This window comes from Tenrec ecaudatus, chromosome 10 (genome assembly GCF_050624435.1).
Source record: "Tenrec ecaudatus isolate mTenEca1 chromosome 10, mTenEca1.hap1, whole genome shotgun sequence".
NCBI classification, from domain to species: domain Eukaryota; kingdom Metazoa; phylum Chordata; class Mammalia; order Afrosoricida; family Tenrecidae; genus Tenrec; species Tenrec ecaudatus.
In genome coordinates, this window is record NC_134539.1 from 107082384 (window position 1) to 107345050 (window position 262667).

A 262667-nucleotide genomic window follows, 5' to 3' on the forward strand; every position below is an offset into this window, starting at 1 on the left:
GTATGGATTGTGATAAGAGTTGTATGAGTCCCTAATAAAATGTAAAAAAAGAAAAGAAAAAAAAAAGCACAGCCTCGGAAAGCCCAGAGGGAAGCTCTCCTCTGTCCTGCGGGGCCAGTGGGTTTGAACGGAGGGATAATTGCCCCATTGTAGCTCATGTGAGGATTCAACTCTGCATCTAGGGACCTGCCTCCAGACACACCCGTAGCACAAATGATCCGTGATCCATGTGAAAGGTTACTCGTTCAACCTCGACTCTGGGAATGTCACCTTTGTTCCACTGAAGTGTTTCTGTTCCTAGGGATCTTTGACCACCATTATCCTCCATGATGCGATGACATGATTGGTCTGTGTCTTCGTCCTGTTAAGACGGACTATCCGTCTCTGTATATTAAAAAGGAAAGGAAAGGCTGGCAGCGCCGGATGCTCTGTGTTGGTGGAAGGGAATAAAGGACGGGGGGTGGGGGGGCGTGAAGAGATTTCCCTGAGTGTTTGTCTACCTTTTAGTTATTATTAAAATATCAAAACTCTTACAATACTGAATCATTTAAGTACATGGATGACGTGAAGAGGGCAGCCACCAGAAGAGGAGAAGGTATGGAAACAGTTGGGCTGAGCAAAAATTGCCATTTTTAAACTCAGAGAACCCTGAAGGAAGTTCATGGAGGAGGTGTCTTATCACCACCGAGTCCCTCCTGACACATGCTGTCACTCGAGCACAGGGTAGAACTGCCCCCCCTGGCTTTCTGAGACAGTCACTCTTTACAGGGGTAGCAAGCCTCAACTTTCTCTTAAGGAACAGCTGGTGGTTTTGAACTACTGACCTTGTGTATAGCAGCCCAAAGCTTCCTCCCCCACTCCACCAGGCCACTGAGTGGAAAACACACTCAACCCGAAGCCTGATCTTCTGTTCTCTTCTCTTCAGTAATGCCTGGCCTGCTTGCCTCCGCCTGAGGAATTCAGAGTCTAAGGAGAGTGTTTGGGGGATGGAAAAATCCTACCAAAAATCAAGTGTTAGGCATTTCTTACTTAACTCTCCCAGAGGGATCACCTCGGCACCTCTGGAAGCAGCATTGCTGGTAGTATTGGGACCTGAATTAGCTTCGCCACCTAGTCACAGTGGAATAGAGAAAATCCTTTTCCTGCACGGAAGGTTTTTAGGAAGATGTGGACCATTTTCCACTTCAGGTCTCACTGCAGAACAGGGCATCATCCGTGTAGAAGCCTTCTGTCTTGTCTCTCTTCTTTCTGATCTCTATATTGTGCGTTGCATACCGGCTCCATGTGGAAGGCCACTGTGTGACGCACTTACACAACAAGGTGCTCTGGGTCTGGGCCAGGCAGGGACTTGGTCCTCGATTGTTGTGTGGCTGGGTTCCAATGTCAGCAGTCAACTCATGTGATGCCTTGAAAGCTTTCCAGTAGAACGGTAAGCCTCCACTCACCTGCCAAATGCTGTCGCATGTGTAAGAAGAGCAAGAGCATGTAACGCATACGTTTCTCTAATCCTTCCCTGAATGACTTGGTTCAACCACATCACACGGCAGGCAGGGCATCCTCAAAGGACTTTGGGAAATGAGAAGAAGGCTGGAGGGGCAAGATCAGGACTGGAGGGTGGGTAAACCAAAAATGATCCCAACTCACGGCGTCCCTGCAAGACAGCAGGAACGGCTCCCTGGGTTTTCCGAGACAGCAAACATTCATGGGGGCAACCAGCCTCGTTCCCCCCCCCTTGCCCCACCCCCCGGGAGACTGGTGGGTTTACACTGCTGGCTGGGTGTTAGCCATCCATCCGTGTGTAACCAGCATACCCCACCAACTGGGCTTCTGTCCGGCGGGTCGCGAAAGTTTTTGAACAAAATTCTCAAATTCTCCTAAGACCGGCCTTCCCACTGCTGAAGAATGAGCGGCTGCGTTGTAAGTGACGGAAGACAATTCCTTCGGTGACATTCCTGGTTCTGTTCTCACCAGTTCAGTTTCTAGTTTTCTTAACACTTCTTCCCAATAAGCTCGTGTCAAGAAAATATAGCAAGATTATGGGTTAAATTTTTTTCTAGTATTAACTCTGATTTCAAAATTGCCCCCCACCCCTGCCCCATGGCACAAGAAAAAGTTCTTTTTTTTTTTTAAGACACACTAATGAGACTAAGCGGAGCCCTAGTGGTATAGTGGTTACACATTGGGCTGTTAGCCGCAAGGTTAGCAGTTCAAAACCACCAGCCGCTCTGAGATAGCAAGACAAGGCTTTCTACTCCCATACAAACTACAGTCTCAGAAACATCCAGGGGCAGTTCTGCCCCGTGCTATAGGGTCGCTGTGAGTCGGCATTGGCTTGAGGGTGGTGAGTTTAGTTTTAGGTTCTAATGAGGCTGAGACAAATGCATTACTGAGAGAACTTGTCTGAAGCCGTCCACTGATTGCAGAGACATGGTTAAACACATTTGGCTTGGAATAAACCGGGCATATAGGACTGGACCCTAGTAGCAATACATTTTTTTAAACTTACCCTTGTAGTCTCCAAGGTCAACTATGCACCCATTCTTGTTCCCCACCATGTGCCTCTGTGAGATCGCTGGCCATGAAGCTAACAGAACTATGCAAGGATTAAACCTGTGTCCCGGACCAAACACATTCCCTCCAGTAAATTGTAAACTCCTTGAAGACTTAGACTAACGTATGTGCACATTATGGATAGTCATAGATGTGGGCTGAATCCACAATGAACGTGAGCCCATGGAGATAAAAGACCAAGTGACACGGGGACTTTAGAGAACGTCTGTTCCAGGACTTCTGAAACTGTGGTTCCCGGTCCCATATGGGGTTGTGTAAATGAATGTGGGGGTGGTAAGAAATTTGGCAACAATGAAAAGGTTTTGTGTTAGGCCAGGTTGACTAGAGAAACAAACCCAGAGATACTCATATATGTACAGCAAAGAGTAATTGTATATTAAGAAAATATCACAACCCCATCCAGATCAAGTTCATAAGTCTGATATTAGCCCAGAAGTTCAATACCTGTCCGTAAATCCTTCTTCAGACTCACATAGCTACTCACAATGATGATGAAGTCAGGTAGATCACAGGCCGGTGAGTGATGTGGATCCAATGGTGGTAGAAACATCTCAGTCCTGGCGCAGGTCTCCACGTGGCTCCCCGTCAGAAAGGTGAAGCAGAAAGAGGGAGCTCTTTTAGGTCTCAGCAAAACAAGGCAGAGGGAGAGGAAGTTCCCAGAATCCCATGGGAAGGCCCTGCCCACAAGGAAGCATCATCAGGTGACCTGATTGACAGGTGAGGCTCACCCCTTTACTCTTGCTAGCCTCAAGTTGACACAAGCTTATGTAACTGCCACAGGTTTCTAAACAATCAAAGACCAAGAAATAATTTAAAATCAAGCACGTCATGATCCAATGTGTTTCCCGCAACGCCGGCCTGTGCTGCGCTTCGAGACTTCCCTGCAGCCTTGCCTCTAAACATACAGCGTGCGCCCGTAACCTCCCCCCAAAAGGACACCAGAGTTGGATGTTGTGGTTCATACTATCAAAATCCTTTATTTCATTAAGGACCACCTTTGATGTGTATACTTACTTTATGTACCTTTATACCCAGGGTCACATAAACGTGTCTCAGGTGAAAAGGGGTCTCGAGTAGAAAGAGTTTAAGAATTCCTGTGGACGTGTCAGAATGGACTTGATAATAACAGGGGCTGAGAAATTCAAATAGAAATGAAAAATAGTAAGTTAAATGTAAGCCTAGACTGAACTGTAAAGCTTAGCTTAAGCCCTAACCTAAAAACAATCAGGTCTCATCATGCGGCCCTGCTCAGTGCTCGCCCTCATGAAGGGATCACTGAAGACACGGGCGCGATAGCAAAGTGCGGGGAAGAAATCCAGGGGGGTCCAGCTACCAGAAAGAGTCGCTTCTGGGTCCTTAAAAGCTTGTCTTAAAACAAGCAGGAGTTGATGGGACACCAAATGAAATGTTTCAACAGGGCTGCTGAAGCACTGGAAGCACTCAGTCATCTCTGCTGGGAAATTTGGAGACAGCAGCTACGTGGCCAACTGAGTGGAAGGGATCTATATTTGTACCCATGTCAATGAAAGGTGACCCAATAGAATGCTCAAATTATAGAACAATATCGTGTCCCGTCCCGCGGGACGTTCACCGTGGGTCCTGGGGGAGAGAGTGGGAATTGGGGGGGTACAAGAGGCATGGAGAATGAGGACAAGACAATATCCTGATCAAGTCCTGTTTTAATGAACAAAGAGTCACAGCTTATAAGGGCCAGCCAAGGGGGAGAGCCTCAGCCGCACATGCAGATTAGGCTACCTTGGCAACAGGCCAATCAGGGAGTTCAGGGGAGCGTGCCCTGCCCATGAGTCAGTAAGGGCTTACAGTCTTCAATTAGGTACGCAGAGGAGTGGCATGTACATGCAAATCAAGCATAGGGGAAGATGATCTTTTGCCCAATCAAGGGGATGCAGGACACGGGTGCTTATCTAAAGAGCATTACCCCTTGTTTGCTCAAGCTTTACAGCTGCAGTGCTCTGTCACGTAGGCTGGGGTAGAAGAATGCCCAGAGCTCAGGCTAATAAATTCCAAGTGATGGCCGGACCTCATGGCTCCAGGCAAGTCCTAATAAATTCCAAGCAATGGCCGGGCCTCATGGCTCCGGACAATATCGTTGATATCCAATGCAAGTAACATGTCACTGAAGCTCAACACCGGTTGCAGCAGTTCAGGTGAGGATGTAGCATGAGGGCATCCTTGTTGACGCCCTGTGGGCCATGGCTCAAAGCACAGAATGGCAGAAAGATGTTGACTTGGGTTTTATGGCCTGTGCCGTGGCGTTTGACAGTGTGGCTCTCAACAAACTCGCCATAGCCTTGAGAAGTGCGGAAATTCCAGGGCAGTCCACTGTGCTCCTGCAGAACTTGAACCTGGATCAAGAGGTAGGTGTGTGAAGAGAACGAGGGACTGCTACATGGTTTCGAGTCGTAAACGGTGTCCACCAGGGCTGCCCCCTCTAACCATATGTGTTCAGTCATATTAACCACCCGAGATAAGCAGACGGCACAACCTTGCGTGCTGAAAGGGAGGAGGACCCGAGGCACGTGCACCTGGCGACCAAGCATTGCAGCTTCGACACGGACCACAGCGCAGAATAATGAAGACCCAAAGCCTCACAAGCGAGCAGGTAACGTCGCGATCCACAGAGAAAGGTAGATGCTCTCAAGCATTTTTGTCTTGCTTGGACCCACAATCGATACCCATGGAAGCAGCAGGCAAGAGATCAAAAGTCATGTCACATTAGGTAAATCTGCTGAATATCTCAACAAATAAAATCAACAACAAGATCCTGGTCAACCCTCCATAAATAGGGTTCTTTTTACTCACCACCACCCCCCATCCTCCCTCCCTCCCGCCTCCAGAACCTATCCCTCCCCTTTCCCTGTTCCCATCCACAACCCTGGCCTCCTTTGGTGTATGTGCCACGTTTCTGCTTCTTTGTTTCTTCTTATAATAATGGCATTATTAAATATTCACTTTTGTAAGATTGACTAAGTTTGCTAAGCACAATGTTCTTCTCCAGCTTTGTCCGTGTCTTGCGGTGTTGAAGGGGGTTGTGATTTTTCATTGATGCACAATACTCCATCATATGAATGTACCAGAGTTATTTGTTGATCCATTCCTCTGTAATCAGGTTTCTGTTTGTTTCCATGGTTTTGCTATTCTGGAAATGGCTGCAATGAACATAGGTGTGCCTACGCCTGTCCCTGTCGTATTCTGGATTTCTTTGGGTGTATACCACTCACAGGAGACTGCCGGATCACAGGGTACTCGTGTTCGCATGGTTTCAGGAAGCGCCATGCTGATTTCCATGACAGTTGTGCTATCAGGCAGTCCCAGCAGCAGCGTGAACGCGGTCCAATCACTCTGCATCCTCTGCAGTATTTCTATTTTACTGACCTTTGCTAAAAGTATCGGTGCATTTCTCTTATTGTTGACGAATGGGAACATTTCGTCAGAAGGTTCCTGGCCACCTGGATGTCCTCTTAGGTAAACTGTCTCTTCATGTCTTGTGCCCATATTTTGATCGGGTGAATTGTATTTTTCTGGTTAAGATGCTGCAGTTTTCTAGAGATTTTGGATATGAGCCCTTTATCTGATGTGTTATTACTGAATATTTTTTTCCATCTGTGAGCTCGCTGTAACTCTTGTGATGAAGTCATCTTTTGTGCATTAATATTGTATCTTTGGCAGGTCTCGGCTCTTTATTTTCTCAGTGTGGCTATTTTTCATTATGTTCAGCAGTGTGTTCATGCCTTGAATTAGGGACCTTAAGTTTATCCTTATTTTTTTAAAAAAAGTTTTCCTTATTTTGTCATGGATGGTCTTTATGACTGTGAGATTTACACTGAGGTCTTTAATCCATCTTAAGTTCAATTTTATACGTGGTGTGTATGGGTCCTGTTTCCTTCTTTTTCAGTTTTTCCAGCACCGTTTGTTGAAAGGGTTATCTCTTGCCCACTTGGCGTGTTTTAGTCCTTTATCAATGATGAGGGGTCTGTAGGCACTTGGTCATATTTCTGGGTTCCCAACTCTAGTCCACTGGTGTTCATATCTATCATCGTGCAGTACCAGGCTTTGATCACCGTGGTTTTATGGTAGCTTTCATGGTCTGGGAGTGAAAGGCCACTGGCGTTGTGCATCTAATCATTTTTGCAGCCAACCACTTAGCCTGCCAAACCTCTCAATGGCTTGCCCTGTTTCCCCCGCCCCCCATTTCCCCTCTCCCTCTTGTAAAATATTATCTTCCTCTCCCCCCAAGTCAGCACCCCTCTCCCCTCCCTTGCCCCCCTCCCCCCCAACCCCCCACCCACACGCCCCCACCCCCCCACCCCCTAACCAGCAAAGTCTGCCTCTTTGGTATGGAAAACTTGTCTTTCTTTTGTTTTGGGAACAGTGGCCTCATTCACTAGTTGTCCTTTTGTGCTTGACTAAATTCACTCAGTGACTGTCCTCCAAACCCACCCCCTTTACAGGAGTGTCGTGGTCTCATTATTACTCTTGACTCACGGGTGACGATCCACTGGGTGGATGGACCAAAGCGGATGTGTCCGTGCTTCCACCGATGGTCATTCAGGTTATTTCCATCTCCTTGCTCTTGAGCACCACGCTGTGATACAACATGCGGGTGCTCCTAGCTCTCTGTCTGTGTGTTATTTTCTTACGTCTCTGTAAGGTCGATACCATGTGGCTTTGTTGCCGGGTCGTGTGGTTTTTCTAGTCCCCGCTGCTTGAGGCAGTGTCGTGCTGCTTTCCACGGCGGACTGACTGCCACCGGGTCCCGCTGACAGTGTAGGGGTGGAGGGGGTGTATCACCCACACTCCACCAGCATGGGTGGTTTTCTGCTTTTTTGAACTTCGCGGTCAAGTCTAGGTGCGGTGTTCTCTCACCATCGGTCTCATTTTCATCTCTCGATGGTTCGCGACTGTGAGCATTTCATCGTATGGTTGTAGGCTGCCTGGAGGCTTCTTTGGTGAATGTCTGTCCCTGTCCTTTGCCCATTTATAAGTTGGGTTATCGCCTTTTTTTGTGGAAGTATTGCCGCTTCCTATCGATTTGAGATATGTCCCTTCGGTCATTTTCCCCAGTGTGTGGGTTCTCTTTTTACTCTGAGTGACTCTCCGTTCATGGACACGCACATGTATATAAGAAAGAGCTTTAGATTCAAGAGCAATTGAATATTGAGAAAACATCCCAACCCAGTCCAGATCAAACCCATAAATCCATTATTAGCCCATATGTCCTGATACCAATCTATAAAGTCCTCTTCAGACTCACGAAACACATGCAATGACACCGAATGCAGGAGATCACAGGCCAGTGGGTGGGAAGTCTTGTGGATCCAGTGGCAGGGAAAGCATCTCAGTGCTGGCAGGGGATGCCATGTGGCTCTTTCAGCTCCAGGGCTCTAGCATTGCTCCATGTGTCTTGTCAGCAAGCATGTCTCACAGGGAGTGAGCGTGTGTCCCACCTCCAGCGAGCTGCTTATCTCCTTAGGGCCTCATCAGCTGCAACCTGATTGACAGGCTAAACTCTACCCCTTCACTCTGAAGTCTCAAATTGACAACAGATTAGGTAGCTACCACACCCCCCACCCAAATCATTTCGTTAGGAGCTAATCCAGACATCCTATCATTCCATGGTTCAATCACACCAAGCAGTCTTGTACAATTGCTACCCAAACAAGCTTCCAAAAAGTTTCCTCCTGTTTGAACTCCTGGATATGGGCTCCCCTTCACCTCCCCCACCCGACCCCCCAAGAACCTTTATTCTAATTGCTGCCTCTCTAGGTTCATCAATCCTGGGTTTCACACACTGAAAAACAGATAAATGTCGAACAAAGATGCCACGGCAAGGCTACCCACAGTGGCAACGACTTCAGAGACCGAGCCCAACGTGAAGAAAAGCAAAGAAACTTCTGAAACTCCTTGTTTTTAGGAGGGCCCAGTCATGATTCTGTGTTTGCCAGGTGTGTGTTTTCATGATTCTGACATTGTGTTTATGCCATGTCTTAGGGCTCCTACGTTTGTCCCTATTTTTTCACTGATGATCTCATTGTTCTAGGGTTTATACTTTTGAATGGTTGAGCTAGCTTTTAAAGGAATCCTGACTCGGGGGATGACAAGGAACTTGAAGGGCTACCTGATCCAATCTGAGGTCGAAAGCCCCTCTATGCCATTCCTACCAGTGTCCAGCATTTCCCGCGTCCAGTGATGGGGAGCTCCGGGTCACAAAGGACAACTGGTCCTGCTTCAGGAAAATATCAAGACGTTGGCAAAGGCATAGAGAACAAAGAGCATTCGTGACTGGCCAGGGTGGGGTGGGGGTGGGGGGCAGAGCTTCTATTCAGAGTGACAAAAAAGCATGGAGATAGATAGTAGTGATAATATAGCACAACACAATGCACAGAATTAACATCACTGAATTGTACCCGTAAAAGAGGGTGAAATAGCAGGAGTTTCCTGATAGATATTTTTACCCCAATTTTTTTAAAGGCCCCTGGGGTGGTGTCCCTGCTGAAGCCTGGGTTCCCAGGTCTCCACAGGCAAGACTGCTAAATCAGAGCTTCCACTTCGAGTGCACCAGGTGTTTCATACCACTGGCCTTCCTGGGGCTCACCTTTCCATGGGAAACAGGACCTACATGGAAGATTGTCTTTGCACTTGGACGGTTCTCTTTGCTGAGCTGCTGGAAGAAGGGCTTTTTGTCCTGGGAGAATGTAGCTGCTGAATGGCTCCCTTGTGTTTGAGGAGGAGAGGCCTAGGGCCTCGTGGCTCCCCTCACCACCAGCCTGGAGGACTCTGAGGATAAACCTGCTTGGATTTCACTCCTGACAGGTAATGTATCACAGACCACATCCACCAAAGAGCCAAACCCATTATCACCGAGTCAATTCCAAGTCTGCGGTGTCCTCAGGAAAGCACTGCACTAGTAACCTCAAGGTCATCACTTCAATCCCCCAGTTACCCCGAGGGTGAAAGATGAGGCTGACTGATGGCCTTGGGGCCCATGTACAGCTCATTAGGAGCTGGGATCAAGTCGATGGCTCTAGAAGTTTCTGGTCTGGAATCTCTACAAAAGCAGACTGCCACTCCTTCCTCCTGCCGATTGACTGGTGGGTTCGAACCGCCAACCTTTTGGTTCACTGCCAAGCACTTAACCACCGTGCCCTTTGATCCCCTTCCAGCCACTGGAAAACGGAGATGAGGGAGGGCAGGGTGAGCACTGGGCGCCCTCTGTGGCTGCCTCTTGTCTTTTGTCATCTGTCAAGCAGAGTAGCCAAGACTACGGAATTGAATGAGATGGTGACACTCAAGAGTGGAACCGACTACAGGATGCCATCGCGGCAGTTCTGGCTCCTGGCCACCAGACGGGAGAGAGGAGCACTGCCCTTGTGGATTTGTGGGTTTCCAAGATTGACTATCTTCGTGGGAGCCACCGAGACCCTTACCTTTCCCCAGGAGAGCGGATGCCCCATTCATAGCCCACCGGGGTCCCCCTGGCCCTTTCTTCACAGCTGGGGAACAGCTGGGCAGGCACTGGCTCCACAGGGTGGCTTCAGGCAGACTCTCTGTGGTTAGACCAACTGTCCCTGCTCCCTTGGGGCACCTGAGCGCCTGAGAACTATCTGTGAAGATGGCGATAGTTTTAACTTGCCGACTGGTCTCATCTCTAGATACACCTCTGCTCGGGAGCTCCCTGGGGGGCCAGTAGCTACGGAGCCAAGGGTCAAACGTGCCCACCAGGTAGAAGAGCTCTGCAGAGACTCTTAGATGGTGACCGTCGAGTCTCGGAGTTCCAGTGATTGAAAATTAAAGAATCTGTCATTTTAGAAGAGAACTATGTAGATCAACTGTATCTTCCAATGAGTCTAAGACAATGGATAAGAGATAATAATGAGGTTCTATTTTAAGATCAAAGGAGCCAGGGTGGAGCAGTGGTTAAGACCTGACTCTGAGCGAGTTTAGTTGATGTTAAAATCTAAGGGCTGGAAGACAGGGAAATCACGAGCGTCCACTAGAGGGCAGTGTGGGAGCAGTCTAGTAAGGGTTCTCAAACAAAGCTGGGGAACCCAAGCGCCGTGAACATCTTTCCCAAGTGGACTGACCCTGGCTCCTGGGGCTTTATACATCTTTACAGGAACAGACTGCCTCCTTGTCTTTCCCCTAAGGAACTGTTGGTAGCTTTGAACCGCTGACTTTCAGGCTAGCAGTCCAAAGCGAGGAAGAAGAACAAAACACCCAACCGGTGCCAGTGGGTTCACTCCCAACTACCCTGGAGGCCGGAGCTTGGCAGGGCGGACTTGAGGTCTCCTTTTTTGTGCCTGACGAGAATCACTGGGGGTGGAAATGAAGATCCAGTAGCATTTTTACAATTGAGGGCTCATCTGTATGACCCGGGAGACTCTCAAGCAGATTTTGCTATAAAGAATGAATGGTACATATTCAGAGGCAGGTGACCCAATATAGCAAGGTAAGCACGGACTTACTCACGCTTCCCTCATGTTCACTGCAGAATAGGAACTAAGCCTAAGCAACCTGTGCTCGTCTGGCCTACGGGGTACTGTTGGGGATGTTAATGTTGAAAGGATGCTCTGGTTCTTTCTAAGGGGCTGTGGGGTGGGAGAAGCTGAACATCTTGGATGTGGTGCAGTGGTTGAGTACAGACCGGTAGGGAAACCCGTGCTCGCCTTGTGTCCGGGTGATCCTGTGATACAGGCATGCCGAGTTGTGCTGCGTTTCCCTTTATGGCACTTTGGGGACATTGCCTTCTTCAACCCACTGAGGGCTCGCAGCCACAGGCGCCAAGCAAACCTACCAGCGCCATTTCCCCCACCGCACGCGCTCGCTCGGAGGTGCTGTGCCACGTTCTGGTCATTCTCACACTCTCCCAGCCTTGTTTAGCACGCCCTTCCTGCACACTTGGTGGGTTACAGTGTCATGCAAGCTTCATTGTATGTGCACTGAGAAACCCAAGGGGTCAGGGTCGTGAGGCCCGCTGCCCTGCAGTGGTCTAAAGCCAGACCCGCCAATCCACCGAGGTGCGGTGCGCATGCTCAAATCCCAGTGCTCCAGAGCTGGGCAGTTGATTGACTTGAACATAGGCCAAAGGCTCTCCGTCAGTTGCTATGTTATTCGGTTGCTATGTGGCCTGGTAGCAGCTACAAACAAAATCAAGGGGATCGCATTTCCTCTGCCTCAGCCCTTTGAAAAGCTACTTCTCCGGTCTCCCCGCAGTGTCCTCACCTCTGGTAGGGCCTGGAGCTATGAAGTTTGCAGCTTAAATGAGGAAAGGTCATCACTGTTTTAACTAGGTGATGTTTGTTTGTTTAAAACAACAACAAAAAACAGCTGATTGCCAGCCTGGGAATGGAATCACCCACAGCAACTTTATGCGTTGAGTACTATTATTATCCACCTTGTGCGGCAGACCAGGACACTGGGACTCCGGAGTGATTGACCAGGGGACACGGCTGATCTGATCGGTGACGCGGAGTCCAGATCTCAGGTCTGAACTACTTCTAGACAAGCAGTGATAACGAGGAACTAGAACCAGGTCTCCTTGTGACAAACTCAAGAATGCCCCTAGGGTTGGAAAACAGGTTGTCGATTGCATTGTATGAAGCCCTACTCCCTGTACCTCTGAAGTGTGACCGGCACTTGGATGAAGGGTTTGTCTCCTGTTATGTAAATGAGGTCACCCAGGAGCAGGCTGGATCCTCAATGGGTCATTCTTCCTGTCGGGTTTCTAGTGAAAAGAACACAAAAGGTACAGATACATGAGAAGGCAGATGCTCCGTGAAGATACAAGGACATCCACAAGCAGCCCAAGAATACCCAGAAATCCCTGGGGCTGTGGAAGCTAGGGAGACCAAGCATGGCGCTTCTCTGCGGGTTGACAGGGAGCGCATGCCAGCCCTGAAGATGCCCTGCGCCCAGAGGCTCTGAGGACAGGAATCCACAGGAGCAGCTCAGCTCTGCCCTGTGGGATCGGAATGGACTTGCTGGCATTGAGTTTGGGCCCGTGGGTTTGGGAGACCATTGTGAGGACGCTGGTGGGCCCTCTGCGTGACCCCAGAACTGCTGTAGGGTTGTTTTGGCAGAGGAACGATTATGGCCTAAGGAGCCCTGGTGGCACAGGGTTTACTCAACGAGCTGCAAACTGTAGGGTCGCCAGTTTGAACCCACCTGCTGCCCGGGGTGGGGTGCGGAGACTCTTTGTTCTCATAAAGATTGACAGCAGGAAACCCACAGGGGCGGCTCTCCTCTCCTAGAGGGCCAGTGTAAGCCAGAATCAACTCCAGGGCAGGGAGCCTGGTTTGGTTGCAGACATGTCCTGGCTGATGTACGCATCAGCAGAATAATTCTGTGGGTTGGTTGTGAGTGAGCTGGCAGGCCGTTGCTGTGATCAGATAGAAGATGGTGAGTAGGGGCGGCGAAAGGGGTGGGAGGGGGTCAGATTCTGGGTGCATTTTGAAGACAGAGCCACAACACAGGAGGCATGAGAGAGGCGTCGAGAATGGCGTCAACATGTTTGGTCGGAGGCAACTGCGAGGATGGCGTTGAGGTCACATGAGATGGAGGAGGCCCCAGAGGGAGTCATGTGGCTGTCGGCTATGGCTGCGTAACAAACCATCCAGAAATAACAAGTGTTTCCCCCCGAGTTAGAATAACCCACCACTTACAATCAAAGGGGCAGCATTTGCCCAAGTCCAAGTTCAGGGGCTTAGAAGGAGGAAAAGAGACAGGAAGCACAGGGGAGGTGATGGCAACGCACTGACAGGAGGGCAGGGGTGTCTGCGTTGTTGATCCTAAAGCGGATGGTCTACACTGTGAACCTTTACCTCCTCCACATACTCACGGCCTTCTGGCTGATGGCGACTCACAGTGACCCTGTCGGACAGAGGAGCCCCACCCCAAAGCTTTCCAAGACTAACTGATGGGAGTAGAAAGCTCTGTCTTTCCCCCTTACCTAGTTCACGATTTTTAAAAACAAAAAAAAATCTTTAAAGAACTGATGAATGTTGATTCGAATTTGCTCTCATTCTGGCAGTTGGCTGGGTCAGGGCGGTGGCAGGAGTCTGTGTCATTGGAAGGCTTCCTAACGCACATGCCTGGTATGGCTACTAGAAGGTTCGACAGCTGAAGTATGGGACAATATTGATATCTTCATGTGGTCTGTCCACAGGACTTGTCCAGAAGATTGGCTCTAGACTAGGCAGACTCCTTACGTGGTGGCTCAGAACTCCAGAGGAGAAAGGAGGGAGAGAAGCTTTGAACCTTGCTCTTTTTTTTTTTTCTCAAATGTTGAGCCATATGTCAAACACAATTTTTGTAATTGATCCCAACTCAGGACCCGTTGCACTCTGTCTTCTCTCTGGTCTGAACGGGACGCTTTGACCTTGTACAACCCAGGGCTCCAAGCCGCGGAGCTCTCTGTGCGCATGCGTGGCACTTGCTCTCCCCTCCTCCGGTAGTAAGTAGTAGCTCAGGGATCCCCCACGCCCATCCCTGGGAGGTAGGCTGGGAGAGGCCTGCCATCTGGGCCAAAAGAAGGAAAAAACATGGCTTGGTGGATTCACCTCGTCACTCCGAGATGAAGTGGGGACTAGAACCCAGGTCACCTGAGCTCCATTACGGCCGTCCCCTCCACAGGGAAAGGGGGAGGGTTGCCATCAGTGCAGATTATTCTGGGTGTGGCGGGAGGAGGGGAGCATGGTTCTTGGAAGGGAAGTCAGCCCTCTAAATTAAGTGCATTATTCCTCCTGAATAAAAACACACCTGTCACAAAATCCACTGCCCCACAAGATACTCGATACTGCAACTGTGATGGCCCCTGGCTGAAAATACTCCGTCCCCCTTAGTCACCCTCCCACCCTCCCTAGGGCTGACTCAAGCCAGCTGGATAAAGTCACAGAAGAAAACAAGCAGATCTGTGGCATGGAATACCATGGGGAGAGGAAAACCCAGCCAGGGGGCAAGGGGCGAGGTTGTGGGCAGAACCTTGGGCTGCGGCTCCTGGTCTGAGGTCGGTGGGAGGATGTGGCCTGAATTGGGGGGGGGGGGGTGACACACACACACCAGTGGGCTCCCAGGGTATGAGCCTAGGCCAGGCCCTGGAGCTGGCCACTGGCATGATTGTAAATCATGGTTAATCCTCCGCAGGCCTGAAACCACCGGCAGACCTCATGAACCACCCAGCGGTGATGAGCATGGCCCAGAGAGCTCATCACGCGTGGCCATGAGCCAGGTCCAGCACACAGTGACCCTGTTAGTGTGTCCAAGCATGACTGTGCTCCGTGGGGTTCTCAGGGGTTGCTTTTCCAGAAGTTGATCGCCAGGCCTTTCTTCCGAGGCACCTCTGTGGAGACTCCAACCTTTTGACAGCTGAGTGTCTTAACCGTTTGTGTCAACCCGGAACCTTGCTGTGATTGTGGTTGCTTGCTGCAGTGGTTGTCAGCGTAGACCCCACGCACAGCTGGTGGCAGGTGTGATCCACAGGCTTTCCACTGGCTGCTTGTTGGCCTGCTAACCACCAGGTCAGCAGTTCGAAACCACCAGTTCCTCTGAGGGAGGTGAGGCTTTCGACTCCCGTCAAGATGCACAGTCTGGGAAACCCACAGGGGCAGTTCTACTGTCCTGTGGCATCGACTTGAGGCAGAATCAGCCCACTAGCAATAGGTTTGGATTTTGGTTTTTCTTCAGGCTCTGTCTTAGTATTGACGCGGAGCTGCAACCTAGATCAGCAGGTAGGCCAGGAATTGAACCCAGGACCTGCTCTAGTGATGTGGAGACTCTAACTCAAGGGACTCATGTGGACTTGGGAAATGGCATCCTCCTACTTTGCCCATGGACCTTGCATCTGGATGACCAGGATGAAGACACAGCATCAACTCAGGAGCAAACTAACCTTGCTGACGTTGAGTCAACAGAATCCCTCCACCCGCCTCCCCCAGGAACCACTCAGTACCCTCCTCATTCCCAGGCCCAGGTGTGGAAACAGACTTGAATGAAACTCTGCCCCTGCTCCCCATAGACCCCAAAAGCTCCAGGGAGTCAGAGGTGGGCTCCTCAGCAGCAGACAGTCCATGTCTGCTGCGAGGTTCTGCCACAGACCATGTGGTTCACCCCATCTGCTAAATGGTGGTAGGTGACTTGGTTTTCTTTGCCCTGGACAGTGCTTTCTTCGTTGGCAAGTATTACCTACCCAGTCAATCATTCTTTGGGTTCTGAAACTACTGCCCACAAGGGCCCAGGGCTCGAAGTGATGTTTCTAAAGTGCACCTGCCCAGCACCGCTCCCTTCTAACCTGATTTTGGTTTCTCTAGTCTTGTGAGAATGACAGTTTGCCTTGTGACCCTAATTCCCATCTTTGGTGCCAAGCCGTGTCTGCGGCAGTGAGTGACACTGCACTTTGGGGGCTAGAAACCTGACCCTTATAACCTATGGTGGTTCTTGACCAACCTGGAGGAGCTAACCAACAGCTGGTTACCTTCGGCTTCATTTATCAGCATCTGCTGAAGAAATAGAAGCTGAGCTGGTGGGAGAGGAACTTGGATGTCCAGGAACCTCCTCCCCCTAGTTTTCAAAACTGTCTGGTGCTTGGAAGTAAAGCAATCTCGAATAAGAATGTCCCGCTAGAAAGAGAGTCAATGGCACCTGATTAATTCTCCAAGTATGCACTTAACCTTCAGAAACTTGGGCTTCGTCCACGGGGCCAGAACAAAGGAGTCCTTCAGTCCGTTCCTGGCTTTACCTGGTACCAAGAGACCTGTTAGCTGATGTGGCAGCAGTGTTCACCCAATCAGAAAACACTGAGGAGGTGAGGTGCCTACCATGTGGGGGAGGAGGCCCTGGATTCCCAGGAGGAAGCCAGACCCATTGTCTACCCTCATGGACCTTCCACTGTGATTAGCTGCGGTCAAAGCCAGGCAACTGGATTAGTCTGGATAGACTAGAGAAACCAGTCCATAGACACTCATGCGCATAGGAAAGAGTGCGACATACAAGAGCAATTGAATACTGATAAAACATCCCAGCCCAGTCCAGATTAAGTCTATAAGTCCGACATTAGCCCATATGTCTGATACCAATCTATAAAGTCCTCTTCAGACTCACAAAACACATGCAATGACTCTGAATGCAGGAAGATCACAAGCCAGTGGGTGGGAAGTCTTGTGGATCCAGTGGCCTTGTAAGCATCTCAGTGCTGGCAGGGGTCTCCACGTAGCCCGTCCAGCTCAGGGCACTAGCATAACTCTAGGTATCTTGTCAGCTGCAATGTCTCCCAGGGAGTGAGCAGAGGAAAAGAGTGTCTCCGGCCTCCAGGGAGGAATACAGGAGTTCCCAGAATCCGTAGGAGAAGGCCATGCCCACACAGAGGCCTCATTGGCTGTGACTTGATTGACAGGCTAGACTCCACCCCTTCACTCAATCCTCTCAAATTGACAAACGCTTATACAACTACCGCAGCAACCCACGGGCAACAGGATGATGTGCTGCTGCGTCCTCTTGATGGTTGCAGATTTGACCTCAGTGAACCACACAGCTTCTGTTAGCTGACTTTCAGAAGTGAGTGCCAGGCCTTTCTTCCAAGCCCATCTTAGTGGGTGAGCCGGGAAGACCAGATTCAGGAGACAGCGGGAATCCCGGGGAGAAGTGACGGGAGTGAGACAAGGCTGTGGGCAGAGCAGGGTGGAGAGAACGGAGACTGGGTGGCATAGCCATCTTTCTAACATGTAAAAAACTCTTTAAAAATCAAGGAACATTAGAAAAATGGACGAGAATGCAGAGTCCAGAGGAGGAAAATATACATATATATACACATGACCTCAAAGCTTATACGAATATGCTCCTCTTCAGCCACCAGAGAGATGCAATGGAAACTACACACAGTGGCCCAGGGGGCGGGGTGAGGGTGGGGGCCGTGTTGAATGTTGGGCTGCTAACTGCCAGGTGGGTGGCTTCAGCCCACCAGTCCCACTTGGGGAGCAAGACGAGGCTATCTACTCCCCTGAGGTTTGGTGGTGGTGACCCCCGAACCAGAAAATCATTTTCCTTGCTACTTCATCAATGTTTTTTGCTACTGTTATGAATCGGGCGGTCCCTGTGAAAGGGTCGTTCGACCCCCAAAGGGGTCACGACCCACAGGTTGGGAACCACTGCGCTATAGAATTCCTATGAGTTGGGATCTGCTTATTGACAATGGCCGTGGTCAGATTAAGTATTGGGTGGGGGTGCATCGGGTGGAATTCTTGAGACCAGATTCCCTCCGGCTGGTGCCCCTTATCCACAGCCACCACCTGTGTGGCTATGACGCTGACCGGGCTGTCCCGGGGCTTCCAGAGTAAGGTGAGACCAGCAAGAAAGCCTGGTAATCCACATCCCGAAAGCAGGCGAGGAGGACGCTACGGACCCCCAGGCTCTGCTTCCCCCTGGACCGTGGAGGTGACGCAGGAGAGGGCAGCGTTTTGTTAGGCTGTTAGGGGTTGCCCCGGGTTGGGCCAACTCGTTGGCAGCTAAAAACAACAGGCAGCTAGCAGTGGTGCCAAAAGCGCCGCACCTGAATCTAATCAGGAGGAAACAGACGAACACAGCATGTGGAAGCGTCTGCGAGGCAACTCGCCTGCCACCCCCCACCCCCCACCCCACCAAAAAATAAAAAAGCCAGGTGAAAAAAAATAAACAGTAACCCAAAATGAAAAGAAACTAACGAGACACAACAAACCAAATGCGCTAGGTGAACTTGTGATTCAGTTCTCTCTCTTTAATAGCCTCCAAGGCAGGGGGCAGACCACCCACAGGGGCCCTCTGGCTGGACACTGCACATTAGATGAATGACGGTCACGCCTGAGGCGCGAGAACGCATCTTGCCTATGGGTTGGCAGCCTGTCCCTGGGGTGATAGCTGCAGAAGTAGGGGGGGTAACGTGTCCTTGGGGGGGGTAACATGTCCTGGTAAGGAAGATGCCCTAGTGACTGTGGGTTAGGTGTAGGATTGCTAGCTCCCATGTGGGCAGTTCAAACCCACGGCCCACTCGGAAGGAGGCCGATGGGTGATGTGTGTTGATGGGTATTTGGGTACTTCTGTGATTCAGGAGAAAAAGCAAAGAGAGAGAGAGAGAGAGAGAGCAAGAGAGAGAGCGAGAGCCCTGCCACAGACAGCACTGAAGGCAAAGGAGCACCGATGTTCCTTGTACCAGAACCTCCATTTCTTGATACATTTGGAACTGTCTAAATAAAGCCTTGGGGAAAGCCCGACTCAAGACCCCGGCACCTCAATAGAAGGCGGATCCTGGCCCCGTTGGCAAGGGTTTTGCAAGTGCCGACTTCACTAGTACATAGGGGAGTGACTCCAAGGCTACGGGGAGGGGCCACCGTGCCCAGGGGCAAGGCCAGCTGCCAGACCTCCTGCATGGGCCAGAGTGATGACCCTGCCGAGCAACCGGGGAGGGGGGGTGCGGAAATAAGGGCGGAATCATTGTGGAGGAGAACCCCACTACTGGCTAGTCCACTCAGACTCCTGGCGACCCTGTAAGGCATAATTGCTGCATAGAGTTTCTTAGACTACAAATCTTCATGGAAGCAGACTGCCAAGGCTTTCTCCCTTAGAGCAGCTGGAGGAATGGAGTGTTGAACTGCCAACCTTTCTGTTAGAAGTCCAGACCTTAACCTGTCGAGCTACCAAAAATACTTTAGAGGAGAAAGAGGTGGTAAACAGTTCTGTTTGGACTTTCAACAGACCCCTGTAAACCCACACGAACCCTGGACCCTGAAGCCCCAGTGGTGTGACACCAGGCTTTGGACCAAACACAGAGGAGTGATGGGTGGAGGAGGAGACTGGGGAGAAACAGCCAGAGAAGAGATGCAGCATTTAGGGTAATAAAAAAGCTTTGAATGGGCTCTCGAGCAGCCGGCCATCTCCCCCTGCGGAGGAAGAGTGAGGAAAACAGAAGATGCGTCGGATCGATGAGTCCAATGGGCTAACAGTCCCCATCGGCATGAGTGCCCATGACACTAGGACATGAGGAACTAGACAGTGCCCGGCTGCCACGCAAACTGCTCTGAAAGGGATCACACTAGAACAGCGGTTCTCCACCTGGGGCTCGAGGCCCCTTTGGGGGTTGAACGACCCTTTCACGGGGGTCCCTCAATTCATAACAGTAGCAAAATGACAGTGATGAAGTAGCGACAAAAATAATTTTAAGTTTAGGGGGTCACCACACATGAGGAACTATATTAAAGGGTCGGGGCATTAGGAAGGTTGAGAACCACTGCATTACAAGGTCCTGAGTAGAAGAGGCAAAAAAATATAGGAGAAAAACTCAAGATCACAAAAAAGACCAGGCTTAGAGATCAATGGACCCCCCAAGACTATAAACTTTCATTGCCCTTCTGGCCTGGGAATGAACTCGCCCCTGTGGCTCAATTTCCAGCCAATATTTGACAGGTCTATAAGGGGGAAGGCCCACTGGTGGCCTAGGGCTGCGAAACCCGAGGTTAGCCCTTTCAAACTCCAGCTGATCTAAAGAAGAAAGATGAGGCTTTCTATTCCCAGAAAGGCTTGGTCTCGGGAATCCCCAGGGGCAGGTTTGCCCTGTCCTGTAGGGTCACTGGGAGTCACAATCGATTCGATGGCAGTGAATTTGGTTTTATAAGGGGAAGAGTCATACTCAGGAGGTACACAACCCTAAGAAGAGTTGCAAGGGCAGCATGCACCTAAGGACAAAATTTGGAAGGTTGGGAAAGGAGGAGAAATGGAAATGGGAAGCAGGGAGGAAGGGGGGAGAGTGATGCTACCCTGGGGCTTGTGATTGACAGCACGGAACAGGATGGGCACGCAGTGCTGGCTGGACGCCTGGCCGGTCCGCCCCGTACATGGGCACCCAGTTCACAATAAAGACGTTTCTTTTTTAAAAGGAAGCCTCTTGGAAGTGAATGTGTTGGGGTGAAAGCTGCCTGATGGGGAGCTGAAAACATCCTGCTCTTTAAAAAACCAACCAGGACCAAAAAAAGGGACATCTCATATGCAATTAATATCCCTGGATTGGCCCTGGCAATGGCTAAACTGGCAAGTGTTGTTACACATGTTTTGCCACAATAAATTAAAAAATAATAATAAACCATCAGAAAGGTGGGGGGAGCCACGCAGGGAGGAGGGGGTGGTCACTAAAGCCCGGGTGCCAGGTGCCACAAAGAACTCCAAACAAGACCTGGACGAGTTACCACAATTCATGAAAAGGTGGGTTTTTAAGAAATAAATACTGGGAGGTGGGGAGGGAGGGGGGGCTTCCAAAGTTCATGGGGGAATTCGATGACCTTTTCATCGCATTTGTCCACGAACTTTTTGAAGCCCCCTGGTATCGATTACTGCAGCCTCGATGGCAGCACAAAGCTGAGCGACACGGGGAAGGCAGGTGCCCAGGCACTGCCCCCTGCCATCAGTGGTTTCCCTGGCCGGCTTTTTGAGGCCATGGGTGATTCTGTGGCAGGATTCTCATTGTGCATACAGGAAACCAGTCCCTGGGGAAGGACATCACGCTTGGTGAAGCAGAGGGGCAGCGACAGGGAGGAAGCCCTTCAACAAGGCGCCCTGACAGGGGTTGTACCAACGGACTCACACCTAAGAACAGTTGTGAGGATGGACAGCGCTTCATTCTGTGGGCACAGCCTCTCCGAGAACACGTCCAAAGCAGCAAGCCAAAGCCTCGCCTTCGCAGGAGCACTCTGGTTGTACTTCCCCCAGGACAGATCCGGTTGTTCTTCTGGCAGTCCGTGGTCCTTTGCAATATCTTCCTTCAAAGGCATCAATTATCCACGGTCTTCGTGCATTGCCCGGAATTCGCACGCACAGGTGATTGAAAACACCCTGGCTTGACTCAGGTTCATCCTCGCCCTCCACGTGACACCTTTGCCCACGGACACCAGGGTCGAATCCAATTGTGCGTGGGGTCACCAGGCTCAGGGACAGACTCAAAGGCAGTTCACAGTACCAACAATGCCGTCTTTATTCCACCTGGCTGGACAGCCTCCCTCCGGCTGCGGCTGCCTGGATACCACAGAGAGCCCTGCTGTCTTCCTGGAAGTTTCTCCTTGCTTGTTACTTTCTAGGGAGAGAGCCCTAGTGTTTACCAGTTGGGCCACTAACTGCAAGGTCAGCAGTTCAAAACCAGCAGCTACTCTGGGAGAAAGACGGGGCTTTCTATTCCCATAAAGAGTTTCCACTCTGTCCTATAGGGTCACTATGAGTCAGAGTTGACTCCGAGGCAGTGAGTTTTGAGGGAGGTTGTCAAGAGCCCCAATGACATAGTGGATTATGAGTTTGTCAGCTAACCAACCTCAAGGTGACCAGTTCAAACCCACCAGCCGCTCTGCAGAAAGATGCTTTCCACTCCCGTCTCAGAAGCCCACAGGACCAGTTCTCCCGTGCCATAGAGGGTCCTCGTGAGTTAGACTCGACCTGGTGGCAGAGAATTTGGTTGAGGGGTTGGGGAAGGAGACAGGCCTAGGGACTTTAACATCTACTCTTTCAAGAATGGCGACGGCTGTTTGGCGTCAAAGCAAGTCCAAACACTGGGAGATGAGATCAACATCAACTCTAAAAGCCAGAGAGAGGCGAAGGCTCAGAAATAATCACATCCGGGGAGTTTTGCTGGGAGAAAGAAGAGATGGCCTGCCCCTGGGAAGATTCAGAACCTGGGAAACCCGCAGGGGAAGTTTTACCTGCCCTATAGGGTCCCTAGACGTCAGAATCGGCTCCATGGCCGTGAGTTTGGGGGGACGGGTGAGTTTGAGGGTGTTCTGCTGGGCACAGGGTCACCACGAGTTGGAACCAACATGATGATGCTTAACACCAACCGAGTCATTGTCAGCAGGGCTAGTAGGGCAAGAGGGGGCACCCAACTTTAAGAAAACACAGAAACCAAGCTGACTGTCGGCCAGCCGATGCAGACTCATCGTGACTGTACAGGACAGGGTGGAACTGGCCCGGTGAGTTTCAGAGACCGTAACTCTTGATGGGAGTAGAAAGCCTCATCTTTGTTCCTTGGAGCAGTTGGTGGTTTCGAGCTGCCGACCTTGCAGGTAGCAGTCCAAGCAATAACCCAGGACACCACTCCAGTCCTTCCAGCTACAAGGGGGGGGGGGGCGGGGAAACAGACCCTCTCAAAAGAGGGAAGCAATTCATCAGCACGAGCTGGTCAGATGTCCCCAGAGTTGGTTCAACTGGGAAGATGTCTCATCCCCCCACCCCACCCCCTAATGTGACTGACTGGATCAGCAGTTTTAGCCTCCCATCCAAACACCAGCGACCTGGTCAGGATGGCAGAAAATAAAGCGCTCCCTCATGTGGGCCTCCTCCAGTTACGGAGCCCGGAGTACTGCGGCCTGGAAAGCTGAGCCCTTTCATCATGGGGGGAAATTCACTGGCTTTCACACACTGTTCCCCCAACACCTGGCCTGGGCGCTCTCCTCCAACCAGCGCCGGCTGGATCCTGTTCAGCAAGTGCCCCTAGGCTCCTGCTTGCCTCGAAAAATATCCATCAGCTGTCAGAAGAGCGAAACTCCATCTCAGCTCTGGCGAAACCCTCACTTGGGGGGAAAGCACGCCAGGCAATTTGGTCAGGCCTAATAAGATTTAACACAAGCCAGGTGAAGGAGTCGTCTGTCTGGAAACGCAGGCAAATCACAGGCACAGCACTGAGAACTCACTCTCTCCTGAGATGAGGGATGGCCCCGGGCCCGGGCATGGAGGAGGGGTGGAAAACCTTCTGTACCACAGAAGGGGGCATTTTGGAACTGGATTTCACAAATGGGGAACTTTCGGGTAACCTTGATCAAACACCCCCAACAACTCACAGCAAAGCCGTAGGCCGAACACAATGGCTCCATAGGGTCAGCCAGACTGTTCTTTACAAAGGGGCCCTGGTGGCATAGGGGCTACACAATGGGCTGCTGTGAGGTCAGCAGTTCAAAGCCACCAGCTGCTTTCTACTCCCTTACACAGTCTTGGAAACCCACAGGGGCAGCCCTACCCTGCCCTTACGGGTCGAGATGGGTTGGCATTGACTCGATGATGCATAAGTAGCTCTTGATGGGACAGCTTTTCCCCAAGGCGTGGCTGGTGGGTCGGAACTGCCAACCAGGTTAGCAGGCCAGCGTTTAAAGGCTCCTTTGCGTGTTTTCCAAATGTTTTGCGATGGCATGACCACCTCCATGTCCTGCAAACCTTGGGCTTTGTCCAACAGGGAATCAAGCTGAAAACACGTGGAATCTTAGAAGCCTTCACCCCCCCCACCCCCACCCGCTCCCAAGTCCACTAACAAATACATCCTGGAACCTCCATTAGGAGTGTCTGGCCTGTGTCACTCATAGGCTGGGCTGCTCGCTGGGAGAGGAGCAGTTTGGTGACGCGGCCGTCAGCTTCCCATCAAGATTAACAGCCTGGGAGACCCTGAGGCGGCTTCAACTCTAACCCTGAGTCCGACTCCATGGCAGGTGTGGAATTTTATTCTGATGGAAACCTGAGGGTACGGGTCTAAAGTTTCAGAGCAATTGTTCCTCCTGCGGATGGATCGGCTCTGGGTTTTATGCAGGGGGACACCTTTGGGCCCGAAGAGTCCCACTTCCCCGTGCGTGAGCACTCAGTAACACATGGGCTTTTTTATAGAGCCCTGGTGCTCCCCAACTGGCTTTAGGCTTGAAACCCTAAGCTTCGAGATTTTTTAAAAGGCCCCGACACAGAGTCCCTGCTAATAACAAGGCTTACCTTCCCAGGCCTGCAGGAGAGCTGGGAATGGGGCTGTTCCAACAACAGGCATGTCAGAGTCCTGGCAAGACTGCAGCCTGAGCAAGCCCATTGACAGAGGACCTTTGGTCCATCCACCTGGAAAGCTCAGCTGTGGCCCTGACACCCCCAAGAAACATCCATTGCCCCCCAAATCACACCCTTGCTGGGACCCACAAGGGGGACCTGCGCGCGCACACACACGCACAAACACACGAGCTGGTGTTTAGTGCTCACTGCATGAGACCAGGACGTCTACTGGCTCCCCAAAGGGAAACTTTAGAAGTGTGTGGCTAAAATCCAACCCAACTCGAAAAGCATTCTTAAAAATAAACTGTGGCTTTATAGATTCTGATTTTTCTATTACTATCCTACCACCGAGCAGCTGTGAAAATACACCAGCCATTCCTGATGGGCTCCCTCCGAATGTAGGCCCACCCCCGAACCTGCTCTCGGGTCAATGTTGATCTTTGATACCTCGCTCGGCAGTGAGGGGCGGTCCCACGGGAGGGACCTTTCTGTCTGAGCTTCGATGAGGACTGAGAGGCAAGCAGGTTATGACAGGTCATAGCTTCCATCCGGTGGGTAGGTAAGAGGTGCCGTGGTGGCTGAGTGGGGGGGAGTCTGGCCTTCTGTGCCAAGGCCCAGGTGTCTATTCCCAGCGGATGCCCCTCACGTGCAGCTACTGCCCATCTGTGACGCTGAACCGGAACCGGTTTCAGCAGAACTTCCAGACTCAGACAGACCAGGAAGAAAGGCCTGGTGATCCACTACCCACAAGTGGGTCAGTGAAAACTCGATGGAGGAGGATGCAGGACCAGGCAGCATTTCGCTCCATCAGCAGTGGGGACGAACGAGATGAGACTCCGAGAGAACTAACAGCAGCAACAACAGGTGAGTGATTTGGGTTGAGAACCCGCCCAGGGAGCCTTTGGGTTAGTTTTCATGTGCAATGTGTATCAAACCTCACTCAGACGCCATGTCTCACACACTCACCGATAGAGAGAGAAAGAGAGAGAGAGAGAGAGAGAGAGAGAGAGAGAGAGAGAGAGAGAGAGAGAGAGAGAGAGAGAGAGAGAGAGAGAGAGAGAGAGAGAAATAACGAGTCCCAGGCTAGGTGTGACACATCCTTTTTATGCGCACAGGGTTTCCCAGCACAGGTGGTGTTACTGTCGTAGCATCTTAGTTACTGAAGCAGCTCCTCTTAGACTGTGAACAAGCACTAGCCCTGGGCCGAGAAGAGCCTGTCCTCCCTGTAAGCGGCTCACTTCCCCCCAAGAACCTATTCTTAGCCGACACATGTGGGGCCTCTGGGGAAGAACAGGAGCCATGTGGGACCAAAGCGAGCGCCCTCTCCCTCCTCTCTCCCGACCCGAGAGTGGGAGGGGACTGGAGGGTCAGAGTTGCCCAGACCTGGGAGTGATTAGCCTGCTTCTTCCCTAGACTTTGGGGCCCTCTTTTGTCAAGCTGCTGATTAAGCTCCCTGTTTCCTGGCAGCCGCCCAGAGGGAGGAAAAGAAACCTACAATAGTGTGAGGAAGTTAAAAAAACAAAATAAAACAAAAAAACCCTGGGTATTTTGGTTTAAAAAAAAACAAAACAAAAACACTTGGTAATCAATGGGCCTCTGCAAAGCCCATCTATCGAATTCGCCAGGGGGGAGGAGCATTCTGGGCTCTACAGCCGACAAGCGTTTCATAAAGTAATGACTTAGCACCAGTTTCTCGCCTTCTCCCCTGGGCCGTGGCCACCACGGGTCGGGGCCCAGCTGGGAGGCTCTGAAGGAGTCACAGAGCGGGCGTGAAGGGAGTGCAGACACACGCCACACAGCCAGATGGGGTCTGTGTCGGTGTGGGGGGTGGGGAGGGGGAGAAACGAGCCCCCCCTCCGTCTCTTCCTGGGGGTGCTGCTGGGCGAGCCAGGCGGTTACTCAAAGCGCCGCAGGTGGTTGTACAGCGACTGCACGTAGGTGAACACACACATGGGGTCGGGCTTGCGGCCCATCACCATCATATCCTCCACCTCGATCAGGCGCTCGCAGCTTGCCAGCTTCCTGAAACACAGAAGCCCCCCGTTAGCAGGACAGCCCCGGGCCAGAGCTCAGCCTGGGAGTGGTGAGCCTGGCCTTCCAAGGGTCTACAGAGCTGGTCTGAATTGGTATTTCCCATCATCCCCCTGCTGTGACCCACCTCGGAGTCTCATACAAAACCAAACAACTCACTCACTGCCATCCCGTTAATTCTAACTCACGGCGGGCCCCTACAGGACAGGCTAGACCTGGCCCTGTGGGTTCCTGAGACTGCAACATGCTCGAGGGGAGTAGAAGCCCCATCTCGGTCCCTGGGAGCAGGTGGTGGCTTCAAACGGCTGACCTTGCATTAGCAGCCCAACGCGTAACCACCACACCACAACTCGTGTATTTGTTTTTAACTCGGGTTTACTGAAAAGATTTATATTTTAAATGAAAATTAGTTTGCTCATACGCACATATATTCTCAAACTCAAAACTCACTCCCATTGAGTCGATTCTGATTCGCAGAGGACCTACAGGATGGAGTATGGGTTTCCGAAATGGAAGTAGAAAGTCTCACAAGCACATACACACATACACAGCAGCCCTAGCCCATTGCCACTGAGTTGCTTCCAACTCATAGCAACCCGACATCAGGTTTCTGAGACTATAAATCTTTACAGGGGCAGACCACCTCATCTTTCTCCCAAGGAGTGGCAGGTAGGTTTGAACTGAAGACCTTGCAGTTAGCAGCCCAATATGTAACCCACTGCATCCCTAAAGGGTCCAACAGTCACACTATGGCCTCAGCCACGGCTAACGTATCGAACCCTGTCTCCATCCCACCTAGCGTAACGTCTCACATAACCCTTCCCCCTCTCATCACTGTTCTGCTGGTGCCACAGCCAATGGGGAGACATGCCGGCCCCTTTAGGACATAATTTATTTCTGTCCCAAAGTTTATTAACACGGAGTCCCTTTGGTCGTGCTTTCTTCGCCTTCTCATGTGGCCTCGCGTCTGTCCCTGTGTCTCCCTTTCTTTCTGCCATTCTCTCTCCACTCTGTCTTCCAATCCTCCCTCACCCTGCCCTTTACTCTCCTTCCATTCTGAACACCCAGGCAGCTGGCTAACTCTACTAAGACTGTTCATTGAGACCCGTGTTCTGACTCTGCTTTCCTTTTGTTCCCATCCTCCCTATGACGACCGAAACTCCTATGGAGGTAGGAAGGTGAGCATTGACAGGGGAGACACGACACACCGAACATCTCAGCCCGCATCTTGAAATCACGGCAGACGTCTTCCAGAAAGCCAAGCGAGGCTACCCACACCTCCCTGATCCTCTGCTCACAGTACGCTGGCTCCCCTAGGCGCTAGATGTAGCAGCTGGACATCATCAGGTGGGCCGAGAGGGCACCGATCACTGCAGCTGGCCTGATGGTCTCAGACTCCTTCCAACAGCAGTGCTGGAAGAAGTCCTTTTGTAGCTCCAGGAGGCCCCCACCTTTCCCCCCACCCATATCAATAAGTGCGGGACTGCCGGGGTTCAAATCCTACTTCCATCTCTTCCAAGCTACAGGATCTGGGGTAACACACTTCTCCGGACCTCAGTTTCCTTGTCTGAAAAACGGGGACATGACCTGCTTCCCAGGGTGCTGTGAGGATAAGATGAGGTGAGGCAGGCCGGCAGATCTGGGGCGGCAGTACCCAGCACGCAGAAGAGCTCAGTAAACCCGAGTTCCTTGCTGTCACTGTTTTAATTGTCATGCTTCAGGAGGATGGGTTACAGGGGAGAAAGGCCTTGGTAAGAGGGAGAGGGGGTGGAATAAACCCGAATGTGATTATGAGCTGCCTCTGTGGAGCCACAACCCATAGTGACCCCATTCGAGAGGGAAAGAGCCCTTCCTGGTCCTAAGCCATCCATGATCAGCTGGACACTGATGTGACCCAGGCCTTTTCTTCCGAGTCTGTCTTAGTCTGGAAGCTCCGCTGAAACCTGCTCGGCTTCACAGCGACACGCAAACCTCCAGAAGGACGGGAGGGGGCTGCACTGGCCAGAACCTCCCCTCGGAAGACGAGGCTCCTGCTGCTGACATTCCCGTGTCTCCACTAAATCTGGGGTCCAATCCTGGCTCTGCCAATACCTCCATTTCCCTGGGCCCGTTTCCTCATCAGAAAGCTCGGTTCTCCCTCCTGTAGGCGAGTCAGGGATCAGAGAGCCCCAGCCGGCAGGGCAGACTCAGCCAGCCGTCAAGGGGCTCCCCCAAAGCCCCTGCACTGCACTTTCTAGCAGGACACAACACAGGGGCTGCCCAAGTCCTGTCCGGCACCAGAGAGACAAAGCCGGTACCATTTCCAGGACCCTGTTCACAGTGCTGGTGGGGCCCCAGGCCTTCTATCACAAACCAAATGTCAGAGTGAAACAGAGACACCTGTCAAGGATCTGCAGCTTCCCCTGGGGGCAGACGGTAAGGGAATCCAACGGCCCCCTGGGTGGTGAATGGGTTAGGCCCAGTGAGCGCCACCCTCTCCCCGGAGGTCACTCCAACAAAGGCATGCAGGCAAAGGCGCTCTGTGGACAGGAAAGGTCTGAAGGCCTTGGGCTCTCGAAAGAGGCTGGGGACCCGAGTCACCCTGCTGAGCTCTCAAAGCCTCCCCCTCACTCGCAGCCAGTGAGAATACCTACAGGCCACCTGCCCTCACAGGGCTGCTGCCCTCGGATTCCCAGTGTGTGGACAAGCCCTGCCCAGGTTATCGCCGCTGTCCCTATGGAAGAGAACTTAAATGTCACCCAGTCTAAGCAGCACCCCCATCCAAGACAGCGTCATCACCAGATGGCATGGAGGTAACCCCGACTCCTGGAGACCCCATGAGCATCAGACTAAAACTGTGCCCCATGGGGTTTGCAATGGCTGCTTTTCTAGAAGCTGATCACCAGGCCTTTCTTCTGAGGCACCCCAGGGGAGACCTGAGTCACCAAGCTATGCCTTCTGAGCCAAGAGCGCTGTAACTGTTGGCACCTTTCACTTCCCCAGACTCCATCAGAAACACCAGTCACCCCTACCAAGTCCCTGTGTCAGTTTATATGGCGCCAGGGGCAGGGATGTAAATTAAAAAAACAAAGCAAAATATGACCAGCTGCCATGCCGTTGATTAAAAGGCGTAGCGATCCTACAGCACAGAGCGGAACTTGCGGTGAGGTTTCCAAGACTATCAATCACTAGGGGGACAGAGCCTCGTCTTTCTCCCAAGGAGCAACTGGTCAGCTTCGACCACTGACAACAGCAACCCAGCCCATCACCTACGAGGCCGCCATGGCTCCTCTACAGGCGGTGGTCCCTTGTTTGTTTCAGATGCTATTTGGCCACTTTGTGCTTCTCAGCATGCCCCCCACGCGCTTACTGAGAAGCTGAGCAGTCAAGGGGTGGAGGTTCCTGGGCAGGGAGACACAGCACAGAGCCCCCAACTACCCTGACAGAAGTAAACCCAGCAGGGTACACAAGCAACCAAGACTCACAGCCACCGAGTCGATGCTGACTCATAGCAAATCTACAGGACAGAACAGAACTGTCCCACAGGTTTCTGAGATGGTAACTCTTTCCCGGAGTCGAGCGTCCCATCTTGGTCTTGAAGAGTTTTGAACTGCTGACCTTGCGGTCTGCAGCCCAACCGGTAACCCTCACGGTTCCTCCAGATCAATGAAGAGGACCGGCAACAGAGGGTCCGCACCAATGTTAAGTCTCGGAGATGGGGAGGCCCCGGGCAGCTGCCATCCTGCGCCAGCCGCTCTTTTGTTAAGAATGATAGACACACTTGTTTGTTTTAAGATCATTCAAACAGCACAGAAAAGTTCCAGGGGGGAACGACAGGTCGCTTCGGCCACGCAGCAAAGGCCAGGGTCAGCATTGGCTGACGACGTGCTTTTTCAAGGAATCGACTGAGGCTGAGGCGGCTGCAATGGACACCCCCCATTGCCGAGACTGTGAGGATGGTACGGGACCGGGCAGGGTTGCGTGCTGGTGTTTGGGGGGGGGGGGGGCGGAGGGGGTTGCTATGAGTCAGAGGGCTTCAAACAGTTGGCAGAAATTTTCCATGATCTTTTAATTCCCCCTTTCCACCAATGTGTGGAAGCCCCCTTGTAGATCGTGATCTTCAGTGACCACAGTCCTGGGCAGAGGTATTGGGAAGGGGTGGGGGTATTTTTTAATGCCGTGAGGCCTTTGCTAGAAGCAGAGCAGGGTGCCAGGGCTCCGAATACAGCCTCATCTGGTTTTAGACAGAGACACATGAACACTACAAATAGCCTGGAAGGCCGGGTGTGCAGCTGCCCGTAACCCGAGCATGGTGCACATTCCCCGCAGGGCAAACAGGGAGCCGCAGCCCCACGCCTGCTGTCTTGCCCCCTGGGCCCTGGGCAAGATGGGGGAGGAGGATGCCAGGGCTCAGGCATCCACTCTGCCTGCCTTCCAGGCAGAAGAACATCTGTTGGACAGGGGCTCTGGGCAGGTCAGCCCCAAATCATCCATGCAGGTGATGCCCTAGGGTCCCTTCCGGGCCATAAAGCGTGGCAGGGGAGGAGGGGTGGGCGCACACACCACTCTGCCCCCCGAGGTTTCTCGCGTGTCCTAGTGCTAATGCACTTGCATATGGGAAAGGGTCTTGAAAGGCTTCCTTGGCATATAAAATGGGCTCGTGGTTTGGGGGCTGGGGAGAGCGAAAGGAGAGGCACTTGGTCCTTTCCCTCAGCTGAGCATCCATCAGACTCCAGGCCCCTCTCCCACCTCCACCCCAAACTGCCTCCAAGTCTGAGCTCTGCTTCGCTGCCTGCCTGGCTCTCTGAGGCCTCCAGCAGCGCCCGGTGCCTGCTTTGCTTTCACTGGCAAGCGTAAGGAAGACCTGTCTAAGATGCTAACGACCAGTATCCTCAGGCAGGTGTCTCTGCTTTCCTCTCTGGCTTTGCTAACCACCCTCGTGTCCAAGAAACTAGGTGAGCTAAGCCGCCAGGCTCCCAAGAGCCTTGGGGCAGACAGAAGCCTCCCCCTCCAGCCTTCTCCCCCACCAATCTTCAAGATGAGACACCTCCCCAGACTCTATGCAAGCCTCCCACTCCCTGCCCCCCGCCCACATGCTCAGAGGCTTGCTGCGGACCCCCTTCTCTGCCGCCTTGAGTCAGCAGAAAAGCAAAGGCTCATCTCAACTGCTGCAGCCAGCCACCGTCCCCTCCCCAGCAGGGAGCCGGCTCAGACCTTGGGGAGGGCGAGTTTGCTCTGGGGAGGAGGGAGGCAAGGGCTGGGCCCATGGGCCCACCCCCACCAGGCTGGGAATGGAAGAAACATCTGTTTGGAGTCTGGAGGCTACATGAACTCAAACCCTGTGCTGGGAAAGCGAGGGCTTGACTCATTCCCCGCTCTGGCTGCCAAGGGAAGCTGAGTTCCCCTCCAGCTGCGGAGCAGGGCTGTTTCACTGCCCCCTTACCCAAGAGCTGGGGTGGAAGGGGGCCCATAAGCTAAGGAGTGAGCTGGTTCCATGGGACCTGACTGGGCCTCCAGGTAGAGAACTGGGTGACCAAAGTGTGGTTTCCCTGGCAGAGGTAGGGGCCGTGTCCAGGTCAGAGCCCCCAACTCGATATAGTCATGCACCACCCTCCCCCCCACCTTAGCCCCTTGTCTCCCGCCAGCTGGGTCCCCTCCCTGTGACCACCCCCACCCCCCCACTCCATTCCCCTTGGCTCCACTTCTGCACGGTCAGGGATCCAGTTGCATAACACGCTCCGCTCAAAGCTGCTTCTGCAATTAGGATGACAGCTAATCCCAAGCAGCCAAGCAAGAGACGGCGTTTAAAGTATACAAGGAGTTTTTATGACCCCAAGAGGTTCCCAGAGGCTGAGCACGTCATCCGATGCTGTGATTCCAAAAAACCAGGCCCAGGAGCTCAGAGCCAGCATCTCTGTTCTGCCCCAGAGCTGGAGTGGCGGCTCCTAGGAAGGCCAGCCTTCTCTGCCCAGGCCCAGCTCCGTGACCAAGGGCGGGTTCTCAGGGCCTCCTTTCCAGGTCAGGCTCAGAGCCTGGGAGGGGGGAAGTGGTCAGACCAGGAACAAAGTGAGAAATGTGCAGGTGAACCTGGAATTGGGCTCCCTTCCCTGCAGGCCCTGGCGGTGTAGCAGGTTTCAAGCTGGGCTGTTAAGTGCATGGTCGGCAGTTTGAACCCACCGGCCTCTCTGGGGGAGAAAAGCGAGGCTGTCTGCTCCTAGAAACATTTACAGCCTCAGAGACCCTAAGGAGCAGTCCTACTCTGTCCTGCAGGGGCGCCATGAGTTTGAAATGACTCGGTAGCAATGGGTTTGTTTTTTGTTTGGGGCAGGTACGGCAAGGGAAGAACACAGCCCCACAGAGAGGAACAGCATGGGGGCGAGGATGACCATCCACCCTTTCTAGCTGGGCGGAGGGCCTCCTTCTTCCTGCCCTTGTAGACCCTCTCATGCCCTGCAGGGCAGCGTAGAGCCTGGAGCAGCGATCATGACCACCCAGCAGCAGCAACAGGCTCCCAGGTCTGGGGGCAGTAGAGTGAGACCAGGCTGTCCGCCCCCCACTCCCTGCCAGCTCATTCACTGGGGGCAGCTGCATAGCTTCTCAAAAGCGCAGCACTCTCCCCATGCCCAATGAGCCCAGCCCAGGTCCAGAATCCACTCCCCACTGCTGTTAACCTCCCCACCCCCACCCCATTCTGCCTCAGCCCAGCCAGGCCCCCTAACTCTCCTGCACCCACTTTGGAATTGCCACCTGTTCCCTGCCAGACCCAAACTGGTCCAGCCTGCCCTACCAACTCTCTGCATGCATCAGCTCTGGGGGGCAGGGGAGACGCTGCCTTCAGCTCACACAGCCAAGCCCCAACCTGGCTTTCCAAGTACCTCTGGAGCCCTTGAGCCCTCCCCAGCCTCCTCCCTGCGAGTGGCACTTGAGAAGGTAGGGACCTCAGAGGAAACACTGGGACAGTGTTTGCTGTTGTGAGGAGACATCAGGTCAGCCCCCAGCTCCTGGGGGCTCCACCCACGACCAAACAAAACTCGGCCTACTCTGGCACCACCCCCACGATGGGGTGGGTGGTATGCCCAAACCCTTGGGAGCCATATGACCTTTCAGGCTGGGTTCTGAAGGAAATCCCCAGGCCTTTCTTCCTCACGTGGAAGCACCACGGAAACCTGTCCGGCGGTATCACAGCAGCCTCCCAGGTAGATGGGCAGGGCGTGGCTGTGCAGGGGCAGGGTGTGCGGGCAGAAAGCATGGCTCTCCCGCAAAAAGGCAATTCTACCCTGAGCTGTAGCTTCAGATTCACGGAAGCCAGGCCTCTTTCAGAGAGAACTATGCTCCAGTCTCCCTGGGCAGATATTGTCCCATTTCCATGACCCGTAGCCATGGCTCGTACAAGCAACCCAGAGAGGCCACTTGGTGCTCGGGGTGGGGGGAACCTTGTCCCACAGCCCCTCCCACCCTCTGCAGCTGGCCTCCAAGTCAGTGCCCCAGAGGCCAAGCAACCCACCAAAAAGGGTGGACGCTCCAGGGACAGAGCCTAGCTCCCACTGAGCGCTGTGACCTGGCAAGCCCGATCCCCTCTCCGGGCCTCAGTTTCCCCATCCGCACGCACAGGGCAGAAAGGACAAGTGGCCTCAGGCCCTCCCTCGCTCCTCTGGGGTGCTTGACCCCCACCCCCGCCGGGGCAGAGTCTGGAGGGAGGGGCGAAGGGGGCTGGGCAGTGGCTGCAGGGACCCACCATACTCACTCCGCCATGGTGAAGGCCAACTCGAAGTTCTTCTGCCGCTGCGTGGGGCTCAGCGCACTATAGTCGAAGGCCTCCGGGAAGAAGGAGTGCACCAGTGCACAGAAGGCCATCCCGTCACTCCAGCTGGAGGAGAAGTTCTGCAGGTCCACGTGCTAGGGGCCAGGCGCCAGGAGTCCCCTGAGAACAGCCCCCACCCGGCTCCCCCATTCCAAGATCCTCCAGCCCCTCCCAAGGCCCACCACCCATCCATCTTACCCACCCAGGTACTCGAGGCCCTGGGAAGGGACCCCTGGGACTTCTGTCCACATCTGTGACCCTCAGGACCAAGCTCAGCCTCGGGGGAGCCCTGGCTGGGCTGGGGGCACACAGGGCGGTGCCCCCCACACCCCGCTCACCTGGTAGCCTAGTGTCTTGTTACGACACCACTCAAGCAGGATCTGCTTGATGCTGCTGGCGCTGGCCACACCGAAGCTCTGCGAGCGCTTCAGCTTCGCCCGTGCCTCCCCTCTCTCGCCTCTGCCCCTGCGGATGGAAGAACAGACAGAGAGACGCAGGCTGCTGGGGGGTCGCTTGGCACCACCATGCCAAGAGGCCGGGATGGGCCAGAAGTCCCTGCTCTGCTCCCCGGGAAGACACAGTCAGTTCTCCATGCCCCTACCCGGCACCCAAGCGAGAACAGTCTCCCTCTGAGGGTCTCCGTCAGGACCTTCCACCCCGTCTGTCCTCCAGGTCCCACACTGGGAGTCAGGGGTCTCCTGGAGTACTGCAACAGAGGACCTGAGCAGACATGGCCCTGCGCTTAAGCTGTCTTCCTGCTGGGACCCCTGACCCCCTTCCCTGCACCCCACCTTTGTCCTGGGAAGCCTCTCTGCCAGCTTCTTTCAAGCCACAGTGGACAGTTCCCTCCCCCAGACTCCAGGGCCACTCCTCAACTGACAGGAGGGTCCTCGGGGCCATCCCCAGGGCCACATGGCGGCAGAGTGGGTCAAGTACCAGACTGCTCACACAAAGTCACCAGCTGGGGACCACCAGTCCCTCGGGGTGAAAGACGAGGCTCTCTACTCTCCTAAATGTTCCCAGTCTTAGAAGCCCACCAGGGCAGCTATGCTCCGTCCTACAGGGTCAGTCTGAGGGGGAATCAACTCAGTGGCATTGAGTTTGTCTCCCCCCCCCATTGTTTTGGGCATTCTGTTCTTTCTTCTCCCATTAGAATAAGCCTCGGGATGGGGGACACCAGCCTGGCCCCCGTGCACAGAGTGCCAGCGCCAAATAGGCTAGAGTCTAGCCCCCGCCACTGTGTAAGGGCTTAGGGGTGGGGGTGGGCAGTCTGGGCACTGAAGGAGTCACCTATGAGGGCCACCGGCAAGCCCCAGCTCCAGCCATAAGTGCCACCTGGCTGCCCTCTGGTGTCCCGGCTAGGTCAGGCCCAGACTAAAGGAGCGACAGCCCCTAGGGGATCATTGTAATGTGAAGGGGGCTCTCAAGATTGAGGGAGAGGGAAGGGATACAGCGATTTTGCCTGGCTTCCTGTACCCCAGCCCTCTTCCTTCACAGCGGGGGACCACTGACCTCCCACCTACCCTGTGTGGTCCAGCCAGGCTCTCCTGTCTAGTCAGGGGGGTAAAGGACAGGGTTATGTCAGCCGGACTCCAGTCTGGGCCTAAGCCCAGGGGTTCTGGGCGCCCCCACCCTCGCTCTGTGGGTGAGCATCCATACTTGAGCGCTGTGTCCTGCTCCCACTTCTCAAACAACGCCTTCCGGGCCTGTGCCCCGGAGGTGCGGGGCAGCGTCTGCGACCTCACCAGCTCCCTGCGGCGCTCCCCTGGGCGGTGGGCCTGGGGCTGCGAGGACTGGGGTGACAGAGGCGCCGTCCCCAGAGGGGGGCTGAGGAGAGAAATGCTTAGTTAGGAAGGCAGAACCAGCTTCCGCCAGCTCACACAGGCCGGCTCCCTGCCTGAGGGCCAGGCCACACAGCCCCAGCCTCCCTGCCAACCTGCTAGCATTTGAAATGAGGCTGGGGGTGGGGGTGGGGGTGGGGTGCCGGCCCTCACAAAGACCTTGAGAAAGGAAAGGCCACTGGATCTCTTCCCCAACCAGTTTGGCAGGTTCTCTGAACTGAGCAGAGCCAGCAGTCCCAAAGGACAGTCTCTGTCTCTGGGACAGGGGAGTGGGCCCCCCCCTCTGAGCCCAATCAAGGGGGTAGGGGGGGAAGGTATGGGAGATATCCTTGATTGGAGTGGGCCCCGCAGGGGAGCACCCTCCCCAGGCCAGAGCGGTACCCAAACCCAGCCAGTCCTCAGGGCCAAGCTACCCTCCTCCCAGTTGGTTCTCCCCTGCAGAGACCAGTGCCAGAGAATCCCAATTCTCCTTTTATTAAAAAGGGCTGAGGGATAGGGGGGAAGTCAGTCACCCCACCTCCACCAGCACAGTCCAGCTGGTCTAAGGGAACAGAGGGACACAGCCAGGCCAGCAAGAACCTGGCCAGCCCAGTGGCTTTCCCAGGCCCCTGGCTGGAAGAATGGCCAGGTGGCTGAGAGGGAACAAGAGCAGTATGAGGGTCCCCCTCCACGCCACACCTCCTGACCCTCCTTCCTCCTCCAACCTCCTGGCAGGCTTGCTTTGAAGGGGCCACAGAGAACCCAGCCCGCAGCCTTATTTCTCTCAGGCAAGCTCTCAACCAGTCCCTGCTGCTTCATATTCCTGCTCAAGCCCTACCCAGCGTGGGGGAGGGGGGCGTGCCTCAGCGCAAGGAGGGAGTCAACTCCTGGGCTCTGCATAGGGAGTGTCCTGCTGGGTCTAAGGCCACCTGGGGAGCAGCCACCCCACAGGACATGGGTGTAAGGGCAAGGGTCCAGACTCACCTGTCGTTGCTCCTGCCTGCTGTCACTGGCCCATGGCCAGAGCCTGGCCATGCAAGAGAGGAATTCTTCTCTGCAGGACAGCGAGAGGGAGGGAGGGAGGGAGGGAGAGAGAGAGAGAGAGGCACCCCTGGCTTCAGTGTGGGCTGCACAGTCCCTTGTCTCTGGTCTGCAGGCCCTCTCCGCCCAGCGGATAGGCAAGCACCCTGGCTAAGCTAGATGCTCGTGCCATCCTACCCCCCACATACATCCGGAGGCTGGACTACAGGCCGGGGAGTTCCAGGGGTGAGGGGTGATCCACCGTATGCGAGGCAGGGAGCAAAGCCACAGCCGTGGCCCCAGCAGCTGAAGCAATTTCGCAGGCTCCAGGGAGGAACTGGGAAGGAGCAGTCACACACCTGGGTAACCCCAGGGGGCAGTCCCAGCTGGGGTCTTCTGAGTCTCTGCCCTTCTCCACCCAACCCTGCTCTCCCTTCCTGCCAGACCCCCCACCGGTCCACACCCTCCTCCGTACCACTCGGGCTGGGGGTCCAGGGTGTGGTGGCCTCACTGGGGCTCGGGGTGAGGCCCGCCAGGACAGCAGCAGACGTGGGCGACAGAGCCGAGGTCTCGCCAGAGAACCTCTCGGAGACTCGGGTGACGGCTGTGACCGGCTGGTGGGGCAGCCGCAAAGAGAGACTCATAGGGCGAGGCTTAGGGGGTTCTGGTGCTGGGAAGGTCTGGGCAGCCTCAGCGGTTCCATCCCCTGGACCTGGAACATGGAGGAGCGAGGACGGGGTGGGTGTCAGCCATGACTTCAGGACCCTCCAGGAGGGCTCCACCCCCACCCCACCTCCTCCATGGAGGCTTCCCTGACTGCGTCTCCTGGGAAGGATGTCTGTAAGTTTCCCATGTAACCAGGCTCCATCAATACCTACTGGCTTTTCAGTTTGCGCTCTACCCTTTTCAGTGCTTGGCCACGTCCCCAGCTTCTGCTTCTATACCTTCAGGAGCCAGAAAGCTCACCCACCCTACAAGCTTCACCATTTCCCCTGCATCTAGAAAGTTCTTAGACTGTTCTCCTGGCAGCCTCTGCCCTTGAAGGTTAAGGCCTTGGGAGAGCCTGGCACAGATGCAGGGCTGAAGCCCTGAGCCCCAAACCTACCCACCAGCCCCCACTGCCCTCGGCCTCTACCTGCCCCTGGTGGGTGCCCGTTCTCAATGACGCCCGGGCTTGGCATCCTTCTCAGCTCCGGCTCACTGGGCTCATCGTGGTCCACACTCTGCGGAGGCACAGACACGAGGAATCCAAGGTCAGCCCCACCACGCCAGCTGCCAGGGCCCCTCCTAGTCCAGGCTGAGGGGAGGAAACAGCGCCACCAAGGGTGCAGTACTGGCGTGAGGTCACAAACGAGCCAGGACTGACCCAGCCTGAGCTGCTGAGCCCCCAGGATCCTGCCAGGCAAAGCACCCCTGCTTCCCTGAACCCAGGTCAGGAGCAAGGGTCAAGGCTACAGGCTCCTGAGAGTGTGCCAGGCTGGCCACTCTCTCCCCCAGGCTGAAACTGATCCCATCTACTGGAGGGCGACTGGAGTGGGGGGGCATGCTGGGCCCCTGTCCATCCAGCCGGGCCAGGATGCCTGTGTGGGAGAATCAGGTACCCGGTGACACAAGGTCTTTTCTGGGCCCACAATGGGCAGTGGCGCCTTCACTGGACAAAGTGCAGAGGCCTGACTGAGTGCAGGGGCCTGACTGGCTCAACTCCCCATCCCAGCAGTAGGAAGGGTGGGCAGGAAGAGCGAGAGCAAGCCCAAGAGTGAGTGGGCAACCAATGCCATAGAGTCAGGACACGGCCCCTGGATCTCCCATTGTCTAAGAAACAGCATCAGGACACGGGCCCTGGGTTTCCCACCGCCTGTGCCACGAGAGTCAGGACGTGCCCCCTGGGTCCCCCAGTGTCCACGCAAAGACACTACCTAGACCCCCTCAGACCTGTCCGCCAAGTAGGTGCCATCAAGTCAATGGCGACCCTACAGGACAGGGTAGAACTGCCCCTGTGAATCTCTGAGTCTATAGCTCTTTCCAGGTGTAGAAAGCCTCATCTTTCTCCCGAGGAGCAGCTGGTGGTCTCGAATTGCTGGCCCTGTGTTAAGCAGCCCAATGGTTAACGACGACACCACCAAGGCTCCCTTACAGATGGGACCCGAGGGCTCAGAGAGGGACTGTGCTGTCCGAGACAGAGCCAGTTCGAGATCCAGGTACAAGTCCTCTACTTTGGGCCCGCTCTTCTCATAGTGTGACACTCTTCTCGCAGTGCGAGAATGGCCGAGAGCCCTGGGGAGCGGCCATACCTCTCCCTGGACACCTTCAAGCTGGCCTCTTGCCCATAAAGTGCCTGGATGAACCACAGCCCATGCCTGGTCGGTGGGGAAGGCAGGTTGGTTTCAAGCCAACACGAGCGTGGCCCAGACAGTCTGCACGCACTTGGGCCAGCGGTGCCTGAGCCACGTCTGGGGTCAACCGGGTGAGCTGGGAGGGGAGGGACAATCCGCTGCATAAACAGAGCCATCAGGACCCAAGACCCTCTGGTCACGTACAACGGGGCTACAGGGGGCTGGCTGTCCATGGCCAGAAGACACGGCAGGTAGCATCCCAAGGTGCTTGGGCTGGAATTCATGAATGAGGAGTGGAACCACCCTGTGTTCTCGAATGATGGGGAGAGGCACCAACGGCAGATCAGTCGGGGGCCTGGGGCAGTGGAAGGTCCAGGGCCAGAAGGCCTCCGGAGGGCCTGAGGAGAACCAGTCCAGCAGTGGGAGCCAGTGGCTGTGGAAGGGGGCAACGGGCAGCCCCTGCCACGCCTGGAATAACTAACCAGGGGGTGAGGACGGACACCACGGGCTCTGTGAAAATAGCAAGGCCTTCTATGTAGGGTGTGTCGTGTGGCAGGTTCGGAGCTGAGGTCAGGGGATTCTTGGCTATTGAGTCTGCAGTTTACGAGGAAAAGGGCAAACGATGGAAACACCAGAAGCGTGGTGACCGGCTGGCTCCTGAAGGAGGGGACCCGCTGGCTTGGGACGAGGCACGGAGGAGACCCCTACCTTTAAAGGGCAGAGGGGGTACAGAAGGGGATCTGCAGGGAGAATGAGAAGGGGCAGCCAAAGAAGCAGAGCAACACCCTGAGGGACATCAAGAACGGAACGTAGGGGGAGAATGTCTGTCCAGACGGCGGGAAAGTCGGCCGCATCCAGCATGGCCGGGGTTCATGGCAAAGAAGATCTACAGAGTGTCCACTGGCTTCAGCAAAGGTCACTGGTGATGGCGGCAGGACTAAATTGAAGGTGTGCGAGGGACAGGGACAGGCTATGGGCAAGGTGGGAGAGAGGAGGCCACATGGGCTTTACATGAGCCTGAGTCCCCTTAGCCCTGAGGGGACAGGAGGTAGGGGGAAGAGGTAGGGATGGGACAGAGGAGAACACGTTTTAGGCTCTAGCAGGACAGAGGGACCACTGAAGGGGCTGGGTCTCTGGGAAGGCAAGAGCTGTTGAGACCCAGAACTTGGGGAGACCTGGCTTGAAGAGGAAGTAGACCCCTGAATTTCTGACGTGGGAGGATGAAGGGGAAGGGGTCAAAGAAACCAGAAGAAATGCTGGAGAAGGGTGTGGGGTATCTGCTAGCACCCCAGAAAGTAGAAGATACCCCAGAGCCAGATTGCAGCTAATTCAATACCAACTGAACCTGAAGAGGAGAACCAGCTAGTTCCTCCCAAACCCTCACTCCCACCTGACACCAGGGCTATCTCTGTCTTGGGGGGGGGTCTCCTGAGTCCCCCCACCCAGCCTGCTCTGGTCTAACAGGTTTCACAGGTCCAGAGAGGGGCCTGGAGGGACAAGCTGATGGCAAAACCATTTTCTTAGGAATGTGAGTCTATGGAGAAGGGGGGGTCCCCCCCCAGATGCCTGTCCCTGCATGTCTCACAGCCCTCCACCCCACCTCCAGCTCCCATGATGCCCCCAGGTCTCAGATAGCACAACCTGACTGGTAACGGGCTCCGGACCAGCCAGGCTCCTGCCAAGAGCTCTCCAGCACAGGGAGGATGGGAAGGGGTTAAGAGAACCCATTGTAGCTGGGGTGATGCCCAGGTGCCCCCGAGACTAGGGCTATTCCTCACCAGGAGAAAGGGGCTCTGCCTAAGGCCAGACCAGGCCCACCACAGGCCAGGAATCAAAGGCTATTCAGAGACCCTTCAGCCCACCATCACAGAGTCAAAGTTTGAGGCTCAGGTCTCTCCCCCAGCCCTGGGCTCTGTCTATCATGCTGGTCTGGCCTTTGAGAGACACACCTGTTGCCCAGGACCTGGGTCAAGTGGGCCCTGCCCCGCTCTACCTGTCTCCGCCCAATGAATGGCGGGGGGGGGGGGGGAGTGTTTGAGGACAACTGGACTTTCCTTAAAACAGGAAGCCAGGCTGGGCTGAGGTCCCCAAATCCACCCAGACGTCCCTTTAAACTCTTCATACAGACATCCAGAGGTGGACGGCGGCCAGTCTCAGCCCGGGGAAGGGGACCAGAAGAAGCACTTGGCCTGCTGTGGTCAGAGAGAAATCACTACAGAGCCAGAGCAGGGTGGCGGGGATGGTGTAAGTCCTGTTCTGAGTGTTCCAGCACCCCCAAGATTCCTGTCTGGGCTTTGTTTTAAGAAGGGGGGAGGGTCCCCTGGCAGGAGCCTGGGAACAGCAGGGGAAAGATAAGTCTAATTTCAGGGACTCCAGGAGATGGGACCCTCTCCTGGGGGAAGTTTTCAGGCCTTTTTCAATAAACAGAAGGAACAATCTTGCAGATCTCCCTGGGGCTGCCAGAAGCCCCCCTTGCGGGTTGAGGTGTGGACACAGGAGAACATGTTGTGCCGGGCACAGCCCATGCAGAACCAGCACCCCAGCCCTGAACACAGAACACAGCTGCCCAGTCGCCTCTGCTCACACCCGGGTTTTAAAGGACCCCGTTCAAACTTCTCCCCACAGCCTTTAACTCTCTTATCACAGTGTGTCTGGGAAAGAAAAGGCAGATAAGGCGAGCCTGGCTTCTTTCACCATGGGCCTCCGACTCAGGTCCTGGCAGCTGGTCCTGAGGGACTCGGCCATGGGGACATGGCGGCTCCAGCTGAGGGCATTTCCAGGGCTGGGGCCTCACACTACTCAGCCATCTCAGCCACCCACCCCCAAGGTGGCCAGGTCCCTGATGCAGCTGCAGGGGTGTTTCTGTGTGCCTGGCCAATGTGCATCTATTAATGTTCCAAAGGGCCCAACCCACCAAGCCAGGGAGGCCAACAAGCTCAGGCCAACACCCTCCACTGTGGTTCCATGCTTGTTCAAGGCCAGTTAGCCTTCCCAACCCCTGGTGCCCCATGTGTGTAAGATAAGAACACCACTCTTTAAGCGTGAAAGCTGTGATTTTCCTTTAAGGCACCTCTGGGTAGATTCGAACTGCCAACCATGCACCTTCTGGTCAAGTGCATAACCATTTGAGCTACCCACTCGCTCCAATCAGATAGAGAAAAGCTGGCAGTGCAGCTGGGGGGTGGGGGGAGGAGCCTCACTGTGCACACCAGGATCTCCGACCCCCTGCAGGGAGTTCTTCCCTGTTGTTGCCCACTGCACTGCCCAGCCCACCCACCCTGAGCTTGCCTAAACACCACCTGTCCTGTCTATGGCACAAATACAGGAGTCTGGGAGGCCGGGGAACCAGGGGCCCAGCTCAGCTACCCCCCTCCCCCCCCCCCGCCCTGCACCCCATCCTCCTGCCCCTGCCCTTCACAATGGAGTGACCACAATGAAGTGAGCTCACCCGATCTGATCCAATACAAGTAGGACCCTGTCCCTCCCCTGCACAACCTCCCTTCCCACAATCCCCCAAACCGAGAGGACTAGCTCACCGAGGTGGATCAATGTTACATGACTAGCGAGCCCTTTCACATGAGAGGCGAGAGAGAACACGAAACTCAAAACCAAGCTCAGTCAAGTCGATTCCAACGCATAGACTCCCTACAAGACAGGGGAGCACTGCCTCTGAGTTTCGGAGACAGCAGCTCTTTGCTCAAGCAGTAGCCCAACTTTCTCCTGGGGGGGGGGGCTTTCAAAACTTCATGGAAAATGGAATTAAAAGACATTGCAGGTTGTAAAGTGTCATGGGTTAAATCCTAATCCTACCAAACTAACCTTAAGGTGTGGAGCTAATCCCATCTGGGCAAGAGGTCCTTTGTGATATCAATGAGGCCTTTAGCATGAAGGGTGTCTCCCAAACCTAATCATTTCGGAGCACAACTTCCAGCCAGTTTGGGTTGGAATTTCCTAAGATGCAAGTGGCTGAAACAGCAGTGAGAACAGGAAAACTTAGAGTCTTGCAACTGGGGCTCAGAGGGGCGTGGTGGGCCCTCCAGGAGGGCCGCAAGGAAGTCTGCATTCCGCCAAGCTGCAGATAGGTATCCAAATGGTGTGGTTGGGCCACCAACTTTGAGCCAGGCACTGCTGTTTCTGCCTCTTGCGGTCCAGATTTGGTTGCTATGCAACTGGCGCATTGCCCTTGTTTTTCTAAGAGGAGATGAACTTCCTGGCCAGGCACTGACCCATGATTCTCCTGCTCTGGTTACCATTCAGGGGTACACCAACATTTTACCAACTCAGACCCATGCGAGTGTCCCTCCATAGGTCATGACTGAGCGAGAAGCAGCTGGTTAGAGGCCCTGTTTCTGAGTTCTGAAAAGAACAAGTGAGAAATGGGAAAAGCACAGACCGTGGAGAGGGGAAAGACAGGTGTCACAGTGAGGTTCGCCAAGGACCTGAGGAGAGCAGAGGCTATAGCTGACAAGGGACAAAGATCTTTACCCTAAACCGACAGAGTGAATGCCTAGAACCAGCGCCCTGAACTCAGACGTCTATCCTCCTAACGTGTGAGAAAAGAAACTTCTCTACGTCAGTCTAGACAACTAAGACTAGTGGGCTTATTTACATCACTCAGAGCGCTGGGCTGCTAACCAAAAGGGATGGCAGTTGGAACTCACTTGCTCCAGATGGGGACATCTGCTTCCCTAAAGATCACAACCGTGGGATCCAACAGAGGCAGTTCTGCCCTGCCTTAGAGGATCACAATGGAATCTACCCAAAGGCAGTGGGGTTGATTTGGGGTCTGGGATGTGTAGACCCGAGACGGTTCTTCCTAAAGCCTGGTCCACTGCTTACATGAGCTAACAAGCAGCAGGCCCGCATTTAACTGCTGAAGTAGTTGACAGTGGCCGTCTATTCGGCCCTGGCTCATGGCAACCCCGTGTTCAACAAAAGGCTCAGAAACAACCAATGATAGTTTAATGGGCACACGTGGGCTCCCAGTGGCTCTATGCCATGGACACATGACTGTGCCATGTTCACAGGTCAGAATTGAGTGTGTCCAGAAAGGAGCCCTGCCAGTACATTTTGGGCTGCCAACCACAAGGTTAGCAGTTCCAAACCACTAGAAGAAAGAGGAGTAGAACACAGAGTAAAGAATAACAGTCTCGGAAACCCACAGGGACCGTTCTACTCTGTCCTATGGGTCGCTATGGGTCAGAATTGGTTTCAATGATAATGTGTTTTGTTTGTTGTTTTGTTCACGTGCTTGTTTTCTGAGATTTCTGGATACTCCACGAAGAGCCCGGGTTACGAGTTGGACTGAGCCCGGGTTACGAGTTGGACTGCTACCTGTAAGGTCAGCAGTTCAAAACCACCAGCCGCTCCTATGGAGAAAGACGAGGCTTTCTGCTCCCGTGAAGAGTTACTGTCTCGGAAACCCACAGGGCATTTCCACCCTGTCTTACAGAGTTGCTATGAGTCCGAATGGGCAGTGAGTTTTGTTGTTGTTGTTGTTGTTATTTCATGTTTAAGATTTCCAAATACTCCACACCAAGCACTGAGATAGCCAAATGCTCCCCCCACCCCACCCCCACCCCAGACAAAGTCCAGCTCCTTGGCCAGCACATGCAGGGGTCTCCACGACTCCTCCTCCACTTTCATCCCAGTAAGGCTTCCACTCTGGCTGCCAGATGAGACTTTATAGAGCTTGTGAGGTCGCAAGCACAGCCTGGCTCCACCCCAATCTCCACCTAGAGCAGCAAGCCCTGAATTCCGTCCAGCACAAAGCCTTCCCGGACACCCACTGCGAGGTCAGCTTAGTCGTCAAGTGCTACTGTAGCGGCAGTGGACAACAGCAGTTCAACTGAGTCCACCTCCCACCCAGGCTGGAGGCCTTCAAGGCCCAGGCTTAAGCTGAGCTCCCTCCTGCTGGCCCCAGTGGTGAAGCTCAAGGCATCTGCGCACACGTGGGGCTGAACCACGTGCAGCAGGTGCAAACTGCTCAGCAGCCACTCTACGCCCAGGCTAGCGATGGTGGAAAATCCCACCCACGGGCCATTGCACACACCATGAAATTTGTTAACCTGGGCGTGCCTCTCTGGGAGGCCCGTGCTCAGGGGTGCCGGCCCACTGGTGCCCTCCCCTCCAGTTTCTGCCCCACCTCCACCTGGTGGGGGGACTCTCTTTGGGCAATCACTGACCCCAGAAATCCCGAGAGATTGCATACGGATATATTCCCTCGCCCCCCCCCCCCCCGCCTGCCCACTATTATGTAGGGTTCCCAGAAGGCAGCGGGGTAGGGGTTGGGGGTCGAGTTTTGTAAGTTAATCAACAATGGGAGCCGTCAGGCCTCAGTGAAGCAGCAATATGGGGGTGGGGGTAGGGCAAGTGAGTGGAGGTCAGCGGTGGCGCTGACCCCTCCAACACCCAGGCCGGACGCAGGCGGTGTGGACCAGTCCAGGGACTGAGCCTTAGTGTCCTGGGACGTTGGGGCGAGGAAAGGAAACTTCCGGCAAACAATGCCAGCTCCAAAGGCGGGAGGGGACCGGAGACAGGTGCAGCGAGTGCATGCAGACCCGCTGCTCGGCCTCCTCCCGCTCCACAGCGACAGTCGGGCCATCCCAGTACGGAGTTGTACAGGCCAACCCAACGCCACTGGCCGCGCGCACGCGACTGAGCGCACCCACGCTCCGGGATTGGGGCGGGCTTGGAGACAGCCCCCCACGACGCGGAGCCCCTTGAGTCCGGCGCACGCGCACACGCCGGTGCCCCAGTGCCCCGCGCGCCCTCCCGCACACTCACCAGGCTGCGGCCGGACAGCGAGAAGGTGGCGTGGCTGGCGTAGCGAGCTGTGCCCAGGCGGGGCGCGCGATCCGGGACCCTGGGCGCAGGCGGGGGACTGGGCGTGCCAGGCGTCCCGGTCGTGGGGGACACCCCGGTCGCCAAGCCCAGCGCCTCCACCTGGCGCGTCAGACGCTCGAGCTGCGACTGCAGCCGCTGGTTGTCCCGCTGCAGCTCGGCGACGGTGCGCGCCAGCGGGCCGGCCAGGCGCAGCGCCTCCGCCACCCGCCGCTCCACGCCGCGCTGCAGCCCCTGCATGTCCTCGTGCAGGGCGCGCACCGCGTCCTCCAGCGCCGCCTCGTAGCGGCCCAGCGCCTCGCGCACCGTGCGCGCCTCCTCCGCCTCGGGGGCCGGCTCCATGGACGGGCAGGGCGCGCAGACGAGCCGGACTCTGCAGCTCCCGGCCGCGACTGGCCGCCGAGGCTGAGTTCGCCCGCAGGGCGGCCGGAGGGGCGGGGAGGAGGAGGGGCGGGCCGGCGAGCTCGGGGACTGGGCGCCGCGCGGGGGGCGGGGCGTCGGGGGAGGGGCTGTCCGCGCGGCTTGGGGACACTAGGCCCCTGGAGACCCTCGGGGTGGGGGCGGGGAGGTCCGGGGTTTGGAAGCGCCGAGAGGAGACGTGCGAAGCCTGACCATCCCCCGACCCTCCCCTGACCCAGGAGGAGCCGCGTGCGCCCTGGGGAGGGGCTCTGGGCTCACCGGAAGAAGGCTCTGGCCCCCAAGCAGACTTTGGAGGCAATGGGTTATGCATTTCTGGGACTCTGACCCGCAGGGCCGGGGTCCTACTGGAGGTGAGGACTCGCCCTCCCACCCACCCCCACTCCAGAGCAACAGCAGCCCCAAGATTACCGCTGCACACCGTACCTATAACTTCCCAAACGGACCCTTCGGGCAAGCTGTCACCTACCGTTACACATACTTACCTAGAGACTTGCCCCAGTGATAAACTTAAGCGAGAAGAAGGCAGTTAATGCGACATCATGGGTCCCTGCAATTCGCTCCCTGCTCCCAGCCCAGCTGTGTGCATCCTAATGGGGTAGGGAGAGTTCCTGGTTTGCCCATAGGTACCAGTTATGGGGGGCAGGAGGGGGGACACACAGCGAGGGAAGGGTGAGCTTGGGCTGAATATCCCAACTCCTGCAGTGGGTGATTTTGGAACTAAACACCTCCATGGAGGTCCCTCCCAGCCACGGGTCTGTACCCATAGGCCAGGGGTACCCACCTGCATTACCTCTCAGCGCCCCTTTCGTGTGTGAACCCAGATGTCCTCCTTCCAAACCCACCCCACCACTATCACCAGAAAGAGGAAAATTCACTCACTGCCACTGAGTCCATTGTGAGCCTAGTAGAACTGCCGCGACACCGCAATTCTTCATGGAAGTAGAAAGCCTCATCTTTCCCCCTCTGAGAGTTTGGTGGTGTAGAACTATTGACCTTGTGGTTAGCAACCCAATGCATAACATCCTAGAAAGAGGAAGGAAACAATTGTTGCGTGAGAGTGATGGGATGTGGGCAATGATATTGTTAGTTTCCTTGTATATTATCAAACTCTTCCTCCCCCATTGGAAGGATCCCATCCTTTCCTGTAGGAAGCATTGAAAAACAAAACCCTTTTTCTGATGAGCCTTCTTCCCTGGCCAGGCCCACCTGGAAGGAAGCCCACCCAGTTGCTGGGCAGACAGAGCTCAAGGACTGGCAGGAGGCATGAGATGGCTGAGAGGGTTGCTTTGGTTAACTTCCACTTCCCAGATACCCCCAGAGTCACCTGAACTGGACAGAACTTCCCCCAAGGGGCTGGATCAGGTGCTGAGTACAAAGCACCCTCTCCCCCACCCCAAAAAGGGACAGGAAGGAACACTGGGTTACCTAATCCAAGGAACCTTCCAGCAATTATTTCATGAGAACGTTGAGTGCCAAAAGACGTGCATGTGTGTGTGCGCGCGTGTGTGTTCCAAGTAGCCGTCTAGCCTGGGTGAGCCAAACCACTCCTGCATTCTTTCCCTGGGTGGAATCTTTGATGGAGACAGCGGCTGCCCCCACAACACTCTGAGCCACCCCCCCCCACCCCCAGGTTTGAGCCCAGGAGCCTGGAGGTCCTGCCAGAAAACCCAATCTCTGACCTTTGCAGGACCCACCGAAGGGCCTGGTGAGGAAGTCTTGGGGCTGACCCCCACAGCTGGCATGCACCTGGGTGAGTGCCCAAGATTGTCCCTGGGTCAGCAGTGTGGGTGGTGGGGCATGGGCTGGGGTCAAGGAATTATGGCTGTGGGTGCTCTGGGACAGGGGCCCTCGGTGGGTGGGTGGAGGAGGCGGCAATAGACAGCGGTGACTGGCTGCCCAGGGACCACTGAGTGGAGACCGTCGGTCTAGACAGGGCTGGTTGCTTTGAAGCAGAGCAGGGCTCCATCTGGAGCTGAAGTTGGGACTGTGGATGGCAGAGAGGGGCTCGCTGTGGGTTCTGGGAAGGCAGGCAGACGGTGCAAGAGTTAAAGCATCCCTTTGGCTCCTTTTGCCAGACCACTGAGTCAGGAGCTGGAGATGAGCCTGAGAGAGAAGAGACAAACCAGGAGTGTGCGGGAGAGGTCTAGGAAGATTACACAAGGAAGGGAGCATGCATGGAGGCATGGAGGGAGGCAGTCCTGGGGTGAGGAGGGGGCGGGACCAAGGACCAGCACCCCCTAGGAGCTGGCTCTGTGACATCCAGGAAGAGGCTTGAGCTGCTCCTCCCTGGGCCCTTCTTTTGGGCTCCCTCCCCACCCCACTCTCCCCAGCTCAGGTCCTGCCTGGTGCCAGGCTGTGAGGGAGGTGAGGGCTGAACTCCCTCCACATTCACCAGTCCTGATGTCAGGGTGGAGGAGGCCGACCTCCCACCATGTGTGGGGGCTCTGGCGCCTGCCGCCCAACCCGCTCCAGCTCCCTCTCGCCTGGCTCTGACCCTTGGCTGTCTGTTTGGTCCAGTGCACTGCTATGGGGTCTGGGCTTGGAGGAGGTCACCTCTGGAAAGCAAATCCTTGCCAGATCTAAACTGCCAAGTCAGGGAAGTTAGAGTTAAGAGCCTCACATGGGGAAACTGAGGCTCTGAAAGGGGCAGGAGCTGGCCCAAGGCCACATAACAGGTCATACACAGAGGACTGGAACCCCGGGTCCTGGCCCCAGGTCGGCGAGGCTGCTCTCTCCTGAATGCTAGTCTGTGCACACCTCCCAGGACAGCAGACATATATGGCCACACCCGGGCAGCTGCCCTCTGCTCTCTGAGTTGGTTGAAAGTCCCATTCCCCTGAAATTACTTTTCAGAGGTCTCTGGTGATTCCCAACCCCCACTGGTTTAGCAATAGCCCCCTTCCCGCCCCCCATTTCCTCCTCTTCCCAGCTCTTCCCATGACCTCATTCTCCAGGCCCAGGAAGTCACCTTGCTCCTCTTACATAGCTTTTCCTTCATTGGGATCTTTCTGATGCCTTCTTTCCCAGCCATGTGTTGGGCTGTATCACTCTCCACCCACCCCACCCCACACACGCATGGGTTCTCTCCCTTTCCTTCCTCCAGTCAGCTGCTGAACCTCCCCCAGTACACCCACCTTCCCCTCGGGTCTCTGCCCTGACCCACCCACGAGGTCCTCGGACTCCCTGGGTCCCGAGGAGATGCACGACAGATTGATAGGGTGGGTACAGACACAAGAGGCACTGTGGTGAAGCCCCCCACACCAAGCAGGAACAGCTCTGTCCACTACCCAGTAGTGCCCTGCTCCCTCTTCACCAAGAGCCCATGTCCTTGGGCACACAGAATCCCAGAACCCCATCGGACCAGGCCACTGGTGCCACACTGGTGTAGCAACTACACAGCCTGGGAGGAAGAGACTGCCAGACAGATGGGCACGAGGAGAGAGAGGCAAGAGGGCTTCCCAAATCCTGGACTGGGCATCTGGAGGCATGAAGGTCTCATCCACCAAGGTGGGTGACAGAGAAGGTGCATTTCGAGGAAGCTCCATTGGGAATTAAGAACTAATGTGGGACAGGGGTCCCACAGGACCCGTCTCCAAAATCGCATGGGCCTCTGGCCTGGGCCTAAAGCAGCCAGTAGTCTCCATGGGACTCCCCACCATGAGAAAGACTTCCTGTTGGAGGGTCATGGGTCAGGTAAGAATCCATCATCCGATTGGCCCTGCCTCACCCTCCCTCGAGGCCCTGAAAGCAGGTTTCACAACTGGGAAGATTCGAGAAGCCAGCCATACCCCTGAAGGTACCCACGGGAAGCCAGACAGCCTGGAGAAGGGCACCCTTCACCCCTGCAAGCATGCCATCTCCCGCTCCGCCGCCCAAACCCTGCATCCAGCCTCTGCCCCTGGCAACTGTTGCCTTGTTATGAGCTCCATCAGGGTGGGGGAGCAGGGCTCACATTGATGGCTTCCTGCCTGGTTGCGGGTCCAGGAGCCAAGAGGAGCGATAAGGAGGCTGGTCGTAGCCACGTGAGCGGCCAGACGGGAGCAGAAGGCCCCAGAGTGGGCAAGTCCCAGAGATTCATGCCTCACCTCTCACCTCGGGCAGGGACCCAGGAGAGGGAGCAAAGAGTCTAATAGTCTCTGCCCCCTCCCACAGCTCTACCCCTCTACCCGGCTGGAGGGAAGCCCTTGGGAGGTGGGAAAGAGACTCCTGCTTCCTGAGGCACTCCAATTTGCCCCTCCCCCTCCCCACGCCCCACCTCCACCCAGGCCCTCCTTTAGCCTCCAGCCCTCCAGCCAGGTGGATACTGCACCGGGGCACATCTCTAGCCTGTGTGTCTGAGCATGTGCCTGCACAGGCCTCTGCTTCCACGTGCCGGTGCGGGTACCTTAGTCTCTGCGGACGAACCGGGGGAGCCACGGAGCCGTACCTATCGATGCACACAAACACTAACCGGTCACCGACTCACGGTGACCCTGTAGGACAGATCAGAACAGCTCCAGGGGGGTTCGCAGACTCAATCTTTACGGGAGCAGACATCTTCATCTTCCTCCCTCCCAGTGGCTGTTGGGTTGGAACGGCTACCTCGGCCACTGTGCCACCAGCACCACTGTCTGCACACTCAGTGGCACATGTATGGGGGGATGGGCGTATGTGCACATTGACAAGGGGCCCTGGTGACCTAGTGGGCTGTGCACTGGGCTGCTATCCGCAAGGTCAGTCGTTTGAAACCACCAGTCGCTCGGAAAGAGAAGGATGAGGCTTTCTACTCCCGTGAAGAATTACAGTTCGCAACCTTCCTCATGCCACGACCCTTTAAGACAACTCCTCATGTGGTGGTGACCCCCAACCATCAAAATATTTCCGTTGCTACTTCATAAGTGCCATTTTGCTACTGTTACGAATCATCACGTAAATATCTGATATGAAGGATGTATTTTCATTGTGACAAGTTTAGCGTCATTAAAGCAAAGTGATGAATCACAAAAACAATATGTAATTATATAGTGTGAAATATTTATTTCTATTGACAAATGAATGAAATTTTGTCCTGAAGCATGGTGTAGCATGGGTAACAGTCTTCATGCCAGGTACTCCTATGCGGACGCATCTGCATGTGGGCGGACCCCCTGGAGACGGATAGAGGAGCGATGTCTTGGTTCCTAAGACCATAGGAAATATGTGTTTTTCGATGGTCTTAGGTGAGCCCTGTGAAAGGATCGGTCAAGACCACAGGTTGAGAACCACTGAGTTACAGTCTTGGAACCCCACAGGGCCAGTTCTACCCTGTCCTACAGGGGGGCCCTGAGTCAGCATGGCAATGAACTGTCTACATCCTAACCAAAACCTCACCCACTGCCATCGAGTGGATCCATTCCGACTCACAACCACCTTGTGCGACGCAGGGTCCCCAACTTATTTGACCTACCACCCCTATTCAGAAAACAAATTACACACAGCCCTCCCCCTACCCCCCCCCAGCAATTAAAACCTTTTGTACCAAATTGCCCACAATCCAGAATAAAGTGCAGCTGCTTTGGGGACCCCCCTGGATCATGCCAGTGTCATGCCCCACCCCCGACTTTGGGAAACACTACTATAGAGAATTTGTTGCAAGGTGATAAATCTTTCTGGAAGCCAACCGCTTCATCTTTCTGCCAAGACTATAAAACTCTAAACTCACTGCCCGCCAGCTGAAGCCTACTGGTAGTCAGGCCTTCTCTACTCTAGCACAGAGTGGAACTGCCCCTGTGGGTTACACGGCTGGACTGTTAACCACAGGTCAGCAGTTCAACACCCTCATCCGCTCCGAGGGAAAGCGAGGAGGCTTTCTACTCCCATAAGGCGTTTCGGTCTCCGGGACTAGAGAAGCAATTCTTCCCTGTCCTATAGAAGGGCGGGGGGTGGGGGAGGGGGGTTGACAGTGCATCAAATGGGTCCTCTACAGCCCTTAAATAATCACCTGTCTGTATGCCGTGCGAGTGTCTCTGCAGGTGCACGTCTATTATACATATATGTTTATCATATGTGCTGTCACTCGTGTGGACATCGGTGTATTCGTGAGTCACAGGACTGGTAGCCTCTTTAACCAGACCTCACGACTCTGGAACACCCAGGTGGGGGCGTGCTGTGGGGCCTAGTTGACAGAGACTGCATACAAAGGGTGGCCCTGATTTGGGGAAGGAAATAAAGAGCAGGGCTTCCTACCTACCCTCCACCCCACCTCCCCAACTTTGAGCCCTCTGAGTGTTGGTGGGGAAGGAATTTCCCACCAGCCTCCTCAGGCCCAAGAGGGGCTCCTCCACAGGGTTCTGCTCCCAGAGGCAGGGGCTGAGAAGGGGGGCTGAGGGGATGGAGCTCTTGCAGCCAGCCCAGATAAGGTGTTCGGCTCACACTTTCCATGACCAGATTTCCAGAATCCTCCCCTTCAGGGCCCAGCCCTAAAGCCCTGACCCCAAAGCTTGGCTGAGGTCTCTGTACCAACTCACTCCGCCCACCCACCCTGACCCTGGGCACTGCAGTGCCAGGAGGGAGAGTAGGGTCCAGTGGGGTGGTCAAGTTTTGCCCAAAGCCTCAGGCATTCAGCCAGAGCAGACTCTCCTGGGCCCCTGGGGACTCAGACAGAGGGGTTTGGTGCAGGGGGGAGCAGCCTTAGGGGGCCCTCCTGGCTCATATCCGGACCCTCTGACCTCCGGAAACCCGCCAAGAGACTGGAGGAAGGAGGACTGGCCCCTCCTCTAATAACAACAGGCCAAGCACACACTCCCACTGCCCTCAGCCCAGGGCACCCTAGGACACAGGGGCAAGCAGGCTGTACTGAGAGCAGGACTGAGCTTCTCCCCTGGCCAGTCTCAGACGGGACCCCTTCTCCACTATCACCTCAGGCCTGGCCCCTGTCAGCCTAGCCCTCCCCACTCCCTCCCCAAGAGGGGCCAGGGTAGGGGCTATTTATAGGGCCTGGCTTGGTGCCTTCTGGGCGGAGAGGGGCCAGCACTCCAGGTCTCTCACTGGGCCTCCCCCAGCCCCCCCCCACCGCCGCCCCCCTTCAAGCTGGGCAGTGTCCTCTTTCAGCCTCCAAAAAAGGCTGAGCTGGCAGTGGGAGTGGGGATGGCAGGCCTGGGTGGGGGATGGGTTGAGAAGCTTGGGCCAGGGGTTCTGAGGAGCTCCCTGAAGCCCACAGAGGGTTCTCAGAAGCATGTGGGAGACTCACTGGGGTGGGTGGGAGACTTGTAGGAAAGGCCACTGGGGACATCCGGTCCCCCTTGGGGAGGTGGGCTCATGTAGACCAGCATCAGCTCCCCCAGGCGGCCACTTCCCCTTTAAGCCCCCAGAGGGGACTCACTAGGACAAAACTGACGCCCCATCCCCACCCTATGAATCCCTCCACCCACAGGACAAAGTCCAGATCCTGAGACCCTCCCTATCCAGGCCATGCAACCCCTCAACTCTCCACCTCTCCTGGCCCCCTCCCCCCAGTCTCCACCCCTGGGAATGGTGCAAGCCCAGTGCCACTCCTGTGATTGAGCCAGAGGAAGAGCCAGCTGCAGGCCGCTCTGCTCAAAGCATCCTCCCTATTGCCACCCTGTCTGACCATCTTCGACTCTGAAATCTGCGCTCTTGGGTCGAGAGAAGCCCCAGTGGCCTCAGGGGTTACGCCTTGGGACACGAGGTCGGCAGCTCAAATCAGCGGTCATACTTGGAGAGAAAGATGATCAGTTGTACTCTGTCCTCTAAGGCTGCTGAGAGGGCGAGGCTAGGTTCCTCTAGAAAGCCCCCTGGAGAAGGTTGTCTGCAGTCCTTCTCTCTGCTAATCCCCCCCACACCCCCCCACTCCCCCTCCACATGGCCGGCCATTGATAGAAACCCCTCCCTCTCTTGCCCTTTCTAGTTCTTTCAACATGGGCCCTATGTCCCTCTTGCGTCTCTCTTGGGTATGTCTGTGTAGCTCCCCATCTAGTCCCAGTCCAGGAGCCCCTGGAAGGGCAGGAGCTTGTCTCATCCATCTCTGTCCCCCATGGCCCCGCCCAAGTACCAGCCGCTGAGGGGCTCAGTGGGTGCTGGCGGGGAGTGGTGAGTGAACTGAGAGAGCTCACTGCCCTTGCCCACCGCCCAGGTAACTAACTGCTCGTGGCCCAATGGGCAGGAAGGCAGCAGGGGCAGCCCAGGCCAGGTCTGAGTGACATGGCACGGCCCTGGGCAGCTGCCAGATCGGCCACTCATTCTTTCCAGATCAAAGTTCCCCCAGGGAACAGCCCGGAACCGACACCCAACACCCACCGGCACTGGCTGGTTGGGCCAGCTGGCCCCAGGCAGGGGGAGGGCACCGAGAGGCAGGACACCTGTCCCCAGCTCCAGAGACAGCGGGCCAGCAGCCCAGAGAGGGCCCCCAAACACCATACACACATACGTACCTACACCCCAAATCCAGCCCCACCCTCTGATGGAGGGTGAGGCCCCTCCCTCTAAGTCCCTCTGCTGAGACTCCTGGGGATGCCAAGCCCCTCTAGGGCCCAGGGCTTGACTCCTTGCCACACCGCCTCCCTGTCAAATCAGCTCTCCCCACCAAATCACACAGGGCCCCCAGGGTACCAACAGGATTGGCATCAGCAGGAGCTGAAGCAGGAGCTCCCCCACAACCCTCCCTCTCCCCCTCCCAGCTTCACAACTCCATGTGCTTAAGAGGCCATCTGGGGATCTGGGCTTACTCCATAGGGTACACAGGAGCGGGTCTTTCACAAGCAGATGGCCAGGCCTTTCTCCCCAGGCACCTCTGGGTGGATGCAGGCCTCCAACATTTTTGGTGAGTGGCCAAGCATCCGCTAGGGCACCCTTATTCCCAAATCTCCTGCTGCCAATCAGGCACCCTAGGACAGGGTAGAACTGCTCCCTAGGGTTTCCAAAGCGGCAAGTCTTGACTGCAACACAAGGCTCCATCCTCCTCCCCTCCTCCCTCACAGCAGCTGGTGGGTTTTTGAGCTGTCTGGCCTGGCAGTTAGCAGCTCAAGGCTGCACCCACTGCCCCACTGGGGCGCTTCCCATTCCCAAGATCCGGGCCAAACCCACAGCCCTGGCACCCGTTCCAATTCATAATGAACCTATTCAGGGTTTCTTATAAGCTGCCAAGCTTTCGGGGAACAGACAGCCTCATCACTCTCCCTCTGAGTGGACGGTGGGTTTGAACCGCCAACCTTGCAATTAGCAGTTCAACGCTCATCCGACAGGAGCCACCAGGGCGCCTTCCTTATGCCTCTCATTTCCTCCCAAGCCTTCCCCCACAGCCCCAGTTCCTCCCCAAAAAGCCGAGCCCATGACCGTGGAGTGGACCCCAGCCCTAAGGCGCAGCTTAGAACGGCTCTGTAGAATTTCCATGGCTGTGGCCTTTCACCTGAGGAGCACCTGGTGAGTTCGAAACTGCCAACCTCTCTGTCCTTAGCAGGAGAGCTCAACCACTGCGCCGGGCTCCCGGAAGTCCCACTTCCGCCCTTTCCTGGTCAGCGCTTCCTGGTTCGCACCACTGCAAGCTCTCGGCCTCCTCCCAGCCTTCCTGGCCCCTGCGAAACCCTCCCTCACTCCATCCCACTGGCAACCTCCCTTCTTCTGACCTTCAGGCCATTTCCCGAAATCCCCCTACTTCCCCCGCCCCAGGTCCCCTAGTGTGCTCCCCGCTTCCAGTTTGGTTGCAAACTCATTTCCAGTTGGATACCTGGGACCAAAGTACAGTCCCTGGAAAGGACATCCCGCTTGGTAACATGGAGGGAGCAGCGAAAGAGGGAGGCCTTTGAGGAGAGGGATGGGCACGTGGCTGCAGCCACCGGCTCAGGCATCAGAACAATTGGTGAGGGTGATGTGGGACTGGCCAGTGTCTCCGGTTGAGAGTGGGGTCACCGTGCAAAAGAGCGGACTCCACGGCACCTAACAACAACTACCACCACCTGGGACCCAGGAGCCCTGGTGGCTCTGTGCATTAGGCATTAGGCTACCAACTACAAGGCTGGTGGTTCAAACCCACAAGCCACTCAGAGAGAGGCGAGATCAATAGGAGATGGAATCCACTCACTTGCCATGCTCCAATTGCCCAAACCCAGCGCAACGTAGCAGATCCGCGCCCTGTTTACCGCATCGTTCTCCCTCCCTGTGGCATTCTGCTCTCACTTCCAGGGGGCCAGGACTCGGAGACCTGCAGTTCCTCAGGTATCCATCAAACACAAGTATGGCTTAATGTCACCTCCAGCCCCCCTAGACCTAGTGAGAAGGGAAATCGGGGTCTGTGACACACCTGCCCTCCCTCCTTAAGTCTCAGGGGGCACTCTTAGGGGAGGACTCTCATAGCTAGACTAGACCAATTTGTGGGGCCTGCTGCAGCAGGTGGTCAGGGGCAGGGGACTGAGGACTCTGTCTTTGGAGGGGCTGAGTGGAGCCAGGCCTCACTAAGATTGCCATGACCACCCTGTGCCACCCTGTCCTACTCATCCCAGTTCCTCCAAACTCCCCTCACTCCAGTCCCTCCAGCGTCATACTCCCAACAGCCCTTCTTGTCCCATGCAGCGTCATACTCCCAACAGTTCTCCACAGAGCTTCCAGTCCCTCCTCAGCCCACTAGGTCACCCCAGTGCCTCTCATTACCCCAGTCCTGCCCTCCTTCCCAGCCCTGCACACCTCCTCCGAGGACAACCCACTGCCGCTAAGTGGATTCCGACCCACAGTGACCCTAGAGGACAGAACAGAACCGCTCCCTGGGGTCAGAGGCTGGACACCTCTATGTCAGCAGTCGGTCTCATCTTTCACCCATAGAGCTACTGAGGAGTTTGAACTGCTGACTGCATGCAGCTCAGCACTGAACCAGCTGTGCCACAGGGCTCCTTGAGGACAAGACCCCAAACTCCAGACTCACTGCCATCAGGTCGATTCTGACTCATAGGAGTAGAACTGCCTCTGTAGGTTTCTGAGACTGTACAACTTTTGGGGAGTAAAAAGCCTCATCTTTCTCCCCTGGGCTTGAACTGCTGACTTTGTGGTTAGCAGCCCAAAGCACAATCCACCACGCCCACCACCAGGGCTATCAGGACAAAACTAGGGATGAGTCTCCATAAAACAAATGCACCGCCACCAAGTCCATTCTGATTCAGAGAAACCCTATAGAACTGCCCGTGTGGGTTTCCAAGACTAAAACTCTTTATGGGAGTAGAAAGTCACATCTTTCTCCCATGGAGCAGCTGGTGCTTTCGAACCGCTGACCTTGCAGTTAGAGGCCCAATGCGTAACCACTACACCACCAGGGGAAACTGACTTACATTTTTCTTTATATAAGACATAGCTGCTGGTCACTTCATGTCCCTTCCAGGCCTCACTGATCGCTCCCACAGTCACCCTACCCCAAACCCCCTAAGTCTCCTCTCCCATTTCACCCAATCCTCCCAGACCCAGCTCCCCATATCTCTTATTCTCCTTTTTCCCCATCCCTTCTCCCCCTCTGAGCCACCCTATTCTCTACAGTGACCCCACTATGCCCAGTCCCCGCAGATTGCTCAGCCCCAGCAGTCCCCCCATCCTTATTGCATTGACTCCTCAACTCCTCTACCCCAGTCCCATTCCGTTTCCCTAACCTGGTCAGAGTGACCGATGCGTACCAGGAGCTACTTTTCCTCGCTGAACCTGTATGAGTTCCAAACTGTGGCGGAAACCTGCCTGCAGTGGTTGAACAAGTGTAACAGGATATGAGCGTGGGCGTGTCTTGTCTCAGTATCAGGCTCACACACACACACACACACACACACACACACAAGACAATAGGTGCCAATGACTACCTGGTCCCACAGTGGGGCAGACCACCAAAGTAGGGCTTGGGCGCTAGTTTGTGACCTCTAACTGACCACCGCCAGCTCACAAACTATGCGCTACCACACACCCCACTGATGCCCTTTACCTCTGGCCTAGGGAAAGGGGCTTCAATAGGACTACTTAGAAGTTCAATATGCAGTATGTAGCCAGTCAACAAACACTGAATACCTAACACGTGCCAGGCACGGTTCCAGAAACTAGGGGTACAGCTGAGAATGAAATAAGGGTCCTTAGCCCCTGAGAAGGGGCGCCGGTGGTGGTTGTGAGCGGGCTGTGAGCGGGTTGCTTGTAGGGAGAAAGATGAGGCTTTCTGCTCTCCTGTAGAGTTTTAGCCTCAGAAACCCACAATCAACTCGATGACAGCGAGTTTGGTTTGGTTTTTAGGAATTTGGGGAACATAGGAGACTGGTCTCTGACTCACGTCTTAAACATCTAATGCGGAGCTCTGCTTCTGTCTATGAAGGTTTAACTGCCATCTTACTGTAAATGATTTAAAACTTGAGAAATAGATGTAAAACCTATTTTCAGACATTGGGCAACAAGTAGCACAGGCTTGTGGTCCCCAAGAGAAGAGAATCATACAGTGTGGCCCTCCTAGATCACAGCTTGGAAGCAGTTGCCAGGCCTTAGAGCAGGAAGGGAGATCGCAAACAGAGCCCAGCCATCTCATTGAGCTGGGGAGGTAGAGGTTGGAGTGCAGAGGCCAGGTGATGAAGATTTGCAGAGCAGAGTTCTAAAGAGGAAGAAGTGCCATCGACCTGTCCCTACAGAGGGGTCTCCTGGGAACTGATATGCTGCCTTTACATGCGAGAGAAACCCACCCAGGGCCATCGAATGAGCCAGCAAAGGAGTGACCAAACCATTTCTGAGCTCACAGAGCTAGGAATTGTCCTTGCTCCCACTGCCCAAATGCACAGACTTACTATGACTTTCTGAACATTGAGTTGCTTGGATTTGTTGAGATTTGGGGGTGGATGGGTTTATAGTTTTCATCTAATTTGGAAAACTTCAGACTGCGATTTCTTCAAGTACTTTTTTCTGCCAACCCCTCCCCAAACTTTGTCTTCTTCTTCTGGCATTCCAATGATGTGTATGTTAGACTGTTTGATATCGCCCTACTATGTTTCTGTTCGTTGCCATTATATATCTAATTTCTAAAAGTTTCAGTTTTGTCTTCCTTTATAAATCTGCATTTCCCGCGCCCCACCATTGTTCTTGAGTATATGTGTAAGATTTCAAAAAGCTATTTAATAGTCCTTTGTGACTAATTCCATCCCTGTCATTGTAAGCTCTCTGTCTTCGATTTTTCTCCAGGAGAAGGAGCACATTTTTCTCTGCCTTTGCATGTCCAGTAGCCTTTAACTGGTTGTTGGACACCGGGCTCAATTCTTAGAAGGATCATGCATTAGTGGAGGGGCTAATTAGTCCCAAAATGAAAGTTGATCCTGGCTGCCATACACAGCTTAAGAGGAGGCCCCAAAGGATCAAGCTAATCCATAAGTTATGACAGCAAGCCAAATCAGAATCCAGCCCTCTTTAAAGGAACACACAAAATAGCACTCAACAACATAAAATGTAGAATGTACATCCCAGGAATGCGCTTGTGATTTAACACCTGAAAACGAATGAGTGTAAAACGAATCCAAATTAACATAAATAAGGATTTATATTATAATTTCAATAGATGTGGGGAAAAGTGTTTGACAAAATCCAATATTTTCATAATTGAAATGAACAAACAAACAAAAAATCCTCTTAGCAAAGTAGGATTAGAAAGGAATTTCTTCAACCTAATAAAGGTCTTAAAGAAAAACCTATAGCAATAAATAAATTTTAAAAACTATAGCTAATATCAAAGTTAATCTTGAAGGTGTGAGGTATTTCCCCTAAGATCAGGAAAAAAAGCCCTGAATGCTTTATTTCACCACTTCTACGTAACATTGTACTGGCCAGGGCAATAGGCTGGAGAGAAAAAAATAATAACAGAAGGCAAAAAGAACAGATAAGAAGACTTCAAAGTCTATTAGCAAAATATGAATGTAGAAAATTTTAAAGAATACACAAAAAAGGCTACTCCTGTGTGTCCTTGGGTTGATTCAACTTACAGTGACCCAGAATGAGAGCAGAGCAGCCCCAGGGTTTCCGAGTTGTCTCTGTGGGGACAAGTGTCAGGCCTGCTCTTCTGCAGAGTTGCTGGTGAGTTCTAACTGCCCCTCTTCTGTTCACAGCTTAGCTCTTCACCACTGTCACCAGGCTCCTTTAAAAAGCTTCTAGAACTAATAAATCAGTACAGCAGGGTCTCAGGATACTAGGTCAATACACAAATGTCAATTGTATTTCTTTACACGGACAACAAAAAAAGTGGTGTTCATTTAAAAAAATACTATTTACATAAGTATCAAATAACTTGACATTTTCAGGAATAAATTTAACAAAATATGGTCAGACCTGTATGTGACAAACTACAAAATATTACAGAGTTAAATTAAGAAGACCTAAATAAATGAAGATGTATACCATGCTCATGAATCACAACACCCGCTATTGTTATCAATTCTCCCCCAAAGTGATCTGGAGGTTATCAAAATCCCAGTCAAAATTCCTATAGGGTTTTTTCTTTTAATCATTTTTTAGAGACTCATACAACTCTTATCACAATCCATACATACATCAATTTTCCCCTCCCTCCCCGTTTGTTTGTTTTTTTAAGAAATTTATAAGTTAATTCTAAAATTTAGCTAAAATATTGTTAATATAAAATACATTAGATTTAAGCTACTCAATTTTGAGACTTATTATAAAGCAACAGTAATTAAGATAGAATATTCTTGGAGTAATGATATACATAGATATCAAAGGAGATATCAAAAACAGACCCACATGGAAGGTGGGGGGAAAAGGAAGAGCTGATACCAAGGGCTCAAGCAAAAAACAAATGTTTTGAGAATGATGATGGCAACAAATGTGCTTGACACAATGGATGGATGTATGGATTGTGATAAGAGTTGTACGAGCCCCCAATAAAATGATTTAAAAAAAATAAACCCACATTCACATAGCCAATTGAGTTTCAAGAAAAGATGCCAAAGTAGCTCAATGAGGGTAGGATAATCTTTTCTATACAGAATGCTAGAAGAATAAGTTGACACTGATATGGAAAAATAAAATGAAATCTGATCTTTATTCTACACCATACTCAAAAACTAATTTGAAATAACAGACCTGAATGCAAAAAGCTAAAATCATGACACTTCTTGAAGAAAACATAAACCAAAATCTTCATGACCTTACATAAGGTGAAGATTTCTTAGAATGTAAAAATAAAATGACAAATAAAGCTTTAACAAATTTAAAACGCCTTGATCGCCAAAGCACTCCATTTAGGAACTTGCAGAAGAATCTTGATCAAAGTGGGGGTGGGGGACTCAAGATATGGAACTGATTTTCAAATTCGCATTGAGTCCACACTGTACGGCTCCATTGAGATTGAGTGAGACATTAAAACCATTGTCTAGAGGCTTACTTAAACCTTTAGCCAAAAATATCCCCTGAAAGTTTCTTTAACCCACACAATTGGGTATCTCAGTTAGTAAAGATTGGCCTCAAATCACTGGGGGAGTGCAGCGGAACAGCAAGGGAATGGAGTGGCAAGGTCCCCAGGGAATGCTGAAAGTGGATTTTGGGGCCAGGGCGTGGTGCCCCAACAGACTGGACTGGAAAACGCTCCTAAGGGCCAGCAAACGATCCCTGAACTAACTACAAGCTTTTCTCTTGTGAACTGTTTTGTTCTGTTCTTTGTCAGTGGTTTGTTTTTGTTGTTTTGTTGTCTGGTTGTATACTGTTGCTTTGTTTTCCTCTGTCTAGTTTTCGTGCATGTTAGTGACTCCACAGGTCTGTCTGAATAGGACAGGCTGGATGAACTATCTGGAGGAAAAACAACGGGACCGACAGTTCCGGGGGGACTTGGGGTGGGGGGGTAGGGGGGGTAAGGAAGTGGTGTTAACAAACCCAGGGACAAGGGAAAAACATGGGACCCCAAATGGTAGAGAAGGGGGAGTGGCAGGCCTGGTGGGAAATGATCAAGGGTAAGGTTGCTTAGAGAAGAGGTATACTCTAGCCCAGGTGGCGATGAAGCATGGTAGTAGGGCAGGAGGAAGGTCAAGGGAGATGGAGGAAAGAGCTAGGAGTCAAAGGGCATTCATGGAGGTCTAGACAAAGACATGTACATGCAAATATATATAGGAGGATGGGGAAATAGATCTATGTGTCTATATTTATAGGTCAAGTATTAAGGTGGCGGAAGGACCTTGGGCCTCTACTCAAACACTCCCTCAATGCATGAATACCTTCTTTTATTAAATTGGAACTCTATGATGCTCACTCTCCCGACACAACGGCTGGAGCCAAAGTGGGTGAACAAGTAAATGTGGTGAAGAAAGCTGATGGTGCCCGGCTATCAAAAGAGATAGTGACTGGGGTCTTAAAGGCTTGAAGATAAACAAGCGGCCATCTAGCTCAGAAGCAACAAAGTCCACATGGAAGAACACACCAGCCTGTGTGATCGAGTGGTCCCAAAGGGATCAGTTACCAGGCATCAAAGAACAAAAAATCATATCATTGACTGCACACCTCCATGATAGGATCGCTGAAGACAAATGGGTGCATAAGCAAATGTGGTAAAGAAAGCTGATGGTGCCCGGCTATCAAAAGAGATAGTGTCTGGGGTCTTAAAGGCTTGAAGGTGAACAAGCGGCCATCTAGCTCAGAAGCAAATAAGCCCACATGGAAGAAGCACACCGGCCAGTGCGATCACGAGGTGCCCAAGGGACCAGGTATAAGGCATCATGCAAAAAAAAAAAAAAGATATAAGTGTGTGTATGTATGTGTGTATATGTATATATGTATGTGTATATATGTATATATATATATATATTAAATGAAGGGGGAAGTGCAGAGTGGAGACCCAAGGCCCAAGTGTCGGCCAATGGAGATCCCCTCATAGAGGGGTTTAGGAGAGGAGATGGGTTAATTAGGGTGTGAGGTAGTATCGAAGAAGAACACAGCTTTCCCCCAGATCCTGGATGCTTCCTCCCCCCAACTACCATGATCTGAATTCTACCTTGCAGGGCTGGATAGGACAGAGGCTGTACACTGGTACATATGAGGGTTGGAGGTACAGGGAATCCAGGGTGGATGATACCTTCAGGACCAAGGGTGTGAGGGACGATGCTGGGAGAGTGGAGGGTGAGTGGGTTGGAAAGGGGGAACTGATTACAAGGATCCACATGTGACCTCTTCCCTGGGAGAGGGACAGCAGAGAAGGGGGGAAGGGAGACTCCGGATAGGGCAAGATATGACAAAATAACGATGTATAAATTACCAAGGGCACATGAGGGAGGGGGGAAAGGGGAGGGAGGGGGGAAAAAAAAGAGGACCTGATGCAAAGGGCTTAAGTGGAGAGCAAATGCTTTGAGAATGATTGGGGCAGGGAATGTATGGATGTGCTTTATACAATTGATGTATGTATATGTATGGATTGTGGTAAGAGTTGTTTGAGTCCCTAATAAAATGTAAAAGAAGAAAAGAGAAAAAAATGATTAGGGCAAAGACTGTACAGATGTGCTTTATACAATTGATGTATGTATATGTATGAACTGTGAAAAGAATTGTATCAGCCCCAATAAATTGTTAAAAAAAAAAAAAAAGAAAAGATGGTTGAGGATAAACCACACGGCCTATGATGCTCGCATCGAAGAGAAGAATGCTGCAAGTGAGGACACCAATCAGTAAGCAATATGGAAATATCATATGTTATAGTTCTGTTGTTGTTTGTCAGGCATTATTGAATATTTTATCATGACTATTTTAAACTATTTCCTAGAACATAATCTAGTTTTTAAAAAAATTTTTATAATCTAAAAAAAAAAACATTCATACCTTTCCACTGGTGAATGCCTTTGCTTCCTAGAAAAAATTAATTGTTTAAAACTAGTTTTCTCAAATAAAATATTAAACTATTAAAAAAAAAAGATTGGCCTCGAACGATGTTCTTTGAAAGACAATCTACACACGACCAATTTGACATGCTCAAAGGGCATGGAGTCAACGTAAGGGGCAGTGGACTTGTGTGAATGGGGGGAGGACAATTCAGAAAAGGCGGGTGAGAATGAGCACGCAACTTGAAGGATGTACAGATATCGCTGAATCACACCTGTAGGAATTGTTGAATTGGTGTATGTTTTCTGCGGCGTATATATTTTCATTAACAATTTAAAAAATACTCCACACTCTGAGAGAAAAAAGCATTTGCAAAACTATTATGTCTGATGAAGAACTTGTATCCAGAATGTATAAAGAATGCTTAAAATTCAATAATAATAATCAATAACACATTGGCACCAAAAAACATACGGAGGGGTCACAAAAGGAGATACATGAAGAGCAAATAAAAGTATGTTCAATGTCATTGGACATTAGGAAAATGGAAATTGAAACCAACATGGGATACCACTGTGGAAGCAGATGGTCTTAAGATGGACTCAAACAAAGGAATTCCCAGGTTTCCGCGTAACAGAGTGCGTTTATGGATGGTCTGTAACTCATTTCCTTCCTCAGGTAAGACAGGACCACCTCCATAGTCCATGTTTTAAGCAGGGCCCATGGGAAGAAGCAGTCGGCTTATACAGGGCAGCTGAGGCACAGAATGAATGGTCTGAGCTCACAGTAAGCTAAAGGTAAACACCGTCTCTCCGTTCCCTGGGAAATGACGGCTGAAGCACAGCATTCTGCAGGTGTTTAGTTAAACCCCTCCAGACCATAGCCTAATTGGCTAAGGATAGTCTTGCTTCTTTGTCTTCAGAGAAATTGTCAACAAACCCTTTGTGTGAGAGCTTGTCATGAAATTCAGGACATGTGACAATAACAGTACATGAGTCTGCCTCGAATAAAGTTCTGGGCCCTGGAGAGTCTATGCTTCATGAGTCCCCTCCACCCCACCCGTTACTTTTAATCTTACCGCGTATGTATAATTTTATTAATTGCAGCCATGCCCCCCTGGACCAGCTGTTTGGTGAGAGAGCTGGTGCTCGCTCACATACCACTTTGCACCTCCTAGGAGGTAATTAGCCATCTAAGACGCACCTTTTGGACTCTCCTTGTCTGGAGGAAAGAGCGTGAAGGAAATTGAAGATGCATGGAACTAATTAGTCCAAGAGACTAATGGTCCAGAGACCAGAAGAACTAGATGGTGCCTGGCTGCTACTACCAAATGTCCTGCCAAGGGTGATATTGGAAGAGCCTGCAGAGAGTGGGGGATATGGAACAAAGCTCAGAATCAGAAAGAAAGATGGGGGGTGGGGGGGAAAGAGACCAGGCTTACTGGTCACATAGAGAATGTTAGTCACTCTTCATTTCCAGAAAGGAACTCATCCCCAGGGCTCAATTTTCAACCAAACAACCACTAAGGTGGACAGCAACCTTTGGGAGGTGCACACTCTGTGGAAGAACCAATCACTTGAGATAGAAAGGTAAATGCTACCTGAGGACAGCGTTCAGAAGGGTCAGGAAAGAAGTAGGAGAAAGGGTAACAACCGAGGGAAGATGGGATATGTGGCTTCACCTTGGGATTGCAATCAATGACGTGAAACACAGGTGTTTCCATCCCTGAATGGAAAAGTGATTTGCTCTCTAAACCTTCACCCAATTCACAATAAGAAGTTTGACAAATGAAAGGCTGACCATGCTAAGTGTTGACAAGAATGTGTATATTTCTGATATTGCTGGTGGGCATGTGATGTGGTTATGTTGGAATGCACTTTGGGTGGGGGGGGTCCCTTTAGTCCGAACAACACACTCACCATGGCATTGTCATTAGTTGGTATCGAGCTGATTGTGACTGATGCCAACCCCAGGTGTGGCAGAGCAGAACTGCACCATTGGGCTCACTTGCCTATAGTCTTGACCGGAACCAAGCACCAGGACATCTCTTCCCATGGTACCATTGGGTGGATTCGAACCAGCAACTTTGAGGCTAGCAGGTGAGCACAAATGGCTTGTGCCACTTAAGGGACCTTACACTTACCACATGACCCACTAATTTCACTCCTGGATCATTTCACAAGAAGAATGAAACTATATGTCCACCACACAAAGACTTGTATGTTTGTAGCAGCTGTATTCAGAATGGTCAAAAACCGGGAAGCAACTCAATATTCCTCAACGGGTGAATAAATAAACACATTGTGCTACACTGTTACGGTCACCCTATACAGGTTCCTGAGACTATAAATCTTTACAGGAGTAGACAGCCTCGTCTAGCAACCTTTGAGAAACTAGTGGGTTTGAACTACCAGCTCTGTTGTTATCATCCCAATGACTAGCCCAAGACTCTACCAGGGCTCCTTGTAATAAACACTCCTCAGCACTAATAAGAAAATTATTAACTCGTGGAGAGGTCTGAGGGGCCAGCCCCAATCCCAACTACTATATGGACACCCTCCCCTCCCCCCCGAAGAATTTATTTCAAAGGACAACATTGAATCTGCAGGTCTGGGAGAGGGACATATCTGATTGGATCACATGGGAGCAGATTACGGGGGAGGAGGAGAGAGTGGAGCATATCCTGGCCCACCAGGCCTTGAGGACAATGTTCCGGATTAGAGCAGCCAGTCCACAGAGAGGACCACATGGCTGGTCCCATTATGAGACATGACGTCCCTCACTGATATAGCCCTATAGAGGACAATACCAGAAACACAATGTGATCTGAACCTGCCACACTGAGGCAAAACACTAAGGGGGTGCAACAGAACTGCAAGGGAACAGAGCAGCGAGGTCCCCAGGGAATGCTGAAGGTGGACTTTGGGGCCAGGGTGTGGTGCCCCAACAGACTGGACTGAAAAACACTCCTAAAGATCAACAAACAGTCCTTGAACTAACTACAAGCTTTTCTTTCTTGTTGTGTTTTGTTTTTTGTCATTGGTTTGTTGTTGTTGATGTTTTGTTGTGTATTGTTGCTTGGTTTTGCTCTGTCTTGTTTTTGTGCATGTTATTATCTCCCCAGGCCTGTCTAAATAAGATAGGCTGGATGAACAATCTGGAGGAGAAAACAACGGGACCGACAGTTCCAAGGGGACATGGGACAGGGGGAGGAGGGGGGACAGGTAGCGGTGTTAACAAACTCAGGGACAAGGGAACAACAAGTGATCCAAACTGGTGGTGAGGAGGGTGTAGGAGGCCTGGTAGAGCGTGATCAAGGGTAATGTAACCAAGAGGAATTACTGAAACCCAAATGAAGGCTGAGCATAATAGGGGGACAAGAGGAAAGTCAAAGGAAATAGAGGAAAGAGCTAGGAGGAAAAGGGCATTTATAGAGGTCTAAATAAAGGCATGTACATATGCAAATATATTTATATATGAGGATGGGGAAATAGATCTATGTGCATATATTTACAGGTTTACTATTAAGGTAGCAGAAGGACATTGGGCCTCCACTCAAGTACTTCCTCAATGCAAGAATACTTTGTTCTATTAAATTGGCATTCTATGATGCTCACCTCCCAGACACAACCGCTAAAGACAAAGCAGGTGAATAAGCAAATGTGGTGATGAAAACTGATGGTGCCCAGCTATCAAAAGATATCGTGTCTGGGGTCTTAAAAGCTTGAAGGTAAACAAGCAGCCATCTAGCTCAGAAGAAACAAAGTCCACATGGAAGAAGCACAGCAGCCTGTGTGATCACGAGGTGTCAAAGGGATCAGGCATCAAAGAATAAAAAGTCTAATCATAATGAATGAAGGGGGGAGTGCCGAGTGGAGACCCAAAGCCCATTTGTCGGCCACTGGACATCCCCTTACAGAAGGGTCTCGGGGAGATGAGCCAATCAGGGTGCCATGTAGCAACGATGAAACATACAACTTTCCTCTAGTTCCTAAATACTTCCTCCCCACCCACTATCATGATCCCAATCCTACCTTACAAATCTGGCTAGACCAGAGGATGTACACTGGTACTGATAGGAACTGGAAACACAGGGAATCCAGGGCAGATGATCCCTTCAGGACCAGTGATGTGAGTGGTGATACTGGGAAGGTGGAGGAAGGGTGGGGTGGAAAGGGGAAATGGATTATAAGGATCTACATATGACCTCCTCCCTGGGGGACGGACAACAGAAAAGTGGGTGAAGGGAGACGTCGGACAGGGCAAGATATGACAATATAATAATTTATAAATTAGCAAGGGTTCATGAGAGAGGGGGGAGCGGGGAGGAAGGGGAAAACATTAGGAGCTGATGCCAGGGCTTAGGTGGAGAGCAAATGTTTTGAGAATGACGAGAGTAATTAATGTACAAATGTGCTTTACACAATTGATGTATGTATGGATTGTGATAAGAGTTGTATGAGCCCCTAATAAAATGATTTTTTAAAAGATTTGTACAATTAAAAAAATAAGAAAATTATTTCTGATACATGTGTGCAATAATGAATGATGAAAGTGTTCTATATGTCCCATATATTGAATGTGGTATTGGTATCTATAGAAAACTCCAACAGTTTAATAAGAAAAATACAAAGAACCTAATAAAAATGGGCACAAGACTTGCATACTAAAGATGACATCCAGGTGGCCAACAATCACATGAAGAAATGTTCGAATTTACTAGCCATTAGAGAAATACAAATTAAAACAATAATGAGATGCCACCTCACACCAACTCTCTTGGCAAAACTTTTTAAAAACAGAAAAAATAATGAATACTGGAGAGGATGTGGAGAGATCGGAATGCTCACTCGTATGCTGCTCGTGGATTGTAGAATTATACAACCACTATTATGCAACCACCATGGAAATCGGCTGGTGCTTCCTTAAACAAATGCAAATAAATGCAAATGCCTTATGATCCTGCAAACCCTTTCTTGGTGTATATACCCTACCTGAGGAAATAAAGAGCACAACAGAACAGACTCACCATTATTATAAAGGAAAAGAAAGAAAAAGAAAAATGCTCTTCACCCCAGAGGATAAGATTTTAAAGATGATGGTGAGATGAGGTGGGGATGATGGGAGAGACAGACAAGTCACTATGGAGGAAGGTGGAAACAGCCTAATGAAATAAAGCCACATAGATGGGGGTTTAATGGGCTAATGTTGCTGATTCGATTTGATGAAGCTGAGCAACCGCATAGAATTGCGAATATTATGCTTCACAAAGAAAAAGAAAACAGAGATGTGCAAAATAAAGTTAACAGTTTTTTAAAAGAGACGTCGGTCAGCCTTAAAACCCCAGATTCCTTTGCTCTAAATGGAAGAAAAGTAAAACCGAAATGACTAGGATTCTTTTGTGACACACAAGCTCGTTTAAAAAATATATCTAATTTAAAAGATGTATGGTTCCAGGGGACATCCGGAGAGCAAGCGTGGGGGGTGGGGGGGGGGAAGAGTGTGCACAGGGCCTGCCCAAGGGCGCCACCTGGAGGGATGATAGTAAGGCTTCAGCTGGGGTGGAAGCAGCTCAAGTCACTACCTTTGAGTCAGCGACCCTCCTCTGACTGTCCCCTGTGAGCTTCTGGGTCTGTGACTCTTGACGAGGAGCGGCTGGTGGTTTTGGAACTGCCCATCTCGGGGTTAGCAGCCAATGCCCCCTTGCCCCCGCGGGGGCTGCTTGGGGAGGAAGAGAGGCCGATTATCAGCCCACGCCCTGGTCACCCAACAAGGTGAACTAGGGAGTCTTGGAAACACTTAAGATGGATGACACTGGATGAGCCTTACACACATAACAAGCCTAAAGGCGTTTCAAAACAAGATCCTTGCTGCTGCCTCTAACCCTCCCCCCTACCCCCACCCCCGCCACACTTCAATACTTGGGGAGCCAAGAGCTCCCGAATAAATGAAGGTCCGTATGTTGTGTCAGAGTAAACTGCTCCACAAGGTCTCCGGTGGCTTTCTTCTTTTTAATTAATCATTTATTGGGGGAGCGCTGACAAATCTTAGCACAAGCCGTCATTCAGTTGTATTAAGCTGTACAGATGTTGGATGGCGGTGTTGTCGTTGTTGTTTTTCCAGAATAGATCGCTAGACCTTTCTTTGGAGGCTCTTCCCGGCGGGCTTCAACCTCCGGTCTCGTGGTCTGCGGCTGAGAGTACCACGCAAGGACTCCTTATGGGGTTTCCCCTGTAGGGCTGTGCCAGGTAGCACTGCCGAGAACATTCTAGAAGAGGCATCGATCAGAGGTCGCTGTGTGTCCATGCTGTCCAGAGTGACCAGGCTGAAGCAAAAGCGAAGGAGAAGGGGGGTGGGGAATGTGTGCAAAAAGTGCAAGCAGACCGGGAAGAAGGCAGGATGTTTTCCTCGTGCAGCGGCTGTTCCAGGGCAATAGGTGGGGGGAGAGAGCAGCGTGGGAGAAGCTGGCATCGCTGTTGGTGCTAGAACCTTGGAGGCTCTGGGCACCTGCCTGGGTGCATCTGTGTGAAATTGGAGGGTCTGGTGTTAGAGGCAGGGGTGGAGAAGGTGGGAGATGGTCACGGCCAAGGGTGGTCGTCAGCCGAGTAATGACTGCTGGATGAATAATAAAGACTGGCCTCCGCAGCTCATCCAGGTGCTGTTTGGGGGCGCTGTGTAATTTTCCTGCAGAGCAGATCCTTGATGAGAACCCCAGCTTGGAGGAATAGGATCGTTAGGAATCAGGAGCAACTCGGTGGCAGTAATTGGGGTTTGGGGTTTCGGGGGAGGTGGGGGGGGGGAGAGGAGGACTATTGTGGTTCCTGGGCAGGACTCCCAGTGGGGATCTGTAGCACCACCTATGGGAGAAGAGCCACATGACATACAGCCATCTAGATGCCACTCCAGGAATTGAAATTGTTCCCAAACAGAGCTTGGAATGGCCTCATGCTAAGACCTAACCGCATCCCTAGCCCAGACAGGCCTATAATGGAACCTAGTCACATGCTGAGTGCCGGCCAGACTACACAGTGATTGTATCCCCCAAGTCAAGCCCCACTATACAGGCCAGCAGGTAGTGTGACTCAGGCTAGTGACTGTGCTGTGGCCCTGTGGGAGAGCGCCCTGGGCCCTGGCCCCATGCCCTGCCCAGACCTGTTCTCCACTCTACCACCACCCTTCCCCAAGGCCGCCTCCACCCCCACCCACTGTCATGGGACCGGCCTCCTGAGACTCCCCTGGGAGGGCTAGCAGGCAGGAGGCTGGGGTGACCATGGACCGGGAGGCAGGGCCCGTGTACTACCAGCAGTTGCTACTCTGGGAGTCATACCTGGATTCTGAGGAGGAGGAGGAAGAGGGGGAGACCTCAGAACCCCTGGTCCCCCATCCTAGGACGCTCCAGCACAGCTCTGGGTGAGTTGGGGAGCGGGCAGGCCATATCTGAGGCTAGGGAGTCCCTCTCCCTGGAATCTCGAGTGCTGGGGTGGGGGTGGGGGAGGGAGCCTTGGCAAGCCCATACTCAGCTCCAAGAGCTTTCTGGCTAAGGGAGAAAAGCCTAGGCAACAGACTCACAGAGGTATGTGAGACTGAAAGGACATTTGGACCAAGCCAGCCCCAGCCTCCTACCCAGTCACAGGGTCCCAACCCCCACCTGGTGCAGGAAGCACCTGATAAACAGGTTGGAGCCTGACTCTGCTGAACTGGGCCCTGCTTCACTGCACAGGCTCCTAGGCCTCTGTGCCTCCCTGCCAGGCCTCTACCCAGCAGGCTCCATCTTGCCTCTCCAACCTCCTCCCCCATTCCCCTCCCTCCCTCCCTGTCCTCCATTTCTGCCTCTGTCCGGGAGGTGCCCTCATGCTGGAAACTTCCTCCCTGGTCAGATCAGATCCCACTGAAAGCCTGTCTTGGAGTCTCTGTGGGCTCTTAGTTGTCCCTTGCACCCCTGCTTCAGGACACCCCTCTCTGCAGGTACAAGACCCATAGCCCCCTGGGAACCTGGTCCCGAATATTGGCGGCTCTGCTGCTTCTGGCCGTGGCCTTGTCCCTGGCAGCGTGGCAATTCCAGGCGAGAAGAGGATCCGCCGAAAGTTTGGGCTCTGTGGGCCCTCCACCCACCGGGCACTCCCATATCCCGGGCGTGTACCATCACGGTGCCATCATCAGCCCTGCTGGTCAGTGCTGGGGACAAGGAGGGGTGGGAAGGGCCCGTGGGCCCCAGGTCCTACCACCCCCGATGGCCTTTTCCCTGCTGCAGAGGCCTGCTCCGCCATGGGCCGGGAGTTGCTTGTGGCCGGAGGCAATGTCGTGGACGCTGGAGTTGGAGCAGCCTTGTGCCTCTCCGTGGTACATCCCCACACCACAGGACTAGGTCAGTGACCCACCACCCCAGACAGGGCACCCCACCCCAGTTTGGCCTGTGACCTGAAATTCACTCAGGCTGCTCTGTGTGTAGGATGTAGGATTCAGGCAGTGATACTGGTCCCTAGGCTATGAGCTCTGACTGCCACCACCCACCCCGCAAGGCTGGTCTGGAAGCCCTGGGGGCATCGTGACTTTGTGTTGGGCAGCTAATCACAAAGTAAGCAGATCCAACACCAGCAGTCCCACAGGAGGACGATGAGTCTTCATAGGAGTGACAGTCTCAGAACTAGTGACAGTGTCGGAAACAGTGATGGTCTCAAAACCAGTGACAGTGTCAGAAACAGTGACAGTGTCGGAAACAGGGACAGTCTCAGACCCAGTGACAGTGTCGGAAACAGTGATGGTCTCAGAACCAGTGACAGTGTCAGAAATAGTGATGGTCTCAGAACCAGTGACAGTGTCAGAAACAGTGACAGTGTTGGAAACAGGGACAGTCTCAGAAACAGGGACAGTGTCAGAAACTGACAGTCTCAGAAACAGTGACAGTGTCGGAAACAGTGACGGTCTCAGAAACAGTGGCAGTGTCAGAAACAGTGACGGTCTCAGAAACAGGGACGGTCTCAGAAACCCACATGGGCAGGGCTGCCTTAATCTAGGGTTGCTGAGTCAGAATTGACTTGCTGACAGCGAGTTTGTGTTTTTTGAAGGTTGATCATTGGCCCATTTCCAGGACTGATCAGTCACCCCTGATTTCAGTCTGAGTCCCTAAGCTCAACTTCAGACAAATTAGAGACTCTTCACCTGGGGCTGCTGGGTGACCCTGACCCATGTCCTGGCAGTGTCCCTAGTCTCTGTGTGACCCTTTGTCTCCTTCCAGGTGCCATGTTCTGGGGCCTCTTCCACAATGGCTCCTCAGGCAGTTCAAAGGCTCTGACCCCAGGCCCCGCACAGTTCCTGGCCCCTGGCCTAGGGCTACCCTCAGCTCTGCCTGCCCTGCATTTGCTACATGATCGCTTGGGCCACCTACCCTGGCCACGCCTACTGGAGGGCCCCACCACATTGGCTCAGGAGGGCTTCCTGGTGGATGAACCGCTGGCAAAGGCACTGGCAGCCCAGGGCTCCAAGGGACTCTGCCCCCTGCTTTGCCATGCTGACGGAAGCCCCCTGGGCCCTGGGACCCGAACCACCAACCCCAGCCTGGGAGCTATGTTACAGAGTGCTGCGCTCACCCCAACCCCAGGCCTTGCTGGGAAGGCCCTCCTGAGTCTGATGGCCAGTGACCTGGGGCTGGAGGGCCCCTCTGCTGAGCCCATGCCCACCTTGGAGCCAGCCCTGCAGCTGTCACTGCCCCAGGGCACCTTGTTCACCACCCCTAGCCCATCAGCCGGCCCAGAACTGCTGGCCCTGCTGGAGGAGGCCCTCCACTCCAGGGCGCCCAGATCGGATTCCTGCCCCCCACTCCCGCTAGCCGCCGGGGCCCCTGGGAGCAGTGTCCTGGCTGCCATCGACGGCCGTGGCTCAGTGCTCCTCCTCGCCACCTCAGTCAACAGCTCCTTCGGCTCCAGACGCCTGTCCCCCAGCACGGGGGTTCTGCTCAGCGACCTGGTGGCCAGCTCTGCCACCAGTGCCTGGGCCTGCCCCCTCCTTCTCCGCAGCAACACGGATGACATGGAGGCTGATGTGTTGGGGCTGGTAGCTTCCGGGGCCCCCAAGGTGGCCAGGGCCGTGATGAGTGCACTGCTCAGGCATCTGGAAGCACCCCAAACTCAGTCCCACCAGCACCACCACCAGCAAGGACCCACAGAGGGCCCCAGTACTTGCGGCCAGGGGACGTTGCTCCAGGTGACAAGCCACGCAGAACACGCTCATGTCTCCAGTGTACCCCCTGGCTGCTGCCCCTTTCAGGGTTTCTAACCAAGGAGGGTCTGGCAGGCCCAGAGTAGTGGCATATCTGTAAAGTACTCACTGCTGGCTCCCAGGCCCACCTGTGACCTGGTTCTCTGGGCATTCAGAGCTAGCTCTAGCTTCCAGGCATCCCTGCCGGGTTTCTGGATCATTTTTCTTTTTTTTTTTTTCAGCTAAGGAGCCTGCTTTGAATGAGAGCTAGCCTACCTGGGCTTGAGTTCAGCCTCCATCCTGAGAAGGACTCAGGGGAGAGCACCATGCCTTGGCCTAGGATGCCCATGTGGCATCCTGGGGTGTCACCAGGATCTCTATCTGCCCCTTGGGACACCCTGGGCCTGGTTTCCACAGCACTGTCTCCTGCATGCCAAGATGACCCTCTGCTGCCCTCCAGCAGAAGCAGGAAACAAAATACACACCTCCTCTCTTCCTGGCCTAGTTTATTTCCCATGAGCCTTTGAGGCAGCTGGAGTCAGTACCTCCCCCCCCCTCAACCTGGGTGGGAGAACCCCCACCCCACCCCCACCCGGGGCCTTGTCAGCCGCTCCCTGCTTCCTGGGCCACCATTGGAATACATGGAAAATCTTCTAAATCCGCGGTTTTCTACCTTCCTAATGCCGCAACCCTTTAGCACAGGTCCTCGGGTTGCAATGACCCCCAACCATAACATTATTTTCATTGCTACTTCATCACTGTCATTTTGCTGCTGTTATGAATTGGGCGACCCCTGTGAAAGGGTTATTTGACCCCGAAAGGGGACATGACCCACAGGTTGAGAACCGCTGGTCTAAATGATTCCGACTCACAGTGATTCCATGAGAGTCAGAAGTAGAACTGGGCTCCACAGGGCTTTCAGTGACAGAAACAGGTCACCAGGCCTTTCTTCCGAGGTGCCTCTGAGGCACAGAAAGGACAACCTTGCAACCGGTTAGACACAGAGTGAATTAAGCATGTGTACGACCCAAGAACCCCACGTGCCCAAGAACCCCCGTGCACAGCCAACATGATTGCACTTTTCCCAACAGGGTGAGTAGTGATGCCCTGAGGTCTGGGTGCTGAGGGGCCAAAGCTGGGTGCATGGGCGGCCCTGAGGGCGGGGTACGTCTGGGCTCACAACCCTCTGGAGCTACTTTCTCAGTCCTCTCACCCTGTTGGGAGTGGCCAGCCAAGCCCCCCTCCTATTAAACACCTTGGTCTCCAAGCCTGTTACAATCACCCCATTTTCCTCTTCCCAGGCTCCCAAATCATCACTCACCATTAAAAAAATTTTTTTTTAATTTAAAAAGAGCATCCTCTATGTGTTGGGACAAACTGCACTCTGCGATTTGTTGCTTGTTTCTGTTGTAATCCTTTATTTTCTCCTTTGATCCTGTTGTTGAACATACACACGGCAGACCACACTCCCACAATTCCCACCTGTGCAGTGAGTGGCTCTGATCACATTCTCCACGTTGTCCCACCCTTCACAACCTCGTTTTCCTAACTGTCCCTCCTCCAGGGACATCCACTCACTCACTGCTTCCAGTTGATTCCAACCCATGACAACCCTGTAGAAACCCCTGTGGGTTTCCGAGACTGTGACTCTTCATGGGCAAGAGAGCCCCATGTGCCCATCATTCTCCCTCGGAGCACCTGGTGGTTCCCAACAGCTGACCCGGCAGTTGGCAGCCCAGCCAACACCCCAGCACATAATCACAACGCCATCAGGGCTCCTGACGCAGACTCTGTCCCCTCAGGTTCCTGTGTCATCTTTCAAATGGCCGGTGTCGATTCGATCCCCTCTAGGTGATATTTTTAAAAAGTTCATAGTGGTTTCAACGGCTGGTCTTTGGGAGCACCCCTGGGTGGACACCAACCACAATCACCCGATGAACTAATTCCATCTCCCAGTGAGCCTGCAGGAGAGAGTCCAACCACCCCGAGAGGGTGGAAAGCAGACTACCCCAGCTTTCCCCCATGGGACAGCTGGTGGGCATGGGCTGCTGAGGGCTAGCGACTCCTTTTGCGGTTAGTAGCCAAATGCTTTTCTGTCTCTACCAGCCAGGGGCTCTCACCCATGACCAACTCATGCCCATCATTGTAGCTCATGTGACCCTGGAGGACAGATTAGGACTGCCCCATAGAGCGCTCTGGGCTGGGAGCTTCAGGGAAGCAGAGAACACATTTTTATCTGCTGGCATGGCTAGTGGTGTCGAATCACTGAACTTTCTGGGAGCAGTCACAGACATGGCTAGCTGTCTTGTACCATTCCTAACCTCCCCTGGAACCCACCACCATCCAACCTATAGCAACCCAATGTACGGTTTCCCTACGTCTTTATGGGAGCAGACAGCCTCATCTTTCTCCCGAGGAGCAGCTGGTGGGTGTGAACTGCTGGCCACAGTGCATGCTGCCATCCAACACTGAACACCGGCCTAACTCACCACACCTACCCCCTCCACTCCCCTGAATCTGACCTGCTCTCGTGTTATCCCGGTCCATCTACTGTGGTTTCCAACTGCTCTCCCTGCTTCCCTGCTTCTATCTTTGCCCTCCCACATTCATCTTTATATATATATATATCTGATCTGTACCAGTGTACATGCTCTGGTCTAGCCGGATTTGTAAGGTAGAATTGGGATCATGATAGTGTGGGGGCGGGGGCAGAGGGAGCATTAAAGAACTAGAGGAAAGTTGTAAGTTTCATCGGTGCTCTACTGCACCCTGACTGGTTCGTCTCTTCCACGCAACCCTTCTGTAAGGGGATGTGCAGTTGCCTACAGATGGGCTTTGGCCACACTTTATCTTCAATACAGGCGCAGAATAGTCTTTGAAGACCAAAGTCTAATGAAGGTTTGCCCCCGGCATAAAACCCTCCAGTGACTCCCCTGCACACTCAGAATGGAAGCCAAGCTCCTGCTCCTGAGGCCTCGCTTCTGAGGTGGCAAAGAAAAGGAGAAACATCGGTTGTGCCAAAAAGAGGCTGTGGCAACCATGGGCAGACTATTTGTTGCACGACCAGGCCATTAAGAAATTCGTACTTGGAAACATTGAGACATTTCTGATGGAAGTGTCTGAAGCCAGTGTCTCGGATGTGTAACTTCCCAAGCTGTGTGTAAAGCTACATTGTTGTCAGAGTTGGGATTATCAGAGCAAAGTGGTCAGGAATTGATCGTGGGAAGCCCGGAAGGACAGAAAGAAAATTAAATGGAAATTGTTCTTTGGATTAACCTGCCCCCAGCCGAGGATCCTGCCAGATCTTGTTCAGAGGACCCACCATGCCAGCCTCCCCCAGCCTCTGCAATGCCATCTCCTGGCCACCACAATGTCATAGCAGACAGACAGGTTAGATTCGCTGTTTAGGCTATTGAATACAAAAATGAGGGAGCCAGAGGGCGCACAGGACGATTTCAGTGCTGTGACCGGATTCTGTGCAGTACGGAAATGGTGGACCCTTCTGACCCTATAATCCGAAGAGGGGACCCGAATGTAAACAATGGGCGTTAGCTCGCAATAATGTATCCATATCGGCTCACCAAGTAAAACAAACGGACCGCAGGACTGAACGACGGTAACGATTGTGGAAACAATGTTGAGGGGAGGTACGGAGAACTGGGGATCTCCCACCCTTTCTTGTAAACCCTAACCCGATCTAAAATCTAAAGCCAAATGAAGAACTGGCCTAAAGAATTGGAAGCGTCCCTCTGATGGCTTTCATGCTCTTTATAATTTCTCTCTTTTCACACTTCTCTTATTTATTTTCTCTTTGGAAATGTGTTTGGTTACTCGCTGGTCAGCTGTCTCCTCCCACCGGAGAGGAAACCCGCGAGAGCAATGCCTTGGGGCTCACAGTTTAAAGTTCCCGGCGCACGGGTCACTCCCGGCCCAGAAGCGGTGCTCTGGTTTGGCTCAGATTCGTTTGCCCCCGCCCCCACCCACCCAAACCCGCCCCCAGGCCACGCCCCCGCCCGCATGCCCCGCCCCTCCGCCCCGTCAGCTCCCGCTCCCGTGCGCAGGCGCCGAGACCTGACCTGGAAGGGGCGGTCTTCCGCGTCCACGTGTTTCTTCGAGCATGGCGGAGATGGAGAGTGCGGGCCTTGCTGAGGCCGTGGCGCCCGGAGAGGCTCCCAAGGGCGATGGCCCGGTCTCCGACCGCCAAGGCCTGCTGCAGCACAGCCGGGAGTTCCTGGACTTCTTCTGGGACATTGCGAAGCCGGAGCAGGAGACGCGGCTGGCGGCCACAGAGAAGCTGCTGGAGTATCTGCGCGCTCGGCCACAGGTGTGCGGGTCGGGGGCCGAGCGATCCCGTCCCGCCACGCGGTGGCGGCGTGGGCTCGACTTGGGAGGGCGGGCACGTGGCCCCGAGCCGGGCTGCCTCTCCGGGAGCAGGCCCAGCCTGTCAAGGGTGCGGCGCGGTGGCGGGAGGACTCGGGGCCCGGGTCCCACGAGGTGTGCGCGTGGTTCTGCAGGGATCTGAGATGAAATATGCCCTGAAGCGCCTGGTCACTGGCCTCGGAAGCGGTCGAGAGACCTCCCGGCCCTGCTACAGCCTGGCCCTGGCACAGGTAAGTGGTGGTGTCTCCTGTGTAGACCGCGGCAAGGGGGGCGGTGGCTCAACTATCTATCGGGAGAGGGCGAAGGGTGTCTGAAGGAGAGGTTGGTGATGCGGCCACCGGGAGAGCACAGAGCACGTGGAGGCACAGACAGCGCAGAGCGTGAGCAGAAACCAGGTGATGGAAACTCGTTTGGTTTCCATGGATTGGGAAGCATGAACTTTGGGAAACCCACCGGCCTCTTCTGGAAGGGCAGTGAGAACACAGACCTGGGGTGGGCTCAGAACAAACGTTGGGGTAAGGTATCTGGCATGCTCAGTTCAACAGACTAGGGGCAAGAGAGGACCTAGGAGACGGGGTGGGGGGGTGGAAGATGGGTTGGAAGGCAAGTCCAGCTGTCTGTGCTCAGCGGGAGTCCATCAGCACAGGATGTCTGTCAGAGGTATCCTGGGGTGGATACCACGAGAAGGGAAAAGAGGTTGAGGTCTGCTGGGAGGTGGCAAGGAAGCTCCCCTGGACTCAGTCCTTCTTGTCACATACACCTGGCAGCTGCTACAGGCTTTCGAAGAAATCCCATTATGCAGTGTCCTGGACCAGATACAGGAGAAATATGACCTGCAGAAGGTGAAGAAGGTAAGATCGCGAAGCAGCGGTTGGGGTGGGGTGGATCTAGGGTAAGAGGAGGGGTGCTAGAGTACCTGTGCCCGGAATCCTTTTCCCAGGCGATGGTGAGACCTGCTCTCTTCGCACACCTGTTTGGGATACTGGCCCTCTTCCAGTCAGGACGCTTGGTAAAGGTAAGAACTTGGGGGATTCCTAGGGGGATCCTGTCAGCTGGGGCATGTGGGGGAGTGGTGGCAGGCAGGGGTGTGCTCTGCTCACTTCCTCTGCCTTTCCGTGTGGGTGTCAGGACCAGGAGGCCCTGATGAAGTCAGTGAAGCTGCTGCAGGTCCTGGCCCATCATCGCAACCACTTACAGGAGCAGCCCCAGAAGGCGCTGGTGGACATCCTCTCTGAGGTATGGGCTCGGCCTCTGGGTGCGAGGCACACCCTGACCTTGGCAATACTGTCCTAGAAATCCATGGGCAGGTGTTTACTAAGAACTGCCCCCTCCAAAAGATGACATCATTGCCATTGAGCTGGTTCAACTCACAGCGACCCTGTAGGAAAACTGCCCCGAGACTGTAACTCTCTGCAGGAGTAAAAAGCCCATCTCTGCAGCCGAGCTGCTGCTGGTGGCCAGCTGCTGATCTGTGGTTAGTAGCCCAGGGCCCCAAGAACCACGTTAAAAGGCAAATTTATCCTTCCAGCATGCGGCCAGTGTGGGGAACAGAAAAACAAGCTGAGCTCTTCCGCACTCCATGTCGGAAACCCAGTATATTTTACACCTCAAGCATATCTCCCCTCAGACTGGCTGCATCCTTAAGGGCTCCATAGCCACTGTGGTCTGCAGCCACCGTACTGACACATGGCAAGTGTATGCGTGTGTGGCATGGTGGTTATTTGCCGTTGGATTGGCTCCTAAGGACTCTGGTATCCTAACTTGGGAGATAGACCAGCTCAACACAAAAGACCCTTTTGTCATAGCCATGGTTTCAGCACAGCCCGGCCTCAAAGTCAGAAGGACCTAGGATCTAATTCCAGCCCTCCTGTTAGCTTGGGGCTTCTTGTACAAGAAAGGGGCTGGTTATTGGAAGACTGTCCTGGTGGAGTAGAGGGTTAGGTGCTCTGCTCCCCGAGGTGCCTGGGAAGAAAGGCTGGCACTCTGCCCCTGAAATCTATCACAGCCTTGAAGTCCACGGGGAGTACGGTCCCATTCCAACACATGCAGTAGCCACTCCTTGTTTGCAGGTCGGTCAGTCTGTTGGGCTTAAAAGCCAGAGAGGGATTGTTGAAAGGGCTGGCCCTGGTCAGTGCCAGCTTCCCGGGATTGGGTTTGAAGTTCTTTAACCCACACCCGGCACGGTGGGTTGTGGCATGTGCTGGGACCTTTATGGTAGCACAGGGTCCCTCAGGACTTACCTCAGGGAGGCGAGACTAAGACGTGACCTTCAGGTGCAAGTGAGCCGCCCTCAGCGCTGTCTCCCTGGCCCCAGGTCCCAGAAGCCACGTTGAAGGAGATCCTGCCCAAGGTGCTTAAGACCAACTTGGCCGTGGTGCTCAGCTCCCCTGAGAGCCTGGAGCTCTTCCTTTTAGCCCGGCAGAAGGTGCCCGCGAGGCTGGAGAAGCTGCTGGGACCCGTTGACCTGTTCTCAGATGAGAACATTCCCAAGTGAGCAGGCTGTGGGCGGCTTGGTTCTATCTCCCTGGGGCCATGGCACTCCTACTGCCCCATCTGCTGGGCCGTGTCCCTGAGCAGCCCCCGCCCTCTCTCCAGGCTGGTGGACATGCTAAAGGTGGCCGCTTCGTCTGTGAAGAAGGAGCGCAAGCTGCCTGCCGTGGCTCTCAGCCTGCTGCGCCTGGCGCTTCAGGAGAACAAGTTCACGAGGTTCTGGAACGAGGTTCTGGAGCAAGGGCTGCTGAAGAAGCAGTTCCCGCCCGCCAGGTAGGGGCGGCGTGGGTCTCCTGGACGCTCCCCATTTGCCTGGCAAGGGTCTGGGTGGTATCCTGGGGTCCCCCAGGGAGCTGACGGGCTCTGACCAGGCTCTGTCTCGCACCTGTTAGCTTCCTGTGCTTCCGCCTGCTGGGGGCAGCCCTGCCTCTGCTGTCCGAGAAGCAGCTGCAGCTGGTGTTGCGGGGAGCCGTGGCCCAGCAATATGGGGAGCACCTGGTGATTGCCAAGGTGGGTGCACCCCTCTGTTGCCTCATCACTGCCAGCAAGGGCTGGGCAACAGCTAACGGGACAGACCTCCTCGGGGCTCAGCCAGCTTCTCCAAAGGAGGTGGCTCTGCTGTGGTGTCAGGCTAGGTGCCCCGTGTGCTTAACTTTGTGACAGGGATATATAGTGGCCTGGGGCTCGCCTCTCCCTTCCTTCGCCTTAAGCGTGTAGCTGAACCTCCCACCCACCTTTCCCTCCTCCCTCTGATTGGAGCGTTGGCACAGCCTTGCACACGGTGTCCGGCTTCTCTGGGCCTGGCTCCAGGACCACAGAATGAAATGATTTCTTTCCTCCGAGACTGGGGGAACATCAAGTGGGCCCTGAGAACCAGCCGGATCTGAGTCCCCCTTAACTTGCAGCGACTGACCCTACCGGGCAGGGGGAGAACTACCCACTGATACTGTAACCGTTTATGGGAATAGAAAGCCCTGTCTTTGATGGGTTCAAACTGCCAGCCTTGCACTTAGCAGCCCATCTTGTAACTGCTGTGCCATGTGGGCACCTGGCCAAAAGGGCTGTGTGGTATAGTTGTTTCCATATAGCCAGCTGTTTGAAACCACCAGCTTCTGAGGAAGAAAGACTGGGCTTTCTACTCCCATTAAAGCATTCTCAAACCCACGGGGTGGGTGCTGCTGCAGTGAGTGGGCGATGTTTCAAGGGCCTCGGGTTTGGGTTTGGGTACGTGCAGACGTGAGGCACGCTGCCCAGCATGTGGGAGACACGTGAGGTGGTGATGCTGTAGCCCCGGGGTGACTCAGCTAGGGGCGACCAAAGGCAGAATTGGAACCCAGGTCGGTTTGATGACTCCTTCTGGACTCTTAAGCCTCAGGCCAGGAAGAGGGGGTGGGGGCTTCTGAAGCCAGAAGTGGGGGGGACAGGAACTGCTGCAGGGGCAGTGGAAAGGACTCCAGGCTAAGCCCCGCTGGGCCCTTCCTGGCCCTCGGCTCAGCTTGTTGAGGAGGCAGGCAGTCCCACAGTTGAGCCCTCTGCTAGCATTGCGCGTCCTCCCTCCCCGCAGCTCCCGGAGCGGTTCAGGTTTGCCCCCGAGATGGACGAGTATGTGAGTGCCTTCCTGGAAGGCACCCGGGATGACCCACAGCAGCAGCTGGCCATGCTGGTGGCCTTCTCCTCCATCACCAACCAGGGCCACCCGGTGGTGCCCACCTTCTGGCGGGTCATCCGGTTCCTGAATCCCCGCGCCCTCCAGGACTACGTGGCCTGGCTGCGGGGCATGTTTCTGCAGCCCACCCTTGACTCTCTGGTGGACTTCAGCACCCGTAACCAGAAGAAGCACCAGAACGCATCTGTGAACTCGTGAGTGGGCCTGCCGGGGGTGGGGGGAGCGGGAGGTCTCGGCTGCCCTGATGCCAAGGTGGGGCAGAGGGTGCCTCATTCCAGCTCTCCTAAATGCTTCTGTGGCACCGGCTCCTGCTCCCAGGCCCGAGCGAACTGTGTTCCGGCTGCGGAAGTGGATCATCCTTCGCCTGGTCAGCATCGTGGAGAACTCCCAGGTGGAGAAGGAATCGGCCTTGGTCCAGGAGGTGGCCAGGTACGTTGTGTGCTCAGCCCCACCCCCGAGACCATAAGGGGCTGTGGGGGGTGGGGGGCGGGAAGGAAGTGAGTCTGGTGCCCCTCCCAGTTTGGAAGCTCTGGGACCAGAAGCCTGCAGAAGGCATGGGGGGGGGAGCAAACCATTCTTGCCCCTCAGGCACCAGCCAGTGGCCCTTCTTGGATGGAGGGGCGCTGGAATGGTAGGGAGTCCAGGGACCTGAAAAGAAACCTAACACCTGCATCCTCTACACCAGGCATGAGGCCAGGTGCCCGTCTCTAATCCTCCCCCATTCCAGGAGGTGTGACTTTTCTGGGGTCAGATAGCCTGAACCTGTCTTGTCTCCAAATGGGGTTTCCACACATCTTTGACCAGCACGTGCTGAGACCAGCTCACACCTGAGTGTGCCCCTCTCCCCCCACCTCGCTGCCCCTGAGCCATGCCTGTTGGTGCCACCCCAAGACAGCAGCCTGGACCCAGCTGGCACTGTCCTGGGCTCACGCTATGGCCCTCCCACCTCCAGGTTCTGTTTGTTCCATTCGTTCTTTGAAACCAAGAAGCCCACTTCCCAGATCCCCGAGACTGAGCAGAAGATCTCCTTCCCCCTGGAGAACCGGACCCGGGAGGTGGTCTGCAGTGCCTTCTTCAGGTGGGCAGGGGTGGCTGGTGGGCAGAAGTAGATTGGGAGTCTCAGCTAGGAAGAAAATCAGGCCCAGTGAGTTCCTGGAGATAGAGAGGTGGAGGGACTGGCCCCGGGTTTGGCAGCAGTCCAGCCAGTGACCCTCGCCCACTCCACCCCCACCCAGTCTGCTGCAGGCCCTCAGTACACAATTCAAGCAGGTCCCGGGCAAGTCCCCCAACGGGCAGCCCTGGATCTATCACCTGGTGCAGTTCGCAGACAACCTACTGAACAGCCGCAACGTGGTCCCTGTGACACCCTTCACCGAGCAGCAGCGCCAGGCCTGGGACCGGTGAGCGGGCAGGGCAGAGGCTTTCCTGCGGCAGGCGGGGACCCTGGGATCTGACACCAGGGCCTGAGAACACACCCACCTCTTCCCAGGATGCTGCAGACGCACAAGGAGCTAGAGGCTCGCTCTTCAGAGGCCAAGGCCACTGCCTTCCAGCACCTGCTCCTCCTGGTGGGCATCCACCTCTTTAAGGTACGCACTGACAGGGCCTGTGGTTGGTTCCCGGGGTGGGCTGCTTCCTGAGGTTACGGATTAAGCTTTTCTTCTCTTGGGGCCCAGCCTTGCCTGTGTTCTCCGTCATCACATCCCATTTCCACACCCCTTCAGCGGGGCTTCTCAGTAACCAGGGGCACGACGGGGCAGCCTGCTGCCAGAGACGTCTGACCCTGATGTCCCCAAAGGGGAGCTGCCGTTAGGGCTGCTTAAGCGTGTGCAGCAAGCTCCTTTTTGGTCCTAGGCACTCCGAGTCTAGCTCGTGGCCTGGTTGAATAGGGGTTCGTTGGCCTGGCAGTGGGCCTGTATGCTTCCTGGACTCTTTCATACCATCCACAAAGTTCCTGGGGCCATGGCCGATCTGGACAAAGGCCACTGTAGTTAGGGGTGAGTCTGGCCCTGGATAAGGGGGGGTAACAAAAGCAGAGGGCTGCTCCCATCACACAGGCAGAAAATTGGTGTCAGCATGACCCAGGCTTTTGTCCCCAATTCTTACATGCCCTAAGACCGGAGCCCTGTCTTCCGTCCCGCTGTCCTCAGCAATATGGGTCTCAGTGTCTGATGGTTTGGATGTGTCGTCACAAAGCCAAGTTGGGTGGGGGCGGATGACCTGCATTTCACATCAGAGAACCTGGGACCTGCTGGATTTCTTGTGGCCGCCTTTCCCCTCCCTGGTGCCCAGGGCCCTGTGACAGCACTCTGGGCATGAGGGTGACTGGCCTCTGACTTGTGCCCTGCTACCCACAGACGCCCGCAGAGAGCTGCAGCGACCTGGCTGACATCCAGGCCTGCATCCAGAAGAGCCTGGGCGGGAAGCCACGCCGCACGCGCTCCAAGGCCGTTGGTAGGTCCTGCCCCCTGTGTGTGTGTGCTGTTCTGTGTGCACACACGCGCTACGCCAAGCATGACTTGGTCCCTTACTGCCCGCAGATGCCCAGGAGCCTCCATGGGTGGAGGTGATGGTGGAGATCCTGCTGGCCCTCCTGGCCCAGACAAGCCACCTGATGCGCCAGGTGGCTCGAAGTGTGTTTGGCCACATCTGCACCCACCTGACTCCACGCGCCCTGCAGCTGATCCTGGATGTGAGTCTTGGGTACCAGGCTGCTGCAGTCAGTGTGTTGGGGGGTGTGGCAGAGAGGGGCCTAGGAGCCTTTGGGAAGTCATCAGATAGGCCAGCAAGCGTTTTGGGACTGGGCATGTGAGTGTAGGACCTTCTTTCCCGCTCTCTGTTCTCCTTCCTGATACAGGGACCTGTCAAGGGCCTGGCCTGGCCTGGGGGTGGGGAGGAGGTGGCCAGGAGGGCCTAGTGAGCCGAGGGCCAGGGTGGCAGATGTGGGCACCCTCCACAGGTGCTGAATCCAGACAAGGTCCAGGATGAGGAGGACAGCGTGGTGGTCACTGATGATGCAGACGAGAAACAACGCAAGACGAAGGCCCCCGAGGTGCTTGCCTCTCTCGTGGGGCGGGCAGGGCAGGGTGCCATGCTCGGCCGAGGGGTTGCTGATGCGTGTGTCATTCACAGAACGAGAGCGAGGATGGCTCTGCGAGTGAGGCGGAGGGCGGGGAGGAGAGCAGCCAGGAGGAGGAGGAGGAAGAAGAGGAAGAGAGCGACGAGGAGGCCCGGGACGATGACGTGGACCAGGGCTTCCGGGAGCAGCTGATGGCGGTGCTGCAGGCGGGGAAGGCGCTGGTGAGCCGGGGCCTGGGGCTCTGGGAACCCACGGTCTCTGCCTGTGCCGCATCAGGCTGACAGCTGGGCCTCTGTTCCACAGGACGGGGAGGACAGTGAGGACGAGGAGCTGGGGGACGAGGCCATGATGGCCCTGGACCAGAACCTTGCCAGCCTCTTCGCCGAGCAGAAGCTGCGCATCCAGGCCAAGCAGGACGAGAAAAACAGGGTGCAGAAGGAGAAGATGCTCCGGCGAGACTTCCAGATCAAGGTGAGCAGCTGCTTGGCCCTGGCCTTCCCCCCCTCCCCCAGCCCCCCCCCCACTGTTTGAGCCGGGCCCGCCTCTCTGGCTGCAGGTGCTGGACTTGGTCGAGGTGCTGGTGACCAAGCATCCCGAGAGCCCGCTGGGGCTGGAGCTGCTCGAGCCACTGCTGACCATTATCCGCCGCAGCATGCGCACCAGCAGCTCCAAGCAGGAGCAGGACCTGCTGCACAAGACGGCCCGCATCTTCACGTGAGTAGGCGGAGCGCAGGACCCCAGCAAGATGCTGGGGTGCCAGGTGCAGTTGGAACGGCAGGTCGGCCACTCAGCCAGAAAGGCTCATGCCCCAGGCCTCTGGGGCTAGGGACCTTCTAGAATAGGGCCCTCCTGGGGAGGGGGATTTGGACAGGTTGCTCAGCCAGGCAGCAGACCCACCCATCCTGTACCCACTCCCATGTGCTGTCACGCACCCACCCACCCCTGCTTTGGTGGTCAGAGCCCACTTACCCAGAGTCCTGTCTCTCCCCTCAGGGCACACAGACACAACCCCCCTTTGCCCAGGGCCCAGGAGAATGGGTGGGAGGTCTGCAGTGGGTGGGGGTGCCTGGCTCAATGCAGCTTCCACCCAGATAACTCTGACCCCTCGGACTTGCCCTCAGCCAGCACCCTGAGCCCCGCACACTCTGTGCGCATTCACGGGGCCTCTGAACCTCCGTCTGCGACCCTTTTTCCCTCCAGGACTCTCTGTTCCTAGCTGTGAGGTGGGCCGAGGGTTGGCACTCCAGGCAGGGAGTAAGGGCGGAGAACGTCCTGACCAGCTCTTCCCTGACCCCTGCAGGCACCACCTTTGCCGCAACCGGCACTACTGCCACGACGTTGGCAACCATGTGGAGGCGCTGTACGCCCAAGTGGAGCGATTGGTGCAGCAGGCTGGCCGCCAGGCCGACTCCTCCGTGGCTCTCTACTACTTCAACGCCTCCCTCTACCTGCTCCGGGTCTTGAAGGGAAACACCGCCAGTGCCCCGCTTGCCAAGACCCCGAAGAAGCAGAAAGCCAAGGCCACGGCTTCAGAGGTGAGCAGGCCTACTCAGGAAGACTGCAGGCGGGAGGGCGTGCCCCCTTTCCCTGGCACCCACCACCCCTTTCTCACCTGGCCTAGGCTACCAGTTGCTTGGACTTGAAGCGTGTGACCCCAGTGTACTCCTCCGCCCTGAGTGCCTTCCTGACCAAGCGCAACAGCCCCCTCAGCGTCCCCATGTTCCTCAGCCTCTTCTGCCGGCACCCTGTGAGTGTGGGGCGGCCACCATGACCCTGGGGCTGGCTCAATCCTCACCCACCTACCTCGACCCTGACTTGCCCACCTTCCCCCCCACACCCCACAGGTGCTCTGTAAGAATCTGCTCCCTGTCATGATGCAGCACGTGACTGGCCCCACACGGCCCCGCCAGCAGGTGACGGACTCCCCCAGCCCACACCAATTGCCCCTTGTTGGGGGGGGGTGGCACTGGTGGGCCCCGAGGGAGAGCGCTGATGTCCGGGAGGTTAGGGTGGGTTACTCCTGCCTGCTGACCTTGCCTGTGTGGCACCTGCTCCTTGCAGGGGCTGCTGGCCGGCCATGCTTGGGCCTCTCTCCCTACCTCGGGCAGAGTGAATGAGGGCAGGAACGGCCCCACTTCAGGGGGAAGGGTGGGCTGCACAGCTGCCGTTTCACCTGGCCCACACCCAGGACGCTGGAAGAAGAGGGCACTGAGCAGCTGGTGGGCTGGGAGCTCGCAGTTTGAGAGCCTTTCTCCACTTGGGACCGTTGACTGTACCCCAGCCCTCCCCCCTTCCTGTACCAGGAGACAGGACAAGAACCCGTGATAGTGGGCCCCAACCACCTGGGCAGGCTGGGCATTGGGTGCCTGCAGCCTCCCGTGACCCTCTGCCTTCCACAGAGCCAGGCCTGCCTGCTGCTGCAGAAGGCCATGTCCATGGGGGAGCTGAGGCGGGCCTTCGAGGGCTGCGAGTGGGAGCACCTCATCGCCCAAGTCCTGGGGAAGGTCACTGAGGTAACAGCTGGGCCTCGGGGGCCGGGGGTGGGCAGCAGGGAGGGGAGGCATCCCCCCTGTGTGGGACCCGCAGACCACCTCAGCCTCACTGCTCTTTGGCCCCTAGAATCTGCGCACGCTGGGTAAGGCACAGGCTAAGGCGGAGCAGCAGGGGGAGCTGGCCACCCTGGAACTGCTCATCATCCTCCTCAAGGCAGTCCGCCAACAGGTGAGGCCTCGCCCCTCCTCGAGGGTGGGGGTGGGGCTTCGGGAGAGTGGGAGGAGCCAGGCAGGCACCCTTGGTTCTGGGTGGTTCCAGCTGTGGGTGGAGGCTAGTGGCGAGCTGAGCAGCTACAGTGGTCATGCCGAGACCTGGCCAGGGTGCAGGTAGGGCATCTTGTGCTCAGATTGCCGAGAAGTGGGGGATTGAGGGAGCCAGGTTGTGGGTGGGGAGTTGTATTTGGAGTGTGGGGACGGTGAGGTCATCATCCATGGGCTCCCAGCAGTGGGGCCCAAGGGGAGGGTTGGGAGTCTGGTGGGGGACACTGAGTAAGCCCAGGTGGGAGGGAGCTTGCCAGGTGCTGGGAGGGAGGCCCTTGTGGGTCGATGCCATCCTGCACTTGACAAGGAGGCCAGGAGAGGGAGCCAGTGGGCTTCAGAATAACCCAGTCATACAGACACTGTGGTCCCAGCAATGTACCCACCAAAGACACTGCCAGGGAGGAGCAGTGAATGGAGGTGAAGACTCCGCAGACTTGGCTGTGAGCTCCCCAAGAGGAGGGCCTTGTTCCCTAGGCGAGAAAGCCTGATTGAGGGGCACCAGGGGAGGCAGTGGTCCTTAGAGGGGGCGGTGAGCATGCAGGGCTGGAGCCCAGAGAGGTTCTGCCCCCCAGCACCACTACAGCGCTGCCTCCATCCTTCCACAGAAGCTGACTGTGGACCTGACCCCCATCCTGACCCTGCTGCAGGACCTCCAGCCGCGCCTCCAGCAGAACCTCCAGCAGGGAGCGCACTCGGCCGGGTCCAGCCGCCTCTATGACCTCTACTGGCAGGCCATGAAGCTCCTGGGAGTCCAGTGCGTCCGGGGAAGGTCCCCCAGGACCACAGGGCTGGTGGGTGGGGCACTTCTGCTCCACGGAGCCTGTCTCACTCCTCTTCTTCGCTCGCAGGCGCCCCAAGTCTGAGAAGAAGGATGCCAAGGAAAGCCCCAGTGACTCCCAGGGCCCCGTTAGCATGAAACGGAAGAAAAAGGGGTTTTTGCCGGAGACCAAGAAGCGTAAGAAGCGCAAACCGGAAGAGGCTGTGGAGCCAGCGGCCATGCCGGTGGCTGATGGCGAGAACCAGCCCCCCACCCCCAGCTCGGGCAAGAAGAGGAGACGGCGACACAGGGCAAAGGCCAAGGCCTCAGCCCAGAGCCAGGCCAGTGGAGAGCCTGCCGCCAAGGACCCCACCCCTGGCACCCACAGCACAAGCCCTGGCCCCTCTGCCACACCCACAGCGAGTTCCAGCACCCCTGCCAAGACCCCAAAGCTGCAGAAGAAACGTCAGAAGCTGTCACAGGTGAACGGAGATGTGCCCATAGAGCCCGCTGGCGAGAAGCTTCAGAAGGGGCTCCCGGACAAGTCACCGCAGCCCACCCCGCCACAGAGGAAAACAAAGCTGCCTCTGGCCAACGGGAGCCCCAGCCCCAGCGTCCTTCGGAGTGGGACCAAGAGGAAGAAGGTGCCCCCGAAGAAGGGGGCTAATTAAGCCCTGGGTGCAGCCCTGGCTCTATCAGCCCTAGAGACTCCTTATTTTTACATCATGGTTTTAATAAACAAGCTGAAATCCACGCTGCTGCCTTCTGGCACTGGGCGGGGAGCAGGGAGGACTGTGGTCTGAGAGGGCAGGGACCGGCGTGACAGCACGGTTGGCCCTGCCCTGGACTGGGCCCGGCCTCTGCGCCCCAGCAGGCCTACTTAACCTTAACCTCTGTGGGCTTGTGTGTCCGTCCATCCGAGGGTGGCACCGGAAGCTAAGTACTTAGCTGCGAGCTAAAAGGTGCAGAGCCCAAGGTCCTCAAGGGCCTTGGAGGAAAGCCTCACAGTCCCCTTCCAGGACAGCGCTACCACCGAACACCTGTGGAGCGCGGTGGTCCTGACCCACACAAGGCCTTGGTGGTCAGGTGGCTGGGCAGGGCCCCAGGCCTGTATACAAGGCAGCTGCTACTCAGCACTGGCTGGCCTCAGCCCTGCCCTGCCCTGCTCCCCAGGGCCGAGTTGAAAGGACAGGCGCCATCAGGGCATGATTTAAATAGTTTTATTTCTTCATTTACAAGAGGAATATATTTGGCTTCTCGGAGACTCTGAGATTCACAATCAGCAGCTCTAGAAAATAAAGGAGCAGTTTGGCTTCCGGAAGGAAGAGCAGGCAACCCTTGGACCTGGCTCTTGTACAACAAGAAAACATTGCCGGAGCCCCGGCCCGGAGGGGGCGGTCGATCTCGATCTGGGCGGAGGCCAGGCTGGGCACCCCGCCCCTTTATCACTCCCCCTCCCCCCGGGGAACCCCAGCGTTTGTTGGGAAATAGATATTCCACTAGCTCACACACCACTAAAGCCCAAGGCCAGCCAGAAGGGGACTACAGGGTGAAGGGAACATTGTCCAAGGTGACTCCTGGGGCCTCCTGGCAATGGGGCACCCCTAACAGGGTGGAGGCCACTGTGAAGCTGGCCACAGCCCAGGGGACGTGTGTGTGAAGGCCTGGCCCACGGGGAGGAAGCAAGAGTGGACGTGTGGAAGCAACAGCAGCTGTGGCCTGGGTTGTGTCTGGAGGTGACACGTGTTGGCCCACCCGGTGGGTCTGCCGAGCTTGTTGCTGCAGGCAGGAAACAATGGACGGCTGCTTCCTCTGGCCCCAGAGCCCTGGCCACTGCCCTGTAAATTCTGGGATGGCCGCTTGGGCCCTGCCCCAAGAAGAGCCCAGCCTAGCCTGGGGAGGGAGTGGGTTCCTGGCTCCTGGGGGGGGTGCGAGAGATGACAGCAGAAGTGCTCTTGAGCGACCCCCCCCCTCCAAGACTGGCCGCACTGCCCTTGAGCTCAGGCACGGGGGTAATGTGTAGCTGCCACCAGGGCCTTCACCCCTGATGTCCACTCTGTCCTGGGATGGTGCCCCGCTAGGCAACCACCAGGCTGAGAACCAGCCCCAGGCCCTGGTAACAGACCTCCAGAGTGAGATGCCGCATCTGGGATGGCCTAGTGGCTGGTGTGCCTGGCTGCGCCCGCTCTGCTAAGCTCTGCTCGCCAGGCGCAGTCCGACATCTCCCAGGCGGCTTTCCATCACAAGCCTCAGAGCCTGGACCGCCGCCCTGAGGCTTCGGCACCCTCCTCTCTATACAGCCCAGTGGCTGTCGGGTCTTCAAAGCGGCCCATGGCGCCCTGCCCAGCAGGCTGCGTGGGAAAGTCCAGCCCTCTGGCCCGTCGGTCCAGGCAGAGCAGGGACTTGCCCAGGGTCACATAAGCCGGTGACAGACCCGGCTGTCCTGATGCTGCTACTCCGGGTTGTCCTCTCCCTTGGCCCCAGGGGCCCTGCAGCCGAAACTCGGGGCTGGGCGGCGGTCCAGGCGTGTGGCTCCGGCAAACGCAGCCTTCCAGGTTACCCGAGGACAGTGCATCTTCCTGGAGCCAGGCCCACTCCGAGGTCCCAGGCCAGAGAGGGTGGCCCATCAGCCTTGGGTCACTCAGGAAGCCCTGGGGCAGCTCAGAAGGGCCAGGGTGGCAGAGGACACCCCTTAGACCCGGTAAGCAGGCGGCTTCTTCGTGGTACCAGCAGCCCCTAGGAGTAGCGGGTAGGGTCAGAGATCAGAGGTGGAAGCTTTGAGACTTTGTTCCTGAATTCTCTTTGCTCTGGGGACACAGAATGGGGAGTGGGCTAGAGGATACCCAGGGCCTGAAGCTGCATGGGACAGCCAAGTCTGTCTGGCACTTCTGACCCTCCCTTGCCCAAATCTGTTCTGGGCCTTTCTGAGTGAGACCTTTCTGAGTCCAGGCCCTGACCTGCCCCCTGAACACACACATGCATGTGCGTGCGCACAAGCCCTCTCAGGAAGGAAGCCTGTTCCTCAGTAAGTTCAGGCAGCTTCTTGGGAGGCAGGGTCCAGCACAGAGAACGCCAAGACACTGCTTGGACATCCCCTCCCCTAAAGCCTGGAACCCGGCCTGCCCACAAGGAGCTCTGGGGGTGTGGACAGTGAAGGCTGCTAACTGGAAGGTTGTGGATGAGTCCATCAGGGCACCATCAAGAAAGGCCTGGCAAAGCAGCCAGGAAAGCCCAGTGGGGCACAGCCCTACCCTGACACCCATTGGCAGGCACCACGAGTCGGAATCAACTCTTCAGTTGGGAGCTGGTTCGGGTTTGGGGGGGCTCCCCTCCCACTAGCAGCCCTCCGCCGGGCCCAGAGCCCCGCAGGCCTGCACTCACCGCCTCAGACTTTCACGGATGCAGGCGGCATCATCAGTTGGTTCACCCTGGGGGAGAGACGGGCTGGGGTCAGGGTGGCAGGTCAGCGAGGGCCGGGCCCGGGCACTGCGGTGGCAAGTCTCGTCGAGGGGGCCTGCTGACCGGAAATTCTGGGCAGGGACCTCGTCAGCCCCAGGGGGAGATGGGAGAGCCCAGGGGTGGGGAGAGGAGAGACAACGAGGAGTAAAGAGAGGAGAGAGAAGTCAGAAAACAAGACAAAAAGAAAGGGGAGTTGGGGGGTCCCGGGTCTGAAAAGCTAGTGGGTGGTTGAGAAAAACCCCTGAGTCTAGAACCACCACATACAGGGGCCTCCCACCTACCCGCCCAGGCCACATGGACTCATGGGCCGGCTGTGTGAATCAGTCAAGGGGCAGCCTCCCAGGGACACGAACACTTGGGGTACCATCCACACACACCAGCCCAGGGAAGCCCCTGGATGCCCCAGCCCCCCAAGGACAGGGGCTGCCCATGAGGCTGCCAGCCCAGGGTGTTGGTGCCCCACTCACTGCTGCTCAGCCTTGGCACGGTCGCTGAGGAAGAAGAGCGCGGTAGCGAGGAAGAACATGCCGCCCAGGACCACCACGAAGGGGCAGAGCATGAGGGCGTAGCCCAGGCTCAGGAATTCCCAGAGCGGGGAGTCCTTGGTGCTCTGGCGGATCAGGTCTGAGATCTAAGGGGCAGGGAGGGCAGGTGTCAGGGCAGAACCCCCTTCTAGACAACCGCCCCCCCACGGCCTGCCCTGGCCAGCCCACCCCTGGGGTACTCACAAAGCCAATGAGGTAGGGGCTCCCGGCATCCCCCAGCAGGTGGGAGGTGAAGCTCTGTAGGGCCACAGCAGTAGCCCGGCGCGTGGGAATGACCACGTACTATGGAAGAGGTCGACAGGTTAGTGGCCGGAGGGGTCAGGCCCATCCACTTAGTCTCATTGCTGGGCTTGGTGGGACCCCTGGAATTCTGACCCCCTAACTCGGACTCACTCCTGCCTTGTCTCATTACCTCCCTCTCCTGTGTTCTCCCTTCCACCACCCTCATCTTTACTGCTTTCTCCAAAGGGCGGCACCCACTCCCGACTGGCACAGACTGTTCCAGCCCCAGCCCAGACCCCCACTCCAGCAACTATGCCCAGTGGTGCCATGCTAAGCCTACCCAGGCGGGACTCATCCCAGGCCCCTGCCTCCAGCCCCCAAGCCCCAATCTCCAAGATGAAAGCCTTTGACTCCCTTGCCCCCCACAACCAACCAGCATGTGGGAGCCCAGCGTGTGTGCCCCGCTGCTCTGCAGGTTCAATGCCAGCCCGAGTCAGCCTGTGTGGATGTGCAGAGCATTCTTTGGGGGGTCCTTGGAGCTTGGGGGTGCCTTTGCCCTCAGAGCTGCCACCTTTCTGCCCCTTAGGCTTTGAGAAGAGCAAGTTCCATGGGGTATGGGGCATACTCGCCTCCTCCCCACAAATAAAAGATCCCTCTGGTCCCCACAGTGAGAGCAGCACTGGGGTGGAGGGGGGGCGGGCGCGGAGGTGGACAGGACTCTGCCTGGGAGAGCCTCCTTTCAGCCCGTTGTTGGTCAGTGCCACCAAGGCGGTCCCGGCCCACAGCGACCGCATGCCCTACAGAAGGGAACACCGCCCGGGCTGGCGCCACCCTCACAATCGTTCCCGTGCTGTGGCCCATTGACGCAGCCACCGTGTCCATCCATCTCGTTGAGGGCCTTCCTCTTTTTCACTGGCCCTCCGCTTTACCAAGCCTGATATCCTTCTGCAGTTCAACCCATTTGTGCCCCAGGAAGGCCCAGAACTGCTGGACCCCAGAAGGGCAGCCCCCCTGGGAACTCCTCCAGATCAAGCAGACTCTGATGGGGGTGCTGCATTTCCAGAGTTAAGCAGCTGAGGTCAGACTGGAAGGGGTGGTGGCCTGTGGGCAAGAGTTCCCGAACCCTCATTCCAGCGGCCTACTCTCTTAAGAGACCCCAGACCCACCAGCCTCCAGCTTTGGGGCGCAGCCAGGGCAGCCACCCCCCGCAGGCAGCCTGGCAGCTGGGGGAAGAGACCTGGATCAGAGAAACTGACATGGCCCCATTTCCAGCAATAATTAGTCATTTCGATGGGACGCTTCATAAAATGGGACACGATTTCCCTAGGACCCAGACCCTGTCAGCTGCTGGAACTGCTCCTGGCCATGGAGGCAGGGCACACTGGATGTGCCCTGACCCCTGCCCCTCCCTCCCATCTCACTTGGCCCTGAGTGAGGCAGCCCACCCCCACCTTGGGCTGGTGGGGGAGGGAGACAGCCCAGGCAGACAGGATGTAGCAGGGAAGCTCGGGCAGAGACCATGCCGCTTCCAGGAGGGGAGGAGCCAGCAGAGGGCTCAGTGCCCTGTGCAGACACCCCACCCCTGGGCCACTGGCTGTGTGGGGCAGCACCAGGCCCTGGCACCTGAGGGTACACCCATGAGGAATCTTTTGTCCCCCTCCTTCTTGGGCTTGCCTGTCCCCTCCCAATCCCCCACCCCAGGCTCCTGTACCCACTTCTATCCTTTCCTGATGCTGATGTGAGGGACCGGAGGATAGACCAGGTGTCCCCCTCCCCCGACTGCCATAAGGCCCCCTCCGGCTCTCCACAGGCAACCCCCATCCCCACCCAGGGATATAAGCCCCTGCCGGTCACTCAGTCAGCCTTTTGTCCCTGGCTGGCTGGTCCGGAGTCCATTGTTGGCCCTGTGAAGACGGCCTCTGTGTGCCAGGCCCAGCCGCAGGCTCTCGGGCAGAGGCGCCTGGCTCCGGTGGCCACAGTTCCCCGCAGCTAGCCTGGGACCCAGGCTGGACTGGGAGGGTGCAGGCCCTGGGGGAGGAGCACTGGCAGCCACCACCACCACCTCAGTGCCAGCCTGGCACTGCCAGCCTCCCAGCCACAAGCTTGAGCCTCGAGACAACCGCGTTCCCCAGCAGCCCCCACACTCACCCCTCTGCTTCCATAGCCCCAAGTGCCCTGCTGCGCCCCAAATCTCCTACCCACTGGGGTTGCCCTCCCAGCATGCCGTTCTCCCTCCAGTGTCCCCCAAGCCAGAGAGCTCTCCTGCTTCTCCACCTGCCCTCCCCAGTGGTCCCCTGCCCCACCCCCAAGGTCAAGGGATCTGAGTCCCCATGAGGTGATACTGGCCGACTCACTCACCATGAGGATGTCCGCCGTGATGGCCCAGTTCGAGAACAGCAGCGTCTCCCCAACAAAGATACAGATCTATCCATCAGGGAGAGCAGACTGACCATCGGGGACACCCCACCACCAACACACACACACACACACACACACACACCTGTCCTTCTCTGGGGTCTAGTCACGCTGACAAGCAGTTGGGAATAATCCAGAGACACCCCAGTCATGCCTATGGCTAGTCAAGGGGGACTAGACCCTCCAAACCTCCCACGGGACCCGACTATCCCCCAGTGCAGAGCCTCCTGGGGCCCAGGCGCAGCATCCCCGTCCCTTGCCCCCCAAACACTCACATAGGCCCCCACGATGCTGCTCTTGGCGGCCACGAAGATGAGGCAGATGAAGATGGCGGAGCCCAGCATGCCCACCGCACACACCAGCGGATCCGCCCGCTGCGTCCTCAGACGGCACCAGCGCGTGGCTCCTGCGCCCGTGACCACACCCAGGAAGCCCGTGAAGCAGGTGATGGCCCCAAAGATGAGGCTGTGGGCACAGAGGACCATGGGGCAAACGGTGAGGGGGTGTGCAAGGCCAGGACAGTGGGATTCTTCAGTCCAGTGGGTGGCCCTCGCCAGCCCTGGCCCCCCTGGCAGGCCCCACCTGTCCTTGGCCCCACAGGGCGGGCTGTTGCAGGTCTCAGCGGTCTTCTGCACGACCTGGGCACGGTGAAGGTAGAGTGGGATCCACATGCCCAGGGCCCCTGTGGCGAAGGACACAGCCGACGTGGCCAGGGAGGAAAAGACGTAGCTGCGGCTGCGGAGAGGCGGGCAGCGGCTCTGAGCGGGCGTCTCACCCGAGTCTCTCAGGACATCCCCTACAGGCTCTGGGAATGGGGGTGAGGGCCAGGAACTTGGGGGTCTAGGGACAAACACTAGCAGTCAAATGTCACTCCTAGCACAGGGACAATGATCCTGCCCTGGCTCCGGGAGTCCTGCTCTGGGCGGGCTGCCATACAGGGGGTCCTCTCATCCCAGCACCCCTCCCTCTTCCCATCAGGACTCACTTTCGAATCAAGGCCTTCATGTCCCGGAGCCATGAGCTTCGTGCCTTGAGCTGCCCCCCAAGCTGGTCTGCGTGGCCTCTCTTAGTGGCAGGGACCAGGACAAGGATGAGCGTTCCAGTGATCATGCCCAGGGCAGGGGAGACCTGGCAAGGCAGGGGACCAGAAGTTTGGATAGCAGGACATTGTTTTCATTGCACTGTGTGGGGCTGGGGGTGGGGTGAGGGTGAGGGTTGGGGTGAGGGTCAGGCAAGCGGTGTCTTTTGGTGGGTCCTGGATTCCTCCTCAGGGCTAGCAGCTGGCCAGCCTTCCTCACTGGGCTACTGGACACAGGGATGATGATGACATTAGGGAAGGGCTTGGGGACCCAGAGTGCCTAGGGCAGGGCCCATCTGAGATGAGGGGAAGAGAGGAAGGCCAGGTGGTCAGATGGAGGGAGGAAAGAGGGAAGATGACTGGACAGAAGGATGGAGACTAGATGGAGAGAGGGGCAGAGGATGGATGGATGGATGGATGGATGAGTGAGTGGATGGAGGATGGATGCACAGGTAGATGGAGGATAATTGGGTGGATGGATGCATGGATGGAAAGATACGTGGATGATGCATGGGTAGTTGGAGGATAGATGGGTGGGAGGATACATGGATGGATGGATGGATGGATGCATGCATGGATGGGTACATGGGTGGAAACATGCCTGAATGGAGGATGGATGAATGAATGGAAAGATGCATGGATGCATGATGTATGCATGGATGCATGGGTGGATGGAGGATAGATGGGTGGGTGGGTGGGTGGATGGATGCATGTATAAGTAGATGCATGGGTGGATGGGTAGATGGATGGATGGATGGATGGATGGATGGATGGATGGATGGATGGATAGATGGATGGATGTGGTGCATTCACAGACAAATGGAATGATAACCTTGGAAGAGGAGTAAGGGTTCCTAGGGGCAGGGTGACTCTTCATCCTGTGGGACATTGGGTAAGGCCTGGCTGGACATGAGGCTTCCAGCTAGTAGACCATCGAGGCCATTGTTTGAGAGGGGCCACTTTGGGTCTTTTCTGGCTCCAGTCGTGTCAAGGACAGGCTCTCCATAGCCCCAGACCTCTCTCAGGATGGGCAGGGAAGCTCACGGTAGCCTGGGTTCGAAACCACCAACCCTCCACCAGTCCACAGGAAGAGAGTCAACTGCTCCCCCCCCCAGCAGCGTGGGCCCCCTGGGCTAGGGAGTTCCTCTCCAGGCCACCCCCTCACACCCCCATCAAGAAATGCCATGCAAGCGGCTTCCTTCCTGCTTTTGAGGAAAAAACACTTTGTCTTCAGCTTCCGCTCCTCTGTGAGACGGGGGATCTCTGTTTCCTCCAATTGCACTGTCCTGGGGCCTTGACCAACGCGCCTCAACCCTCCTGAAGGACAGGAAGTGGCTCCAGACCCTGGGGGTGGGGAGTAGTCCTACCCAGGGTCTGGCCCGTGTCCCGGGTGGTGGGCCAGTGCCAGGATTCGAAGCAGGAAATGTCACTGTGGCGCTGGAATTTCCTGACATGGGAGTCCTCTGTCACTCAGCAGGGGACTCCCAGGCAGGGAGGTGCTGGTCCCCAGGGGAGACACTGCAGGGAGCAGGGTGGGGCCACTCCTCTAATACCTGAGCTCCCTGACTTTCAGCCTAGACCACTCTAGAAGGGCCCAGGCAGGCCAGGTCTGTGTCCTAGCCTGAGCTGTGACCTTGAATCTCTGGGGTCGGTGGGGGTGGGGCCCTAGGTGAGGGTTGATCAGGGGTCCTGTGTGGGAGGGGACCCAGGAATTACCCGCAAGGCCCAATGCCAGTCTCCAGCCGCCTGCTTCACACTGGAGCCAGTGATGTAGCCCAGGCCACTGCAGGAGAGAGAGACATTGCACCACCAGGTTAGTAGAGACAGGAGTTGCTGGGTAAGGTGGGGTGGGGGTGGGGGTAGTTAACGCTTACAACTCCCCAAGGCATGCCAATCCTCACCCTCCCGCCGCTGGCCACACACACCCCTCCCCACTGACCTTGCCCAGGACCCCGGGGCTGCTCTCAGTCACAAAAAGTAGGTAGACCAGCGCCGAGTGGGGCCTTGGTCATTTTCCTCACTGCCACTTGGGAGGTGGTTCTGGTCTATCCTCAAGGTTGGTCACCTCATGTTGAATTAACTAAGGGGCGTGTGGGGTGGGGGAATGGGCTGCTTGTCCCACTGGTAAGTCCTAGGGGACTTTGCCCAAGTCCCTGCCCAGAGTCTCCAGTCTCACCTGCCCAGCGGGATGGCAAAGTAGAAGACCGAGAGCATGAGCGTGCGAGTGTTCTTGGTGAAGAGGTCGCCGATGATGGTGGGCGCTATGGTGGAGTAACTGGCCTCGCCGATGCCCACCAGCCCTCGAGACAGGACCAGTAGCCAGAAGTACTGCAGAGGAGGGGAGGGGAGAGGATGCTGGGGGACCACTCAGCTCCTCCATTCCACTCCCCATCTGTGCTCCACAGCCCCAGACTCCAGGGACAAACAAGGGAGGTTAACATGGCTTCCAGCCCCTCCTTCACGTCTGCACCCCCAGACCACTGTGGACTTCTGTCTCCTCTTCTGTGCGGTGGGCCTGCTTGGCTGTGTCAGGATGGGACCCGGCTTTCCCAGTCTGAGAGCTGTAGATATGGCCCAGACAGAGCCTTCTGTCCAAATAGACACTGGGGAAGTAGAGATGCCACCTCGGGGACCTCAAGTCGACCTCCACCTGGTGATCCCCTCCTCCAGACGGGTACTGGCCTGACCCTGGCAGCATGAGGGTCCAATGGGAATGGGGAGTGGGGAGTGGGCAGGGCAGCCCGGTGGGCTCAGAAGACCCTCCCCCATGAAGACATCAAAGGGCAAAGCCCAGCTCAGCTGGGAAGGGTGGGGCTGTGCCAGCTGCAAGTGGTACTGTCCCTTTGATGTGGACCCCTCTTCCTCCACGCCCCCAGCTGCCCAGGGCCTGAGAACAGAGCCTGGCCATCTTTCCCCGGCCCCACCCTGACTGCCCATCCGGCCAGCGTCGCCCGCGACCAGCTCTGCCCTGTGTCTTCCTGCTCCGCTCTTTCACTCGGTCCCTAGTTCTCCCGACATCCCTGGTGCTGTGCATGCACCTCAGCCGGAGCTCAGGCTCCCCATCTGCAGGGCTCCCCACCCTGCAGCTCTCCTCCCAGCACCAGTCTGCCTCCTTTCCCCTGGGGCAGTTGGTCTTTGGATATGTCAAGGCCTTGACCCTTTACAGCAAGTGCGTGATTAATTTGCTTTCGTCTTTCTACTCTGGCAATTTGAATGGTTTTCTGGGTCTCACAGATCTTTGTCCCCCTGGAGTGGTTTCTCAAGCTCCCGTTTTGCTTGGGAAGGGCTGCTCCAACCCCACGTAATCAACGTGCTCTCTCACATTTCACCTTCCATGAGGGGGAGCCGGGGGAGGCAGGCAGGTGAGCAAGTGGGAGCGGTCTCCTCCATCGCTCCCTGGACAATAGCAGGCTGCTCTGCCTTCCTCGCTCTGTGTGTGTGTGTGGGGGGGGTGTCCTGTTTTTCCATCGCCCCCCTCACTATGTGCCTCCTGGGATCTCTCATTGCCCCTGCTTGCACATAACATGTGTAACATGTGCAGACGCCTCACTGAAACACAGATGCACACAGGAGAGGCTCTAGGGTCCGGTGCACATGCTTGTAGAAAATGTACCAGGATCAGGGTAGGGTGGAGGAAAACACTCAGACTAAAAAACGGAAATAAAACAAAACAGGCTCACTGGCCAGACAGGTGAAACCTTGGAGACTGGCCTCAGCCACCTGTCAGGTCTGGAAATGAGCTCAGCCCTGAGACTCAGTGTCCTGGTCAAACAACCGTTTGAGATAGGAAGGGCAGCGCTGACCCAAGGACAGGTTCAGAAGGGTTCAAAGAGGGGTGAACTGGAAAGGGGAGATGCAGGAGGGAAGTAGGGGTGGGTGATGGTACAGCCAGGGTGGACATTGCAATCAATAGCAGGAGACCAAAGGTGTCTGGCTTGCTGAATGGGAAACTGGTCTCTCTGTAAGCCTCCACCCAGTTCACGGTAGAAAACTTGGGTGAAAACGGGAAAAGAAGAAACCGCACTGTCTCCTACCCATCCACCCCGCACCTCCTCCACCCCCCCACCCTCCGCCCACCCCGCCTTCTGTCTGGAAGAGCATTTCTGCTGGTGCACCAAGATATAGCTTATTCTTTTGTGGCCCAGAATTTCATAGCATGGATTCCCCCATCTGCTCAGTGAGGGTCACCTTTTCCTGCCACCATGCTGGCTGTGGGAGCAACTCCACGTCCTCCGTCCTGCGGTGGGTGTGCCACTCCCGAGTCTGTCCCTCCCTCCAGCAGGCTGCTGGGCTGTGGCTGTCCGCACAGTGTTTTCCAGGCCATGGCCAGATTGCTCTCCACAGTGGTTCTCCCAATTTAGATTCCCCAGCCCCTGCTTCTCCACAGCTTTGCTCTCACTCTGTGTAGTCAGCCTCTCTAATTGTGGCCAATCTGAGGGGTGTGAAGCAGTAGCTCATTGTTGTTTTAATTTGCATTTCCCTGATTACTCCAGAGGCCCAGGCAATGACTCTTTGCTCCATTGACTGCTCACTTGGGTATCTTCTAGAACTGCCTGCCACTAGCTCACGCCCATAACTCTACCGGGTTTTCCACCGACTCTTATTGACTTATAGTTCTAGATTCACACACATGGTTTTCCTTTTATTTTATGGTCACTTATCTGACATTTTATTTTGCAGCCTGTGATGTATTTATTTTTACAGTAGGGTTTGACCTACAGACCAAACTTGATTTTCCACCCCCACGGCCGTCTGCTCTCCCCAAACTCCGTTTGAGACTCGCCTTCCCTGACACTCTGAGTCCCCCGCCCCCACGGCCTGCTGCTGTCTGCGTTGGAATGCCCACAGTTGGGAATCTGGGCGGGTTTGCAAGCCCTGTGCTTTTCACAGTGTTCCTGGGTGTTCTGCCGGATGATCTTCCAGAATCGGCCCCAGAAGTCAGGTGACCAGAGGTCTGGTCTGGGCAGGGGAGGCCCTAAGGGGGTCCTAGAACTTTCTTGAACAGCTCTCATTTTTTTACTGTGGCCATCAGGCTCTGCCTGGCACTTTCCTTAAAGCAAACTTATCCCTCACACCTGCCGACTTCTACCACTGCCTCCCAACAGAAAAACCAAGCTCACTGCCATCGAGCCGATGCCGACTCTCGGGGACCCTGAAGGTCAGGGTGGACCTGCCCCTGTAACTTTAGGAAGCTGTGACTCTGCAGGGGAGTAGAAGGCCCCACCTTTTGCATCCGAGCAGTGGGTGGTTTCAAACTGCCAACGTGGTGGTTGGCAGCCAATGCATAACCACCAGGGCTCCTTGCCTTGGCCTCCAGCCTCCTGTAATCCTTGTCAGTCTCCAAGTCCGTGCTGAGCCCTCACAACAAAGTGCCCCCACCCTGCCCAGCACTCACGGCTCCAGCGCTCTCCTCCTCCTTCCCACCGCCATGACTTCTACTCTGTGAGTACGCTCCTGGTCTTCATCAAAAGGCTGCTTCTCCCCGTCCCTTCTGCCCAGTTTACAAACCACAGGCTCCAGGAAGCCCTCCTGGCCCCTGGGTTTCAAGAGACCAGTGTCTCTTCAGTGAGAGCCCTCGGTCCTTTGTACGCCATGGAGGCAGTGAGAGTGGCAGCCTGGGTGCTCCCTGCAGCGTCACCCCACCCCAGCCTGGGTGCTCCCTGCAGCGTCTCCCCACCCCAGCCTGGGTGCTCCCTGAAGCGTCTCCCCACCCCAGCCTGGGTGCTCCCTGCAGCGTCTCCCCACCCCAGCCTGGGTGCTCCCTGAAGCGTCTCCCCACCCCAGCCTGGGTGCTCCCTGAAGCGTCTCCCCACCCCAGCCTGGGTGATCTCGAGCGCAGGAGCCGAGCCCTTCTTGGTCTCTCTGACTGGAACACTCCTTAAGGACAAAGTCTATCTCTCCCCCTGCCCCTCCTTTTCCCACTGCCGCAGCCCACATGATGTTCCAGTCTCTGTTTGAATACCCCTAGTGATGGGAAGCTCACTACCTCACTAGGCGACATAGCTTCCCTGAAGAAGAAAGAGAGAGAGAGGAAAAATAATGATTGGTTGAACCCTTGCTGTGTTCTAGGGTCTGGGCCGTCATTAGCTCAGTTTTATTTCTCACAATAAACCTTTGAAGGTGAGACTTGTTTGTGTCCCCACTTTACAGATAAGGAAACTGAGGCCGAGAGGGGTTAAGCCACTTTCTCCAAGTCTCGAAGCTGTGGAGGGCAGGAGAGCAGAGGCCCTCCAACCCAAGGCCACCAAGGGCTAGGGGACAAATAGCTGAATGTGGAACGGAGGTTTCCCCTCCTGGAACTTTGGCCCAAGGAGTTCCTTGGTTATCAGATCAACTAACAAACTGAGTAAGGCCCAGAGAGGCGCAGTCACTTCTCTGGGGTCACAGAGAAAAGAGAAGGCGGAGTTAAAGCTGGAACCCAGAGAGCTCATTCCCCTGGGTTGTCCTGCTGCTTCCTGCCTACTCCCTCATCAGAGGAAGGGAGGCCCAGACTTCCGAGACCAGGCCAGCACCAGAAAGGCCCTATCTTCAAAGCTAGTTTATACCCCAAGATGCCCTCCTCCTGCTGCACTTGCAGGGCACAGGGGCTGAAACCCCCAGTTAGACCAGCCACCCACTGGGCAACAGAGGGACGGGGACACAGGGAGTGGGGTAGGTGCAGATGGGAAGCCAAGTCTCACCTGCTTGGGGATGAAGGAGCTGGAGAAGGTGATTGCCGACCAGAAGAAGATGCCACAGCTGAGGATTACCTTCCTGTTGAAGCGGTCGCCCAGGTAACCGAAGATGGGCGCAGCCACCATGAAGCTGCAGATGAACACTGTGGGGGAGAGGAGGGCTTGCAGACGCACAGCACGGGCTCCCCGGGGTCAGGCTTCCGTGCCCACCCATGCCAGCATGAGGCCAAATGCCTGGGCCCAGGACTGAGGAAGCAGCCCAGGGGAGGCGGGAGAGGCCTTTCTGGGTGATGGTGGCACCAAAAGCCCATCTTTTGCCAAGCATGCCCACCACCCACCCAGTCCAGAGAGAGCCCTCTGGGCCCTTTTGTCAAGAGGAACCAGGGACGTTGTGCAACACGATTGATAAATTGGCAAACACATTGTCATCTACATGTTGATCCAATGAAAACAAAATGTTAACAAGAAAGGAAGAATAAGCATCTGTGATCTTAATGCTTTTCACGTGCCAGACACTGTGCTGCTCAGACACGGCCTGCAGCCTCCCTCCAGGTCAGGGGCTCTCCTCCCCCTGCGGGGATGGGGAGATGGCAGGGCAAGCTCAGAAGGGAATGGCTTGGCCTTGTCCCACAGCCAGGGCATTTCCCAGAAAGGGGTGAACACCCTCTCTCTGATTCCGGAGCCTGTTTCCTCTGCTTGGTCACATTGCCTTGAAGAAACAGAGAGGACAAGAGCCTACCTAAGATCACACAGCAAATCTGGGCAGAGCTGGGCCTGGAGCCCCGGATCTCAGAACTGCCAACTCACACGGTCACCCTCACTCCCAGGGGGCTTCACAGGCCCTCCCGACATCGAGAGATACCACATTCGCTCACTCAGTTATTCACTCATTCATTCAACAAATATTTTGTTTATTTATGTGTGCCAGGCTCGATTCTAGGTGCTTGGGGTACACTGATGAGCAAAACAGACAAAAAGCCCAGCCCTACTAGAGTTTTCATTCTAGCCAGGAGAACGCAGCAGGATTTTTTTTTAAGTGGAAAATAGAGTATGTCAGACAGTGCCAAGTTCTAAGGAGGAGCCATGGGAGCTGGGAAACCTGAGCGGGTGAGAAAGCTGATGTTTCCATTTTAAACAGAATGGTCCACGAAGAAGAGGACCTTTCCATAAGGGAAGGCCTGGAGGAAGAGAGGAGATGAACCATGCAGAATGGGGGCTAACAGCAAGTGCAAAGGCCCCGGGGCAGGAGCAAGTTTAGCCAGTCTGAGGAGCAGCAAAGAGGCCACAGTGAGTGGAGCAGAGGGAGGGAGGGGAGACCAGCTCTAGCACTAGCCGCTTACTGTGAGGGCCCTGGTTTCCATAGGATGCTGAGCAGCCCCCATGACATGACCTGGTTTTGTTCTTCCGAAAGAGAGCAGCAGGACTTGGTAAGGACAGGACGCCACTCTCAGAGCTGGGAGGGGCCACCAAGGTCCCAGGTGGAATGAGCAAGGCCAGGGAGATCCTAGCCTGTCACACAGAGAGGCAGACCCCCAGCCCTGGCCCAGAAGGCAGTCCTGCAGCTGACGGGCAGATGGCCAGACAAAGGCTGGGGGTGGCAGACGAGGCTGGCCTCTGACCGCCAGGATGAATGTGGCCTGGCCTCAGCTGCTCACCACCGACCCAAGTCCCCAGGGACAAGAGCCTGAGAGAGGAGGAAGAGGGCAGGGAGTGGGGAGAGAGAGGAAGGAGGCGGACAAGGGAGAAGAAGGCTGAGCGGGTCTCCTACTGGGCTGCCTCTTCCCTCCCAGCAAGAGCAGAGTGAGTGACCTGCTCAGTCCAGCTCCGAAGACCATGAGTAGAATGAGAATAGAGGTGAGAGGACTTGGGCACCTGAGACACATGGCCTGGGGTCAAAGTCAGCTCTGCCCCTTCCTACCGGGTGATTCTGGGCCGGTTACAATCTCTCTGCACCTTACCCTCAGTTGTGTGCTAAGAAATGCTGAACATCTGGATTTCTAGAAAGAGGAGGTGAGCTCCCAGACCTGTAGTGTTTGCATATTGCTGTGGTGTAAGTTCCCCCGCCACTGCTGCCCTCGAGCTAGTGATGCGACGTCACTGATGACAGAGTCGGGGAGCCTGTGCCCAGCACATTCATCGATGGGGCACCTTAAGAGCAGAGGTCACCAGAAACTGGAGCAAAATCATCTAGCAAGTAGTTCATTCACTGCCATCAAGTCAGGGATGACTCCTAGGGACCTTACGGGACAGGGCAGAACTGCACCCGTGAGTTTCCAAGACTGTAACTCTTTAAGGGAGTAGAAAGCCCCACCTTTCTTCCTCGGAGTCACTGGTGGTTTCAAACTGCTGAACTTGTGGATCACAGCCCAGTGCACGGCCACCACACCAACAGGGCTCCTCAGAGTAATTGGGAACCTTCGTTTTTATCATCATTTGTTTGTTTGTGACTTTATATAACTTGTTTAATTTACTTTTTATTGATTGATTTTTTGGGTTTAAAAAAAATAATAGTTTTATTGACATATCTTAAACAATCCAATATATCTATTCACAAACAATTCTCAATTCTGTTGTGCAGGCCCCTTGACAGGAGTTATAAAATCATCGATGCTTCAGCTATTAACCCTCCCCGCCATCTCTTCCCGTACCTTCAGGGAACCATTACTCCTGTTGCTGTTTCTAAAGGGTTATCTATCTGAATGCTTGTTTTTTGTTGTTTTTTTAAATTAATCATTTTATTGGGAGGCTCTGACAAATCTTCTAATAATCCATCATCTATCTTAACTTTCATGTACCGAACAATCTTACATTTAAAAATGAGCATGCACAAATCTAACATGATACACGAGGTAAAACAAATAAATACCTTAATAACAAAGGGCGGAAATATTGAGCAACCAGAGGATAGTTCCATGGTTCATCAGTGTCATACCACACCTAACTTGTTTGTTTGTTTTTAAGTAATGACAGGCGTTTTACAACCAGCTCACACAATTCCTGAAAATGTAACAATTGAGTCTCGAGAGCTGACACACGCAGCCCAGCGCCGGTGTGCCAACTCCCTCGTATGTAGAATGAAGATAAAAATAGCATGCCCTGGGTTTCTCTGAGTGCAGAAAGAGGCAAGGAATGTAAGGTGCTGAGTGCCGCACCCTGCCCAGGGGTGGGCCAACCTCAATCAACAGGATTAGATTAGTCAAGGCAGAAATTATTTCCTCCTCTGTAGAGAGAGAGAGAATGGTTCCTGCTGGCCCCGCTGCCCAGCACCCACCCAAGAGCAAATCAGATGGGCTGGGAAGAAATTTAGGTCACACCAGGATGATGGGGGAGGAGGAAGACTCAATCGCTCTGTGCCCATGCATGCTGGGTGAAGGGTGGGCAGAAAGGAGCCAGAGCAGGAATGGGGGCACCTGCCCATAGGCTACCCGATTCAAAGGGATAGAATGTAGGGAGGAACCAACAGGGGCTACCTGATTCAAAGGGATAGAATGTAGGGAGGAACCAACAGGGGGAACTAAATCCTGCCAAGAGAGTTAAGGAAGGCTTCATGGAGGCAGTGATGGCAAAGCAGGGCATTGAAGGATGCACAGGAGTTCGCCACGATGCTAACATAATAAATAACAAAACTTGCCAGCGATGATGTATAATGGTTAATGATGCAAGGTGCTGACTGGTTGTAATCGCTGCAGTTATCAGTCATGGAGCAAGGCCCAGAGAGGAGCCCTTTGATCTAGGCTTGGATGACCTCACCATTATCTTCAAGTTACAGAGCAGAAACTCGAGGCTAAATGAGATGGTGTCATACCATGTGCCTGTGTGTGCGTGGCTGAGCTGGAGTTTAATTTAAACCCCACTTGTCTGATTCTAGAGTCCTTGGCATTAAACCACACTCAATATTGGCTGTCAGGCTGGGAAGGGAAGGGCCCGAATAGATGCCCCCAAAGTAAGAGAAAGCCCAGGATGTGTTGGGGACACAAGGAACAGGGCTACGAACAGGTTCTCCCCAGTTCACTCGTGGTTCAAATTCCAAACTCACTGCCACCAACTCCATTTTGACTCAGCGGCCCTACAGGTCAGGGTAGGACTGACCCTGTGCCTTTCCGAGACTGTAACTCTTTACAGGAATAGGAAGCCTCATCTTTCCCCTGAGAAGCAGCTGGTGGTTTTGATCTGTTGACCTTATGGTTAGCAGACCAGAGGGTAACCTCCTATGCCACCAGGGCTCCTCGCTCCTGGCTGACAAAGCAAAAGTAGAACTGGCCTGAGCTCCTAAAACAGCAGGTGAACCAGCAGGATAATCGGAAGGTGGGGAAAGGTGGGTCAGTGCCCTGGGTGAAATGTAATCTCCTCTTGGGAAGAAAGGGCAACAACCGGATCTCTTGATCAGCAGAGGTGGAAACAACAGTGGCCTGATCAAAGATGGTGGCCGACGTGCTGCTTTGAACGTGAGCTGCTCTCCACAGTCCTGGCAGTAACCCAGTCTCTCACCTCAGGATCCTGAAGGCGTTCACTACGTCTCTTCCGGGTCTCCCATTGCGGGCTTCCACGTCCCTCAAACATTTTAAAATGTGGGCCTGTGCCCATTTCAGTTGGTCACCCATGAGGGCACCAGTGCAGCCTGATCCCGAGGGTCAGGCTGTCACCAAAGAAGGTCATGGAAGCAGTGGGAGAGGAGGCTGTGAAGGGAGCCCTCAAGGTCATGGCCAGGTTGGGGATTTCAGTTTGTAGCCAATGGAGAGTCACAGCAGGTTTGATTCCTCCTTTTGTGGGAACTTGGCGGCGGGGGGGGGGGGGGAACCCTCATACCCGAGGTGGCTGGAGAGGGCTGAAGGGAGTAGTCCAGGCACGTGGTCAGGCTTTGCCCATCCTGACCGCACCAGATCGGGAAGGGTAGCACCCACATGCCATGTCCTTGCCTCACCTGAGCTTCACACCTCTGCTCCCCTTTTTAGGCTGGATGGGGGAGCTGGCCCATGTCAGACAGGGGCATACCAGACCACTGCCTGGCCTCAGTACCCTCCTCCCAGAGGCCAGGGAGTCTGGGATAAGGGACCAGTTAGACTTCCTCTCCAACAGGGACAGACAGCGAAGAGGCCCTGCCTGGCGCCCGGTAGTGGCCAGGCTGGGGCCTGAGCACAGTCAAGGATGGAGAAGGCTCCCGGTGAAGGCCGGGAACAGTGAGCTGTGCTCCAGAAGGGAACCCACAGGGGCTTGGCCAGCCAGCAGGCAGCTTGTGCTGCAAAGCAAGACCGGCCCAGGCCAGGGCCCCAGGGTGGAAGCTTCCATTGCCCCCATCCCTATGGGCTTTGTTTATTTGGGGAGAGCTTTCTGGACAACTGGCCTGCCCCTGCCGGGCTCAGGAGGGGCTGCTTTCCTCCCACACGAGGACAGGGGTGGCCTCGCTTGGCTCACATGAGCTGAGCCCACAGATCTGGGACAATAGAGCTGCAGGCAAGGTGCCAGGGCATAGGGGGCCGGGTGATCAGGAGTCTCATGGAGGGAAAGTCCAGTCCCTGGACCCTCGCCCACCAGTGACTTTGACCACTAAGCCCACTGCTTTCTCTAGGAGATGGGGGTAGTGCGCCCTCCTCTCAAGGCTGGCCAGAAGTCCTCTGAAAGCCTCCTCTCAGGCAGTCCCACATTGCCCATCCGCTGTCTGCTGGCTGCAGGCCTTCCCCTTGGGCACACCCAAATCGGGGCCCTAATGGGGCTCCAGCACCCCAAAGCTCAGACTCTGAGCCCTTCCCCTCCATGAGAACACTGGGGACCCTCACCCTTTGAGGGCCTTGTTTGACACCCCAGTGGTCCCGGAGCAGGGTGGGGTGGGTGAGGCCGAAGCTGGGAGGGCCCTGCACTCAGCCCCTGCTGAAGCGGGGCTATTTTTACCAAGTCCAGACTCGGCTGGCCTGTTATTTGGAGAGGGTCAGCCGTCCTCCACATCCTGTGGGCAGGGAGGCTGCGCACGCTGAGTCGCACCATCCCTGCAGTTGGCGGGCTGGGATCTGCTCCAGCCCGGCCACCCCAGGAAACCGGCCTGGCCTGCCAAACCCGGCACATGGGTGCCTGCAGCCTTGAGGGGGCACGGCCGCAACCTTGTCCTTCATTCCCCGCTAAGGATATAAAAACTTGTGCAAGCCCCCACCTCACCCCCACCCCTTGCCCCCAGGCTTCAAGGAATAAGTTGACAGAGGGCTGACCGGCCTTGCCTCCGGAACAGGACCCAAGCCCAAGGAGAAGGCTGATGCTGGGTTGGCTATGCAGAGGGCTTGAGACAGAGCCACTGTCTGGTTTCGGTCTGAGCTGGCTCTTCCTCCATCCCTACTATGCCCCCTGCTCCCCGGCACTTCCTCATGGTGACCCCACGAGGCCCAGCCTTGAGCTGCCTTCCAGCCTCCTCCTCCATCAGTTCCCCACACTTGGTCCGCAAGTGAGCGTCCTGGTGCGTACACCTTACAAGCTCTTGCTGGGCTCCTCACGGTCCAAAATAAAATCCACATGCTTTATTCCAGCTGCTGAGCCTTTCACTCTCCGACGATGTCACCTGTTGTCCAGCCTCCTCCCCCTGACTCTCTCTCACAGTCTAGCCCAGCTGAGGTATCGCAGGTCACTAGAGAGAGGCAACCTCATCATCAACCTGGGCTCTCACTCCTCCTCCCTCCGCCTGGGATGCTGCCCCCAGTCCCCCTGCTGCTTTTGTAATTTCCCTGAAAGCATCTTCCAACTCACTCGTTTCCCTTCCAGCTACGTCTAGTCTCACGAACCCATCTCCTTATGAGACCTTTTCCCATTTCATCATGATATGTTTCAGTTTAGGAATTTCAGATGTGGGTCTTTTCAACATCGACCTCCTCTCTCTTCGTGAAGTGTGGAATACAACTTTTTCCTTTAGAGTTTTGGAAATGGAGCATCCTGGGTTTTTAAAGTCCCTGTACGCCGACTCTATTCTCTACTGTTCTTCAGGAGCCACCGGTCCCTTTTCTGAGCCAGCTGACTCTGTCTCAAAGACAGGCTTCCTTGTGTGCTGGGTAAAAAAAAATTGGGGGATGATGGTGGCAAAATAGATACACCAAAATTTTTACCATTTTGACCATCTTTAAGCATACACTTCAATGATCTTCACTGTATCCACCCCCCCACTGCTCTTGGGATGTGAGCATCTGTGTCTTCTGTCTGTGACACAGACTGGTCCCCCTTAAGAAGTTTCCAGTTTGCCTCTGCTGGCGGTTGGGTGGGGGATGCTCAGGTTTCCGAGTTGAATTGCTAACTGCAAGGTCAGCAGTTCGAAACCACCAGCCAACTCTATGGGAGAAAGACAAGGCTTTCTACTCCTTTAAAGAGTTACAGTCTAAAAAAAAAAAGTCACAGCCTCAGAAACTCACAGGGGCAGTTCTACCCAGCCCTATGGGGTCGCTCTGCATCGGGTCGCTCTGCATCGGCAGCGAGGGTGGTTTTGGGTTGGGGGAGCCTCTGGACGCATCGGGCCAGCACAAGGCTGCAGTGGAAGGTCCAGGTCTGCACAGAGTAGGGGTTGGAATGAGGCTCTGGGTACACAGCTGGAACTGGGAGGGTGAGAGCCACGAGGAAAGGGAACTCTGCTGAAAAACTGCCCACCAGCCCAGGGCACAGTAAGGGATTGGGGAGCTGGCCCTGGGTTCTGATGGGAACATTGTCCCCAGGCAGGACCCAGCTCTGAGTAATCTGAAGAGTCTGGGTCTAGGGGTGGGGGTGGGGGGAGGGGGGAATGGAGGTTCACTGCTCCATGCTCTTTACGTTTCATCTAGGTGTACTCTTCTTCGCGGCAAAAATGTTTCCTATTTTAATAAGTGTAATAAGGTGCTGAGACTACGATCTGGCCCCAGACTCACATGGATCCTACCCACGGCCCTGGTGTTAAGATGGACAACCACCCTCTAAGACCTGAAGGCTTTTGGAGACTCTCGCGAGCTCCGGAAGCAGACAGCCTGCACCTTTCTGCACTCCACTCTGACGCTGACATTTGGAAATGTCCCGCTAGTTTGAGCGTCCAAGCTCAGCTACAGAATTTAAATAAAACGTTTAACGAGGCAGCCCCCGGGTGATGGACTGAGATCCCTACCTAAGTGTGTCTTCACTTCAATGGGCAGGTGGGTCGGAACAGGTACATGCCCAGCTTTTCTTTACCCCTGCGTAGGTTAGTGCAAGAGAAGGTTGGAAGCCTTCCGGGTGGTGATTGAAAAACTGGGATGCATGTAGTGAAGGGGACTGTGAGGAGCCCCCCCCCCCCCTGCCAGCAGGGCTGAGTTCTTTTGTTTCCAAGTGCCAGCAGACATAAAGAGCCTTAAAGGGCCAGCACAGGTGTCCGCAACCCATTGAGGAGTTACTGGTGTGTGTTTTCTTGGCATATTTTATCCACGGTGGGGAGAAGGCTTTCAACCCGACAAACTTACTAGAAGTCCTTTCCCCCGAGCAAACTTGAGCTCATCCTTCCAAGCCCCAGGCAAATATCTCCTCCTTTAAGAAGGCGCTGCACCTGACAAGGGCACACACTACCATTCCCCTGACTCCCACAACCACCGTCCCCCCATCCCTGCCTGGTGGCTGGACCTCCTGAGCACTTACCCCATGACCCTTCCATTCTACCTACTCCTGGCAAGACAGACCCCAGGTGTAGCTCATCCCGCTCCCTGCGATGGAGGGAGCCTACTTGAGGGCAAGTCCTGAGCCTGTGGCAGGGCCCCGCACAGTGCCAAGAGCCCTTTGGGGGCTGCAGGCATTCCTAGTTGCCCCGGACAGCAAGACACGAGTGCTGTGGGCTTTCAGAGCAGAGCCGCTGCAGGCTAGCCCCCGGCCAGTGCTGGGCTGGCAGACCGGAGAGCTGGCAGTGACCTGAAAGGGGGCTGCTGCAAGGGGGCTCTTACTACGCCAACTTTCATGCTCTGGTTCCAAGGAAGAAAGAGCAGGGGCAGGGGCAAGCCCAGGCCTCCCCCTCAGCCCCCAAGGCTCGCAAACAGGGAGGCACCTCTGCTCTCAGTTTCTGGCCCTTTGATCTGGGCAAGCACCGACACCTGCCTGGCACCTTCCACCCTGTTGCGACCTTATCGGGGCTTGGGGAAGAGACAGATGTCTGCGGCCCAGGCCAATTAGGTGACTTGCCTGACTGCCCACTGAGTCATATCCTGGTCTAGCTCGACTGGCTTCTTGGCTCTGATGACCCGGGGGAGCCACCCAGCTGTCTGACCGACCAGGGGTGGGAGTATAGAAGGGTTCTTAGAGTGACTCGCGGAGTCACTGCTAGATGCTGGGCACCCTGGGAACGCCACGATGTCAGCCTGGGCCGGCGCCTGGACCCCAATGCCACAACTGCTGCTCTCCTGCGACGGGACCTCAAGCAAGTCCTTTCTCCCGCTCTCTGGCTCTTCATCCAGAAAGCCAATCTAACCACAGGGAGCCTGCGCAATGATGGCACTAGACTGTTGACCTCAGGGTTGGTGGGTCAAGTCGACCAGAGGCACCTCCCGTGAAGGGGCTTCATGCCCACTCTTCGTGGCTCCCAGGCAAAGCCTGTCAGTTTCTGGCCTGATCCATGCAGAGAGAGGTCGTTTGATGGGACTTTGGCTACGAGAGCCACATGAAATAACTCACTGCCCCTGCGGGCCACCCTCTGGCTCTTCTAGCCATTGTCCCTTTCACAGGGAAAGATTAACCACTGCCCCCCCCGCCATCCCCACCTTCACCCCAACTCCACTCACAATCTTATTTTATGTGTGTGTATGAGCACACCCACAAGAGGTTAATAAGCCAACCACTTGGTGCCTTCCTTTTACACGTCCAGTTTCTAAACCGCCCGTCCCTGGCAGCCCAGCACTGAAGCTTAATGGGAGGAGTCGTCATGTCTGGTTCGACCTTCAGTCCATCTGCATGCAGAAGACCAAAGTTCAATCCAAAGGCCAATCCGAACTCTACTTCCCAAACCCCGCCGTTGGAAACTGTATGCGTCCCAAGTTCTACCCTGACCCCGTGGGGTCACCAGGAGTCGGAGCTGACCAGCAACAGCTGGTCTGGCTTGGGGTGGTCGGTGGGACCATTGGCGAGCCCAACAAGATGATGTCTGGGAAGGACCTGCCCACCGCAGCCAGGCCATCCGAGATGAGTGGGGACCACTGAGACTTCTCTCTCTTAAGATGTCACCTCGGCAGGGGCCCGGGAACTCAGAGCCTCACCCCTTGCCCAGGGTCACATGCCTAGCACTGCTCTCTCCCTGGGAGGCTGAGCTGGCCCTGACCATACTCTTGGGTGCTGAAGGGAGGAGGCGCTGAGGAGGACTGATGGATCCCAGGAGGAGAGGATACTCGGGCCAGGTCCTAAGGGACTGAAGAGCTACAGAAGGTGGGGGCTGGGGGTTGGGACCTCCCTGTCCTTCCCCCACCAACTCGGTTAGGGTTGCCCCCTCCCACGCCCCCATTTGGCTAGAACTCCAGTTTTCTGGAGCTGGTCACTGTGAGTGCAGGACCCAGGAGGCAAGAGGGAGCAGCCCTCAGCAGACCTCTCCCCTGCCCCCAGGCAGGCGGACGTGCTCAGGCCTAGCCTGGGAGGTCCACGAAGGCTGGAGGGGCAGGGAAGTGACTTGGGTTCACAGCTTGGGCAGAGGTAACTTCTACCAGGGCTGGGCCTGCCCACCCTTGGTGGTGCCTGACCACACAGCTGCACCCAAGCCTAGTTCAGTCAGTCCTTCCTTGTTGGGGTTAAGTCTTGAGCTATTACATCCCCGCCCTCTGAGCCCCAAAGACCCCCCCTCCTTGGGAATGAGGCCGGCAGCTGAGCTAAGGCATTCTGTGAGCTCCTGGAGGCCTGGCCTGTGTGTGTCTGTGTGTGCCCGCACGCATGCTGGAATGCCACCTAGACAGGTCAGGCGGGTTCCTGGACAGAGGCGGCTAGCCCCTGCCCCACCCTCCCAGGAGAGCCAAGCTAAGGAGGGAGCTGGTGGCAGCTGACAGGACTGGCAATCTGATCATGGAACCTCTCCCACACATCTGACTGGACCGCATGGCCAGAGGGGCCCCAAGACAGGCTGGGGACTGGCCAGAATCACACAGCCAGGTTGGACTGAGACACCCCCACCCGTCAAAGATATGGCCATGGCCAGTGGGGAGGCCTATAGTGGGCAGGGATGAGGGAGACACAGTGCAAGGGGTAAAACTGCTCACAGTTCCGGGGTCAGGCCCTAGCTCAGTGGCTCTGCAGCCTAGCAGCATGCAGCTCAGAGGTGGGATCCCTAGGAGGAGAGGGCAGAGAGCCCCAGCCCAGACCTCAGGTTGGCAGAGTCCCTCCCCCTGGCCCCGCCCCTGGCTGACCAGGTGGAGCATGGTCACTGACAGGGACTCTGGGTTGACAGGGATGGAAAAGCAGGGTGAGCAGCCCCCCAACTCAGTGCCATCAGGAGTTCCCCTCATCAGCCTCCCCAGGGCTTGGCTCATGGCTCACATAAGCCAACCAACAATGAGGGGGAGACTAGAGAAGCGGGGGCCCTGGGAAGGAGGGAGCCTCACCTGACTGCAACAGGCCGGCGCCTCGGTCCTTGACCCCGAAGTGCTGCTGGATGTCTAGAAGGACACCTGCGGGCAGGGGGCAGACAGAGGTGCTTACTGGCCACACCGGACCTGGGTGGCCCCAGTGCCCACCCCGCCTAGGTGACCCTCCCTCTTGTTGGGACCTCCACCCTGCCCACCCAGCCAGACCCTTTCAGAGACCTGCCTCCACCGGGACTCCCCACGATCAGCCTGTGGGATGGGGTGGGGGCAGCCCACCCCCAACTCAGTCACTGCAGGGGCCAGGGCTCAGACACAGGCAAGACCCCTCCTTGGTCACACAGCCAAGCCGATATGTTGTCTGTCAGCCTGGGCCTCTTGCCCCGCCAAAGCCCACTCAGGGCTGGGGGCTGGGACCCACACCCTCAGAAGGATGCACCTGGCCCACAGCCCAGAGAGGCCCGTGGGTGAGCAGCCTCTGGAGGCTGTGGCCCACACTCAAGCCACTCACCTGCACGTGTGGTGTGTACAAGCCCCTGTGCACATGCACACGTGCGCCGCCCGCCCAGCCGTCCTGGGATTAAAGCCCATGTCGTTTCCAGAGGTGGAGGGATGCAGGGGGCTCCAGGCCAGGCCACAAGTCCCAGGACCTCTGCTCTTATCCAGGGGGGTCAGGTGGACAACAGACAGAGCTCGGGCTACATGGAGGCTTAAACAGCCTCCCGGACCCCTGCCACCTCATGGAGCCTTCACCCAAGGCTCTTGAGGAATCCCCACCCCCACCCCACCCTACCTCCATCAGCCCTCTCAGGTCCCAGGGGTCCCTCTCAGGTTTATCTCTGAGAACAGCAAGAGGCTGGGCCAGGCCAGAGCCCCCTCCCCTACATCTGCACCGACAAGAGTTAGGGAAGAAAGGAGGGGCTGCTCTCAGAAGCACCCACACCCACACACTGCCACCCTCAGGGCTCATCCTGATGACCATGCCCATGCTGACAACTTAAACATGAGGATGGTCCACACGTATTCAGCGATAAACAGTTTACTGGTTCGATCCTCCTGGCACGACCCTGAGAGACTGGTAGCATCAGCTCCCTTGACAGATGGGGAAACTGAGGCAAGTCAGGAAGTGGACTCTCCGAGAACCACACAGGAGTCAAGCCCGGTGGAGCACAGACAGAGGGCCGGGCACGAGCAGCATCCTGAGACTCGAGGTCAGGGCCAGCTGGTGCCCTAGAAGCTGGAGTGCCAGGAGGAGCAGTCCCCATCCGTGTTAATGCCCAGAGCGGATTTACCATAATTATCCTTAATGAGGAGGCTGGGTGAGGCCCAGTTAATGGCTTAATAGCTAAGGCGGGCTGTGGTCCTGCCTTGAAAAACGGAAGCAGGGTTGGTCCTTGGGCCCTGTGGGTGACGGGGCCACCAAGTGGGGCCTCCACGGAGGCCAGTGTGGGTGACACTGTTGTGTCTGAACTTGGAGAGTTCAGACGCCACCCCCCACCCACTTCTGAGCCTGGATACCACCCAGTCCTTGACCAGGGGTACTGGTTCCCCTTCTGATATGAACACATCCCTCTCACACCTTGTCACTGCCACCCGTGGCTCCCAATGCCTGCTGGGAGGGTCCAGGTTTTCAACAGGCTGCCCCTGTCAACCCCCACCCTCCATCCTCATCTCTCAAGATACCACCTCTCTACCCACCCCACCCCAAACCAGGGGAACCCTGGTGGCGTAGTGGTCACGTGGGGCTGTGATCTTCCTGGTCGGCAGTTCGAAACCACCATCAACTCCGCTGGAAAAAGACTGGGCTTTCTATTTCCATATACAGTTACAGTCTCAGAAACCTACAGGGGTCACTAGGAGTCAGTGTTGACTCGATGGATGGCCATGAGTGACCCCTCAAGCCAGGCACCCCAAACGAATCATGGTTGTCCAACTCCACACACTTCCTCTTCTCTCCTGGCATAGCCTGGCCGGCTATGAAAACTCCTAAGCATCCTCCAAGATGCCTCCTCTTCCAGGACGTCCTCCCTGATTTCTTCCCCTCCACTCATTCCCAGTTAGTCAACCTGTCTCCCCCTCGTGTATCCTGGCTCCTGCCACACAAAGATCCGTTCATTCTCCAGGAGAGACACATGGCTAGGAGCTCCTTGGGCCCACTGTGTCTGGGAGTCATGAGATACTGGTTCCTGCGATGCTCCCAGCTCCTCTCTCCTCATTAAGCAAGGATAACACCCCTGGGGTATTTGAGGACAGAAATGAAAAAAAGAAAAATCTTTCAGGACACGAGGTGTCTGAGGCGGAATTTGAACTCGAGTCTATTGCCTGAAACCAAGCTTGTTTTTCTACCCTGCCGTCTCTGCATAGGTCGCACTTGTCCCCCAGCCTGCCACACAGCTGGCCCTCTGTGGGAGGGACCACTAGTGGGGGACCATTCGCTCATCCCACTGCACTGTGAGCCCCTAGGGCAGGGCCCAGGGTGCATCCTCTCCAGAACCAGAACCAAACCGTGCCGGTTGCCATAGGGTTCATAGTGACTCGCAGTAGGTCCACGGGATGCCATCTGCCCAGAGAGGCACTGCGTCCCATAGAGTGGGGGGGTGGGGGGGCGGAGCAGCTCGGCGGCCAGGCATTTCTTCTAAGGCAGCTCTGGGTGGGATTGATCCAACAACCTTCAAGCTAGTGCCAATTTGCCCCCTAAGAGCCCCAGAGCCCAGGGGCAGGCAGAGAGCAGGTGGCTAGAAGGATGGGTGAAATACAAGGTGGTAAGGGGAGACACCCCACCCTGGGCCCCTGCACGGAGGATCCCCCCTTCGGCAGCAGTGGGCACTTAGTCTGGCAAGCAGCCCTGTCAGAGACGTGCTGTGTCCACAGCGAATCAACACTCCCTCTTTTTTTCCTCACGGCACATCCAGTCATTGGACTGGACAATGCCTTCTCAGCCCAGCATTTGCCACGGCTTCCAGGAAGCCCCTCTGGACTTCCTCTCACCCAGAGCTCCTGGTCAGGGGAAATGATGCTCCCCCATAACCAGTTGGGCATCTCAGGCCTTTGGAGTTCCTGGTGGCTTGGGCCCAGGACACTGGAAGTATTGCATGCCTTCCCCTGCACGATGCCCCTCTCCCCAGAGCCTTGGTCCAGGGCTGGAGCTGCAGGCAGGAGGCCCCTAGGGGCGGGGAGGCCCATGTGTGGGCGCTGCTGTCTGAGCCTTCTTGGGCTTCTTTTCCCTCTTTGGGCCCGGAAGGGGCCGTGGCCGCGGGAGGGCAATACCCCACTGGCGGCTGGCATGGGAAGCGTGTGTCACGGCTGCTCGGCCAGTCGCCTCAGATTTTCCTCTGGGCTTCAGCCTGGCTTGGCCCCCAGCCCCCTCCCTGCTTCACCACAGCCTTATTTTTAGCTGCCTTCCTGGAGGCTGAGGCTCGGTGGGTCACAGGACGGGCCTCACGCCCAGGAGAAGCCTCCCACGGCTCAGACCGAGCCCACCCCACCAGCCCTGGGGCAGGCAAGGTGGGGGCTCCCACCCCAGCCACCCCACACCCAGGTCTCCCCAGGCAGCCACCCCATGTCTATATCCCTCTGCCCCTGAGCCAGGAGATCCTGGAAGAACAGAGCACTCTGAATCGTCTCGTCCATTGAATGACACCCCTCCCAAGCCCCCTCACTCCCATGGACTTGTCTCATCCCAGGCCAACTGCCTCCTGCTCTAGGCAAGCCCCTCCCCACTCCACAGGGGAAGAGCAACCCCCTCCCCATGACCAGCGTCCTGCATGCCAGCCCTCCGAGGTGTTCCTCCCTCTCTGTCCCTCTCCCCAGGCTGAAAGCACCTGTCCTGCCCTCCCTCTCACTCCTCCATTTACAGAGGAAGCTTTTGAGCACATTTTCCTCCCTCCACATCCTCACCTCCATCACGCCCCCCAGACCACCCATTTCCTCATGGTCCCATCCCCCCGCCCCTCTCACCCCTCCATTCCCAGCCTCCTGATCTGGACCCCAGGACCCCAGGGCTAGGCTGCATTACCAAGACCTGACCACTGAGAGTCGGGGGACCCCAGGCTCACACACCCTCACTTCCGTCATGAATGCTGGCCACCTGGCTTCCGTGAGCCTCTCCTCCTCCCTGGGGGGCTTCCCACCCTAGTCCCACCCAGTTTCCCTTGGCAGCCTTATCACCCACTACACTCCCCACCTGGGGCAGGGGCTCCTGAGACCGCAGTCAGTGTCTGCACTTGAGCAGCTAAGTGGCTGTTAACCCTGCCTGGGCCTCGGAATCACTACCACCGCCCGGTCTCAGGCAGGGCACCCAGAGTGCTGAGCACCCTGGCTCAGCAAGACGAATAGCACCGTTAGCATCGGCAGATGGCATGTATCGAAGGTCCCAGGGTGGCATGGGCAGGGGCACGTAGCACTTTACCAGTCAGAGCTCATTGAGTCTGGCCGCCACCCTCACTGCCACCCAAATACATTCCAGACTCCTCGCGTTTCGAGGTCTCCATCAAGAGCTGACCTAACCTAGCTCCTCTCCCAACCATAAGTCCCCTCTACACAGACACACGCACGCATGCACACATGCACGCACACGCATACACGCCCACACATGGCTCTAGGGAAAGGGGAATTCTGCTAACTATGACCTCTCACCTCCTTGGACTGTGTTTTCCCGTGTCAGTGATGAGGCTGGGAAGATTCATGATTCTGATCTACTTCCAAAAGTCGGCCAACCAGGCACCGTGAGGGAGGGTGCCTGTTAAGACACAGACGCTCCAGGTGGGAGCCAGGTGATGGGAGATCACTGGACTGGCTGGTCTAAGGAACCCTCAACTTTTCACCCTGTCCAGTGCCCTCTTCCTGGGGTCTCTGTCTCTACCAGGGATGCTCAGCATCGTCTTCCAGGAGCCAGGTCCAAGATCCCCTCCACCAGGGTGCTCTCCAAACCTCTCTTCCGTGGCTCTTATAGGTAACCTCAGGGAAACCCTTGGTGGTGGTGGTGGTGGTGGGGGTGGTGGCTGCCGTTGACCTCAACTTCCAGCTCAATGGTGACCGCAAGTACAATGAAATCCCACGATTGGGATCCAAAGGGTCGTCATTGATGATTTTGTGAAGTAGAGAGACCAGGTCTTCCTTCGGGGTCCCTCTTAGCCTGGAAGCTCCACTGAAACGTGTTCAGTATCATAGCAACAGGCAAATCTCCCCTGGCAGATGGGTGGTGCCTGTGTCTGAGGAGCAGGGCTGGGGTCACACCTGGGTCTCCCACACAAAAGGCATGGCCCCTGCTAGCTGAACCCAATCTGCCCCCAACTCACCTCGCTGGTCACAGATCTCATGGGGACCCCTGTCACCACTGGCCCCTCAGGAACTCCGGGGCTCCTGCTCTCCTCCTCACCCCTCCCATCAGACCCAAACATTTCCAAGTCCTCAAAAAGGTCTGAGAGGAAACCCTTATAAACCCATATTGACCAGGGGTCCCTAGATCCACCAGGCCCCCTGACCCAGCGTCTACACAGCATGACCCTGAGGTCTCTTCCTGCCTCGTCAGCTAGGACAGGACAAGCGGGGATCAAGTTTGCACCCCAAGCACAGGCTGGTCACCCCCAAATACACGCTGCCCACATTTCTCTCAGAGCAGCAGGCAGCTTAGGCTGAGTTCTCAAGAGGGTGAGTTCCAAAGCCAGGCATTCAAATCATGGCTTCTCCACCACCTCTCTGTGCCAGCTTCCTCCTCTGCAAACTGGCTTCTATATCAGTGTTGTGAATGTGAATGGGTGAATCCATGCCCTGTGCCTGGCACACAGGCCAAACCTAAACCAAGCCACCCACCGGATCCCGACTCACAGAGATCCTCTGATCAGGTTTCTGAGACTGTAAATCTTCACGGGAGCAAACAGCCTCATCTTTGTCCCGAGGATTGGCTAGTGGGTTTGAACAGCCCACCTTGCAATCAGTAGCCAATGCCTAACCCACAGCAGTGCCAGGGCTCCTTCGATACACCTGATCACTGTCTTTGCTGATCATTAACGATGGGGGCAAGCTGGGTGCTGGCCACGTCCAGAAAACATTGGAGACCTCTGATCTCAGTTTTCCTTTCCCCAGATGGGGTCCGATGCCTGGAAAGGCAGGGTCTGGGCATCCAGGGGATAGGTTTTGCCTGACATTGGCCAGTTCCTCTGGAGAGGACTCTGGTCTCCCTGTGGTGGCCTCAGAGCTGGCTGGCTGACACTCTGGGAGTGTCACCCTGCTCCAAGGCTTGGCTGCGGCTCCTGCCCGGGTAATTATAGGGGTCTGTGAGCCTGGCTCTGTTGGCTAAGGCTGGGAAACTCTAGCTGGGCCCTGCCATCAACACACACACACACAATCAAGCTGATTGGCCCACTCAGACCCTCAGGCTGCCCATCTGAGGAGCAACCCAGCACTCCATACATCTTTGCCGGGCCCACTCTGGAACCTCCATCAAGTGTGTTCTATATTTGTTGACCCTTCCTCTGCCCCAACCCCCACACATCCGGTCATTAATGTTAGGGCAGCTCAGTGGCCAGCCAGGCAGGGACCCTGAAAATGAGGTCCCTAGTCCAGGCTCTCAGACCCTCAGAGAGACCCGACCTCGATAACCTAGTCTCCGGATTCATCTCCATAGAGATTTCCAGCTGACAACCCCTTCCAATCCAAGAGCCCACCCCTTGTAGACCTCCACAGCCTGAAAGGGGCATAGCCCCCAGGGCCCTCAGAACCCCCCTTTCCCTGTCAAGTCCCAGTGCCTAGGGTGGGCGGGACGGCAGCCCGGCCTCTGTCCTGTGGTCACAGCCTATCATTTGGGGCCAGTTTTCCTGGAACCAGGCTCAGCCTTGGCAATTTGGGGGCTCTGGACGGCCACTCCTTTCCCAGCTCAGTCTCCACAGGCCGGTCTTGGAGCTGAGACCCCTAAGACCAGCAGGGGACTGGGATAAGGTGTCCGCCACCTCATCCTGACCCACGGAGGGTGTGGTTGGTGTGACCACAGATAGAGAACAATGCAGAGGTAGCTGGGAGAGAGGGAGAGGGGAGATTAGAGACCACAAGATGGCCCAGCTCAAACCCACAAATCTTGCTCCTCCTAGCTCCCCACCCCGGAGACCAGGGTCTCCCACACCCACTTCTCAGGCAGGAGTTGGAGACTCAGAAAAGTGGACAGCCTGCCTTCACCCTGACCACCCCTCCCAAAAGGCCTACTCCCTCTCGACCAGCTGCCCTCAGAGGGGGACTAGAAACAGCTGTGTGTTGCCCTCCACTCACATGCCTCTTCTCCAGGTACAGTGTTTTACAGTGCTGGTGGGCTGTTAACAGTACGGTTGATGGTTCAAACCCACTAGCCACTCCACGGGAGAAAGAAGAGGCTGTCTGGCCCCATAAAGGTATACACTCTCAGAAGGCCCGGGGAGCTGCTCTGCACTGTCCTGCAGAGGGACTATGAGTCAGAATCGACTCCTGGTAGGGCTAGGACCACAGAGAACTGTTGGCAGAGGTAGGGGTGTGGGGTGGGGGGAACCCTCAGATGGCCTCTATGAGGGCAAAGGACTGAACAGGAGGCAGGGAAGCCAGTCCCCCAGCCTCTAAATTCTGGCCAGTGTATTATTGGTTCTGCTTCTTTCTTGCGCTGGTGTAAGTTTAAGGAGCCCTCCTGGTGCAGTGGGTTAAGGGTGAGGCTGCTAACCACGAGGTCAATGGGTCAAATGCAGCAGCCACTTCATGACAGCAAAATGAGGCTACCTATCCCCATAAGATTTGCAGTCTCAAAAGCCCTAGGGAGCATTTCTAATAGGGTCACTCTGTGTGGGTGATAGAACTGCTTCTACTCTTAGCGGCACAGTGTCTCCCCCTGGGTCCCTTTCATCAACCTCCCCGCCACAAGGAGACGGCCAGGCCAAAATCTGGTCTTACCGTGTAACCGGGGCTCAGTCACCTTGAGTGTCTCATCTACAGACAGACAGGGCCAACCTACCACAGTGCCCACCTGAGTGTACACACAGAAGTCCCTCCGCCCAGCTTGGGGGAGGTGGTGGGGAGGGTGGCCCACTGTCCACACTGAGGGCCGGGGTAACAGGGACTGCTGCTAATCGCTTCTTCCCAGAGTCCCAGGCCTGTCCGGCAGCCATGGCCAGCCTCAATAATGGGGGCATGGAGGGACTGCTCTGGGCCCAAGCCCCAGTACCCTTCAGCCCCTATAGGCAGGAGGGAGATGGCCCTGCCCAAGGATAGGTACTGTGATGGAAGAGGGGCCAGAGGGCAGTGGAAACTCAGGAGTTAAGTGGTTGACTCAACAGAGAATAAAGATGCCTAGAAGGAAGACTTCCACTAGGGGAAACTGAGGCCAGTGGCTAGAGTGCCTAGGGAGCAGACCTGGTTATTGTTTGCAGGGGAGATGCACATGAACTTCTTGAGACTAAGTGTCCCAGCGGCCTTGGGACCCTGGCCACAGTAAGGGAGGGTGAACACCCTCTCCTAGGGGTTCAGAGCCCAGAGAGGTCTGTCACACAGCAAGAACCAGTAGCAAGAAACCCAGCCCACCAGGGGCCCAGTGCTGGGAGCCTGGGGACCAGACCAGTCTCCTCCCACCCCCAGAGTGTCAGGCCCTCACTTCCAGGCAGAAACAAAAGCCACTTCCTGTCCGCACCCCTCTCTGAGCACTTCTGCTGGGGGGCAGGTTCATACTCAGGCCTGTGACCTGCAGCTCTGCAACCTCCCTGCTCCACTCACAAAAGGGGAAACTGAGACACAGCCCAGTCATGGACTGACCCTGGGTCGTAGGCCCCGAGCCTGAGTGCCAGGCACTTCCTCAGAAAGCTCAGCGGCAGAACCAGCCAGAAGGTACCTTCACAGGAGGAAGGAGCATGGAAGGGGACAGCTGGCAGTTAGTCACTGGGGCCCTGCCATTCCAGGCCAGCCTGGCGCTCCCTTGGGTGCTGGCCCTGCCACACAGGTATTCTGGAATGCAGCCCTAGATGTTTCTCCATTATGAAGACTGGCAGTGGCCAGGGTGGGCCCACCTGAGGGGGCAGGGAGGGCGGTGAGTGAGCAGGAAGTGGACTAATTTCATCCTGGGAGATACCTATAAATAAATGTTTGGCCTCTACCTACCCAGGTAACCCTGCCCAGAAGGTCTTAATTTCTTCATCAGTCAGCCCTGGACAGATTCAGTTGGGCAGATTAAAAAAAAAAAAGAGCTCAGAGGAAAATGAACCCAGCCTGGCACACATAGAGGCTGGCAGTCCTTGCCCCTGAGCCAGTTTAGCTGTTTGGGGAAGCCCCCAGTACTGCCAGGCCTGTGTTCCCTTCTGGGTCCCCATGCACGGTAGTGAATGGTTGCCATAGAGACTGGTCTCAGCTTCTCTGGCAGCCAGGACTCCCCCAGGGCAAGGCTCTGACTGTCTGAACACCCTCTCAGCTCCAAATGCCCAGCATGCCACCAAAAGACTCGGCCCACTGTCATGGGGTCAATTCTGACCCACTGCCACCTTCTCTGAGGCTTCCCAGGCTAGAAATCGTTATGGGAGCGGCCTGCCTCGTCCTTCTCCCCACAGAAGTGCTGGTGGGCTCCAACTGCTGACTTAGTAGTGACCAGCCCCAGACTACGCCACCAGGATCAAGTGGAAGTTAAAAGGTCCTGGGAGGGGAGCAGTTGGTATCTCCAGAGTAGCTGGGGAGAGAGATCAGTTATCAAATCATCATTCACCCAGCAGGTGCAGGGTCCAAGGCCAGCTCCACATGACTAGGCTAGCCTCCAGGAGCAGAATGGTACCTCCTACACCCCCAAGTGGAGAGATGGAAGCCCAAGGGCTGAGGCGACTCTGGGAAGCAGCCCTGGGAGAGGGGGTGCAAGACCCTCCCGGGAGGCTGCTTATTTCTCCTGACCCAGCAACCATGTTGGGCTCAGAATGCAGGGTGAGAGGCTGCTAGGATGGCCAGGGTCATAGAAGCAGGAGCCAAACACCCTTGGGAAATTCAGTGTCATGACTGAATTGGATTGATAGCCATCTACCCAGAAGGGATGCTGCCCCAGGCAAGAATCTGTGTTGCCAGGCCAGGAGAAGGGGTCATGGCCTACCTCCACCTAAGGTCCCTGGGCTGGAAAGAAGGCTGTCCTAGGCAAAGGTAAAGGGAGTTTGGTCTTAGTCTGCCCTGCTGTGTGACCTTGGGCAAGTGTCCACAGTCTCTGAGCATCACTGTCCCGACTGGCTAGGATGGCGGAGGGAAGGGTTTAGACAAGATTTCTGGGCTACCTCCATTTCTTCCAACAGAAGCTGTCATGCTTAGCAAGAACAACAGGAGCAGAGCCTGGCTCCCATTCCCCAGGCTCTGGAGCCGGCTGCCTTCGGGCGTTCTCATGGAGAGGAGGAGGCCAGACCCTAATTAAGTGGATCACCAGGTGGCACTGGGAATGCCAGGGCCAGGACAGAAGCTACCTGCTTTCCCAGGATGGAGCCCAGCCCTGCTGGAGAAGGGAGGGATCTGCAGAGTGTGTTCAAATGGACTTTCATAAACAGAAAAGCAGGGCGGACCTGGCGGCCGGCCGAGGTCATGGCCTGAGCGTGGCAGAGAAGGCAGTGGGGTTTGTGAGCACCATCACCCCCACCCCCGGGTCTGGCCTGGTCCCTGGGGTTTCAGATGCATTCTCATGGACTCCACACACCCCGGGTGGACAGGAGGAAACGATCACACAGAAGCCTGATGGCATGCCCAAGGTCACGTAGCTGGTACCTGGAAATGCCTGGACTCTAACTCTGGCACCAAAGGCTCTAGCCCCATGCTATCCTCTCCAGGGACCGCTAGCCAGTGTGGCCACTGACCACCCAAGGGGCAGCCGGTCCAAATTCACACGGCACACCAGATTTCAGAGACTGCGTCTGAAGAAAGAGTGGAAAACCTCCCACTAATACTTTTTTTTTTAATGATTGCAGGGTGGAATGGTAATGTTAGGTCTAATGGATTCACGTGACTACCTCAAAACAAAACGAACTCACTGACAATGAGTCTGTTTTGACCCAAAAGCAACCCTAAAGGGCAGGGAAGAACTGCCTCCATCACTCTTTACGGGAACAGACTGTCTTCGTTCCCCTCAAGAGGGGCTGGTGGGTGCCACGTGCTGGCCTTGCAGGGAGCAGCCCCGTGCTTCACCCACGACGCCAGCAGGGCTCACGGAGATCCACATTCACTAATTTCACGGCTTCCCTTTCCTTTCTGGAGTGTAGCCACTAGGAAGGTTTGCATTCGACAGTGCGCTCGCAGAGCATGCCTTCAAGACAGCGCTGAAACAAACCGTGAAGGCAGTGAGCAGCGTGTCCAGAGGTTTGAAGGGTGGAACCTGTTATGAGGGAGCCAGGGCCACACAGTGAGGGTCTTAGAGGCCAACCCTGGGTGAGCCATGAAGGAGGCTGAGCAGCAGTATCATACCCCCTTCTCTGTCCCCACTGGACCTGCCAACCACAGATGGACTCAGTCTAGGATGACCATTGCCCTGGCCCCGGCACAAGAACCAACAAGCCCTAGTAGTAGCCATAGAGACAATAAATCTTCCCAACTTTGGGGAGCAGAGGGCAGGGTGGGGTGTGGGGGCCAGGAAGTCTACCATGAAGAGAGGGAATGATGGAGCCAGCCTTATCCGGAGAGGAAATCTGTGTACATCGTGTGTTGGGGGCGGGCCTGCCTGTGAGCAGGGGGTGGTGGGAGGCACAGCCCAGGCAATGTTTGCTCAGGGGTTTCCGGGCCTTCCTCCTTACTGCCCCACTCCTCTCTGAGCCACTACCCTCCCCCTCACCAACTCACCAGCAATGATCTCTCTCATTCCCTCCTTCCCACATTCTGACTGGGGGGCTTGGAAGTAGATAAGCACCAGGCCCCCTGACTCGCCCTCTCCCCCTCAGCTCCTGCCAGAATCCGCCCCCCCTGAAGAATGTCAGAAGGGGTGGTCTGGGCTGGAAAAAAAAAAAGCAAGCAGGGGAGAGTGATGGTGCTCGAGGGTGAGAGAGGTGGGGGAACTCTTGGGGTCATCTTCGGCGAGGGTCTGTGTCCCCATCTGGCCAAAGAAGTCTAGTTTTATGTGCTGCCTGCAGGTCTCTGATGCCCTGTGCCAACTTCTCCTCAAGAGTGGCACCTCTGCACCCTCGTCTAGGCAGCAAGGGGCCCAGACATTCATGACAGTGGTTGGTACACTCGGGTGGCCCTCATTATTCCTGCCCATCAGGAGTCTCCTGGACATGCTGGACATGGCCTGACCCAGAAACAGGGGCCACTGGTACTGGTCACCAACTCCTTCCCGCAGAGGGGGAGTGAGCCAAGAGGTTTTCAAATCCAGGGTTGAGGGGGCAGCCTCTGCTCTTCCCACAGAGTTCTCCTCCTCCTTTTTACACGGAGCCGAGTCCCACAGAGTGGGGTCCAGGGAAGAGGACCTTGGAGGCGTGTGGTAGGTGGCCATCCAAGAAGGTTCTCCTCTCTCCAGTGACACAAAGTTCCCTTCAGAATCAGTCCAAAATTAAAAGATGATTATTTTTTGAAGGGGAGGTGTAGTTTCTTTTCTTTAATTTTTGGTCACTCTAGGTTGGACAAAGCCGTGTTTGGTGACGTTCTGCGATTGTATGGCTGGTCTATATGCATTTTGCTCCTCCCACAGGGAGCCCCCACGAGGCCAGTCTGCCAGAGTCCCTTGTTCTCCTGCCTCACCATCCCCACCCAGGGGCAGTTCCATCTAGGGCCAGTCCCTCTCCCCAGGTCCCCCAGAAGTGGGGGAGGGGAGCAAGCTGAACAGAATTCCAAGACCCTGTGGGTGTGGGTCCCCAGTGGGCTGACAGATCAAACATCCCACAAACAGACCCAAACATGAGCTGCGACTGGGCCAAGGTCACACACCAAACGTAGTATTAGGGGGCAATTGTGGAGCTGGATCCCAGTAGTTCTATCCATCCCCAAGACCTGGTCCCCAGAGATGCTCAGAGAACACTTGTCCGTCCCTTTCATGCCCCTGTAGGTCCCCCGCAACAAGGAGCAGAGAGGCAGCGGGCCGTCTTCAGGCCTCTTAGCCAGGGCCAGCTGCAAACCGCATCCTGGGTCCCCAGGCACCGCGGACCCGCCCCGCCCCTCCCTCTGCTCCCCGCAGCCCCAAGCCTTTGTCAGCCACGCGCTCACGCGCGCACACAAACACACACACACACACACACACACACACATACACACGCGCGCGCGCACACGCTCTCGCCGGCGCACACCCGTCAGGGGCGCGCGCATTCCCTGCCTGCACACGGGGATGGAGGCGCCGGAGGAAGGAAGGAACTGACCGGCCACCACGGACAGACGGCCCGGGCTGGGGGAGGGGGAAGGGGAGAAAGGCCTCTGAACCTGCCGCTGCGAAGGGAAAGGGTACCTAGAAGGCGGAGACGCCTAGACGGCCAGGCCGAGAAGAAGACAACGGGACACACGGGCGAGGGAGGACGCGCGGGCTGTCCCAGGGGTGGGGACTCCCTCAACCCCGGCCCTGCGCTGGGGGGCGGGTGGTGGTGGTGAGCGGGGAGCCCCTGAATGGCACACAGAGAGCCCAGTTGTGCCTTAAGGGAAGATCTTCTAGGGAGCGCAGTAAGCTCTGGGGGCACCAAGCAGGGGACCTAGGACCAAAGGCTCCCCGGGGTGCCTCGATGCAGGAGGGGGGTGTCCTGGTTCCCGGGCTGGGTGGGGCGCTCGCTCACCTGCCACGGTGTACCTGTCCAGGTAGTTGAGCACGTTGCCCAAGCTGAGGATGGCGGCGGCCGCCCCGCGTCCGCGGCCCAGGCTGGCCGGTTTGGGCGGCTGCGCGCCAGGGCCCTTGGCAGCAGCTGCGCAGCCGGGGGTGCCGAGGGTGCCCGGGGTTCCAGGAGGTCCGGGCGGGGCCCTCCTCACGCTGCCGGACAGCGTCTGCACCTCATCGTCGCCGGTCGCGACTCCTGCGCCGCTCGCACCCCGCGCCCCGCAGCAGCCGCTACCGCCAGCCCCTCGCTGCGACCCTCGGTGCGGGCGCCGCCGCTCGGCGTCCGCCTCCTCCTCCTCCGCGCCGCCCGCCGCCGCCGAGGCGCATTCCAGGCACATCATGCCGGCCTGGGCCGGGGCGGCGGGGGGCGCGGGGGGCGCGGGGCCCAGACTGGGCCCGCTCAGGGCGCGCGCGCGCCGCCGAGCCGCCGCTGCACCATCGCGGCCGGGCCGGTCGGCTCCTGCGCTCAGGCTGCGGCGCTGCCACGGTTCAGCCCTATGCGCCCCTGCTGCCGCCGCCGCGGCTCTGACAGCTGCCGCCCGGGCCCGCCCACCAGGCCCGTGCCCAATCAGCTCCGCGCTCGAGCCACAGCCCCGCCCCGCACGTGCTGCCCCGGGGGGCACGGGGGGGGGTGGGCCGCAGAGCCCTTCCTGTCCAATCCAGACGCAGGCTCACGGGAGTCGCCCGGCTGGCGGGCGGGGGTGGCCGCGCCAGGACCCAGAGTGGATCTGCGGGGAGCCCAGGCCAAGCCTCAGAAAACAGAGCTGGTGGCAAGCACGAACACTGCACCCCTGTCCAAACATCTGACCCCCATCTTTTAGAATACCCCCTAAAAGCTCACTGCCCTCGAGTGAATCCCAACACCTAGATCCCTTTACTATAATATCAGCTCAAAAATACAAGTCAGGCTCGTTCCTCTTTTTACTTAACACACGATGGCATGAAAGGGACAGCTAACTAACGGCCCCTTCTTGGCTTTACACGGATGGCACTGGGTCTCCGATCAGTCTCTGCGCCCCCAGCTTCTTCTCAGTCTATGCTCAGCAGAGCGCGGTCACACAATGTCTGTGAGCCAGGAAGGTGCTCTCCTTTTAACTGATTGAACGAGCTCTCTCCACTGGTGGTGGAAACGGCGGTGGTGGCTAGAAACCGCTCAGCGACACCCCCCCCCCCACACACACACACACTTCGGGCGTCGGGCGGCCACTGCACGTGCCACACCTGTTATGCCTTGGGGATGTCTTTATGAAGCCCTTTCAGGAGAGACCCCGTGGTACGTGCCATCTCCCTACCGTCCCCTGGGCGAGGAGCAGGCCTCTGAGCGCCCAGGGATGAACGAACGGGCTCTCTCAATGAGGCCGAGGACCCAGTCCAGCCATGTGGATCCCGCGGAGGGTTTCGAATGGGTCAGTGGGCCTTCAGCCACTGCCCGCTGGCCCTGATTTAATCCGCTCTCAGAGGCTGTGGAAGGGGCGCTGGTGGCATCGTGGTTACAAATTGGGCTGCTAACTACAAGGTCAGCATTTCTAATCGATCAGCCGCTCTGCGAGAGAAAGGGCTTTCTACTCCCTTAAAGAGCTCCAGCCTCAGAATCGACTTGACGGTAGGGAGTTTGAGTGAGTTTGAGGAGGGCTCTGTAGAACCAAGAGGCATGGCAAGTGGGGGGTTAAGTCCAGGACCTGGCACATAAGGCTGTGTTGCCTATCTCTCCAGTGAGACTCAGTCCCAATCTCCTCCAGAGCATATTCTTGTGTGCCCTCTCCCTGCTCCACAGAGGCAGCCCTGGGCAGGCAGAAGAGGGACCGTTCCAGGATAGAACGTTAAGGAGGCCCCTCCTCTCCCAAGGGCAGGCATCCCAAGCCTCAGCCTTTCAGCTGTGTCCCAGGACCCAGCCTCTTGTCTTCCACTCAGCTTGACCACCTTCTTATGTGTGACACCATCCTATTCCCTCTCCTGGTCTCAGTTCCTCCATCTTCGGTAGATAAAAAATTAAAATTAACAAACAAACCCCCAAAGCTACTCCTACGGGGTTGATTCGGACTGGTCGGGCACTCCCTCCCTGCTATCAAGTCACTGCTGACTCATAGCGACCCGATTGGACAGCATAGAACTGCCCCTGTGGCTTTTCAAGACTGTGAATCTCCGTGGCAGTAGAAAGCCTCATCATTCTCCCAAGGAGTGGCTGATGGTTTCAAACAACTGACCTTAATTTAAGGTTAGCAGTCCAAAGCATGACCCATTCAGCCACCGGGGCTCGAGGCTGTCTGATTCCTGAAGATTCTGACAGTCTTGAAAGTCTTATGTAAGGTCACTGACTCATAGTGACCCTAGGTAGGGTTTCAGAGGCTGTAAATATTTATAGAAGCAAACAGCCTCAACTTTCTCCTTCATAGCTGTGAGCAGTCCACTGCTAGTCACAGTACCACCAAAGCTCCTTGGGGCTAGCAGGAGGTTGGGATTTATGTAATTGGGAAATCTGTGCAGCCCCACCTTCCCAAATGAGGGAGACTCCTGTCCCCTGTGATGAGTGGGTGGGTACCTTCTGTGCTTAGGGTCACAGCCCCTAATCTCATCCATTTCCAAAGCACTGAGAATTCCATGAAGCCCTCTACCCACCCCTCCTCCATTCATGTTTGGAGCTTTGATCGACATTGAAATGCTGACAAACAAAGCTCAGAGGACAGAAGGTTAGACGTGCACAGAGCCCCAGAAGCCCGATGATTACTCCCTCTGAGGCACAGACAGGCCCCCCGGCACAGAAATGACCCCAGCACGGAGTTGCAGGCGCAGGGCTCTGACACCCTCCCCTAGTGCTGGGAGCTTAGTGCCCCCCGCAGACTGCTTCTGGGGCCCCACATCTACAGGCAGGTGCAGCCCCTGAAGGTGTCTGCTGCAGTGAGTCATGGCACAGCCTAAGGGCGATGCAGCACAAGGCATGCTCCCCCTCTGCCCCCACCCTCACCCTCCCCACTGTCTCTTGTGAGCAAAGTTAATCCCCAAGCTGGTGTTTCTTGGCGCCTTCGAGGTGTATTTTAAATTCTGCAAAGTGACTAAAAATACACCTCAGCGTGTTAGGTATGAATGACTGCGGTGGGAGGTAAGGGAAACATTTCATTCTGAAAGTTGCCTCGCTGCCTCTTTCTAGCTTGCTGAGCTCAGGCCTGCAGAGTGGCATCCGGGAGGTTCCTTGGTGTGGCCAGGGGGTGGTAAGAGGTTGTCAGGCAAGGACAGAGCTGGGAGCTCAATCGGACTGGGTCAAGACGGACCCCAGCAAGGACCCTCGTGACCCTAGGATGTTGCCAGCGAGAGATCAGCCTCTGCTCAGTCTGGGGAGTGAGGGGAGTCGGGGTGGTGTCCCACAGGGAGTGTATGCCCAGCTCTGAAGGAGGCACTGCCATGCTGCTAAGGCTAAGCTCCCCTCAGAGTCAAATTGCCTCATCCTTTCCCCTGGTCTTTGCCCAAGGAATCCCCTAGGGAAGGACAGAGATTTAAACCCTTCACAATTTTCTTTCTTTTTTTTCATATTTGCATTATGTTTTTGCTTTTGGTAGTATTGGCATTTTCACAATATTAGGTATTGTCTGGGAAGATGGAATATTCTTCAATATATGTAAGTTTCTTGGTTTCTTTTTTTAATCATTTTATTCAGGGCTCATACAACTCTTATCACAATCCATACATACATCATCATGTAAAGCACATTTGTACATTCACTGCCCTCATCATTCTCAAAACATTTGCTCTCCATTAAAACCCTTGGCATCAGGTCCTCATTTTTCTCCTCCCTCCCCAGTACCCCCTCTCTCATGAGCCCTTGATAATTTATAAATTATTATTTTGTCATATCTTTCCCTATCCGATGTCTCCCTTCACCCACTTTTCTGTTGTCCATCCCCCAGGGAGGAAGTCATATGTAGATCCCTGTAATTGGTTCTCCCTTTCTACCCCATCCTCCCTCGACCCTCCCGGTATCACCACTCTCACCACTGGTCCTGAAGGGATCATCCATCCTGGGTTCCCTGTGCTTCCTGCTCTGATCTGTACCAGTGTACATCTTCTGGTCTAGCTAGATTTGTAAGCTAGAATTGGGATCATGATAATGGGGGAGAGGGGAGGAAGCATTTAGGAACTAGAGGAAAGTTGTATGCTTCATTGTTGCTACACTGCACCCTGACTGGCTTGTCCCCTTCTAAATTTTCGAGACCTCTGAGCTGTTAAGTAAACCAGCTATTTCCACCAGTGTGAGTCTTGCTGGGGGTCAAGTTCCACCGGTGTGAGTCTTGCTGGCAGGTGAAGTCTGGAGCAGATCCTTGTGTGGGGTAAGAGGTCACCAGGGCAGAGTAATCAATAGGACAGTAGCCCTTTCTGGCTGGGTAGTCCTTCACAAATCACAGTGGTCTTCTTGAGAGTCAAGGGTAGTACCACCAGGTTGCACGGTTGAAGGGTTATTTCCACTTCACAGCCAAAGAGAGGAAATGTCCCCAAGGTAACATACCTAGTAAATCATAGACCCCAGACCAAGCCTGGGAAATATGGCTTTGAAGCTGGAGAGCACATGATCGAATTTTGCAAGATCAATGCCTTCTTCGGTGCAAACACTTTATGTCAGCAACATAAATGGGGACTGGACTCATAGACCACACCAGATGGAATACACAGGAGTCAAATGGACTAACTCTGCAGGAAGAGGTGACGGAGAACCACAGTCTTAGCAGCCAAAGGAAACCAAGAGCCAACTGTGGAACAGACCACCAGTTGCTCCTCTATACCTAAGTACAGGTTGAAGTTAAAGAAAATTGAAACAAGTCCAGGAGCACCAAAATACATCCTTGAGCACATTCCACTCAATGTTCAAGACCAGGTTTGCCACATTGAACATGTGAGAGGACATCATGAACATCATACATGAAGAAAGCAAAAAAAACCAAAAACCTCACTGCCTGATTCTGACACAGTGACTTTATAGGACAGTGTCAAACTGCCCCCTGTAGCTATACATCATTATGGGAGTAGAAAGCCTCATCTTTCTCCCAAAGAAGCCAAAAAAGGTAATTGAAAGACAAGAAAGAAAGAAAAGATCAACGTGGATGTCAGAAGAGACTCTGAAACTTGTGCATAATCATAAAGCAGCTAAAGCAAATGGAAGGCATGATAAGTAAAAGAGCTGAATGGAAAACTTCAAAGGGCAGCTTAAGAAGACAAGATAAAGTATTTGCATAATGAAATATGTAAAGACCTGCGGTTAGAAGAATGCATTCAGCATATCTCAAGCTGGAAGAACTGAGGGGAAAACGTCAAGCACTACTGAAAGAATATAGGGGAAATATTGAATAGCGCAAAAAGTATTCAAAGACAGTGGAAAGAATATAGAGTCACTGTACCAAAAAGAACTGATTAGCATACAACCACTTGAAATGGTATCATGATCAGGAACCAGTGGTATTGAAGGAAGAAGTCTAAGTTGCATAAAGACATTAGCAAATAATAATAATACACAGGAATTACAGAATACCAAATAAAATATTTCAACAAGCTGCTAAAGTACTAGAGGAATCCACATGTCTATGCCAAGAGATTTGGGACACAATTGCATGGCCAACTGACGGAAAGAGATTCTTATTTGTTCCCATTTCCAAGAAAGATGACCCAATAGAATTCAGATATTATTAAGCAATACCATATGAAAGTAAAATTTTGCTAAAGATAATTCACCAACGGTTTCCGCAATACATTGTCAGGGAGCTGCCAGAAGCTCAGGCTGAATTCAGAAGAGGATGTGGAACAAGGAATGTCATCGCTGATGTCAACTGGATCTCGGCTGAAAGCAGAGAACACCAGAAAGATGTTTACTTGTGCTTTATTGACTGTGCAAAGGCATTCGACTGTGTGCATCATAACAAACTGTGGATAGCCTTGAGAAGAATGGGAATTCTAGAACACTTCGTTGTGCTCATTCGGCACCTGTACACGGACCAAGAGGCAGTCGTACAAACAGAACAAGGGAACAGAGCATGGTCTAAAATCATGAAAGATGTGTGTTAGGGCTGTATATCCTTTCACCCTGTTTATTTAATTTGTGAGAAGCTGGGTTATTTGAAGAATACAGCTTCAGAATGGAAGGAAGGCTTTTTAACCAACTGCTACCTGCAGATGATCCAGCCACGGTTGCTGAAAGCCAAGATTTGGAGCACTTGCTGATAAAGATCAGAGGCTGCAGCTTTCTGTATGGATTACGACTCAATGTAAAGAAAATCAAAATCTTCACAACTAGACCCACAGATAACATTATGATAAGCAGAGAACAAGTTAGATCGTCAGGGATTGCATCTTGCTTGGATCCATAGTCAATGTTCATGGAAGCAGCCGTGAAGAACTCAAAGGGCACACTGCATTGGGCAAATCTGCTGCACAAGACCTCTTTAAAATGTCGGAGAACAACAATGTCACTTTGAAGACCAAGATGCTCCTGACCCAGGCATGGTATTTCAATCGCTTCAGATGCATGTGAAAGTTGGACTACGAATAATTAAGACCGAAGGATAATTCATACATTTGAATTACCAAGTTGGTGGCAAATATTGAAAGTACTGTCGACTGCTGGAAGAAATCAAATGACACATGGAAGAAAGAAACAAAGACACAAAAGAAAACAAAGACGCACGATCAAATGTGTCTTGGGTGAAGTATAGCCAGAATGCTCCTGAGAAGTATGGTGGACAGACTTCATTTCATGTACGTTGGTTATTGTCATAGTTGAGTTTTGTGTCAACTTGGCTGTGCCAGGATTCTCCCATGATGTCATCTAGCTAAAAGTGATCAAGTCCATGACGAGGTCTTCTGTGAGCAGCCAGACAATTGTGGGAAGGTTAAGGTGGGGTGCTACCCCATTAGTAAGTGGATGAATGAGAGGATTATCCCTCAAGGGGGTAGCCCACTCCTGTTTAAGCAAACTCTGTGAGGAGGCTACGTCTGGAACCTGCATGTGGCTCATCAACCTCCAGGTCTTTGGACTTGAGCCAGTGGCCCGCTATATTGTCTCCCAGGATAGGCAGGGAGCTATCAGTGGTCTGGGATATTGTCCACTGACCTTGGATTCATGGGACTCTGCATCCAAATGGCTCAGTTGCTGACTTTGGATTAATCTGCCTCACACGCCTTCATGCCTCTAGATCCATCTTCCTGCTTCCTTGTTCATCGGCCTCGATAGCTCTGTGAGTCAGGAAAAGCCTCAGCTTAACATCTGACCCACAGACTTGAGCTGGACTGGACTTACCCACTGCAACAATGGAGTGAGTCACTTTCTCGATATACGTTTCTTTCTTTATGCATTCATGCATGTGTCACTCACTCTGCTTCTCTAGAGAACCCAGCCCAACACAGGTATGTTATGAGGAGAGACCAGTCCCGTGTTTGGTCAAGCAGAAGAGGAAGATCATCAAGGAGATGGATTGACATTGTGGCAGCAACCGTGGGTCAAGCATAACAGTGATTGTGAAATGGTACAGGAAGAAGCAGTGCTCTGCTGTGCATGAGTCGAAACTGATTCAAGGGCACTTAACAACAATGAGACAGCAGACTAACTTCGGTGTATCTGTATTTCCCAGATACTTCCTCTACTACCCACAATGCCACTCCTAGTTCCATCAGCAATCAGTTTCCTTCACTCTATAATGGGAGACTGAACTCAATGATGGCTTAAGGGACTTCCGTTCTGATAGTCATTCATTGGGTCTGGACCATGGTTTCAAAGCAAATGGGACACAGAACATTCATGGTCAGGATTCTAAGGGCAGGAATATTTGCAAAATAGTGGATTAAACACAGAGAAGCAGGTTTCCTTACATGGGTGGGGCTGGGGAGTGGAGTTCAGAAGCTTTGCTATAACTGTGGACTTTGTATCATTCAGAGAGAGGTCTAGGCTGTGTTTCCATGTGAACTTGATCATAGACTGTCTTGGAAGATTAGCACTCTGCTGACCACACTGTAAGAGACACCAGCCTGGCATGTAACAACCCTTCCAGAGCTGGCATTTTTTAGCTCAGTCTACCTCTACCCATATCCTACATGGAAATCAGGCCTCAGTCGCTTCTCATCTGACAAACTGTTCCTTAGCAATTCCTCATCCACCCATATGCTCGTGACACCCACCTTTCATGCTGATGACACCATCCTCCGTCTCTAGTCCTAGCCTCATCTCCAAGACCAGCACTGCCTATTTCTCTCTCTCTTTTTTTTTTTTTTTGGCTTTAGTATCTCCCAAGGCCTCCGTTGCCTGTTGACTTAGCTCAAATCTCCCCATCTTTCACCTGGATGCTGATTAAATTCCACACTACCTGCCCCCACCCCCCACCCCTCGGTATTATCCCTCAATTGCTTACTGAGTCGAGTTTCTAAATTACACATATGACCCCATAATGATCCTTCTCAAAACCTTGCCTTGTCTCCCCATAGCCTACAGGTTTAGAAAAATATAATAAGTTTCTTCGCGTAGTTTCCAAGATCTTTCATGACCCATGCCAGTCGCCAGTCTGGGCTCCTGTTACCCAGCTCTGAAAAGCACACTCCCAGGTACACTGGCACGAACTCACCCGCAGCTCGCCACACTTCTTCCGATCTGGAGGAATAACAGAAATTGGAGGCGTTTGTCCCTGCCCTCCCCTCAGCAGAGAAGCGCTCGGCCAAGAATCGTTCAGGACCACGGAGAGCGCCACGCGCCCAAACCCCCTCCCCCAACGACTCAGTCACCGCAGTGAATTGTTTAATGTGGCTCTGCTGGTCATGGTCTTTGTAACTCCCACCAAATGACTTTTTCCTGATGGGGCTTCATAAAAGAAGGCGCATCTGAGAAGAGACTGTCCCTGTCTGAATAATTGTAACCTGAGCCTTTGTAGCCAGTTGATTTCCTTCATAAACACCTCAACTGTGAATACATCTCGGAGTTCGGTTCGGCCATGGCAGTGACTTATCGAACCCAACTGAAAAGTATAGAGTGATGTAGGAGGGGCAGTTGATGACAGAATTGGCATGTCTGACCTCAGCTTCCTTGGAATTGGTCTTGGGCAGCTGATGTTGATGATGGTTATCTTCTTTTCCCCCCAGGTGGAGTTAGAGGGGTGGAGAAGAAAAGATTAACACTGCCTTTTTTTAAAGGGTTCAAAGTTATGCATTTCTCCAACTTGGTATTGTAAAGTAGACCTATATGTGTGATGCAAATCAATATGATAATCATCATTATATAAAAAACTTGTAAGCTTGTGCAGCTGCCTTAGCCAGTTCCCTGCTTCAGCTGGCAAGGCTCACTTCCTGCAAGACATCCCTGAGGAGATGCTGCAAGGACCTACCCCGACGCAGCCCTGGGTGCTGGAGCAGCCGTGTGGAGACCCCTGCCAGTGCTGAGATGCTTACACGTTCACTGACTTGGCTTTCCTTCTGCAGTCGGCATCATTGCATCTGTTTTGTGAGATGGAGGACTTCATAGATTGGTTTTGGACATATGGGTTAATGTTGGACTTATGGGCTTGGGCAGCACTGGGTTGGGATGTTTTCTTAATGTGCACTTAGCCTTTATATAAAACTCTTATACGTGAGTTTCTGTGGATTTGTTTCTCCAAAGGACCCAGACTAACACAGCTGAGAAAGGAATTAAGATTTGCCTAGGAGGAACGAGCTTTATTTTAAGACAGAAACTCATGCAAAGTCTCCGTCTTCGGTACAAACCTGAGCCTTTCAAATGTAGATCTCCCATTTTCTCAGGAGTTGTAGGTGGGGCTCAGGTTTGCAGTAAGCACTTTGCCATTGGACGCATCAATGCAGGAACCATCTGAGAGCCTCCTATGACTGGAAGTTACAGGCAGCCAAGGAGCAGTCAGCCTGGTGTGCTTGCTATGGTTAATACCTGTGTCCACTTAGGGCCGTGGTTCTCAACCTGTGGGTCACGACCCCTTTGGCAGGGGTCACCCAATTCATCACAGTAGCAAAATGACAGGAAGTAGCAACGAAAATAATGTTATGGTTGGGGGTCACCACAACATGAGGAACTGTATTAAAGGGTCGAGGCGTTAAGAAGGTTGAGAAGCACTGACTGTGGGAGTGGGAGTGGGAGAGAAACAATAACGAAGAGACTAGTGGGATTTGGACGTGTTCCCTTGGCACCCCATTGACATGCTTCACAAAGGCTAGAGTTCGGAGAGGAGAGGGAAAGCCAGCTGGCCTGAAGTTAAGGAGTTGTGTGGACTCCTGAGCCCATGGGCACAGACCTAGATCCTGGGGTTGGGGCTGAGAGTGGATTCACAAGCTTGCATCTAGTGGCCAGCGGACCTAGCTTAGATAGTGAGGACTGAGGTGACCAGAACCTGACCAAATGCAGAGGGAGAAAGAAAGACGAGTGACACTGTGAGCTGGTTGTAAACTGATGAAATGTCATGATTTACTCAGGACTGAACTTTGTTTATCCAACCAGAAATTAATGTTCTTCACATGAGGAAATCTCCTTGTACTCTCTCAACCCTCAAAGTACTGGGTTGATAGAGATGGGCAATTTAAAATTTGGATATCTAAAATGGGAGAGGGGGATACGTGCATGAAGTGACTAGCTTACAAACTCTAATGGATGTGCTTTGGGGAGAAAATGATTAAAAGTGGGGAAGTTAATCCTTCATGTATAAATGAGGTGGCTTGCAGCGCAGTGAATTATTTAGTACGGCTCATCTTGTCAGTCTTGGCAACTCTCATCAAAGGCCTTTTTACTGACAAGTCTGGGTAAGAGACGATGAGAGAGGATACTGATAGGATTATGAGATTCAGTTGTAGATGATGGTTAAGAGGGCTAATTGTGATTAGGATCCTACGGGGTATATAATGTCATTTCTGAAGTAGGATGAGGGGATTTCATGGCTAGTCAGAGAGAAGATCCAGGGATGGAGCACAACCTTTGGACCTGAGATCCCTGTGCATTGAATGAATCTCCTTGACCCAGGAGAGAGCTGTGACACCAGGAGAGTGGCGGGGGAGCAGCAACAGAACCAGCAGTCAGAGCACACGAGACAAAGTGGTGAACTTCCCAGTTCATGGGGCAAATAAAGCTGAATGCCTTCAGGCAAGAGACTGGCTTGTGGAGTAGGAGGTTTCCAGGCACTTAATTGGGAGGGCTAGGTTTGCTGATCCACAGAGCTAGAGCTGAGTATCTTTGGACTGGGGCTTATGGTGTGCCCATTAGGCATTTATTGGCGGTAGTCCTAAAAGAGCTTTGTAACATTGCACTCTGGGAAGAGACCAATAGGCCGTGTGGCTGAGAGGCCAAAGACCAAGAGAGGCCCATCTGCAGGCATGGCTGAGAAGAAACTGTCCTCTCCAAATAGTTGTATCCCTGAGCATTTGTAACCTGTTGACTTCCTTGATAGATCCCTTGATAGAATATGTCTGAGAGTCCCATGTGACCATTGCAACCAATGATCAAACCCTACTGAAAAGCACAGGATGCTGTGAGAGGGACAGTTGGTGTCAGAATTGGGAAGGTGGAGCATGCTGGACCTCAACCTCATAGGAAGGGGCCGGAAGTGGCTGATGGCTGATGATGGTGACTTTCTTGCCCCCTGGTGAAGTTAGAGGAGATCAGACATCACCTCCACATTGTTTCTTTGATAGCCAGGCTCTATCTATGTGCTCTCTGCCAGGCTCTCTCCTCCACTTGTCCTGCAGCAACTCTGCAGACAGACTTAACGTCTTCCAGGATGTCAGGTGCTCACCCACCTGGACAATCGACCATTTCCTCTCAGGCTACTTGCGTAAGTTGTATATTCTTCCAGCACACGAACTCATTATGCTGATTGTGTTTGTGCATCAGGGCATCACCTACCCTCCATGACAGGCCTGAAGACTAACAGGCCCATACCCGGTCTTGATTCATCTCCACTCGCCAACCCAGAGGAGGTACTTAGAGTGTTTGTTGATTGAATGAAGAAATGACATTTAGCAGGTGTTCAGGAAATGCGTGTTGATTTGCATCTATTGCTTGGAATGACTCAGAGTTAGGCAGAGTCCTCTCCCAGTCCCTCAGGAAAAGGCATTTTCTCCATAATTGACGCCACCACCTGCCACCCACCACCCACGATAGAAAGAAGGTACCTGCTCTCTACTCCTACTGTTGCCAAAATCGGGACTTCCCAGAAGCCCCCAGTCTCCAGCCTCACAAGAATGCTTTGCCTCTGCCTCTCCCTTGCTCAGAACAGATGGTTCTGGGTCCTGAATAACATAGAAATTCCTGTTCTGTCTTTTGCGTATCTGCTCAATTGTAGCAGCCCCCGTCTCCTCTGTACATGGACCCAAAGGCTGTCAGAAACGAAGAAGCCCGTGGAGGACAAGGCGCCTTCTCCATCCACAGCCCTCGTTCTGTTGTATTTTCCTTGCAGTTTTGTTCAGATGCTTGGAGCCCATTGCTCTTCTGACAGCACCCGGGTTTCCTGGTCTGCACGGAGCTAGACACCAGGGCCTGGGCATGGGCGCCTGGCCAGCACAACCGACCTTTCGCGGGCAGAGTATTCGATCTAGAGTAGCGTGTCAGAGGAATGAAGATAAAGTCTGGAGTGCTAGAGAAGGTCCCTCGGAAGATGGCCCTGACTCCTGAGTCTCCAGCCTTCTCATCCCTGCCATGAGCTCCTAACCAGCTTTCAACACATTCCCTTTCCTGCCTAAGCCAGTCCGTTTCGGGAGCAGCACAGTGCTACCACCCTAACAGCTGTGGTCACACGGAGGGAGCAATCCCACCACCCACCCCCCGCCCTGAGGGTGGGATAAAGCAAGCAGGTCTCCAGCAGCTCCCGACGGCCTCCTGCCAGTTCTGCCTTTAGACGGAGCAGGCCTGGCCAGGCACAGAGGAAAAGTCAAACTCCTTAGGGAATGGAGTGGGCAGACCAACGACATCTGGTGTTGCGGGAAAACCAGCCCGGCTTGGGGAACCATCTGGACGAACTTGCTCAGCAACCCCCCCAAAGTCTGAGGCCAAGGTTGGAGAGCTTTGATGGGTCTTTTCACTTGCTTCCCCACCAACACGCACCGACAGACACCTACCTGCGTGCCAGGGTGACACCTGAGAGCTGGAATGAAGCACGTGTCTCAGGAAAGTAATAAGCACATTGACCCAGAGGGTCGGGCTTGAAGGCCTCATCCCTTGAGGTTCCCAACAAACAAGTCCCACATCTTAGTGACCAGGATTACCCAGCAGATGCCTTTCAACCTAGCAGCTGTGCTTTTGTTTACTAGACTCTGAGTGGCCAGGACCTTTGCCCACATCTCCTGGTTCTAGCGACGTAGAAGGTGGGAGGCTGAGCACAGCTGGGGATCTGGCTGGACTGTGGAGGAAAGGCTGGGGCCTGTCACTCTCAGGGTCCAGCACCCCTGGTACCCCTGCCCAAACCACTTTTACACAGCTAAACACAAAACAACTCACAAAACCAAAAGCATCGCTGCTGAGTCTGTGCTGGCTCCCAGAGGTCCATGTGATGCCAAATGGAACCCACAGGGTTTTCTCACCTACCCAGACCACCAGGCCTTTCTCCCGTGACTCTGCTGGGTGCGTTCAAGGGGTACTTTCCAGCTAACTAGTCCAAAGTGTAGCAGATTGCACCACCCAGGGTCTTAACAGCTTGCAAACTCCTGGCCTTGCAAATGGTCCAGTTCAGTCCCAAGAAACACTACCCCGCCTAGCTCAGCAACCCAAAGCACCAGAACTCATGTGAGCCCGGACATGAGGGGTTCCAAGTCTGAGCTCCCGGGCCAGGCACTGGAAGCCCTCTGGGCCCGTCCAACCTCTGCTGCCTCTTCCCTCTCTTCCACCAGCACCTACACCGTCCTCTCCAGCCATTCCACAATCCCATGAGTCATCACCACCCTCCCCACTTGTGACTTATTGCCTCCATCTGGAATCCCGCCCCCCCCCACCACACACACACCTTCTCCTGCTCTTTTCCAGCTCCCAGGCTGGCATGTGATGCCTTCCCCTGGCCTTGGGTGTGGGCCTTCTCCGGCACCAACTTCTCTGGGCTTGCTGCCGTTGCCCCTATGTTGATTCTGACTGATGGCGCCCCGTGTGTTACAGAGCAGAACAAAGCTCCCGCGGAGGTCTCGGCTTTCTTCTTGATGGAAGCAGGTCTTTTGTGCTGGGTTGACGTTGGGTGGGTTCAAACCACTCACCTGCAGGGAGCTTCCTTCCCCTCGGTTTGCTGAGTGCCTGTCCTCACTGGCAGGTCCAAGGGCACGGGTGGGGTTGGATCAGGCACTGGCACTACAATGGTGACCATCGCTCCCACTGCGAGACCGTGGGGCAGACAAGAAGGAGCCTTCTGACTGTCCTCCCTAGCCCCTGGGCTTGGGTGGGGACAGCAGTGAGGCTTGGCTCAAGAGAAGAGCTTGGCCATTTGGGGAGATACTCACCCTCCTGGGGGTTCCCCACACCAGGTGTTTGGGATGAAGTTTCAGAGCTGGACTTCAGTGGGAACTCCACAGGGCCTGGGTCAGAACGGCCATGCCAAACAAGCCTCGTATGCAGAGCGGGGGAGTCTGCATGAGGCAGGGGCACGGAGGGACAGAGCTCACCCCATCAGTGAATGCTGAGGGGGGAACTGTCATGTCCCCGACCAGCCAGCTCCTTCTCAGGAGAAACCAAAAGTCCTCATGGGTCCCGCTCCTTGTGACAGCATGGGCAGCCCAGCTCATGAGCTACAAGCGTTGAGTCGTGGGTCCGGGTCTGGCCAGGCAGTTTGTGATGCCAGCTTTCCAGGAAGGGCTGAGACTAGGGAGCAGGCATGGCATCAGTGGAAGAGCCTGGGCCCTGGAGACTAGCCTATCCAACCACTTGGAGTGGGGAGCCCCAGGAGGCAGGGCAGGGGCAAGCCAAGGTCAGAGGTATGCACACTGCTCGGAAGCTGCCGGGAGGTAGGCACAGCCTGGCACCACCAAGGTGGTCATCAGCAAGCAAACAAGTGATCTCCCAGCCGGGCACCCCGGGAGGGGCGGGCCATTCCTGCTCGTGGGCAGAGAGAGCATGCCTCCCCACGGCTTCCTGCCTGGAAGCTACAGGCCTCCTGCAGGACCCACTGAGACCAGCTGCTCTGAACACAGCAGCAAATGTGGGACCCGCAGAGGCAGCCCTCCCCACTACGGGGACAGGAGGGTGGGGGTGTCAGAGGATGGCAGCTGGGCCTGTGAAGGTACAGGCGTGGGAGCGGCTCCATGTGGGCCCAGGAGCCGGGAGTCACCACACCCCACCTGAGCGGCCTAGAAGAAACCCATCTCTCAGACCACCATCTGTCCCCATGTTGTATTCAGAAGGTGAATTCACCCAGAGGATGTCCTGTAACTTCCTGCCCTGCAGAGTGGTGGGGGGGGGCGGGTCGGGGTCAAAAAGGGTCTCATGAACTGGAAGGCCCAGGGATGGGGAACACTTTGAGACCCTTGCTGAGCAGGGGGCCACCCAGTAGGGCAGGCCGGGATGATCCCCCTTTTGTCCCCCTTCCTCCCAGCAGAGGCACCCTGAGGCTAGAAATAACATGCTGGCCCAATTGCCTGGACTTCACAGACTCCATGCTTTAATGGGGGACCCTGGCAGCCCTGCTGAGGACCTCAGAACGGCTGGATTGGTGCAGTTCTCGGGCGCAGGCCCAGGCCTCCTGCGAGGGTGCTGACAGCTCAATCCCAGCCCAGGCCTCGGCCGGCCAGCACTCTGGCTGGGAGGGTGGAAGTGGCAGGTGCAGCTCTGCTGGGGTCCCTGAGCCACAGCCAAAGGTCACAGCAGTTCGCTACTGTGGAGGCTGGTGAGAGGGCCGGGTTTTCTGGCCAGGTGGGCGGGGCCTCCTTGCTTCCTGCAGGGGTCTCAGGGCTTCTCTGGAGGGGCTTCCGCCCCCAAAAGCAGGCTGAGGCGCTCCACATCCTTGCTGTTCGAAGGCCCTGGAGGAGGAGTGACACTCAGCCCCAAGGTGACCTGGGTACAATCTCGCTGGAAGTCTTTTCAAACTGCAAACTAAATCCTTAGTCCGACCCCTCCCTCATCATCCTCTTCAGCCTAGATCACCGCAGGACCTCCTGGGGCCTCTCTGTTTTACCTCAGGCCCTCACAGACGGTTTGATCTTAGCCGTGGGGTTGCTGTGGGCAGCATTTCAAACACACAGCAGCCCTGGGAGAAAGACTGCTACCTTCAAGGTCAACAGTATGAGTCCTCCAGATGGCAGTGACGATGTAAATCTAACCCTTCCTGCTCCTTCCCTGAAAGAGCACCTCCTCCCTGAACACACACACACACACACACACACACACACACACACACACACACACTCTCTACCATCAAGTCAATTCAGACTCATCGTGACCCTGCCCAGGGTTCCAGAGACTAAATTTTATCAGGAGCGGACAGCCTCATCTCTCTCCCACAAAGCAGCTGCTGGATTTGAACTGAGGACCTTGTAGTTACCAGCCTAACCCCCAGTGCCAGCTTACGCGGTGTTAAGGCCACAGGCCTCACTGGGGCCCACCAGGCTCCTCCTGCTGTGGCCTTGTTACTCCTGCCCTCAGCCGCAGCCCACCATGCCCCCGCCCCACACCGACCCGTGGCAACCTCTGTGAACCAGAGTAGAGCTGAGCTCCTCGGGGTTTTTAATGATTGCGTTTGGTGAGAGAGGAGCTCACCAGGGTTTTCTTCCAAGGTGCTCCCAGGTGAGCCCCAAATACCAACCTTTCAGTGAGCAGCCAGGTGTGTTAACTCTTTGTACCACCAGGGGACCCCTACCTTGGGCTTAGTAAAACTCAGAACTCACTGCCATCAAGTCGATGCTGATTCTCAGCCACCCCAGAGGGCAGGGTGGACCTGCCACAGTGAGTTTCCCAGACTGGAACTGTTTGTGGGGTGGAGCGGCCGGTGGTTTTGAACTGCAGACCTTGGTGATCGCAGTTCAACTCGAAACCACTGTACCACAAGGCCTCCTAGTAGGTGTGTAATAAATACTTTTGAATGAATGAATGATCTGGCCAGGGGCTCAGCTCTGAGTGGGTGGGACGGGCAAGGGTACCTGTGTCAGTCGCCTGGGCCTGGGCCTGGGCCTGGTCTCGATCTCTCTCCAGGTGCAGCGCGGTCAGCAGGAAGCAGCCGCCGCCCAGGACGATGACAAAGGCGCAGCCCATGAAGCTATGTTGCAGGCTGAGGAAGCGTTGCAGGTAGGAGTCGGGCCGCCTTGCTCGCAGAGCACTGGAGATCTGCAGAGGAGGAAGGCTGCGTCTTGTTGGCCCACCAGCCCACGCCGAGGGTCTCAACACAGGTGGTGCCCCCCCCCCCGTCACCCCGGGGCCTTACCAGTCCAGTGAGGTAGGGGCTGCTCGCATCTCCCAGGATGTGGCCCACCGTGATCTGCAGCGCCTCTGCCGTCCCCCGGCACCTGGGCACCACCACAGACTACAAAACACAGGGCCCCGGGAAAGCTCCCCAGGCGAGGACAGAGGGTGGAGACCCCTCACACCCTCCTGTTTTCCACCTGCCAAGGACAGGGGCCTGGAAGTGTGCCAGGCTGGCCGGGGGAGCAGCCACCATGAGAACAGTGGGGTGGGAGCCCCCCACTGAAGGCTTTGGTCTCCAACTGGAAATGGATAAATGGATGGGCCAAGAAGTGTGGCATAAACGAAGGGGGGGGTGGTGAGCCTCAAAAAGTTCTTGGAAAGATAGGATAAGATAACGGGGTTTTTCCATGAATGATTCGCAGCCCTCTGGTGCATACAATGGAAGATTGACCGTCAACCCCAGAGAGAAATCACGTTTCCGGACAGTGAGGATGGAAGACCGAAGAAAAACGGAGGCCTTTGAATTGTGGTGTCCGTAGAGGACATGCCAGACGGCAATGAGTTTGTTTGGTTTGCGGGAAGGGTTTTGCCAGAAGAATGACTAAATCCGCCTTGGAAGAAGTGCAGCCAGAATGCTCCTTAGAAGGGACTTAGCGACTTCCTTCTCCTGTCCTTCTGAGCTGTCCTCGACGGGGACCAGAGGACGTCATGCTTGGCTAAGCCAGCGGAGAAAGAGTAAGAACCTCCACAAGACGGACGGCACAGTGGCTGCAAACATGGCACGGTGGAGCGGCGGACGCAGGGCCGGGCAAGGCTTAGTTCTGTGGACTCACAAGGAGTTGCAACTGACGCACGGGGACCTAACAACCGCAGCACGTGGATGGACCTTGGAAGCCTTCTTCGGAAACAAATCAGACGCGAAACAACAAATATTGTTTCAGCCTCCTTATGTGAACAATCCAGAGTGAGTCAGAGTGCTTGGATTGGCGGTTGCCATGGAAGAAGAGGTGAGGGACTGGGGAAGGGGGTGGTGGGGGCAAGGCTTCCGGGGCACAGAGTTTCTGTTTATGATGATGTAACAGTTTTAGAAACAAAGCTTGGTGATGACTGCAAGAATTAAGGGTGTCATTTGTACCCCTGAATCCTACATGTATAAACTATTAAGATGGGAAAGGTTATGTCCCATGTATTTTATCACAATTAAAAAAATTTTAATATTAGTAAAAATATTAAAAGCCTGGGCAGAGACCAGGATGGCTGTGAAGAAGTGATGGGGTTGGGCAGAGGTCCAGGCTGGCAGAGTGAGAAAGATGTCTGACCAAGGGTCTGTGTGCCCTGGCAGCTTGTGGGCACAGTGCAAAGGGATCAATCCTTCCCTCGGACAGGTCTAGTCCAACTGGGCAGAGACTGGCAGCTCCAGAGGCCCAGGCAACTCCATGGAAGAGGATGTGACAGGCTCTGCCCCCCTTCTTGTAGCCTCGATGGGGCGGGCCACCTGGCCGGCAGGTAGGAATATGGATTCTGCCACCAGGCTGTCTGAGTCCCCATCCCTGGTCTCCCCACTCGCTGGCTGTATGACGTTAGGCAAATCGCTTCCCCTCTCTGTGCCTCCATGTCCCCTGCCCCTCAAATGAAGCTAACCATAGCCTCTCTCTCCAGGACTGAGCTATCATGACTAATCTGTGCCTACCAGGAAACATCCTGTTTACGTCGATCCCGAGGGAATGCGCACCCCGGCACTCCCGGAGGCACATTGCTTATGGGCATTGGAGCTCACTGTGCTTTCTGGATGGGTCAGTGGTCACACGCTTAGCTACTAGCCCGAAGTCAGAAGGCCTGGTGAGCCCTCTGAAAGGCGGCCACCTAGGAAAACCCCGTGGAGCTCGGTTCTACCTGACCCAGCAGGGCATGGCCATGGGCTAGAAGCGACTGAACACCAGCTGGCCTGGTGGTGGTGGTGGTGGTGCTGTGTTTTGGTCACACGCCTTCCTTCTCCCCAGCATGCCTCTCCTTCTGCGGTCCAGCTGAGCATCCTGATTGGTTGCTTTGGATTCACTTTCTCAGAGCTCAGACACCTGCCCTGAGTGTCCCCAGGCCATGCGCAGGTGTCACTCAGAGCTAGGAGACTTCTTTTCTTCGTCCGCCCCTGGTACAATTCCTTGCAGGTCCCTGGGGTCCAGCGGGGCACCAGGCACCAAGGGGACTAGCTGAAAATCTGCCTATCAAAGTACAAGAACCATCTTCGAGACCGACTGGTCCCAGGAGACAGCCCTGCCAGAGCCCAGGCTGCAGCAGGGCAGGGTTGGGGAATGGCAAGGAGAAGCGGAGAGCAGAGGCCACAACCATGAACCGACCGGGTATCAGAGACCCACTCCCGAGGCCTTCCCCTGCTGCCAACTCGGTTATAACTCACAGCACCCCTGGTTAGGGTTCCCGAAACTGCCCATCTTTATGGGAGCAGACAGCTTCATCTTTCTCAAAGGGAGGAGCAGATGGGCTTGAACTGCTGATCTTGCTTTTAGCAGCTCAATGCCTATTCCACAGTGTCACCAAATACTCCACCTCCCCCCCCCAAAAAAACCCCTCACTCACTGCCATCAAGTCGGTGCTGACTCACAGTGACCCTACAGGACAGGATAGAACTGTCCCTGTGGGTTTCCAAGACCGTAACTCTTCACGGGAGTAGAAAGCTCTGTCCTTCTCCCTCGGAGCGGCTGGTGGTTTCAAACTGTTGATCTTGCGGTTAGCAGCCCAGTGCGTAACCACTGTGCCAGCAATGCCGCCACCAGGGCTCCACCAACATAAACTCATCAGAGGATAATGACAAAGATAAGAGCAACAATTGCTACCACTGCTTAAGTATTTCCTGCATGCATTTTATATATCAACTCCAACCACCCATGAGAGAGAGAGAGATGCGATTACGGTCTGAATTTCATAGCGGAGGGAATCGAGGCCACAGAGAGGTTAAGGCACGTGCCCCAGGGTCACCCCGCCAGGAAATAGCAGAGCTGAGACTGACCCTGGACCTGGCCTGTTGACCACACTAGTGTCCCAGGCAAGGAAGAACTCTTCTGGAAACGTTCATCATTTGAGAAATGAGGAAAAGGAGAAAGAGGACACGCTCCTAGCCCTGGACAGGACCGTGATGGGCAGAGAAGTGGGAAGGAGGGACACCGTGGGGCCAAGGGTGTGGAGGCCAGAGCCCGGAGGCTGGTGCTGCAGGGAGTCTGGTGAGATGGGGGCCCTGTGGGTGGGCAGAGGGGCAGGAGTCACGTGGGTACTGGCCCTGGGCCTAAAGGAAGCTGGCCCTGCCAGCAGTCAGGAGGAACTGACCACAGCTTTGCACCTCCGCAAGAGCTTCTTTCTCACCTCGTAATTATGTGATTACTCACGAGTGGCTCTGGGGAGAATGGCAAGGCCTTTGGAAGGTGGCCCTAGAGTGACCACAAAAGACCAAGCTGGGGGCCAGGGCTTCTCAGCCCCCTCAGTCTCTTCCTTTCCTCCCAGAAACCTCCACCTGCTGAACCCACTGCGAATCACTGCCAGCTGCAGGAGAAGGAGCCCTCCCCACCTGTGCTGGGTCCTCGTGGAGGTCTTGGAGCCAGGGGAGGCAAGGCTGGGCCCGCCAGTAGCTGGACAACGCAGGGAGTAGTTTTAGAAGGTGCCCAAGACTCCAGGCTGGCTCTATTTTGAGACAAACCCACTTCTGTTTGTGGCTCTTCCTTTCTTAGGAGAGCTGTTTCCTTTCAGCCCCGGGGGGGGGGGGGGGGGAGACCGGTTCCATCACAGCCGCAACCACCAGGTGCAGACTACCTGGCCTCGGCCTCGCCCCCAGACACCCCTAGGAGGTGAAACCAGCAGACGGCGCCCTGGTGGGGAGCAGAGACTGAGCAGGGGGCATGGGGGGTACTGACCCTCCAGACAGCAGGTCCCTTAGCGGTTGAGGGCCAAGCCAGGCTGGGAGCTGGTCTTAGCTGTGTGTAAGCCCCATCTCTTTTAGCCAAAGAGCTGCCAGGAGGCAGGAGCTGCCGGGGTTGAGTGAGTGAGCACCCCCACAGAGGAGTATATAAACAAAGGTAGGACTACCCTGGCTGGGATTTGGGGAAGCAGGCTAATCCAGATCAGTGTTTCTCCACGGATGCTCCCAGGAATAGCTACTTGAGAGTGATTCGGGAAGTTGAAAGGCAGATCCTTGGACTTCACTGGATCAGACTCTGAGGACAAAGGACCTAGAATCTGAATTTGTCACAAGCGCCCTCCAGCCCCAGGTGGCTCCTACACACAGTGAAGCTTGAAAACCTCTGGACAGCGAGCCCTGGCAGCCCCTCCCGCAGAGCGAATCTGAGGTCCCCTCCTCATGGATAAGGGGACCAGAGAGAGCCAGGGCCCCGAGTGCATGCAGAGCACTCTGCAGAAAGGCCTGGCAGTCTGCTTCAGGAGAAGGAAAACCACACCAACAGCCACGGAAAGCCCTAGGGAGCACAGTGCCACGCCGACATGCAAGGGGTCACCACGAGTGAGAGGCGACTCTGTGACAACCGGTCCTTCGCTTTTTTAAAACTTTCTCCCTGTCTTATCACTGGGGCCCCTGGGGCCCAGAGAAGTGAAGACACGTAGCTAGGGTCACACAGCAAGTGAGTGGCAGGACTGGGAGCTGACGGAGGTGGTCAGCTCCAGAGTCTTAGCTCCTGGGCTCACCCTCTGGCCCCCCCGAACCTCTGAGCTCTCCCCCTCTGTGCCCCAGGATACTTGCTGTGGCCCTAGCAGCCTCCACTGACCCTCTGCCAACTCCAGTAACCATCCTTTCTCTCTCTCCTCCCTTCTTGGGGTACTTAGACAAGTACCCCTGGGTCAGCCTCCTTCACATCTCCCTTTCCCCTCAGGCCACTCAAGCAGTGTCTGGCCCTCCACTCTACAGACTGGGTCCTGACAACCTGCCCTGGTCTGCACTTGACCCTGTCTCCATCCCTCCTGACACTACCATGGGGAAGCTGAGCTGCACGGCTGGACTGCAAGGTTTGGTCTGGTCCTGAGCACTAACTGCAGAAAGGCTGAGGGGCTTTGGGAAGGGGAAAGACAGGGCCATCCAAGAATTCCTGAGGGGACGGAACTAGCTAGGTTTGGGGTCTGGAAGCCTCCAGACCAGGGAGGGACTGTGGGAAGCCCTGGCTGGGTAGATGGAATCATGCCTGGCCAGCTCCCCAGCAGAGCCGGATGGGTCAGACACGGCTGGCTGGCCCTACGTCCCCTCCTCCCACAGTCATCCCTCCCGGCTGGGCCAGGTTAATCATTCAGGCACACACAGACCCTGAAGGACATGCACACGCTCCTCACATATCTGTGGGGCTGTCATGTGGAAAGGGATAGCACAGTGGGGGACCGGGAGGACGCTGCAGGGGACCAGTTTCAGCTCCAGCTGCCCAGCCTGAGAGAGAAGAAGCTGTGTTTGGCGGGGACTGGGCACACACAGTGGCAAGTAGACAGCCACACACAGTCAGCCACCATGTACCTGCGGGCCCAGGGCCTTCTTGTTCATTGACTCTCATTCACCCGCCAGACAAGTTCTGCTCATCCCTTTTATAGACAAGCAAACTGAGGCCCGAGGCCACGCAGCGGCTCTGTGGTTGCCCCTGGGCTGGAGCCCGAATCACCTGTCTGGAGGGCGAGGCAGAGAAAACCCTTCCGCAGGCAGTCCCACCCAGGAGCCACAGACAACGCACTGCTGAGCAGGGAGCTCAGGGAGATGGCCATTCAAGCTGCCCTGCGAGGGGCCAGAGCGTCCCATCGACAGCAGGATACAGGCAAGGACAGCAGATCCCCAAAGCCCTTTCAATTTTCCATGCCAGGACACCAGGTTTTCTTAGGGGGGTGAAAACAGCTGCCTTTGAGTCAACTTTGACTCAAGTTGACCCCATGTGTGTCTCTTTGCAATGGCTGCTTTGGGAAGAATTAAATCACCAGGCCTTTCTTCTGAGGCACCTCGGGTGGACCTGAACCACTACCCCTTCTACCTCTTCTTATTTATTTATTTTTCATTTTATTGGCTCTTCATCCACATATCATATAATCCAATAGTTCAACCGTCGCAAGAGGATCCACTAACCTTTCTCTGAGCAGTAGAGCACTGCACGACCCAACAATTCCCTTTGAGTGACAGAAAAGAAGAAAGTGGAGACTTGAATTGCTGTCAGACCCCCCAAGCCGATATTCACAGGGGATCTGTGCTGGGCACTGGGCAAAGCTTCACACCATTAATCTCATTTCGACCTCACAGCTGACATGAGCTAGGACAATTATCCCTATTTTCCACCTTGGAAAACTGAGGTCCCAGAGACACAGTGTGACTTGCCTGAGGACACACAGCGGGCACGTTGCAGAGCCAGGGCTGGAAGCCTGGTCAGTTTCCCTGACCAGCTTCAGGAGAGCTGCCTGTCCACTGTCAGGCACAGGCTCCCCAGGAGCCGCGCTGGGCTGTGCCAGCACCTTCCACCAGGGGGCATGGGAGAGGTCTTGGTGTGCTCCCAGGTCCGGGGCCCTGGATTTCACACCGACAGTCACTGCCCTTCACAGCCTTCAAAGTCGTACTTCAAACGGATTCGAGCCAGTTCAGACGTGGCCGATGCCGTGGAATTGGACCAGACCCACATTTGTAAACGTTGGGGGTCCCGGAACACAAGTGGCATGGGGAAAATGTATGAGTCAAAGTCCTGGAATGGGAGAGGCTCCGTGAGTCCTCGCAGGAGTCTGCTGTGGGGGGATTGGATATATGGAGAGGAGGTGTGTGGGCAGCAACACAAGTTGAAAGCAGCGTGGTTAGCTGCCATCTCTGGGCCCACCATTGGTGTTTCTGACTCTGCTGTTCATGAGATCTGGTTGCTATGCAATGCACATGCCTCCCTTGTTCTCTAAGAGGGAGATTACATCTCCAGCCCGGTGCTGACCCGTAGTTGTTCCCGTTCCCATACTGCCCTGCTGCGCCCACATTCTACAAAGTTGGATTCCATTCTGGTTTCACTTTGCCATGCATGACTGACCCTCGGAGCCCCTTCAGAGTCCTGTTTCCAAGTCCTTCTTTGCATGTTTCCCAGAGGAGACAATGGGCCTTGGGAAGACATTGAGCTGGGCTCTGGACCTACCGGAGTCATGTGATCAGGCCATGTCCTTGCCTGAACCCACCTGCCTACATTACAGCTCATGATCCGAGACCGGGGGCAGCCTCAACCACCAGGGCTCAGCAGCCGGCTTCCTGCATCTGGGTTCACACCACCTAGAGTGGGGGTTGCTGAGAAGGGACTCTAAGGAGCGTAAGCTCCAGTCCTGCCTCAGTGCCTTGGCACACTGTGTGACCTTAGCCCATGCACATGCCCTCTCTGAGCCACCATTTGCTCTCCGGCAAAATGGAAATGCAGGTCAGAGATGTTGCGTGAGTCCCATCAATGACCCCAGGTAATTAACTGCTCGATGACCTTGGTTCTCTGCCCTACAGATTTTGAAGCCCTTTCCCTCTCCCAGACAGGTAGAGGTTTAGCCCTGGGCTGGACAGGCCCTGCCTCCCTCCCCCAGAGGCCTGGGGGGGGGGTGTCCCCATCCTGACTTCCACACTTACCAGCAAGATGTCAGCAATCACTGCCCAGTTACAGGACAACAGCAGCTCCCCGAGAGCCAGGAACACCTGTGGACAAAGGTGGCCTAGGTGAGGCTCGCAGGTCCCAGTCACTGCCCACTGCTTAGAGAAGGGAGATTGAGACTCCACAGAAGAAACTCAACACAGCCCATGGCCATTGTATCCACACCGACTCGCAGCAACCCTATAGGACAGGGTGAATTGCCGAGACTGTAACTGGTTAGGGGAGTGAAAGCCCTGTCTTTCTCTGGAGGAGAGACTGGTGGTTTTGAACTATTGACCTTGCAGATTGCAGCCAAACGGTCGCCAGGGCTCCTGGATCCATAGGAATGGCACCACCAAGACATACTGGTGGGTGAAGTATGGGGCCCGGTTCCAGCAGCCCTGAGCGCAAGAAAGCATTCCCCTCTGGGCCAGGCCACATGCTGACCAGAGAAGGGTGCCAGGCCATCTCTGGGAGCAGCTCTGTCCCTAACAAACAGCCCCAGAGTTCAGCCCTCAATCACCCAAGCTCCTGTAGGAGGGAACAAGTGCTCCCAGGCCCTTTGAATGATGGAGAAGCAGAGCCTAAAAGCAGAAAGGCCCATGGAAGCTCCTAGCCTGCCCAGCCCTCCTCTGCTATCTGTCCTACTGTGTGCTCCAGAGCCAACCTGGCCTGGCACCCCCTCAATAGCACCTTCTTCAGGTCATAGTCAAGTCCAACCTCAGGGGCCACCTTCACCCAGAGCAATATGTGGACCTACATCCCCCATTGCAGATAGTGAAACTGAGCCCCAGCCGAGGCCTAGGTTTACGCCAGGGCCCCAGCTGACGTAGGGTAACACTAGCCTGAAATGCAAGCAGGAACCCCCAGCCTTGGGCACTGTGGGACTGGTGCAGTCTCATGGGCCCACCCTGCCCTGCTCCCAGTGTCCTCCGGTGACCACAGGTCCCCGCAGGCTCGCATGATCTAGCTCAAGGACCCTGCCCCCCACCTCCGGCCAAGGGATTAGGACAATCCTCATTCTCCTCACTCAAGAGGGGCTTAATGAGGTCCCAAGAAAAAGCAGTGGGTTCTCATTTCTCACGGCTTATTGCTGGCGTGGAATTCGTCATTCTTAGAGACACGGGCGGCAGCGGTGGGGGCAGCCCAGGCTCCAGTAGCCAGGGTCCCACTCCCTGAGCCCCTCAGTCTTCCAGGCATGTTCACGGCATCAGCCCACCCAACCTCTCATCCACCAGCCGGGAGCCTCTGGCTCTGGGGCACACGACAAGGCGCCTCCTGGCGTTCCCCTCCCCCTTAGGGATGCCCCTGTGAGAGGTCAGGGCAAGGAGGCTGTTGGCACAGAGCTCCGTGTGGCATGGGCAACTGCAGGGCCTGGCAAGGGCGGCCCAGGAAAGAGCAGAGGAGAGCCGGGCAGGAGCATGGAGGTTGCAGGTGGACATGGCCGTGGGCAGAACCCCAGAGGGTGGACCGGATTCGAGGGCCCACAGAGAGCATCCAGCCAGGCTGCAGACCAGCCGCACCTGCCTGCTTCCGGGGCTAGGCAGTGTGGCCCAGTGTGGGGAACAGAGCCAGCAGGGAGTAGAGCTCCGAGTGTGCTCTGAGCGCCAGCTCCAGGCGCTGGGCACCCACAGGGGAGGTCCTGGAGGGCAGAGCTGCTCTCCCTCTGGGGCAGGGGCTGGGCCCCCACAGGGTGGGAATCGGGAAGTCCAGGCAGGCAGGTCTCCGGCAGGGCGCCAGGCAGGCCACAGACCCACATTCCAGCGAGGCAGGGTCAGCCAAGAGTCCTCCAGGAGCCACATGAAAGTCCGGCCCAGCCCGCACCACCCTCCCCCGCCGCCGGCTGCGGCCACTGCCCTGGGGCCTCCTCCACCTGGAACACACACACACCTCTGGGCTGTGGTCACCATTCCCGAGCCCAACGGAGTGATTGCCCACACCCACAGGACATACTGAAATACACCTTTTCCTTCCTCCAGCTGGAGCAGGGTGGGTCCCCACCCCCAAAATAGAGCCAGCAGAGGGAGGCTGCAGCCACAAAGGGACCTTTGAGACTGAAGGAGCCGCCCGCGGATGCCAGGTTTCCTCAGACACACCTGGAAACCGGCTCCGAGCTGCCAACCCCGTCTCCGCCCGGCTGGCTTTGAGGGGCGAGGGCCAGGCTGGGGAGAGACAGCTCCTAATCCCATAATGACAGAGGCTCCTCTGGGGCAGCCGCCCCGGGCCCCCACAGCTCCAGGAGGAGCCCTCTGGCAGAGAGTGGGCTCCAGGCTGCACGGGCTCCGGCCCCTCCCTGTCTTGTGGGCAGCCCTGGAAAGGGCACTGCCCTGCAGGCCTCAGTTTCCCCAGTTGTAAATGGCGGGGGCGGCCTAGGTGCTTGACAGGTGCCTCCAGCACCAACTGCCTGAACTGCTGCTGCTTCTTATTTAACCATTTTATTGGGGGCTCTTACAGCGCCCCTCACAATCCATCCATCCATCCCTTGTCTCAAGCACATTTGTACACGTGTTGCCATCATTTAAAAAACATGTTCTTTCTCATTGAGCCCTTGATATCAGCTCACCCCCTCCCTCGTGATCCCTTGATAAATTAGATTTTTTTTGTTTTCATGTCTTACACCAACCACTGTCTCCGCCTGAGCTTCTAAAGCTGAATGCTAACCACCCCCTCCACTCCCACCTTGTCTTACAGGCCAGCTGCCAATGGGACCTTGGACAGCAGAGGCTCCCATGACCCCCTCACACAGGGGTCCCACAGGTCAAAGAGACTCGTCAACAACAGGCCCTGGTTTGAAGTCACCAGGAAGCGTTTCATTGGCATGCTCCCAGGGGAGGAGCCCTGGTGGCTCAAAGGGCTAAGCCTTGACTCTTCACCAAGCGTCTGGGGGCGTGAAACCACCCAGTGTCGTGTGTAGGAAGGAGGGCCCGGCGACCTGCCTTCGCAGGGTCGCAGACTGGAAATCCGTCTGGGACAGCTGAACCCTGCACACACACGGGGGTGCCACGAGTCAGTATCCGAGGCCCCCACAACTGTTTTCCCCGTTGATCAGTCTCAGCCCCGTAGTCCCAGGGGCTGACCGAGTCTCCACGCTCATCTTCCCCGGCCGTCTGCTCTCGGGGAGCATCTCGCCCAGGGTGGAGGAGCCCCAGGCCGGCCAGGACGCAGACCCCAGTCACTGAAGCTGCTTCTACCTGGGCACCCACTTCGGAGGTGGGAGGTGACTTCCCCAGGCCAGAAGCCGGGCCTCCGGAGTGCTTGGCTCACTCACTCCTCCTCGGGTCACTGTCTGCTGCCTATTCTGTAGCCTAACACCCCTCAGAGCTGCCCCTTCCTGCCCAGGCTGACCCCGCTCCCCTCCTCACCGTTTCCCAGGCCCCACTGGTCCTCCCCACACCAGCCCTTGAGGGGGGCTCGGGGAGAGAAATTCAACCTCCTCAGAGTCTGGCCATGCTTCCCTGCATCCTGAGTGGTAGGTAGGGCCTGGGAAGGCTGTCCGGAGCCTGAGAAACATGGAACCCCCATCCCCTGCAATGGGCATCTCAAGATGAAGGAGAATTTCTCTCTGGAGCTGCATCCCTGAGCAGAGGTGCATGTGCACGTGCGCGCACACACAGACACACACCATCACGCATGCAAACACACTCACCTACGCCTACCACTCGAACATGCACACGGATGCACACTCAAGATCTCACCCACAAGCACATGAGCTTCAACACACTCACACACATCTACATGGACACGCAGAGCCTGGGAGACTACAAAAACTCACACACCTCAAGTCCTCACACGTGTGTGCGTATCACTCACATATGCAGGCTCACAATCAGTAAAACCAGGAGCCATCAGGTTGCTTCCGACTCACAGGGTCCCGCGTGCATCAGAGTAGAATTTATAATGACTGAATTTAAAGGTTGTAGATCACCAGACCTTTCCTCCACGGAACCTCTGAGTGGACTCAAACTTTCGATCTTTCTGTTGACAGCAAAACATGTCAACCGTTGACAGCACCCGGGGACTCCATAAAGGGGTGTGGCATTGATCTTCCAAGGGAGATGGCTTTCCAAAGACTCACATGCGGTGGCAAGAGCACAAGGCAGACAGGACCGATGGTGTGCTGGTGTGCACTTACTGAGTATCAGTCTACACTTTCCTGCACACGCCCTGACCTCACAAGATGCACAGAAATGTACACATGGACAGTCACACTGGTGGCTACACACACACACTCATGCATGCTCATGCATGTGCATGCACGTGTATGTACACATTATCCTACCTACACACCTACAGACATGACTCTCCTTGTGCGCTTGCGCACCCAGGTAAATGTGGGGAGGGAACAAGGAGAGAAGATGAAGCATCTGCTGCATCACAAGGAAAGGCCAGCCTCTGGGGGTTGGTGCAGAAGGCAGGCCTCACTCAGCATCTTCACCTGGGCCCAGGTTGGCCTTCCAGAGAGCAGAGACTGACCTCGGAACTGCAAAGACGGAACACAGGGAGACAGTGTTCTACAGCCCACCTTGTATGGAGTGGGGTCTTAACAGCCCACGAGCAACCATCTAAAATAGAGCTCTTGGTCTTCCCCCGTCTGGAGGAAAGAAGAGTGGTGAACATGGAAACCCGGGACAAGCAGACCACACAGACATCCGTCTCTTCGCCCCGAGACCAGAAGAACTACACGGTGCCCGGCGACCGCCCCAACTGCCCTGAAGAGGATCCTATTCGAAGCTCCTGAGCTGCCTGGCAGAGAAGTGTGGAACAGAACTCAACCTCATAAAGAGACCAGGTTTGTTGGCCGGAAAGAGGCTGGTAGGACCTTTAAGTTGGTGGCCATGAGTCCCTCTCCAGGTCTGGAACTGAACTCACCCCCATGTTAGAAAAGCCAACTATTTCAGATTTAGGGGTTTTTTAAAGGGCAGCATATGCCCAAGGACAAAATTTAGAGGGTTAGGAAAGAAGGCAGAACGGAAACAGGCAACACAGGGAGCAAGTGGGATAAGCGGTGGAACTTTGAGGGACTGCATGCACCGACACACGCTGTGCATGGATCGTTGAACGGAGCACTGACAATCTGCTCCGTCAACCACCACTAACTCACAATAATGCTTTTTAATATAAAAAAAGTTTATATTTCAAAACAGACTGTCGGCCCCAGCCAGGACGAGAGACAAACACCTCCCATGGGGTCGTGGAGACTGAAGCTGCCCAGGAGCCCATCTGCCCGACTCAAGGACCAACTGAGCCATCAAGACACAGGGCACAGGGCACAGCCTGGCCACCAGCAAGCTGCCATGCCAGCTGGCACGCTCTGCCCCCGGGCCTGCCAACCTGTAACTTAAGGGACTGGCATGGGCTCTTGGGCTCCACCTGGCTTCCAGGAGCCAGCTGCAGCCCAAGCAACCTGGTAGGTGGACAGGTGGGGAGGGAGGTTGTGAAGGGGACCCCCACCGCCACCCCTGGAGAATGAAGACTGGGGACTCTCCTGGAGGACTGAGCCGCCCATCCAAGAAGGGGCCCTTCCTAGATTCTGGCAGGGAGGGGAGACCTCTGAGGAAAAGCAGGTGGGACTTCTCTCCAACGCTCGGAGGCAGCCCGGTTGGTGTAGTTGGTAGTTGTGTCAAGTTGATTCCGACTCCTGGCGACCCCATGTGGACAGAATAGAGCTGCCCCGTCGGGTCTTCAAGCTGGGACGTTTAGAAGCCGACTGCCGGGTCTATTTTCCAAGGAGCCTCTGCAGGGGTTCAGACTACCAATCCTTTCCGTTAAGCATTGAGGGCTTAACCGTTTGCCCCACCACATGCTGCAGACAGCCAGTTCAGCAGTACAAAAGGACCAGTCGCTCAATGAGAGAAAGAAAGGGTTTTCTACTCCCGTAAAGAAGTACCATCCTGGACGCTCCCCGAGCCATTTCTACCCTGTGCTACCGGGCCGCTATGAGACAGCACCGACTCACTGGCACAGAGCTGGGTTGGGTTGGGCTTCCACAGAGAGCCCTGGGTGCCAAGCAGGCCAGACTCATGTCTAAGAAGGCATGGAAATATGCTACAGAGTATGTGCCACCCTGGCCCTGGGCAGCAGGGATGCTGGGCACACACCCTGCCTGTTTCCCGCCGGGCCCTCACGAGGCAACTCTGTGGGCAGCAGCCTGGGTTCCCACACAGCCCTTCCTCAGGGGTCCTCAGGGCTGAGAAGGTTGGTCCGTCGTCTCTGTGGCAGATGTCAGGGCAGCAGAAACAACAGGCTCTGCTCAGTGTGTGGTTGACCCACCTCTCCCCGGGGCAAGCAGGGATGTCCAGATCAAGTTTGGGCTGGAAAGGACATTCAAGGTGATCTGGGCCCACTTCTAGGTAAAGATAAAACCAAAAGGACCAGACTTTCTGTCATGGAGTCAATGCTGACTTCTAGTGATCCCCTGTGGGTTTCTGAGACTGTAACTGCTTCCAGGAGTAGAAAGCCCAGTCTTTCTCCCTTGGAGCTGCTGGTGGTTTCGAACTGCCGACCATGGGGATCGCAGTCCAGTGCATAACCACTGCACCACCAGGGCTCCTAACTGGGCCAAGATGGAGAATTAGAATTGGGTCATAGACTGCCCTGCCTCCTCAAGGCAAAACATAGTCAAAGGCAAGTGGGTTGGGGTGGGGTTTATTGTTGTTATTGTTTTTAACCAAAGAAAATAATAAAGCTAAATAAAATATCGGCAGCCCTGGGGGAAAAGCAGGCAAGGCCAAGGGAGAGAGTAGAGTACTTCTTGACTCCAATGCCCCAACCATCCTCCCGATAAGAACAAACCCAAATGCACTGCCATTGAGTCCATAGCAACTCGTCGTGTCCTTCAGAGAATTGCCCGTGGGCCTCTTCATGGGGGTACAAAGCACTGTCTTTCTCAGAGGAGCAGCTGATGGTTTTGAACGGCTGACCTTGCGGATCACAGCCCGGGGGGTGGGGGTGTAGTGGGGTGGGTGTGTGCACGCGCACACGTGCGCCATAACCACTACCATGGGGTTCCTTCCCCTAATTCCCCAAATCCGGAGGAAAACATCTGGGTGTGTGTCCTTAATTCTCACTTTGGGGGAGGGCAGGAACAATGGCTCCAGTCACTGCCTCCTCAAGGCCTGGGGGCACCCTTCCACCCCAGGAGGGGGGGGGCACCTGGTAATTAAACAGAAGGCTCCATGTCTCCGCGCATTTGTCTAATTCCCAGGTGTTCTAACAAAGACGCCTCCCTGCCACGCCAGCCCTGCGATCCCGCAGGCGACAGAAAGGTCTGTGGGCCCCCAAGGCGCCACTCTCCAAGGGCATCTCTTTGGGGAAAGGGACAATCGGAGGGGAGGCTGGTGGAAGCCAAGTACCCCTCCTCTCCTCGGAGAGCTGCCAGCCGTGCCCAGGGAACCAGGGAACCACCCTACACAGCGACGGCGCCGCCGGCAGTGGCGGTGGCAATGGCAGTGGCTGAGTGGCTCTGACCCACAGGGATTCTATGCACAACCGAAGGGACCATCCTGCCCATTGTTGTCACGTTGGAGCCTTTGCTGCAGCCACTGTGCACTGTACAAACACACTGTAGGGAGAGGGGGCACCGAGGGAGGGGAGAGAGGGAAAAGACCCCTCCCTCACTGAGCAGAGTGGCCCATTCCCAGGGCGAAGGGAAAGCATTCAGGATGTGTACTATGGGAAAGAAGGGGAAAGCGAGGGAAGAGGGAAGGAGGGAGGGAAGGAGGGGGGAGGCGACAGGGAAGAACTCATTTGTTTCTAATGAACCATTCTGTGTCTGTGAAAACCAAAAACAATCACAAACCCACTAGAGGACAGTGTAGGGCCCCATGTGGGCTTCTCAGATGGTGTTGACAGACAACCTCATCTTGCTCCCTCAGAGGGGCTGGTGGTTTTGAACTGCTGACCTTGCAGTTAGCAGCCCAATGTGTAACCACTAGGCTACCAGGGCTCCTACTGTGTAGGAGAGAGGGAGGGCTTCCAAAAGTTCATGGGAAAAGTGGAATGTTAAAAGAATGGGATTTTCCCACGAATGTTTTTGAAGCTCCCCGTCTTTACAGGAAGTGATGGTCCCCCAATTAATTTGAACAGAGGGACAGCAAATAGGCCAAGACAGGAAGGAGTTCATTCTGGGCAGTGAGGAGATGGATGGTTCCTATTTTCTCTGGGGTTTGTTTGTTTTTCCTGATTAGCTTAATGGGTTGTTTTTGTTGGTTGGTTTGCTTGTCTCCCCAATAAAACGACCAAGGTTGTTTGCTGTGGTGTGTAGAGTGAAGCCTTGACTTCACAGCAGTGTCACACATCCACACCCCTGCCGCAGGCACTGCCCCAGCCCGCCCTGGGTCTCTGCTCCTTTCTGTCTGTGCCACTCACTCCCCAGTGAGCCCATTCGGTCTCATGGCTCTAAATCGCTCTCTCTATCACCTCAGACTCCTGCAGCCCGCTGCCACGGGACAATCCCAGACTCTTGCAGCCCGCTGCCACGGGACAATCCCAGACTCTTGCAGCCCGCTGTCATGGGACAACCGCCCTGAGCACCCTAGGGAGCCCCCCACATTGACTGGATCTAGAGTGGAACTGCTGGGCTTCCGCCTCCTACGACAGAACAACAAAACCTTGCTCCCCCTTAGTCTTCCCATTTCAGTAAGTGGCAGGTCCAGGCTTCCAGTGGCCCAGGCCCAGAGACCCGAGGTCGAACCTCCACACCTCCCTTGTAGGCGCGCTACACACTCGAGCCAGCAAGCAGGAAGTGCCGTTGACTCGACTTGCAAGCTCTGTCCACGACCTCACCACTGTCCCACACGTGGTCTCCCTGGGCCTGCCTGTGTTTCTGCCTTCATTCTGCCCTCAACCCGGCAGCTGGAGAGATCCTGTCGAGGCACATGGAGATTCAGCTAGAAAGTGTGCCCCAAGGCGTCACACCCTCTCAGGAGTCCCAGGCGTCCCTCGGTGGCACGTGCTGCTACCGACAAAAAGGCAGGTAGTTTGGACTCAAACTCACCGCACCGCACTCCCTTCCAAAAAGGCCCGGTGATCTACTTCCACAAGGTCCCAGCCATGGACACCCTGGAGGTCAGCCACACACGCACGGAGACGCCATGAGTGGGAACTGAGACTCGACAGCCATTGCTGGTTCTGTCCGTGTTCACAGCCTTGTGGAGATCCAGCCAGCCGTGAATCTGGGCAGCACTGGGCACTACGCTTTCACAATACATGAAGGTGGGGTGAGGTTTTTAAGTCGAAGGCTTAGGGGACTTGGTGAGTGAGACCAGCCTGGACTTTCCAGCCCGGTCCATCCTCCAGTAGGAACAGCCACTGGAGCTGACGACCCACTCAGACAGACCCCAGAGCCATAAGAAGGGTGAACCAAGGGTGTCTTAAGCCATTAAGTTTGGGAGGGATGTCACACGCCTGTTCTGAAACACAGCAACACGGCCTGGCAACTTTTCTAGGCCCACGGACTTTTTCATACAAGGCGACAGGATCCAGTTGATTCTACCGCCTCACCTGCATGTGGAAGCTGGACCATGCAGGTGACTGGAGGAAAACAGATGCATCTGAATATCCCTGTTGGGGAAGAATACTATTCAAAGCGCACGGTGGACCTCCAGTAGAACAAGCAGATCTGTCTTGGGGGAAGGACGGTCTGACCGCTCCTCAGACTCAAGGGTGGTAAGGCTTTGTCTGAAGGACTTTGGACAGATTGTGAGGTGAGACCAGTCCCTGGCGAAGGACCTCCTGCTTGGAGGAAGGCCGTCAACAAGATGCAGACCCCGTGGCTGAAGCGCTAGGCTCCAGCCCGGGAACGCGCAGGAGAACGGTGCTGGGCCGGCAGTGTTGGGTTCTGTGGCCCCCAGGGTGCCATGACTCAGCACCAAGGTGGCGGCACCGCACAACAGCAGCGTGCTCTGTCAGATGTGTCCAGCCTGCGGCCACCTTCAGCGCACTCCTGTTCCCCTGCACTCTGAGCCAGAAGGTAGGGCTGCTGCGAGCAGGAGGATGCGGTGGAGGTGAGGCTGGGAAGGTTTCAAGGCCGGATCACAGAAGGCAATTTAACTGAAGCTGGCTCAGGATGCCCATCCTCAGAACCCAGCCACCGTGATGTGAGGAAGCCCACAGAGAGCCCCCTCTCCCACAAACCCCAGGTTGGTGTACCAGCCCCTGATAAGTTCTCAGCCAATAGCCAGCACCAACCACCAGACAGGTCAGTGGAGGCCAAGTGCTACAGAGACAGGACACCACCACCATGGCCACCACCATGACTACCCTGACCACCACCATGACCACCATGACCACCATGACCACCATGACCACCACCATGACCACCCTGACTACCATGACCACCCTGACCACCACCATGACCACCATGACCACCATGACCACCACCATGATCACCCTGACTACCATGACCACCATGACCACCATGACCACCCTTATTACCATGACTACCATGACTACCATGACCACCCTGACCACCACCATGACCACCATGACCACCATGACCACCACCATGACTACCATGACCACCATGACCACCACCATGACCACCCTGACTACCATGACCACCATGACCACCATGACCACCCTGACCACCACCATGACCACCACCATGACCACCATGACCACCCTGACTACCATGACCACCATGACCACCATGACCACCATGACTACCATGACCACCATGACCACCCTGACTACCATGACCACCATGGCCACCACCATGACCACCACCATGACCACCATGACTACCATGACCACCTCCATGACCACCATGACCACCCTGACTACCATGACCACCATGACCACCACTGAGTTTTGCCTACATTTCAGTTTTGGAATAAATGTACATGCTCTTTTATGCCACTGTGTTTTATTACATAGATGAGGGGACTACAAAAATGCCATTATCTTTCCATTCCATTTTTCCAAGAATTTTTTGACACCCTTCTGTGTGGTTAACTGAAACGGGCACCAAAATTCATTTCTCCCCTCAAGGAAATCAAGAAGTTAAGTAGTAGGATTCCTGTTTTGAAGATGAGAAAACTGAGGCTTGAAGAAGCCAAGATCTTTCCGCAGGTCACCCAGCTCACTCATCTCCCTGCCGTCAAGCTGATGGCGACCCTACAGGACAGAGTAGAGCTGCCCCCGTGGGTTTCCGAGACTGTCACTCTACAGGAGTAGAGAGCCCTGTCTTTCTCCCGCCCAGCTAGCAAGTGAAGAAGCCGACATGACTAGCGAGATTTTCCAGAGTCTTCCATGCGGACTCTGCCTCCCAGGCTCTTCTCCAAGTCTGCATCCTGACCCCCAGCTCTTAGTCCACCCAAGAGGAGACTGCCTAAGTCCAACCAGGTCCACCAACCGTTCCTGGGCCAACAGTGGGCCAATAAGGGAGACGTTTTGTTCTTCGGAGCCCCTGTCTCAGTCCCTCCTCTAAGCATGAACCCCTTCTCTTCTGAAGGACAGCAGCTCTGGGAAGAAGGCCAAGGAAAGAGGTATGAGCCAAGACCTGCTGTGTGTGTCTGGATCCCAATTAACAGCCAGAATGTCTACTTCCCCTGCCAAGGGGACTGCAAGGAGGAAGAAGCAGAACCCACTACACCTGCACTTGTGCTTTCTCTGCATATGAGTCTGGCCGTGGGCAGGGGCTCCCCCGGGGGAAGCCCCAGGCTGGACATTTACGCATCAAGACCTCATTGCCATGAAACCTTCAGCGCTGCTTGCCCCTGCTTCGGAATATTTGGAGGCAAACAAATAAGTAGTGCTACCCCCAAACTCCTCCTCATGCAGTGTGGTTATAGCTACAGAAGCAGTGGGAGACAAGCTCTACTCAGCCACAGACACACACGGGCACACATATCCCCTCCACACTGGTCTGCGGACCCTGCAACGCATATGTGTGCACGCATGGGCTCAGGCACGTGCACAGTAGCACGCACAGAAGCACTCTGTACCCACTTATACAAGGATACCAGGGGGCTTCAAACATTGTGGAAAATGGAATTAAAAGATCACAGAGTTTCTTGAAGCCTCCTTCATACATACATATATACACACACATAAATTCCCATAAACATAAATGTACACATGCTCATGTTTACAGACATTACACACATATTCATGAATGCACATGTATGCACTCACATTCACAGACTTGAATACATTCACACTTTAGATGCATGTGCACAATGACACACATTCACATACAGGCCTTCGTTCCTATGAGCCCTTCCCAAGAAGATGCTGGAGCCTATCCGTCTCACTAGGGCTTGCTCCTTCTGCAGGAAAAGTAGAATAGGAGCGACTTTATTTCGTGGAATTTGAAAAAGTGAAATGTCAGGTGAGTGGATGGATAGATAAAAGGAAGGAAGAATGGGTGGAAGGAAGAATAGGCGGGTGGGCGGGTAGGCGGGTGGATGGGTGGATGGGTGGATGGATGGATCGATGGATCGATAAAAGGAAGGAAGAATGGGTGGAAGGAAGAATAGGTGGGTTGGTGGATGGATGGGTGGATGGTTGGATGGATGGATGGATGGATCGATAAAAGGAAGGAAGAATGGGTGGAAGGAAGAATAGGTGGGTTGGTGGATGGATGGATGGATGGATGGATGGATGGATGGATGGATGGATGGATGGATGGATGAAAGGAAGGAAGAATGGGTGGAAGGAAGAATAGGCTGGTGGGCGGGTAGGCGGGTGGATGGGTGGATGGATCGATGGATCGATGGATCGATAAAAGGAAGGAAGAATGGGTGGAAGGAAGAATAGGCAGGTGGATGATGGAAGAAAGGAGGGAAGAAAGGAAAGAAGGAGCTAAAACAACTGTTCCTATTTTGAAGACAACAGAGCCAATGTCTTGGCTCCTTTTGGATGCTGGCTCTCTGCTGCTGACTCTCCGAACAACCTGACAGAAAGTCAGTTCTTGCCCATGGAGATCTTAGGGGTGTTGCCATGTCCCCTGAGCTCCAGACCCCTACGACTCAATACCGCCACTTGGATGCAAACCCCAAATATACCAAACCAAGATGTTGATCTTCCTCCGGCCCCAAACAACAACAACAAAAACACTGCTTTCATCTCAGTGGCTTTTCCCTCTTTCCAATTGCATAAGTCAATATGCTAGAACTCAAAAAAAAAAAAAAAAGCTAGAATTCACCTTCAACTTTTTACTCACATATACCCTACATCGACTCCATAAGGAAATTCTCATAACACTATGTTCACAATATACTTGTACTCTATAAACACTTCTCACTGCCTCCATTGTTGCCATGCTGGCCAAGCAGCAATCAATTCTCAAACGGACGGTGACAGTAGCCTCCTACCCCTTCCCTCTGCTTCTGCTCCTGTCCCTCCTGTTCTCCAAGTCGGTTCTCCATAGAGTAGCCAGAATTATTTCGGTAAGCAGAAGCAATAATAGAAAAATAGTATAGGAAATCAATGAAACCAAACGTGTTATTTAGATAAATCGACAGAATTGATAAACTTTTCCTTGGATTTACCAAGGAGGGAAAAATTCAAAATGCTAAAACTCAGAAGTGAAAGGGGGGACTTTACTCCTCACCTTATAGATATTATAAGGATCATAAGGGGCTATTATAAATGAGAGCCCTGGGGGTATAGTTAGTTATACATCAGGTTGTAAGGTCAGCAGTTTGAAACTACCAGCCATCTGCCGGAGAAAAACGAGGCTCTCTACTCCCGTAGAGAGTTACAGTCTTGGAAAGCCACAGAGGCCGCCCTTCCCTTTCCCATAGGTTGCTATGAGTCAGAGTCAACTCGATGACAGTGAGTGGGACTATGAAAAATGATGTGTCAACAAATTAGACCCCCTAGATAAAATGAACACATTTCTAGGGACACACGCAAACTATCAGAACGGATTCAAGAAGAGAAAGATTATTTTACTAGCCCTATAATAAGCAAAACCAGGGAGCCCTGGTGGTGTAGTTGTTACGAGTTAGGCTGCGATCGGCAGTTCAAATCCACCAGCAGCTCCTCCGGGGAAAGATGGAGCGTTCTACTCCCATAAACAGTGCCAGTCTTGGAAACCCACAGGGAGTCACTAGGAGGCAGCATTGACTCCATGGCAGCGAGATAAGCAAAGAGATTGAATTAGTCATCAAAGCACTTCTCAAGAAGAAAATTCCAGGACCCGGTGGCTTCATTGGTTTATTCTCCCACAGGTTTAAAGAAATGTTAACGCTAAGCCTTCACAAACTCTTCCAAAAACACAGAAAAGGAAGGAATGCTTCCTAACCCATCCTATGAGCTCACTATCCTGATACCCAAACCAGACAAAGATACCACTAAAAAGAAAACTACAGATCAGTATCCTTTATGAATGTGGGCACAGAAATCCTCAACCAGATACTTGCAGATCACATGTAGGAATATATGAAAAGGGTTATACTCCATGACAAGAGAGGCTGGTCCCAGGAATGCAAGGCTAGTTCGATGCATGCGTAGAGTAGACAGGTGCTGTAATGCCCTGTGTGAGTAGAATAAGGAGAAAGCTACATGGATGCACAGCCTACCCCATCGCGGGGTTCTGTAACACCCTAGCAGGCTCTCGTGGTGGTTGTTCTAGTGTTAGCTGCCCTGGAGTTAGTACGGACTCTCAGCGGTCCTCAGTACAACCGCAGGACACACTGCCCAGTCCTGTGCCCTCCTCACAATTGTCGTTCTTCTGCTGAGCCCGAGGTGTCTTCCTCCTTTTTTGCTGCGCTGCTACTTTCTCAAACACGATCAAGTCTACATTCGCAGCATAAAGAAGACAGAACTCCCTAGGAGGAGCGAACACAACCAAGATCCATCCACCCCTGCCTCCTCTGCACAAAACCCCGCCTCCCTCCCAGCCAAAGTAGAAGTCCTCCTGATGCTCAGAAGACCCTGCTTGACCATCACCTCCCTACCTTCATCTCCCTCTCTGCCTTCACTCTCTCCGCGCTTACAGGGGCCTCTCTGCTGGGCCTCAAATCTACCAGGTATGTTCATGCCTCAGGACCTTCACAGTCGCCGTTCCTTCTGCCTGGAATGCTGTCCCTCAAATGCCCATGTCACTCGCTCCTTCAGTGACCATAGGTCTTGTCTCAAGACCACATTCTCATGGAGGCCTCTCTGGCCACACTACGTACAGAAAACCGCAGACACCCCCTCCCAACCACGTTTCTCCTAAGCACTTATCATCTGAAATATCTCATTTTATTGATGCATCTTGCTAGCTGCCTACCACCCCCACTGGCATGTAAGCGGCGTCCTGGTCGCTGTCGTTCACTGCTGAATCCGCGGCATTCGAACGGGCACCCCCCCCCCACCCCCCCGAATGGGCCAAAGACCTGAGTGAGTGCGGACAACTCATCACCATCATCCTTCAGCACCCGTGACCACCAAGCTCGCCCGCGCCTGACACTGCACAGACGGCTGGCGTGTGGAGAGAGATTGGAAGCAGGCCTGGGTCTTGCGGAATCTCCCAGGCAGGCCTGGGAGAGAGGGCAGAACATAAATAACCCAGCCCCAGGGCTGGCGGTGGCAGTAGAACCTCATCGTCCAAGGTGGAGACCGGGGCCTGGCTCTGCTCCCTGACCAATGGGTCTCGAGGGCAGCCACCACCTGCCCAGCAGTGGAGGTTTGATCTGAACAGGTTTCATGGAAGCTTCCAGACTAAGAGACAGACTACGAAGAACAGCCTTTTAACCTACTTCCACCGAGCAGCCAGAGAAAACCCGATGGATCGCAAAGGTACCATCCACCCCCGGTCATGGGGCTGGCCCGGGCCTGGGCAGTGTGTCACGTCAGGAGTCAAACAACACAAGGAAGACAATGCTGAGGTCCTCCTGGGGCCGGGGGAGTGGTCACAGCTGGCGATCAGAGAAGGCTCCATGGATGAGGTGGTACTTCACCTTGCCCTTGAAGGCCCAGGACAAGGTGGCCAGGGGAAAAGGAGGTTGGAGTCGGGAGGGGAGGACAAGCCAGGGTTGGGCAGCATGGGGCCTGTCCATGTATCAGGACTACAGTGTTGGAATACAACCAGGAAGGTTGTCTGTCAAAGCAGTTCATGAGGGCCAGGACGAAGCACTGGACTCTGTTCCCAAGGCACCGGGGAGCCGGGCAAGGCTTCCGAGAGGAAGGTGTTGGGAAGCTCACGCTGGCCACACGGAAGCAACCGGTCAGGCACCAGACCCTCCGCTGTGCAGTCCGAGCTCAGAAGACACCTCTTCATGGCAGCAGACTGCCTCGCCTTTCTGCCCCGCAGCTGCTGGTGGGTTGGCAAGGTCGTGCCTACCCTGCTGTGCCACCGAGACTCACTCTTCCCCAAACCATCCTGGAGAAAGGAGGTCTGGGTGAGCCAGAGCAGAAGGGACGACAGGGGTGGAAGTGGTGCGGGTACAGGGAATCTAGGTTGGATTTGGAGATGGACAAAAGCAGGGCGGGTGGAAAAAAGGAGGCCCTGCCCCACTTCCGGAGTCGGGGAGGGGTGGGATGGGAAGGTGAGGGTGGGGAGTGGCTGTGGGACTCAGCACCAGTCTAGGCCTGGCTACAGAGAGGAGCAGGCTCCCACAGGGATAGGACAGACACAGCTTGGCCCTGCCCACCTTCCTGCCCCTCACCCCTGCCCCTCGTCCTCACTTTCAAGGGACAAGCCAAAAGGGGGAGTTTCTGCAGCTGGCATTTCCCGCCAAGACGCAATGTCATTTCTAGATGAGCCCATCCAGCTCTGGAGAGGAGCCAAGCTGCAGGGGTGGGGGGGCAGCTGTGTCCCCAACACACAGCCAAGGAGCTGCCTGCCCGAGCCAGCCAAGGCACTGGCAGAAGCAGCGCTGGCAGGGGGTCCCCAGCCCCAGCCAATGCTGGAACAGGCTGTTGATGGTGGCTCCATCTGCCTGGGCCTCAGTCTCCCTGCCAGGTCAGGCCCCACCAGGTCCCACTAGCCAGAAAGGAGGATCCCAGTCCCTCCCCCTCCTCCTCAGGCAACACACACGCATGCCTTTACTAGTACCTGCTGTGTGTCCTCGGAGGACAGACTTTCCACTCCTGCAACGTCTCGAAAACTTACGCACAGTTCTGCCCTGTCCTACAGGGTCGCTCTGAGTTGGCATCGACCTGATGGTGGTGAGTTGGGTGCGGGAAGGGGGTTGAGTCGATGCCCTGGTGGTGTTGTGGTTACCTGTGGGACTGCTTACCGGAAAGGTCAGAAGTTCTAACCCACCGGTCACTCTGAGGAGAAGGGGAGAAACCTTCTACTCCTGTCAAGAGTCACAGTCTCCAAAACTCACAGGGGCGGTTCTATTCTGTCCTATAGGGTGGCTCTGGGTCGGAGTCTACTTAAAGGCTGTGTGTGTGTGTGTGTGTGTGTTGTGTGTGTGTATGTGTGTGTGTGTGTGTGTGTGTGTGTCTGGAGAAAGGTGACATTTTCTGCTCCCGTAAAGAGTTAGAAGCACACAGAGCAGTTCTATCCAGTCCTATAGGGTCGCTGAGTTAGAATTGACTCAGTGGCAGGGAGTTTATTGGCTTTGAGAGTATGACCTTTTTTAAGTTGTTGCTGTTGTTTTGAAGGGGAGGGTTTGAAAGTATAAACTAGGAGTCTGTAGGCCGGGGGTCCTCAAACTTTTTAAACAGGGGGCCAGTTCACTGTCCCTCAGACCTGTTGGAGGGCCAGACTACAATTTTTTTAAAAAACTATTAATAAATGCCTATGCACACTACACATATCTTATTTTGAAGTAAAAAAACAAACGGGTCAAAAACACCCGGTGGGCTGGATAAATATATACGGCCCTCGGGCCGTAGTTTGGGGACACCTGCCTAGGTATTACAAATTCTTCATGCTTTAGCTTAGAATCAGAAGGTTGGAGGTTCAAGTCTGTCCAGCAGTGCCTCCAAAGAAAGACTTGGAGGTCAACCTTTAAAAGGTCAGCCCTTGAAAGTCCTATGCAGCACAGATCTGCTCTGACCCAGGAGCTGGGCTGGACTGGTTCCATGTGTCCTGGGCTTTGCGTCTCCCCAAAGGGGTGTCCAGGGACAGTGTGAGGTAAGACACAGAAGTTTTAATCTGAGCAGTTGAGTCTGAGTTTTATCTTAGTGCTCTTCGTCTGATGCCCTCTCTGAGCCTCGGTTTTCCAATGTGTCAGGTGAGGATGGGCAAAATTCTGCCTGGTGAGCAAAGTCAAAGGGCACATGGTAACCACTAGCATCGTGGACCACAGAGACCTGTGACCAGAAGAACAAGATATTCCCAGCGACCGCTACAAAGACTCCGTAAGGGATCGCTTCAGGAGGTTCTGGACTCAGTGGGGATAAAATGTGGAATGGACCTCAAAAGTATCCAAGAAACCAGGCTTATGGGTCAGAGACATGAAAACCAAGAGATGATGGCCCTGAGCCACGCTTAGGCCTGGAAATGAACTCACCCCTGTTGATGCACTTTCAGCCAAGCCATAGGCAGGTCTACAAGATGAACAATCACCCAACGGAGGCACGACCACCTTAGAGGAATCTACCCTTTGAGACCAAAGGGGCATCCTTTATCTAAGGACAGAGTTCAGAAGGGCTGGAAAAGAAGGAAAGATGAAAACAGGAGACACCTGGAGGAAGTGGGCCACGTGGCAGCCCCTTGCGGAGATGGCCGAGAAAGAAGTGAAATAAAATAAGTGTGAAGTGCCAGACATAAAACTGATGATCTGCTCTGTAAACCTTCACCTGATCCACAACTGCACATATATAAAGTAAACCCTTCCCACAAGGGGTTTAATAAAAGCGTGTGCCCTCCATGCTATGATTGCCGAAGACAAACGGGTGCATAAACAAATGTGGCGAAGAAAGCTGATGGTGCCCGGCTATCAAAAGAGATAGTGTCTGGGGTATTAAAGGCTTGAAGGTGAACAAGCAGCCATCTAGCTCAAAAGCAACAAAGCCCACATGGAAGAAGCACATCAGCCTGTGCGATCACGAGGTGCCAAAGGGACCAGGTATAAGGCATCATGCAATATATATACACACCCCATAGTGAATGAAGGGGGAAGTGCAGAGTGGAGACCCAAGGCCCAAGTGTCGGCCACTGGAGATCCCCTCACAGAGGGGTTTAGGAGAGGAGATGGGTCAGTCAGGGTGCAACGTAGCACCAATGAAGAATACAGCTTTCCTCCAGTTCCTAAATGCTCCCCTCCCCCCACCCCCAACTACCATGATCTGAATTCTACCTTGCAAGTCTGGATAGAGCAGAGATTGTACACTGGTGCAGATAGGAGCTGGAGGCACAGGGAATCCAGGGTGGACGATACCTTCAGGACCAGGGGTGTGAGGGGCGATACTGGGAGAGTAGAGGGTGAGTGGGTTGGAAAGGGGGAACTGATTACAAGGATCCACATGTAACCTCCTCCCTGGGAGACGGACGGCAGAGAAGGGGGGGAAGGGAGACTTCGGATAGGGCAAGATATGACAAAATAACAATCTATAAATTATCAAGGGCTCATGAGGGAGGGGGAAGTGGGGAGGGAGGGGGAAAAAAGAGGACTTGATGCAAAGGGCTTAAGTGGAGAGCAAATGCTTTGAAAATGATTAGGGCAAAGAATGTACGGATGTGCTTTATACACTTGATGTATGTATATGGATGGATTGTGATAAGAGTTGTAAGCCCCTAATAAAATGTTTTTTTTTAAAGTGTGTGGAGAAGAAAACAGGGACTGGACTTGGCCAGTCTCCAGGCGTTTGGGCTGAAGCCCAAGGCTAAAGGCATCTCCAAAGACATGGCGGAGATGCTGCAGGCCGTGGAGAGCAAACAGGATGAGTCTGTGTGTCCCAGGAGCTTGTTCAGAAGGAAGCTGTAGACTCTGGCTGGGAGCATTCCCTTGAAGAGCCCTCTTCTCGAGCTGATGAACCCTGAGAGAGGGCAATGCCTGCCGGGAGGGAATCTGCCCTTCCACCTGGTTGGGTGCTAACAAATGCAGGTCGCCTGCACTGGCCTCCTGGGAGCCTGCAGAGTGCCTCGGGTACCCTGTGCCTCTCAGGAGGGGTCGCAGAGAGGTCCAACACACTTCTGGAGGCTAGCCAGGGGTCTAGTGGACATCACGGAGGGGAGCCTAGACTGGTCATGAAAGAGGAGACACCCCGCATATACACCCGCCAGAGGGCCCGGCAGGAAAGAGCTGGAACTGGGCAGTAAGAAAGCCAAGCCCACCCAGGAAAAGAAACCAACGCAAAACCCCTTGACCAACTACTGGACCAACTGAATGCATCTCGAAAGGTTTCTACATCAAGGTCAAGTGGGATTTATCCCAGGAATGCAAGAGAAATCAATCAATGTAATACACCATATTAATACACCAAACCAACCTACCCCCCCACCCCCCGTTGAGTTCATTCCGGGACACAGAAACCCTGTAGGGCAGCGTAGAACTGCTCCGCTCGGGAATGTAGATCTCACTAACTTGCCTTAGAGCCACTTGGAAGCAGCTCAGGAGGTAAGGAAGGGCTTATCAGGCCAAGTTCAGGCCCACCTTGAAGCCCACCCCACTCCAGGTCTAAAATCAAGGCGAGGAGGGCATAGGATGCCTGGTGGAGTTCGATCAAGTGCAATGTAGCCTAGAGGAAGTACGGACAGCCAAATGAAGGTCAAACATGATAGTGGGACAGAAGGAAAGTAAAAGGTAATAGGGGAAAGAACTAGGAGACAAAGACATTTATAGGGGTCTAAATAAAAGCATGTGTATATGTAAATAGATTTATATATAACTATAGGGATGTAGGTCTATGTAGATATTAAGGTAGCAGATAAACATTGGGCCTCTCCTCAAGTCCTCCTTCAACACAATAACAGTTTGTTCTAATAACCTGGCATTCTGTTATGCTCACCTTCCCAACACAATCACTGAAAACAAAATAGACGCATAAGCAAATGTGGTGAAGAAAGCTGATGGTGCATCTGAGGTCTTAAAGGCTTGAAGGTAAACAAATGGCCATCTAGCAGGGAAGCAACAAAGCCCACGTGGGAAGAAGTACACCAGCCTGTGTGATCTTGAGGTGTTGCCAGGATCAGGTATCAGGCATCAGAAGACCCCAAACAAACAAGCATTTCGATGCAAACAAGGGGGGTCAGAGTGGAACCCAAAGCCCATCTGTAGACAATTGGACATCCCCTCACACAAGGGTCACCAGCCAGCGTGCAGTATAGCAACAACGAAACACACAACATTCCTCTAGTTCTTTAAGGCTTCCTCTCCCCACTATCATGACCCCAGGTCTATCGTACACATCTGGCTAGACCAGAGCATGTACACTAGTACATATAAGAGCTCTCAACAATCGGAATCCGGGACAGAAACCCCTCAGGAACAGTAATGAGAGTAGTGATACCATGAGGGTAGGGGGAAGGTGTGGGGAGAAGGGGTAAAAGAGAAAACCACTCACAATGACTGACGTATAACACCACCACTACCACCACCACCATCCAGGGGGATGAACAACAGAAACGTGGGTGAAGAGAGACAACGGACAGTGTAAGGCATGAAAATAATAATTATTTATAATTTATCAAGGGTTCACAGGGTGGGTGGGGAGGGGAGGGGGGAAAGAGGAGCTGATACCAAGGACTCAATTAGAAAATGTTTTGAAAATGATGATGGCAACGTATGTGCAAATGTGCTTGATACAATCAATGCATGGATTGTAATAAGAGCAGTAACACCCCCAAATAAAAATGATTTATTAAAAAAAGACCTGGGGAGGGCCTTAGTTCGTCACCCCACCCTCCAGCCCCCAAAGATGCCCTCACTTACGTAGGAGGCCAAGAGGGTGGTTGGGGCCAAGACGAAAGCCAGGTAGAGGCAGGGGGCTGTGGCAAGCAGGCTGGAGGCACAGATGAGGGGCTCAGCCCTCGGGTTGACTTTCTTGTACCTCCTTGCAGCCTCTGCACCCAGGACAACCCCGATGATGCCAGTCACGACGGTCACTACCCCAAAAATCAAGCTGATGGGAAGAGAGCAGAAAAGAGTGGATCAGCTGATGGGGGGCAGTCAGGACAGAGGACATCGGTCCTCCCACCCTCTACCATATCTCTAGGTCCAGCCACCTGCCCCAAGTAACCCCCCCGCCTCCCTCTCTCTAAACCTCTCCCAGGGCCTCAGGACTCTGATCAGGGTGCCATGTCCTGCCCCGTGCCCTCTCCTGCGAGTGCTGAGGCTGTCCCTGACCGAGTGGGCATCGTATCTGGCACTTCCTCTCAGTTTGCCTCATCTTCAAGGCTTCAAGTTGCTCTACTGGGAAATCTTCACTCCAGCATCCCACTCTGCCCCACCCTCCTCTCCTCCCTGCTCCAGACACCAGGGGAAGGGAGACGCGCGCGCGCGCGCGCGCGTGTGTGTGTGTGTGTGTACAGCCCCTCGGGAGCTCTGGAAGGAACCTGGTGTTCTTTGTGTTTACTCACTGACTGCTCACGGCAAAGTCCGCAGTTTGAAACCACCAGCCGCTCCAAGGGAGAAAGACCAGGCTTTCTACTCCCATAACGAGTTACAGTCTCGGAAAGCCACAGAAGCGGTTCTACTCGGTCCTATGGGGTCAGGATGAGTCAGCACTGACTCCACGGCAGGGAGATGATTTTGGTTTTAGAGCCCTGGTGGCCCTGCGGCCCAGGCCTTCAGTTCAAACCCACCAGCCGCTCTGCAGGAGAAAGAGGAGGCTGCCTGCTTCCCTGAAGTATTTACTGTCTTGGAAACCCTATACAGCAGTAGTTCTCAACCTGTGGGTCACGACCCCTTTGTGGTTGTTGAACGACCCTTTCATAGGGGTTGCCCGATTCATAACAGAAGCAAAATGACAGTGAGGAAGTAGCAGCGAGAATAATTTTATGGTTGGGGGTCACCACCCACATGAGGAAGGGTCGTGGCATGAGGAAGGTTGAGAACCGCTGCCCTACAGGGTTGCTGTGGATGGGAATAGACTCAGGGGCCGTGGGTGTGGGTTTGCTTGCTTGCTTTAAGGCGCTCAGGTAGCACTGTGGCTAAGTCCTCTGCCAAGAACCAAAAGGTGTGGTTTAAACCCACAGCTGATCTTTACAAGAAAGCTGCAGCAACTGCTTCTGTGGGTCAGTTCTACTCTATCCTACAGGGTGCCTAGGAGTTGAGATCAAGTCAGCAGCGGAGTCCAGGTGTGTCCAAAGCCCAGCCCTTGTCTGAGCAGAGCACATCCATTCCCTCCTTGACTGGAATCCTCATCTTTGAATGCCTCTCAGGAAGCCCCTCCTGCACCCACTTCAATCACTCCTGGCACTCCTTGCGCCTCCTTCCGCCAGAGACCAAACCGCCGGGACAACTCTAGACAGGCCCCCAGATGCCAACTCATACTGACCCTATAGGACGGAGTAGAACTGCCCCTGTGGGTTTCCAAGACTACAACTCTTTATTGAGTAGAAAGCCTCATTTTTCTCCCAAAAAGTGGTGGGTGGTTTCAAACTATGTACCCTGTGATTAGCAGCCCAAGGCACAACCACTCTGCCACCAGGGCTCCTCTGCTGAACTAACGTAAAGGTTGAATGAAGAATGATGAGAACCTTGGGGGATGACACACACAACATAGGTGCTGAGCAGCAGATGAGTCCATTGATCGATACCTGCCAGAATTCCCAGGTGGAACAGACCAGGAAGGAGAGGTTGAGAAAGGCTAAGGCAGAGACTTAGCTTGGGCAAAAGCACCGACTAGTGAGAAGAATGTGCGAGCCCTTCTGGAAACGACGTGTCTGGCTATTCAATCAGGGACAAGAGAGGCCAGGCAAGGCGGAGGGGTAGGGTGGGGAGAAGCAGGTAGAAGCAGGAGCTGCCAGCCAAGCCCTACAGTCTTGGGGAAGGGTGGTGTGCAGAAAGATTGGGGAGCCCCATGTGGGTGTTAGCTCCCGGAGTCTTTTCGACTCAGAGTAGAACAACTGTCCAATAGAGTTTTCTTGGCTGTAATCTTAGTGGAGCAGACAGCCAGATGTCTTACCCGCAGAGCTGCTGGGTGGGCTCAAGCCCACTTTTTAGCTAGCCGCCTTGCCCACTGGTCCACCTGAGGGAGCCCACTTCTAGGGATGTACCTGAGAGACTTCGAAGGAGGGACTGAAACCAGTGCATGAGGGCTTACCGCGGCATTGATGGAAACAGCTGGAATGAATGCCCACCCACAGTCAAACGGATCAACAAAATGTGATTATGTCAATGCACACAAGGAGCCCTGGTGTGTGGGGGGGAGGTGGGTGGGAGGGAATTGACGTGTCAATCGCTGGTTCAAATCCACTAGCCACTCCTCTAGAGAAAGACAAGGCTGTCTGCTCCTTTAAAGATTTAGTCTCAGAAACCTCTAAGGAGCAGTTCCATAATGTCCTAGGACAACGGTTCTCAACCTTCCTCATGTCAAACCCTTTCATAGAGTTCCTCCGGTGGGGGTGACCCCCAACCATAACATTATTTTCGTTGTAATTCATCACTGTCATTTTGCTACTATTAAGAATCATCATGTAAATATCTGATATGCAGGATATATTTTCATTGTGACAAATTGAACAAAATTAAAGTATAGTGATTAATCACAAAGAATAATATGTAATTATATGTTGTGAAATATTTTTTTCTAATGACAAAGAAGTGAAATTTTGTCTTGAAGCATGGTATAGCATGGGTAACAGTCTTCACACCGGGTACTCGTATGTGGGCGTATCTGCATGTGGGCAGATCCACCTGGAGACGGATAGAGGAGTGGTGTCTCAGTTCCTAAGACCATCAGAAATACGTGTTTTCTGATGGTCTTAGGCGGACCCCTGTGAAAGGGTCATTCAACCCCCAAAAGGGTCCCAACCCACAGGTTGAGAACCACTGTGGCTCCTGATGTGTTTGAGTCGGCCTGATGGGGTGGCTATAGGTTTGGGGGTGTAGACACATTGAAATACTCATGACTCAGCCCCAAAGAGAAATGTGTCCTGATGCAAACACAGCACGGATGAACCTTGAAAACATGGTCGGCTGTAGAAGAAGGCCAACGAGGAAACATCTAGATTGGGCAAATGCTTAGAGACAAAAGGTCATGGCAGGGGGCCACGAGCAAGGAGAACTCTTGAGGAGACAGCAAACTTCTTCTGTTTATGGTGACGGCTGACTTGGCAGCACCCACTGCTCACAGTTGCACAACATGAAAAATGTCACTGAATTGGACATGTGAAAAATGTGGGGCTGGCAAGCCCTGTTCTAAAGCTTCTTCCTGGCAAACAGCGGGGAGGGCTTACAGATCAGATCAGTCTCGCCCACCTTCCACAGCTCCCACCCCTGTTGCTTCATCATCTCTTTCACTGAGATCCCTTCAATGGAGCACCACCCAGCCCACTTCCTCCCTGTGCTTCCCGCCCCCATTCTTCCTCCTCCTGGCCTCTGAACTCTGCCCTCAGGCAAAGATGCTGCTCCTTTGATCTCAAAAGGCTGATGATTCTAAGATGTGTGTGCCCACCCACCCCCACACCCCCACCCGCCCCTGGTGTTACAGTGTCCCCCTTAGAGACCTGTGAGAGCCATTGTCCCAGGCTGTGTGCATCACGCTTTAAAAAAAGAAAGGCATCGGTGTGGAGTGCCTGTGAGGATGTTTCCAGGGCGGGATCCAGGATGAGAGAGGCAGAGGGAACCCCAGGAGATGGAGAAGCATCCCCCAGAAAGGGCACACCGGAAAGGGGTCACGTCAGGGAGGAGACAGCAGGCAAGACCAGGGTGAACAGGGCTCTTGATTCGGCATCCAGGAAGAAGTAGCAGGTGTGGGGGCAGCTGAGTGAGGAAGGGCCAGCAGGTGAGGGTGGGCCTCCCTAAGGGCAGAGAGGCTAATGTAGGACTTGCCATCTCCCAGCTTTCCCAGGGCTCTCAGCGCCTCCTGAGAGGCCCAGAGGGAAGGAGGTTGGACACGCAGCCAATCCCTAAGCCATGTTGGTCATGGGACTGAGCTGTTCTCCTCGACGCCTCCGTCCCCCATCTGTGCACTAAGCAGGCTTGGCAAAAACCGCTCGAGGTCCGCCAAGACGCCCGCCATCCCTCGGGCCTCACAGAAGCCTCACCTCCCCACACCCTACCCCCCTTCCCCGTGTCTTCTGGAGCCCCAGGAGTGGAAAGAGTGGGGGGTGCACAGGGAGAACAGAAGCTGCCCGTAGCCCAGGACAGTTCTCAGGCCTGCAGGCTCCACAGAGCCTGGCGCCCCAGACTGAACTTTGGGGTTCAGGGATTCTGGAAGCCTCCGAGCCAGGAAGTCTCTCACCTGTCCTGGCTGCTGCACATCTCCTGGAGGCAGGGCAGCTTCAGCCCGTGGACCACACGGGCCTCAAACAGGAACTTAGGGGCCCAGAAGCCCAGGGCTCCTGTCACAAAGGCCATTGCCGTCACTCCCAGGGTTGACCACACGAAGCTCGAACTGCAAGAGAGGGTGATCTGGGTGAAGCCAGGAGAGAGCTGGGCCTGTACCTCGGCCTTTCCCTCACACTCCAGCACCTCCTGAGGAAACCAGTGCCTCCCACCTGTACACCTTGCTAGGCTGCGTGCTCCTCCCTCCTCCAGGCATCTCAAAAGACCCACCTCCAATGCTTCCACCTGGAAGCCGTCCCTGCTCCATCTCCCTCTTAGTTCCCTCTCTTGGTCTTCTGGCCCTGGGACAAGGACATCTATGTCCCCTGCCCGTGCCCCACATCCCGGGGATTCATGAGGCCTGAGAGTCCACTTGATTTCTGTCCAGGGCCCCATCCCCCTTGCCTGGGACAGGGGATGATGCAGCCCCAGGAAGCTCAGAGGGGTGATGGGCGAACTCCCAGCCTCTCCCAGCAGCCCCAAGAGGAGAGCAGGCCGGAGATCCTGTCCATCAAATAAATGAGGACATTGAGTCACAGGGACAGCACCAAGGCGGAGCCTATGCCCCTGCCTCCTTCCCAGCCCTCACCTGTGGGTGGGATGAAGCCCTCAGGCCAGGTGGGACAGGCCCTGATGGTGAGGTAGGAGCTCAGAGAAGGAAGAGGGCTAGAAAAGCTGGGCCAATCAGGGAGGGCTCCCTGGAGGCGGCGACAGAGAGGTGCGGCTAGCACAGATGTGGCTGTTCTGTGGCATGCAGTAGGGAGCAGGGACACTCACTTTGTGGCCAGGTATTTGACGTCCCCACACCAGCTGCTCCGGGGAAGCCCCAGGATGGCCTCCCCCTGCTTCTCCGAAGCTCCCCGGGGTGGATCTGGAACCAGGCAGAGGAGCAAGACCAAGGCCACGACCTCCAGGCAGGGCATGATCTGGGACAGGAGGGTCCAGGAGTTCAGGGCCTCACGCTGCCTAGGCCCAGGGAGCCCAAGGGGTGGGGATGGTGCAATCTAGCCTGGGACCCGGCACTGCTCACTTCCTAGGTGCTGGTGGCATCGTGGTTACACATTGGCCTGCTAACCACAAAGTCAGTAGTTCAAAACCACCTATCGCTCTATGGGAGAAAGGAAAGGCTTTCCCCTCCCGTAAAGAGTTACAGTCTCGGAAACTCACAGGGCCAAGTCTACCTTGGCCTGTAGGGAAACTCTAAGTCGGCATCGAATGGATGACTGTAAGCTTGTTTTTTTGGTTACACCCAGAGCTGCACTCCCTGCTGGTTCTTGGGCCTCAGCCCGGCAGGGCTAGGGGAGCAGGCAGCCCTGGGTGTCTGTCTGGCCTGTGCTGAAGCTGATCTGTCTAAGGTGGTTGAGACATGGAATAGCTACTATGTTGGCCCCAGCTGCCCCTGCCCACTGCCTCCACCGACATACTCAACCCGCCCTGTGTCTGCTCCTAGTTGGTACCATTCACGTCCCCAGGGAAGTGGGGTTCAGGCCACCCCACACCAGGTCCACTTACCTCCTGCTATCCCCATTGGCCAGCTCTGCACTACAAGGCTGCTGCTGCCGGAACCCAGCCCTGAGCCCCCCTGGACATTGATTTCCTTCTTCTAATTGGTCACATTCTGCCGGAACCTGGCCCAAGGGTGACTATACCCCCAACAGTACTGACAAGGTATTTCCCCAGGTATCCTGGATCCACTACCTGAATGACCCTAGCTGCTGGTCCTACGGGACCTACTGTGTGCCCCAGCATCCCTTGTCGCATTCACCCTCAAGCTTCCTTAAGGAGGCATTATGAACCCCATTTTACAGGCAGGCAGACTGAGTTGGGAAGCGTGAGGCGGCTTGCTTGTATCACCTAACATGTCAGCTGAGCAGCTGGGATGTGAACCCAGAACCGAGGGCCACGGTTCTACCGCTGCAGTCCACACAGGGCCTCACAGGCCACACTCTGCCGACCTCTGACCTCCCCTCCCTCCACTCCATGGCGCCAATTACCGTGCCAAATGGCTGCCCAGGCCTCCGAGGCTGGAAAGTCCCTGCCCCATGGGGGAGAGGGTGCGGAGGGGGGAAAGGAAACTGGACTCACTCGAAGGGCCCAATGCCAGTTCCCGGTCAGCTGCGTCACACCCGACCCCAGCACGTAGCCCAGACCACTGAAACACAGGGGCGAGGGAATGAGCGGTGAGGGGACCCCACGGGCAACCGAGGGCCAGTTCGACTTGGCATGGACTCTGAGCAGACTCACCACCCGCAGGAACCCCAGGAAAGTGGGTCACATGAGGCCCAGATGTCCGTTGCCCTTGGTCAGTTCCCCTGGTGGCCTTTGGCTCCTGGCACGCCCCCAGCACCACACACTGGCCTCAGATGAGGACTCCGCACCCAAGACCCTGCCCCGCCTGAGTCAGGCAATTCCAGGAAACCTGGGTCAGAGCTCAGGGGTCTGACTGCAGGTCCCACCCCGTCCCACCCTCTTTGCGGTGCAGGGCCTATGTGAGCACACGCCCTTCTGTCACTCCCCAGAGCAGCCACACCCTGAGTGGGCCCCAAGTCACCCTGCCCCTCTCCCCATCTCAGCCAGTTATGTCTCTTCTCTACCAAAGCGCCCCAGTGGGTGCTACTGCCCCCCTTTACAGATGAGGAACACTGAGGCTTGAAGAGAAAGGAGTATATGGTCACAGGTGGGTAGAAGTGGGTTCCCAAGCCCAGCTCTCCTGGTTTGATCTCTCCTCCCTCGACCCAAGCTCAGCCTCTGTTCTGACTCCTTTGGGCCTCAGTTTGGGCCCAACGATGGTACCAACCTTCCAACAGGGATGAAGATGTAGAAAATGGCCAGCACTCGGGTCCGCTGGTCGCTGGTGAAGAGGTCCCCCAGGACGGTGGGTGCGATGGTGGAGTAGCTGGCTGTGCCAATGCCCACAATGCCCCGGGACAGGAAGAAGAGCCAGGGGTACTGGGAGAACCGGCACAGAGTCCCGGTGAGTCTCAGAGCCCCCCACCCCCAGGGACTTGTCAGAGGGACCTTGGGTGCCTCATGACATGTGTCCCCACAGGAGGGAGAAAGGATCAGGGCTGGAGATGCCTCGCCATCCTTGGCAACCCCAAAACCAAACCGCAAACCAAACACTCTGCCCTCGAGTAAATTCCGACTCACAGTGACCCTATAGAGCAGGGTAGAACTGCCCCTGTGGGTTCCAAAGACTGTAACTCTCTATGAGAGTCAAGGTCTTTCTCTCTTGGCAACCTCATGCAGTGCACCCCGTTTGCGGCCTAACAACCACCTTCCCGAGAGCCTAGGGGGGCGCATCTTCATGCTTTGCTCACCAGGCCAGCTCCCCAAGGCAGTAGCTGACACCCCACACCACAATCTCAACAGAGTGGGGAGGAAGTGGCCCCGAGGGTCATAGCAGGTGATGCAAGAGAGGAACCCCGCTCTGAAGAAAATCTAACGGGCCCTGGCACTGGCCAAGCTCAGAGATGGAGCCTGCGCCTGGCCACCCCCACCCCTGACCCGACCTGCCAGGTAAGCCCAAGCCACAGCCTACCTCCCACAGTACTGCATCGGGAAGAAAGCCCGTGGGAAAGGTACCTGGGAGGAGATGAAGGAGCTGGAGAGGCCAGCTCCCGACCAGAGCAGGATCCCAAAGGTCAGTGTGGCCTTGCGGCTATGTCGGTCACCCAGGTAGCCAAATACAGGTGCGGACAGCAGCAGGCAGCCAATGAAAACTGGGGGAGACATGCAAAGGGCAGGATGAGTGCCACTCTGGGCCCCACCCCAGCCGGTGGCAGGCAGCCCAGCAGGCCCAGGGACAGGGCCTGACCCAGATTGTCCCAAACCAGAGTGCGGGTGACTGAGAAGTATGGGCGGATCCAGGGCCTGGGTTCAGTGCCCAGCTCTGCCACTTGCGCACTGTGTGGCTTTGGATAACCAACTCTACCTCTCTGAGCACCATCTCACCAGGGAAGAAAGGCAAGAGCGTCTCCTTCGGACGCTGGGTTGTGGTGGCGTGAAAGAAGGCAGTGTTCACATGGCTGCGTGGGTGTGTGCACGCACACTGCCCATTCCTCAAAGACAATAGTCAACGACATTTTGGGACTGTGGACTCGCTGGGAAGCCTGGTAGCCCTCCTCCCCCCACATCCCCAGCTGCCTGGACTAGGGTGAAGAACCCAGCCAAGGCCCAAGATGCAAAAGAGAACATCTGGACACCCCTCCACCCCACCACACACACACCACTGCCCACAGAGCAAGTGCCTCAGGTCTGGAAGGCTCCGCCCACTCTCGGGCTCTCCATTCATCTGCTGAGCACCAGTGACTGACATTTCCTTAGCCCAGTGAACAAAAGGGTTCTTGCTAACTCAGGCTCAGCCTCTCCCACTAACGCCCTCTTTGGTGACCCTGTCCCACAGGGAGTTGAGCCATAGGCAGTTACAAAAATTAGGCAAGTTTTCACCTACAAAAGAAAAACGGCCATTTAAGATGGCTCAATCTCATCTTTGGCGTCAATGGCATTTAATGTTTTAATAAGGACTGCCGGAAGAGGCCTCCGGTGAGAGTCGTATCCCTTTACAGGACCACAGAAGGGTTCGCCAAGGCCTGCCTTTCCTGACACTGGAGACCACGGTCACTGTCTGTAACGGACTGAAACCAAAAAGGCCCTCCTGGCCGCCTCCCCCGCCCGCTCCCGGGCATGGAGCCCCTGCTCCGGCACATTCACATCCCAACCCCGATTTTCCATGAGGCTGCTGTTCGACTCTTAATACATTTTGGAAACAATGTCTCTCCGACCTTAATATTTGTTTTAAGAATTAAGCTGCAAGCTGAGGGAGGGAAGTAGACCAACCAGTAAAGCCAGTTGCCTTGGACCTGACTCCAAACCCTGATGGCCTTGTCTGTGTCAGAACAGAACCAGACCCCGCGGGGAATTTCTTCTTATGGTTGGGTGCCACCAAGCCGGTTCCGACCCACAGTGACCCTCTGTTCAACAGAATGGAATACAGCCCGGTCTCACCCCCTCACAACGACTGTTATGTTTGAGGCCCTTGTTGCAGCCACTGTGTCCATCCACCTTGTCGAGGGCCTTCCTCCGTTTCACTGCCCATCACTGTACCAAGCATGACGTCCTTCTCCAGGGACTAGGTCAAGCTTTTTAAACAGGGGGCCAGTTCACTGTCCCTCAGATGTGTTGGAGGGCCGGACTATAGTTTAAAAAAAAAAAAAATTATGAACAGATTCCTATGCACGCTGCACATATCTTATTTTGAAGTAGAAAGCGAAATGGAACAACTGGCGGCCTGGATAAATATCCTCAGCGGGCCGCATGTGGCCCGCGGGCCAGTTTGAGGACCCCTGGACTAGGCTCTCCACAGGGCTGCATCGGGGTAGGTCCATGTGGCTTCTCCTCAGGGATGTCTTGCAGGAAGTGAGCCTTGCCAGCTGAAGCAGGGAACTGGCTAAGGCAGCTACACCCTGATCTGACCATCAGAATGTAAGAGACTGGAAAGCTAGAAAAGCGAGGCTCACCAAGCCATTTATGCCTCCACCCTTCAATTAACCCCACATGTATTTATCGGCTGGTTGGCACAATAAACTAACTCAATCCACCCCTTGCCAACTTGGCACCTGTGCATCATTCTTTAGTCTCAAAATTGCAATTAAGTAACACCTACACCTTAACTCTATAATCCTGTGAATTTTTTTGCCCCCACTGATGAAAGTTTGTAAGCCAACTACTTCATGCCTTTAGCCCCCAATTTTGGGTATCCAATTTCTATACTGCCCACTTACATAAACCCAGTGCTCTGAGGAGACAATCATATTTTTTGCCATGAAGAGTCTTCATTCAAGTGGGAACCTTGTGTCTGCATCCATAAGCAGTCAAATCCAGACAGGCCTTCCATAAAGTCAGCAACAATATGCACCAGTTCACAGGCTCAACAATCTCCATCTGGTCAGGTTCTGGTCAACTCAATGTGGGCTGCCTCACTCAGCCTCCACAGGGTGCCCATTGGTCACCTTGCCTTTAGACCATGGGCTCTCACCAACACTCAACAAGCGTTGCCCCCTGGTGCTAGGTCATGAACTTTAGACCAGTCACCCGGCTCTCGTGTTCTCTTGTTCCTGTAAACCAAGTCCACAGGTGTCAGTGGCCAAACTCAACCCGTCTCTTTATTGCTGCATTTCTCCCACTTCCACTCAACAAGTAGATCCAGGTGGTCACCTAGCAAGCATTTTAGCCTGCTCTGAGGCTCCCTTTAACATTCAGTCTCAGAGAGTTTTCTTCATGGTTCCAGATTTTTTCCAGCTTCTGACAAAGACTACTGGTTCCTGAGTACTCCAAAGCACTGGGTGGGGCATAGCTTTCTTTGCAGGCATGGCCAAACCCATCTAAAGATCACATTTTAATGGCTCAAAGCAAGTGGGCTTACAAACTTTCTATTTTCCTACTTCCCATATTTCCCCCAGAAAACAACCGAGTAAACAGTGTGGCTTTATCTGACCTCTGGCTAGACAAGAAAAACTACCACGAGGGAGAGGTCACACAAACATCTACTCTCCATCTTATGATCTGTTTCTCCATTACCTCACTCCCAAGGTACCATAATGTGTTCGTCTGGGTACTTTAGAGAAACAAATCCACAGAAATTCATGTATAAGAGAAAGTTTTATATAAAGACTAAGTGCACATCAAGAAAACATCCCAACCCAGTGCTGCCCAAGCCCATAAGTCCAAAATTAACCCATATGTCCAACACCAATCCACAAAGTCCTCCTCCATCTCACAAAACAGATGCAATGATGCCAACTGCAGGAGGAAAGCCGAGTCAGTGAACGTGTAAGCATCTTAGGGCTGGCAGGGGTCTCCACATGGCTGCTCCAGCACCCAGGGCTGCATCGTAGGTCCATGTGTGGCTTCTCCTCAGGGATGTCTTGCAGGAAGTGAGCCTTGCCAGCTAAAGCAGGGAACTGGCTAAGGCAGCTACACCCTGGTCTGACCATCAGAAAGTAAGAGATTCAAGAACTAGAAAGGCGAGGCTCACCAAGCCATTTATCCCTCCACCCTTCAATTAACCCCAAAAGAGTTTACCGGCCAGGTTGGCACAGTAAGCTAACTAACTCATGGACTTTCTGACTTAGAGTCTAGATTCTGAGCATCCCATTTGCAGAAGGCTTTGAATGAAAGTCAAAGCCAAAAATCCATTAGCAGAATTCCACACGGATGAAAATTCCACTGGGTTCCCTCTGACCATTGACCAAAACCAAAACACCAGCAGACACTGCCGTCAAGTGGATCCTGACTCCCAGCGACCCTATAGGACAGGGTAGAGCTGCCCCCGTAGGTTTCTGATACCATCATTCTTGATGGGAGTAGGAAGCCTCATCTTTTCCCTCAGAGCGGCTGGTGGCTTCAAACTGATGACTTTACAGTTAATAGCCCAACACGAAACCACTACACCACCGGGACCCCTCACCATTGACCAGAGGTGTAAATAGAATGCATTGACAAAAACTGATTAGCTCCACTCTCCCTTGCCAGTCGTCTCCCCTAGGGGCTTGCCTGGGTGGGTCCTGGGTGGAGACCATTGTACTAGGGGTGGCATTGTCTTGAGTTGCCTTCTGATTCATGCCCTGCCCATCTCTGCCGGCAGGCCCTGGACCAGTCTTGTAAAGCATGTCACTGCGTTCCACTCACAGTCCTGTAGTCCCACCTGCAGCTGATGCCTTGTTCTGCTGCCAGTCAGTTCTGGGTGACGGGTCCCTTCCCCTCCCATGTCCTTTGATAAAGCTGTGCATCTCAGCCATTATTACTTCGTCCTCCCTCATCCAGCAGGTGAGGTGCCTTTATCCAGTTTAAGACTTAATAAACATTCGCTTTAAATTGTACTTGAGATCTGGAGTCTCTTTTGTGCCCTCACTCCCCGGCGCCCCCAAACCTTCCCATTAGCAGCCAGGTGCTGTTGACCGCTTGCGCCACCCAGTGGCGAACAGCAGGAAAAACTAAGGGCAGCAAATGGCTTCCGGCTAGATGCTGGATACTCGTGCTTTGTGATTATTACTCCTCATGCTCCGATTATTACTAAGGGCATTTGTAGTTTCAGTCAGCATCACATGGAAGTGTCTTGTGTTGATGTAGCCAAGTACAACACTATTTCTCTAGGAGGACTATAGTTCAGGTCATTTTTGCAAATATTTCCCCGTCTTCTACTTGTGTGGCTCTGGGGGATTCAGATACTCTACAAGACACAAATGCCTTCAACCTCCAGGTGCCCCAGATAAGGATACCACTCCCGAGGAGAAGGCAAGCGGCCTTCTTGCCTCTCACTGCCAACGATTCCAACTCCTGCAACCCCAGAAGACAGACTAGAACTTCCCCTTTGGGTCCCCAAGACTTTAAATCTTTACAAGGGCAGATGGCTTCACCTGTCTTCCTCAGAGCGGCCCGTGTGTTCGAACCGCTGACCTTGTGATCAGCCTGTAGCCCACATGATCAATGTGTATTCCACAACGACACCTCAAACCAAACCAAACTCAGGCACGAAGTCAATTCGGACTGTGCTGCTTTTTCTGTGGCAAGGTCGAAGTAATCGTTGCAAGCAAGGGTTAAGAAATGGATTCTGAAGGCAGACTGCCTGGGTTCTAATCCAGCTGTGTGACTGTCAGCAAGCTCCACAGCCTCTCTGTGCCTCAGGTTCTATCTGTCATTTGCAGAAAACAGTAACACTGCCTCGCGGCATGGCTGTGATTAGATGAGTTAATATCATAACGCACTTAGCACATGCCAGGCCCGGGCTGTCAGCTCATTTAGAATATTATTAACTAATAAACGGGAGCTCTGGCTGCATGGTGAGCGGTACATTGAGTTGTTCACCCCAAGGTCAGCTGTTTGAACCCACGCGCTGCCTTAAGGGAGAAGGATGAGGCTGTCTGCTCCCATAAAGAGTTACAGCCCTGGAAGCCCTCCAGAGCTGTCCCACTCTGTCCAGTGGGATCACGAGGAGATGGGATGGAGCCGATGGCGGGGGGGTTTTGAGAATGAATGAACTCGCTCCATTCAATGGCCTCTCTGTCCCATGTAGGGAGGCTGCCGGGCTTCTCTCCTAGCCCCACCCTCGTCCTTACAGTGGACCAGACCCTCACTCAGTTTTCTTCTTTCCTCCTCCCTGTGGAAAGGATCCCTGGTGACGGAGTGGGTCACACATTGGGTTCGTAAACCCACAAAGTCAGCAGTTCAAAACCCTCAGCTGTTCCACGGGAGCAGCACAGGAATGTCTGCTCCTGGAAAGATGTACAGTCTCTGCTGCCCTGGATTTACTCAAAATCACCCCGATGATCAGCACAGTGAGTGGAGGGCCCATGGGGTATGGAGTCTGGAGCAACTAGGAGTCAGCACTGTAGAAGGCCAAGCAAGAGTCCCCACTGGCTGATCCTGGAATGAAAGGGATGGGCCTGTTCTCACTCAGAGTCACAGCCACCAGAACAAGATCTGGGTCATAAGTGGCCCTGCTCCGGACTTCCCTACACCCAGTATTCTTGTTAAAAGCATGGTCCTCGAGGTTCTCGGAAGATTGAAAGGAGGGACGAAATCTCGTCCATTTGTGTATTGAACAAACAGTTCGGAGTGCCGGTGGTGCTGTGGGTTAGACATTAGGCTGCGAACTGCAAGGTGGGTGGTTCCAATGCACCAGCAACATAAAACTAGCAACATAAAACTAGCTGAGAAAGCAACATAAAACTAGCTGCTCCATACAGATATTCCGTCTCAGAAACCCAAGAGCAGTTCTCCTACTCAAAAAAAATAAGCCCCGAACGCCCTGCTGTGGAGTCCATGCTGGTTCACAGGGACCTCCAGGGCAGGGTGGGGCGGACCCACCCCTCAGTGTTTCCAAGGCCCCCTGTGAACTGTGGACCCTGAGGCAAGCAGCCAATCCTCTGGGCTCTCCATGAGTCATTGTCTTTGATTGCTTTTTTTTTTATAGTTTTATTGGCATCTACTTCACATATCATGCAATTTCATCATCCAATCCTGTTAAGAAGAGTTGTTGGGTCATCAGCACCGCCAAGTCCAGAGCACTTTCGCCTCGCCCGCACAATGGCTCACTCCCTGACAGTGGATTTTGTGTGGGGCTTGAGGTTGAGCGGAATGTAAGGCCTCCTCTGGCCCCTCAAGATGCAATGATGAAACAGACAAGTCCTGTTGGTGCCACTGAAGCACTTGGTTCATGTGTGAAGAGACAGACCATGAGCATGTAAATCAGCGTATTTGCATAGTATGCATATGCAAATAAATCTTGATCAATGACTTGGAAAGCATAAAATATGTATCAAAAGATTTACAGTCTGTGAAACCCCAGGGAGCCCTTCCACTCCGCCTTCCAGGGTGGCTGTGAGTCAGCATTGACTCCCTAGCAGTTGGGCCTGGAGGGCAGCTGTGTGGACAGGGAGCAGGGCGTGCCTTCAGGGCCTGACTCAGTGACTCAGAAAAGAGAAGAGACTCCCCTGAGATCACATAGTGCTGAGTGCTAGCGAAGGCAGTGTGGTCACCAGGCCGCCATGCCTACTGCCCCTTCTAAGCACCTTCGTGCACCCGTCCACACGAGCCGTGGCTCCAGTCACTCGCAGAGATCCACTGCCACACACACATCATGCCCACAGTAACTCACACACCCTCCCAGACACATCCCACCCCCCACACTCAAACACAGACCCACACATACACGCATGCACGTTCGCACACTCACGTCTCCAACACACACACGCAACATACACATAGCGACACTCACGCACACGGACACACACATGCACAGCCCACTCTGCCACCAGGCCTCCAGTTCGTTGTTAATGAAGCTCAAAGCAGATTCTGACAGCTCGTGCCTGGTACTGTTCTAAGTGCTGTATGATATTACCTGGCATACACATCCCTGTGCAGCTAACCACACATGCCCACCCCAGAGTCACAGGGCCATGCCCACACTCACACACAAACGCCTGCCTCCAGTGTCTCACTTACAGGAGGCCTTGTGGTAAAAAACCTTCTTCACCCTGATAAAATCCAACAACAACTCACCCTCAGAGAGACCCTCTAGGACAGGTAGAACTGCCCCTGTGGGTGTCTGAAACTGTGACTCTCTTTTTGTTAATTTATTGTTAATTGGGAGCTAATACATATATCATAACGTTCCATTGTTCAGCCACGTCGAGCAGAATTGTAAGATTGCTACCACCATCAGTTTCCAGTCTTTTTCTTCCTGAACCCCTGGACATCAGCCACCCTCACCCCTGTACCCGCCTCCCCCAACTCCCTTCTTCTACTTGCTGTCCCTATAGGTTCATCAGTCCTGGGTTTCACATACCGAAACACAGACAAACACAGAACAAAACTTCAAGAGGGTGAGCGCCAATGACATGACACCTCTGAGAGACACCCCAGTATGAACAAACAAAACACAGACACAGAAAGTGTTGACAACCAGGCCAGGGCCAGCACACTGAAGAGAGGGCATCAGCTGACAAGGATTTTTAGCTGTTCAGTCAGGCTTATGCCTTTGATCTGCTACGCTAGTCTCTCCAATGCCCTCTGCTTAGTAACCACTTTCCTCCCATCCCTGGAGTTTGGAGAGAAGGAGGTCGCTGGAGGCTGATTTCCTCTGTAGATCCACAAACGTATCTTGGGCTCCCGCTGTCACCCTTAGCCTTCTGCAGACCGGATTCTCACAGTGTAGGCTCTGATACTGTTCCCTCCTTCGATTTCCAACTGTACGATTTACAATCCTTCGGTGACTGCTGACGGTGTGCTTCTTCCACGTGGACGTAGTTGGCATCTCACTTAGATGGCTGGTTGTTTGGAGACGAGCCTTGAGGACCCCAGACGCTATTTTATCTGATAGCCGGGCACCATCTAATTTTGCTAGAGCACCTGTCTCCTCTGTGTCCCCTTCCTGAGGGTAAGTATTGAGCAGGGCTGTGATGTAAGCACTAACTGTTCTCAAGTTACAGCTAGGATTTAGGGCAAGCCCAAAACCCATTCCTGAATCTGTTTTGTTTCATTTATTATTAATTGACAGTCAAGACATATATCATTCCATAGTTCAATCACGTCAAGCAGAATTGTACAAGTGCCTCCACGAGGCCGTAACTCTATGGGAATGAAAAACCTCCCTGGAAGTGGCTGATGGAGCTGAACCTTTGGCCTCGTGGTTAGCAACCCAATGCATAACCACTATGCCACCAGGGCTCCTTTTGGATAAGAACCAGGTGAGGGGAAATGTTGGCTCATCCAGGCGAGATGATCTCCTCAGCTCCATGTGCCAGGAAGGGTCTCCCGGCAGTAGCCCGCTGCCTGGCCTCTCCTCCCTGGGACAGAAGCAACAAGAAAGTGTCCAACAGGTTCGCTGCTCAGAAAGAGGCTGGCAGACCCCTGGGACAATGGCCCTTAGTCGTCCCTCAAGTCAGGAAATTAACTACACCACCCCCCCACCCCTGTGGCTTGGGAAACCAAGCCTCCTCAGTCAAGCATCCCCCAGGGCCCCTCCGTGCGTTCCTTCTGGGGGGTACACCCAGCACAGTGCACCAGAGCTCCACCTGCCACCAGGTTAGAAGAAATCAGCCCGTTGCCATGGAGTGGCCCCCACTCGGGACCACCCCAGGTCACAGGCCAGCCATACTTCCAAGGGTTTTCCGTGGCCGGCTGCTTTTTTCTGAAGTAGATTGTCAGGCCTTTCTTCCAAGCCACCATCCTTAGAGATTAACAGCCAAGGACATGGAGCATTTGGGGGAGATGGCCATCCGAGGGGAGGGGAGGGGAGGGGAGAGAGGGGCTCACAGCAGCCCCCTGGCTGGGTGCAAGCACAGCCATTCCAGGGAAGAAACGGTCAGATCTCCAGAATCTGGAAATGAACTTCCTCAGAGCAATCTGTGCTCACGCGTCCCCGGGAATGATCCTGTGACCCCAGGGGCCCCCAGTCGGAGACCCTTCCAGGCTGTCAGGAGGAGGGAGGGGCCAGCAGAGAGGAACCCCTGTGAGTGCCTGTTGCACATTGTGAGGGTGTGCACTCATCTGTGGGGACATGTGTTATAGACTAAATCATTCCCCACCCCAAATCCATGCCGTAGATCCTAACCCCTACACCTGTGGCTCAAGGAGCCCTGCAGGGTCGTGGGTTAAATGTTGGGGTGCACAAGTCCATAGGTCAGCAGTGCACACCCACCCGGCCACTGGGCAGGAGGAGGAGGAGGCTGGCTGCTCCTGCAGGGATTGGCAATGGCCGAAACCCCAGGGAACAGTCCCACGGTCCTCCTGGGTCCACAGGAGTCCATCTCTGGTCGCACCACACGAGGGGGCGTCACTGATGCCACTGGACTTTCCATGCGGAAGTTGTCGGATTGGACAATGCTTCATTGCATATATTTTAGCCACAATTAAAAAATAATTATTACAGTAAAAAAATGAGTCTATATCTACCGGATGGCAGTGGGTTTGGGGTTTTTTTTTTGTCCTATCACCAAAATGCAAACTCACTGCCACAGCATTGATTCTAACTCCCAGTGACCCTGCAGGACAGGGTAGGGCCACCCTGTGAGGGCATCAAAGCGTCCTCTTTCTCCTGACTGGTCTCAGGGCTGTGGTATCATCCCCTGTGAGCACCCTTCTTCTTCGTTATGTTAATGAGAGGACTGTAGCACATTCTGGAGTGGGTGTGAAATCTCTCCCTCCTGAGAGAGAACAGAGGTGAGGCGAGCCCTGGAGGGGAAAGCTTCCCCAGAGCCACAGAGAGTTTGCCCAGAGATGCCGAAGAGACCAGGCCTCTCTCAGAGCTGACAGAGAGGGTAAGGGGCCTGCCCCTGGGGCGGGACCTTCCTCTCCTGGAAGAATGTGATGTCTGGGTTGCTAAGCTACAGAAGAATACATTTAGGTTGTCATGCGTCACAGTGGTGGAGTTTGGTCTGTCTGCCATAGAACCACTGGGGAATTAAGTCAGGGCGTTGGCATGGGGTGTCGAGGGGCAGAGCTAGTGCCTCGAGGTCCCCACTGCACCTGCCTTGCAAGAGGGTGTGCTGCCAGCTCCCTGTGTGCCTAGAGGCCACCTGAGCCCTAAAGAGATGTCTGTCTGCCCCACTCACTCACTACCATCCAGCCCATGCTGACCGACAGGGACCCTACAGGGAAACGTAAAACTGCCCCTGTAGGTTTTTGAGACTGTAACTCTAGAGAGGAGACAGCCTCATCTTCATCCCTCTGAGTAGCTGGTGGTTTTGAACTGCTAACCTTGTGATTAGTAACCCAAAGTGGAACCCACTATACCACCAAGGCTCCTGATCCCACAGCCATGCTTTACGCCCAAAGGCCTTGTCCAACGCCCTCCCACCGCTCTCTCCAGCACCTCCCCTCAGACCAGAAGGGCATGCTCTGGCCTAGGATTAAGCTGCCTCCTCCTCCCCTGATGGCTCTTCGTGCCCAGATCAAGCCACCATCCTCCTTGCCTCTTTCTCAGGCCTCATGGAGGACCTGATCTCCTGAGCACAGAGCAGGACCCCCTGAAAGAGCCGGGGCCCAACACCAGGGCTGGGGACACACTCCTTACCCGTCTGGAGCAAGCCCGCGTTGCTATCACTGATCTTAAAAAAGTTCTGCACATCCAGCAGCACGCCTGCGGACAGAGGGGCAAGGCTCAGAAACGGGCAGCAGTCTCGCTGGCCTGGCCTCAAATGGCAACTGCCCTGTGTCAGAGACAGGGCCACACTACAGGGCCTAGCACAGGGCCAGAGGCACACACACACACACACACACCAGGGGGTACCCCCACAAAAACTGATGCGCATTTGTTTTGTTTTTTATGTGAGGGCGATAGTGCATTTGGAGTTTATTCCCCCACATCAGACTATTAATCAAGCTTTCTATTTAGAGGTTCTGAAAAGATAGCTTAACAATATGCAACAAAAAGGCCTGATTTGTGGCCGGCGGAGGACTGCTTTTGCCACTACGACAATGCACCTGCTCATGCAGCCATCTCAGTGGGCTGGTTACTGGAGAAAACCAGCATGCCTCTCATTTGCCCCACGCAACCTGACTCACTGACCTCACTCCGTGCGACTTCTTTTTGTTTCCAGGAATGCAGAGGGACATGAAAGGACCGTAATTTGAGGAAGTTGAAGAGGTGAAGAAAAAAACGAGGGGGGTGCTGCCAGCCATGCAAACAGATGAGTTTGAAAACCGTTTCCAAGAACGGAATAGAAGATTTGACAAATGTATCAAGTGTCATGAATAGTACTTTGAAGGGGATATGGTTGTTTTGCTTTTTAAAAATTTTAACACATAGCTTTGAAAAAAAAAGTTGGGGGGTGTACCCCCCTCGTACACAGAGTCATCGTCACCCAGACAGGCTGATACACACGCGGCTATGCTTCCTCACAGGCATCCTCCAAGAAATACACCCACACGCACAGACACGAACATGTCAGGCCAGCTTCTTCTAACCACACTCATGCACATATATGCTGAGCTGTACACAGAAAGACACAACCACAGGCATACATGCACAAGCACAGGGCTGCCGTTCACACTATAGTCTGAATAACTGGCAGCTCCCCACTGCACCACAGTGCACAGTCACTTAGACCACCGTGTCAACGGAAGCCTTCAGTCATTACATACAGCAGCCTTGCTTGTGCACAGACGCCGGGGGCATGCATGTTCATGCATGTACATACAATGATATGCATGCCACGGCCCACACACATGTACACACAGGCTTATTCTACCAGAGGCATGCACACACCCCTGAATGTATACATATACACAGAGCTTCAGAGACTTGTGTCCCATGTAAGTCTGTCTTTGGCCCCACCTCCCTGAAGGTTCAGGCTTCTGCTAGTCACCAGCCAGGGCTCTGAAACCCCTCCGGGTTGTGGTTAAGCCACAGGCACTGAGTCTAACACAGAGAGCAGAGGCTGGCCGGCCCCTGAGCACAGGCCTCAGCTCCCTGACAAACTCTGAACCCCTCCCCTCCATGGGACTTCTGCAGGTTACAGAGGAGGAGCCAGCGGAGCCAGCCTGCCCAACACTTCACTCCTGGAACTGGGGGAAACGGAATTGGAATCCAGGAGCCTTGGCGGCTTGGTGGGTTACGTGGCGGGCTGCTGCCTGCAAGGTCAGCTGTTCAAAACCACCAGTTGCTCCCAAGGAGGAATATGAAGCTTTCTACTCCAAGAAAGACTTAAAGTCCTGGACCCCCCAAAGTGACAGTTCTACTCTGTCGACAGGGTCTCTAAGAGTTGGAACTCACTCGACAGGAGGAAGTTGGGTTTTGATTGAAACTCAAGAGTCCCAGTTGGAGGCACGCTGTCCTCCTGCGGGGCTGGCAGGGGAGGCAGAAGACCCCAAACGGGGTGCTACAGAAACTCCCACATAGTGAGGAAGGAAGCACCCCCTTTCTCACCCCCAAACATCAGCCAGCTGCTGAAGAAATCACCAAGGATCAGAGAAGGGAAACCAAGACCTTTGTCCAGACCTTTCACAGTAGCCTGGCCTCTTCCCCCTTCCCTGGTTTCTAACCCCCTGAGGGAGGGAGGCTGACACGTTGGTCTTTCCTTGTAAACACAAACACACAGCAGGTGTGCAGCAAAAAACGAATCCACTCAAGGGCACCTCCCTTGGGTTATCCTCAGCTTCCATCCTCTTCTCTGGTGGGGCGCTCTGGGGGTGACCGGGGACCCAGAGTTGGGCCCAGCCTTGCCTTCCGGCTTGCTGGTCAGAAGAGGGGACTCGACAGCTGTGCGTGCGAGCCACCAGCCCCTGCAAGCACCACAGCTGCCGTGTGGTTTCACTTCTCCAGGCCTCTGTCCTCCGAATGGCGAGTGGCGACCACAGCCTCAGCTTCTCCCACGGCCAGGGGAAGTGCAGGGAGGGGCCACTGTGAGGTGGACCCGGGAGCGGAGGGCCCAGCCAGGGGCCCTCCAAGGCCCATCTCAGGGACCGCTGGAACCTCCATCCCGAAGCTACCCAGCTCCCAACTGCCTCCTTCCTGTTTCTTCATGCAACCCACTCCCCATGCCCCACCCCCACCCCCACCCCGGATACCAGGCCCACCCACGCGGGCCTCTTCACCAGAAGCTCACATCTGAAGCAACCCTCCCACTTTAAAGAAGTTTCTCTGGCTCCCCATGGCCCCACAAAGGAGAGATCACGCACCCAGCCTGGCCGGCAAGATCGTGAGCTTCTCCCTCGGCCACTGGACTGGGGTCAGGCAGGAATTAGATGTCAGGAGTCCCCTCACTGGATTCCAGGGCCCACCAGGGGCTCCTGCCCACAGTCAGTGCTCAGTCAATCTTGACTGAATGACTGAGTGAAGGAGGGACAAGAAAGGAGAAGCAGACAGAGTGAGGAATGAATGAGTGAATGAATGAATGAATGAATGAGTGAGTGAGTGAGTGAGTGAGTGAGTGAAGAGTGACAGGGGGAAAAAACCCAGGGAGAGCCTCAGCAATGAGGAATGGATGTGTGAATGAGTGAGTGAGTTGAGTGAGTACTAGGGGGAGAAGAGCCCCAATCCTGAAGAATGGCTGAATGAGAACTTGCTGAGAATACAGAAGCAGTTGGAGCCCGGGGGCCAACAAGGAGGAAGGAAGAGTGAACAGGAAGGAAGGTGGATCTTGGAGGACTCACAGCAGCCTGGGAGCCCAGAAACAACCCAGCAAGAGGTCTCTCTTACCTGGGAGCTAGACCAGGCTGCTCTGACCTCACAACCACCCCCAGCAGGTCCATCCAGAACCTCAAGGGCTTGCCTGTGAGACCCTGTAATCCACCCCCCACCCCACCCCCACCACTGCCCGCTGTCTTCTCCCACTCACACCCCACCGTGTCCTCTGCCCCCACAACCACTGCGTACGCTCCTGGTTTGGAACTGGAATCGAAATTTCAGTTCCCCATCCCAGCCCACCACCTCCAGGCCTGAGACTATCAGACACGTGCAGCAAGAGAAGAAAGGACCCTAGATGGAAGGCCCCCAGGAGATATGCAGCCCCAGCTGGTGGCCGGGCAGCTGGAGGGCAGGGCAGCAGACCACCCCAACCTCCTTACCAGCTATGATGAACCAGTTCATGTAGTTCAGGAGGTTGATGTAGCAGAGCACGGCAGCCGCCATGTACGCTCTCCCACGGGACAGGCTCCACGGAACAGGTACAGCCAGAGGGGGTTGCTGGCCTGAGGCCAGCGCTCCATAGTGACCGCCCAGCCCCTCTGACCCAGGATCCGGGCCCCCAGTGGACATGGCCACCACCACGCCAGCCTGCAGCTCCTGTCCCAGACAGGGTGCCGCGGTGAGGAGCACCAGCTCTGCACCGAGTCACTTCCTGTGTGCTCCCAGACTCCTGACCTCAAAGCAGTTGCCTTAACTGCTGGGCATCTTATCTATCGCAGGTTCCTGCCGAGCCCACCGCAGCCTCACCCTGAGGTTTCGCCATGACCAGCTCGGAGGCCTGATGGGGGACAGAGGCTCCTGGCCCCCTCACCCTGCATGGGTGGACACTCCGGGGTTCCCTCCATCTGGTCGGTGGCATGGTGAGCATGAGAAGCTTCACAGGACAGAAGATGAGATGGCTGCAGGAGGGAGCTCTGCTCTTTGCAAGGAAAGCTGGCTGGCTCCACTAGGGATGGACGTGAAGTAGGGGCTTAACACCAGCTCCAGTGTGGGTTGGCTGGGAAAGCAGCCCCAAACAGGATTGTAAGTGGAAGTTGGCATCTGCTGAGAGCCGAGGGTCTCTCTGGTGAAAGGAAGAGAGCTCGTGGGCAAAATTTAGTGGTCACTCAGTCCAGTTTCCTGAGGATCGTGGGCTGGCTGCAAAGCACCCCTCTGTTGTTGGCAAGGCAGAGGGGCAGGGAGAAAGAGGAAGGCCCTTGAGGAGATGGACGGAAGCCCTGGCTGCACAAAGGGCTCAGGCACAGGTGCAATTGAGAGCATGGCACAGGACAGGGCAGTGTTTCGTTCTGCTGTGCGTAAGGTCGCTGTGGGCTGGAACGCCTCCTTGGCACCACGGCAACAGCTGTCATCATTAAGGGCCACTGAGTTGGCCCTTGACTCATGGGGACCCACGCCTGACACAACAGGGCAAGACAAAGTCATCCTGCACCATGATCCCCGTGATCAACTGGACCATTGTGAGCCATGCTAATTTTGGGAGGACATCATCAGGCCCTCTCTTCCTAGTCCATGGTCATCTTGAAGTTTGGCTAACGCCTGTTCAGCATCGTAGCACACAGGCCTCCATGAACTGGTAGGTGGCGGGTGCACAGGAGGAGCACCGGCCGGGAACCAAACTCCTGCCTGGAAGACAGGGATCCAAGCACTGAACCAGCAAGGTCTCAGAGCATCCCTCTGCTTGTGCGTTGCCGTGGCCGCCGGGTTACATCTAGCTCCCAACCACCCTGCAGCGCAGAGAAGGTCTGTCACCCCACAGGGTTCCCTACAACGTCGTCTTCATGACTAAGGGAGCCCGAAGAAGCAGCGATGCTTTTGAATTGTGGTGCTGGCAAAGAATTCGACTTTGAAAGTACCCTGGACCGCCGACAGGACTAACACATCTGTCTGGAAGGAGGACAATCAGAAGGCCCCTCAGAAACAGGGGCGTACTTTGGACAGGTTGTCAGGAGGGACCAGTTACTGGAGAAGGGCATCAGGTTTGGTAAAGTGGAAGGTCCTGGATGAGATGGACCAACGTGGTAGCTGCCACGAAGGGCGCAGACATAAAGTGTGAGCGTGGCTCCCACAGGAGCGAGCAGTGCTTCCTTCCGTGTCACACAGAGTCGCTACGAGTTGGAACCGACTCAATGGCACCTAACCACAATCTCGATGAAGGCACCTCACCAGGTCTTGAAGGCCACTGGGCAGCGAGCAGGTTGAACCACCCACCTTTCGGCAACAGCTGAACTCTCAACCACTGGGCCGCCACAGTCAAGAAAGTGCACAGCATCTGGACCGAGTGACGAGACAAACCAACCACGAAGAGCCCGAGGACTGGGAGGTGAAATCCTCCAGGAAGGGCACAGCAGTCTGTCTACACAGCGGGCGGCCAGGCATCCACAATGTCAGCCGAATCTGCAGTGAGCAATGCCATGTGTTTATGAGACTGGGCCAGGGCGGAGACAGACAACAGGACTGGCTTAGATGAGAGGAGGCAGAAAAGACCGGGACTTTATCCTCATCTCAGGACGGGAAAATGTGCACCACTGGGTCCATGCATAAGGGAGGCTCCTCCCGGAGGCTGGGTGCTGAGCAGCATTGGAATGTGCCCACTCCCACCCCCCTCTCCCTGGCTCCCAAGCCTGAGCTCCCCACTGGGGACCAGGGAGCTGACCATCAGCAGAGTTCTGGGTGAAAAGGCTATTGAATGCCCAGAGGTTCCTTGGGAGTTAAGCTGGAAAACATCATTTTCTAGGAGCAAGAGAGGTGAGCTGGGGCCATCACAGAGTCAGGCCTGGGCAGGTGGGAAACTTCCTTTCAGTTTCCCCACTCACACACTGGAGATCATAGCAGTGGAGGGACCCAATGGTCCCAGAAGGTCCCCCAGCTTCACATTGACATGCCTGTCTGCGCCACTCAGCTACAAGCTCAAGGGCAGACAGGCTGCAAACACCTCCGATGAGGAGCACGGGAGAACATCTTGTTCCTTTATCCGGAAATGACCGGGCAAAAGAAAATGGGCCACCTCAGACCTGCCAAGCTGCAGTCCGACCCAAAAGTCCTGCTTTCTGAAGAACAGAAGGGCCTCTGCTAGCAAACACTGTTCTTTATTCCCGCCCCCCTTTCTTTTTCTTCGTTTTATTGTGAACTGGGTGAAGGTTTACATACCAAATCCATTTTCCATTGATACACAGTCTGTTTTATTTCATTGGATGCAATCCCCCAAATTTATTTTTTTGTGCCGACCTCCCTCTTATTGTGAATTACCATCCCTTTCACCCAACCTTAAGTGTGTCTCCACCTTGTGTGAGTTACTCACCCTGCCTCCCACCACCCCTGGTAACCAGCAGAGGAGGGGTCTTTCCATGTGAAAGCCTCTCCCTGACCTGGGGCAAAGTCATCCTGTGCAATACTTAGCCTTCTGCACCAGGCTGACCTCACTCAGCATAAGGTCCTCCAGGCTCACCAATGTACTGAGGTGTTTCGTCATTGACTCTTTAATGTTGCATGCTTGTGTCAACTAGCACAGGGGGTGGAGTCTAGACTGTCAATCATGTCGTCCGTAGCTTGACCTCATATTGGAGGCGAGATAGAGATAAATAGCTCACTAGAGACCAGACACACTGTCTATCTGCTTGGCATTCCTGTGGGTAAGCCACATGGAGTTATGCCGATAAAGCCACACTGATGGAGCCAGAGTCCTAGGGCTGGAGGAGCCACGTGGAGACCCACACCAGCACTGAGATGCTTCCACCGCCACTGGATCCACAAGACTTCCCACCCACCTGCCTGTGATCTTTCTGCATTTGGCGTCATTGCCTGTGTTGTGTGAGTCTGAAGAGGAATTCACAGATTAGTACTAGACATATGTGCTAATATTGAACTTCTGGACTTGAACTGAACTGGCCTGGAATGTTTTCTTAATCTACAATTGCCCTTTATATAAAGCTCTTTCTCGTATGCGTGAGTCTCCCTGGATTTGTTTTTCTAGTCTACTGTGACTAACACAATAGCATTCTCCTGTGAGTACATACCATAGTTCATTTACACATTCATCTATCGGTGGGTATTGGGAGTCGTGATGACATAGTGGTTATGCGTTGGGCTGCGGTCTGCCAGGTCAGCGGTTGGAAGTCACTCTGAGGGAGAAAGACAGGGTTTTCTACTCCCGTCAAGAGTTCCAGTTTCCCTTTCTGTCCTAGTCCTGGGACCATGGCTCCCACACAGAAGGCTGTTTGACTGTCACCGAGTTCATGAGCCGAGAGGACACCACCAACATTCATGAGCGCAGTCAGGATGTGGGCTTGAAGGAACGTGGCCCTCCCCCAGGGAACTCCAGGAGACTTGGAAGTTTGTCATGGAGGAGATGGGAACACCAGATGTATGAATGGACACCAGGCTCAACAAAGCTGACTGGGACAAAGGGATCTGAACCGTCCCAGACAGTATCTGTGCATGGTTGTCCAGGAAACACAATGAGGATGAAGAGTCACCAAACAAGCTCCATGTATTGGTTACCTAAGTGCCTGTCACTACTCTCAAAACCTACAGACCAAAAAAAAACAACAAGAAAACCTACAGACAGCCAGTGTGGATGAAATCTAGTGGCCGATTCCAATAAAAGTTCTAAAACTGCCTTCATTTGATTCAAGTTTTCCCTAAATAAATGCAAAGGGATAGGCTCAGAAACTCACAGGGAGAGTTCTTTCTATAGGATTGGTCTGAGCAATCCTGTCCTTAGGGTTGCTATGGGTCCCCATTGCCTGGATGGCAGTGAGTGAGATTGGCGGGCATTGAGGTAGCTTCCAAGCTTGGGCTATTGGGAGTAGGGCTGTGATGAATGTGCGTGTGCATATACCTTCTCAGATCCTGGCTCTTATTTCTCCAGGATTATACCAAGTCACGGGATTGCAGGATCAACATCATACAGAAGCACCATACTGCTTTCCACAGTGGTTACACCACGTTACCGTCCTACCAGCTGAGAAAACTCTGCTCTCAAGAGAGAAAGGCACCCACAAGGAAGATCGCCTTGGGCGCAGTCTGCAGCACTCAGTCTTCAGGGGAGAAAATGGGAAGGGAACGGACCTGCTAGGTGCTGGCTGCAAATCCTCAACTACCTGTGGCAGCACCCTCCCAGGCAGAACCAGACCCAGACCAGGTGGCACTGCTCAGACTGAAATTTTCCATAAATAAAGACATAATATTTACAAAATCATATCCTCTTAATCTCCCTGGTGGTAATCACGAGTGTGGCTCGGGGTAAATGGTAACTGTCAGAAGCGGTAACCCCGAGTCACACTCGGGATTACACTGCAGAGAAGTCCCTTATCTGCTCCCTGGTCCAGTGGTGTCCTCCGCTGTGATCGCAGAGCGATCTGACTTCCTCATACCTGGAATGTCTACTAGAGAGATTAAAATGAGTAATTTCTTAAGAATTACAGGCCTACAATATAAAACAACAAATTTTATGCAAAACAATGTACCACTTTGGGTAGAAAATTACTGACATAATTAGACTGCCAGGGAGATTAAATGCAGTGTTTGTAATATTAAATATGTGTGTGTGTGTATCAACAGTGTGTGTATCAACATTCTATATTGCCAGTTTCAGGGGATTGGTAGCATAGTGGTTACCTGTTGGGATGCTAACCACAAGGTCAGCAGTTCGAAACCACTGCCCGCTCTACCTTCTACTTTTGTAGAGTGACAGTCTCAGAAACCCACAGGGACAGTTCTACCCTGTCCTATAGAGTCGCCATGAGTCAGCATCGACTCAGTGGCAGTAAGTTCACTCAAGTTGTTATCTCTGTACAGTGGTGTATCTGACAGACAATGTTGGCCACTGCCAATCTGAAAGATATTCCAGGAATGAGGGGGAGTGTAAATACAAATTTACAAAATGTATGTACAGATGATTCCATGTAGGGTAAGTATGATCAAAGGGAAAAGAAAAAATAAAATAAAATAATGGGTGTGTTGACTGATCCCAACTCACTTGGCCACTTGCCTGGAGCCTTGACTGACCTATAAGTTCATCTGAGATTGTTATCAGTGGAGACCCTTTCAGGGGGGCACCCACTTGGGTTATAATGTGTTCCCTTCCCTTAAAAAGATGGGAATGGAGACTTCCAGGAAGATGGCGACTGAGTAACACATACCAGAAGGACTCCACAGAAATCAGCCCAGGAGAGTTAGTAAGAGGGAAATTCAACACTGCTGGATCACAGGAGGAGCATCATAAAGATAAGTAGGCACAGATCCACAAGGCTTTGAGGGGCTGGAGGTTTTTGGCTTACCACAGTGGAGGTCGGCTAGAACCATTTGGAGCTGGTGCAGGGGCTTTATCTCAACACAGCCACACCTTACTACCACCTCAGGGCAGAGATTAAATCCTTGCAGCCCCACAGGAAGTGATGGGGCTCAGCTATATAGTTACTTTTGTTTCCGTGTCTCTCTCTCTGTCTCTCTCTCTCTCTCTCTCTCTCTCTCTCTCTCTCTCTCTCTCTCTCTCTCTCTATCCCCCTACGGTCTCAGTGGGTTTACTTTTTTTTTTTCTCCTCTTTATCTCTTCCCTGTTCTCTCACAAACCACTGCCCACCTCCAGACCACTTCCCTTAGCCTAGGACATTTATGCTGCCTCTCACCCAGCATAGCCCAAGGATAGAGAAAGCAAGGCCAACCTCCACTAGAGGATACTCCACCCAACTTCTTACTGGGGAAATCCTGCCTGGGTGCCTGGGGGAAGCTACCATTTCTCCTCTGTTGTCCCACATGACTGAGGGAACTTCCTCCCGCCTACCTCAATGCCTCACACAGCCTGAGACAGCTCTGCCAACACTCGCCAATGTTCCAAGCTGCTACACAAACCTCTGCCCAACTTCCTCAGTGATCTATCTGCCTGATCAGGGCAATTCTCCCACCATTCGCTGTGTTCTACACCAAATCAAGCAACCCACCTGCCTTCTGGGGCACTCCCCTTGAGAAGCCACAGGAGGATAAAGTGGTAGGCTAATTCTGTAGTGAAATTAGCTGCAGGCAGTTCAAAGAAGGATTCCTACAAGTCTCCCAGAGATAGCCGGTGCTCTTTGACTCCCTGGAAAATGGCACCTGGCTCCTTTAAAACAATGCAACGCAAACAGCCATCAGCCCCAATGACCTCAATGAAAAAACAGGAGAAATAAAAGGAAATGGCAGAAGATGTCCTGAACCTAACAATGTTCATAGAAGAAGAAGACATTGATCTGCCACAGAAAAAAATTTTCAGAATGCTGCTTGGAGTCATACAGGATATGAAGGAAACAATGTAGAAAAAGGATGAAATGATAGAGGAAATAAAGTCCATACACCAAATGGAAATACAAGAACTTAGGGACCAGATAACAAAAACCAGTAGCAGACTCATGAACCTCAAGAATCGACTGAAGGAGGCATAGACCCACACCAGTGACCTAGAGGACAGCCAAGCAGAGTTAAACACGAACAAAAATCTAACAAGATCATCAGAGAAGCTGACACAAACCTAAGAGCTTTTTCCGATGCTGTGAAGAGGAACAACATCAGAATAATTGGATTACTGCAGGAAGACACAACAAAGAAGTCATCTGCAACAATTGTGAGAGAATTCTTAGAGGAAAACTTCCCCAGCTTAATGAATGAAAACCAGGCAACCATTCAGAAGGCTGAAAGAACACCAGCTAGACTGAATCCCAAGAAAAGTCACCAAGGCACATAATAAGTTATCCCACTTTGAGGAAAAGGAGAAAATCATGAGAGCAGCTTTGGAAAAACAAGCAATCCCACATAAAGTTTCCCAAATAAGAATATGCTAAGAACTAGCAGCAGAAACTATGAAGAAGAAGAGAGAGTGGAGTAACATATTCCAAAAATTGAAGGAAAACTATTCAAATCCAAGAATATTCTACACAGAAAAATTATCGATGAAGATAGCTGGAGAAGTAAGAGGCTTCCCAGACAAGGAAAAACTCAAAGAATATGTAAGAAGAAACCCAGCCCTGAAAAAGATCCTTGCCGACCCAGTATGGGCAGAACAACACTCACCAAGCATAAATTAGAGACCGCCACATAGAATAACCTCACCCAGAGGGCAACAAAGAGAAAACAGACCCCAAGATAGTATTGGCTTAAGAATGGAAAGAAGTCAAGAATGATGTGCACACACGCACACACATGTGCGCGCACACACACACACAAACTAATAAGAAAGGAAGGTAGAAAAACACCCAACACAAAAGGTTTAATATGACATCACAGAGTCCACAGATGGAGATAATAACCCTGAATATCCCCCTCATAGAGAGGTTTAGGAGAGGAGATGGGTTAATTAGGGTGCGAGGTAGTACCGATGAAGAACACAGCTTTCCCCCAGATCCTGGATGCTTCCTCGCCCCAACTACCATGATCCGAATTCTACCTTGCAGGGCTGGATAGGACAGAGGCTGTACACTGGTACATATGAGGGCTGGAGACACAGGGAATCCAGGGTGGATGATACCTTCAGGACCAAGGGTGTGAGGGGCGATGCTGGGAGAGTGGAGGGTGAGTGGGTTGGAAAGGGGGAACTGATTACAAGGATCCACATGTGAACTCTTCCCTGGGAGAGGGACAGCAGAGAAGGGGGGGAGGGGAGACTCCGGATAGGGCAAGATATGACAAAATAACGATGTATAAATTACCAAGGGCACATGAGGGAGGGGGGAGAGGGGAGGGAGGGGGAAAAAAAAGAGGACCTGATGCAAAGGGCTTAAGTGGAGAGCAAATGCTTTGAGAATGATTGGGGCAGGGAATGTATGGATGTGCTTTATACAATTGATGTATGTATATGTATGGATTGTGATAAGAGTTCTATGAGTCCCTAATAAAATGTAAAAAAAGAAAAAAAATAACCCTGAATATCAATGGACTGAACTCAGGCATTAAAAGACTGAAGCTAGCAGACTAGCTCAGAAAACACAACCCATCGATCTGACTAGAGGAGACACATCTCAAGACTACAATCAAAAATAGGCTGAGAATCAAAGGCTTGAGAAAGGCATACCAAAAAAACAGCAATTCAAAATAAGCAGGGGTTGCAATATTAATCTCAAGTAAAATTGACCTCAAAGTGCAAACCATAAAAAAAGGTAAGGAGGGACACTAGATAATGCTCAAGGGAACAGTAGACAATGAACCACTAAGGATTGTAAACATATATTCATCGAGTAGAGACCTGCTGAATACATCAACCAAACATTCCAAAAGATGAAAAAAGAAATCAGAGCCTCAACAATTATAATATGTTACTTCAATATACCACTCTCTGAGAAAGATAGATCACAGGGAAAGAAACTCAACAAGAAGGATAGAGATTTAAACGCTACAATTAGACAATTTGACCTGATAGATATTCACAGAGCTTTTCATCCAAATACAGCAAATTCACATTCTTTTCAAGCCTGCATGGCACATATTTGAAGATAGACCACATGCTGGGGCATAAGGTGAATCTACATAAATTTAAGTACATTGATATCATACAGACCTCTCTCTGATCACAGTGCCATATGCTGGGAATCAACAAAAGGAAGACAAAGAAAACAAGAGCAAACAATTGGAGGGTGAATAACTATCTATTGCAAAAGGAGTGTATATTGGCACAGATCAGAGATGAAATTAGGAAATTTCTAGAAACCAATGAGAACGAGTTCATGACATACCAAAACTTATGGGACACAGCAAAGGAAGTTATCAGAGGAAGTTTCATAGCAATACATGTACACCTGAAAAGGGGAGAGAGACTCATAAGTAATATGCTGACACAAAATTTACAACAAGTAGAGCAGAGTCAGAAAGACAATCCTACTAATAGCAAAAGAAAAGTAATAATAAAAATCAGGGCTGAGCTTCAGGAAAGGGAAAATAAGAAAACAATGGAAAAATTAATGCTGCTAACAGTTGGTCCTTTGAAAGAAAAAACAGAATCAACAGACCACTGGCAAACCTAACCAAAGAAAGGAGGGAACAAATTTCAATAGCAAGTATAAGGCATGAAAGAGGGAACATTATAACAAACCCTAATGAAATCAAAAGGGTAAATACACAGAACTATGAAGGATTGTACTCCAATGAATTCAACAAGTTGGAAGACATGGACAAATTCTTGGGGGAAAAAATCCCTCCCTCGACTATCCCCAAAGGATGTCAAGAATCTCAACAGATCCATAGCAATAGAAGAAATAGACAGGGTTATCAAGGGATCACCAACAAAAAAAATCCCCTGGACCAGATTGCTTCACTGGAAAATTCTACCAAGCATTTAGGGAAGAACTAACACCAATCCTACATGAACTCTTCCAGAACATAGAAAAAGACAGCAAACTCCCAAAGTCCTTCTGAGAAGCTTGTCTAACTCTGATACCAAAACCGGGCAAGGATCCCACAAGAATAAAAAACTATAGAATAATATCCCTAATGATCATTGGTGAAAAATCCTTAACCCTATAATGTCTGAATTTTTAATTTCAGGGAAATTTTTTTGTTTTCATTCTTTACTTTCATAGTTATCATTACATATATATATATATATTAATGTATACATTTAAGTAAATGTTACAAAAACATCACGCTTGACATTATAGGGTTAACAAAATAGTGGCCAATAGAATACAAAAGTATAAAAAACAAATAATTCACCATGACCAAGTCTGATTCATACCAGGGATGCAAGGATGGTCCAACATATGAAAGATCATTAGCATCGTTCACCACATTGACCTGAAAAACAGTAAGAACCACATGATAATATTAATAGATGCAGTAAAAGCATTCAACAACATCCAACACCAATTCCTGTTTGACACTTGAGAAGACAGGAATGGAAGGAAAATTCCTCAAGACAACGCAAGCTATATATGAAAAACCAACAGCCAACGTGGTAGTCAATGGAGAAAAGACTAACAAAATCCCACTGAAAAAGGGCACCAGACAAGGATGCCCCTTGTCCCCACTCTTATTCAACATCATACTGGAGGGTTTAGCCAACAGCATAAGGCAAAGAAAGGACATCAAAGGTATCCGTCTGGGGAAGGAAGAGGTGAAACTATTGTTATTTGCAGATGATATGATTTTGCATATGGAAAATCCCAAAAGTTCCACAAGGGGAGTGTTGGAAGCAATAGAGGAGTTTGGCAGCGTGGCAGGATACAAGATCAACAAACAGAAGTCCATTAGACTGCTATACACATCAGATAAGACCACAGAAGGGGAGATCAAAAAGGTGGTGCCCTTCACAACAGCCAAGCACAAATTAAAATACCTAGGGATATACCTGACTAAAAGAACAGAAGATCTATATGAGGAAAACTACAGAACACTAAGAGTGACCTCAACAAATGGAAGAATATTGTATGCTCATAGATTGGAAGACTCAATATAGTCAAGATGTCGGTTCTGCCCAAGGCACTATATATAAGTTTAATGCAATCCCAATACAATTACCCTCATCTTTCTTCAAAAAACGGGAAAACTGATTACCAACTTCATAAGGCGAGGAAAGAATCCCAGAATTAGCAGAGAACTCCTCAAGAAGAAGGACACAATGGAAGGGCTTGCTTTACCTGACTTTAGCACATATTATACAGCCACAGTTGTCAAAAACTGCATGGAATTGGTATGACAGATTCTCAGACCAATGGAAAAGAACTGACAGCCCAGAAATAAAATCATCAGCATACAGACAACTGATCTTTGATACGGGCCAAAAAAATACCCAATGGGAAGCAGATTCCCTCTTTAACAAGTGGTGCTGGAAAAAAATGGATATCTACCTGCAGAAAAACAAAGTGAGACCCTTATCTCCCTCCATGTACAAGAATAAACTCAAGGTGGATCACAGACCTTGAAGTTAAACCCCAAGCTATTAGGGCCATCAATGAGGGGATTGGGACCAACTTGAGAACTTTGGCTCAGGGAATACATAGACTATCAAAAATAGGGAAGGACACAAACACAGAGGAGGCACACATTGACAAGTGGGATATACTGAAGATAAAACACCTGCGTACATGGAAAGAATTCACCAAGAGAGTAATAAGAGAGTCCACGGACTGGGAAAACATCTTTAGCAATGACATATCAGACAAAAACCTTATTACTAAAATCTATAATACTCTGCTTGCTTCCAAAATGAAAAAAAACTAATTGCCCACTAAGGAGGTGGGCAAAGGACATGAACAGAAGTTTCACAGGGGCAGAAATCTGAATGACCAGTATGAGAAAATGTTCCCAATCTTTAGCCATATGAGAAATGCAAATTAAAAAAACTATGAGATACCACCTGACACCCTCAAAGATGGCCTGATTCAAAAAAATCAGAAAGCAACAAGTGTTGGAGGGGCTGTGGGAAGACAGGAACTCTGATCAACAGCTGGTGGACCTGTAAGTATGTACAGCCACTATGGAAATCAATCTGGCGATATCTAAAACACATGGAAATCGTGCTACCATACAACCCAGCAATCCCCCTACTGAGTATATACCCAGAAGAGGCAAGAAACAAACCACGGCCAGACATCTGTGCTCCAATGTTCATTGCAGCACAGTTCACAATTGCAAGGAGTTGGAAACAACCCAAATTTCTATCAATTGATGAGTGGATTAAAAAACTGTGGTACATACATACAATGGAGTACTACGCATAGCTAAAAAGCAGTGATGAATGTATGAAGCACATCGCCACATGGGAAGAACTGGAGGAAATCATGCTAAGTGAAGTAAGCCAAGCACAAAAGTACAAGTACAACAGAAGTCTGCTGAGGTAAGCTTTAAAAGAAATGCAAAAGGGGCATAGGGAAAAAGTTACTATATACAAACATTCCTGGGGTGAGGACCAGGTAGTATGGTAGGGGCCAGACCAAATCCAGGAATACTGATGACAAGGATCTACATATATAACCTCCTCCCTGGGGGACAGACAACAGAAAAGTGAGTGAAGGGAGATGTCGGACAGTGTATGATATGACAAAATAATAATTTATAAATTATCAAGTGTTCATGAGGGAGTGGGGAAAGGAGAGGGAAGGGAGAAAATGAGGAGCTAATGCCAGGGGCTTAAGTGGAGAGCAAATGTTTTGAGAATGATGAGGGTAACGAATGTGCAAATGTGCTTCGTACAATTGATGTATGTATGGATTGTGATAAGAGTTGTATGAGCCCCCAACAAAATGATTAAAAAGAAAGAAAACAAAGATTTTTCTGAATTTTTGAAAGAGAAAATAAAAAAGATGGGAATGGGGGAGCGGAGACGGAGGGGGGAAAATGAGGAGCTGATACCAAGGGCTTAAGTAGAAAGCAAATGTTTTGAGAATGATGATGGCAACAAATGTGCTTGACACAATGGATGGATGTAAGAGTTGTACGAACCACCAATAAAATTATTTTTTTAAGATGAAAATATTCAATCACACAGAAGAGGATGTGGCCAGAAACCACCGGGACGTATCCCTCAGGAATGCTCCAGATGTCATTTTGTTTAAAGGATGAATCAGGCAGGATGCTTTTGCTGCAAGTAAGGACAGCCAGCAGCCCTAACAGCAGCTGAGCAGGGACGTGAGTTCCCTCCCAGGTAAGAAATCAGGGAAAGAGGCGGTTTCAGGCAGGGTTGAATAACTCAGTGGTCTCAGGACATCACCAAAAAGCCAGCCTTAAAAAAAAAAAATCTTCTCTCCACAATCTTCATGGTGCTGGCCTCTGGTTACTTATCTCCTGCAGAGTTAGAAATCCTCCCAAAGACATGGCTTCATATCATAACGAGAGTGTTGTCTCTTTAATGTCCAGTGGGCCAGGAAATCAGTGGCAGATTAGCCGAGGGGCCCTAGCACAGACTGCACCATGAAGGGTCATCCAAGGCGGTGGGCTCTGAAACTAAAGAGTCCACGGTCAAGGTCTGTGGCCACTCACAAAGCGCTGGCTGTGGGTCCCTCTCCACAGTGGTCCCTCCCCAGGAGTGAGCAAGCCATCTTTCACTATGGGGCAGGCGCACAGGGCAGCAGGAGGTGCAGTCCTCTGGGAATCACAAGGCTCCTTGTCACCTGTCAGAGAAGGAAGGGGTTTCTCCTGTGCTGTATCCACAGGTCTTGGCAGAGGAAGGAGAGCTTTCTTAGAAACCGAGCGGTTGGCCGTGGGTCTCCAGTCCACCCAGCAAGGAAATCGAGAAAGGAGTCACCCAAGAGGCAGTCCTGTCCTGTCCGTGAGGAAGAAGAGGAAGCAGCCAGGAGCGGTTGGTGAGTAAGCAGCGTCTTCTACAGATAGCTCTCCCCGCTGAGTCTGAGAGGGGTGCTTTACAGAAGTGAGCAAGCAGCCACATTGCCAAAGAGAATGGGGATGTCAAGGATCCTTTAGGTTTGAACGCTTTCAATGGGCTCTGCAGACTGCCAAAACAGGAAAGGGAAATGCGGAGAGCAAGCAGATCCAGAAGCTGGCCTAACCCGGGACTCCCGAAACTGGCAGGCACCCTGCCAGCGGGCAGAGCATGGAAACAGAGCTGTGGAGCTCTCAAAGCATCTCCCAGTTGCACTGTCAGCAGCTGTCAGAAGCCTGGAATTGCACCAGGCTTCTTTAGCGCCATCATGTGGTCAGGAGAAGCAACAGCAATCACGTATTCTTCCTGGCACTGAAACTCAGCGATCCCGGGTTTGCTAAGGAGGCCTGCACAAACGTGGGAGACGTGCTGGGGAAGTGTGTATTGTGATTTCTTGTATCCCGAGGTGTGGCATTATGATAATCAAAACCAAACTCTGCCATCGATTTAATTCCGGCTCATGGTGACCCAACAGGACCGAGTAGAACTGTCCCTTTGGGTTTCCAAGGCTATATATTTTCTGGAAGGAGCCAATGGTTAAAGCACTTGGCTGCTAACTTAAAGGTCGGCAGTTCAAACCCACCAGGCAACCAGAAAGAGAAAAGACCTGAGCTATCTACTTTAGAAAAGGTTATCCAAACTCTAAAACCAAATCCACTGCCATCAAGTCAATGCAGACACATAGTGACCTAGCTAGTGGGGTAGAAACACCCCCTGTGGGTTTCCAAGACTGTAACTCTTTTAGGAGTAGACAGCCTCCTGTTTCTCTCTCGGAGCCACTGGTAGTTTCTACCCCCAGACCTTACGGTTAGCAGCCTAACCTGTCACCACTACACCACCAGAGCCTGGTGTTATAGAAGTTACAGCCTGGGAAATGCTGCAGGATCATTCTTCTCTGTCCTGTGGTCACTATGAGTCAGAATTGATTCTACCGCACACAGCAACAACAAACCTTTATACAAACAGGCTGCCCCATCATTGTCTTGCCGAACGGGCAGCTGGTGGATTCAAACCACCAACCCTTCCCTCTGCTCTGTGAGCAGCTGAGCTCGTCACCACTGGGCCACCAGGGTCCCCTGAGTTGGGGCACACACATAGAGCAGCTGTTAGCTCCAACTCTCACCACTGAGGGAAATACCCCAAGGTCCTGGGACAGCCCCACACTTAGTTCCAGACCTTCTATTGTGGTTGACAGGATTCTTCCCCCACCCACCCAACCCCCACCCCGCTGTCTTTCTGCCTTTGTTCCCAATCTGGCTCAGTTTGAAAGCCCCAGTGAAACCTGCTCCGTGTTACAAGTTTAAAACAACAGCAACACGAACTGCCTGTAGTTGTGTTGAATCCGACTTGACTGGTAACTACCCTATGGACTGAGTGGAACTGCCGCTGTGGGCTTCCAAGGGCAGAAATCTTTAGGAAACCTAACTCACATTAAGGAGCGCTGGGGGTGAACCCTAACCCTAACCCTAGGCCTAACCCTAACCTTAACCCCAACCCCAACCCAAATCCCAATCCTAGGCCTAACCCTAAAAAAAAGAAGAAGCAGCCCTGGGGGTGTAGTGGTGTGGAGTTGAGTGCTAAGTGCATGTGGGATCTAGAAAGACTTTTCCCTAGCATCTCTCCCCCAAATATATGTCAGACCTAGGACACTGCTTGCAACTAATGGTGAATGGTTGTCAAGCCATCTCCCTGAAGGGATCAGCCATCCAGAGCTGTCAGACTACTGTCTGGTCCACTGTAGGTGGGGCTCATACCCTATTGATAAGGATAGTACAATTGTTTCCCTGGAGAATTTGGAACAGGTCAAACCAGCTCAATGACATCTAAGGTTAAGCTGCCCTCCTGAATCTAGGAGCCACCATCTTGTCACATGTGTACCCCTAATCCCTCCCTTTCTTATTGTGTGTATACCCCTAGATCGTTCCTGTATTATCTGTAGTACAATCCCTTCCTGTGATATATGCCCTTACCTGTAATTGGGAGCTTGCATGTCCCCCAAAGATATATAAGCCTTGGTCAGAAATAAACCGCTCTCTTTTCTCCCCTCTCCTCCACCCACACTGTGCACGGACCTGGCTGGTGACATCATGGCCGTCCAGGAGGTGCACATGCTACTATGAAATGTGTCTGACTCCTTTATTTTACCTTCTCTTCTATCTCTCTTATTCTCTATGACTTTACTATAATCTTTACATATCATAACCGTACAATTGCACCTATCGGACCCGCGATATAGTGTGAGAGGTTAGTGTCCTCTACAACAGCAAAGTTGGCAGTTTGAAGCCCGCATCTGTTCTGAGGGAGGAAGGTGAGTTTTCCTACTCCTGTAAAGACTGACTTTTGGAAACCTACAGAGGCAGTTCTGACCCTGACCTTTAGGACTGCTGTGAGTCAGGGTCAACGAGGTGGCGGCGAGTGTTTGGTGATTCACAGTTGATCACCTGGATACTGTCACTGGTCACTGGTCGGAGAACCTCTAGTTGGCATATTTCCCCCATGTGTGCTTTCCTCCACCAATAAAAGGAGGAAAGAAAGGGCGACGTCACAGCTTTGAAACCTCGCAGTTGCCCTTCCTCCTCAGGTCTAAACACTGGTCTGAGTGGTTACAAAGGGAGAACCAGCAGCATGGAAACCGACTTCGATTCTTTTGTATCACATGGGCTAGTTTTTTTTCCAAACAATTAAAAGAAAGCATATGACCTAAAATCTGTACATTAGGAAACTGACAGAGAGGTTAGCCATTTTGCCCACCGTCACAGCTAGCCAGTGCTCGTGCTCCGTGAAGAGGCGCTGGTTGGTAGACACCTCATCTGTAAACTCCACAAGGCCACGGGGTCTTGATGTCTCCCCAGAGTCTAGCTCAGTGCCTGGCAAGTTGCACCTGCAAAAAAGAAAATAATTTTTTTTAAAGATTAAAAATACTTCAGTGTGGGATTATACAGAGACTTTTCCCCAGCTTTGTCTCCCCTAAGACATGCCAAACATTAGGGGCTTTTTGTCAGCATATGGGGGGAGGTCTGATGCTTAGAGACATCCTCCCTGAAGGCAGGCAGTTGCCAGACTGGTAGGCCCCGCTCCCAGCTATTAAGGACAATGGGCTACTCCCTAAAGGCTTGTGACCATTAGCTTGGTTCTTGTAGATGGGGTTCACCCCCTACTTATGATGGTTTCTATGGAGATCCAGAGAACAGATTAAACTGGCTCAGTGACATCCAAAGTTAGGCTGTCATCCTGAATCTAGGATCCGCCCATCTTGTCACATGTATACCCCCAATCCCTCCTCTTCCTATTGCATATATATCCCTAGATTTCCCCCCTCTCGTTGCTGTGTAACCCATAGTGAAACCCCTTCCTTGACGTATGTCTTTACCTGTAATTAGTGGGCTTGCACTCCCCCCAAAGATATATAGGCCTGGGTTATCAATAAAGATCTCTCTCTCTGCTCCTCCCTGGACCTCTCATCAGTGCCCCCCCTCCTCTCCTGTCCTGTTCCCCTGTTCCCTTTCCCCTTGTCCTCTTTCCCTTCCCCCTCTCTCTACGTGGACCACCAAGTGAGGCTGAGGTGAGCATTGCTACCATGAAATTATTTCAACCTCTCTTCTATCTCTCATGCTCTTTATGACCTTAATATAATATTTATCTATCTCAACCGTACAGTTGTGCCTATCGAACCGCTGATTAGTGGGACTGGGGGCTGGCACCCCTTCTCACCACACTTCAGGAGCAGTATTCTCCCCCCCTTTTGTTATTTTATTTATTTACCACTAAGAATAACATAGGACTGACTATGCTGGGCCTTAGTCTCCAGTCTGTGAAATGGATATGATAGTATATCTATTTTCAGAAGCAGAAACTGAGGCACAAAATGATTAAGTAACTGCTCATCCAGCTTGGAGTGCTGGTCTTGACCCTCCCTCCCCTCCCCGCTCTGCCACCTCCTTGTCTGACTTGCATCTAAGGACTTGTCTGCAGAACATCGCTTGGATAAGAAAAGGCAGGGATTTGGATAGCAGGGCAGAGGGCGCTCCAAGTGGGACCATCCCAGCACCAAGTCACTAGAGGGGGGCTCTCACAGCCGCCTGAGCGCGTGGTCCCTGGGAATGGGGCAGTCAGGGAGTTCTAGCAATGCCGAGAGAAAGGAATGCGGTCGATGGCGTTCTCTGAAACTTTTCTGGGAAACGAAGTTAGGGAAGGGAGATTCTAAGGATCCACCTTCTAAGGGAGTCAGCGCTACGATGGTTAGTGGCCACAAGGTGTCGATAAAGACTAAGAAGACAGCCTTGAGCTGCGTGCCTGGCAGGGCCGGAGCACCCAGCGGTGCTCAGCAGACAAGGGCTCCAGAACCCTGGGAGGCGGCACGTGCCTCTTCAAGGTGGTGACTCAGCAGCCAGCCAGGAGCAGGGCACGGGGTTAGCATCTGTGTTATCTCTGAGCCTCAGCCTTACCATCTGCTCATTGGATATAGACTTACTGTCCAGAGCGAAAAACAAACTCTCTGTCATGGAGTCAAAGCCAACTCATAGCGCCCCTATAAGACACGGTAGAACTGCCCCTGCGGGTCTCTAAGACTCACTGTTTATGGTATTAAAAAGCGTCTTTCTCCTGAGAGCTGGCCAGTCGTTTTGAACTGCTAACCTTCTTTCATAGAGGCTCAGGAAGAAACACACGCTGTAGACAATTAATTAACTGCTGAGGTAAGTTCAAGAGGGAGATTTGTTTGGGTGTCAAGAAGCAGAGAGAAAGAAGCTGCAGATGTGGGTGCACCAGGATGACCCCTCCCCAGACCCCAGAACTTAGCAAGAGAGGACTTTATTGGTCACACCCACAAGGGACAAATGGGTCAAGCGGTCACATTCTGCCCTGCCTCTCCTCAGAAGGCTCACACCCACTATTGATGCCATCCATCCAACCCCCCTAAGAAAAGGGGACGCTTCTGGGGTTACCTTCTGACTTAGAAACGCAGCTTGGCAGTCTTGTCAAACACCTAGAGGTCGAGAAATTGAGCAGTTCTTTCCAAGAGCAAAGGGACACCTCCACACACACACAGGACTTGGGGCCTCTGACTGGGTGGGGAAGCAGATTCAGGTTAACAAGGCCAAATAGAATCAAGGCCACTTCCACTTCATTATATTTTCATTCTTACTAAAATATATACTTTATATCTTGTCATGATATATATTAGTGTATTTTATATCTTGTAAAATGTATTCTCATATATTTATTTTTCTAAGCACACCAATCTTTTGTGAATCATTGCAATGTCATTCACATGCCATACAATTCAGCCATCAACGGTGTCAATCTTTTTTTTTTTTGGTGGCACCAGGCTTGGACAACTATTATAACCATTGATTTTAAAATAAGCTCCTCACTCCACCCAAAAGAAAACCTATAGCTATTAGCAATATGCAACCCACCCCTACCCCCACTCCTCCACCCCAACTTTCAGCAGCCCCCAATCTTCTTATAGGGAACTTATAGGGACTTATAGGAACTTACAGGGACTCTTCTTATAGGGAACATCTTGGACGGATGGGCTCATACAATGCTCAGTGCTTCGTGTCTGGCTTCTTGCACTTGGCAGATTGTTCTTCCCGGTCACCAAGCTTGTTGGCTCATAGTTCAAAGTTGGACCGTACTCAGGGCCGTACCACCATCACATTTTCTTCACCCTTGAACTCATTGCCATCAGCTCCCCATTTCCCCGACCATGCCCCCAAAGAACCATTCATCCAGTCATCGTCTATAGGTTTACCTATCCTAGATTTCATGCACAGACAAACATTTTCGAAAAGCTAGCAACGATAACAAAGTAAAACAGATAAAAACCTCAATTGAAAAGAAAGCAGAAAATAGTAAACTGTAGAACAAGTTTACCGGGATCATAAGGGAGATCAAATGATAAGGTGCTGTATTTGAACCTAACTGCATGTGCAACGATACACTTTCCAATGCCGTCTGCATGAGAGCAAGGCTATGCACATCCCTGGTCCCTGGTCCATGGTCAGAGGGGCTTCACTAGGGCCTCGTCCACCTGTATTTCTCCATAACTTTTTTCTTTTTTTTAGTATTTATTTCCTTTTTTAATTTTTTACCTTTTTTTTACATTTTATTAGGGACTCATACAACTCTTATCACAATCCATACATATACATACATCAATTGTATAAAGCGCATCTGTACATTCTTTGCCCTCATCATTTTCAAAGCTCTCCACTTAAGCCCTTTGCGTCAAGTCCTCCTTTTCCCCTCCCTCCCCGCTGCCCCTCCCTCATAAGCCCTTGATAATTTATAGATTATTATTTTGTCATTTCTTGCCCTATCCGGCGTCTCCCTTCACCCCCTTTTCTGTTGTCCGTCCCCCAGGGAGGAGGTTACATGTAGATCCTTGTAATCCGTTCCCCACTTTTTCTTTTTCTTTACTGAAACAGCTTTAAAATTGGTCAAAAGGAGGCTCAAATGATAAGATGTTACATTCTAACCTAACTATGTCTGCCGTAATCAACTTTGCAATGCTCTCTGACAGCAGAGGATGGCATTATTATTTATTTATTTTATTGATAAATACAGTCCCACAATGTGAACATGCCTCAATGCATGTGTCCGTTCACCGGCTGATGAACACTGGAACTGTTCCACTGTAGGGCCATCATCAATAATGCTGCTACGTACATTTGCGTGCCTTTTGTGTGCGTGTGTTTTAGTGTGGACATATTTCTCTTGGGCATATCCCTAGGAGGGAACGTGCTAATCCTTTGGTAGCTCCATAGTCAACTGCTACTGGATGGGCGTACTCTTTCTACGGCGGCGACAGCACTTTCGCCTTCCTGCCCACACGGGGCGAGGGTCTCAGTCCCTCCACAGTCTCACCAAAATGTGTCCCTCTCTTTTCACTGGAAGCATGCTCACGGGGGTGTGCAGCGGTCGTTCGTTGCATTTTCCATCTGCGTTTCCCGTTGTCTAAGGCTGTTGAGCTTATTGGCCGTTTCCATCTTTTCCTTGGAGAAAGAGCTTCTACTGGATCTTCATTTAAAAAAAAAATCCTAGACCTAGAATAAAACCATACCCAAGGTAAATGAGGTGGGACATGGAGTGGAGACCCAATGCCCATCTGTAGACAATTGGACATCCCCCTACAGAGGGGTCACAGGGAAGAGATGAGCCAGTCAGGGTGCAGTATAGCACCCTTGAAACACACAACTTTCCTCTAGCTCTTTGGTGCTTCCTTCACCCCACTATCATGACCTCAATTCTACCTTACAAATCAGATTAGACCAGACCAGAACATGGACACTGCTACAGGTAAGAGCTTGTAACACAGGGAATCCAGGATAGATAAACCCCTCAGGACCAACAATGAGAGTAGAGATATCAGGAGGATTAGAGGAGGGTGGGGGGACAGAGGCGGAATGGATCACAAGGATCAATCTAGAACCCTCTCCCAGGGGGATGAATAACAGAAAAGTGGGTGAGGAGTGACAGAGGATGATAAAAGATATGAAAACAATAATCTATAATTTATCAAGGGTTCGTGAGGGAAGGAGGGAGGGAGGGCAGGGGGACAGAGGGGGTGAAATGGGGAGCTGATATCAGGGGCTCAAGTGGGAAGAGAATGCTTTGAAAATGATGATGGCGGCATATGTGCACATGTGCTTGACACATTGGAAGAATGTATGGATTGTGATAAGAGATGTAAGAGCCCCCAATGAAAGTATTTTTTTTAATTCCTCGATGTGAATGAGGGGGAGGGCGGAGTAGAGACCCAAAGCCCATCTGTAGACAGTTGGACATCCCCTTACAGAAGGGTCACAAGGAAGAGACAAGCCAGTCAGAGTGCAGTATAGCACTGACAAAACACACAACTTTCCTCTAGTTCAGTGGTTCTCAACTTTCCTAATGCCGCGACCCTTTAATACAGTTCCTCATGTTGTGGTGAACCACCCCGCCCCCAACCATAAAATTATTTTCGCTGCTACTTCATCACTGTCATTTTGCTACTGTTATAAATTAGGCAGCTCCTGTGAAAGGGTCGTTCGACAACCCCAAAGGGGTCATGACCCACAGGTTGAGAACGGCTGCTCAAGAGGGACTGACAGATTAATACCAGACTGTGAACTTGAGTCGGGCTGGACTGGGATGTCTGTTCCATATATAATTGTTTCTTGATATAAAGCTCTATTGTACACATACGTTAGAGTCCCTGGACTTGTTTCTCTAGTCAACATGGCCTAACACCCATGACCTTGGCATGGCAGCCATCTCAGCTCTGAGAGTCTATCAGTTCCTTTCATCTGTAATGCATGCGTTTAAGGTAACACCTGATTCGTTCAGAGGGGTTTCCAAATCCAGCCGTTCTGATGTGGCCTATGGCGAATGCTGCACCCCTCCAAAATACCAAATCTAAACTCCAGGTTGCCTTTAGCACGAGACTGGGTCACCCGGGCCTGAAAAGAAACTCCTTTTCAATTGGGCTGTTTGGTTTTTTATTATTCAGCCAATAGCATTCTTGCATACCTAGATACAAGTTTCTTAACAATTGCACAATCTGCAAATATATGCGAGAATGTCAGAAATTATTGTTGCTGGAGTCCCAGTTTATACCCGTTGTTGTTAGGTGCTGTCTAGCTGGTTCCAACTCATAGCACACACAGGTTCATTCCAACAAAACATGCTTACGTGTATCTACAATCCGTGACGCTGCGGGCAAGTCCTCTCCACAGTACATTTACCTCAGCTTCTTGGAGGGGAGAGGGAGAGGGGGCGAATCAAGCCACGGCTTCCGATGAAGATCTCCTGGGCCAGTTAGGTCCAAGGAGGAGAGGTAGTTTAGAAGGTTATGGTAGCTTTTTCGGGGCAATCCTAACGGGGCAAATCTTGATAGATTTTTCCCAATGACACAAAACAAAAACAATCATGGGGCCTTATTAGGAGGAGGTTGTAAAAAAAATTTTTTTTTAATATTAACTGCATTGGTGAGAAAAAAAGCCAGGACAATTGTACTAAATCAATGCCCCGCCCCACCCCAATCACAACACTGTAACTGCTCATGCTTCAGGAGCAGCAAGAACTGTCCCATGAGAATTCTATTGGAAAACTTACCCATCCACACAGCAATGAGGGGGAGAGTCGGGAGTCTGGATGACTGCAGGTGACATGCCACCCCTGCAGGAGCATCCTGAAACTCTCCCAGGGAGGGCAGAAGCACAGCTCAGCCCTCCAGGTCGGAGTGTGACAGGAAGAAAAGAAAAGTGGTCTTCCAGGCAAGTCCCAGGTGGGGACAGAGATGTACCAGGGTCACGAAGGTAGGGCCCTTATTCCACTTAGCCCAGCCACAGATCTAGGAAAATCTGTTCACACGCACACAGAATCCCACTGCCAACCCTCGCCCTATGCTGACATTTCTCCTGCACCTGACAGCTCGAGTGCTTCTGGTGCCTGGGCCGAATGGAACCAGGCCCAGAGTTTCTGCAGGGGTCAGTCCTGTTGCCGTGGCATTGCTGCCAACTCATGAGGACACCACGTGCTTCGGAGTAGACTGTGCTCCGTCCAGAGTGTTTTCTGTGGCTGTAGCCTTTGGCAAGAGCAGGCATTCCCTGGGGTAGGAACCAGACCCGGGGGAGGGGGGAAGGGGGGAGTCAAGAAGGAAAGCTATCTGACCAGCGAGACTTTCTTTCTCTCTCCACCTTCATGCGCTGTTGGCCTCACTGCGTGGACTTATGGGAGACCAGAGCACGTGCCTAAATTGCCCAAATGCCTGCTGACTACCAGATGCCCCCATCACTCAAAAAGACTGGCGTTTTCTTGGTTCCAAATGCCTTTGCTGGAAGGCAGAGCTTGGGCCCGGGAGGTGTGGAGGGGGTGGTCATCTCTAGCTGCCAGGGCAAGATTGAGTTCCGGTCCCAGTTCTACCAGAGGATGTTTGCAACTAGGTACATAGGTGTCCCTGTGAGGGTCATGAGTGCCCTAATGGGTCACACAGCCCTACCCCCATAGGTGCCTAAACATACTCGTGTACATGTGCCACTGTGTGGGCCTGGAGCGGACTCCTCAAAGCCTCTAAGTAAAGACTTAGCTGCCTCGGCTGGGCTGACCCTGCCCTGGCAGCTGTTGGTGGGAGGAAGGGGAGCTTAGAGAGGCCTTCCTGCCTATGCCAAGAGAGGTGCCTATACCTGTACCCGCCTTGCTTTCCTGGAGAAGGAAGAACAGCTAGCTATAGACCCTCTTGGTATCCACTCCAGAGAATTCCTTGACTCAAGAATGAATGGCTTCATCCTACGACTAAAGCTCAAACCTTTGTTTTCTAATTTTTCATTGTGAAAGTTTCAAATGTACAGAGAAGTTTTTAAAAACTTAAGATAAAAAATCACTTGTATTCCCACTATCTTGATTTAATAAGTGTTTGTGTTTTGCCAGAGTCACTTCATCTATTGTATGTGCCTGTGTATGTCTGTATACGTGTGCATGTGTGTATGTGTGTGTATGTGTTGGGGGACGAGTGGCTGAACCATTGGAAAGTCGATCTCAACATCATGAGATGTTTTGCTTCAACATGCGTCTCCCAAATGTCTGGACATATTCCTGTATAATCTCAATGCCATTATCACAACCTAACAAAATTACTAGGACTTGACTAATAGCATCTCATATCAATCAGGGTTCAAATTCCTGTAATTATGACAAGAATATTTTTGGTAGATGGTCTTTTCAAAGCAGAATTCAATCAAGATTCATAATTTTTTTCAAAGTGGACTTCAATAGAAATGTGTGTGATTTTTGTCTCTCTTTGGTCTTTTTCAACCTAGACCAGGGGTTCTCAACCTGTAGGTCACACCCCCTTTGGGGGTGGAATGACCCTTTCACAGGGGTTGCCTGATTCTTAACAGTAGCAAAATTACAGTTATGAAGTAGCAATGAGAATAATTTTATGATGGGGGGTTCACTACAACATGAGGAGCTGTATTAAAGGGTCTTGGCATTAGGAAGGTTGAGAACCACTGAACTAGACTATTCATTCATTTTCTTTTTCATGGTGTTGATTATTTATGTAGAACTTATAGAGTTTACCAAACCTTTATTATTTCCTTGTAAAAATCATTTAACTTGTTCTTTGGCCCCTGCATTTCATCTAAAGAGGCTGGGAAATTAAATCCAACAAGACTTAAATGAAGACTTGTCAGATTTATGAAGCTCTAATTTAAGCCCATTTGCAAGCAGTAACTCAAAACAATGGACACCTGACATCTCAATCTCGTTGTTCTTAGGTGCCAGCCAGTCTGTCCAGACTCACAGGGGTCACGTGTACCACAGAACGAAACCCTGCGTGGTCCACAGCCACCTTTACAATTATTGTCACGTTTGGGCCATCGTGGAAGCCACTGTGACCGTCCATGTCATCGAGGCGCTTCCTCTTTTTCACTGCCCTCTAGTCTATGCAGCACCATGTCCTGTTCCGTGTCCTCTCGTGCTAACATGTTCCAGAATCGTGAGGCTGCACTTAGGCCAAGACAGAAGCATTTGTTCTTCTGGCAGCTCAACGTTCTTGGCCAACCCGTAGTTCAGTGCATGGATTCTTCTCTGGTCTTCCTTAGTTCACGTGCATATGAGGTGACTGAAAATATCCAGAGTGACACAGTACCCAAAGTGATACAGATCCTAGATCATCAAGATTTTAAAGGGTCTTGTACAACAGATTTACCCAGTACAACACACTGTTTGATTTCTTGACTTCTGCTTCTGTAAGCAGTGATGGTGGGTCCAAGCAAGACGAAGTCCCTAATAAATTTCAGTCTATTTCTCATGCATCCTGATCATTCATTCCCCAAAACCAAACTCATTGCCATCAAGTCGAGGCCAACTCATAGCGACCCTATAGGACTGGGTAGAACTGTCCCTGTGGGTTCCAGACTGGAGCTCTTCATGGGAGTAGAAAACCTCCTCTTGCTCCTGAAGAGTGCTGGTTGGTGGTTCCGAACTGCCAACCTTGTGGTTAGTGCCCCAGCACATGACCAGGGCTCCTTGCAGAAAGCTCCAGGGGACTGCAAAAGCAGACTGCCTACACATTATCCTGGAATATAGCTGTATTACAAAAGCTTTTCATTGCCGGGGGTGGGGGTGAGTTATTGCTTTCTGAATGGGAACTGAAGGCCAACTAGGTTTGGGAACCTGTGATCACGGGCATGGTGCTACAAGTGCTTCACATCCTCCCTACTTTCAGCACGCAAGGCTGTGCCCCCTGTATATCACAGGTTGTTAATGAGCCTTTCTCCAATCCTGATGCCAACTTCTCCCTCTAGGCCAGCTTCTCAGATGACTTGCTTAGCACATAGGGAGGATGACACATCCCTGAGCCACACTTCCTGATTTTAACTCATGTAATTCTCACTTGTTCAGTCTGTATGACTGTCTCTTGGTCTCTGACCCTACAGCCAAATGGCTCCGCGTAGTCAATAAAGCACAAGGAAGCATCTTGCTGATGTTCTCTGTTTTCTGCCAAGATCCATCTGATACCAGCAATGGCATCCCTTCTTCCAGATCCAATTTTATTTTATTTATTTATTTTTAATTTTTTCCAGATCCAGTTTTAATGTGTGGCAGCTTCCTACTGCAATCATTGTTGAATGGTCTTCAGCAAAATGTCATTTGCATGTGATGTCAAATTATATTGTTCTATAATTTGTGCGTTCTGTTGGGTTATCTCTCTTTGGAATGGGCACAAATATGGATCTGTCCCAGTCGGTTGACCAGGTAGCTGTCTTCCAAAATTCTTGGTATACACTAATGAGTGCTTCCAGTACTTCCTCAGCCTGTTGAAACGTTTCAGCTGATCGTTTGTCGATTCCTCGAGTCTTGTTTTTCCCTAACGTCTTCGGTGCAGCTTGGACTTGTTCCTTCAGCACCACTGACTTTTGATCATGTACGACCTCTCGAAGTGACTGAATGTCAACTAGTTCTTTTGGGAACAGTTACGACTCTTATATCCCCTCCATTGTCTTTTGCTGCTTCCTGCGTCGTTCAGCATTATTTTGCTTATAGATCCTTCAACGTTGCAACTCGAAGCTTGAATTTCTGTTTTGTTTTTCACTTCTTTCAGCTTGAGACACGCTGAGCAGATTCTTCCCTTTTGTCTTTCTTACTCCGGGTCTTTGTACATTTCATCAGAGTACTTTACTTTTTCTTCTCAAACGGCCCGTTGACATTTTCGGTTCATCTCTTCTTCTTCGGCAGATCTTCCATTTGCTTTACTACTCTGTGTTCAAGAGCAAGCATTCAAGAACTAGCTCCGGCGGGAGGGGGTGGGGGTGGAATAAGGAGCCCATACCAAAGGCTCAAGTAGAAAGAAAATGTTTTGAGGATGAAGAGGGCAACGAATGTACAAATGTGCTTGACACGATGGATGGATGTGTGGATTTTTTTTAAGGATGTGTGGATTGTGATAAGAGCCCCCAATAAAATGATTTATTTGAAAAAGAGAGAGAGAGTCCCAGAGTCTCTTCTGACAGCCATTCTGCGCTTTCCGTTCTTGTCTTTCACATGACTCTGCTTTCTTCATGTGTGATGTTCTTCGTTTTATCCCACAGCTCATCAGGGCTTCTGCCCTCAGTGTTCAGTGTGCCAAATCTGTTCTCGAGACATCCTCAGAATTTCATCTTCATCATCGGCTGGGAGTTAAGGTCAAGTTTCAGAGAAAAGAGAGTAGAGAGTGTATTGTCCACTGCATACCAGTGACTCCAAAATTTAGCAGCTTGGAAGCTTGTACACATTTATGTTCTCACACAGTTTCTGTAGGTCAGGAATGTAGACGTGACTCAGTCCAGGGGGTGTGGCTTAGTGTCTCGCACGGGCTTGCATTCCCGACGTCAGCTGGGACTGTAGTAATGGGAAAGATTAGCAGGAGCTGGAAGATTCGCTTCCAAGGGGCTCCCGCACATGCCTGGCAAGCTGGGGCTGGCTCCTTAGAAGGTGGCCTCAGGTCCTCGCCACCTGAACCTCTCCAAGGGACGGACTTTAGTGTCTTCACGGCCTGGCAGCTGACCTCCTCCAGCCCGAGTCACAGCTGAACCACAATGTCCCTTAGGACCTAGCCTCTTTTTAAATTATACGCTGTCACCTTCGACTGCACAACTTGTCTCCACTGTAAGAGGTAAGGACAGACGCACGCGCATGCGCTTCATGCACACACTACAAAAATGGCACAGCTGCACCAGGCAGCCTCATCACACTGTACAAGTGGGAAAGACACTCCCAGCAGACCGGCATCAGCCAGGTCAAACACGTCTCCACCCTCCCATCGCTTTTACCAGTTCTGTCCTCCCAGGACACTTTCTACTTCCTTGCTGGGCTCAGTAATTCGTTGCAATGGCCGCATAGCACTCACAGACTCTACTTGTATTTTATTTGGGAAATAACAGGTTTAGAATTCAGGACCAGGACACAGTTCTTAGGCCGGGACAGCCTCTCACCCACACTTGCAGACAGGCTTAAGTTTCTTGGTCCCTCAACCACTCAGCCCTTCAGCTTAGCCTCTGGTCTGCTCAGGGAAGTATGAAGGGTCTTTACTTAGCTCCACCAAAAAGTGCCTGGGGGCATCCTACTCCACAAGCTGGCCTCCTGCCTGAAGGTGCTCGAGTTGTTTCACTCTGTGGGTCAGCACCCCACAGTAACCACCTCGTTCCATGAACTAAGAAGGCTATTTTTCTTTATTTTTTGAAGAAGAAGAAGCTATTTTTCTACCACTGAAGCATGTGTGGCATGCTTGGCATTACTCCTTGCTGTGTCCAATGTCACAACTCTTTATGTCTCCATGTTCTAAGAAGTCTATAGCATAGAGCCTGGGTCTAAAGGATGTGCTCTACACTCTCATATTCTTCTTGATGATAGTGAGATTCCCCTTCCTCGCTTCAGATGTGGCTCACTTTTTAGCCTAGTGGGATGCAAAATTGGCTAATCCCCTGGGTTAGGATTCTATATGCCTTATTTGCATGGTCCCAACGCGGGGGGGGGGGTGGGGGGAGGGGGGTTGGAGGGGATGTACTACCCATCTTTTTCACATTATTAGCAGGCTTTTAGTGGTTCATAAGCGCTTTAATTGCTTGTCATTATGTTGTTCAGTACCACTGAGTCACAGAGACCAACTCACAGTGACCCTATGGCAGGGGTGGGGAGCATCCAGCCCGCAGGCATAGAAGGCCCTGTGACATCATCAGTACCAGCTAGCACCACACCCTTGCCTCCTCAGAGGACCAGCTCCGCCCACCATATTAGGCCTGAGTTAATTAAGTATTTGACCAGTATCCAAATGGCCCTTGGCAGAAAAAAAGGTTTTCCACCCCTGCCCCAAGGCAACAGAATAAAACCCGGCCTGGTCCTGTCCCAGCCTCTTAACCAGGTCCGCCAACTGCAACCAGGACTCCCAAGCCACTGGTGGTTCTCTTGGCGTTCACATGCGACTCTGAAGTAAAATTGAAAATAAAAAGATAATCATCATAGTTTCACTTCAAGGCTGTTACTCAACTAATGTTGTTTTCATTTGTTGGGGAAAATATATTGATGGCCCTTGAATAATTTTGAACTTGTCCTGAGGGACAGGCTGGCCCTTCCCTTTCAGAACTCTGCCTACGCCTTCTCCTGACCATTGCTATTCCACCATCGCCACCACTCTGTCAGCACCTCTTATGGGAGGCTGGATTTTCCCTTTTTTTCACTGACCAGCTGAATGGAAGGAGTTGCATGAGATGGGAACTTAAAAGAACTTTATAGACATTAGGCTTTGGACAGCAACCACTCTGTGCTGCTCAGGGTCTCTTCAAATCCTCTCTTCAATTGCCCCTTCCCTCCTATTTAGAGAGGCGCTTGGAGGCGCAGTGGGCTGGCTACTCATTGAGCTGGTCACCACCGGCCAATCTAGTGGATCCTGACTCACAGAGACCCTACCGGATGGGGCAGAATGGCCCTTGTTGGTTTCTGAGACTGTGACTCTGTACAGGAGCAGAAGACAGCCCCTGACTCCTGAGGAGCGGCCAGCGGCTTCGAACTGCTGAGTTAGCAGCCCAGTGTGTTCACGGTACCCCACCAGGGTTCCACGAAAGGCCAGCTCCCTGGGATGATTCCATTTACACGGCATATCCAGGATGGGTACATCCACAAAGACAGAAGGCAGCTCGGTGCTTGCCAGGGACTGGGGAGGCAGAGAATGGAGACAAGGTCTGGAGGAATGGCCTGTTTGATTTCTTTTTTTAAGCGATGTTTCTCCTTTTAAAGAAAGATCCCCTAAGGCTCCCATTTTCACAGGCCCTGTTGCTCGGTGCCTTGGGTGGATCTGACGCTGGTGCCCCTCGTGGCAGAGCAGAGCTGCCCCACAGGGTTTTGCAGGCTGTCACCTGAGGAGACAGACGGGCACCGCGCCTGCAACAACGGGCCCCAGAACCTAAGAAGGACTGAGAGGATGGCGCAGAGCCCCGTGATGGGTCCTTCTGCTGTGGGCCGGGTGGCTGTGGGTCTGAATTTGTTGGGTTTCTGGGGTGGTTTCCCTTGGTTCTCGCTTCTCAGTGCTGAAAGACTTCACGCGGCAGACGCACTTTTGTAATCCAAGTCACTTTGATGAGGGACAGAGAAGCTTCTGGTAGTATGGTCTCAGAGAGTACACGCTATCCCTGGACAGCGTGCAGGCAGTATGGCAGGGAGCCATGGGAGAGCTTGACTGAAAACAGCCAAGACACCAGGTGAGAGCATGCCCTCCGACCTGAGAGAGGCCTCCCTCAATCTTTATCCCCATGTACCCCCACTTGGGGGAATGGGAGGTGGGAGGCGTGGTTGAGGGTATTGGCCATTCCTAATGGCTAAGTTCAGGAGCACTGTGATGTGATGTCCCTGGAGTCCTAGTGATGCCGGGGCTGACCTTCTCCTGTGTCTAGGTGACCTTGGTCTGTGAACACCCACTTTGGATGGTCCCCTCCCCGTGGGTGTCTGATGTGTGCCTTTTTTTAAAACGCCCTTTTTTTTGGTGGTATAACCAGGTAATTTTTGTTTAGTTTAGGCATCTGGTGGTGACAACCCCCTTTCAAAGGGACTCAAAGGCAACCCCTACCCTACCGTGATGGGAGCTGATGACTGGGTCTGGCTCCCAGGAAGCAGCTGGGCGGAGCGACAGCAAGAAGAGCAGCCTTCTCTGCAGGGGCTCCGTTTACCGCCCCGCCCCCGCCCCCACTCCCCATGTGACTCACTGCGACCCTAGAGGACAGGGTACAACTGCCCCGGGGGTCCTGAGACAGAAACTCTACAGGAGTAGACAGCCTTGTCTCTTTCTCAATGGCTTCCTGGAGTTCCTTAAGCCTCTCCCCACCCCTGCCCCACAGGACACAGGAAAGAAACCAAGCTCAAGGGCTTACCAGCCTCGGCCAATGGCCTAGCGGGAGGCCTGGGGAGAAAGGATCCTGGAGTCAAGAGGGAAATGCGGTTGGATTTGCATAAACCTCCTTGTGGTTAGGTTCCCCCACCCCCCGCCAGTATTTCCCCCACCCCTTTCCAGGTGCCCCTAGCCTGTCCCCAGCAGCTGTCCGGACCCCACCTTCAGCTTGCTCTGCCCCAGAACTGGGCTCTTGATTCCCTCGCATCAGCGTTCGTGGCACACACTTCCAGAAGCTCGCAGGGAGCCCAGATTGGTTAACCACCGTCTGGAATCGTATCCAGCGCCGAAGGGTCCCGGGAGACACCCACCGGGCGATTACAGGCCTAGGGGAGCCGAGCACGATGCCCGGCCAGAGCTCTCAGGCCGAGCCAGGGCGCGCGGGTCTCTAACGTTCCAACAACTGCGCCCCGGAGCGGCTGCACCCCACCCCCACCGGGCCCAGCCGGAACTCGGAAACATCTCCGGGCCTTCGAGGTGTCTCCCGGCCTCCAGCGCGCCCATCTGCTTTCTTTGTCCTTCTAATTCGCTACTGCGGACACGCTTTGTTAGCGGTCAACACCTATGCAAATGGCGGGGTTGGTATTGTTATTTCAGCGCGGGGTTTCCAAATCGCCTGGAATAGGCGAGTTCCGATTCCAGTACTTTCTGCAGCTGACTTCCTGGGGCTTCCACTCTCGTTTGCCTATTTCCTCGGGCGCGAATTGCAGAGAGAGCCCGAGGGACTTCTCTGGAGGGAGAGCGGAAGGAGGAATCCCCATCCCCCAACCCCCAAGTGCGAGGGGGCTGCTCAGAGACCTTGAACTTTGGTGCGTGGCAGGGGCTGGGATTCTGCTTTGGTTCCTCAGGTCCGGGTGATCAGTCATTTCACTCACCCCTTGGACCTCAGTTTTCTCACCCACTGGAGAGGACACACCCCGGAGTCCTCCCACGTTGTCCCGTGACCCTCCGGAGAACTGGGGAGGGGACATCAAAGCCAGGATCAAGTCCACCATGCTCACTCGGGGCGATCCTCTTGTGCCAGAGTAGAGCTGTGCTCCGCTGTGTCCTCAGTGGCTGGCTCTTCCCAAGTCCATCTCCAGGCCTTTCTTTCCAGGTACTTTTGGGGTGGCCCCTCCCCCCCTCCCGCCCGTGCACTCTGATGGCGCCCCATTAGGGGAGCAGTTAGGCCGGCTCTCTATAGACTCAGGTCCTGTGAGTGCATCAGGCGAGGGGCTGTCGCTAACCAGCTTGGTGACCACTGCCAGAGTGGGACTGCCGGGTTTGCAAACAAGAAGAGGTAACTTTGAATTTCGGATACGGTCTTTGTTGTGGTTGTAAAGGCGAAACTGAGGTACAGGGAGGAAGACGGACATAACTGACAGGACAAGTGAGAGCAGAAACAGAAATAGCTTTATGGGGGCTGGTGGAGCTCCCGAATGAAGTTCCGTGACCTAGACCAACAGGTCAGGGAAGTCGTACTCAGCAGCTGGGGTTGAGGGTTTTTAAAAGGGTGGTGCGGAATGTCTGGCAACTAGCATATGGGGTCTGGAAACCAGGAGAATTGCTTGTCAACTCCTTGCGGCTTCCTTTGAACCCAGAACATCTGGTTTCACTGGTTATCTTATGTGGCGCCAGCTGCTGCTGACCTTTGGGATGTGCAGGGAAGCATGTGCAGGGCCCGGACCTGCTTCAGCTTAGTCCAAACGGGGGCTGCCTAGTTCAGACCCGGCCAACAGCTGTTACTGTTCTGTATTAGTATACCAACGTCACTGCCAAGGTAGAACTGCCCTTGTGGGTTTCCCAGACGGTAACTCTTCCCTGGAGTAGAAAGCCTTGTCTTTCTTCGGAGGAGGGCCTGGTGGTTTCGCCCTGTTCTAACTACTATGTCACCAGGGCTCCTGCTGATAAAAATATGTTCCATACAATATTTGATTTGGTGTAAATAGATATTTACACTAAGAAAAAAAAACTTGAGTCATCTAAAATTTATATCTACCAGGGCGCCCTATATATTATCTGACTTATGATAGGTGTGTTTGCTGCCTCCTGAGAGATGTCTTCATTTGGGGACTGGATGCTCTGAGAGAGACAGGGCCTGAAAAGAAAGATCTAGAACATTGGTTCTCAACCTGTGAGTTGCGACCCCTTTGGGGTTCAAAGGACCCTTTCACAGGGATTGCCTAAGACCATCAGAAACCCTTATTTCTGATGGTCTTAGGAACCGAGACACCGCTCCTCTATCCATCTCCAGGTAGGTCCGCCCACATGCAGATACGCCCACATACACATCTGCCCACATACGCCCATCAGCGTGACAACTGTTACCCATGCTACACCATGCCATGTTTCAAGACAAAATTTCATTTATTTGTCATTAGAAATAAATTAATTATAAGAAAGAAAGAAATATTTCACAATATATAATTACATATTGTTTGTGATTAATCACTATGCTTTAATAATGTTCAATTTGTAACAATGAAAATACATCCTGCATATCAGATATTTACATGATGATTCCTAACAGTAGCAAAATGACAGTAATGAAGTAGCAACAGAAATAATTTTATGTGATTGGAGGTCACCACCCCATGAGGAACTGTATTAAAAAGGGTCACGGCATTAGAAAGGTTGAGAAACACTGATCCAGAACAAAAAGTCTGTGGTCTCCGAGCTGGTTGTCTTGCTGGTGGTTGGCGACATTGTGAGCATACTGTTGCTTGTAAAATGGTTTATTTTATGGTATGTGAATTTCACTTCAAGTTGAGCCCACCTTCAACTTCCTTGTTGCCCTCTCCAGTAGTTCCCACCCACCCCCCTCTAACCACCAGCCCAAGACACCCCCACTCCACTCCCACTGACCCATCTCTGAACCACAAGGGCCAAAGGAGACACAGAAAGTAGCCAGACCATGGCAGCAAACCAGGAATGAGGCTGCTTCCCTGCTCTGGGAATTGCCTTCCAGAACACCAGACTGTGTCATCCGAGGAAGCCAGGAGTGGGACACACCCAAAGGTGGTTGAACTCGCTGTGGCTAGACAGACTAGCATTCACTGTCCCTCCGTTTGACGTGTGGCCACCCCATTCTCTGGCTTCTGGTAGGCCATTCATCTAATAAGCATTTCCTCAGCTCCTTGGCCAATTGCACGGGCAACCTCCTACTTATTTTCCCTATGAAGCCCCTCCTCTTCTCCTGGAGGTCCCCAGACTACCTCTCTCCCTGCCGCACTCTCACCTGGTCAGCCACCTGTCTGAGGGCCAGCTCTGTCCTCCTTTGGGGTCTGTCGCTCCTGCTCGGCTCAGACCTCACTGGCACCCTTATTCCCACCCCACCTCTCCTAGCTCTACTTCCCATCAAAGCAGGTCTCATCTTGCTAGTCCCTGCTGCAAATCCTTCTGTTTGCACCAGAGGCCAAGTCCCAGCCTTCAGGGACAGAAAAAGCAGGCCTGAGTAGGGTTCCTCCCTGAATACAGCGTGCTTCTTCCAAGCACCCCAGAGAAAGCTTTCCTCAGCCCAGGGGAGAGGCGCTAGGATCCACTTTAAGGACAGCCTGCACCCTGGTTTCCTGTCTCAGATGCTCATCCATTATACGAGAATTGTGTATTAAAAGGGAAGAGATTTCTCACCTACCCGTTTGACACCCCAAGCCAACCGGTGAAGATGTGGAAACAGGCGCTATTATACACTGCTGATGGGAAAACTAATTGGGAGACTAATTTGTCCTTCAGAGGACAAATGTGCCAAGAAATCTTTCAAAGACCTGAATACACAACATCTTTTGTCTTGGCAACTCTGTCCTCAGATGTGTACTCTACAGGCACAAACAAAAATCTCCTTGCCATCAAGTCGATTCTGACTCCCGGTGATGCTGTACACGGAGTAGGGCTGCCTCACTGCGTTTCCGAGGCTGAGTCCCAATGGCCTGGGCGTTAAGAGGTAGGCGGTCAACTGCAAGGCCAGCAGGTCTACACAGCCAGCGCTCTCAGGGAGAAACACATGGCTTTCTCCTTCCGTAAAAGAGCGCAGTCCCCAAGTTGTGCGCACTGAGCGTCAGAGCCGAGCCAGGAGGAGCAGGACGTTCCACTCGCCATCTTCGTCAACTGCTGGGCAGGCCGCTCTTCTTGCCTGCCCTTCTCTATCACTACTGGGCCGTCAACACTCCCAAGGAGCAGGAATGAAAGGGGCACTTTCTCAACCCCAGCGTTCCAGGACATAGTCTGAGGCAAGAGGGGGGTGAGGACCCGCCCGTACCCTTCACTTCATCCCTCTACCCATCGAGGCATATAAAGCAGCCACACCGGGAGTTTTCCAAACAGCGTTTATCTCCTGTGTCCTTAACCCTATGGAGCAAGAAGCTGCCCCTGAATAGGGCCCACTATAGGGGCTGCTTGCTCTTCTGCTCCCCCCAATACAGAAATATCTATATCGGCGGTTCTCAACCTTCCTCATGCCACAACCCTTTCAACCATAAAATGATTTTTGCTGCTGCTTCATAACTGTCATTTTGCTACTGTTAGGACTCATCGTGGAAATATCTGACATGCAAGATGTATTTTCATTGTCATAAATTGAACATAATTAAAGCATAGTGATTTATCACAAAACAATAATTATATATTATGAAATATTTATTTCTAATGACAAATGAATGAAATGTATTCAAAAGCATGGTGTAGCATGGGTAACAGTCTTCATGCCTGGTACTTGTATGTGGGCATATCTGCATGTGGACAGACCTGCCTGGAGACAGAGGAGCAGTGTCTTGGTTCCTAAGACCGTTGGAAATACGTGCTTTCTGATGGTCTTAGGTGACCCCTGTGAAAGAGTCATTCGACCCTCAAAGGGGTCAAGACCCACAGGTTGAGAACCGCTGATCTATATCTTTAAAAAAAATAAAAAGTTACAGTCTGGGCAGTTCTTCTCTGTCCTGCAGGGGGAGTCAGCATCGGTTTGCTTGATGGCAGGGAGCTCAGTTTGGGTTTTGTAATCTTGGTTGAACCCTGGCAGTGTAGTGAGGACACTTTGACTGCCAACCACAAGGTCTGCAGTTCAAAAACACCAGTAGCTCCAACAGGGGAAAGGGATGGCTTTCTACTCCTGTAAAGAATTACAGTCCTGGAAACCCACAGAGGCAGTTCTCCCCTGAGCTGTAAGGTTGCTATGAGTGGGAACCTACTGGATGTCAGTGAACTTGGCTTTGGGGCCCAATCTTTACGGCTGCAGACTGCCACGTCTTTCTCCTAGGCAGCCTGGATAATGGGTTTGAACCACCAACCTTCCTGAGCAGGACTCCTACAGGCACGTTGCTGTTCCCTGTCCTCAGTTGGTTCTGACCCACAGTAGCCCTATGAAAACATGACAAAACACTGCCCTGTCCTGTGCTTTCCTCACAGGTGTTACCGTGTTTCAGCCCATTGTCCCAGCCACTAGACCAATCCATTTTATAACGTAAACCAAACTTACAGCCATCAAGTTGATTCCAACCCAAGATACCCATTGCAGCATGGTTTTTTCGCTAAAGTTCAGATCCTAAATAGGAGGCTGGTTAAATAAATCATGGTGTATCCGTACAATGAAATATTATACTATTATTAAAAAGAAATGAGGGAGAAAAAGTAACACGTCAGCTAGGTGCTAAAACTGACTGAGCTTCAAGATCTCTTATTATGTGCCAAAGCAAGGACAGACCAGCAAGTACAGTCTCTCAAATGGATGGTTTAAAAACGAATGTGTTGGATACACACAAGCAGCCTCAGAGGATCTGTAAGAAACAGATCAAGGTAGTGTCCTCCTGGGTGTTGCTGGGAGCCAGGGAATGTCTGTGGGAGAGAGACAGACTTTTTTGTGCCTTTTGAATGTTGTATGCTTTAAATGTTCTTTCATAAAAAACGAGCTGCCTTTGGATTGACTCCCAATGCATGGCAGTGTCTGGGTGGTACAAATAATTGCTGAATTTGTCTGCTAGAGGAAAGGTTGAAGGTTGAAGTCTACCCTCAGGCAGCTTAGAAGAAAGGCCTGGCTATCAAATTCCTAAAAAAGCAGCTATTGAAAACCCTGTGGAGGAGTATAGTTCAATTACTCTAAAAACATAAGGAATTATATATATGCATTTGCGTGGTTGTGTATAGATAGATAGAGAGAGAACCTGGTGGTTGGTACTATGAGTGAAGCACTAGTTTGCTAACCATAAGGTCATTAGTTCAAACCCATCAGCTCCTCTGAAGGAGAAAGACGAGATGATCTGCTCTTATAAAAATTTACAGTCACACACACACACACACACATCTTACCAAAAAATAAAAATAAATAAACTCACCTTACTGCCTTCAAGTCTATGCTGACTCATAGTGACCCTACAGGACAGAGTGGAATGGCCCCGGTGGGTTTCTGAGACCGGAGCTTTTTACTGGAGTAGAAAGCCTCATCCTTCTCCTCACAAGGAGTGGCTGGTGTTTCCCGACTGCTGACCCCTGATTAGCAGCCAGATGTGTAAACAACAGCTCATCTGTGTCCGGTATGGTTCTATGAGTTGGAATCACCTGGAGGGCAATGGGATTTTATAAAAAATTATATAATTATATCTATTTATTCATTCACTTGAACATACACTCACAAAGTTCCTGAGAAAATTCCAATATCTTCGATTCCATTTTTCCAGTAGCTTCCAAAAGTTGGTTTTGAAGAGAATTTAAAAAATTGGTGGAAAGATGGAATGAAAAAGTATGGATTTTCTCTCCAAACTGTTTGTGTGTGTGTGTATGAATAATACTTTTTAAAACTCGATGACTCTTCCCTCCCAGTGTCACATGAGAAGGTAGTGAACATCTCCAGGGCTCCCTGGTCGTCCAAGGCCTCAGTTTCCCATTGGCACAATGGGAATTTGGGATTAGAAAATGAACAGTTTTACAGTAGAAGACATTTTGTACTGAACCTTTCAGTCCACCGGACCAGGGAGTCCTGTTTAGTAGCCATCAGTGACAGTTAATGGAGGGGAGGGAGTGCAGGGCTGGGTTAGGATGAAAGTGGTCCGCAACGCTGTAAGGACCTGCAGATGTCAGCGCTCTGGTGCCAGGCACCTTCCCTCTGTCTGCCCACGGAGGCCCTTGGCAGAGGGAGAAGGAGACTCCCTTCCTTCAGCTGACATCCTGTCTCCGTCTGACTTTCTGCACTACTTGGTTGAACTCTGCCCAGTTTCTTCTCTGTCTGCCCTGCCACGCGCCCAGGTCCTTCCCTGGCCTATCCAGCCCTCCCCCCACCGGGTCCTTCTCACCTAACAGAGGCTGTCTGTGCCCCAGGCTGGGAGACCTGATCCCTGCTGGCCACAAGTTACCTCCCCTGCAACCTGAGCCCTCTTGGCACTTTCAGATACTCAGCCAGCACAGGCAGCCTCCTCCCTGAAAAGCCTCCAGCCAGAGCCAGCATGAGGCCCTTCCTTTTAATGTGTGGCACCAAAGGAAACTGGGGGTCTGGGGGTCAAAGCCTGGACACACGTCCTGCACCTCATTCACTCCCCTCCCCCTGGGTTTTGGAATTAGAGACTGGAGCTCCTGTCCTAGATCACGCTTGGCTGCAGGATAAAACCACTCCCTCCTTCCTTCGTGAGGCCTCCATGACCCACCTGTGAGCACAGGGACTTGGGTCAGAAACCTGCCCGAGAACAGGTGCTTCTAGATCTTGCAGATGCAGGTGGCCATGGATCAACTTTCAGAAGCAGCCCTCTAGTACATTTATAGACAGAGAGGGTTTGGTCTCAGTTTCCTCCTGAGTCACCCGCCCCGAAGCTGAGGATTGAAGAGTACATCAAACTGGAGATGTCTGAGAATGAGGTAGGTGCTCCTCTCCATGGGCCTTCACTCTGGAAGGTGCTGCCACCATGTCGTCTCTACCTGAAGCCTGAGGAGGAAGCCAATGACGAGGACAGCCGAGCTGAGCAGAAGAAGACGGAGATGTGCCAATGCCTGGGCATAACACTTGAGCCCCAATTCAAAGGCAATCCACTGGCCTTGGGGCCGGTGGACTGGGTATATGAGAATACATTAGAAAACACTGCTACAAAAGCTCAGAAAACTTTAGTAAACAAAAATATCCAAATGTGAATCTATTCTTTCCCAACCTCTCCGCTATCTAGATCTAAACACGTTGGGAGACTCTGTTCCCATCTCTGCTCTCTTCTGTCTACACCACGTCAAAGCAGCAGTTTACAAACACCCTGAGGGATTCACATCTTGTCCCTTTTCTTTGAGCTTAAGGACTGAAGTGGTCTGAAGGAGCCAGATGAGGACTGTAGGATGGACTGGGTAAGGTTTCCCAACAAAATTCTCGTAGGACAACATTTTCTTTTTCTTTTCTTTTTTTCTCTTCTTTTTTGACACATACCTTTCTTGATGTTATTTAATTTTTCATAAATCGTTTTATTTGGGGCTCTTATAACTCTTATCACAATCCATACATCCATCCATTGTGTCAAGCACATTTGTATATTGGTGGCCATCATTATTCTCAAAACATTTGCTTTCTGCTTGAGCCCTTGGTATCAGTTCTTAATTCTTCCCCTCCCTCCCCGTGCCCCACTCCCTCATTAACCCTTGATAATTTATAAATTATTATTATTTTGTCATGCCTTATACTGTCCAACGTCTCCATTCACCCACTTTTCTGTTGTCTGTCCCCCAGGGAGAAGGTCACATGTAGATTCCTTGTAATCGGTTCCCCCTTTCCACCACACCCTTACTCCACCCTCCTGGTATCGCCACTCTGACCACTGGTCCTGAAGCAATCATCCGTCCTGGACTCCGTGTGTTTCCAGTTCTTATCTGTAAGTGTACTTCCTCTGGTCTAGCCATATTTGTGAGGTAGAATTGGGATCATGATAGTGGCAGAGGGAGTGGAGAAGGGGGAAGGAAACATTTAGTAACAAGAGGAAAGTTGTATGTTTCATCGTTGTTATCCTGCACCCTGACTGGCTGATCTCCTCCCTTGGACCCTTCTGTAAGGGGATGTCCAGTTGCCTACAGATGGGTCTTGGGTCCCCAATCTGCACACCCCTGGATTCACAATGATATGATTTTTTGTTCTGATGATGCCTGATACCTGATCCCTTCGACACCTCGTGTTCACACAGGCTGGTGTGCTTCTTCCATGTGGGCTTTGTTGCTTCTCAGTTAGATGGCCGTTTGTTTACCTTCAAGCCCTTAAGATCCCAGATGCTATATCTTTTGATAGCTGGGCACCATCAGCTTCCTTCGCCACATTTGTTTATGCACCCAGGACAACCTTTCTACCCTCCAAGCATAAACAGGTGCATTGTCATAATGGGGGTGGGGGATTCCTTGGTGCAACTTCCCTGACCTTTTCTCACCAGTGCTGTTTTAACATTTCTTAACACTGGTCTCTAATGAGCCCTTAATTGTCCTGGACCCGGTGTGCCTTGTGGCCCACCTGTAAGCGGAGGAACTTGGGTTCAGAAACCTGCAGGTGAACAAGTCCTTCCAGGCCTTCAGATGCAGGTGGCTATGGGTAAGCTTTCAGAAGCAGTCTGCTAGCAAATTTGTCTAGGAAGATGACCCCTCTGGGCTCCCCGAAACACTCCTGCTGAGCTGACCTCTGCCATGAACTTAACTGGCTAGCAGATCAGTGTTTTGCTTAGACCTTTGTTGTTCGAGGGCACTCTGAGGCTGAGACAAGTGTATCCCTTTAAGAACTTGTCTGCAGCCATCCACTGATTGCAGAGGTATGCTTGAATGCGTTGTGTTGTGGAGCACACCCTTGGCGTGTAGACAATACTTTCTTTACATGCTCCATACTCTCTGCTTGTTTTAGGCAATAGGGTTCATTTTGGGGCAACTTGGGTTGTTTACAACCAAAGAATCCTACCAAGAACCTAATTATCTATGGTCACATCTTTTTTTTTCTACATCATTTTATTAGGGGCTCATACGACTCTTTTCACAGTCCATACATACATCAATTGTGTCCAGCACATTCGTACATCTGTTGCCATCATCATTCTCAAAACACCTACTTTCTACTTGAGCCCTTGGTATCAGCTCCTCATTTTTCCCCCTCCGTCCTCTGTCCTCCCTCCCTCCTGAACCCTTGATAATTTATAAATTATTATTATTTTATCATATCTTACACCATCCGACATCTCCCTCACCCACTTCTCCGCTGTCTGTCCCTCAGGGAGGAGGTGATATGTAGACCTTGTCATCTGTTCCCCTTTATAGTCGCATCTTTATCAACAGGAAGATGATGTCAATTATGCAGAAGGGAGGATCACATCCCACTAAAACAACTTGGGGGAGGAGGTCTCTCACCAAGTCTTTAACCTCTTAAGTCTCTGTTTATTCATCTGTGAAATGAGTGGCATGATACCTACTTCAGAGATTTGTGGTCAGGAATACGTCAGAGAGCCCCAGCAGGAAATAGTGATCAATAAATGTTTGCTATGTTAAATGACCTTTACCTCACACCACTTGCAAAAATTAACTCAAAATGAATCATAGATCTAAATATAAAAGCTAGAACTGTAAAGTGTCTAGAATAAAACCCCATGAAAGAATGTTCATGACCTTGAGTTTGAGAGAGAAAGAAAAAAACCAAACTCACGGCTAGCGAGTCAAGTCCAACTCATAACAACCCTATAGTGTAGAGTAGAACTGGCCCCGTGGGTTTCTGAGACTAACTCTCAATGGAAGAAGAAAACTTGTTTCTCTCTCTCAGGACATCTGGTGGTTTCAAACAGCTAACCTTGAGGTTAGCAGCGCAGTGCGTAACTATTCTGCCATCAGGGCTCTGGCTGGGTTTGACAAAGATTTCTTAATTCTTATATATGAAACACAAACGATAATAGAAAAAATCGATAGATTGAGCTTTTGTAGTTAGTTGCCATCGAAACTACGGCCCTGTGCCGCCCTCACAATTGTCCTTATGTTTGAGCCCGCTGATGCAGCCACTGTGTGAGTCCCTCTTGTCCAGAGTCGTCCTCCTTTTCGCTGCCCTTCTGCTTTACCAAGCACGAGGTCTTCCTCCAGGGACTGACCTCTCCTGACAACTGTCCAAAGTACGTGAGATGAAGTTTCATCCTCCTTCTTTTTTAATCATTTTATTGGGGGCTTGTACAACTCTTATCACAATCCATCCAGCCAGCCATATGTCAAGCACATTTGTACATTTGCTGCCATCATCCTTCTCAAAACATTTTCTCTCTGCTTGAGCCCTTGGTAACAGCTCCTCATCCCCCCCCCTTTTTTCCCCACCCTCATCATCCTTATTTCTAAGGAGCTTTCCAATTGTACTTCTTCCAAGACAGATTGCTTGTTCTTTTGGCAGTCCATGATACTTTCAATATTCTTTGCCAGCACTGTAATTCGAATGCATTGATTCTTCTTAGTCAAGCTGATATCAAGGGCTCAAGTCGAAAGAAAATGTTTTGAAAAGGATGATGACAACATAGGTACAAATGTGCGTGACACACGGATATGCGGATGGATGGTGAGAAGAGCTATAAGAGTCCCCAATCTGATGATTTTTTATAACTTTATTTTTCAAGCGATAGTGTTATAATAATGAAAAGGCCGGGCACAAACTGAGAGAAAATCACTGGAAAGCATACACTTGGCAAAGGATTTGTATATGCAAGGAACCTTTACAATCCAAAAAGAGGGTGACAAACACCCTCCCCACCTGCAAAAGTAGGCAGAAGATTTGAACCGACGCTTCAGCAGAGCTCTATAGATGGTGAATAAGCCTTCGGGAAACATGCTCAACATTGAGTCCCTCCCCAAACGCAAAGCAAAATCCGCCTCCGTGGAGTCGATTCTGACTCATAGCGACCCTACCAGACAGGTAGAACCGCACCTGTGGCTTTCCCAAACTGTGATTCATTACGGGAGTAGAACCCCTCCTCGTTCTCCCACAGCGCAGCTGGTGGTTTCTAACTGCTGACCTTGCAGTCAGCAACCCAAGGCGGTCCCCACTATGCCACCAGGGCTCCTTTATTAGTCAGAGGAAAGGGTAAATTCAAACCACCATGAGGTGCCACAAGAAAGTCTCTTCAAAAAAAGTGTGGGCAAGGACGTGGAGCCCCTGGAAGGAGCCCTTATAGCCACCCTGCCGACGAGAAGGCAAACGGAAGCCGCGTTGGAAAACCACCTGGCAGATGTAGAACGTGTTTTAAAGGCCCTCCTTACAGACGCCCACACAAGGTCCACACAAAGACTTGACAGGCTTATTAAGAGCCACTTTAGTGGTAAGACTCCGAAACTGGAAATTACCCAAAGATTATCAATAGATGACTGAACCAGCAGCCTGTTGTTTGATTAATATCTTATACTGTAATGCTACTCAGTCATCCATGGAAACAAAATTAATGATGTTTACCATAGCATGGATGAATCTCAAAGTAATTATGCTACGTGAAAGAAGCAGAGGAAAAAGTAGAGACGGAGAAGGCTACCTGCAGGCCATGAAGCACACCTCTCATCACCCGTTCACGCACCTCACAAGAGCCGCCTGGAAGGAGGAGACCTCACATTGTCTGGGGACACTCCTACAAGAGGGGGGAAATGGGAGAAGACCATCCACTGGAGGTTATACCACATCGAGACAATGCTGGGACAAACAATGGGCCCCCACAGGAATGGAAGGAGAATCTTGCCGGAAAGTGAAACCAATACCGGGGTTTGGGAGACACTGGGAGTTCAGTTGGTGAGTATTGGTGGGTGATCGGGGAGAAGTAACCTCACATCAGGAAGGATGGTAAACAATGATTGTAGGGAACCTAGGGGGACAGTGGACCTGGTTTTATGTTTCTGGGTAGACATTATGAATATGTTTCCACCCAACCCTCAGTGAGCCATGACGCCATGGACGACACACCATGATGACCTTGAACACTGACCCTGCAGAACAGCATGGCATACATAACCCAGGGGCTATACCAGAAGGACTTAACATAGAGGCCTGACTGAATGAACCGAGCCTGCCTTGAATTTGCCTGCCCCCTTGGACTGAGGACTGGGCTACTCTGATAAGAGAGGAAGCAGACAGTGTCCACCCAGGAGCTGTGGAAGTAGAAACCCTGGGTTGGTGGGTGTCCAATGGGAAGGGACCCAGAATCGCCATATAGTTAGTACCTCCATCCCCTCCTCGCAGTTACATGACAGGTTTTGATCTGTTGGGCAGGGATCTGACCTTCGAAGAATTGATCCCGGAAGCTTCCCCCTGCCACCAATCAATCCCCTTACTTAGGGTCAACCGAGCTCAATGCAATGGGAGCTTGAACTGTGGCGGGAAACAGCTCGTGGGGGGCTGCTCATAGTGGAACTGCGCTCGCATAGACTCCTCAGCCCGACAGTCTGGAGGGCTGTGCCATTGGGGAAAGTGATGACGTCATCAGTGCAACCACCCCATACTCCAGGGGGATGATCGACAATGCTTTACTTGTTTGGTTCTATGGGTTTTTGTTTTCCTGCCTTTGGTTGGTTTGTTTTGGGGGGATTTTGTTGGTTGGCTGGTTGGTTCTTATGGTTGATGTAGTTGGTCTTATGGAGTTTTGATTTTGTGATAAAACAACTGCCACAGAAAACCTGGGTCATGCATATCCCAGGGACAAGCAGATGGATTCTGGGCTCCCACTTAACTCCAGCCCCAGTCCAAGATCAGTTCCTTCTGATATCATAGCCCTGCTTGATTCTCACCTTCACGAAATGATCACCGAACATAAGGGTGCTACAGCAAAATGTGGTAAAGAAAGCAGATGGTGCCCGGCTATCAACTGGAATAGTGTCAGGGGCCTTAAAGGGTTGTGTTCCAACAAGCAGTGAGGAGTCAACTAAGTCTACATGGGATAAACACATCAGCTTTTGTGTTCCAAAGATGACTGTGGTAGATATATAATCATTTGTCAATTTGAGGATTAAGAATGTAGGGGTGGAATCTAGCTTGTCAATCAGATCATAGCCAGAGGCCTCTGTGTGGGCATGACCTTCTCCTGAGAATTCTGGGAAATCTGGTACTTCCTCCTTGGAGGCGGGAGACACCTCTCTCTTGGTCACTACCTTGGAGACTCTCTATCGACAAGGCTGACACCCTGGGAGACATGGCAGCTGACAAGACCCATGGACCCACCTTGATATAGAGACCCCTGACAGAGCCAAGATGTTTCCAATGACACTGGATCCAAAGACTTTCTACCCACTGGCCTGTGATCTTCTACATTTGGCGTCATTGCATTTGTTTCGTGAGTCTCAGGAGGACTTTATAGATTGGTATTGGACATATAGGCTAATATCGGATGTATGGACTTGACCTGGACTGGGCTGGGATGTTTTCTCAATGTTCAATTGCTCTTGTGTATAAATCTCTTTCTTATACACATATGTGTGTCCATGAATTTGTTTCTCTAGTCTACCCAGACGAACACAATGACAATAACAAAATTCAAATATAACGAAGGGAAAAGTATCAGAGCTTAAAATGTGAACACTCAATTTATAGACGGCTATGGAGTACAGTGGGAGCCCCAAACCCATCTGCAGAGCATCTAGTCTGATTAAGCTGCTGGCAGGTCCCCTCCAGTCACAGGTGAGGGTCTCAAGTAGCTCAAGGTCAGATAGAGAGCATTATCATCTTGATTACGCTAGATCGCACTTGACACTTGGTCGGTTGACCTCCCTTTTGACCCAACCTGAAATTGTTCTAGGTGCAAGTATTTCTTACTTGTTCCATGACAAGAATTTATCCTCTGGCTTTTGAAATATTGATGGTGGTCTTTTCTTTCCTATTCATTACTTGTATGTTTATCTTAATATTATTATTTTGTCCTTACCACTTGATTTTGGTTTTGTTTTTTATTGTTTCTGTTGGGTTTTCCAGTTTGTGGAGCACAGAAGAAGTAGATGCATAGAGGTAATAACTGATGCACGGGTTTATAGGGGACATCGGGGTGTTGCGGTAGGAGACAGGGAGGGTAAGAGGCTTGGGGGTAGCAAATAATTTATTCGGGAAGGGGGGCCACTAGAATTGATTGTGATTACATTCTCATTTTAAAAGCGATTTAACCATAAAAAAGGGAAAAACAAAAGTTCTAAAATTGATGGTGGTAATGATTGTACAATTCTTCTTGATATGATTGAACTATTGAATTGTATGAGATGTGAATTATGCGCCAATATAGAAAATGCATAATAATCTAGAGTGACAGAAAGCAGACCCGTGGCTGCAAGGTGCTGAAGTGTAGGGGAACCGGAGCATAAGAAGACACGGTGAAGATGTTCACCCTCTTGAGTGTGATGGTAGTTTCATGGGCGCTCACGTATGTTAAACTCATAGGATTGTGTGCCCTGTGTGCAGCTTGCTGTGTACCAACTGTACCATAATCTTTAGAAGGTGATTCTGAAGGACTCCAGTTAAGTACATACCTTTTGGCTGGTTGATATTTTCTCTAAAGTCTTCTCATTTCATAGGTCCACCTGCCCCTATCTTTTTCTTTCTTTCTTTCTTTCTTTCCATGCAAGGTATTTGTTGGAAAAACCAGTCACCTGTTACTCTATAGTTTCCTAGGAGATAGATTTTGCTGATTACATCCACATGGTGTCATTTAGCGCATTCTTCTGTTCCCTCTTTACTGTAAAGTGGTTGTCAGATCTAGAGGTCTTCTCAATCCCAGGTCTAAAGATGCCACCGCTTAGGTCAGGCACACTTTAGACTTCATAGTGACAGCTTTGCCCTTGAACTGTTTAAAGAGGTCTTTTGCAGCAGATTTGCAAATGGTTACCATGTTCAATTGCCAATCAAAATATCTGTGATTCAAACCTACCCAGAAGCATCTCAGAACATAAAGCCCTAGCGATCTGAAGTCCATAAAGATTAGAGCCAAGAGCACCCCACAAAGCAGTTCTCTTCTCTGAGATATGGGGTCACCATAAATCGTAGTCTCCTCAACAGCAAGTGTTTTGTTCTGAGACAAAGATTGAATACAAGAAGTTTGTTTGGAAGGTGGTGAGGAAGGAGCTGAAACAGGGAGGGAAGAAAGCCAGTAAGGAGACTATTGGCAGGCAGGTTCCCTCTGTAAGCAATGGAGTTTAATTTTCCTACGCAAGGGTGATGAGCCAGGAGTAAATAACCAACTACCATTCTCACAACTGAGAACTGCTGGAGGTAGGGGTGGGGGTGGAGGAGTAGGACAGGTGTCTTGGTTTTCAGCCCCTTCCGTTTACCATGCTAGCAGAGTGGGCTCCAGCCTAAACAGCCCTCCTGTAAAGAGTGAAGGAGCCCTAGTGGCATAGTGTGTGTATGTTGGGCTGCATCAGTTCGAACCTACCAGCCACTCTGCAAGAGAAAGATGAGACTGTCTACTCCTGTAAAGATTTAATCTTGGGAACCCAAAGGAGCAGTTCTACTCTGTCCTATAGGGGCGCCGTGAATCGTGATTGACTCAAGGCAGTGAGTCGAGAGGGAGCTGTGGACAGTGCATCATCTAGGGAAGTCCACAGGGCCGTGACAGCCTCTGCCGCAGTTCCTTTGGAAAAGTTAATATTAGTGATGTAGATCTCAAACATTGGGCGGGGCTGTGTGTGTGTGTGTGTGCGTGTGTGTGTGTGTGTGTGTGTGTGTGTGTAATGTTGATAGGGACTTATCAAAGGTAACTGGGCTTGCTCTTCTCTTGCAATTCAACATGCTTCTTCCGGAACCACAAGTTGTGCTGTGGGGAACACCATGGCCCCCTGTGGGAAACAAAAGTTATTCCCCAGGTTGTCCCCACATAATAATATATGCCAAACCTAAGGTGCTGCTTGTTAACACATGGCCAATGACTATACACTTGGAGTTCAACTGCTTAAAGGTTATCTGTCTGAAGATTATCAGTCATCTGGAACAATCAGACCCTATAGTCTGTCCCACCTGTCCACTCCATTCTGATAAGGATAATGGATTGTTCCCCTGAAGGAGAGCCCAAAGACACCTAAGTTGAAGCCAACTCAGGGAAGACCAAGGTTAGGCTGCCATCTTGATGCTAGAGCCTACCTATCTTGTTACATGTATCCCTTCCTGTCACATAGATGTCTCTAGTGCCTCCCCTTCCTATTGTGTGTACACCCTAGCTCATCCCCCTCCTGTTATACATATGCCTAGTGTACAACCCCTTCCTGTTACGTATGTGGTAACCTGTAATTAGGGGCTTGCACGCCCCTAGAGTGTATATAAGCCTTGGTTGGAAATATATTCTCTCTGTCTGCATGGACCTGGCTCACGATGGTCCCAGAAGTGAGTATTTGCCTGCTTTATCTTGTCTGATGCCTCTTTAATTTTACCCCTCAATTACACAACTGGCCCTTGGAGCCATTTGATGGTGGGGGCTGGTACCCCACAACCCCCGTGAGTGCCGCTGAAGAATTAAAGTACAAATTCTGTGTCGGAATCCTTAAGGCCTCGGGGTAAATGCCTTTGGTTTTCTGGGAGAAGGGGAGCCACCGGAGGGCACGGTTTCCGTCTGCCGCTAGAGTACTAGTTAGGTCTGGGATGCTCCCAGATTGCCTTTCCTCTGCCTCTTCTGCCAGTTGTCATTTGCACGCGCCTGCAGAATGAATGCCTGGGACTGAGTGATCAGCCGAAGGAGTGAATAAGTGAATTTTCAACAGCGTCAGGACTCTAACAGGGCCATCAGATAGCAGGCTCTTTGGGTCTCTCTGACCTAAATAAGCAAATATCTATGCCTTTATAGTTATAGAAATGTATATTGATGTAATATTATATCACATATACATGATATAATCTGGACCGTTGTCTGAAAATACATATTTATACAAAAATCTGTCTAAATATCTATAGACGACCTGCTAGTTGGAAATGCGTAGCTCTGTAGCCATGGTGCTCAGAAATTAACTATTAAGAAAGCAATGCGTGGGTCGGGGGCCCTCCGAGAAAGCGGCCACAGGAGCTTCTCGCCAGTGAGGATTTCAAGATAAAGAGCAAAGGGAAACTTAACTGAGAACTCACTGTGGGTGGATAAGCAGGTCCTAGGTATACGAAAACAAGAGAGGCGTTCCTAAGTGAGGCATGACAGTGTCACCCCACAGATCTGCCTGGAGATGGAGTGACTTCCTGTTGGGCCTGGGGCAGAATTCCCAGACAGCCACTACACTGACTCTGGAGGCATTACGTGTCCTGGTCCTCATACTCACAGGAAGACATGGACATCATGAGGACACTGGTAAAAGTCTGTCTTTTAATGATATTGATTAGAGAAAAAAGCAGAAGCCCCCAATATTAGAGCCAATTACAATCAAGGATGTCACTGTGCTTTTCTTGGAAGCAAAATGGAAGACACTGAGCTCTGAGCAGAAGGACCTGTACAGATTCATGATACTGGAGATTTATAAGAATCTGTGCTCCTGGGACTTGCACAGCACATGCAATGACACTGAATGCAGGAAGATCACAGGATGGTGGGTGGAAAGTCTTGTGGATCCAGTGGCAATGAAAGCATCCCAGTGCTGGCATGGGTTTCTACATGGCTCCTCAACAGGAAGGTGAAGCAGAGAGAGAGTGTGACCCTCCTCCAGAGAGAAAGAGAGGAAGTTCCCAGAATCCTCATGAGAAGGTCACGCCCACCAGGAGGAATCATCAGGCTGTGACCTGATTGACAGACTAGACTCCACCCCTTCACTCTATTTCTTCAAGTTGACATGAAATTATGTAACTGCCACTGACCACCCCTTGTCAACTTGACATTTTTACACAGCTCTTTAGCCACGCATAATTTTTAAGCAAAACCATAATAAAGTCATACTTGTACCTAAAAAAGAAAAGGAATCAATGGGTATATGAAACCCAGGATGGGTGGATTTAAACAGACAGTAACTGGATTGATAATCGCCGGGGGACATGGGGAAAATGGAGAGCCAATGAGAACAAGAAGAAAATGTTCTGAAATTGATTGTGCGGACAATCACAAAAATCTTCTCGATATAATTGAATGATTCAACTGCATGATATGTGATTATAAAATATAATTAAAATAAATAAATGGCGTCTTCCTAATTATAATAGTTTCCTTTATTCTTCCACGTGTGTGGGTATAAGTGCATCTGTGCACAGTCCTCATTTTTAAGGTTAAGATAAAGGACTCCAGAGAAGGGCTGCTTTTGTGTCCAGAGGGGAGAAAGGAGTAGGAAAATGGAAAACAGAAGATGGGATTTGTCTTAGGTCTTGAAGGACGATGCCACCACATGTGGCGGGGTCCTGGGCGTCGAGGACACATCCCCACCATACTCATCGGCCAGTTTGTCCCACTGTGAACGCTTTCAGGTGGCTGCCCTGCTGAAAGCTCCACCACCACTGTTTCACATACCGCCAGGGTCACCCAGGAGGGACAGGTTTCAGTGGACCGTCCAGACTACGATGGCCTAGAAAAAAAGGCTTGGAGAGCTATTTGTTTTGAAAATTAGCTAATACAAATACCCTGTGGATCAAAGCAGAGCGTTACCTGCTGGGAGGTTGCACAACGGAGCAACATCGCATGTTGCTGCACATGGCATAGCCATGAATTGGCAGCGACACCTGGCACCTAACAAAAATAAACTAGCCTGTCACACTAGGCTCAGCCTTTCCCTCCACTAGCGATAATGCTGTGCTCCCTTCTTATTGGTTGAGGAAACAGGCGAGGAGCGAAGGGGTCAATATTTCAGAGGCGGCACCACCCACCGGGCCCTTTGGGCAGAAGCGTCTGCACTTCACGGGACAGCGCTGGGCAATGGCAAAACCAGAGCTCTGGAAGCACCGGAAGGAGACAGCTTCTGTGGAGGGGAAGAGGAAGCACCGCAGGCAGGAAGAGCATGACTGCTTCCTGGGCTTCCACAGCACTGCGGAATCCAACAGCTGTGGGGGTTTAGCTCGCTCCAATGTCTACAGCTCATCTGTGAGTTGGAAGAATGAGCTCAAATGCCAATGTCCTGAGCTGCAGGCCACGGAAAGTCCCCAATGGCCTGACACTCCCACAGGACACACGTGTTAGTCACCCGCATCCCCTTCTAGGTCATGGAATCCAAACCTGTCATGCATGAGTCACTGGTTTTGGTCATCTGCTCTGTTTTCCTGCCATGTCACTCAGAGCACACCAGACACTGTCATGTCACCGAAGCCTAGCCTGCAAGCATATACGAATATGCTGCCTTGGATTATGTTTTTGATATTTCCTAAAAGGCTAGAGCAACTCCCAGATATTTTGAACCAAGAATTCATATGGGGAGAATATTTTTCTCATGTTTTCATTCATTCAACCAACATTTATAAAGTGACTACGAGGCGTTGTTCCAAGCCCTAGAAATGTGGTGGACAAGAAAGATGACGTCCTACCCTCGCGGATCACATAGGCTCTTTGTTTTTTCTTCTTGTGCTCTTACTTTTATATTATGTTATTTCCTTTGGGCTTATTCAGTACTTGCTCTTACAAGAGATTTATGGAGATAGAATCTACATGCCATGCAATTCACCGTTGTAAAGTGTGCAGTTCCATGGTGCTTAGTACACTGACAGGACGGGTTCATCGTCCCTCGAAGAGCTCCGTAGCCAATAGCAGCCCCTTGCTGACCTTAGGCCCTCGCTTCACTTGCCCTGGCAGCCACGGGGAGCCTGGTGCTACATAGCGTTTTCAATGGCTGGTTTTTGTTGTAAGGCAAGAGCTGATTTCCTTTTTGTCTCTGGTTGGCTCATATAAATAGAATCAAACAATAAATGACCTTATATAAATAGAATCAAACAATTAATGACCTTTGTGGACACTTTCTCCCTTTTTCTTTCTTTCCTTTTGGCACTTGGTACATTGTTTTCAGAGATCACCCCTGATGTAATATATATAAGTGCTTGATTTTTTTAAAATTGTGATATGACTCATATAACATAAAACTCATCCTCTGCCAAGTTATACGTCTTGGGTTTTGCTGATCTTCCTAGGTTATGCGACCATCACCAATACCTGGTTCTAGAACTTTTCCATCACCTGCTTATCGAGAAGTAATCGCAATTCTCTCCTCTCTTAGCCACCCCTAACCTAGTTTCTGTCTCTAAGAATTTGACTGTTCTGGGTATTTCTCCAGAGTACAATCATGTCATATGTGCTTTTCTTGTTTTGGTTTGCTCTGTCTTTTTTTGCAAAAACAGACACAGTAAAACCCACTTGCATCCCAGTTTCTAGACGTGGCCGCCGTTAACAGTGGTCTCCTTCTTCACACCGTGTTGTCATTCTCCCGGCTTCTGTGCTCCTCAGTTTGCTTTCCTTAGTTCATCTCCTGGACCCCAACCGTCTCATCGATGTTTAAAATACCTGTTGATTCTTAGGTCTTGTAGAGATTGTTCTATTTTAAAGAAATGCAGTACTCAAATAGGCCCGGTGACTTTGGATTCTTTAAGAACTTTAAGTTCTGTCTGTTCTACATTTTTCTCCCATTTTATCAGCCTTCATCTACTATGTTTCTGATCAGAAAATTTAGAAGTGGTAGCTGGGCACCACCTCGTTCTTCTGGTGTGAAGGTGATAGGAGGTCATACAAGCAATAAATGTTATGGTAAAATGAAGTCCTCTATGTGGCCTTTGTCATCGTTCATTGGAAAAACAGTTTGTGAGGTTTTCCCCTTAGTCCTAGAGGGGTTGGTACTTTTGTGCAAGTTGAACGACATGTTCTGATCAAGTTCTAACCAACTTAGCATCGATACTTTTTATCTGATCCTGGACTCAGCCTGCCCTGTGATTGGTAAACACCCTGTAGGGATTGGTGAATAGCCTATGTAGCCTACTATGCAAATGAAGTATCCCTGGTCTACTGAAAGGGGATTGGTCAATTTGGGAGTTGAGCCTTAAAATTGACAAAGAGTTGTATAATGTAAGCAGCCAATGCCATGCCACAGAGGCTTTGTGTGTGTGTGGGGGGGTGGGGGGTTGAGGCTGAAAAAGCAAGAAGAGAAACAGCAGTACTAAGCAGAAGGAAGAAAGAAGAGAGAGACGAACAAAAGCAAAGTGAAGGAATAGAGAGAGAGGAGACATAAAAGCTCCCCAAGAGATCTGTAAAATGGCCAAGGGCTGTAACACTGAAGGCACTGAAAAACCCAGAAGGCCCCAGAGACAGAGTCAACAACAATAGGCCTGGAAGGAACTACTGCAGAGCCAGCATGACAGGCAGCAGGGCCAAGAGTAGCCTGTTCTGGAGGGCTGAGAGAAGGCCTGTACTACATGTCAAGAGGACGTGACAGATCTTTCCCAGTGGTAGTGTGGTCCCTCTAATCTCTGCTTGCTTGTTTAATCTTTGTCAACATGCATATGATGTAAGGTAGGGGTCAAACTTCATAGTCTGCCCATGATTTCCAGGTATACCAATATGATTCTTTGATCTTATTTTATTATATTTCTTATATTTTTTCTAATTTAAACATTTAAAATGATGCATTTTTCTTTAAGCAGTATTTACTTTTTAATCTAAAAAGTATCATTTTATATATTGCTAGATATAATTTTAAATAATTCAAGAAATATTTTTTTCTGTGGCTTCAAGAACATGTGGCATACTGGCGTGTATCATCTTCCACCAGGCACACAAGTCCAAGTTTAATGAGTGTGGGCCTATATGGGTCAGAATGTATTAGATGGCAGTGAGTTTGGAGTTTTATACTAATTTTGAAAGCTTATCCTATTGATAATATTGACTCATTCATTCAACATGTGTGTTGAGGACTGTATTAGGTTGGGTTGTCTAGAGAAACAACACCAGTGACACTCATTTATATAAGAAATAACTTTATGGGAGGGAAAAAAGAGGACCTGATGCAGAGGGCTTAAGTGGAGAGCAAATGCTTTGAAAATGAATAGGGCAAAGAATATACAGATGTGCTTTATACGATTGATGTATATATATGTATGGACTGTGATAAAAGTTGTATGAACCCCTAATAAAATGTTAAAAAAGAAAAAAGAAAGAACTTTATATCAAGAAGGTTTCCTAGCTCAGTCCAACTGAGTTGTCAAGTTCACGGGTCTGATGCTAGCCAGAGCCCTCTTCAGAATCACATAGCTGCAGGTCGTTGATGAAAAAAGGTGAACCAAAACAAAACAAAAAAAAAGAAAAGAAAAAAGGTGAACCAGGAAGCAGGGAGATCACAGGTCTGGGTGCAGAGTTGTGCGAATCCAAGGTTGGTGGGACCAGGTCCCAGCGCAATAGGTCCCAGGGGTTGAGGGCTGTGGTAGTTACATAATCTGTTGCCAATTTGAGGGTATTAAGAGTGAACGGGAAGCGTGTACCCTGTCAGTCAGGTTGCAGCTTGATAATCTCATTTGGAGGCACTAAGGAAATAAATAGTTTGCTGGAGGCAGGACACACGCTCATTCCCTGTGAGACTTTCCTGTTGACAAGACACATGGAGCTAAGCTAGAGTCCTGGAGTTGGAGGAACCACGTGGAAATCCCTGCTAGCGCTAAGATGCCTCCGGTGCTACTGGATCCATAAGACTTTCCACTCACTGGCCTGTGGTCTTCCTACATTTGGTGTCATTGCATGTGTTGCGTGAGACTGAAGAGAAATGTATTGATTGGTATCGGACATATGCAGTAATATCATACTTATGGACTTGATCTAGCCTGGGCTAGGATGTTTCTCAATATACAATTGTTCTTGTATCTAAAGCTCTTTCTTATACCCATATGAGTGTCTATAAATTTGTTTCTCTAGGCCATCCAGACTAACACAGAGGCCCACATGCAGGCTGTCCCTGGAAGCAGACACAGAGTCCCAGCAAGGAGGAGGAAGCCAAAGGGGCCAGAAAGGGAGAAGTTCCTGAGGTAGTTAGTTCATTGTACCAACCTGGCCGATAAACACATGTGGGGTTAATTGAAGGGTGGAGAGATAAATGGCTCAGTGAGCCTCACCTTTGTAGTTCTCGGCTCTCTTGATGGTTGAACCAGGGTGCAGCCGCCCTAGACCAGTTCCTGCTTCAGCTGGCAAGGCTCACTTCCTGCAAGACATCCCTGAAAAGAAGCCTCATGGACCTACCCTGATGTGGCCCTGGGTGCTGGAGGATCCGTGTGGAGACCCCTACCAGGCTGAGATGTTTACACATTCACTGACTTGGCTTTCCTCCTGCAGTCGGCATCATTGCATCTGTTTTGTGAGATGGAGGAGGACTTTGTGGATTGGTGTCAGACATATGGATTAATGGGTTAATGTTAGACTTGTGGGCTTGGGCAGCACTGGGTTGAGATGTTTTCTTTGATCTATTTATTTTTGAGATGTTTTCTTGATGTACACTTAACTTTGTTATATAAAACTTTCTCTTATACATGAGTTTCTGTGGATTTGTGTCTCTGAAGGATCCAGACTAACACAGTTCCCAATGTCTCTCTTATAAAAAGGCCACTCCCCTAAGGAGGCTTCATCAGGCTGTGACCTGATTGATAGGTTGGACTCCACCCTTCTACTTTCATCCAGGTACAAGTTGACATAAAATCTAACTACCACAAGTACCTACTGTGTAGCTTCATTATACCACATCTGAGAACAGAGACATTAAGTCAACATGACCAATTTTACTGATAATTGGGGGAGTCGGGGGGAATCAATCCTGTCTGAGAAATGCCAGCACAGGAGATGCTGTACAGACTTGAAACAGGAAACACAGGTGTTGCGATTAATTTCAAGTCTGGGAAAGGTTTTATGGAGGAAGTTGAACTTCCTTCTAGGATTTGAAGGATGACTAAGTAGGAATTCACCACGTACATAGCACACACACAAAAAAGTGTTTTGGGCCACTGGAACAGTAAATGAAAAAGAACTTAGAGGGACAAAAGACCTTGGCTTTTGGAGGAAGGAAAAGGAGTTTAGCATGTCTGGAGTAGAGAATGTCAGGAAGAGGCACAGGATGACAATATCGGGATGACACCGGAGAGTTCTCCAGGGCCAGACAGTAAAGGACAACTAAATCACACTGAGGAACTTAGACTTCAGCCCCAAACAACAGGATGCCACCAATGAAGTTTGTGTTTTAGAAATACTATTGTGCGTAAGGAAACCGTTTATGCAACAAGTGGGATTCCTATGAACAGTTCTACCCAGATTAGCCCATAATGTTGGTTCTAATTTTCATAATGTATCATCATTCTGTTTCACTGTGGTTGAATCATTTCAGGATTCCACTCTGACTTCCTGCGCCCCTTGCCTTCTCATTTCTGACTTACAGTAATTTTGTATGATTTGGCCTCATACGGGTGATTTTTAAAGGAGCTCATTGCTCATGGGTGATAGTCTTTAGGAGCCAATCTAATTTTTAGTTAAGGTGACTGCAAGGGGGATTTGGGTTTAAGGGTTAAAGAGTGTCTCAGGGCAATCGTTTTGAATTGTTCTGGCCTTTTTAATAATTTGGCTTCTATTCTACATTTTTCTCCCCATCTATCAAGATGCGTTTACTGTGGCCCTGATCAGAATGCTCAGTGATGGTAGTGAGACACCATTTGGTTCTTTATGCTTTAGGGCAGGCATCCTCAAACTACAGCCCACGGGCCACATGCGGCCCGCCGAGGACATTTATCCGGCCCGCCGGGTGTTTTTGCCCTGTTTTGTTTTTTTCTTCAAAATAAGATATGTGCAGTGTGCATAGGAATTGTTCACAGTGTTTTTTTAAACTACAGTCCGGCCCTCCAACGGATCTGAGGGACAGTGAACTGACCCCTGTTTAAAAAGGTTTGAGGACCCCCTGTTTTAGGGTATAGATGAGGCAGGCTATTATTATTCCTGTAGGCAACTTTCTTCTCTGCGTCTTTGTTTTTCCTTCTTTTTCTCTTGTTTTGGACAAGTGGAAATCAAAAGTTGTTTCTTAGATGGCCACTTGCATGCCTAGAAGATTTCAAACATTATGTAACCACACTGGGATGTCGGATATACACTCTGTCAATTATATTATCCCAGTTAACTGAGTTGTCCCTCGAGACTGCAGTCTTAAGCCTTGAAACCCAGAAATCCAAGGTGTTATGTCTAAGCAGTATCCATTACTGTGTCCTCTATGTGGCTCATTGTATATATGAATACAGATTCATGAACACACGTATACATGCATATGCCTATAGATACTTCTATCTGTACTCATACACATATATGCCTACATATATATTTGTATAGCATATACATATTTTTGGTGTTGTTGCAGAATTGCGCCTTTCATATTCTCCTTTACCAAAAACATTATTTGCTCCTGTGCACATCTTGGTGACATAATTTACCTTGGCCCAGCTGGGTGTTCTTCACTCACATTTGATGCTACCTTTCTGCCATGGTTTGAATTATGTCCCCCTGTAACAGTGGTTCTCAACCTTCCTAATGCCGTGACCCTTTAATACAGTTCTTCATGTTGTGGTGTCCCCCAACCATAAAATTATTTTCATTGCTACTTCATAACTAATTTTGTTACTGTCATGAATCAGGTGACCCCTGTGAAAGGGTCATTTGACCCCCAAAGGGGTCGGGACCCACAGGCTGAGAACCACTGCCCTATCATATGTGTCAATTTGATGAGGCCATGATTCTCAGTATTTTGTAGTCATCCTCCAATTTTTGTAATCTAAAGTAACTATCCTATATGCTATACATCCTAACCTATATGATGTCAATGATGCAAGATGAGAGGCAGTAATGATAACAAGACAGGATATAATCTCTTTGAGATATAGAAGAGATTAAAAAAGCAAGCCAAGGTTAGAGCGTTCTGACTAGCAGTAAGAGAAGAATCAGGAGTGGAGCATATCATTTGAACTCAGGGTCCCTGTACCAAGAGCCTCCTAGACCCTTGGGAAGATTTGAAATCTCTAAGGAACCCCAGGTGCACAGATGGTGAAAGGACACAAGAACTTTCTCCAGGGCCTACAGAGCGCAAGTCTGCCCATAGACCTGGCTCTCGGACTTTAGACTTCTTGTCCCCTTCACTGTGAGAGAATACATTTCTACCTGTGAAAGCCGACCACTTGCAGGATTTCTGTTATAGCAGCACTGATAACGAGCGCACCTTCGCATCACCAAAGCTAAAAGTATCCACTATTTGACAGTGCATCCCTCTGTCCTTCCCCTGTCCCTGGTACCCACCAATGATGACTGTTGGTCTCTCTCTATATGAGGTAAGCTTAAAAAAAATTGTGGAGAAATGGAACTAAAAGCTAATGGAATCTTTTACAATTTCTTTTTCTGGAAATGTTTTATTATTGCTATTGGGGGAAGGGGGCACCGTGACACATGGGCAGTGCTGTCTTTCCTGGCAGCCACCTTCCTCAAGGTGACCAACACCAACATGTTGCTCAACACCTCTAGCTTCCTCTTGGCTCAGCCGTGTGTCCTTACCCTCTTCTCCATGAACTTGAGAGCTCACTTGGCCTTGGTGACCTTGAGCAGCTTCAGGGCATGCTGCTCACTCGGAGGACACAAAGCCAGATACCACCCAGATCATGTCCTGCATGAACTTGGCGCACTTGGTGAGGCACCTGCAAGATAGAGTGTGTCTTGGCTGGCTCATGTTCTTGTTCATATTGCAGCTCTGGTTGAGTCCACAGCCATAGACTAGCACACCGTCATGGCACAAATCGTGCTACAGCTCCTAGGGACCCTGTGGTGGCAGATCCTAGCCAAATAGGTGTGGGAAACAAAAGGTATTCCCCAGGATGTCCCCCCATAATATAATGCCAAACCTGAGGTGCTATTTGCAAACACATGGTCACTGAGGATACACTTGGAGGTCAACTGCTTAAAGGTTCTCTGCTTAAAGGTTATCTGCCTGAAGGTTGTCAGCGATCTTGGGGATCAGGCCCTATTGTCTGTCCCACTCTAAGTAGAGCCCATTCCCTTCTGATAAGAATGGATTGTTCCCCTGGAAGAGAACACAAAGACACCCAAGGTCAAGTCAACTCAGGAAAGACCAAGGTTAGGCTGCCCATCTTGACTCTAGAGCCCGCCTATCTTATTACATATATGCCTTCCTGTCACTCGCATGTCTATTGTATAACCCCCTTCCTGTTACACATGTGGTTACCTGTAATTAGGGGGACTGTCACGCTCCTAGAGCATATATAAGCCTTGGTTGGAAATATATTCGCTCTCTCTGCACGGATTTGGCTCCTGAAGTCATGATAGTCCCAGCGGTGAGCACTTCCATGTGTTACCTTGTCTGATATCTCTTTAATTTTACAGACCCCTCGATTACACAACTGCACCTTGGACCTGTTTGATTGTGGAGGCTGGCACCCCACAAACAGGAATGCAATTACCTGCCTCTAGAAACTTTTCTTTTTATTAAGTTCAAACCCTGTTGTTTGTTTGGTTGGTTTTTTAGTGAGTGTGTCAATCCAAGTTGCAAGAGTCTTCCTCTTTTTCACTGATCCTCTTCTTTACCGAGCCTGGTGGTCTTTTGTAGGAACTGGTCCCTCCTAGTACCAGCTCCAAAGGACATGAGACAGGTATTGCGACCCTCTCCTCTGTGGAGTATTCCACCTATACTTTTCTCAATACAGACTTGTTCATTCTCCTGGAAACCCATATTCAAAATTCTTCACCGACATCTCAATTCAAACACTTCAATTCTTCACTCTTCCTTATTCATTGTGCAATTTTGCCATACATATAAAGGTATTGAAAATACAATGTCTTGTGTCAGGTGCACCTCAGTGCCTCTACTAACTTTCTGAAGCCCTCTCATACCATTATTCTTGTCTTCTTATGAAAATGTGATTATATAACATTTGCCCTTTAATGCGTGACATATTTCCTTCGGTATGTTTTCCAGATTCATTCATGTTGTTTTCATGACTCATCATTACTCCTTATAGCGATGCTGTAGTCCCATCAGAGGTATCATATTTTGGTTATCCCTTCATCTGGCGTTACCATCTTTTTGTTATCATGCCTAACGGTGCTCTGAGCATACGCATGCACATGTCTGTCTGTGTCTCTTTCATTAGGTCTCTAGGAGCCACCACTGAATTTTAAGCAGGACCAACAGCAGATTTACAAAATGGATGTTTTGCTCTGATTGTAGAAAACAGTTAAGGAGAGGGGATCAAGACCAGTGACCAAGAGACTCTAGTGGAGGTTGAAGCAGGCAGTGTAGGCCAGGGGTCCTCAAACTTTTAAAACAGGGGGCCAGTTTACTGTCCCTCGGACCCGTTGGAGGGCCGGATGGACTATAGTTAAAAACAAAAAAAAACAAAAAACAAAACAACTATGAACAAATTCCTATGCACACTGCACATCTTATTTTGAAGTAAAAAAACAAAAGGAGAAAACACCCGGCTGCCGGATAAATGTCCTCGGGCCGCAGTCTGAGGACCTCTGGTCTAGGCTGTCCTGGAGGGGGGGTGCTGATGCGGATAGAAAGGAGGAGCCCAGATGAGGAAACACTGAGGTCTTGATGAGCAATCGAGTTTAGGGGTGAGAACGTGGAAGCATGGAGACTCACTCTCCTATTTCTGAATTGGGTGGCTGGGTACCATTGTTACTCAGAGCAGGTCTAGGGAGTTCAGATCCGGGCAGTTTGAGGGGCCCAAGGGATACTTCTGCATCGCCTGGCCTTACCTGAACCTGGCTGTCTGCTCAGGATTCAGCTTCCTCCGTCCTCTCAGGGGAAGGCTACTTTCCCCTCTCACTCGATGATCCTCTGGGTGCCAGGCTTAGTGCATTCTTCTTGTTCCCATTTGCTGGTTTCCAATCGTTTCTCGTGTTCCTTCCCTAAATCCTAGCTCTTTTAAGTGAATGTCACCTGTCTGGGCCACTTGGCACTCCCCTTTGTTGCTGTTATCCGATGACCTATTCAGCCAATGACTTTGGCTTCTGATTCACAGCCCTGCTCCCTGGAGGTCGTGGCTAACTATGTTCTCTTCCAATACCCCTGCCTTGCCATCTCTGGACCTCCTCCTCCCCATGGTCTTCTTGCCACCAGGCAGCTGCTCCCACGGTCACACACCAGGCAACCTCCTAGCCCAAACCAACACCACACCTGCATTCTGGTTCGTTAGCCACCACCCTCCAACCGCCATCTTTTCTCTCGCTCCAGTTCACTAGTTTGAGTGTGTCCACCTCACACCATTTCCCCGTCTCGTCAGGACCCCAATATGTGTGCTCTCTTTTCACTGTTCATTGGCTCCCTGTGGCTTTCACTTCCTTCTCCATCAACGTTAACTCCCTCCACTTTATTTGAATAACCCTCCCAGATATCAGTTTGTGCACAAACGACAAAAAAAACCCAAAAATTCTCAGCTGGACTTACCAGTTCATGACCACAAACCTCAAATAAGCATTGATATCTCCACTTCATCACTCAGCATTCAGCCTTCAGAACTACCCCATCTGGTCCGCCTGCTGTCAGCCCTGCTCCCTCAAAAACGTTTCCATCAAAGTCAAGAGCGGCTTCCCTGGTTCCAAATTCAGTGTCTACTCCTCAGCCCTCTTCTCTCTTTACCTCTCAGCAGGGCACCATTCCTCCCACCGAGGGGCATTTTCTCTATCTGGGTTTTTGGGATTCATGTTCCTTTTGTCCAGTCTTTCTCAGCCTTCATTCTTGCCCTTCCTCTTCCTCTCACCAGTCCCTGTGCTTCAGGGTCCTGCTCACTCTGAAATCTCGGTACGCTCTGCTCCTCGTTAGGAAGCCTAAGACTGATCTGCTGAACTGTATCTCCATAGGTCTAGCCCAACTTCTCTGAGCTGCACAGTTGTGTACACAGATGCTAATTTCACATCTCCATTTGAATGGATTGGTTCCAGACCAAACACTGTTTTCCCTGCCACCATTTGAAATCATAAACTGAGAAGTCATCCTTGATTTTCCCCTTTCTCCTACACCCACATCCCACATCCAATCCATTCAGCAAGCCCTTTCTGTGTTACTTCCAAAATCTATCTGAAATGAATTCCCATTCCCCTCTTTCTATCTCTATTTTATCATCCCTGCCTCCATCCTGGTTCAAGTCATCATCTTCTCCTACTTGACCTTCTACAATAGCCATCTGCCTAGTCAGGTAGCAAACTCGTTTTCAGACAGAGCTTCTAGGTATATATAAATCAGATCGCATCCCTCCCAAGGCGCCACGGCAGCTGAACTAAATGCCACATGCATTGCTGTGGGATGAAGCCTGCTTGTCTCACCCATCTTCTCTCCCATCTCCCCTTTTCACCCAGCAACAGTGAGGCTGGACCACGCATGCTGCTCTCCTTTCTAGTCTTGGGACAAAGAAAACTCTTTCAAACCTATCAGAGCCTCAGCAGTAGTCATTTCCCTCTGCCTACAATGTTCTTTTCCGGAATCTACTACAAATGGTATCTCCTGTCTCTAAGTTTTATTTCAGTTCTTTCCTGACTACTTATTGAGGGTAGAATCCTTTCCTCAGTTATTAACTTGCCTTATTTATCCCCATGCTATTATGTACTATAACTCAATGATAACTGTTTAATTAAAAAACAAATAAAAGCAAACAAAAACATTCAATAACTACTCTCCCATTAGGTGCCATTAGGTCTTTTTGGTGTATTCCTGGATGCCCCATCCTAGAGTCAACTAGCTCATAGCAGTCATGTAATACAATATGTTAAATCAGTCCATAGTCAGCTGGATGTGCAGATCTGAACCTTTGGGGAAGGATCTGGGTTGGAGCCAAAGATTTGGAAATTATTATGTTTTAATTAGTCACAATAAGCCAGGAATTGAAGGGGACTTTCTTAACTTGTTGAAGGGCATCTATTAAACATTCTACAACATGGAACTGAATAGTGAAACAGTTCTCACCTTTATAATCAGAATGAAACAAGACACAAGTGTTCTATTCCTTAAGAAAAGAGCAGGACAAAAGTAACTACTGCAACCACTTCTGCCCAACTCTGCTGGAAGACTGAGGCAAGAAAGAGAAACAATGTTTCAAAAGAAACAAATACAAGTAACATGACAGTACTTAACGTGTTATTCATGTTTACACACTGTTGGTAGGTGCCGTTCATCAGTTCAGATGCACAGCCAACCTGTGCACAGCAGAACAGAGCACTATTCAGAGCTGCACCCTCCTCACAATTGTTGTTGTAGCCGCTGTGTCAGTCTGCCCCACTGAGCATCTTTTCCTTTCTTCTCTGACCCTCTTCCAGGGACTGGTCCCTTCTGATAGCACGTCCAAAGTACTTGAGATGAAAGTTTGCTGTCCTTGCTTCAATTTATATAGAAAATAAAAGTAATCTAAAAATAAATTATTGAGTTGAGTGAGATTGCTGGACTGAAATGCACAAAAGTCAATCATTTGTTTAAAATAAAAAATGATATAACAGGAAAATGGAGACTGTCTCATTATGCTGAGTTTATCTGTATATTTAAATGAAAAGCATACAACTATTAAGTCTCAACCCAGAAGAGCTTTCACCAGGTTGGATGACCTTCATTCCTTTATTATTTCCTCATGTGCATGCATTTCATTATGTCAAGATGTATTACTAAATGTCTCAAAAAGTCATGTATTACCCGGTTCACATGCCAAGAAAAAGCTAATTTAAACACTTACAACACCTACTTAGGAATCAGAAAGCAGGTACTTTTTGAGGGGTGACTGGA

The 262667-nt window shown here is 52.8% G+C and overlaps 5 protein-coding genes across 7 annotated transcripts; 2 read left to right on the top strand and 3 right to left on the bottom strand.

The window, feature by feature from the left end:
• Positions 1-25474: 25474 nt before the first annotated feature.
• SMTNL2 (smoothelin like 2) lies at positions 25475-46579 on the bottom strand. 2 transcript variants are annotated; one of them, XM_075559197.1, is made up of 8 exons: positions 46152-46579; positions 38168-38255; positions 37508-37744; positions 36997-37066; positions 35852-36019; positions 34531-34657; positions 34136-34287; positions 25475-26403 (listed from the first exon to the last, which is right to left on the bottom strand). In XM_075559197.1, exons 1-8 carry the CDS (start codon positions 46548-46550, stop codon positions 26277-26279), a joined length of 1368 nt encoding a protein of 455 aa, XP_075415312.1. In that variant the 5' UTR covers positions 46551-46579; the 3' UTR covers positions 25475-26276. The 2 variants fall into 2 exon arrangements, with proteins under 2 accessions (XP_075415312.1, XP_075415313.1); XM_075559198.1 differs by having other exon boundaries at positions 26268-26403; positions 34127-34287.
• A 25091-nt stretch (positions 46580-71670) lies between these two features.
• On the top strand, positions 71671-74711 carry GGT6 (gamma-glutamyltransferase 6). Of its 2 annotated transcripts, XM_075559199.1 has the most exons (4): positions 71671-71810; positions 72366-72568; positions 72652-72765; positions 73636-74711. In XM_075559199.1, the coding sequence occupies exons 1-4, from the start codon at positions 71671-71673 to the stop codon at positions 74670-74672; spliced, it is 1494 nt and encodes a 497-aa protein (XP_075415314.1). In that variant the 3' UTR covers positions 74673-74711. The 2 variants fall into 2 exon arrangements, with proteins under 2 accessions (XP_075415314.1, XP_075415315.1); XM_075559200.1 differs by lacking the exon at positions 72652-72765.
• Positions 74712-78666: 3955 nt separating this feature from the next.
• MYBBP1A (MYB binding protein 1a) lies at positions 78667-90532 on the top strand. The gene is made up of 26 exons (XM_075561160.1): positions 78667-78918; positions 79109-79204; positions 79742-79825; positions 79915-79989; positions 80103-80210; positions 81289-81464; positions 81570-81737; positions 81857-81974; positions 83029-83324; positions 83449-83559; positions 84083-84208; positions 84366-84530; positions 84620-84719; positions 85488-85584; positions 85671-85822; positions 86090-86182; positions 86263-86430; positions 86513-86680; positions 86766-86923; positions 87510-87744; positions 87831-87956; positions 88054-88122; positions 88609-88722; positions 88829-88930; positions 89628-89776; positions 89871-90532. The coding sequence occupies exons 1-26, from the start codon at positions 78712-78714 to the stop codon at positions 90448-90450; spliced, it is 4041 nt and encodes a 1346-aa protein (XP_075417275.1). The 5' UTR covers positions 78667-78711; the 3' UTR covers positions 90451-90532.
• Positions 90533-91036: 504 nt separating this feature from the next.
• On the bottom strand, positions 91037-129850 carry SPNS2 (SPNS lysolipid transporter 2, sphingosine-1-phosphate). The gene is made up of 13 exons (XM_075561161.1): positions 129374-129850; positions 115698-115763; positions 104179-104315; positions 99675-99826; positions 99215-99281; positions 97406-97548; positions 97003-97155; positions 96696-96885; positions 96364-96429; positions 93967-94065; positions 93706-93869; positions 93161-93207; positions 91037-92515 (listed from the first exon to the last, which is right to left on the bottom strand). The coding sequence occupies exons 1-12, from the start codon at positions 129750-129752 to the stop codon at positions 93165-93167; spliced, it is 1659 nt and encodes a 552-aa protein (XP_075417276.1). The 5' UTR covers positions 129753-129850; the 3' UTR covers positions 91037-92515; positions 93161-93164.
• A 15426-nt stretch (positions 129851-145276) lies between these two features.
• On the bottom strand, positions 145277-198921 carry SPNS3 (SPNS lysolipid transporter 3, sphingosine-1-phosphate (putative)). Its single transcript, XM_075559593.1, has 12 exons — positions 198732-198921; positions 195238-195303; positions 184248-184384; positions 183460-183611; positions 182748-182814; positions 181440-181588; positions 180580-180732; positions 176103-176292; positions 154338-154403; positions 146748-146846; positions 146467-146650; positions 145277-145350 (listed from the first exon to the last, which is right to left on the bottom strand). Exons 1-12 carry the CDS (start codon positions 198919-198921, stop codon positions 145277-145279), a joined length of 1527 nt encoding a protein of 508 aa, XP_075415708.1.
• Positions 198922-262667: the final 63746 nt, after the last annotated feature.

What these genes read in the sequence shown, in the direction of transcription:
- SMTNL2 (XM_075559197.1), bottom strand. Translation starts at nt 46,550, where the DNA reads ATGGAGCCGGCCCCCGAGGCGGAGGAGGCGCGCACGGTGCGCGAGGCG. An exon ending in CGGGCACCCACCAGGGGCAG is followed by an intron (nt 37,745 to 38,167) that starts GTAGAGGCCGAG and finishes TCCATGTTCCAG; the next exon opens with GTCCAGGGGATGGAACCGCT. An exon ending in GAGCAGGACACAGCGCTCAA is followed by an intron (nt 34,658 to 35,851) that starts GTATGGATGCTC and finishes TTCCATCCGCAG; the next exon opens with GGGCAGAGGCGAGAGAGGGG.
- GGT6 (XM_075559199.1), top strand. Translation starts at nt 71,671, where the DNA reads ATGGACCGGGAGGCAGGGCCCGTGTACTACCAGCAGTTGCTACTCTGG. An exon ending in TGCCATCATCAGCCCTGCTG is followed by an intron (nt 72,569 to 72,651) that starts GTCAGTGCTGGG and finishes TCCCTGCTGCAG; the next exon opens with AGGCCTGCTCCGCCATGGGC. An exon ending in TCCCCACACCACAGGACTAG is followed by an intron (nt 72,766 to 73,635) that starts GTCAGTGACCCA and finishes GTCTCCTTCCAG; the next exon opens with GTGCCATGTTCTGGGGCCTC.
- MYBBP1A (XM_075561160.1), top strand. Translation starts at nt 78,712, where the DNA reads ATGGCGGAGATGGAGAGTGCGGGCCTTGCTGAGGCCGTGGCGCCCGGA. An exon ending in ACCTGCAGAAGGTGAAGAAG is followed by an intron (nt 79,826 to 79,914) that starts GTAAGATCGCGA and finishes TCCTTTTCCCAG; the next exon opens with GCGATGGTGAGACCTGCTCT. An exon ending in CAGCGCCAGGCCTGGGACCG is followed by an intron (nt 84,531 to 84,619) that starts GTGAGCGGGCAG and finishes ACCTCTTCCCAG; the next exon opens with GATGCTGCAGACGCACAAGG.
- SPNS2 (XM_075561161.1), bottom strand. Translation starts at nt 129,752, where the DNA reads ATGATGTGCCTGGAATGCGCCTCGGCGGCGGCGGGCGGCGCGGAGGAG. An exon ending in GCTCCTTCATCCCCAAGCAG is followed by an intron (nt 99,827 to 104,178) that starts GTGAGACTTGGC and finishes CCTCCTCTGCAG; the next exon opens with TACTTCTGGCTACTGGTCCT. An exon ending in GCCCCTACCTCATTGGCTTT is followed by an intron (nt 93,870 to 93,966) that starts GTGAGTACCCCA and finishes CCTGCCCCTTAG; the next exon opens with ATCTCAGACCTGATCCGCCA.
- SPNS3 (XM_075559593.1), bottom strand. Translation starts at nt 198,921, where the DNA reads ATGTCCACTGGGGGCCCGGATCCTGGGTCAGAGGGGCTGGGCGGTCAC. An exon ending in CGCGGGCTTGCTCCAGACGG is followed by an intron (nt 184,385 to 195,237) that starts GTAAGGAGTGTG and finishes TGTCTCCCCCAG; the next exon opens with TTTTCATTGGCTGCCTGCTG. An exon ending in ATGTGCAGCAGCCAGGACAG is followed by an intron (nt 176,293 to 180,579) that starts GTGAGAGACTTC and finishes TCTTCCCATCAG; the next exon opens with CTTGATTTTTGGGGTAGTGA.